The 251,267-nt window shown below is 47.2% G+C and overlaps 1 protein-coding gene across 2 annotated transcripts; it reads right to left on the bottom strand.

Annotated features, from left to right (window-relative positions):
- Window positions 1–48,343: 48,343 nt before the first annotated feature.
- LOC138517021 (zinc finger protein 483-like) lies at window positions 48,344–214,996 on the bottom strand. Of its 2 annotated transcripts, none has more exons than XM_069632530.1 (5): window positions 214,888–214,996; window positions 161,368–162,276; window positions 156,802–157,143; window positions 108,093–108,728; window positions 48,344–59,911 (listed from the first exon to the last, which is right to left on the bottom strand). In XM_069632530.1, exons 2-5 carry the CDS (start codon window positions 162,110–162,112, stop codon window positions 58,788–58,790), a joined length of 2,847 nt encoding a protein of 948 aa, XP_069488631.1. In that variant the 5' UTR covers window positions 162,113–162,276; window positions 214,888–214,996; the 3' UTR covers window positions 48,344–58,787. The 2 variants fall into 2 exon arrangements, with proteins under 2 accessions (XP_069488631.1, XP_069488630.1); XM_069632529.1 differs by having other exon boundaries at window positions 214,844–214,981.
- Window positions 214,997–251,267: the final 36,271 nt, after the last annotated feature.

Raw genomic sequence — 251,267 nt, 5'->3', positions numbered from 1 at the left:
CACAAAAGAAATAGAGCTTTTTCGTGCCTTCACCTGACCTATGGACCCTTCATATGGTCTCTGTGCTCTCTCCTTTCTCCTCTTCTCCCATTAATGGTGGCACCCGTTGGGATGCCCTCTTGGCCTCCTTCCACTCCTCTAAGGACATCATTAATGTCTACGCTAATGGGACCGTCTTGGTGCAAGGCCCTCAGGCCAACCTTCACCTCTTCGATAGACGCTTCCTGCGCCTCAACTTCCTTTCCTCTCCTGCTGTGCCCCCTCTTCTGTCCTTGACTACCTTGCCTCTACCCTCCCTCTCATGCTCCTTCTTTACCTCCGCAGGGCGTACCTCTGATCTGTACCCCTCCCCGGAAGTCCTTCAAAGATGGCAACCTTCTCCATATTGCCACTCTTAACTCTCGCTCTGCCATCAAACAATCCTCTGATATCTGCTGCCTTCTTGAGGAACTGGACCTTGACGTACTCGGTCTCACTGAGACATGGTTCATGGCCAGCTCTGTCACCAGCTTTGACACACTCCTACCCGACGGCTACTAGATTCTCTCCGTGCCCAGGCCCAACCATGCTGGTGGGGGGTGGGGTGGCCCTTATCTTCCCTGAGTGGATTCCTGCCACTGTTACTCCCACGCAGACCTACTCCTCTTTTGAATGTCTAGTCTGCCGACTCTCTCTCTCCTAGCCATTCCCTCTGTCCTCAACCACTCAACTCCTCTTTCTTGGAGCCTTCAACATCCACCTGGATGCCTCCTGTCCCGCCCTCTGGACTCTTTCGCGACCTCTGCGACTCGATCTCACTCTCTATTCTCCTGTCTGGGCCGACTCATTCTGCAGGGCACACTCTTGATGCCCTGATCTCCTCTGACCTTCCCCTCTCTTTCCCTCTCTCCACTCCTCTCTCCTGGAGTGATCACTTCCTCCTCTCCTCCCACCTCACCTTCCCTACCCCACAGGCAAACCCACCCCCATCAGTGCCACCTTTTTTCTCGGTCATCCGACCCATGAAGCGCTTATCAGTTGAGGCTTTCGCTGCCACCTTCTCGGCCCCTCCTTCCCCTTCGGCTGACTCCCACCCTGACACAGCCCTCTCCACTCTGCTATATCTGATACCCTTGCCCCTGTCATGAGAATCCGCCTGAAGCCCAAAGCCAAATGTAACTCCTGGTATGACTCAGATCTCGTCACCCTTAAATGCAAGTGCAGGGTGGCAGACAGGAAATGGCGTGCTTCATGTTCATCCTCTGACAAACTGGCCTGTCGCCTGCTCCAAAGGCAATACCGGCTCTCCGTTCTCACCAAGAAGAGAGCCCTTATCCAAGCCCGCATCTCTGCAGCATCTAACAATTCGGCTGAACTCTTTAAAATCTGCAAGGAGCTGACCAACCCTGCTGCAGTCTCTACCTCTCCTGTCCCCTCCCAGGCCCTCTGCATGGTACTGGCCTCTCACTTCATTTCAAAAACTCAGGACATCCTGTCTTCACTCTTTCCTCACCCCCCCCCCCTCTATTTCCTGCCCTTCCTCTGGCCCTTCTGCAGCCACCCCTCCTCTCTCCTTTCCCCTTTTTTCTGCTGACAAGGTTTCAAGACAAGTCCGATCTATGAAAGTCTCGTCAAAACAGGTCCACCCCTGTTCCTCCAAAACTATCAAGTACCACATCGACTCCTTGGCTCCTGCCCTTGCTGACTTCTGCAATCACTCCTTCACCTCTGGAGTCTTCCCATCCCCTCTCAAGCACTCCCTTGTGCACCCCCTTCTTAAGAAAACCTCTTCCGACCCGTCCTGCCCAGCTAACTATCGCCCAACCTCTATCACTCCCTTCCTGGGCAAGCTCCTGGAGAAACTGGCCATCTCCCAGCTTAATCTCCATGCTGTATCTGTTGGTAGTCTTCATGACCATCAGTCTGGCTTCAGAGCTGCCAGAAGCATGGAAACTGCTCTCCTGAACATTCGTGAGGACCTGCTCTCGAACCTTGACTCTAACATTCTGTGTCCTCATTTTGCTTGATCTCTCTTCTGCCTTTGATACTGTCAACCATACCATCCTGCTCAAACGTCTCCGTGATAACCTGGGTATCATTGGTCAGGCTCTGGCGTGGCTGACCTTTCCTCTCCAATCGACCCTCCCGGGTCCAACTGGGGTCTTTCCTCTCTGACCTCTTTTTCTCTACCTGTGGTGTCCCCCAGGGATGTAACCTCTCTCCCTGGCTGTTCAACCAGTATCTGGCACTTCTCGCCCACCGCATCGCTGCTCTCTACCCCAACTTTCAGTGCTATGCGGACGATACCCAGCTCATTTTCAGGCTACCCTTGGCCTCCCCTCATCTCTGTCTTTCTGCTATCCAGGAATGGTGTGCCGTCAATGACCTCTGCCTTAATGCCAGTAAGACTGAGATTCTACTCATCGACACTCCCACTCCCTCCTTCTCTCTGGCCGGCCTCTCTGGGCCCTCTTCCTGCTCCTACCTGCAAGGCAAAAAACCTCAGGGTCATCTTCGACTCCACACTCTCCTTCTCTCCTCACATATCCAACGTCTCTAAGAAGTCACACTACCAGCTACACCTCCTCAGAGGTATCCTTCCTTTCCTCTCCTTCCCCCAGAAGCTCACTGTCTCTAGAGCCCTGGTTCTCTCGAAGCTGGACTACTGTAACAGCCTCTATCTAAACCTGCCCGCCTCTACTCTCCACCCTTTGCAACTCATCCAGAACAGGACTGCGAGACTTGTCCTTGGCCTCAAGCCCAGGGACCGTATCTCTCCAGGACTGAAATCACTACACTGGCTCCCAGTGACTGCGAGGATCAAGTTCAAAACCCTCTGCATTGTCCACAAGGACGTCTGTGGCCTTGGGCCAAAATACCTTCAACTCTCTCTTCCTAAATATCTTCCTTCCGAGCTCTTTGCTCATCCGCCTCCAACTCCCTCAGGGTCAGCCGCTTCTCCAAACAACAAGTTGGGGGCAGATCTCTCTCCGCTGCAGGGGCCTCCCTCTGGAACAGCCTTCCTGCCTCCCTGAAACTTGTGGAGAACATCTCCGGTTCCGGAAGCACCTCAAAACCTTCCTCTTTGCCTCCGCTTTCTCTCCCCCTCTCCCCTGATTATACTACTGAATCTGCAACTGGGCCACTCACCGTTCTCGGTCCTTGGCCCAGCCACTCGCCCCTGCCTCCCCGGCAACCCCTGCACTGCGGGACTGTCTCTGTATCCCTACAGCCCCCCTTCCCAGCACTTTTACCTTGCACTTGCCACCAGCTGGCCCTTGTTATTTATCCTGTATGCTAACAACCCTGTACTGCACTTTCCCTTCTCCCTTTCCCCCAATGCACTTTTCCCTTCCACCCTACCCTTGCACTTCCACGATCTGAATGACACCTGGCCAAGTAGATCGTTGTCTGTCTCCCCTTGTCCCCCCCCCCCCGCCCCTCCTGCCTCGTCGCGCCTTGAAACACTTGTGTATAGGTGCATTACAAATGCCATATCATATCAGTCTTCGGGTGCTACCCTGCCTGGAAACATTCAAAGGCATTGAGGATGACTCCCAAGGGGAAATATCGGCTGATTACATGTCCCTGGAGGTGCGTGGTTGGGGAGCGTATTCTACACAAACCAGCTGAGCTGCCTGCGAACTTTCAGGTCTGACATTGCTGTGTTGAAGTGCTCTTTTGCCTGCAATGCACCATAGGCCTCCCTGCCAGGTTTCCCAGTTCCATGCGTGCCACTATGAGCTAGTCCTGCTTTTTGTTTCCAGTTGCATGCTCGAAGATTTTGTTTTCCCATCGAAAGGGTGGGCCCACAAGTTCCAACAATAATCTTGGACTTCGTAGCATTAGCTTGAAGATCAAGCTTTTTAGCATAGATAGAGAAGCACTGTAGTTTTGCTTGGTGCTTAAAGGGTGTTCGATCAAATGGAATAATGTCATCAGTGAACGCCATCCATTCGAGGTTGAGCTTTCCGAGTTTGACTGGAAACCAACATCTATGTTCCATCAGATCCATATATGTTAAAGTGTGGCAGCCAGATTGCATCCTTTTTTTTTTACGCCTACGTAAGTTTTAATAGGTTCAGATAAGGCCCCATCTGAGGTTATCCTGATTTGATAGCTTGTGTCTGTGTGCATTTTGGCTATCATGGAAATCAACGGCATTGGGAAACCCAAATTAACATTTTTTTTCCCATAGTTTCTACCGTATAACACGTTCAAAATCGGCAGATAGATCCAGTGACGCCATGCCATGTAAATTGCGCCTGTGTTTCTTATTTTTAGATCTTTGGAGAACATGTGCTAATCTAGTAGCATTTAAAGTGGTCCCAATACCTTTGCGAAAACCTACTTGGTAACGAGAATAAATATTGTGTTGTGCGTTAGTTTTTCAATTCCCTGACCATAAGCATAAAGCTGTATTGGACGATCATTTTCAGGGAGTGCTGGATCAACTCTTTTAAAAATAGGAATAATAATTGAAGTGAGCCAAGACCATAGGAATGGTGTTAGACTGGTAAATAATATCGAACTTGATTTTAAGAATAGAAGCCCAAACAGGAGGATCATGCAATGCAGGCCGGTATGCCATCTGGACCTGCAGCCTTGGAATATTTCAGCTTCCGAATTACTCCCTCAATATCACTAATAGCCCAGGTACCCAAGCCAGGAATCAGCATTGTGTAATTAATCGCTGATTCTTTGTGAAAGTCGAGTGGAAACTCACATTTTGTAGACGTGTAGGAGCACCAGGTCTTAACAGAGATGAGGAGCATAGCCTACGATATGATATTTTGTCAGTATTTTTAATTTGTGACCAAACAGTTATTATTCGTGCAAAGGGAATGGACCATCTTTTGATTATCTTTTTAAATTTGAGAGCATGAATAGCATGTTTTATATTTCTGACAAATAAGTTTCTTCTGAGCATGATAAGTAGAAGATTATTCATGTAAGGTCTTCAAAGCCCTCCATTGCATATTCTTTGCTCGTTTAATCTTAACAATTTCGGGATTGTATGTATGGAGGAAACTACTACAGGGGGACTTTTGACTAAGGGCTACGTTAAGAAGTAAAAGTTTGATTGTGCAACTGTGCGTTCAATGAGAGTAAGCTCAACATCTTGAGAGAGTGCATTCGGTCCAATTATAATGCTGTGTTTCAACATTCTGTTAACTGTACCCCAACAAATAGAGCTATGAGGACAATCAATCTCTCCGAATTGGAGTTCAGGAACAATGTTCAATTTCAGGGTGGCAAGATTAATCTTAAGCATAATAATTAGATGGGCGCCGAGACTCGGATATAAGGTAAACAATGTTATTATATCGGTAGAGACCACAAAAGAAATAGATGTATGAGTTTATCGATTCCCCTATGCCAGATGAAATTAGTAGAGCTCTTGTCAGTGGATACAAACTGTAAATCCCATTCATTTAAGAAAGCAATTCATCTTCTTCCTCTGAGGAAAGACTTCTTGATAGATTGATTAATCAAGGACGACGACATAGGGGATTCACAACAATTGTAGTTATAATCACCACCAAAAACAAGTTTATACCCATATGGGCAAATGCATCCACTAGGATGGAACCCAGTTTTAACATCTCGTTAAGGGATATGGCAGCCGGATTCCAATATAAACAAATCAACAATAAGGAAGTGGAAGAGGTGCTTTGAACGAACAGATCAATAACCAGTAAATATTCAGATATAAATATGTGTTTAGAAACAATTTTGAAATTGTTGTTTATCAGTATGGCCAAACCACCACGGGGTCTACCAGCCGGCCCCTTTACAGCAGGGGATAAATAGGTTGCATATCCATTTACTTGAAAATTAGATAAGTGCATAGATTCTTCAATAAAGATCAGATCTGGATGCTTATCTTTTGTTAAGTTCTGTGACCACAGGAGTTCCATGATGTAATTTTAAGTAAATTGCTACGATTTACTCCTGCAGTATTTTGAGGGGCAAAATGATTTAGTGGCCCAAGTCGGTACTAATCCCTAATAACCGATGACAGTGAAGCAAGTTGAGATAAGTGAGTGGCTACTGTAGGATTAATGTGCTCCATAGAAGCTGGTGATGGTACAACTGGACTGCTGGATAAATCTTGATATTCGACAAAGGCTAAAGCTTCCTCACATGTATTAAATGTATGGGGAGTGAGGCCTAAGTGGATTAGATTCGCTCTTAAGTGCCAGATCATTTTAGTAATAATGAGGGACTGTAATTGACAAATCATCTTGTTATTGTTATTCAAACTAAGCGTAATCCATTCAATGTCATCAGATGACAAAAGCCTTAGAGAAGAAATGCGCTTGAAAGACTGAAGAATAAAAGATCTATTTAATCTTTGCTTACCATTAATTTTAGGATTGCTTAACCGCCCGATAATATTTAAGGGTGCAGGAGTAGCTTCAATGGGAGAAACTAAAGAGGGCTCTGCAGAACTAGAGATAACATTCTCAACGGACTTGGAAAACTGTTCCTGGCCAACAGGCAAGGGATTAGTAGATGGTAAAGATGGTGATAAATGTAAAGCCTTACTAATGGGTATAATGATTTCTGAAGACCCAACCTCTGCAGTATTTATTGTAGTTGACGCTGGTAAGATCTCACGGGAGACTTGCACAGAATCGACGGCCATCGAGGAAGTTGAATGAAATCTTTTGATGGAAATAACTGGATAGAAATTTGAGAGTTGAGTCTGTTTGGTTTTGTTTGTTTTATTACTTATATTGTGCACCAGACCCAAGGGTGTTGGGGCGTGAAGGCATACGACATTCTACAGCTTAGTTACATAAACTGCTTGATTACATAAACAGTTTAAATACACAAATGGAACAATAAGTATACAAGCCGAACAACTCAAAATCATATATACATGTGGTGCCAAAGGTAGGCACTAAGAAGGAACCCTAGCAAGTCCTTGTGGGTCAAGGAGTTTGTATATGTATATAAGGTGGCAGGGTGGTCAAGAGCAGAATCAATCCTAGTTGCAAAAGGATCCTGTGGGTCAATAAGTATCCAATATGGCCAGACCAGGATAGCCAGGGGGGGGGGGGGAACAATCAAGGTAGGTGTAGGGCCTGTCCTTAATAGTCATGGTCTTTGATCCATTTTATGAGGTTCTGTCGGAATGTAAGGTAGGGTTGATCTGATCGCAGAGAGTGAGATAGGGAGTTCCAAAGTTGAGCTGCTTGGACCTGGAAGCTGCATCCCCCAACTCTGGCGAGTTTGAATCTGGGTAATGTGATGTAGTTGGCGTTTGCAGACCTGGTGGGTCTAGTAAAACATTTTCTGGTGAGTCTCAGCAGGGTGTGGCATTGTTTAGGCATTTATGTACAAGTGAGGCAATTTTTTGCTGGATTTTCTCGTGTGTTGACAGCCATTTGTGAGCTCTTCTGGTATCAGAGATGTGGTCTCTCTTGGAGATACCTACTGCTGCTCTGAGCGCATTATTCTAAAGGAGTTGGATTCTTTTAATGGTAGTTATATTTGCCCCGATGTAGAGAGTTACAATAATCCAACTTTGAGAGAATAAGTGCTCTGGCCAAGGTAATACAACTGTTAGACAGGAAGGGTTTACCTGCTCTAATCAATTTGCAAGTGTAAGCAGTGGCGGATGCCATCGCATTAACTTGTTTATTGAAGGATAAGGTAGACTCAATATAAAAACCTAGATTTTTACCTCATGAGCAGTGGTAATCAGGTTATTGTCAATGTTGAAGGTGGAGTAATTCGGTCCCAATTTTTTAAGGGTAGTGGATGTGCCCAGGATGATGATCTCCGTCTTATCGTCATTCAGGCATAGTTCATGGGTGGCCATCCTTGCCTGAATGATGAGATGATACACCCTGTTCGCCAAGGCCAAATCCTTATCATAATCACCCGTAAGAGGATCTGGGTATCATCTGCATAGTTAGTGTGGGTGATTCTGAGAGAGTCCAGATCATCGAAAAGGGGCTTGGTGAAAATATTGTATAGGGTGGGTGAGACGCAGGAACCCTGGGGCACACCGCAGGTAATAGGGATGTGGTCTGCCGCCGACGAGGCGGAGAAGACTCTCATGGTCCTATTATTAAGAAAGGATTGTATCCAAGCTATGGCTTCTTCAGAGAAGTGCGCAGCCAGATCTAGGTGCCTGCATAGGACCTTGTGGTCAACCAGGTCAAATGCAGCAGATAAGTCCAGAAGGAGGAGTAGCGCCGATCTCCCTTTATCCCTAAGCTCATCAATCTGTGCTTGAGGTCTATTAAGGCAGTTTCAGTCCTGTGCTGGGGTCGGAAACCAGACTGGCGTGCACCTAACAGGTGGTTAGTTTCCAGATGTTTTTGAATTTGTAGGTACTCCGTTTTGTCTATGATTTTTTAATAGAAAGGGTACTGTAGTGATTGGGCGGTAGTTGGTAGGAATGGAAGGGTCTAGTGATTGGGTGGTAGTTGGTAGGAATAGAAGGGTCTAGCGTCTGTTTTTTGAGTAAAGGGAGCACCCAGGATTCTTTGAGGTTACTAGGTATAGATCCCGTGGCAAAGGAGGCATTAATGAGTTTTGAAATGAAAGAGGCTAGGTCTCTATCTGTATCCTTTACTAGTTGGGCTGGACATTGGTCTCCTTGACAGTTTGATGGTTTGAGCGATAGGATTACTTTTTCTGCCTCGGTAATGGACACTTTGGTGAACTTGATAGGGGGGTGATTAAAGATTTTAGGAGACGAGTTGAGAGTTTTGGGCGTGTAGGTTTGGGTTAGAGAGTCTTTTTTCTTAGCAATTTTGGCCTGAAGAGTTGGCCAGAGCTTGATGTATATTAGAGCACCAGTCTTTGTCTTTTACACAGTTAACTGGCACTGGGATAGGAGATTCTATTTCTTTCAGGATGAAAAAAAGTTCCTTCGTACTAGAGTTGGCTTGGGATATTCTGTTATTGTAAGTTTCCCGCTTAGCCACCAGTATTTCTTTTTTTTGTAGATTCTAGCTATATCCTTGAGGTTGTTTTTGTTTGCATCAGAGGGGTGTAATCTCTGGTGCAGAGTGTTCAGGTGAGGTGTAAACCAGGAGTTGAGGTGGGCTTTGGGTTTACTTTCTCATTTTAAGCGGTGCGATTAAGTCGAGAGCTGTGGACATTGATTTATTTAACTCATTCACCAGGGCTTCAGGGCCCAGATTTTCTGGTAACGAGTTAAGTTTAGGTAAAATCAAGGGAAGAAGGTTATCTGGGGTGATGTTTTTTTTTGCTCTTGTTGGAATAGGTGGGGCCCGCTGGGAATCAGTGGAGGTAACTCTATTAGTTGCGAGGGGTGAATATTATGAGATGGTGGTCGGTCCAGATCTGGTGGGAGATAGATGAAATGGAGACATTACAGTTAGCTACCCAATCGAGTATTCTCCCTTTGTTATGGGTTGGGTGGAGTACTCTTTGGGAAATGCCTAATTCGGTGAGAATGTTAGCCACCCTAGTTGCACAAAGGTCTTGGGGTCGTTGATACCCAAGTTGTGGTCACCAAGGAGAACAACGTGTGTGGAGATTTAAGTTATCGGAAAGGATAGTTGAAATATCCTCCTCAAAGGTTCCAATAGGGCCTGGCGGCCTATATATCAAATGAACCGTTAGGGTCTGAGAGTTGTTGATCGATAATTTGGCTGTAAGGCTTTCGCATGAATTGATATCATTAGATGGAGCTAGTCTGATGGGCAGACTCGATTTGACAATCAAGGCTATGCCTCCTCCACGTGCTTCGCTTCTATCCGCTCTTAGAATGGTGTATCCACAAGGAATTGCTAACATGAGGGCTGACCTGCAGCGGCGTGTAACCAGGATTCAGTGACGGCCAAGAAGTAAGTTTTTAGCTTGGATAAGGTCTGAGATCTCTAAAGCAAGAGCTACCATGGATCTAGCATTAATTAAAGCACCTTTAAGGTGAGGGATGGTGGTTATAAGGGTGCCTTTGGGTTGTGGTCATGGAGTGAGCAAGTCCTTTATGTACCCTCTGAGGGAGGTTGTGAGGGTTTCTAGCACTCTTGTGCAGGATTACAGAAGGAGTGATTTTCCTACAGTTGGAGGTAGTGAGAGTTCTGGCTAATGGTTTGTATAGTTTGGCGAGTCTCGAGCGTAGTCTAACATTTCTAGAGGTGGTGTTACATGGATGGCTGTTGTATGAGATGCAGTTGTAGACCCATATGATCGTTATAGTTGATCAATACAAAGGTTTGTATCGTGTCTCATTGTGGAATTATAATCTACGAGTTTGAGAGGGGCTAACAGTTTTCTATTAGTACAAGAAGGATTAAGAACCGTATGAGCAGGGGTAGAAAATCTTCTGGGGAACACATCTTATGGTGGCACAGTCGTCTAGTTGGGTAAGATAAGATACTTTGATCCAGACAACACATGTTCAGCAAGTGACAGGGGTAGTGTAGAACAAGGTTTCAGATGCTTCCATCAATGAAGCCTCTTCCACACGTGAAGCAATAGATTTTAATTTTTCTATTCATAGAACTGCATGTTTGATCCTATAAGGCAGGTTTGTCATTCACTGACGATATGGAAGATGGGGCTTGGAGAGCAGATTTGCTCTCTTCGTTCAGTTGATTAAGGTCCAATATAGCATCTTCTGAGTACAAGTTGCACAAATTCTTTACTTTCGAGTTGTGCCCCATGGTCTTTGGAAGAGTTGTGGATTTTTTTCTGTCAGTGATGGACAGTTTTTTTAGATCTATTTAACCTTCTTTTACGTGCTGTAGATACTAGTCGTTTTGCCGGATTTGGCTGAAATGACCGAATCCATTTTACCTACCCCGCCAAAAGACCAAACAAAGGCTGTGGGGGTGTCCCCCGCAACACCCTGCTCACCATACTTTACAGTATAGTGAGTGGGGGTTGTGGAGGACACCCCCGCAGCTGCATGAATAAAAAGAAAGAAAAGGACCCTGTCGCGCCGGTTCCCGATCACAGAAGTGAAAGGGAACCAGCGTTGCAGGGACGCAGTGATTTGTGGTGAAAGGTAAGTAGGGGGTGAGAGGGGTGGGGGTGTGGGCTGGGGTTAGGTTTTGGGTTTGTTTTACAATAAATGTCAGCATGAGAAATGTACGACCATTTATGTATATTGTACATTCTCATGTGGGTCATTTCCGCTGTGGTCCTTTCCGCCACGGTAAAACAACCCCAATTAGTTTTTCCCTTCATGATACGTAATATTTTGCAGATCCAGCAAGATCAGCTACAGGAGTCATGGATGTATTATCAACACAGGGAGGGCCAATTTTATTAGAGAACTCCTTGCAGTCGATTATTTTGGTTGGAGCAGAGGGGCTATCGGGATCTTCACATGTAGCTATGTTAATGTAGTCTTACTGTTATATAGTAGCATTTTCTAATGATATTTTTTCAGTCTCATCAGCTAGGGTGTGAAGTAGATCAGTTGAGCTATTATCTTTAGAAAAGGTAGTTACTTGGGTATATGATCTTCTATGGAGCTCGTGAGTGAAATTGGTATGCTCCGTTTGCGTGTGAATTGATCTTACAGGTATAGAGGTTTTTAGAATAGGTGCTCCTTGAGAGGACTTGTATGATTGGGCAGACAGTGCTACAGTCAGAGGAATTCTAAGATCTTGAGCAAGTAAAAATCCCTCAATGTTGTTGATTTTGCATGAAATATCAATGCACAAGGATGTTATATTTTTTATTTCTAAATGTGTTCGTTCATGCCCCTTATCTAAAAGGCTCCATATGCGTGTAAGCACAGGAAACAGTAATTCATTATTTTTAATGAAATTGTTTAAATCCTGAGGATTTTGATTGTCTTGAGCAATAGGATTTGTAGCATTAACATGAGAGACTTCTTCGCCACACAATTCAGAACCAACATTATATGCAATTTGTTTGTTTTTGCCATGGTTAAATCTTCGAGGCCCATGATGGGGGGGGGGGGGGGGTTTGCATATCAGTTTTGCACCCCTCAGCTAGAAGGTGGTCTGTGGCTTAGCGCTGGCGGCAGAAGGGTGTTTTTTCGGTGCATAGGCGCACCAGCACTCCCATAGAGCCAACCGGAATCCGCAAGAAGGTGTCGGTTGGACCTGGAGCAGTGCAAGCAGCGGTGCCCGTGTGGTCGTAGCTTGCCCCTGTGCCACCTATGCTGGTCTTTATGCCCATGCTGGCCTCTCCCAGGTGCATAAAGGATAAATGATCCGTTACCATCTGCCTTTTGTTTTCTTCTGTAAGTGTAAGCAGTGGCGGATGCCATCGCATTAACTTGTTTATTGAAGGATAAGGTAGACTCAATATAAAAACCTAGATTTTTACCTCATGAGCAGTGGTAATCAGGTTATTGTCAATGTTGAAGGTGGAGTAATTCGGTCCCAATTTTTTAAGGGTAGTGGATGTGCCCAGGATGATGATCTCCGTCTTATCGTCATTCAGGCATAGTTCATGGGTGGCCATCCTTGCCTGAATGATGAGATGATACACCCTGTTCGCCAAGGCCAAATCCTTATCATAATCACCCGTAAGAGGATCTGGGTATCATCTGCATAGTTAGTGTGGGTGATTCTGAGAGAGTCCAGATCATCGAAAAGGGGCTTGGTGAAAATATTGTATAGGGTGGGTGAGACGCAGGAACCCTGGGGCACACCGCAGGTAATAGGGATGTGGTCTGCCGCCGACGAGGCGGAGAAGACTCTCATGGTCCTATTATTAAGAAAGGATTGTATCCAAGCTATGGCTTCTTCAGAGAAGTGCGCAGCCAGATCTAGGTGCCTGCATAGGACCTTGTGGTCAACCAGGTCAAATGCAGCAGATAAGTCCAGAAGGAGGAGTAGCGCCGATCTCCCTTTATCCCTAAGCTCATCAATCTGTGCTTGAGGTCTATTAAGGCAGTTTCAGTCCTGTGCTGGGGTCGGAAACCAGACTGGCGTGCACCTAACAGGTGGTTAGTTTCCAGATGTTTTTGAATTTGTAGGTACTCCGTTTTGTCTATGATTTTTTAATAGAAAGGGTACTGTAGTGATTGAGCGGTAGTTGGTAGGAATGGAAGGGTCTAGTGATTGGGTGGTAGTTGGTAGGAATAGAAGGGTCTAGCGTCTGTTTTTTGAGTAAAGGGAGCACCCAGGATTCTTTGAGGTTACTAGGTATAGATCCCGTGGCAAAGGAGGCATTAATGAGTTTTGAAATGAAAGAGGCTAGGTCTCTATCTGTATCCTTTACTAGTTGGGCTGGACATTGGTCTCCTTGACAGTTTGATGGTTTGAGCGATAGGATTACTTTTTCTGCCTCGGTAATGGACACTTTGGTGAACTTGATAGGGGGGTGATTAAAGATTTTAGGAGACGAGTTGAGAGTTTTGGGCGTGTAGGTTTGGGTTAGAGAGTCTTTTTTCTTAGCAATTTTGGCCTGAAGAGTTGGCCAGAGCTTGATGTATATTAGAGCACCAGTCTTTGTCTTTTACACAGTTAACTGGCACTGGGATAGGAGATTCTATTTCTTTCAGGATGAAAAAAGTTCCTTCGTACTAGAGTTGGCTTGGGATATTCTGTTATTGTAAGTTTCCCGCTTAGCCACCAGTATTTCTTTTTTTTGTAGATTCTAGCTATATCCTTGAGGTTGTTTTTGTTTGCATCAGAGGGGTGTAATCTCTGGTGCAGAGTGTTCAGGTGAGGTGTAAACCAGGAGTTGAGGTGGGCTTTGGGTTTACTTTCTCATTTTAAGCGGTGCGATTAAGTCGAGAGCTGTGGACATTGATTTATTTAACTCATTCACCAGGGCTTCAGGGCCCAGATTTTCTGGTAACGAGTTAAGTTTAGGTAAAATCAAGGGAAGAAGGTTATCTGGGGTGATGTTTTTTTTTGCTCTTGTTGGAATAGGTGGGGCCCGCTGGGAATCAGTGGAGGTAACTCTATTAGTTGCGAGGGGTGAATATTATGAGATGGTGGTCGGTCCAGATCTGGTGGGAGATAGATGAAATGGAGACATTACAGTTAGCTACCCAATCGAGTATTCTCCCTTTGTTATGGGTTGGGTGGAGTACTCTTTGGGAAATGCCTAATTCGGTGAGAATGTTAGCCACCCTAGTTGCACAAAGGTCTTGGGGTCGTTGATACCCAAGTTGTGGTCACCAAGGAGAACAACGTGTGTGGAGATTTAAGTTATCGGAAAGGATAGTTGAAATATCCTCCTCAAAGGTTCCAATAGGGCCTGGGGGCCTATATATCAAATGAACCGTTAGGGTCTGAGAGTTGTTGATCGATAATTTGGCTGTAAGGCTTTCGCATGAATTGATATCATTAGATGGAGCTAGTCTGATGGGCAGACTCGATTTGACAATCAAGGCTATGCCTCCTCCACGTGCTTCGCTTCTATCCGCTCTTAGAATGGTGTATCCACAAGGAATTGCTAACATGAGGGCTGACCTGCAGCGGCGTGTAACCAGGATTCAGTGACGGCCAAGAAGTTAAGTTATTAGCTTGGATAAGGTCTGAGATCTCTAAAGCAAGAGCTACCATGGATCTAGCATTAATTAAAGCACCTTTAAGGTGAGGGATGGTGGTTATAAGGGTGCCTTTGGGTTGTGGTCATGGAGTGAGCAAGTCCTTTATGTACCCTCTGAGGGAGGTTGTGAGGGTTTCTAGCACTCTTGTGCAGGATTACAGAAGGAGTGATTTTCCTACAGTTGGAGGTAGTGAGAGTTCTGGCTAATGGTTTGTATAGTTTGGCGAGTCTCGAGCGTAGTCTAACATTTCTAGAGGTGGTGTTACATGGATGGCTGTTGTATGAGATGCAGTTGTAGACCCATATGATCGTTATAGTTGATCAATACAAAGGTTTGTATCGTGTCTCATTGTGGAATTATAATCTACGAGTTTGAGAGGGGCTAACAGTTTTCTATTAGTACAAGAAGGATTAAGAACCGTATGAGCAGGGGTAGAAAATCTTCTGGGGAACACATCTTATGGTGGCACAGTCGTCTAGTTGGGTAAGATAAGATACTTTGATCCAGACAACACATGTTCAGCAAGTGACAGGGGTAGTGTAGAACAAGGTTTCAGATGCTTCCATCAATGAAGCCTCTTCCACACGTGAAGCAATAGATTTTAATTTTTTTATTCATAGAACTGCATGTTTGATCCTATAAGGCAGGTTTGTCATTCACTGACGATATGGAAGATGGGGCTTGGAGAGCAGATTTGCTCTCTTCGTTCAGTTGATTAAGGTCCAATATAGCATCTTCTGAGTACAAGTTGCACAAATTCTTTACTTTCGAGTTGTGCCCCATGGTCTTTGGAAGAGTTGTGGATTTTTTTCTGTCAGTGATGGACAGTTTTTTTAGATCTATTTAACCTTCTTTTACGTGTTGTAGATACTAGTCGTTTTGCCGGATTTGGCTGAAATGACCGAATCCATTTTACCTACCCCGCCAAAAGACCAAACAAAGGCTGTGGGGGTGTCCCCCGCAACACCCTGCTCACCATACTTTACAGTATAGTGAGTGGGGGTTGTGGAGGACACCCCCGCAGCTGCATGAATAAAAAGAAAGAAAAGGACCCTGTCGCGCCGGTTCCCGATCACAGAAGTGAAAGGGAACCAGCGTTGCAGGGACGCAGTGATTTGTGGTGAAAGGTAAGTAGGGGGTGAGAGGGGTGGGGGTGTGGGCTGGGGTTAGGTTTTGGGTTTGTTTTACAATAAATGTCAGCATGAGAAATGTACGACCATTTATGTATATTGTACATTCTCATGTGGGTCATTTCCGCTGTGGTCCTTTCCGCCACGGTAAAACAACCCCAATTAGTTTTTCCCTTCATGATACGTAATATTTTGCAGATCCAGCAAGATCAGCTACAGGAGTCATGGATGTATTATCAACACAGGGAGGGCCAATTTTATTAGAGAACTCCTTGCAGTCGATTATTTTGGTTGGAGCAGAGGGGCTATCGGGATCTTCACATGTAGCTATGTTAATGTAGTCTTACTGTTATATAGTAGCATTTTCTAATGATATTTTTTCAGTCTCATCAGCTAGGGTGTGAAGTAGATCAGTTGAGCTATTATCTTTAGAAAAGGTAGTTACTTGGGTATATGATCTTCTATGGAGCTCGTGAGTGAAATTGGTATGCTCCGTTTGCGTGTGAATTGATCTTACAGGTATAGAGGTTTTTAGAATAGGTGCTCCTTGAGAGGACTTGTATGATTGGGCAGACAGTGCTACAGTCAGAGGAATTCTAAGATCTTGAGCAAGTAAAAATCCCTCAATGTTGTTGATTTTGCATGAAATATCAATGCACAAGGATGTTATATTTTTTATTTCTAAATGTGTTCGTTCATGCCCCTTATCTAAAAGGCTCCATATGCGTGTAAGCACAGGAAACAGTAATTCATTATTTTTAATGAAATTGTTTAAATCCTGAGGATTTTGATTGTCTTGAGCAATAGGATTTGTAGCATTAACATGAGAGACTTCTTCGCCACACAATTCAGAACCAACATTATATGCAATTTGTTTGTTTTTGCCATGGTTAAATCTTCGAGGCCCATGATGGGGGGGGGGGGGGGTTTGCATATCAGTTTTGCACCCCTCAGCTAGAAGGTGGTCTGTGGCTTAGCGCTGGCGGCAGAAGGGTGTTTTTTCGGTGCATAGGCGCACCAGCACTCCCATAGAGCCAACCGGAATCCGCAAGAAGGTGTCGGTTGGACCTGGAGCAGTGCAAGCAGCGGTGCCCGTGTGGTTGTAGCTTGCCCCTGTGCCACCTATGCTGGTCTTTATGCCCATGCTGGCCTCTCCCAGGTGCATAAAGGATAAATGATCCGTTACCATCTGCCTTTTGTTTTCTTCTGACCTTCACCCATCTGCTTCTGCTGCCCTGCATGACTCTTTCTATGGCTGGCGGATGCGAGGCCTCGCTCCAACGCTTTCCCCTGTGCCTTCCCATTACCTCTGCAGCCCCTCCCTTTATTGCTCCCTTTTTTTTTTCCCCTCTCCCTCGCTCCGGTGTTAGGACTGTATTTGAAAATCCAACTAAGGGCTTAGTAAAACCATTCAACTGAGACAGTACATGATTCCGCTCTTAGAATGAGGCTGTACCACCTGAATATATGGTAGCGTAGACCAAGCAGCCAGGCTTATCTTAGGAGGGAGAGATGGCTGTAGTTTAGTACACTGAACCTGTGGTATACCAAAGATTCAATAGAGAAACACTGACAACCAGAAGTATTATTAAAGAAATAGTTTTATTAGAAATACAAATACGCCAAGTTGAGTTTTGGGGTAAGTACTGGTTATAGAGTTATACACACATCATAAAAAATTAACAATGCTTTAAGGTACACCGACCAAAGTATAAACCTTCAGAATAACTATAATTCTAGGGAAGTCAAACCATATACACAATTAGTATAGGCCGTACCTATTCATGGGAGGTAAAACCATTTGTTACTTTTAGACTACTTTCAGTAATGCAAGGGTAGTAGACCCTGTAAGTTATGCAGTGACACGCAGCAAAGAAATCACATAGTAAACCAAACCTGTTATCGGGATACTTTCGGAATAGTGGAACACAGATTCAAGGAAAAATATATACCTATAACTGTTTTATGACACATTTATACTAGGTGAGTAAGACCTGTTGATGTAATATACAATTGCTTTTCAGCTCAGTGGAACACAGACCAAGATAAGCAAGAACTCTTTACACTTTAGGATTGCCCCAGCCAGACAAAGTTCAGCTACACCTAAAGAGCACGTTGTAATATACTATTACAGTTGATTTTCAGGTCAGTGGGACACAGACTGGGGTAAGCAATAACTCTTTTACTTATTTTAATATGGCACACAACTAACACAAGGTAAGTAAAACACATACTTTTTAAAGGGGCGATCAGCAACTTAAAGGTAAGAATAACCTATGGGAGACTTATTCTAGACAGGCTAACAGCAAGTCAGGGGAAGCAAGAACCAATTTGAGCACTCCTACATTTATATCCTAATGGGAATAGTAAAGTGAAGCCAACAGCATTACTTTTGGGGAAGAGGCACAACCAATTTGCAGGTGAGTAAAATAATCATATACTTTTCAGAATCGCACAACACACATTCAAGGTACAAACCTTTGTAACTGCTCGCTTTCAGAGTTACAGTTGCGAACCAAATCTTTCACAGGTAAGTACTTTTGAACACTTATTATACTTTTCCAGACAGAATCCTTTACTTACCCAGTCCTCCACTAATCTATTGCGCAAGTTCACTCTGGTGCAGACGAGGGACCCTATTGGTCTAGGCGCCAGCTGTAGGCAGGGTGAGAGGGTGACATAGGGTTCTGTTGCAGTCAAAAAAAGAAGAGTTCCTGTAGAAGACTGTTAAATTCACTTTAAAGTTAGTTAGGGTGCAGGGATTTCTAGGAAGACACCCTAGGAGGATTCCAGTAGTGGGCCTGGGTGAACTGAATGAGATGACTCCCAATAACAAGAACACCCCAAAGCTTTACAGATAACACAGAGGTTTAAAGTAAGTAAATACCCCAGCCAACATAGTACCATAGCACGGAAGAAAAGTTGCAGCAAGAAGGATCTGCTGCCAAAAACCTGGTCGTGGGAATCCTATCATGAAGACAGGACACTGGAAGTGCTTTTGCAGCAGGGATTACGGGGAATGCTCTAGGCAAGACGTTCATCACATGGTTTACTCAGTACAGAAATAGATTGCAGCGGGGTAGACTTCAGGATCTGCAGCCATAAAATCTGGTCAATTGATTCCTTTGTCATGAAGATAGGACACTGCAAGGGCTTTTGCAGCGGGAATGAACACGGTTGGCGCAAGGCAAGGGTTTCTTCACGGCTGAATGAGGCTTTGTGGTTGTGGAGCCAGAAGAACACTGAATATTGCTGGTCGGATTCCCATCACTTGCAAGGTCCAGGGGACTTTTCTGACTCTATTCACGTCTATGGAGGTCCAGCAGGTTGGCACCCTGGAGGGAAGGGGACGGTCCAAGAACGGACAAGCAATCCTAAAAAGACTAGGGCCCTTGGGTGCCCTTATGGGGGACTATGTAAACAGCCTGCAATAAAGGTACACCAAATTAGTAAAAAAGGTTCACTGCCACCAGCCATTAAAGGTAAGCTTGTCCCTGTAATGGAAAAGTTAGTTCAAATGAGAAAGGGGATGCATTGTATCTCCCCAGCACTCCACATAAGGTGGGGGTGCTGGTAAGTGGCAAGACTGTGGATAGAAGATGTTGATCAGCGAGACCACCACCCCCCCCCCCCCACCCAACTGCATATGTCTGTGGTGTCTTAGTACCGGTCACTGTACCTCCGACTGTAACTCCTGTCAGGCGATGACCAAAAAGGCTCTGAGGGAGCGTAAAGGTAAATTGGTGGTGGGGAAGATTGCGCCTTCGAGGTCTCCTTCGAAGAGTTCCAAAAGGAATTCCGATGAGTTGAGAGAGTCTTCTCGACGGAAAAGATCTCAATCGAGAAGTCGATCGTGCCATTCTTCGTCTTCTAAGAATGCTAAGAAACAACATTACAGGTGTCCTTCGACCTCAACCTCTAGTGATTCTGCGGCCAAAGTAATCAAACGTCCAACTAAGTCAGACTCCCCAATTAAATGGGATGCTTTTCATAAAGAAATGCTTAAAAAATCTTTGAGAATGCGGCCCGAACCACCCCCCCCTTCGAGAAGAACAAGCAGAAAGCCCATGCCCCTTTTGATCTGCAGCAGTCGATAATACACCTCCATTTGAGTTACAATATGGCACCCCAAATGTGCCATAGGAGTTGATTTATGAGTCTAGTCTAAGACTTGTATGATAATCTACAATCATCTGGTGGTGTAGATACCTCTCCTGAACTGGAATTTGGTAAACCAGATCCTACTGACCACGCTGACTCCTCATATAAGCAACTAATGAGCAAGGTGGTAAAATTTAAATTATTAGGTTGGAGCAGGCCTACACCTTCTTTTGAGCAGGATGATCTGACTTGGATCAGGGTCCCCAAAGAGATCCAATTTTGCTGTGCCACATTGCCCTACGGAAAAAGTGTCAACAAATTGGAAAACACCAGAGACTGCGGCTCCAGTAAATACAAATAGTACAAAAAAATATAGGATATCCAGCAGTGACCCAGAGAGTACTTAACAAAGCACCCAACACCAGAAAGGTTGGTGGTTCAAGCAACTACATCTACTAAGCAATTGGTATACCCCTCTCGATGGGGATAATAAGAGTGGATGTCTGGGCGAGAAAAATATTTACTGCTGGTAGTATGTCTTTAAAATCAACTAACACAACCTGTGCCTTGTCAAAGTTTACGTTTACCCTGTGGGACTGCGTAGCTATGGCGGCTGATCACATCCCCGAAGGAGAAGAGATGGCTTCCTGGCTATCATCAAGGATGGTAAGGAGGCACTATGTGAATGCCTCCAGTCCAGTCTGAATAGTGCAGATGGCATCACCAGATGCATGGCAACTAGCACTGTGTTACGCAGTTTTGCGTGGTTGAGGAAGTCCATATTTGCACCAGATGTGCAGCCTAGGCAGCTCAAGATTTCCGTTGACGGCTCAAGGCTGTTTGACAGCTGATTAAAGTTTGGAAAAGCTGCCGACCTCCAAAGCGGTGGCTAAATCCCTTAGTGCCGCTATTAGACAGCCTCAACACTCCTACCCCGGTGCATCATCTTGCAGGGGTAAGTCCTTTCGATTCTACTCCTCATTCGGAAGAGGACAAGCCAGTCATAGAGGTCAGAGAAGATTCCCTTCTGGTGGATACCAGGTGAGCGTAACAATTACTTCAGATGCTTGGGCACTGGAAATCGTAGCCCAAGGTTCCTGCCTTCCTTTTCAAAAAGGCCTCTGGATCATCCACCGGGGAAAAACTCTTTCAAAATTCCAGATCCGCTCCTTGTGCAGGAAATGTTTACCCTGGTAGAGAAAGGTGCTTTAGAACCGGTACCTGTGGCGGAGTGGAACAAGGGTTGGTGCTCCCTGTATTTTCTAATTCCCAAAAAGGACAGAGTATTGAGACCCATTTTGGACTAAAAAAACTTTAACAAGTTCCTCAGGAAGGATGAGTTAAAGATGGTGACCCTTTCTCAGATCCTTCAGGCTCTCCGACTCCAAGACTGCTTACTTTCATGTACCTATCCATCACAAGCACAGAAAGTACCTGAGGTTGGCGGTTCTCATTATCAGTTCCGAGTTCTGCCATTCGGGATGACCACCACCCAAGGGTTTTCACCAAGTTAATGGCGGTGGTGGCAGGGAGTCTCTGGTGAGGGGGATTCAAGTCTACTCATACCTGGACGATTGGCTGATCAGGGCACGTTCACCCCAACAAGCCCGGGAACATCTCAGGGTAACCTGCCACTCTGTCCACAGACTGGGCTTCTCCTTCAATTATAAGAAGACCCACATGATACCATTTCAGAGACTCCAGTTTATTGGAGCAGTCCTGGATGCTTCCTCTGAAAACCTCACCAACCGAGGTGAGGGCTCAACACATTCTGCAGATGGTCACCAAATTTCAGAGTGCTGAACGTCTTCAGGCTGTCGGTTTTTTGTTTGCGGTTGCTTGGTCTCATGGCAACCTGTATTTTCCTGGTGCCAGAGGCCTGCCTGAGAATGAGGTTCCCTCCAGTGGGCTCTTGGGAGACAGTGGTCCCAATTCTCAGGCAGGATGAGATCACTTTCAAGTTCCGAGCAGAGTAGCACAGGACATTCTGTGGTAGGCTAGCAAAGACAACATTCTGAAGGGAGAATCTTTTTGGCAGCCATGGCCAGAGATAACAGAAGTGACAAGACGCTTCACGGGGTGAGGAGCACACGCCAATGAGCTGACGATCAGCGGCTGTTGGTCTCCATCAGGGTCCAAACTACACATCAGCCTTTTGGAACTGAGGGCAATCAGACTAGCGCTGAAGGGCTTTCTGCCCTCTGTACGGGGAAAGAATGTCCTGATAATGGACAACACAGTGGCCATATACTACCTCAACAACAGAGGGAGGTGTAGGATCACTACCACTGTGCTGAGAGGCAATGCAGCCCTAGTTCTGGACAATTCAAGAATGAATCTCTCAATCAGCAGTTCACCTAGCCGGAGAGGAGAACATGACGGTGGACGCTCTGTGCAGGCAGAGCAGTCTCCCACAAGTGGGAATTAACTCAGGAAGTCCTTCAGGCGATCTTCACCCTTTGGGAACCGCTAAGTGGATCTGTTCGCGACCAGTGTCAACGGGAAGTGCAAACTGTTTTTCTCCCGGGAATTTCCTCCAAGAGGAGCTCTAGGGGATGCATTCGTAGTGGACTGGGAGTTTCCATTGCTGTATGCATTTCCTCCAGTCCCTGTCATTTCTCACATGCTCAAGAGGTTGGGAAAGTTTGGAAATTCATGATCCTAATTGCCCTGGATTGGGCTATGAGGACGTGGTACCCGGACCTGCTGGACATGTCCACCTGCCCTCCAATCGGTCTTCCACAAAGAGAGGACCTTCTCTCACAAGAGGAGGGCAGGGTTCTCCATTTAAAGGTCAAGCCACTCAACCTTCACACATGGTTTCTGAGAGGTTGAGATACAGGGATTGGGACCTTCCGGATGACTTAATGGAGATCTTGCTTTCAGCCAGAAGGCCAGCAACAAAATCTTTGCACCGCTGCCATTGGAACAAGTTTTGGTGTAGAGATAAGAATGTGGACCCTTTTTGTTTGCGACACCCCTATGGTGCTTTCTTTTTCATTACATCTGGCAAATTTGGGGCTCTATATTGGAATAATTAAAGGTTACCTGGCAGTGCTATATATTTTGAAGCGCTCTGAAGAAGAGGATTCACATTTTAAAATCACTCCGATTGTTCTATTCCTAAAGGGTGTCAATAATGTATTTTGACCATTTCCGTCTGACCATTGCTGTCGATTTTAACCTGGTGGTAACATTTTTAACATGCATCCCTTTTTGAGCCAATACATTCATGCCCACAAAGACTGTTTACTTTGAAAACATTTTTGCTAATAGCAATAACGTCCGCTCGCAGGTTAAGTGAGTTGCAGGAACTTTCCTGTAAACCTCCACATACTGTTTTCTATAAAGACAAGATTGTTCTCAAGGTAAAACCTTCTTTCCTACCGAAGGTAGTCTCTGACTTCCACTTGTCGCAAAAGATCATTTTGCCAACTTTCTACCCTCATCCTGGAAAGGAGGAGGAAAGATTACATAGGCTGCACCCAAAAACGGTCTCTCAGCTTTTACATATCAAGAATGGCTCAAATTTCTCAAAATTACAAATTATTCTTTGGCTATACAGGCCCTAAATTGGGTTTAGCTGTGATAAAACAGACCCTATCCAGATGGATCTTCCTGGCTATTGGGGAATGTTACAGGTTAGCGGGCAGAGGCATGCTGGAAGGCTTGAGAGCACATACCACAATGGACATGGCAAAATCTGCTGCTCTTCAGAGAGGTTTTTCCAGTCAGACATTTGTTCAGCACCGCTTGGTCGCCTGTTCTCTTGTTTGTGAAACATTACTGCCTGGATTAATCTTTCAGTCAGGAAGGACAATTTGGAAAAGCAGTCCTTCATTCAGTCAAAACAAAATATAATTCATACTCCCACCACCAGATTATTACTGCCTTGGGAGTCTATCATAAGATGAGGAATACGTTGGAGGACACAAAACATTCGAAGACCAAGTTACCCCTTATAACGTTCTTTCGATTGGATGTTCCTCCCACGTATTTCTCATTGCCACTCCTAGCCTACCCCACTGTAGAATTTACGTGTCTTTACACATTACGCTTTCTTGGAGCCTACGGTCTATGGTACGCCTGGTAATTCCTCAACAGGATGGGGGAAACGCAACTGAAGCCAACTGGCGCTGCATGCGCTATTTATACTAATGACGTTGAACGGAGGCTCTCGGGAGACATCGACTCGACGAGACTGCACACAGCACCCACTGTCGAAAAATCTTCCGAAGCGGCTAAAACGGGAAGGATAATTAGGAGGAACATCCAATCGAAAGAACGTTAGGGTAAGTAACTTGTCATTCTATCCTTGAACTATAGGTCTCACAAGGTTAGCCAGAGAAAGCTAAAAAGGTGGATCCCAAAGGGCTGGCTATGATGTAATGTAGGGAATGGTGAGTAGTGAGGGATCTAGATTGGAAGGATAGAGTCTACTCAAAGGAGGGACGCTGTGCTGCTGGTGGGACTTCAGATTATACTTTAAGGCTAAACTAAAGTTTATTAAACCTGCTTGGCTCCTGTATACTTCAGTTTTGGCGACGAGGCACCCACCAGCCACCCACCCACGTGTGAAAAAAGCATAAATCCTGCAGATTTATCCAAGAACGAAAATAAGTAAGAGCACAGCGTGTCCTTTATATAAATAATGCATGTTACAGCTGAGGGGCCCTATCACTTTGAAATGCTACAATATACTTCAACTCAATTACAATCATTATAGCACTAATCTATGCCTGTGTGCCCTAGTGAAGCGGTTAGCACTAAGAGTGTCTCCAGGGCTCGCAAAACAACAAACTGCCCCACATTCCAGGCCTATTCTGCCCAGCAACTGATTATGCGCCGGCCTCTTTAGATTTCACCCAGCAACTGTGACATACAATAAAGGGAACAGTGTTCAGTATTCCATCCTCTACACAGGCAAAGTGAATGCATGGTTTGCTGTGTGTTTATAGAGCTGCAAAAACCTTCATAAAGTGGAAGCACATTGTCTGGTCCTTCTGCAGGAGCTGCTGAGCCCCACACACCCTCCAAAGGGTTTAGTCAACTGCTGATTGGAACAGCAGAAGTCTCAACACCTCTGAGGGAAAGTGGAAGTGGATAAAATAAAATAAACACAGGCTTTGCTCTTCAACTTAGTTGAGAACCTGCAAAGGATGAAAAAATAAAGTAATTATTTTTTATTCTTCGACACCGACCCACCTCAATTCCCCATGTGATCGCTAATACCTGTTTGACCTCCTTTAAACAACCAGGAGGTGTGTTAAAATATCCAATAACTACTTGAATTTCTCTGTGACTTTAAATTGAAGAGATTCTTCCTGAATACCATAGCACATTGTGGAGACTTTCAGAGCAGTGTTCTTTTCATGAGACCTGAATGAATGATTAATTACTCTGTTATATCTGAGCAGGAACAGAGCGTTGTTATAATCCTTTTGAATTTAATTTAGTTATGATACTTTGCATTCATATAGCGCCTTATGTACCATTGTTATGCTCTCAAGGCGCTGGTAGGTTGAACGCTCTCGGGAACCGTAGTTCAAGTCAGTGGAGAGAGAGAGAGATGTGTGCAGCAGGTGTGGTATTCGTATGATAGCTGCTTCTTAGCGGTAGGTGTGGTGGTTGGGAGAACACAAGTATGTGTTCGTTCTGGCAGGGTGTTATCCAGACCGATTCCGGCTGCATTAGGCCCGAGGAGAATGCCTAGGCTGGCGGGTGTGTAGCCAGCTGTTTTTAATTAGGATGATGGGGGGTATGAGGCAGATTAAGTATGAGAACAGGTATACCGAATGTGTCATAGTATCGCTGTGTTCTATTTGAGTGGTGGTGTCTAGAAGAGAGTAACCATGGAGATGTGATATAGTGGATTACATAGGTGCTTGTGGTCGAGCGCACTCCAACTGGTCAATGCACTCCAACCGTTTTTGTACAGGGTCCATTCCATGCTCTTAATCTGCTGCATGCTTTCCATCCGTTGCATGTACTCCCTCAGTTCTATGCACTCTAATCTGTTCAATCGGAATCAGTTCCATGTATTCCTTCTCATGCACTTCGTCCGATCTGTGCATGTTACGCCCTCATTATTTGTTCCGCCCACTTAGTCTGTTCCACCCATTTCATCTGCCCCACACAATTTAGAAGGACGTCTTCTACGTTAATTGTTCCAAACGTTCTTACTCCCAATGCGCGTTCTGTCCTCCAGTGTCTGAAGTGTTCGCACCTTACAACATTAGCTAGTGCACTTAAAAACCAACTCTTGCGCATGCTCAGTAGAGATTTGTCAGAAAAGAGAGACACTAATTCCCTCCAGGCTTGCCCTGCTTATCTTCTAAGAAAGCGCATGTCAAATAGTCTTGAAACGCATGCGCACAGTGGCGTTGTTCCACTCTGAGATGTTCGTCGCACATAGCTGCAATTACAGAAACCAACTTTAAAATGCTCGATCAGAATGGAAAACAGTCTCTGCTGGAAGCCTAACTTACACTTTCCTTACTTTAAACACTAAAGCTTCTTATTACTAAACAAGTGCTCTGGCTGTAATCCTCAGTTCATGGAGTTACACTATATGTATGTTACGGTGTCTCTTCAGTTTCAAAGGTAAACTGTCTCTGAAAACGAAGTGTAGAGAAATGCTTTCTTCTAACGGTTCACAAGCAACTGACCTTAAAAGCCTAACCAAATATTAAATAAACTAATATAGTTTTTGACTTTTCTTCTCTGTAGTTGCTCTTTCAGAAATACACATTGGAAAGAATTACGGATGAAATGGACATTGAAATAGAGCTGAGTGAGGAAACCAAACTAAGGCCAAAAAATCAACATTCATACCAGCCCTAGTGCAAGAAAATGTTATAGACCTCTTCCACAAAGCAACACTAAGAGAACTAAGATCACAGTATTTTTCAGGCAGATTATCAAGTACCAATCAAAATCTCAAATAGCAAGAGAAAATGGAAATAGACAAATTAAGGAAAAAAACAAATAATTAAAATAGCCAACAAGGGAGGCAACATAATTTAGATGAATAGAACAGACTATGGTAAAGCAGCAGAGGAACATTTGAATCAGGAATCTCGTTATGAAAAACTACAGACAAACCCAATAACTGAATTAGTTTCAGAGTGGACCTCAATGCTATCAAACTGGACAGAACAAAGCCTGCTAACAGACATGGAAAAAGATTTTCTCACCAACTCTTTCACTATCTTAGGTACCATATGCTTTATCCCGAAAATACACAAACCGTACCAAACATTCCCTTCCTTTAGGCCAATAACAATAGTTTAGGATCCATCATTGAGTCAATATCCAAATATATTGACACACACTTGCAGGCCTTGGTTTAACCTCCTTTATAAGAGATACTAAACATGTCATCCAGCAAGTAGAAGAAACAAATTGGGAACAGAACTTTGTTAGTCACTTTGGACGTTTCATCTTTATACATGAGCATACCACATGAAAAAGGCTAGAAACAACCAACTATTTTTTGAAGACGAGATCAGTCTCCTACTTTAGACATAATGAGATGCTTCTGGAAATACTTAACTTCACATTGAACAACAACTGTTCAATGACCAAGTCTACAGACAGAAACGGGACGACCATGGGAGCGAAATTTGCACCATGCTATGCTAATCTATATGTAGGACACTTCGAATTTGAACATTATTGGACCCATGAAACTTTCACCAAAACAACAATATTATATATTGGGGTCGGTATATCGATGATATACGTCTGATCTGGAATGGAGATTCAGCAGCTCTAAACAAATACTTAGACCACCTCAATGCTAACCAATACAACTTAAAATTCACATTCAACCAAAGTACCAATTCAATACAATTCTTAGATTTGGAACTCTATATCAAAAATGGAAGAATACTGACCACATTGTACATTAAACCGACTGCTGGAAACACAATTTTACATGCAGGAAGCCATCACCCACATCATGTAATAAGAAACATACTCTATGGCGAGATGTTGAGAATAAAAAGGAATTGCTCAGAACCACAAGAATAAACATGCAAGAAAGTCAATGGACACATTTAAAGAAAGAGGGTACAAGAATAAACACTTGAAAAAGATCTATGAAAAAACAAAGACAAGACCAAGAACAGAACTCCTAGCGAACAAACATGTCATAAAAGATAACCAACAACAAAAACTTAGATTCATCACCTCATACAGTTCAAATGCAAAACAAAACCAAAGAATTTTAAAGAAAAATTGGCACATCTTAAAAATGGATCAAGATATCTATTGAAGATAATGTTATTACTTTCAAAAAAGCAAAAAGTCTAAAAGATATATTGAGTCATTCGCATTTTTCATCAAAAATACCAAAAGAAGGACTACCACAACTATGGGACAGAATACCTCTTAAGGGAAACTTCAAATGTGGAACGTGCATAAGCTGCCCATATTCTGAGAATGGAAAACAAACTATCATTTTGTCAAATGGAAAACCACATAAAATCAAGGACTTCATAAACTGTAACAAAAAAACAGTAGTCTATGCTATAAAGTGCATATGTAATAAAATGTATGCAGGCAGCACAATGAGGAAACTAAAAACAAGAATTCAAGAACACTAGAGCTATAAACAGGAATGACCTAAGATTTCCATTAGGATACCATCATCTGACGGAACACGCAAATCAATAAAAAAAACGAAAAGAAGTTCTTTGGAATTGAAATAATAACAAAGCCACAGAGGTGGAAATCGGGAAAAAATGCTCTGATCCCGAGAAGCATTTTGGATATGTACACTTGACAGTTGCCATACGGGTTTGAACACGGATGCTGAACTAATTCATCTCCTTTAATGGAACCATCTCCAAAGCTGTTCAGCCAGAGAGAAAAATTGAACATTAGAGATATAAACTGTAACATATATCAAATGTTGTTAAATGCATGTGTGTGTGTGTGTATATATATTTCTGATGTTTGTTAATCTGCTTAGAATCACATGCTGTGCATAGGTCCGACATCCAGTGGTCACTGCGGAGTATTGCATTTTGTTTTTCGTAGTCGAAAAGGGGACGTCGACAAGGCGTGTCTGTAACACTATCTCTATAGTGACGTGCGTTGTACCCACAATCCCTCACGCATCGAGGTCCCTCAGATTGTTTTTTTCCGCCCAGCTTATGGTCGCCTTACGCGGAGCTCCTAGAGAGACATTGCTAAACACTTACTACGGACCTCGGTCCTTTATAGATACTTATTGTTAAAGATCCCTCCCTTCGACGTTAGCTGTGAAGCTGTTTCTCCGCCGAGCAAGTTTTCGACGGAGGGGAAGAGACGGAGGAGATCCTTCGGCGCTGCCGAACACGTGGCCAGGCCTCGCCGGCCAACATACAGCAGGGAGAGTGGGGGTTCGAACTTTTATCTTCTCGTCGAGAATGTCTTTCTTTCTCCCCTATCTTTCCCTTGGGGTTGTTATCACCAGTTTTTATTGCCTCAGCTATGGAGAGGACACCTTTTAAGTTTTGCCCACGCTGTAGGGGCAAATACACTTGGAAGGACAAACACAAGCTCTGTAATCGTTGCTTGCCCCTCGATCATAAAGAGGACAGCTGCGCGGCCTGTAAGCTCTTGAAACCAAGAACTCTTAAAGAACGGAAAGTTAAGAGGTGGGCGGACTACGCTATGTCGAAGTCAGTTTCCTCACCCGCCGCCGCTGTTACAGAAAGTGACGAGGAGGGTGATAACTCGACGTCCGTTACGGAAGTCATTAACCCCCAGAAGGAGCGCTCGCGCTCCTCGACGTCCGTCCCCGACGGGCTCGGCTCACGCCCTGCTTATGGGGATGAACACCCCGGCGACAAGGACACACACAGACCCCATAGGCCTAAGCACACAACCCATGGCTCTTCTTCGTCGAGGACGAAGGATCCATCAGCGCCGAAGGGGACGCAGGGCACTCCGGCGTCTACCTCAGACCGTAAGGGTCTCAAGCCCCACCCGCAAACGCAGCCGCGACCAGCGATTGGGCTTTCATCTAACACGGGCGCTACCTCAAAAACATCCGACGTAACGCTCCATAGAGCGACCCCAGAACCCTCTACTGACGAACTCGTTGTCGAGAGCCTGGCGAGAATTGTTTCCGAGGACAAACGTAAGCGGACGACGAAACAGGCGTCGAATACCGCACCAAAAGATATAGAAACGCCGAAAAAGCACAAAAGTAGCCAGGAACTGCCCCCTTCATCTAAGGGCACTTCTGAACTACCGGAGGGCTTTTCTGAGGGCGACGGAAACCTTTCGTCGACGTTGTGGGAGCGTTCTAAGCGTTTTGAAGGTGAAAACACTGATTACCCCCCTCTAGACTATTCAGGGGTTCCCCATGAGACCCTTGAAAGACTCCATTCTTGTATGGAAAAAATGGAAAGGTTTTTGGGTAGCCAAAACCCACCCACACCCAAAAGACCAAGAGAATGGACCCAGGATGACCCTAGGGTCAAGATTCCTAGGCTGTTTCCCCCTTCTACAGACGCATATGACCTCACTGAAGAGGAGCAATACCTCCAGGAAGATGAGGAGTGTTTGGGTGGAGAGGAAGAACATGAGGAAGAGAGGTTTGAAGAAGACCCTTACACTAGTGCAGGAGCTTTTGAAGAGGATACAGCTACTTCACAGCCCTGGCACTCCCCATCAGTGCAGCCTTGGCAATCCCCATCACTGCACTCAGACCCTGATGTCTTTCAGCCTTCTCCTCCCAAGGACTCACCTATTGGAAACACCTCCCCCATAGATGACCAACCTTCACTTAATGCACTGTTGCGCAAGGCAGCAGCGCATTTTGAAATAGACACAGGGGAGACTCTTCCGGACATAGACTTTGTAGAAAGAGTTATTAAAGAAAAAGCCCCGGTCAGTCAGTCTATTCCGCTCCTGGCTTCTATAAGGAGAAGAATAACTCCTTCCCTTTCCAATCCGGCCTTAGTCAGGGGGGTCAACCCTCGGATAGAAAAGCTCTTCAGCCCTTCGTCCTCTGACCCTTTGTACATCAGGGGACATTCTATTCCGGACTCCCTTGTAGTGACTAATACAAGAAAAAGAGCGGGGGTACCACTATCTACTAGTGAGGCACCACCTGACAAAGAGGGCAAGAAGCTCTATGCACTTGGGAAGAGAATCACGACCTCCGCCGCCTTCTCAACCAGGATTGCAAATAACAATTCCCTACTAGCTAGCTACGCAGATGCACAGTGGAGCAAGCTGCGCAGCGAAGCAGAGGACGCACCAGAACCCCTGCGTTCACGCCTGCTAGCTATAATATCAGAGGGAACTCTTGTAAACCAGGGCATCGTAATGAACTCCTTAGATGCCGCAGAGACAGCTGGCCGTTCCCTGGTTCAGGGAATACTTCTCAAACGCCATGTCTGGTTGCGCAATTCGGGTTTTAAGCCGGAAACACAGGCTTCCCTGATTAATAAACCCATAGAACAAACACATCTGTTTGGAAAAGCAGTTGATGAGGCCCTAGAACATGCGAAGAAGGAGTTTGATACCATCAAGACTCTTGACCAAATTTCTAGGCCACCTAACAGACGCAGCTATGGCAATAGACGCTCCTTTCGTGGCCAACGCCAGCAACAAAGCCAACAGCAATTTTACTCTGCTACCAACTGGCCCTCTAACCAAAGCACCCAGTTCAGTCAAAGAGGCCAACGTCGTGGCAAAGGAAGAGGGCACGGCTCCAGTCCCAAAGGCCCCACTCCCAATACCAACAAATGACCCAAAGATTCAGGTCCCCTCCCATGCATCACCGGTCGGGGGCCGGCTAACATCGTTCCTTTCAGCATGGGAGGGAATAACGTCAGACCGCTGGGTATTATCCACCATAGCCCACGGATACTGCATCAAATTCAACGGTTCCCCGAAATACAGACCCCCACGGAACCGACGCATGACACCGGAACACCTCACTATTCTTCTTCAAGAAGTAGAAGCGCTACTGAAAAAAGAAGCTATAGAGGCTGTCCCCCTATCTCAGGTAACAGAAGGTATTTATTCAGTGTACTTCCTTGTACCCAAAAAGGATTTAACCATGCGCCCTGTATTAGATCTGCGTCCAGCGAACAAGTTTGTCAAACCCCAAAGGTTTCGTATGATGACCTTGCAGGAAGTAATCCCACTGTTATCACAGGGGGATTACATGACAACACTAGACATGAAAGATGCATACTTTCATATTTTAATGTTGCCAGCGCACAGAAAATACCTCAGGTTCACGATAGAGAACAAACACTACCAGTTCAGAGTACTACCCTTCGGGATAGCATCTGCACCAAGGGTATTTACGAAAGTACTGGCAGTGGCAGCGGCCCACCTGCGCAGGTTATCCATCCCGGTATACCCTTACCTCGACGACTGGCTAATAACAGGGGATTCTTACGAAACATGCTTCTCCAATACCCAAAAGACCGTAGACCTTTTGTCCCAACTGGGCTTCTCCATCAACGAAAAGAAGTCCAGCTTAGACCCCAGCCAAATCAAACAATTCCTAGGGGCTCTAATTCGAACAAGGGACGGCCTCGTCTTCCCCTCCAACGAGAGGGTCCAAAACATGCTGTTTCAGATCCCCTGTTATGTGGCAGGTCGAGAGGTGACGGTACGCAAAGCAATGCGCTTGGTAGGGATGATGGCGTCATGTATTTATTTGGTACCTCACGCGCGCTTGCGCATGCGCCCAATGCAAGAGTGGCTTTACAGCCAGTGGTGTCAGGCGAGTGGACAATGGGACGATCTAGTGGTGGTCTCGCAGGCCTTGGTTCTCTCGCTACGGTGGTGGACAAAGGAAAACCTGTTATTAGGGAAGACTTTTTCCACACCCGCAGTGGAAGCCACTCTAACCACAGACGCATCCCTTACAGGATGGGGGGCTCACCTATCCCATCAGACTGCTCACGGAGTGTGGACTCCGAGTTTAGCATCCAAGCATATAAACCTGCTGGAACTACTAGCGGTGTTCAAAGCACTGAAAGCCTTTCAGGAACACTTACAAGGAAAGACAGTGATGGTCCTCACAGACAGCACCACAGCCATGTACTACCTCAACAAGCAAGGGGGCACTCACTCTCCAGGACTGTCCACGCTGTCCCAGAATATATGGAAGTGGGCTCTCAAACACATGTTCCTATTATCACAACATGTACCAGGGGAACTCAATCTGCTAGCAGACAAACTCAGCAGAGACTTCCCCCTGCCCAAAGAGTACGAATGGCAATTGCACGAAGACACGCCTTTCCCCCGACTCCCCTCCTCAACAAAGTGGTGCACAAGATGCACCAGGAACAAGTAACCATGATACTGGTGGCCCCAATGTGGGCCCGACAGCCATGGTTCGCTCACTTGATGGAGATGTCTCCATCTCCCCCAGTGAAACTCCCCTGCCCGTACAACATGCTGTCACAAGACAAGGGCAGGACACTGTATCCATGCCCCCAGAACATGAATTTAGCAGCTTGGCTCCTGAGATCATAGAATTCGGACATCTACTGCTTCCGCAGAGATGTATGGACATTCTCAGGGAAGCCAGAAAACCTAACACTCGCCACTGCTACTCTAGCAAGTGGAAGAGATTTGTCATCTGGTGCAGAGGGAAAGGCATCAACCCAATTGACTGCTCTCCCACACATATTGTTCTATACCTGACCCACTTATTGGATTTAGGTCTAGTGTTCAATTCCATTAAAGTCCACCTAGCGGCACTTTCTGCATACACCACTTCCCAACTCAAGGTGTCGTGGTGGAAGATCCCTGTTATAAAGGCCTTCATGGAGGGAATAAAGAGAATACACCCCCCCGATAGCTGACCCAGCTCCCGGATGGGACCTTAACGTGGTACTTACCAGACTCATGGGCTCACCTTTCGAACCCATGCACAAAGCATCTCTTAAAGACCTCACTCTTAAGACTGCTTTTTTAATAGCTATCACCTCCATCAGGAGGGTAAGTGAACTACAGGCTCTTTCTGTTCTAGACCCCTTCGTTACAGTTCACAAAGATAAGGTGGTTCTACGCACGCACCCAAGGTTTGCTCCGAAGTTCATATCGAAATTCCACGTAAACCAGTCTATAGAACTGCCAACGTTCTTTCAAAATCCTTCCAACTTGGGAGAAAAAACTCTGCACACACTAGATGTGCGCAAAGCGGTCATGTTCTACATGGAAAGAACCAGACCACTGAGGAAGACTAATCAGTTCTTCGTCTCCGTGGCAGCAGGAAGGGAAGGGGATGCAGTTTCAAAGTCCACTATTTCTAGATGGATTGTTCAATGCATCACTCTCTGCTATACTCTTGCTAAGAGAGAACTGCCCTTTAAGCCTAGAGCACACTCTACTCGAGGCACGGGGGCATCCATAGCATTCATTGCAAATGTTCCCCTTGAGTCCATCTGCAAAGCGGCTACCTGGAGTTCTGTGCACACTTTTACAAAACACTACTGTCTAGATGCACACTCGAGATCTGACTCCCAGGTGGGTCAGGCAGTATTAAGACATCTTTTCTCTACTGTTCCTTCTCATAACCCACCGCCAACTCCGGGTACTGCTCGCTAGTCTATGCACAGCATGTGATTCTAAGCAGATTAACAAGCATCAGAAGACAATGCATTACTTACCGTAAAAGCATTTCTGATGATTGTATCTGCTTAGATTCACATGCGCCCACCCTTCCTCCCCGCTCGGATGGAAGGAACATAGACTTCCTTTTATATCTCTCTTTTCTGTACTCACTCACGTCTAGAAGGCTCCCTCAGGGCAGAAAAATACAAACAGAGGGACCTCGATGCGTGAGGGATTGTGGGTATGCATATATGACAATGCATTACTTACCGTAAAAGCATTTCTGATGGTTGTATCTGCTTAGATTCACATGCTGTGCATAGGTCCGACATCCAGTGGTTACTGCGGAGTATTGCATTTTGTTTTTCGTAGTCGAAAAGGGACGTCGACAAGGCGTGTCTGAAATACTATCCCTATAGTGACGTGTGTTGTACCCACAATCCCTCACGCGTCGAGGTCCCTCTGTTTGTATTTTTCTGCCCTGAGGGAGCCTTCTATACGTGAGTGAGTACAGAAAAGAGAGAAATATAGGAAAGGATGTCTACGTTCCTTCCATCCGAGCGGGGAGGAAGGGTGGGCGCATGTGAATCTAAGCAGATACAACCATCAGAAATGCTTTTACGGTAAGTAATGCATTGTCTTCTGATGTTTGTTAATCTGCTTAGAATCACATGCTGTGCATAGACTAGCGAGCAGTACCCGGAGTTGGCGGTGGGTTATGAGAAGGAACAGTAGAGAAAAGATGTCTTAATACTGCCTGACCCACCTGGGAGTCAGATCTCGAGTGTGCATCTAGACAGTAGTGTTTTGTAAAAGTGTGCACAGAACTCCAGGTAGCCGCTTTGCAGATGGACTCAAGGGGAACATTTGCAATGAATGCTATGGACGCCCCCGTGCCTCGAGTAGAGTGTGCTCTAGGCTTAAAGGGCAGTTCTCTCTTAGCAAGAGTGTAACAGAGAGTGATGCATTGTACAATCCATCTAGATATAGTGGACTTAGAGACTGCATCTCCTTCTCTTCCTGCTGCCACCGAGACAAAGAACTGATTAGTTTTTCTCAGTGTTCTGGTTCTTTCCATGTAGAACATGACAGCTCTGCGTACATCTAGTGTATGCAGACTTTTTTCTCCCAAGCTGGAAGGGTTTTGAAAGAACGTTGGTAGTTCTATAGATTGGTTTACATGAAATTTCGAGATGAATTTTGGTGCAAACCTTGGGTGTGTGCGAAGAACCACCTTATCCTTGTGAACTGTTACGAAGGGGTCTAGTACAGAAAGAGCCTGTAGTTCACTTACTCTCCTAATGGAGGTGATAGCTATTAGGAAAGCAGTCTTAAGCGTGAGGTTTTTAAGAGTTGCCTTGTGCATGGGTTCGAAAGGTGAGCCCATGAGTCTGGTAAGTACCACGTTAAGGTCCCATCCGGGAGCTGGGTCAGCTATCGGGGGGTGTATTCTCTTTATTCCCTCCATGAAGGCCTTTATAACAGGGATCTTCCACCACGACACCTTGAGTTGGGAAGTGGTGTATGCAGAAAGTGCCGCTAGGTGGACTTCAATGGAATTGAACACTAGACCTAAATCCAATAAGTGGGTCAGGTATAGAACAATATGTGTGGGAGAGCAGTCAATTGGGTTGATGCCTTTCCCTCTGCACCAGATGACAAATCTCTTCCACTTGCTAGAGTAGCAGTGGCGAGTGTTAGGTTTTCTGGCTTCCCTGAGAATGTCCATACATCTCTGCGGAAGCAGTAGATGTCCGAATTCTATGATCTCAGGAGCCAAGCTGCTAAATTCATGTTCTGGGGGCATGGATGCAGAGTCCTGCCCTTGCCTTGTGACAGCATGTTGTACGGGCAGGGGAGTTTCACTGGGGGAGATAGAGACATCTCCATCAAGTGAGCGAACCATGGCTGTCGGGCCCACATTGGGGCCACCAGTATCATGGTTACTTGTTCCTGGTGCATCTTGTGCACCACCTTGTTGAGAAGGGGAGTCGGGGGGGAAAAGCGTAAACAAATTTCCCTGACCATTGCATCGACAGACCGTTCCCCTTGGATTGGTTCTGGGGGTACCTGGAGGCGTAACTTAGGCATTGTGAGTTCTCCAGGGTTGCGAATAGGTCTTTTTCTGGGAATCCCCATTGTGTGAAGACATCGAAGACGATGTCTTCGTGCAGTCGCCATTCGTACTCTTCGGGCAGGGGGAAATCTCTGCTGAGTTTGTCTGCCAGCAGATTGAGTTCCCCTGGTACATGTTCTGACAGTAGGAACATGTTTTGTTTGAGAGCCCACTTCCATATATTTTGGGCCAGTTTGGACAGTCCTGGAGAGTGGGTGCCCCCCTGCTTGTTGATGTAGTACATGGCTGTGGTGCTGTCTGTAAGGACCAACACAGTTTTGCCTTGTAGGTGTTCCTGGAAGGCTCTTAGCGCCTTGAACACAGCTAGTAGCTCCAGTAGATTTATGTGCTTGGATGCTACGTTCGGAGTCCACACTCCGTGAGCAGTCTGATGGGATAGGTGAGCCCCCCATCCTGTGAGGGATGCGTCTGTGGTTAGAGTGGCTTCCACTGTGGGTGTGGCAAAGGGTTTCCCTCTTACCAGGTTTTCCTTTGTCCACCACCGTAGCGAGAGAACCAAGGCCTGCGAGACCACCACTAGTCCGCTGGCCTGACACCACTGGCTGTTGAGCCACTCTTACATTGGGCGCATGCGCAGGCGCGCGTGAGGTACCAAATAAATACATGACGCCATCATTCCTAGCAAGCGCATCGCTTTGCGCACCGTCACCTCTCGACCTGCCACATATTGGGGGATCTGAAACAGCATGTTTTGGACCCTCTCGTTGGAGGGGAAAACGAGGCCGTCCTTTGTTCGAATTAGAGCCCCTAGGAATTGTTTGATTTGGCTGGGGTCTAGGCTGGACTTCTTTTCGTTGATGGAGAAGCCCAACTGGAACAAAAGGTCTACCGTCTTTTGGGTATTGGAGAAGCATGTTTCGTAAGAATCCCCTGTTATGAGCCAGTCGTCGAGGTAAGGGTAAACTGGGATGGACAACCTGCGCAGGTGGGCCGCTGCCACTACCTTCGTGAATACCCTTGGTGCTGATGCTATGCCGAAGGGTAGCACTCTGAACTGGTAGTGTTTGCCCTCTATCATGAACCTGAGGTATCTTCTGTGCGCTGGCAACATTAAAATATGAAAGTATGCATCTTTCATGTCCAATGTTGTCATGTAATCTCCCTGTGATAGCAGTGGGATCACTTCTTGTAAGGTCACCATACGAAACTTCTGGGGTTTGATAAACTTGTTCGCTGGGCGCAGATCAAAAACAGGGCGCATGGTTAGATCTTTTTTGGGTACAAGGAAGTACACTGAATAAATACCTTCCGTTACCTGAGATAGAGGCACGACCTCTATGGCTCCTTTTTCCAGCAGTTGTACTTCTTGGAGAAGGATGGCAAGGTGTTCCGGTGTCATGCGTCGTCCCCTCGGGGGTCTGTATGTTGGGGAACTGTTGAATTCGATGCAGTATCCGTGGGCTACGGTGGAAAGTACCCAGCGGTCTGACGTTATTCCCTCCCATGCTGGAAGAAAGGATGTTATCTGGCCCCCGACCGGTGTTGCATGGGAGGGGACGCAAATCTTCGCATCACTTGGTGTTGCTGGGGGCTTGGGAGCCTCTGGGGATGGACCCTGGACCTCTCCCTTTGCCCCTGCGCTGGCCTCTTTGGCTGTACTGCCCACTATTGGTCTGGTAACTGGTGGCAGGGTACTGTTGCTGCTGATTCTGCTGTTGGCGTTGGCCACGAAAAAAGCGTTTGTTGCCATAGCCGCGTCTGGTAGTGGGCTTAGAGATCTGGTCAAGAGTTTTGATAGTATCAAACTCTTTTTTAGCCATTTCCAGAGCCTCATCCACCGCTTTCCCGAAGCGGTTTGAGTCTTCAACAGGTTTATTTATTAAAGACGCCTGTGTCTCCGGTTTGAACCCTGAGTTGCGCAGCCATACATGGCGTTTTAGGAGTATTCCCTGAACCAGGGAACGTCCCGCTGTCTCAGCAGCATCCAGAGAGTTCTTTACAATACTCTGGTTGACCTGGGTTCCTTCGCCAATAGTTGATAGTAGGCGTGTACATAGTGGTTCCGGCGCTTCTTCGGCGTCCTTGCGCAGTTTGGCCCACTGCGCGTCCGCGTAGCTAGCTAGCAAAGAATTGTTGTTCGCAATTCTTGCCGAAAAGGCAGCCGAGGATGTTACTCTCTTAGCAAGGGCATATAACCTCTTGCCCTCCTTGTCAGGTGGTGCCTCACTGGTGGACAGCGGCACCCCTGCCCTCTTCCTTGTATTAGTTACTACAAGGGAATCCGGAATGGAATGTCCCCCGATGTACAGCGGGTCTGAGGGTGAAGGAGTGAAAAGTTTTTCAATCCTTGGATTAACTCCTCTGATTAGTGCGGGTGTGGATAGCGAAGGGATGATTCTTCTCTTCACTGAAGCGAGGAGGCGAATGGTCTGGCTGACTGGGGGTTTCTCCTTAATTACTCTTTCCACAAAGTCTAATTCCGGATAGATCTCCCCAGTGTCCAGTTCAAAATGTGCTGCTGCTGCTCTGCGCAACAGGGCATTGAATGTGGGCTGATCGTCAATGGGAGACGTGTTTCTAACAGGTGAACTGTCAGGAGGATTTAGGTTCAGGACATCAGTGTCCGAATATACTGATGGGGATTGCCAGGGATGAGAAGGTCCTTCTTCTGGATTTTCTCCGAAGCCTTCTCCTACCATGTCTGGGCTGTCTTCCAGACCTTCCTCTTGGTTCTGTCCCTCTTCATTGTCCACAAAATCATCCTCCTCTTCTAAGTATTGTTCCTCACCAGTGAGGTCATACACATTATGGAAGTCTAGGGCTGTGTCCTGCCTCGGGTATTTGGCCCTGGGGTCCTCCTGAGGCCCTTCTCTTATTCTCTTGGGAGTGGGAGGGTTCTGGGTGTTCATAAACCTCTCCATTCTCTCCATGCAGAGATGGAGCCTTTCCATGGTTTCATGGGGTACCCCTGAGCGGTCTAGCGGGGGAAAATTAGTGTCATCTTGCTGAAAACGGCTCGACCTCTCCCACAACGTCGAGGAAAGTGTCCCGTCGCCTTCCGAAAAGCCTTCCGGTGTGCTGGGGATCCCCCCCGACTGAAGGGGGTAGTCCCTGTCTTTCTTCGGGCTTTCTTCGGGCTTTTTCGGCGTGTCTTTTGACCTTTGCGTAGCGCTCGACGAGTCTTTCGGCGTACGCTTCAACGATCCTCGCCAAGCTCTCTGTGACTCGTTTGTCAGCGGAGGGCTGTGTTTTCGACGTTACGGGTGTCGATCGTTCTACGGCGGCGTGCGCTCTCTGCTGGTGCGCGCCGGCCGATGGTTTGGGGGCGGTGCCCTTATTTGCCGAAAGCCCAGTCGCTGGTCGCGGCTGCGAGAGGGGCTTCGAACCCGAACGGTCTGAGGAGGCCGCCAGTGTAACCTGCGTCTCCTTGGGCGCTGATGCTTTCTTCGTCTTCGACGAAGAAGAGCTATGGGTTGTGTGTTTATGTGTTGTATCGTGTGCGTCAGTGTCACCGGGGTGTTCATCCCCATAAGCAGGGCGTGAGCCGAGCCCGTCGGGGCCGGGGACAGACGAAGAGCGCGAGCGCTCTTTAGAGGGGTGTACGACTTCCGAAGCGGAGGTCGTGTTATCACGTTCCTCGTCACTGTCGGTGGTAGCAGCGGCGGGTGAAGACCCGGCCTTCGACATCGCGTAGGCCGCCCACCTCTTGACCCTACGGTCTTTTAGAGTCTATGGCTTTAGAAGCCGACAAGCCGAGCAACCCTCCTCTTTGTGATCGAGGGGCAAGCAGCGGTTACACCGTGAATGCTTGTCCTTCCAAGTAAACTTGCCCTTACAAAGTGGGCAAAACCTAAAGGGTGTCCTCTCCATAGCCGAGGCAATAAACCGTGATAACTACCCCAAGGGAAAGGAAGGGGAAAAGGAAAGGCATTCTCAGAAAAAGAAGCAGAGATGTCCCACGACCCCACTCTTCCTACTGTATTAGGCCTGCGAGGCCAGGCCACGTGTTCGGCAACGCCGAAGGATCTCCTCCGCTCGCCCCCTCCGTCGAAGATCTTGCTCGGCGGAGATAGGCTTCACAACTGCGTCGAGGGAGGGATCGATATATTAAATCTTTAAATAGGAAAAAACGACCAAAGGTCGAGGAGATGGAATCTGCAATGTCTCTCGAGGAGCTCCGCGTAAAGGCGACCAGTAGCTGGGCGGAAAAAAACAATCTGAGGGACCTCGACGCGTGAGGGATTGTGGGTACAACACACGTCACTATAGGGATAGTATTTCAGACACGCCTTGTCGACGTCCCTTTTCGACTACGAAAAACAAAATGCAATACTCCGCAGTGAGCACTGGATGTCGGACCTATGCACAGCATGTGATTCTAAGCAGATTAACAAGCATCAGAAATATATATATATAGTGAAAATGGAATGTAAAAATGTAATTGAATATCACATAAGCTCCTCAAAAACTATGTTTATTCTAAAACCGGCGTCAAACCAATATATTGTTTCAAAATTTTAAAAAAAAGAAAATACAAAATGAAATATAACCGCAAAACAAAATAGTTCCCAATCCAAAATGGCGCTATCACGCACAAAAACTGGTAAGTAATGTAATCCAGAACCATATCTATAAATAAAAATGAGAAATATTAATATAACATGAACACCACCACTTAGGTTGATTTTTGAAGAAACCAAATCAAAAAGCAATACATTTAAGGAATCTGAAAGGTCCTGAACCAAAATGGAGGACTAGCGGTCACGTGGCAATGAATATCACGTGACCGCAACTCAAAAAGAAACAAAATACGGAAGAGAAACAACAAGTACGCAGGTTATGAATCCACGCTATGATCCCGCATCTGAAAGGATAGTCAGAAAACTCTACAGGTAAGCATAGCAACTTCGCCCTTCCTCTCGCGCAATACTTTAGTGCATTAAAGCAAGTTAGAAAATTACGATACTTGAAGGAGATATAATGGCAACAGAGAGCTGCTAATTCAGAGCCTTCTCCCTCCTTTACTTGGCTTACAAATCTTAAAACTGCGAGAAAGGGAGAGCAAGCAACTCAAAACCAGGAAACCTTCCCACATGAATGTAGCTGCAAATCTAGCAAGAATGCTCAAAGACTGCATTTAAAAGTGAGTGCCCACTCGAATACTATTGCCTACGTTTATACTTATGGTCACTTTTCTTATATTATTCTTTTCAACACAAATGCTCCTTATAATGTTAGTTCACAATAATGAGACACGCTGCTTTTGGCTAATGATCTGGGAAGAAATATATGTAGGTGCTGAAATGCAACCGAAGGTACAAGAGTGAAATTGTAATTTTTATTCCAGTCAAATGTATATGAACCATTAAGCCGAAGAAAGGCTTCTTTTCCCTCCTGAAGAACTGTCTGACAAAGGCAATGAAACATGTGTAGAGGGTGTGTGGCTGTTGCTTTAATTTGAAACAAAACAATTAAAAAATAAAAATAAATCAAGCCAAATCAATGTTCTCTCTTCATTCACAAAACAAGCAATGAGCTGAGGACGCAATTCCTAAGGTTTCCATCTTTCTAAAGACCACACATTGATTTCTTCATAAAGTCTGATCAGCCTCAGACTTGGAAACCATAGCTGCAATCGCATAAGAAATTCTGTAGCAGGGAGGGAGCTATATGGAGTACGTCGTCAGACCATCCCATCGAAAGAATGTTACCAGGTAAGAGAGTAACTCGTTCTTCGAGGGGATTGGGTCCTCCGACGTATTCCATATCTATGACAGACTCCCAAAGCAGTACCAATGCAAGGAGGTGGGAAAAGAATTTAGAATACCCAATCAAATTGCGGAGTAAAGGACCGCCTTTCCAAAGGCCAGATCCTGCCCACGGATGGAATCGAGGGAGTAGTGACGTACAAAAGTATGGACTGAAGCTCAGGTGGCTGCATCACAGATGTTACGAAAAGGAACACCCCTCTGTAGGGCAGTAGAGGCAGCCATACCCCTGGTATAATGGGCCCGCAAGCGGACCGGTGGGTCCTTACCCGCCAAGCGGTAACACTCAAAAATAGCCAGAATAATCCAGCGAGACAAAGTCTGCTTAGTCACAGCTTGTCCCAAATGCTTTCCAGCGTAACCAATGAAGAGTTGATTGTCCACTCTGACCCGGGACATGCGTGAAATATAAAAGCTTAAAGCTCTCCTAGGATCGAGCCTATGGAGCCTCTCCTCTTCCTTACCAGGATATGGAGGAGGATAAAACGCCAGAAGAACAACCTTCTGGCCTAAATGAAATTCCGACACCACCTTCGGAAGAAAGGAAGGACGTACTCTAAGGACAACCCTGTCCTTATGAAATACAGTGAAGCGTGGCTTAACTGAAAGTGCCTATAACCCACTCACTGTGCGAGCAGAAGGGACCACAACTGTAAATACAGTTTTAAGAGTTAACAGTCTCAAAGGGCATGAATGCAAAAGCTCAAACAGAGCACCCATCAGAAACTTGAGAACAAGGTTCAAATCCCAACCGGGCACCTGGAAAGATGACGGAGGGAACACATTAGTGAGCCCTTTCAGAAATTGAGAAATTAAAGGAATTTTAAAATAAGAACACTCTTCAGACGAGCGCATAAATATGGACAGCGCCGCCAGGTAACCTTTAACGGTACCCACTTTCAAGCCCCTGTGGGCTAAAGAAAGCAAAAAAGACAGAACCACGGGAATGTCACATGCAAAAGGATCCACATTCTTAACCCTGCACCAGTCGCAGAACTTTTGCCAACGGCAACTGTACAGGGACTTCGTTGCGGGCCTTCTGGCCGAAAGCAACACCTCCATCACGTCTTCAGGGAGGTCCCAACCCTTATACCTCAACCTTTCAGAAACCAAGCGTGAAGGTTGAGGGATATGACCTCTGGATGGAGAACCTGACCCGTGAGAGCAGATCGTCTCGGTAGGGAAGACGACGTGGAGGGCAGATGGACAAGTCGAGAAGGTCCAGGTACCACGTCCTCCGGGCCCATGCCAGAGCAATGAGGATCATCTGGGAACCAAACCTCTGTAACCTCTGCAGTACTTGCGGGATGACGAGTACTGGAGGAAACACGTACAGCAGTGGGAATGACCACTCCACCACGAACGCGTCTCCTAAGGCTCCTTTTGGAGGAAATTCCCACAAGCAGAACCTCTCGCACTTCCGGTTGACACTGGAGGCGAAGAGATCTACTTGAGGAGTCCCCCAAAGGGCGAAGATCTCCAGGAGAATCTCCTGAGCCAACTCCTACTCGTGAGAGATCGCGCTCTGCCTGCTCAGAGCGTCTGCCATCTCGTTTTCGTCTCCGGCCAGATGAACTGCTGAGATCGAAACTTCCTGCTGGATTGCCCAGAACCAGAGCTGCATCGCCTCCCTGCACAGAGGAAGTGACCCTGCCCCCCCCCTTTTTGTTGAGGTAGTGCATGGCCACTGTGTTGTCCGTCAGGAGCAGGACATTCTTCCCTCGCACAGTCGGCAGAAAAGCCTTCAGGGTTAGCCTGACGGCCCTCAGCTCCAACAGATTGATATGAGTCTGGACTCCGACAGAGACCAACGACGGCTGACTGTCAACTCGTTGGCATGAGCTCCCCATCCCGTGAGGGATGCGTCCGCCACGATCGTCACCTCCGGCCAGGGTAGCCAAAATGGAGCCCCGTTCATCAGATTGCCTTCGACGGCCCACCACAGAAGGTCCTGGGTGACCGAGGACGGCACCTGAACAGGGTCCGACATCCTGCCGGAGGACTGAGACCACTGGAGCTTGAGTGCCCATTGCAAAGATCTTATCCGCAACCTGGCCTCTGGCACCAGAAGAATGCAGGATACCATGAGGCTGAGCAATCTCAAGAACTCAAACGCTGGGAGACTCTGGGCAAGCTGAAACTTGTGCACCATCTGCTGAATGTGATGAGCCCTCACCTGGGGAGGAAAACACTGCCCCAGGGACGTGTCGAGCACTGCTCCGATGTACTGGAGCCTCTGAGTTGAGGGAGAAGCCCAGCTTGTGGAGGGAGTGGCAGGTGACAGACAGATGATCCAGGACTTGCTCGGGAGAGCGCGCCCTGATCAACCAATCGTACAGGTAGGGGTAGACGTGAATCCCCCCTTTCCTGAGATACGCTGCCACCACGACCATGAGCTTGGTGAAAACCCTCGGGGCGGAGGTCAATCCGAACAGCAGGACCCAAAACTGAAAGTGCAAGTCGCCAACCGCGAACCTCAATTATTTCTTGCGCTTCAGATGGATCAGCACATGAAAATAAGCGGTTTAGAGGTCGAGAGACACCAACCAGTCCTTAAGTTGAAGGGCCTGGAGGACTTGAGAGAGAGTAACCATCTTGAACTTGTCCTTCCTGTGGAGTTTGTTCAAACCGCCCAAGTCCATGATGGGTCTCAATCCCCCATCTTTCTTGGAAATCAAAAAATAAGGGGAATACCATCTCTTGTTCCTCTCCGATACAGGCACCAGTTCTATGGTGCCTTTCTCCAGCAGGGATTGAATTTCCTGTGCACGGAGCGGATCCGGACTCTTCAAAGAAAGATTCCCTGGTGGATTGTCGTGAGGCCTCTGCCGGAAAGGAAGACAGTAGCCGTGGGCTATGATCTCCAGAACCCACACATCTGAAGTAATGGCGCGCCACTCTACAAGATGCTGCGCCAGCCTTCCCCCAAACGGCGAACCATGGGACATGGCCTCATGACTTAGCTGAAGCGGCGTTGCCTGAGGGCAAAGAGACAACTGCCCGAGCGGCCTTGGCACCTAGAGTACCTTGTTTTCCACCTTTGGCACTCCTACGGTGGCCCCTTTGACTGGCAGCTCCTCTTGCTTTACCAAAGGATGAGTAATAACGAAAGGAACCTCGCCTCCATTGCTGTCCCCTAGGACGAAAAGGCGGAGGTTGGCGAACTGCAGCGCCCAACGACTTCGCTGCAGCTTTGGAGGTCTGCAACCTCTCAAGGCTCTCGTCAGCCTTGCTGCCAAAAAAGATGTTCCCCGTCAAAGGGCATGTTGAGGAGCCGGGCCTGCACATCAGGAGCAAACCCTGACTTCCGCAACCACGCAAACCTGCGTATTACAGTGCTCACTGCCATGGACCGGCTGACGCAATCTGCCATGTCTAAACCCGACTGAACGGCCTCACACATGGCATCCTTTCCATCCTGGACCATAGCAAGAAAACCATCCCGTTCGTCCCCTTCGGGAATATGTTCAGCCGCTAAGGAAACAGTTCCACAGAGTGTGCGTGAAACGTGACAAGGCACATACGGATTTGGCCGCTTTAAGCGCCATACTCCCTGAATAAAACACTTTCTTCGCACAACCGTCAAAACGCTTGTCGTCCCTATCAGGAGAGATGGTAGAATACGACGCCTGCTTTGCCGGGGCTGTAGCCGCCTGCACCACCAAACTCTCCGGAGTGGGGTGCTTGGTCAAGTAGCAGGGGTCGCTACTGGCTGGGTGGTATTTTCGTGGCAAAGACTTGCCCACTGCCGGGAGACTCTCCGGAGCAGTCCAAGCCACCGCCACCCTCCTCTGTAGAGCCATATGGAACGGCAGTACCGGGTCAGTTGGTGGACCTTGGTCAAGGATATCCATAAGGTCATCCTGAAGAAAATCCCCTGGGGGAGCAGACCACCCCAAGTACTCAGTGACCCTAGACATAAGGCGCCGGTACGAGGAGTCGGCATGAGTGCCAGGCTCAGGCCTACAAAACTCCACCTCCGGAGAGATGTCCAGACCACTGGCGTCATGCAGGGACTGACGCAGGTCCTCAATTTGGCTATGGCCCGAGAGAACCTCATCTGGCACCGTATCAGGAACCATGCCATCATCAGAGCCCTCATCCACCTCCGAAATGTACTCAAAATGGCGGTAAGAGGGCACAGAATGTGGAACAAAGCCATGCTTGACCTTGGCCAGAGCCTTTCTAGGGGGGTTCCTCTGTGCCCTGGGGTGCCCCCGTTGAAACAGCCTCCAACGACGTCGAGTGTATCGGCGTTGATGGCGAACGCGGCGCCGACAGCATCGACACAGGCCTCGAGGGCAGAGCCCAGAGCGTGTCCCTCGACAGCCTGGGCGCCGATGGCGTCGACGACTTCTTCGGAGGCGGAGCCTCGAGAGAGTCCTTCAACGACCTCTGCGCCACAGGCGTCGACGTCTTCCTCGAAGACATCACAGGTGCACACGGTCACAAGCGCGTCGAGGACCGGGACCTGGAACGGGCATGACGAGAACGATTCCCCTTGTCCAAGCGGGACCTTTCCTGTGAATTGTGCCGACCACCCGAGCCCGAAGGCGTACGAGTGGTGTCTCTCGACCGATCACGACCGACCCCACTCGAAGGCTTCTTCCCAAAGGAAGCCCATTCCTCCGGCGTCACATGCTTGGTGGGATAAGCGACCCGGGACCGAGACCCACTGGACTTCCGACGACGATGCGGAGAGTCGCCCCTTGAATCGTCCATCGAATGCCCCAGAGACCTCGACTTCCGTGGCTTGGACCCGCAGTCCCCGCACTTCTTGAAGCCCGGATGCGGGGTGGAAGACGAGGTAGACATCACGAAGGATAACTTCACAAACGAACAGGTTCGAAGAACTGATAAAGAACAGAAACTCCAAAAGAGTCGAGGTGCGCCGAGATCTCCGACGCGAACACGTTCACGGAAAAAACGGAACTGAGGCTACAGGCGTCGTGCGTCCTACTTATAACATCCAGTGACGTTGGCTGTCGGAGAAGGTCCTCGAGGGCGGCGTATCGACGCAGGACGCTGAAAGATTTTCTGAAGCAGCACAGCTGTGGTGATTACTGTCAGAACCCACATCAAATCCAAGGAAAAAAAAAAAAACATGGATCTGGATGCAATAATCCTAGTTTCTGAACCAATGCTTTCATGAGCCAAGATCAATCTTCCTGTTTTTGAGGTGGTACACCCAATGCCAGTTGTGCAGTGCTGTTATAGGGGTGGAGCAATTCGTCTGAGACTCCACCCTTGAATCTTCCAAGAATTGTTTCAAGGCCTGAGGGTTATGAAAAGAAAAAACATCCAAACCTCGGGTCATCCGGATGGCTGCAAACCAGTATGGCCACAACATTACAATACCAATGTACCACTGTACGATCACACCCTTTTGTCTGCGATATTCACCTAGTTTATATCCTTCAAAACTATCAGTCTTAGCACCGCAATTGAAGTAAAGATCTGCAACAATACTGAACGGTTAAAAGAAAACCTTTGCATGTTCTTACGTTTTCAAAACGGATCATTCTCTCATTGAATGGAGCCATAGAACTTATACGTTTATTGTTCGAAGGTGGACTAATCGAACTTATGTTGTGTAGAATATTGTTTGGATGATTTTGATCTCCACTATCTTTTGGCTCTCTATCCCAGCACTGTAAACCCAGGATTATAGTTGCAGGGATATTTGATGGAGCTTAAGCCAACCGAGCCACCTCCGTGATTGAGGTGGCCTCGCTGGTCAAATCCACAGGGGTCAGTTGATTGTCCTATTCCAATACCTCCGAGGACAGGAGGCAGCTATAGTAGCAGTGATTTTGCTTTTTGCGAATAAGGTATTGATTTTCCCCTGGACCAACTTAACAGAAAAAACTATTTTTTTGTTTTGTTTTTGGGACGTTGGTGGCAAGTTGGAATTTTCCTCCTCCAAGCCTTCTATATCATCACAATTGCCATGGCCCTCTGCAGTACCATTACTGATTGTTCTGCCTAGATCTATTTCATGTTTAATTTGTGATAAGTTCATTTTTTAACTCTACCACAATAAAAATAAAATCATAAAATGCATTTTTCCACCAAGTGTTTTCCTTTTCACTTAACTTGCCAAATAATGCTGACGAATTGTGTAACTGAAAGGATAGTTGCACATCACAGAAACAACTCCTGGGGGTGGGGGGGTCAGGGTTTGCTTCCATGTAGCAAAAGAAAATGACAACCTAACTTTCCCTCTTTTTTTAACTTTATTTAATTACAATGAGCTATTCACCAGCTGTCAGTATTTCACAAACACACATGAGAATATGATTTCCAACAAACAAAACAGCGAAAAAAATGATTACATTAACATGAAAACATTGCTTGTTCAAGTAAACAAAATGGCAAACTTCTAAATACCAGCACACATTAATTTTACTCCAAATTGCATAAGTAAATTGATAGCTTTCTATATCCGCGTCACCAAACTGAAGTTACGGACCTATGAGTCTACAGTTTACATGTACATTTCGTAGTTTCTTGATGTTTCTGCCTGTATTGCTGTTGCATCTGTTGTAATTGATGTTCATGTTTCCAGCTTATTTTTGGTTGCTACACAGCCGTCAGTCATCCATCGTTCTGTACAGATCATAGCCTAAGTGAGTATGTGTCCCTGTTAGCAGAGCACCAAGGGCATTGGGCTTGCACCAAAGCATAAGTGCATACAGCGAGTTGAAGGCCTGATGCTGTGAGCCAGGCCTCAATAATTGGGGAACTACAGGTAAGGCACGCTTCCCTGTATTGACCTTCATAGGGCCTCACTTATTGCATTGAGGAAGTTCCTGCCTCAAGTTTCCAAAGAGGGGAGCTGGAGATAATGGAGTTGTTTACTTCACCTGGACTGCTCTTCTAACCTCTCTGCACAGGTATCAAGAGATAGACAAGAGCACGCCTGCGGTACACAGGAGGCATCTTGGTACAAGCATTCCTAGTCCAATTACTAACGAGGAAACGTTATACTCAGAGTCTAAGGCTGCCTATTCACAGTCCTTACTCTTTGTGGGGAGACCTGGAGACAGTCAACTCAAAATGTTATGTTCATATTTTAGTAAACTAATTCTATAACTGCATCCTTGAGCTTCCTATGAATTTACACCAATAAGCATCACTTTTCGCCTACAACGTTTGGGCATTTAGAATACTTTATTTTCTCCTTTTTTGCTACTCCTTTGTATAAAAGGCAAGACCACCACTTATACCAAGCCTTAACCAGAACTTGAAAGTATTCCCACCATTTCAGGGTGGGTGGGAAACCAAACAACTGAGAATAGCAAACAAATGTTATTGGCATCTTGTATTGAGATTCATGTCAGACGCCAGCCTCTAAGCCACCGTGCTGCTCGGTGTAGTGTTTCATAGACCAGTGCATTGCTCTTGAGCCATCATCTGGGCTAGAAGGAAGCCATGGACTCAGTATGAAAGCTGCTTATGTGCCCTAAATACACCAAAAGTGCCTGGAGCACTTCTAATGTACAGCCATGTCTTCCGGAGGCAAACAGCTGGGATGAGAACCAGAAACACTATATCTTGAGACACATGAAATGGAATAGCAACTTTAGGGTGGAACTTTGGGCTTCTCCGAAGCATTGCATTTTCTGTAAGAATTCCTGAATACAGTTTTTAGTAACTAAAATCCTATGTTCTCTCAGCCTCTGCCTTGCCTTGAAATGATCCCTGACGAAAGCATAGGCAACACGTAGCACTGAAATGTTCCACAAGGGCCATGCATGCAATGGTCTCGAAAAGCTAATGGTGAATGGAACAATGTGGATTTGGCCTAACATTATAGAACCCATGCAACAGTCAGCCATTTAAAGCAGAAACTCATGCAGCATCCCCCAATTCTCTCTGAACGATCATACTGCCCGCCACTGACCCTGCATGGCAGATATGGAGAGGAGCATCTCGAAACCTTGTGTTAGAAAATCCACAAAGTAAAACAGAACCAGGAACGAAGACAATGGGCCTCATTACACGGATGGCAGAGAACCATGGCGCTATTAGCGCCATGGTTCATGCCGGTAAAATACCGGCACCGCCTTGGCGGAAAGGGGAATTACCGCCCCATTCCAAGGTTGGCGGGGCGGTAATTCCCCCTTCCACCATTGCCCTTCCCCATTCCCATTTTTGCCCCATAGGGCATAATGGGAATGGGGAAGGCGCTAATTACGGTACCGCAAATTGCGGTACCGTAATTAGTTCCCTGGGTCCCTTTGCGGGTTGGTTTTTAACGCCTGCAAAAAGCAGGCGTTAAATCCCCCAACCCGCAAAGGGACCTCGTAGTAAGGCGGTAAGGATTTACCGGTACCGGTAAATCCTTACCGCCATCCATGTAATGAGGCCCAATGTTCCTAACACATCAGGTCTGAAAGTGTGCCCAAAGTCTTCTTAATTCCTGCCAATGTAGAAGGCCTGCCAGACTTCCACGCAGTTTCAGTGGAGCACCTTTATGATAGCAAGGCTACATTTTCAATTACCAACTTCAGCGAAGAGTCCCATGGCATGGGCTGCTGAAGATGAGGCCAACATAGCAAAGACGATGGGTGGAGAGGCGACAGCCATTGAGCCAGACACCAAATCATTGATCTTGCACAGAATAGTTTCTATTTTGCTACTGAAAAGGCAGTATATCATCAACTAGCTTTTGGGATGGAGGAACACTTTCACATAGCTGTATTTAGATATTGTAATGTAGATTTAACTATTGCTAGCCACTGAGATGCAGTACTGGAAGTGAGGCCTCTTCTTGCCATAAATTGCTTTCTGAGTTCATCATTTTGTAATCCAGACATTCCCTGAAGTTCCTTACAGATGCTACTCTACAAGCTGCTAACTCTTAGGAAGCTAACTCACCGATGAACCATTTGTTGGGTGGCGGTAAGCCAAATTTAGGATTCTCAGGAACTTCAAAGGGTATGACGTTTAGGATCCTGGTGATTTGTAGTAGTTTTTTCTCACATTCATGAAAAGTTCAACCGTGAGTTTTCAGAGAAGATCTTTTAAGGGACTCCCCTAAATGTAATGTATATTGTGGCTGCTGATCAGCACTGGTGTGAAACAATAATATGGGAAACAAGCAGAAATACTTAGTGTGGTTAGGCTGGTGTGATCGAAGGGTGCTCCACTGCAGGCTACACATAGAAATATGCAGACTTGCAGGGATCTGTACTGTCGAAGACTCATGAGACATACATAGTGCAAAATAGGTCTGCTGGGGTGGGCCCCAGGCACACAGTTCCACGTATGCTCTCAGGCCTCCTTTCTGTTTTTATTTTTGCCATGTGCTTCGGTTCGGTGAATCACAAAAGCTGGATTTTCCAGCCTGGAATCGAATTCAAGAGCAGTTTAAAAAATGAATACAGCAAGAGTTGAGATTTCTTTTGTGTTCAGTTGTATTGCATTGTATGGGAGTTTTGCAAAGCGCAATTGTCCACAAGGTATCTTGGTGCGGTTGAGGGATAAGGGATGACATGTTGGCAAACCAGGTCAGAAGTATAGGTTTTCTAAGTTGTGATAAAGGATGATTTGCAAAGACTTCCTGAATGTAAGTATATTGCTTAAATATTTGATGGTAGAAGGTTAATAGTTCCAACGTTTTGAGGCCCTGTGCCTAAATGTTGTAGCTACTCATCTTTGCTGTGTGAAACTCTGGGATAGGCAAGAGGTAAAAAAAACTCTTGAGACCTTAAGCTCAGAATGTTGGTAATGCTGTCGTCGGTCTGCAAAGAGGTTCGTGATTTTTCGGAACACAATGTATGATGGAGTGTATCACATTTAATTGCCACAACTTTATTGATACCTTATCCTCTATGTGGTGACGGTTGTTTATTTATTGTTTGTTATTGAAAAACAAATAATAATAAAAAATAAAAAAAAAGAGTTTTTAAAAAAAGGTATAGACAAATGCAGTGAAAGATGATCTATGTTTCACAACAGTAAAAGCAGAGCACGGATCACGGGGGAAGTAGGATCACATTTCCACAGATGAAGTAAAGGTCTATTGGCTCCATTTTGTACGGGCTGAATCTGGAAAACAAATTCACGCCAAGGTAGGCACTGTTACCAAAATCCAGTCCTGATGAGATAAATGCATTAACAATCTTAATTTGATGAATACAGGTAAAACAGGATGCAACTCTGTCGCCAGAACCGAAAGCAGCAGGATTTGCATAGCAAAGAAGCCTGCTGACCAAGGCAAATGTCCAAGCGAAAGATGATCCCAAGATTTCTCACCTGTGAAGATGGGATTGGGCCATTCCTGAATGTCTCAGGCTTGGAAAGTGTTGTCCCAAGGAGAGGAGTCGGCGTTAACAGTCAACCGTCTTAGTAGCTTCGATTTTGAGTTAGTTAGCATCCATCCAATTCTTTATCTCCAAGAGACAGGATTTAATATGGACAGATGAGGCACCACTGTTTTCATGAAGCTTCATAACGAGCTGTACGTCATAGCATAGTTCCATAAGAGAAGGCCATGGCACTTGATAAAGTCAGCCGGAAAGACCATGAAGAGGTTAAATGTTAAGGAGGAAAGAGGGAATGATTTCTATTATATTATTTCTTCTTCTCAGGTGTAATGGAAATTACTTACATGGGAACGGCATAAAGCACCTACTGAAAGTGTCTGTGCCTTGGAATGGATGAACAAGTTACCTACCCGTGGTAACGTTATTTCAACTGGATGTTCCTCCAACGTATTCCTCATCTTTGACATGTAATGTCTATCTTTGGCTGCTTCGGACATTTTTCGGCAGAGGGCGTCCTACGTTGATGGCGTCGAGTCGATGTCCCTCGAAGGCTTCCGTCGAGGGCGACTTCATCCGATAAATAGCACGCACGGCTTCCGTTGGCCTCAGTTCCGTTTTTCCCTCCAAGTGCATTAGAAACGCCCAGCAACATGAGCAGGACAGTACTCAGCCTTGCGAGACCGAGAGCTGCAATCGCATGGGAAATTCTACAGGGGGGTAGGTTGGGAGGGCGATGAGGAACTTGTTCTTCGAATAGATTGTGTCCTCCAACGTATTCCTCATCTTTGATAGACTCCCAAAGTAGTAACCACGATAGGAGGAGGGAGAAGAATTTAGACATGCCGTACTTTCAGACAGCAGAATAAAGGACTGCCTTCCCAAAAGCAACATCCTGAGCGTGGGAAGTATCCAGAGAATAATGCTTAGCAAACTTGTGACTAGATGACCATGTTGCAGCATCACAGATGTTCTTAATAGGAACCCATCTCTGCAGGGCAGTCGAGGTGGTCATGCCCCTAGTGGAATGGGCATGCAAACCTTCAGGAGGGTCCTTGCCTGCCAGTCTATAGCATCCGGAAATCGTGAGGATGATCCACCTGGACAAGGTCTGCTTGGCGACAGCCTGGCCTAGTCTGTCCGGTGTACCCCACAAACAGCTGGTCATCTACTCTCAATTTAGCCATCCTGGAAATATAAAATCTCAGCGCTCTCCTGGGGTCCAACTGATGCAGCCTTTCCTCCTCTTTGCGTAGGAGAGTAGAATGCTGGTAGCACAAATTTCTGCTGCAGGTGAATGTCAGACACCACCTTAGGCAAGAAGGAGGGTTTCACCCGCAAAACAACACTGTCTTTGTGGAATATAGTAAAGGGTGGCTTGGAAAAAAAACTTTTTGGGAAAAACTCGATCACTCTCCTTGCAGATGTAAGATCAACTAACAGTATAGTCTTGAAGGTCAACAACCTCAATGGACATGAGTGCAAGGGTTCAAAAGGAGCACCCATTAGATATTTAAAAAACAGGTTCAGGTCCCACACCTGAACCTGAAATGTAGAAGGCGGGAACACATTTGTGAGCCCCTTTAGAAACTGATTGACTAAAGAGATCTTAAAATAGGAACATTCCTCTAAAGAGCGTTTGAAAATGGAAAGCGCAGCCAGGTAACCCGTAATGGACAGCAAAAAGGATAGAACATCCAGTGTTTTAAACTTAAAAGGATCAACATTCTAGTCTCTGCACCAGTCACAATAATTATCCCAGCGGCAACGGTACAGAGAATTCGTTGCTGGCTGGCTGGCCAAAAGCAACACCTCCATCACATCATCCGGGAGGTCCCAATCCTTGTACCTCAACCTTTCAGAAACCAAGCGTGAAGGTTGAGACTGTTGACCACTGGATGGAGAACCCCGACCCTCCTCTTGCGAGAGAAGATTCTCCCTTTGCGGAAGAAGTGCTCTCCTGGCCCAATCCGGGGCAATAAGGATCATGTGGTTCCCGAACCTCCTGATAACTTGAGGAATGACGGGGACTGGAGGAAACGCGTATAGCAGTGGGAATTCCCAATCCACCACAAACTGGTCTCCTACAGCTCCTCTCAGAGGAAATTCCCTTGAGCAGTACAGTTTGCACCTCTGGTTGAAACCAGTCGCGAACAGGTCCACTTGAGAGGTTCCCCAAAGGGCGAAGATCTCCTGAAGGACTTCCCGAGCTAGTTCCAACTCGTGGGAGACTGAGCTCTGCCTGCTCAGAGCATCCGCTGTGTTCTCCTCCCCGGCCAGATGAACTGCCGATAGAGCGATTCCTTCTTGCATTTCCCAGAACCAGAGCTGCATTGCCTGTCTGCACAGTGGTAGTGACCCTACGCCTTCCCTCTTGTTGAGGTAGTACATGGCCACTGTGTTGTCTGTCATCATCAGGACATTCTTTCCCCGTACAGACTGTAGAAAAGCTTTCAGCGCTAGTCTGATCGCTGGCAGCTCCAAAAGGTTGATGTGTAGCTTGGACTCCGACAGAGAGCAACGACTGCTGACAGTCAACTCGCTGGCGTGAGCCCACCACCCCGTGAGTGAGGCATCCGTCATTACAGTGATCTCCAGCCATGGTTACCAAAAGTGTTCGCCTTTCCAGACATTGTCCTTGCAGGCCCACCACAGAAGATCCTGTGAGACTCTGGGCGGAATGTGAAGGCCGTCTGACATCTATCCCGAGAACAGGGACCATTGCAATCAAAGCGCCCATTGAAGATATCTCATGAGTAATCCGGCCTCCGGCACCAGAAAAATGCAGGTTGCCATGAGGCCGAGCAACCTCAAGAACTCTAAGGCGCAGAGATTCTGGGCAGTCTGGAATTTTGTTACCATCTGGAGAATTTCTAGAGCCCTCACCTTGGGTGGCGAGCACGTTCCTAAGGAAGTGTCCAAAACAGCCCCGATGTACTGGAGCTGTTGTGAAGGTGTCATATGGGACTTCTTGAACTTGAGGGAGAAGCCCAGTCTGCAGAGGGAGTGGCAGGTAACGTTGAGATGATCCAAGGATTGTTCGTGAGAACGCGCCCTGATCAGCCAATCGTCCAGGTAGGGATAGATGTGAATCCCCCCCTCTCCTGAGATGCGCTGCCACCACCACCATCAGTTTGGTGAAAACCCTCAGGCGGAGGTCTACCCGAATGGCAGGACTCAAACTGATAGTGCGAGCCGCCAACGGCGAACCTCTGGTATTTCCTTTGCTTGAGATGGATCGGCACAGGAAAATAAGCATCCTGAAAGTCCAATGACACCAACCAAACCTGAAGTTGGAGGGCCTGAAGGATCTGAGAAAGAGTGACCATCTTGAATTTGTCTTTCCTGAGGAACTTGTTCAAGTATCTCAAGTCCAAGATGGGTCGCAGTCCCCCATCCTTTTTGGGAATCAAAGAAATATGGGAAATACCAACCCTGCTTCCTCTCCACCATAGGCACTCGTTCTACAGCACCTTTCTCTAGCATGGTTTAAATCTCCTGCACAAGGAGCGGGTCCGGAATCCTCAAAGAGCAGTTTCCCCGGTGGATTGGTCTGAGGCTTCCTTAGAAAGGGAAGGCAGTAGCCGTGGGCTATTGTTTCCAGAGCCCACACATCTGAAGTAATGGCTCGCCATTCTTCGAGATGCTGAAACAGTCTTCCCCCCCACTGGAGAACTGTGACTGGAGCCTTCAGAGCGGTTTTGAAGCGGCTGCTGCAGCAGCCGATGGCAAAGAGACTGCTGCTGGAGCGGACTTGGCAACTCTCGTCCAACACGAGGGTACTTTCGCTGGCCTCTTTGACTGGCCATTCCGATCGCCCTTCCAAATGAGGAATAGTAGCGAAAAAAAAAAATCTACACCTTTACGGTTGTCCACTGGAACGAAAAGCTGAGGTTGCCCAGCAGCAGCACCTAAAGATTTGGCAGCCACCTTGGAGGTCTGCAACTTCAAGGTTCTCGTCAGCCTTGCTGCCAAAAAGATGAGACCCTTCAAATGGCATGTTGAGAAGACGAGCCTGCACATCAGGTGCAAAACCCGACTTCGGCAACCACGCAAACCTGCGTATCACGTGCTCGTAGCCATGATCTGCTGATACTATCTGCAGAATCCAATCCAGACTGGAAGAACTCACACATGGCTTCCTTGCCGTCCTTAATAGCCAGAAAGCCGTCCCTCTCATCCCCTTCTGGAATATGCTCTGCCGCCATGGAGATGCACTCCCACAGAGGGTATGAACATTTTGCAAGCGCACCGGTGGAGTTAGCTGATTTTAATGCCCTACTCCCCGCCGAAAATACCTTCCGCGCCCATCCATCTACGCACTTATCGTCCCCATCAGGATGGATGGTAGGGTACGCGGCCTGCTTCGAGGTAGCCGTAGCTGCCTGGACCACCAAACTCTCGGGAGTGGGGTGTTGTGACAGATAGCCAGGGTCGCTACTGGAGAGGCAGTATTTTCATGTAAGGGACTTGTTCACCGCCAAATTGGTCTCCGGGGTATCCCAATTCTTGGCCACACTCTTTTGGAAGAGCCACATGGAAGGGTTATACTGGATCCATAGGCGGACCCTTGTCCAGAATATCTGTAAGATCATCTTGATCATAATGCGCTGGAGGCCTGGTCCAGCCCAAGTGCTCCACCACCTTAGACATAAGGTGCCTATATGAAGAGTCGGCATGCTCCCCAGGTTCCAGCTAGCAGAACTCCCAACTACAAAGGTATCAATACCACTTGCATTATGCAAAGGGTCACACAGGTCCTGCATCCTGCTCTCCTCTGAAATGCAGCACTCAGTATATTTGGAATCCCATACTAGAGCCCAAAGGTGGCATCCCCCTCTCCGAAAGTTCCTCTTCCTCAAAAATTGAAGTGAGGTTCCTAAAGAAACCCTTTTAGGAAAGGAGATAAAAGAAATTCCTGGCATAGAGCCCAGAGGCTTAGGAGGAGTCAAAGATGCAGACTTAGACTTAGCCAGAGCCTTACTTGGTGGGTCCACTGGACCTGAAGGCGAAGCTGGTGAACTAGGCTCCAGCGGCGTCGACAATGGCACCGAAGGCACCGATGGTTTGACTGTCGTTGAAGACCCAATGGGCACCAACGATGGCTGCGAGGACTTCGAAGACCTCAATGTCACCGGAGATCTTGACCTCTCTCTCCATCTCAAGTGATCCTTCAACACTTTCTCACAAGGCCTCTCGATGTGGATCAGGATGTGAACCCGGGCTCGAGGGCGCGCAAGTATCAGGCCGAGACCGCTCCTTGCCGGCTTCCTTAGAAGGCGCGGACGGAGCTCTGCCCTGCTTTTCAAAAAGCTTGAGCATCTCTAACCAGAAAGACTCCCACTCTGCCAATGTCGACGTTTTGGTTGTGCATGTCACCCTCTCAGGGGTACTTCGACGAATACGACGAGGAAGGCGACCAGCGATGACTTCGTTTCGAACGCCTCAACGAGTAGTAATAGTGTTGGGAACCACTACGGGACCGCGAGCGCTTGGCTTTCTTCCAACTAGGTGAGTCGTCAGTCAAAAGCCCAGCCGGTTGGGATTTTCAGGGTTTTGGATACCTTGCCTACCTTCAACTTCCCCTGTCGTTCTCACAAGGCCTTCCCCCTCATAGAATGACACTTCAAGCAGGTATCCGTCTCGTGGCCCTCGCCAAGGCACCACAGACCGACCTGATGCGGATCTGTAATTGACATCTTGGAGCAGAACTCCTTACATTTCTTAAACCCAGAACGAGGACTCGTGGGGGTAGAAGATGAAGACATCATCCTAAATAGAGATAACAGCAGTACTTTAGAAGTACGAGGCGTGCCGAGGTTCACGAAGCAAACACGTTTGCGGGACAATGGAACTGAGGCCAACGGGCGCCGTGAGTGCTACTTATAACATCGGATGACGTCACACTCGACAGAGGCCTTCAAGGGACATCAACTCGATGCTATTAACGCAGGGCACCCTCTGCCGAAAATGTTTCAAATCAGCCAAAGCTGGGCATTACATGTGAAAGATGAGGAATACGTTGGAGGACACAATCCATTTGAAACAGATGTTACTTGGAAGCAGATCTGGTATTGCCATCATTTCAGGGACCAAATACACTATCAATGGCTGCATCCAGAAGCAATGAGGGCAGGCACTAGAAATGGTAGCACCCAGAAGCATTGGGACCGGACAATGGTTGCATCTGACCAAAAATGGAGCGGACACTGGCAATGGCTGCATCGGGAAGCAATGGGGCCAGGCACTAGATAAAACTGGAGGAGACGCTAACAACAGCTGTACCCAGAAGCAATGGGAGCGGACACTAGCAACGGCTGCATCTAAAAGCGCTGCAAGCAGACACAAACAATGGCCTCCTCTAAAAGCAATGACAGATTGGGTTGCCTTTCATTGGCTGCTTCTCAAGTAGGTTTTTAGGTCTTCCTCTTCATTGGCCAACAGCTGCAGGTCATTCTTTAGTTCCAGAGTGTGTATTTGCTCGTGCTTTGACAAGTCTGACGACCGGCTGAATGTTCTTGCACAAACACTACAGGAATATGTTTTCGTCCCCGAGTGGATTTGCTGATGCCTGATCAAATTTGATGATCTGCTAAAGCTTCTGCCACACTCATCACACGCATACAATTTTTCACCTGTGTGCAATTGCTGATGCTCAGCGAGGTAGGAGGAACGGCTAAAACTCTCTCCACATATGTTGCAAATGTACGGTTTCTCTCCTGTGTGCAATCGCTGGTGTGTATTAAGGGAGGATGTCTGGCTGAAATGCTTTCCACATACTCCACAGATATACGGCTTCTCTCCAGTGTGGATTCGCTTATGCTTGACCAAGGTAGATGACTGGCTGAAACTCTTGCCACAGACTCCACATGCGTAATGCTTCTCACCGGTGTGTATTCGGTGATGGGCGTTTAGGGTTGAAGAGCGATTGAAGCTCTTCCCACATTCACTACATGTATAAAGTTTCTCTCCAGTGTGTATACGCTGATGTGCAGATAGAGTAGAGGATTGGCTGAAGCACTTCCCACATTCAAGACATTTAAATGGTTTCTCCCCAGTATGCATTCTGCAATGTTTATTTAGGACTGATAAATGGCTGAAGTTCTTCCCACATTCATTACACACAAAAGGTTTCTCTCCTGCTGCCTTCCTCTGTATCTGGTCAGTGAGCAGAGACTTGCTAAATTTCTTCACACACAACTTACATTTAAATGGATTCCCTTCTGAGTAGGTTGTCTGACAGTCTGAATCCTGAATGGAACATTTTCCACATTCAGCACAAGTGTATAACTGTGCCGCTCCAGGGGAGCCGTCCTTGCATAGGTCTTCACATTGTGCAGGTTGACCTAGTTTGCGTCTTGTGGGATAACACCGTTTCCTAAGAGCTCTGCTTTGCTTCTTACTAGATTCTTCTTCCTCCGGCCACCAGATAATCTTCTCGATCTCAAGTACATCAAGCTCCTCAGTGCACTCCTCCTCGTTCCTCATTTTCTTGGTACAGCAGAGACCGGTTTCTAGCGATTCAAATAGGACACAAGTTAAAATGTTAGGGAGCATGAATTATCAACCATAGTAAAAATCAACACATTGATAGTGTATCCCATTTGTTGTAAACATGGAAAACAATGTCTCCATTCATACAGTATAGCCCACATAGATTCTGTGACAAAGGCCACTGCATTTGAACAGGAGATGGTCACATTGTGTCACAGTCGGAGGGTGTCAGAGGTAAAAGTTACTTACCAACTGGTAACGTTCTTTCGACTGGAAGCTCCTCCAATGTATTTGGCATCTTTGACATGTAATGTCCACAGCTGTGCTGCTTCAGAAATTCTTCGACAGAGGGCATCCTGCGTCGATGTCCCACGAAGGCCTCCGTCAATGGTGACGTCATCGGATGTTATAAGTAGGACGCACAGCGCCTGCATCCTCAGTTCATGTTTTTTTCCTCCACAACGCGTGACATACCCGTACACAATGCCTGCTCGACTTCACATAGCCTTAAGGGAACGCAAGATGCAATAGTATAGAAAATTCTTCAGATGGGCAGGCTGGGAGGGCGATGAGGAATACGTTGGAGGAACATTCAGTCGAAAGAACGTTACCAGTTGGTAAGTAACTTTTGACAGACTCTCAAAGCAGTATCAGTGATTGGAGGAGGGCGAAGTATTTAGATATATCCAATCAGATGGCAGAATAAAGCACTGCTTTTCCAAAGGCCATATCTTGACCATGGAAAGTATCCAGGGAGTAATGCTTGACAAAGGTGTGGATGGAAGACCATGTTGCAGCATCACAAATGTTCTTAACAGGAACTCCCCGTTGCAGGTCTGTGAAAGTAGCCACGCCCCTGGTGGAGTGAGCTCGCAAACCCTCTGGAGGGTCCTTGCCAGCCAATCTGTAACATTCAGTAATGGTGAGGATAATCCACCTGACAAGGTCTGTTGGTAACAGCCTGGCCCAATCGGTGTCCAGTGTACCCCACAAAAAGTTGGTCGTACATTCTGACCCTGGACATCTTAAATAATATAAAAGCTCAAAGCTCTGCTAGGGTCCAACCTGTGTAATCTCTCCTTTTCCTTAGCAGGATGAGGAGGAAGATAGAAAGCAGGAAGTACCACCTTCTGGCTCAAATGAAACTCATACACTACCTTAGGTAGGAAGACGGACGTGCCCTCAGTACAACCCTAACCTTGTGGAACACAGTAAAAAGTGGCTTAGATGAAAGTGCCTAAAACTCACTCGCAATCAAGAAAACCGTCTTGAAGGTCAACAGTCTCAAAGGACAAGAGTGCAAAGATTCAAACTGAGCACCCACCAAGAATTTCAAGACTAAATTCAGATCCCAAACCGGCACCGGAAAAGGGGACGGCGGGAACACATTTGGGAGCCCTTTAGAAACTGGGTAATCAAAGGAATCTTAAAATAAGAACATTCTTCAAACGAGCGCTTTAAAATAGACAGCACTGCCAGGTAACCTTTAATGGTACCCACTTAAAGACCCTTGTGGGCCAAAGAATACAAGAAATAAAGCCATCGGAATGGAACACTGGTGCAGAGAACACAATGTCGATCTTTTTCAGTCGCAAAATGTACGACAATGGCAAAGGGATTAGGTTGCCGACAGCCTGGGCGAAAGCAACACCTCCATCACGTCATCTGGGAGGGCCCAATCCTTAATTCTCAACCTTTCAGAAACCAAACGTGAAGGTTGAGAGTCTTGACCTCTGGACCCGAAACAAAGTGCGAGTTGCCAGCCGCAAACCGCAGGTATTTTCTGTGCTTCGGATGGATCGGAACATGGAAATAAGCATCCTGTAGGTCCAGAGACACCAACCAATCCTGAAGTCGAAGGGCCTGAAGGACCTGAGAAAGAGTGACCATCTTGAACTTGTCCTTCCTGAGGAACTCGTTCAAGCAACGCAAGTCCAAGATGGGTCTCGGTCCTCCGTCTTTCTTGGGAATAAAAAAAATATGGGGAATTCCAGCCCTTGTTCCTCTCCGCCACAGGCACTAGTTCTATAGCGCCTTTCTGCAGCAGGGTCAAGATTTCCTGCACAAGGAGCAGATCCCGAATCTTCAAAGAAAGCTTTCCAAGTGGATTGTCGTGAGGCCGACTTAGGAAGGGTAGGCAGTAGCCATGGGCTATTGTTTCCAGAACCCACGCATCTGAATTAATGGCTCGCCACTCTTCGAGATGCTGAGACAGTCTGCCCCCCAACCGGTGAACAATGGGACCTGGCCTCATAGCTGTTTAGGACCGGCTGCGGCAGTGCCTGATGGCAAAGAGGCATCTGCCTGAGCGGCTTCGGCACCTCTTCCCTGTCCACCACGAGGATTTTCACGGTGGCCTCTTTGACTGGCTGCTCCTCCCGCTGTACCAAAAGAGGCGTATCAACGAAAGGAACCACCCCTCCACTGCTGTCCCCTAGGACGAAAAGGCAGAGGTTGACGCACAGCTGCACCCAAAGACTTAGCAGCTGCTTTGGAGATCTGCAACCTCTCAAGGCTCTCGTCAGCCTTGCTGCCAAACAAATGAGAACCGTCAACGGGCATGTTGAGAAGACGGGCCTGCACATCCGGAGCAAACCCAAACTTCCGCAACTATTGAAACCTGCGCATCACTGTGCTCGCAACCATGGACCAGCTAAAACTATCAGCCGTGTCCAACCCAGACTTAAGGGATTCACACATGGCATCCTTGCCATCCTGCACAATAGCAAGAAACCCATCCCTTTCTTCCCCTTGGGAATATGTTCAGCCGCCAGAGAGTCAATTCCACAGAGTGTGCGAAAATGTTGCCGAGGCACAGGTGGAGTTGGCCGATTTCAGTGCCATTCTCCCAGCCGAAAATACCTTGCGTGCCCAGTGCTCCCGATAAGATTTTGAGGTGGGAGTATTTTACGCATGATTATTCAAATTAGAGCGTAAATGCAATTTCAAGAGCGTAAAAATTAGTTTTCTCCTCTGCAAGAGAATAAAACGTATCCAACATACACCAAATGCATACGTAAAATCAGACCCGTAGCCCAAAAGAGTTGTAGATCAAAGTTGTCTGGCTTGGCTTTAACCATTTTATTACACTTGTGGAAAATATTGTGCCATAAAATAACTTACAAGTACCTGGTACTTGCACAGCTTCATTTTCAAAATTCTAGAGCCTAGAAACTCTGAACTACTATAGATTGAGACTGATGGATTGCCTGCAGAGGGAGTGTGAGTAAGCAATTGTTGGCATATGATTTACTTAAAGGAACTTGCACACATAATCTTAGCAAAAGTCACAAACTGCTAATCTACCTTTCCCGCTGTCTGCTTCAGGAAATTAATGTGGATCGCCAGGCACTAGTTAGCAATATCACTTCAAATAACCAACAAGTGCATGCAAGCTGAATTGCATTATGGTCGGCATATTTATAGTTTTACTGGTTTATTGTTTGTGTACAAAGCCAAAAACCATAATTCTGGCAATTAGTTAGGAAGAAATGCAGGCAAGTGCATAAGTTGAAGACTGGTCCCAAAGCCCTACTTCAACACTAAAGTGTGTGATCCTGGACAAATACTTTTGCCACTGTGCTTTTTTAGCAAAAATAGAAATTGCTACTAAAAGTGATTTATTTCCAACTAGTTACTACTAAAAAAGCCTGTCTGGCCTCTGTTCCACTGTTCGACCTGTAGCATTAATAGTAGTGACCATTTATTAAATGCACATGACAACGATTATGTATCTTGGCTCACTCCTTGCTGCTTGTTTAATATAACTTCACATGAACTCAAGTATTAAAGACTCGTCTGCACCTTCTCCCATCTTCTACTTCCATCCTAGGAGAGCAGTCTTGATTGCCCGATAGGTTTCCTCCTAGATAGCCAAGAATCTGCATCTCGGACATAACACGCATCACAGCAAATTCAGCACATGACCGCTAATCACATCAGTGGTGGAAGTGGAAAAAAGGAACTAGTGGTCCTCTGGTTGCATCCAAAAAGGAGGGAGTAGGATGGCCGGACAGATGGGGTGGGAGGCAGGGTGGAGTATGGGGACAGGGGACCAGGATCACAAACATTGGCTGAACAGTGAAGCAGGGATTTTAATCCACTCTGCAAATTTGACCACATACCTTCCAAGCGTTGCTCAGTACAACTAGTTTGGATTTCAAGGCCTACAGTAATGATGTCTTAAAGAATTTACTTCCAAAAACACAAATTGCATAATAACACCACATGGGAACATTTAAATCCTTACATCAACATGTTAAGCCTGAATGGTAAACTGGAAGTCTCAAAAATCTAGTTAACCCCACTGTACTTTCAGTGATTTAATAAAAGAAGTTGTGTAATACACTCAGATATGGAGATTATTGCACTCTGCTGTCATCTAGTGGAGGAAATTATGCTTTTTAATGAAAATAAATACAGCGTAAACGGTACGCAAAAGAAAATTAAATGCTCCGTAATGGCTTTAATTGCATGCGTATAAAGCCAAGATACGCACCTTATCTGTAGGGCTGTGCGTGCCCATCAATCGAAGCGCTTGTTGTCCCCTTCAGGAAGGATGGTACGGTATCGCCTGCCCTCGAGGTGGCCGCCTGAACCACCAAATTTTCAGGAGTGGGGTGGGTGGATAGGTAGCTCGGGTCCCTACTGGATGGGCAGTATTTCTTAGTCATTGACTTGTTGACCACCGGAAGAGACTCCAGGGTGTTCCAAGTAGCAGCCACCCTTTTCTGTAATGCCATGTGAAAAGGCAACACTGGGTCAGTGGACGGACCCTGATCTAAAATATCAGTCAGGTCAGCCTGATCGAATTCAACTGGAGGGCCTGACCACCTTAGGTACTCCGTAACTCTTGACATTAACCTCCTATAGGAGGATTCAGCATGAGCCCTAGGCTCTGGCCAACCAAACTCCATCTCAGGAGATGTGTTTAAGCCAATGGCATCATGTAAAGACTGATGCGGATCCTCCATCTGACTGTCCTCAGAAAAGACAATGTCAAAAGCTTCAGGTGGTGCACCAGGAAAATCAAAAGGCTCCAACTCCCCATCAGACCTCTCCTCGTCCTGATAAATGTTCTGTAGAGAATGAAAGAACTCCTGCCTAGGTGCAGTAGCAGACCTGGATTCAAGAACAGGCCTCACAGTCTTAGACAGTGCCTTTCTCAGAGGACCACAGCCACAGGGGCATCCAACAGCAAATTCTGTCCATTTGGCTCCGATCGCGTGGATGCTTCAGCATCGACAAGGGCGCTGAAGGCTCCGACAGCTGCCCTGAATGGACATGGTGCAGACGCCTTCCTCGACACCTTCCCAGACTTCGACGGTTTCGTTGGGGACGAAGGCCGCGAACTGGATCTGGCACATCTCTGGCGATCAACCTGAGCCTTGTCCGAACGGGACCTCAACGGTTCCGATGTTTATCGGGCCGACTGACCGTTCCCTGCCGGCTTCAAATGAAGGCACGTAAGGAACAGTGCCCTGAGATCGAAACATCGCCAGCATTTTCTCCCTGAATGCCTCCAATTCCTCCGGAGTAGAGGATTTAGTGGGACAAGCCGCTTTCCTCGCAGAACCATCATCCGATGAGGACAGGGAAGGTGAACAGTGACGCTGCTTCTGGGAGTGCCTCGACGAGGAGGACGAGTGGCGGGAACCACTCTGGGACAGAGTTCCTCTGGACTGCCTCTGATGGCGAGAGTCACCCCTTGAGGAGTCAGTGGAAAGACCAGTAGTCTTTTTGGATTGACAGGGTTTGGATACCCGACCTACCTGCAATTTCCCCTTACGCTCCCACAAGGCCTTGGCAGTCAACAACTGGCACTTTCAGCAGATGTCCGTGTTGTGGCTCTCACCCAGGCACCAGAAGCAGATACGGTGCGAGTCAGTGATGGACATTTTGGACTTACAGTCCCGGCACTTTTTAAAGCCAGACCGCAGGGTCGGCGGGGTAGAAGAAGAAGGCATTATCGAAGTAGATAATACGAGGCGCACCAAGTTCTCGAAGCAAATACGTTTGAAAAAAAACGTAACTGAGGATGCAGGCGCCGTGCGTGCTACTTAGAACATCGGATGACGTCACCCTCGACGGAGGCCTTCGAGGGACATTCGACCCAACACCATCGATGCAGGACGCCCTCTGCCGAAAAATCTCCGAAGCAGCACAGCTGTGGACATTACATGTCAAAGATGTGGAATACGTTGGAGGACACAATCCATTTGAAGAAGGAAGGCACATAAGATGGAGGGCACTTCAAGCTAAAACTCCCTCCTTCCAGTCCCAGTATCCTGTAATGCGAGAAATAAAACCTTCCTTTTAAGGGCACAGAGTTACACGGTTTTAACCCAGAAAACGGGTTTGTTACATGTATCCTGCGGCAATCATTGATATTAGTTTGTGGGACCTACATGGTTCGCGGAATTCCCATGAATACATTACAAATAGAATAATGTGGGAAAGAAATGTGCATCTTTCGCAGAAGGGAAAAATTAACCCAGCATTGTTCTCCAGCTTATGCAACTATTGCTGGAGATACAATGTATCAATTCTTCCAAAATAAACAGATGCCAGTCTGCACAAATCCCTCCCCAAGCTTACCACAGTTTGATGAATAAACATTCACAACCTGGAGGTACCAAGAGGCTTCAATTAAGAAAGGATTCCTACACAGAGCTATTAGGGGTATAGGATGGCACCACCTACACAGCCCAGGCAATTAAGAACTCTAAAATGGTGGGTGGCATTGATGTAATGTTAGGACAGCCCCCTTGTATAACTCACGACCCTTAGCACATGTCCCAGGCCAACTCATCCCATACATTACAGGTCAACCAAATGTCATTAGGCACCACCCAAGAGCAAAAGTTAAAAGGCAGCCAGGCCTGACTGTCCCCATCAATCCTTAGAAGAGATGGCAGGAGGAGAGCAGCAGTACGTGGAAGACTTCTACAGTGGAGGCTCAAGTGTGCAGAGTGCGATGGCCAAAACCTTTGTAGAGGAGACATCAATGTGTGACAGGGAAGCAGTAGAGTGGTGTAGCGAGGAAAGGGTGCTTACCATAAGAATAGTTACTGTAAGTAGGGTATGGAAAGACTGATTTCTCACCAGCTTTAAAGGAAAACTGAGATTGGTTGGTTGTAAAATGTTACAAAAAGACATTCCCAAAGTGTTATAGTTGCTAGTAATGGTAAAAACATTTTTGGAATCTACTGCACCACACCAATAATAGTGAATGAACATTTTGTGACTGCTGTAATATGCATTACAAATGATAGAAATGTAACATAATTTACCAGCATACCGATATGTTAAACTTACAACTCGTTATACAAGAAGGTACAGAAGGTACAAGTTGATAGAAAGCAACATTCAAATACTTAATAGTGCAAGATCACAATGCAGGTTACAAACGGTTCTTAAAAGCATAATCTGGTTAAGCCACACCTCGAAGTGCGGGGGGATGAATCAGGTATACAGGTACATAGTCAAAGATTAAGTAAATGCACAAACTGGAAAGGTTGCGCCACAAGGTGTGTGGGTGGCTACATCAGGAGCCCAGAATTTGCGTGGGTGCATAGTCAGGCATAGCATAGGCTCAATGCAGAAACCTGCGGCGCATGGGCTGTAGGTGAAAATATGAGGTAAGGTAGGTGAGATGCGAATAAAGTGCTGGCTGCGAAGAGTCAATCCCGAGGTAAGGTAGGTGTGATGCGAATTAAGTGCTGGCTGCGAAGAGTCAATCCCGAGGTAAGGTAGGTGAGATGCGACAGCGCAGGGCTGGAGAAAGTCAGTCTAGTAGTTACAGGCAGGGGACGAAAAAAGGTAAGGGAGTAAAAAAGTGGCAGGCCTCAACTGAAGGTGCAGGGCTACTTCAGACATGCATACAACAAAGGACACAAGGTAGATGAAAACATGCGGGCAGCCCTCACAAAGAACGAGGCAGTAAGGCATGTGGGCAGCACCAATCATCAACTGCATCGAGCCGGGCAGACGGGTGGAAATAAAGCAAGCCACCAGGCAGGCGGAGTGGTGTGCCGGAAAAGGCACCTGCCGGCAGAGCCTCACCATAACCAGGAGGAGGGCCGCACTAGTCGCATCAGATACAGTGATTGTGAACAGATGGTCAAAAAGGGTGTCCACGCGTCAGGCAGATGGCTAGTCACAACCACAAGAGAGAAAGACTAGGACGAACATAGGGATGAAAAGGGGAGGTAAAGGTAAGGCTAAGGCCCTTTGCACCTTTTATTATTAGTGGACATATTAAGCGCAGACCTAGCTTCGGGGGGCAACAGACGCTTTAAAAGTCATAGTGCGGGGGAGCAGTTCACCCAGTCTCTACTTAGGTGGAGTGTGTGTGGAGGAGCCATTCCTTGAAGGTGGGTCTTGACCTACTCACGCTCTGAAACACTTGTGTACAAGCATGATACAAATAAAATATATCATAGCATACTTCCTGAAATGTACAAGTGAAGGGGCGAGTCTGGTATTGACTGGAACTAAACTGGATCCCCGCTAGAGACATTTTAGGAGCTTGAGCTAAAATTCAGAGATTTAACAGAGTATGCAGACTGTATACCTCTGTTAAAGCTGTAAAAACACTTCATCACCTAGTTACTGATTGCATGAAGCTCCAGAACTCCGAATTGATGTTTGGCAGATTTGCTTCTTAGGATTTTTTTTTTTTTAACTCAGCTGTTTCTTTCTAGAATTTTAAATACCCAGGAACCAATTTTAGATATTGTGATATTGAAGTTCTTAAATTAGATTTTATTGGAATACATTTTTAAATGATTTTGAGATTAACAGTTGAATTTAATGTTAACTGATTTTGAAAATTGCTGTTTTCCTTGTATAAAAAGTTGTACAACTTACATGCACTAATAAATTTAAATTAAAAAGTTGACAGGGAGAGGGTTGCAGAGTCTGAAGTCATAGGGAGGGGCGGTCCAACCATGGGTTCTATCCTTCTTGCACCAGCAGCGTTCAAGTCTGCACATGCCCTTACTTTTGGTGGAATGTAGGGCTGAGTTTCTCAGTGAGATAATTTGCAGACTTGAGGGTGATGGCTTTGAAGCTGGTACAGCAGGATTTGAAGGTGATAAGTACTTGCAGCGGAAGCCAGTGCCGTTCAACAAGGGGTCGGTGATCTGGTTGAATTTGTGGAGACCATTGATGAGTCGTACTTCAACATGGAGAGACATGGCGGACGCCGGAAGGCCTTTCAGGAAAGAATTGCCACAATCCAAGTGGGAGAGGACTAAGACTTGGACAGCAGAGCTGAAGTTGTTTGCTGCAATAAAAAGGCTTGATTTGTTGTAAGAAATAACGTTGGTACCAAGCTGTGTGTGCCTTCCTTGCTATGTGCTCCTTCACAGCCACCCGGTACAGCTGTACCTCTCCTCTTTGCCCCTCTGTATCCTACCCCTCGCTGTATATCTGGTGTGACCTTTGAAAAGCAGTGTACTATTGTATACCTCTGTAAAGCGCCCTATTTGTGTTGTTGTATACCTCTGTAAAGTGCTCCGTATCTTCTCAAAGCTATGTCCACGTTCAAATACCATAAGAAAAACAGAGCTTAAGAGCCTTGGTGCAAGGGGTCAGCTAGGGTGTGAAGCCCTCGCGGTTCAGAGCCGAGAGCAAGGACTGGATGTCAGAGTGTTCAGTGTTTTTGATCAGCAGTAGGAATTCAGTCTTGGAGGGGCTGGGCTTCAGCCTGTTAATGTCTTTGATCGAGGATATCTTAAGGTAGATAGGACCACCCTAGTAACCTGTCCTTGTCAAGAGGTAATGGGAACCTCTTTTAGCTGGGGCTAGGAGGCCTACCAGAGAGTAATCCAGTGCCTATCTTGCCTCCGCAGTGTACAGTGGCTGTTCAGAGGCCCTAGTTCCTTCACCCAAGGCTTCCTAGCAGTACATTGATGTCTCAAGGCATGCCTTCAATACAAATGCTTGCCAGTGTGTAGGGAGATCCCTTTCAAGCCTGAGAATAAGAAGCAACATCCTGGTCCGCGTCCAGACCCAGGACCCTACATCCATAATGAAAAGTCAGAAATTCCACAATCTCCCATTTGAACATTGAGATGTGGCCAGCAGAACAACAGCGTGTTACTACAGGGGGATACTGGTGAGCTAGGACTTGGACAATCCCTAGATCATGTACAAAACGTGGAGTCCTTCCCTGCGGTATTAACCTTAGGGGCATCTGCAATCAGTCCATGGACCACAAACGATTGCCTTCTGGGGCTGCCAATATTGTTCTGCGACAGACACACTCCATGGGAAAAGTAGGCATGGCTTAGCACAGTATTTATGACACACTCCCCATGTGGGGGAAGACCAGGTCAGATTGGGCAGAGATAGAATGCCAACATCAGCAGAGAAGGGGGATATAATCAGGAAGCAGGAAGTGCGGGGCGTTGGGGTGAGGTCACTGTTGGAGGAGGTTGCCGACCAAGAGACGAGCATGAGGGATGAAAAAGACACTTTCTGGGGAAGGTGAGGTCTTCGGTAAGAAGTGGAAGTGGTACTGCAGTGTGAGACTGTGTGGTAGTGCGGTTAGATGAGTTGAGGGTAGGGAGTGATTGTGAAGCATATGATACCAACTGAAAGGAGAGTGACTGAGTAGAAGTTGGATGGAGGAGGGAGTCATAACATCAAGGGGTGGAGTCAAGACCTGGAAGGAGTGAGCAACATCAGGTGGGACAGTAGAGTAGCGAGAGGAGGGCAGCATGGATGCTGAGGAGGGAAGCATGGATTGCGGAGTTGGAGCAGGAGATTAGCAAGAGGTGCAGAGAGGAGAGGATGATGGACTCGAGAGCGAATCCAGCAGAATATCTTCAAGGCACATTCCCTACCCTAATAGAACACTAACCACTGGATAGAGTAGGAACAGTCCTGGAAAGTCCCAGAGGGAGCCCTGTTATGTAAAGGCATCTTGCCTTTAGGGTCTTTACTTGCAGTATGAGGTAGAAATTAGACAATAGGGGTTAGCATTCACTAACCTGGGTCAGGGACGCCCGGGATAAGAAGGCGGTGCTTCAGAAGACGAGAGTTAGAGGGACGACCATAGGTCCCACTGAAAAATCAGTAAAAGACCTTGACCTGTCTCCGACTGATTCCTGTGCCATAGACCTGCGTGTCCTCTGCATACTGGTGGCTGTTGATGTTTTGTGGAGCCAGGAGGGTTCAGAGTGATTACATGCAAAGATGATTTATTTAATTTGTAAATCGCACACACAACCCATAGGCATTGAGGCGCTGTTGTAGGTACAAAGTACTAGACAAGCTAGTGTGGAGCAGGCATAGTTACATACAGATACAAGGCGGGTAGGTATGGTCTGACCAACTGGGAATAATCCTACAAAACACAACCTCAAGGCAGTGGGACGGAAGAAAGTTCATGGTGAAGCGAGCGGCCTGAGGTGGGGAGTTCAGGTTTAGGTGAAAAGCGGAGTTTGAAATGCTTTGCAGAAGATCCAGTATGATTTCTCTGCCTTCAGGGAGGGTGGGAGGTTGTTCCAGAGCTTGCATCTTTTCACTTTGGGAACTATAAGTTTGTCAGTGTAGGGGGTCCTAATGGGTCTTGAGGAGTGGGCTTTGGCAATTCTTTTTGGAGAGGTAGGGTGGTGCTGTGTTTGATAGGCACTTGTGGATGATGGAGTGTTTTGAAAATGATCCGCTCCTGGATGGGGAGCCAGTGTGCACCTCCTCTAGCTCTCGAGGTGTGCTCTCTTTTCGGGATATTCAGGGCTGCTCAGAGGGCGTTATTCTGGAGGACATGAAGTTTGTGTATGTTTCTGGAGGAGGTGCCATTGAATAGGATGTTGCAATAATCAATCTGTGAGCCAATGATTGCACAGGCACTGGTTAGGCAATTGGTTTTTTTTTAGAGAGGAAGGGAATTAGTTGCATTAAGGACCCTGGTAGAATAGGCTGCCGAGGAGGCAATGGCATTTACTTGTCGCGTCATGGGAAGTGAACCATCTAGGTAGACCCCTAGGGTATTTACTGTGTTAGAGTCAGGTATTGAGCAATTGTCAATCAGAAAGGCAGAATATTGATCGTTGAGCTTCTTTATGGCCCTGGTGGGCCAACAATCAAGAGTTCTGTTTTGTCGCTGTTGAGACAGAATTGATTGGAAGCCATACAAGTCTGAATTGTGGAATAGTTAGAGTTCAGGGTGTAGGAATCTTCTATGTAGTTACCTGAGAGTGGGATCAAGATTTGAGTGTCATCGGCATATTTATTGTATGCTATGACGAGAGAATCTAAAATGTGGAAAAGGGGTCGGGTGAAGATATTGTAGAGCGTAGGGGCGATGCTGGATCCTTGTGGCACACCACAGGTGAGGGAGCGGTGTTGGCGATCTCTGAGGAAAACCCTCATGACTCTTCCATTCAGGAAAGATGCTATCCAGGCACTGACCGACGGTGAGAAATGAGCGTCAGTGGTGAGATGGTGGCAGAGGATCTGGTGGTTGATCAGGTCAAAAGCAGCAGATAAGTCTAGGAAGAGGAGCAGGCCCGACTTGCCTTCGTCCCTGATCTCATCGGATTCATTTTTTAGATCGAGCAGGGCAGATTCTGTGCCGTGCCATGGGCGAAAACCAGAATGACGCATCCCTAGGATGCGATTGTCCTCCAGGAACTGCTTAACTTTTATGTATGCAGCTAGGTCCAACATTTTTAGGAGGAAGAGGACAGTGGTGATCGGCCTGTAGTTTGAGGCAACAGCTGGGTCCCATTGAAGTTTGTTTTTCAGAAGAGGGAGTACCCAAGCTTCTTTGGGGCTTTCTGGAAAAGTACTTTGAGTGAAGGAAGAGTTTATGATGGCAGTGATGATAGGGGTTAGTATGTCGGCACAGTCTTTCAAAAGGGGTGCAGGGCATATGTCGCCTTTGCATTTTGAGGGTTTTGGGCTGTTAATCAGTTTGGTGACATTGGTTTTGGATAGGTCTCTTTCATGGGTACTATATATTGAATGTCGCTTGAATAAGGATCTTCTTATTCAAGGAGTCAATTTTGGCTAGGAGTGCCTCTTGGATACTAGAGCACCATATGTTATATTTAGTGATGGTTGAGGCTGGAACTGGAGGGGATTCATGTTCTATGTATATGGAGAACATTTCTTTTGCATCTGACTTGGCATTGCTAATTCTAGTGTTGACGGAGTTGGACTTAGCTGTGATTATGGCTAGTTTGTATTGTTTGGAAGCTTTGGTGAAATCCTGCAGCGTCGGTGGGTTCTTTAAGCCAAGTTAGCTGTGCTTGTCGTTTCAGGGTTTGTAATCCTAACAGGTCAGGGGGAAACCATGAGTTAGAGAGTCTGACCAACTTTGCTTTGTGAGGTACTAGAGGGGCTAAGGTGTTAACTGCTTTAGAGGGGATTGAACTGTGATAGTATCAGTGGTGAAGGGAGCCTGAACGCGGCGAGTGTTATAGGACATTGTCTCTGGTGAGCTTCTGTGATCTCGTGACAGCAGGATGAAGTGGGTTAGGTGGTGCTGTAGGCTTGTTTGGCTGTAAGGTAGAAACATTTATAATATGGTTTTCGGACCATGGACAGGGTGTATTGGGGCATGTGCAGATTTGGCAGTTGTGCTCTGCGATCCAGTACAGTGTTCTTCCTTTATTGTGTGTGGAATTGGTGATGCGTTCAGGGAAACCCAGAGTGTTGAGTATGTCAGATAACGTTTTGGAGGGTAGATCATTAGGGTCGTGGAGGCCCAGGTTGAGGCTTTGATGTTATCCTGGAGAATATGAAGTATGTTTTGCTCAAGTTTGGAGAAAGGCCAGGAGGGCACTGGAGGAGGTTCATGGTGATCGTGTAAGTTGGGGATGGTGAGAATTTGAGAGAGAGAAGATCAGTATTCCCATCAATGGATGTATGAACTTGTCTGAGGGGAATGGATTTGGTGGGTCTATCATTCTGTAGGATGACATAACCTTTGGGGATAGCTAAGGCTAGAGCAGGGCCTGATGCTTTGTGAAGCCAACTCTCTGTGATGGCCAGCGGGTCGAGGTGGTTATTGATGATGAGGTCATGGATATCGAGTGCATGGACAGAAAGGGATCGAGCGTTGATCAAGGCACATGTTAGGAGTGGCCCAGGGTCATTGTGAAAGGTGGCAGAGGCTTAAATCAGGTGTAGGGGCTTGATTCTGAGAGGCTATGTGGGGAGGAGGGGGAGGCGTCTGTTGTTGGGGTGAGGTTTGAGCATTGTGGATGCTATGGATTTTGGTGGGGTCCTCGATGGGAGGAGGAGAGGAACAGCTGGAAGATGGGTGTTGATGAGGAAGGTGGTTTGAGGGGGAGGGAACAGGAACTTCTAGCGAGGATTTAGGACTAAACCTCTGTTTACTAGGGGTGATGATGCGAATGTGACTTATTGCAGGGTGTGAGGGGCCTGAGATTCTGCCGTGTGCAGGGTTGGGGGAGGCATCTGGGTGATGGGTTGTATATGGTGTTTTATTCCTAGCTTGCCTGTTATGATTGGGGGTAACCTTGTGAATGTGTTACTGTTTGTGAGAAGCGTAGCTGGACAGAGTGCAACCTTATGAAACTCATCTGAGTTTAAGGTGATGCGCAACCTGGGGCGTGAGTTACTGGTGTGGGTTTCCTGTGGAGTCGTTTGGGTAGATGGATAGCATAGGCGCATTCAGGGTCTAAGATGGTTACGGGAGGTGGGAGGGAGGAGGGGCGGACGGGCGTGCTGCTTGCTGTGCTCCGGGGTGCAGGCATCAGATAATAGAGGGAGCGTGGGAGTGCTGTTGGCAGGCAATGGATAATAGCCTTACATAGTATGCGTTGTCAGTGATGAAGGCGTTCACAGTGCTAAGCCGTGGGAATACTACAAGTATGCTTGAGATATCAGTGTGGGTGACCAGCATCATCTGATGGCAGTTGCTTGCTGCAGTGGTGCGAGGTGCGCGGCGCAAGACGCCCGCGTCCACTTGAGCTTTCAGGAGGGGCGGAGCTGCTAGATGCGCATGTGCAATAGTGCAGGGCTGTGGGGATTGTAGTTTGGCACGAATCGTGCCGGGCGGCCCTTGACTGTTAAAGCTGCTTAGGGATCGGGACAGGAGTATTCTACTGAGGATCCGTGCGTTGGCGTTGTGCTGCAGGTGAGAGTAAGCGTGTTACTGATGTGGGGAGTTACCGCGCCTAGGAGCAGTGAATTCTGTAGCTCGGCATCAAGTCGCTGGTGCAGCAACGTGTGTGAGTGCCAGCTTGCATTCCACTATTGTGTTTGTCCTGCGTACTGAGGACTTTAGTGCAGAAGGGAGGTAGCAAGTTGGAGGGGGCAACGGGATTACATCGTGGCAATAGAGGCGAACATGCACCTTAGTTTCTCGTGCAACAACATTAGAGAAACAGGGTAATCCTACAATCTGGTCTTTGTCCAAGTTATACGGATGTGCATTAGCTGGGTGGAGAGCGACCCCAAGTACATGAAGATTAGCAGAGCAACGCGTAGCTAGTGCTGGCACATAGCGTGATGGGAACATATAAGATTTAGCAAGTAAACAGTGAATAGCATCAGCAGGATATACATTAGGGGATGTCCGGGGTCCATAAGGATTTAGAGAATCGAATACCTTGTGCGAAGGATGTATAACTTCGCAGTCAAAGCAGCTGAGACTGGCGGAGACTGCTGCTAGAGGCCTTGAGTGTTGGCCTTGAGTGGGGGTCGGCTTCACCTGCCGGCGCAGGGGGGTGGATGTTTCATGCTGTGTCACCAGCCAATAATGGTGCTGCAGGGCCAGGGCAGCCTGGGAGCCTGGTGTGCACCGAGGCACGGTGGTGACCATCTTGGAAGTTGCTGGTAGGCCTCCGAATTCAGTGCTTCCTTCAGAGCGGATGGAGTTGCAGGTCTCCCTGTGAGGAAGGGGGACCTGTCTCACAATGAGTCGGCCGGTGTCTGCTGCTAGAGGCCTTGAGTGTTGACCTTCACCGGGTTGGATGTTTCATGCTGGGTCACCAACCTCCCCCAGATTGAAGGTCTGGGGGAAGAGGATGGAATATTGTGGGACTGAAGTGATGGGTACAGTTGGTGATCTGGACTGGAGGATTCCAGTCAGACGAATTGGTAAAAGTTTGCAAGATAGGATTTCAACAGGCTGTGGATTTCTCTCTCCTTGTCCTGACACTTACCTGAGAGACACCCTTTGAAGTTTGTTTTTCTTCCAGTATGTATTCCTCCAACCCCTTTCCGCTGATAACAAATAAAGATGTTGAAACATTCCTATGTTGTGCTTGTGGTATCCATCCCGTGACAACAGGGAAGCAATATGCTGCATGTTGGGAAACTGAGTCACAAGGCACACAGCAAACTGAAAGACTTTTTGATCAAAAGGATGTTGCTTGTTCTGGAAAGTGATCCTTGCATGCTGAGAGACTGTATTCCTTATGAATGGTGACGTTAGACAACAACCACAAAGTTTAGTCCTGAACAAATACTTTAAAAAAATAAAAAAGCGTTTTCCTTGCCTTAGTGAGTCCATCGTCCATTATTGTCATCAATTCGTTCACCGGTAGCTCAATTGGTAGTAAATGTTTACCTCAGATAGCTGTGTTCGGTTGTGGCAGGCCAACAGCCTTTGAACTTTCTGAGATGGATACATGGTGCAGTATTAACCAGGGTAGTACCCCCATCTATCATCCTAGTGCTTTGATGCAGCAGGAATCCAGCATGATCCTTCAGTTAGGAATCCTTCCTAACTGACCGCTCTTCCAAAACCATTATGGGCCCATTCTCCTCTCCTACTTCCTCTTCCACCTGTGGTGTCCCCCAGGGCTCCATTATTTCGCCATTGCTTTTTAACATATACCGTTCTCTGCTGGCACGCATCATTTCATCCTTTCCCCCCCCCAACCTTCAGTGCTACGCTGACGACAACTCTTCTTCAAACGTCCTACGACACCCTTGTACCTTCCTTCATCCCAGACTGCCCCTCTGTCATCCAAGCCTTGTGCACTGCTAATGACCTCTGCCTCAATCCCAGCAAAACGGAGATTCTCCCTATTGGGTCCCCTGGACTCTACTTCTTCCCCCCTCACTCTGCTCTTCCTCCATGGGCTCTCCCCCCTGCCCCTTCCTCTGAAGCCAGGAATCTCCGAGTCATCTTCGATTCCTCCCTCTCCTTCATCCCTCATATTCAGGACATTGTCAACAAGTCCCACTTTCAGCTCTTCCTTCTCAAAGGAACTCTACCCTTCCTCACCTTGCCCCAGAAACTCAATGTTACCTGTGCTCTGGTCCTCTCCAGGCTAGACTATTGCAATAGCTTTCTCCTTAATCGTCCTACGTCCACCCTGGGACCCCTCCAGCTAACCCAGAATAGGGCAGCAAGACTTTTCCTTGGCCTCAAGCTCAGGGACCGTATCTTTCCTTCCCTACAAAGCCTTCACTGGCTCCCTGTCTCAGAGGGAGGATTACATACAAATCCCTCTGTATCATTCACAAGGATATCTGGGCCAGGGACTACTCCATCTTCTACACTTCCTTACCAAATACTCTCCTTCTAGACTCCTCCATTCCTCTGGCACCCACTCCCTGCATGTTAAGCGCTTTGCTAAACAGAGAGCCGGTGGTCGATCACTGTCCACAGTGGGCTCCCTCCTGTGGAATAGCCTCCCTCTCCCTCTGCGTCTTGAGCAGGACCGCCTTAAGTTCCAGAAAAAACTTCAAGACCTTTCTCCTTTCCTCCTCCGTTTCCTCCTCTCTTCCCTACTAATCATACAGTAGCCTGACTGATGTGCAGGGCCATTATGTATCCTCTGGCCCTTGCGTATTCTCAGGGCCCTGACCCCCCACATCTCTCATCCCAACCACTGTCTCTTTTCTGCACTTATTAGGTTCACCCTCCCCACGGGAGGTTGCACTTACGTTCTTCTCCCATGAGACCTTCACTCCGAGCATTTCACCATGAGCCTCACAGCACCTATCCCTTACCCCCCCGCCCCCACACCCCTGCACTTGCACGTTCTGAACACTCACAAGGCATTGTAGGATTGTCTCCCCTTCCTTTACTCTCATTATCTGTTTTGCACTATTAATTCATTTATTTGTAATTTCATTGTCTACCTTACCCTGTCCCCGCCCTGTTGCCATGTGGGCGCTTTGAAACCGTTGATACTAATTGCGTAAGCACCTAATAAGTGACCAATAAATAAATAAAATTATGTTTTGTATGAAAGCCAGATGTTATGCAGTCTTTCTAGAGGATGGTCTCCTATGCTTTCCGTCTCCGTTGGTGCTGGTCTTGTGGTTGGCGCTACACCCGCTTGTTCAAGCGCCTTCTAACTCCCTGCCACTGCCTCCTCTGATAGAGGCTCTATCTGCATTTCTTGTCCTGTGCGTTCCTAACATTATGGGCAGCCATAATGAGAATCAGGCTAACTGTCAAGTTCATAACATCATGGGCAGCCGTTATGAGAATCAGGCTGTCAAAGTTCATAACATCATGGGCAGCCATTATGAGAATCAGGCTGTCAAAGTCCATAACATCACGGGCAGCCATTATGAGAATCAGGTTAATGATCAAAACGAGTTTTAAGTTACAAGTTGGCATTGCCATGGGACATTTATTGCATGTAACACACAGAAAATACTGTGTGAGGGGTAAATATGGGTTCATTACCCCCACATAATCCTTTCTTGTAGCCAAGGCAGTAAACATCCAAGGAGATCCCACCACATAATTAGGCGGTTGTAAGGATGAGGCAGACAGCAGCTGCCTTGAAGGAACTTAAATTTCCTTTATTCAGGTTCACAAAGAAGAAAAATAAAAAAATGATTGTTCAAAGTTCTTGAATAGAGTTCTTTCTTCTTCGGTGATAAGGATGAACCAAGAAAAGGTGACGCCTAGTCTTCATACGCCCAGAGCGTTTCAGGTGCAGTTCTCTCTCTCTTCCCCGGTGTTCTGCAAGAGAAGCGGAAAAACACACACAGTCCTTCATCAGTTTCATCCTTATATAGGGGTTGGGGCTTTGTGGACCAATCAGGGCTGTTCTGGCCTCTTTTTCTATAAATAGCCCCCCAAGCTCCGCCCCATGCAGCCTCTCCCGTCAACACTGGAGTTTTGCGGGGTACCTCTGTCTGCCTGTCAGATGATGTTATTAACGCTTCCGTAGCGTTGTACTTCCCACCGGCAGGTGAGCTATGATTGGGAAATGCGGACTCGGATATGTGTAACTTAGTGACGGCATCTGTGGGGAAAGCCGCGTGGCGCATGGCTGCAGGGGAGACGGAAATGTGCAAGAGACCATAACCGCCTGCCCGACTCTTTCTCTGTGTGGAGCCTGCGGTCACATGTGAATACTTCTCGTTAGCTGTATCCTCCTTATATAATGACCCTCTGTGAATGAAGAGTTTGGGGCCCGCCGGTCTTTATCGTTCGTTTCCAGTTCGGCTCCACACGATAAGGGAGCGGGAACCGCCAGGCTGTCACTGCCTGTTTCCTCGGTTCCCAGTGCTGCTGGGTTTAGTCCAGGAAAGTGTTGCCGCTGTTCCCTCTCACGGTGGTGATTCCACCATTTCTCCCCTTCTTCCCGTTCCTCCCTTTCCTCCTGTTCACAAACCCCCACCCGAAGAATCGAGCCGTTCGGGTCGATTCATGCTTCTGGAGAGATAATCTGTCATGATGCCTACCTCCAAGGAGCCAGGTCCGACCCAGCAACCCCAGAGGCAGGCTTCATTCCCCCCCCCCCCCCACGGAAGTGCCAGCGGGCCCAAGCTGGGGCCCTTTGGGCACAGACCTGGCGCCTTAGGCGCCAGGCTCATGTTAGACCCCTGTCCTGGCGCCTTAGGCGCCAGGCTCATAAAGCTAGACATGTGTTCAAGTGTTATAATGTGCACTTACCTGATGCAGACCATGCTGCTACATCCAGGCCCTCTTGAGGCCTGAATGGAACTACTTTACCTGTGGGACTACTTTCCACCTGGGTGTGGTCGGGGAAGGGTACATACCTGATCGGTGGAAGGATACATACCTGGAACTTCTTCCAAAGCTATTTAAACCACGCCCGATCAGCAACTCACACTTCGCGTTGTTCTGCTCCTCGCAGCTGGACGCTCACCGTGTCAGCTCCTGCATCTGGACTTCAGCCACGCCTGTCAGCATCCTGGGTCGCCTGCAAAGGGAGATAAGAGAGAATTGGAGAGAAAGAAGACCTTACCGGCTAAAGCTGCATCACAGAGACATCACACCGACGATCCTGAAAGGGAAGACATCATTTTAAAAGCATTTCGCTTCGATCGCTGCAGCGCTGCATTTCACTCACCTTTCCTGGGCGCCTCCATCTTCAGCAGCGATCATCCGGATCCGCACCCACTTCTCAGAGCCTAGAGAGAAAAAGACAAGAAAACAAGGTGAGAGAAGGAAGGGAATAGGAAAGGCTCAGTTTCCTTCTAAGACTTACCTGTTGGGTTATTCCCATTTCATTTCGGGTCCTGCCGCTTCCTGGCATTCCGGACCCCGGCCCCTATGGGGAAAAAAGACAAGGACATTGAATGAGCGAATGCAAAGACATTACCTGAACGCTCATCCAGAACTTACCTGTCATTTACTGGAACTGCACGTTTCACTTCGGGTCGGCGCCATATCTCCGGCATTCCGAACCCTGGCCCCTAAGGGGGAAAAAAGACATAAGCGTTAGCGCTTGCTGCAATAAGACAATGAACATTATTATTAAGCTTGAACTTTTGAACTTGCAACAGAATTCTTACAGCGCCTCACCTGAATAGTCAAGCTTATTTTGAACTCCCATCAAACCTCAATCCAGTGAAGTAACTGGGTTCCAACGCGCCCCTGCATCAGAAGCAGGATGGAGAACTCATCCTTCCAGACCCTAAGGGGAATATTCCTGCGGGCCAGAAAAGACCAGAGTAGAGGGGCCCTTCCAGTCCATCTTCAGAGTCCTGCGCTTCACCACTGAAGAAGCATCAGCACTCGAAGCCAGACCTGCGCCTCCGTGGGAATCAGGTGAGCGTGACATAATCCGGGACCACCTGGAATGACGCGGGTTTATGTACAGTCCTGAAGCAAAAAGCATGTAGAGTAAGGAACCATTTTAGAACACGCTGGTTTGAATCCTTATGTATCGCTAACCACTGTAGTGGCGCATGGTCGGTAAATACAGTAAATGTCCGACCTAAGAGATAATATCTCAGAGTTTCCACAGACCACCTAATAGCCAAACACTCTTTTTCCAGAGTGGAATAAGACTCTTCATGTGGTAGTAGTTTTCGGCTGATAAACGCCACCGGGTAAAGATCTTCCTCCGCTCCCTGGGAGAGAACGGCACCTAACCCAACTCCCGAGGCATCAGTTTGAAGGAAGAATTCTTTCTTGAAATCGGGGCAACGTAACACCGGGAGTACTGAAATGGCTTTCTTTAGGTGGTTAAAGGTGTTAAGGTGAGAATCACGGGAATGTTGCGTACCTGAATTCCTGGTCGATCTCGACGGGGCAGCCAGGCTGACAAGAAGATTGGGTGACGCAAGCAACCAGCCCCTCCTCCACCCTGAATGGATACTGGGTAGAAGATGGACCGATTTCCAACGCCACAAGCTGGATTCAGTGGCGACGGAACTGTGCAAGCACAGGCAGGTGAAGTAGAAGGAGATAATCCTTGAAGAGGCGAAGCTCCGGAGTACAAAGATGAGAGAGTAGTTCTCCAGAAACTAGCACGGGCTGTCTTGAGAAGTTGAGAGTCCCAAGTAGTGGGAGCGTACTCCCGTAGCTGGCAATGGGTGTTGTGGTGACGAGAGTCCGAAGGTGTGGGAGCCTACTCCCATAACAGTCACTGGAGGCTGAGGTAATGAGAGTCCAAAGGTGTGGAAACTGTACTCCCGTAGCTGGTACTGGGGACTGAGATGATGAGAGTCCAAAAAATGGATAAAGTCCCAAGAGAGCACTGGAGGGAACCACAGATAAATGGCCTGGCCAGGAGGTTTAGGAGGGAGTAGGCAGACAGGAAAACCAGGGCTGGCAAGGGAGAGGAACCAGGAAGGAAGGGAAGCAGACTGGAACCAGGGGAGAGAGATCAGGGAACAACTTGCCCAAGGGGAGACCAAAAGGCAACAGGCAAAGGAGAAGGGGAGCAGGTCAGGACACTGGGGAAAAGGCTAAGCTGAGCTAAGCAGGGGTGAGCGAGAACACGATCCGGAACAGAACGCGTTGAGACGCGATCTGCTCCCGACCGTGTCTCTCCCTTTATGGGCCGCCGACGCCTGCGAGGCCCGGAGCGCAAGCCTGATGGTTGCCAGGCGCCGGCGGACCCAGAATGAGGCTTGAGCAGCAAGCTGCTCCAATCCTGGGTGCCTGCCCCACGACGCATGCGCGGGACCGTGACCGTGGTCCCTGACGCACGCGCCGCGGAGCCGCAGCCCATGTCCCCGGAGCTCTCCCCCCGGCGCCTCCCCAAGCGCGAAAGCGCGAATAGAGGCGCCAGGGAGGAGGAGCGCGAGCAATGAACCCCGGTCTCCCGGTAAGCGTGACAAAAGGCTTTAAACGCTTCCTGGTCCATGTGGGTGGACTTGGTGTAGGTACTTTTCAAAGCTTCGGTCAATGGTGCCGCTACTGTTGAAAACATGGGAATAAACCTTCTATAGTATCCCACAAAACCCAAAAAGGCCCTGATCTGCTTCCTGTTGTTAGGCATTGGGAACTTCAAAATGGCTTCCACTTTGTCTAGTTGAGGAATGTATTTTTCCACCCCCAACTAGATATCCTAGATACCGGGTTTGCTGGGCACCTATGGTTGTTTTTTTTCGGGTTGATTTTTAAGCCCGCTCCGTCCAACTCTTTGACATTTTGAAGATGAATAAGATGTTTTTTCCAACTATTGCTGAATACTATAATGTCATCTAAGTAGGCCGAACAATAGGCACTATGAGTTCTCAGCACCTGGTTCATCAATGACTGGAACGTGGCCGGGGCCCCATGGAGTCCAAAAGGCAAAACTGTAAACTGGTATAGTCCCGATGGTGTGGAGAAAGCGGTTTTGATCTTGTCTTCTTCTCTTAAAGGTATCTGCCAATAACCCTTGGTAAGGTCTATAGTCGTGAGATATTGTGCTGCGCAGTTTTCGATAATCCATACAAAACCGGGTGGAACCATCCGGTTTAGGGACCAGAATTATCGGGGAAGACCAATGACTGGTTGATTTTTCTATTACTCCCAGTTTCAACATCTCTTCAACTTCTGCCTGTACTGTCGCCCTTTTTGTTTCCGGAAGTCGATATGGTCTAATTCTGACGTATTGGTTTGGTAATGTCTCTATTCGATGTTCTACAAGAGAGGTTCTTCCAGGGTAGAAATAAAAACTCCACTTAAAGGGTTAAGGACTTCCATTAATTATTTCTTCTTCTCTTCCATTAAGCCAGTACCCCACTGGACGGCTTGTAGAGCGATTGGTTCTGATTCCCTGTTTCGTTCGTCCCTTGATAATGCGTTCATCCCTGTTGGTGCTTTATTGGGCTCCTTCCATACTTTCAGGAGGTTGACGTGGTAGTTTTTTTGTTTTTCTCTCCTGTCTGGCTGTTCTATTAAGTAATTCACAGGACCAAGCACAGCTACCACTGTATATGGACCTCTCCATTGGGCCAACATTTTATTGTATGATGTGGGTAACAAGACCAGTACTTTATCCCCTTTCTGGAAAGTTCGTACCCGTGCAGATCAATTGTAATATTTTTCCTGATTTATCTGTGAGCGGCCCAGATTCTCCCTTGCCAACTCCCGTAACTTGGTTAAGTTGTCTCGAAGATTAATGACATAGTCCGTGAGTTGGGTCTCTTCCTCCTGGTCTTCCCACTCACTTCAAGCTATATCCAGAACTGTTCGAGGTTTGTGTCCGAACAACAGTTCAAACGGGGAGAACCTGGTGGAGGACTGAGGGGTGTCTCTTAAAACCATGGTAACACTTGGTCCCAATTAGTGCCTGTAGGCTCAGTCACTTTTTTTAACATCTGTTTAATGGTTTTATTATATCGTTCCACCAGGCCATCTGTCTGTGGGCGATCGTGGTACATATCTGTCTTATGTTCAACTGTTGGCATACCCTCTGCATCAAACCAGATACAAAATGTCTTCCCTGGTCGGTAATTATTTCGGTAATTATTTCGGATGGCATACCCACACGGGCTAAAAAGGGTACAAGCAGGTTACAGATTTGTTTTGCGCTTATATCTCTCATTGGGAAGGCTTCAGGGTATCTCGGGGCATAGTCCACAATGACTAGGATGTATTGATGTCCATGGCTATTAGGCTCCAAGGGTCCAACTATATCCATTCTGATACGGAAAAAGGGTTCTTTTATAAGGGGTAAAGGTGCTTTGGGAGGTATTTGTGGATTGGTTTTCTGGCAGACTTTACATTCTTCACAATATTTTGTCACATCCGGATAGACTCATGGCCAATAGAACCTTTTTATGACTTTTTCTTGAGTTTTGTCTCTTGCCAAATGTCCCCCTGTCTTATCATCATGTGCCAATTTCACTATGGTAGGTCTGAAACTCAGGGGTACTAATAATTGTTCAATTTCATGGTTTCCTTTGTCTTTGGTTACCTGGTACAGAAGACCCCTTGATGTTTTAAACCAGGGATAAGAGGTACCCTTTTCTGGAGGGACTAAGGCCTGGTCCCAGGCAACCCTTAGTGTGGGATCTATGCTTAATTCACTTCGGAAAGTAGGCTTTTTATCATCTCGTAACCAGTCTATGTACCCCGCAAACCTTTTTTCTTCTGCCCATTTTCTCTTTTCCCTTCTCACATCACTCCTACTTTTCCTTGGAGACCTGGATACTACATGATTGAATTCTAGTTGCGAAAAGGGAGCTGTCTTAAGCCATTCTGCATCCTTTACACAGTCCTGAAAGGAAGGGAGGTCTGTCCCTGGCAGTACCGGTGTTGGCAAGTGAGGCATAATGGCGACCTTCATCTTGGACTCAACCCCTTTTACTTCTATGGTAACCTTTTGGACGGGTACGCATTTGTGTCCCCATGAACACATTTTATAGGTATAGTAGTTTCCAACCCAAGCCCTTCCCCACTTACTTCCGGTCTGACTGCCGTTTGTTCACTCCCGCTGTTGAGTAGGGCGTGTCGGGGCGTACCATCCACACGGACGTCTAGAAAATAAGGGTCTTGACTCCTCCGGTACTCTCTTCCTTGGATGAATCCGATTTCCATTGGTTCCGCAGGTTTAGGTTTCTTGGTGCAAAACCTGGCTATATGCCCCCAGTCTCCAAATCGAAACACTGCGGCTGTCGGCTTAAGCTTGGCCATGGTGTACCCTTGGAGTCCATTCTTGTCCTTTGTTCCCCTGCCACCTGAGTTTTTAAGGTGGAGTTTCTTGAAAGCGGGAGGTCAGTGGGAGTCACGCGAACTGACCCCACCTTCTGAAAAGCAGAAGCAATATCAATGACTTCCGCCAGCGTGGGTCGATGATGTTGTCGAACCCACCGTTGCATTGAAGATGGTAGGGCTTCTGTGAACTGTTCCAACTTTACTTTATCCATTATGTCTTGGATACTGCTACTGGATGGTTTAAGCCATTTTTCGGTCAGGTCTTGGACACGATGGTATAATTGTCTGGGGGTCTCCCCCGGTTTCAGTTTTGTCTCTCGGAGCCTGATCCGATACGCTTCTTCATCCATGCCCATGCGTTCCAGTATGGTTCTTTTTATTTCGGCGTACGCTGTGTCACCAGTTGGGTTGGCGGCTTGGTAGGCCCCTTGCATAGTTCTAGTCAGCAAGGGGGCTATAAAGTGTCCCCATTTGTCAACGGGCCATTGAGCATTGCAAGCGACTCTTTCAAAGTTGGTGAAGAAATAGCATGGAACTTCACCAGGTTGGAATTTCTGTAACACTGCCGTAGGGGCCATGGGGGACCCTCTGCTTGTGGTCATGGCATCTGTGACTTTCTTCAGTGCATCTTGACTGGCGGCCTGGAGAAGGAGCGCTTGTTGTATGGTTTGACGGTCTGTCTGTGTCTGGACCTGGATAATCTGTTGGAGCTGCTGTTGTCCTTCGGCTAGAGTTTTAATAATTCCCTCCATGGCGTGCTTCAGGATCCCACCGCTGCCACCAAATTTGTAAGGAAGCGGCAGACAGCAGCTGGCTTGAAGGAACTTAAATTGCCTTTATTCAGGTTCACAAAGAAGAAAAATAAAAATAAAAAAATGATTGTTCAAAGTTCTTGAATAGAGTTCTTTCTTCTTCTGTGATAAGGATGAACCAAGCTCCGCCCCCTTTCTCTTTGCCCGTGGTTTGCCATGCAGCCTCTCCCGTCAATGCTGGAGTTTTGCGGGGTACCTCTGTCTGCCTGTCAGATGTTATTAACGCTTCCATAGCGTTGTACTTCCCACCGGCAGGTGAGCTATGATTGGGAAATGCGGACTCGGATATGTGTAACTTAGTGACGGCATCTGTGGGGAAAGCCGCGTGGCGCATGGCTGCAGGGGAGATGGGAATGTGAAAGAGACTGTGACCGCCTGCCCGACTCTTTCTCTGCGTGGAGCCTGCGGTCACATGTGAAGACTTCTCGTTAGCTGTGTCCTTATATAATGACCCTCTGTGAATGAAGAGTTTGGGACCCGCCGGGTCTTTATTGTTCGTTTCCAGTTCGGCTCCACACGATAAGGGAGCAGGAACCGCCAGGCTGTCACTGCCCATTTCCTTGGTCCCCAGCGCTGCTGGGTTTAGTCCGGGAAAGTGTTGCCGCTGTTCCCTCTCACGGTGGTGATTCCACCATTTCTCCCCTTCTTCCCGTTCCTCCCTTTCCTCCCGTTCACAGCGGTATTTTAAAGAAAACATGTTTTACCATTATCAGCATACTCATAATGAGGCCAAGCGTTGAAACTGGTTGAGGCCATCACTCCATTAAATCTTCCAGTAGAACTGTGGCAAGTGTGTAGATGGAAAGCCTCTCCGCCAAATATTCCAACAAGAGTCTCTAAAAAAGCGACTAAAAACCATCAACATTAGCTTGCCAAGAATCTCCCTCTTACTGCCCAACTAACCCCAGAGGTGGGTTGTGAGCATAACTCGCTTATGCACAAGCCCAAACTCCCCAGCAAATCACTGGGAGTACAGGGGCAGGGCTTAGGCAGGAAATTCAGTGGAATAAATATAGGCGGCTTGATCATCAAGACCTGGCTGAGACCCACCTACTGTCATGGCTCGTTGGCGCCGCCGCTCTCTGTGGCAACGCTGGAGATTGCGAGCATTATCTATTTTTCCTTCTTCCAACATGGCTCCTCTTACTCGGGGTAGCAGTGCAGCGTTTTCCGCGTTTGGAAGTCAGACGTCCTCTGACGTCATTACGTTGTTCCGGGGATTCCGGATATGGCCCAGCGGATCCAAAGCTCAGCGCGTCGCTTCTCTCCCCAGACGCTACGTGAGTTTGCAGCTAGGGTGCATGTTACCTACATCCTTGCTTCTACTAACCGTTTCCTTCTATTCCTTCCCTCAGCCTTGTGCCTTTATCCTGCCATTTACGCCGTCATCCAAGACTCTCTTCAAGAACATTTGTTAGGCTCTTCCTTCCGACTCACAGGGTACTTCTCCACCTCTTGTTTTCTTCAGATCTACCTACTTGTCTGTCCCTCGGCTCATATCCTGTTTGTTTATTTAGAGTCCTGACGTTTTGGGGATCCCGCGACTAGAACCTGGGAGTTCCTTCCCGTATTGACGAACGGCATACAAGGGAAGAATTGATCCATCCTGCTACACCTCTGTTCCTGCAGGGTTTTGTTTCCCTGGGATCCCTCGCATCACCCCTTCTTTCCTTTTTAAGGGGAGGGGAGGTGTCAGGGTCCTCCAGGGACTCCCCAAGTGCCTCGTTGATTGCTGCACAAAACAGGTTAGTCTTGAATTTATTACACCTCCTAGACATCCTTTCCCAAAATGGCTACAGTATCCAACACAGAGACTGGCCCAACAAGACATATGGAGCCCTTGCAGTCATCCACAAGACCTTGTGGCCCTGCACCAGACTTGACGTTGACAAAACTGGCTCCTTCTAAGTCCTCTCCTGCCACTTCATGCACTCCCTGACGGACACAGTCACCTTCCATCTCATCTACAGACCACCAAACCCAACACTGCCATCATCAGAGACTTTAGCAACCTGGTCACCAGCATGTCCCTCACGCATGCCAACATTATCTTACTAGGCAACTTCAACCTCCCAGGCAACAAAGCCACCAAACCGATGAAGAAAGCTCTGCTCGGCTTTCGACACCCTCAGCCTCACCACAGCACACAAAATACCAAACGCACAAGAAAGGGAACATCCTTTCCTTTCCCACCTGACAGGTCTGACCACCTGGCTGTGCCTTTCAACATCCTGCACACCACCCAAGTCAAGCACTCCCAGCAGAAACCCATCAGACAAACCGTCCGGTCTTTCAAGAACTTCCCAGTGGAAGCCCTCACGGAAGACCTCACCAACCTTCACCTCACATGGACCAAACACCCCAACCGGACTGCGACTCAACTGGAAGCACTCAACGCCACCCTCTCGACCTCCATCAACCGACACACGCCTCTGAAACAACGCACCGTCAAACTGAAACCGTCCGCACCCAGGTACATGCAAGAAGTCAACCTCAGCAAAAGAGTTGTGAGGAAACAAGAAAAAATCTGTCTCCGCTTCAGGACTGCATCCGACCTGGTGCTTCTCAAGGAACTCTGAGCAACCTGTCTACAACTAATCAACACAGTCAAGGCCTCCTACTCAGAAGACAATAGCAGAAGCAGACATCAAAACAGAGCCTTCCTCAATACAGTCAAGCTCTCGTAAACCTGCTACCCAATCCTGCCATACCACACCACTTTGATAAATCCACTGCCATCAACACCTTCTTCATTGACAAAATCAGCAAGATTAGCCCATGAGCTATCCTCCAGAGATATACTCCTCTCCACCTGATCACTGAACACACTTGGGCTTCTGAAACGTCCAATATCTCAGTAACTGAACGTCCTTTCTCTCCAACCACTTTCACTCACATCATCCCAACCGGTCTATGATGCCCACACTCAGCAGAGCCCCCACAGGGCATCCTCCACATGGACTTTACTATCTATTTCTACTCCCCAAACCTAGTTGAAAAAGGTTGTGGTGTTTGCCTGACGATTACACACCATGGGACCTTCTCAGCGTTCCCTCCTGCATGTAACACATTTCCACTCAACTACTTGGTATTACTGTTCAAACCTTCCCATCTTCCGACAATAAATGTACTGATCTATCGCTCAATGCCTGAAACTCTGACAACCCACTCATCTATTTCACTGTCTCTGTTCCCCCCTTCTCTCTCACTGCTCCCCCTCATCCATCACCAAAAGACAGTCTGAATCCATCATAACCTGCCTCTAAGCTCTCTCTCCGCCACTTGCTCACTCTACTGAAATTGCTTTTGCTGAATTGTAAGCCTTGGCCACTCCATTCATATTGTGACGAATCCAAGGAATCCCCCCCTCTCTCTCCAAGGGGGAGCCGCCTCCTTTAGGACTAGGATGGTGAGCCCGCTACGAAATACCCGCTCTACGGGTCAGGGTAAGCGGGATCCCACTGGGGGTGCCCCTGCTCTCTGGGGACAAGGAATGCCCAAGTAAGGATTCCATCCCACCTCCCGCCACTTCGAACTACACAATGTTTGTTAGTTATATGGGAATTCAACATTGCAAACAGGAACAGGGACTCTTTAAAGTGGATAGATTGGTTTCTGATCTGTCGGTCCAATGGAATCTTCGTCTCTGTTCCAGGGAGGAACAATAATGTCACTGGATGTCAACAGAGGAGGGGAGAATCAGTCAGAGACGCTGGCGTGCAAGGCCGTGCAGCAGAGGATGACGCTCCTACATAGGATGAGCTGAGATCTATGCAGTCGGTGTGGTGGGTGGAGAACCAAGGAAGCCTGCAAAGCGCTGGGGCTTCATCGAGGGTGGGAGCCCCGAAAAGGCGGGGACTGCGGAAGAACGAAGCAGAACCGAATGAAACAAAGCACTGCCTTCTTCTCTGCCAACGCCCAGAGAAGGCTTCCGAGTAGACCACGCAGAGCAGACCAAGGGCAACAGCAGGAATCCGCAAGGCATGCAGAGCAGACCAAATGCAAGGACAGGAATGTGCAAGGGCCAGAGAGTCTGCTTCCACTACAGAGCAGAACCGCTGTAGAAAAGGTACGTGGCAGGATCTGAGGAGCAGCCAGAGGGTGGTGAGGCCGCAACCAAGCCCATGCAGGACTGAGAAGCTGAATGCCTGCGAGGGGGTGAGAGAAGCAGTAGGCTAAATCTGGCTGAGCAGGCCCGTATCCCACACAGGGCTAATGACCTGAATAGCCCAGGAGGGAATGAGCGAAGCAACCAAACAAACAGGGCAGAGCAGGCCGGCAGCCCACTTGCGGCTAACAGTCCGAATACCACAGAGGAGCAGCAAACCCACGTTAAGCTGAGAGTGAAAATACTCCAGGAGGAGGAAGAGACAAAAGCAATAACCAGGAGAGGGCCGAGCAGGCCAAAAGCCCATCCGCTGCTGAAAAAACAACTATCCCACAAGGGGGTGAAAGAAAGGAGAAATCAATGTGAAGAACTCATGGTGGCAACAAGTAAGACAGACACGTGATCACAGTTCAAGGGTGTTTTCAGAACTATGAATTCTGTATGCAGGTTGGAAAAAGGCCTATTCTAAACCTAAAACGAAGATTGGAGCAAGCGTCGACCAGCAAATGAAAAAATAAGGCAGTCCTAGTGGCGTTGTGTCAGATAAAAAGGGCCTATACTAAGAAACCTATTGCCAAACCTCACAACTAATACTAAAAGGGGTGTGGGATAGTTCAAGAAAAGAAAGAAGTGTTCTTAAATAATATGTCAGGATGTGGTAGCCTGGGTCTCCCTTCCCCATGTTTTAAGCATGGGGTAAAGTGGTATCTTTGAGCACCGTACAGTCTCAGGCTTTTCCAGCACAAGGCGACAGTTCTAATGGCAGCTCTCAGGACCAACGATGGGCAAGTCTCGTTTCACTTGAGTCTCTTATCTTCGAGGACCCGATGTCTTCAACTAACAAAAACAAAAAGTTACTTCAACAAATGAAAGTTTGTTTCCAATATTCGCTGGGTGACGGGTTCACCCCTGGCTCCCCCTCTTCTGGGCGCAACCCTTCATGTATTGTATTCCTGCAAATTATTTTCAATTCTTTTTCTCTTTGAACTTTGGATGGTAGCTTCACCCCTGGATCTCACTCGGGCAGACTCAGACCCTTCTCTTCTCTTCTCTTTATCGGGATTCACGTCCCTTGTTTTGTCAATGTCTTTTCAAACAGTTCATAGTGGACATCCCTCTGTCAGGTTTTACTTCTGTCAACACTCTTTTTCTTGAGAGTTTAGACTTTGCCCCTCTTGGGATTCGCTTTCCTGGTTTCCTCTCACTGCAGGATGTACTTCACTTTCTTTCTTTTAGTTTGTAGATCAAAGTCTTTCGATTGTACAGGGATTTTGCTTGACCCTCTCTATGACCACTTTGACCTATTCCGTTGGCCCTCCTATGGCCTGCTGGTAACTGTAGTTTCTCTCAGATGAGGATCGACCAGGGTCTCGTGAGGTAGCACCCACGTGGTACCAGTTTTCCCCCAGCAGCTGATCTCCCCTTAACACTTTTTACAGTTCTTTACACAACTTGGTTCAAACTTGCCACTGAGCTTCCCATTCAACACAGGCCGGCTCTTATTGATTCTCCCCTCGACTCACCAGCTGTGATGAACCGCTTGGCTTTTGGCTTTCCTGGAGTCAAGGCAGGTACCATGGTCGCGGGAGCTTCCCTCGTTCCTGCTTATCGACATAGGCTTGCCCCGTGTAGCGTTGTCATCTGCTGCAGTAGACTCGTGCTATTGTTCGCGGTCTTAGGCTCTCTTCCACGAAGGTTCCATGGTCCTGGGACAAAAAGGGCAAGGTCACCCCTCTCCTTGCCACCCTCTCGATTCCTGATGCCTTTCTTCTCTTGAAATAGCGTGTCTGCCGTGCTTGCGTTGCTCGTTCTGTGCTCTCTTACTCCACCTTTTATCCGTGTGGGGAAAAGGAAGGGCCGTCGGGTGTGTGTGATTTGAGTCAATCACCTGACTTTGCCTGACCCTTGTGTCGGGACATGTCAGGTAAACAGTTTTATTGCAAGTCCGTTGTGCAAAGGTGTTTGCGTCGGAAAAAGAGGACGGTAGAGTTTCCAAACATCCTAGAGGGTCGAAAGGGAAAAAGGTGTTACACAGAGTTATAACCCTAGGTTTAGGGTTTGTGGGGATCTCAGAAGGGTGAATTTTATAGGGTTTGCGAAATAAGCAGGAGAGTTTGTGGGAATTTTAGTTCTTTGGTACATTCTATTTGGGATTCAAAAAGTGGAATGAGGGTGTGTAAAGCAAACAGGAATAACTTGGATTGTGAAATAAATGGAGGGGATTGTGGGAACCGTAGTGTTTGGTTCGGGTAAACTGGGTGCTTGGTACCAAATAACCAGAGAAACGTGGAAAGGAATGTCCAAGATTTTTTGGGTGGGATGCAGGAAAACAGGGATTCTGGGATAGATAATCCTTGGACGCAGGCGGGATTGAGATTTTAGGGGATTGGTTATAAACAGAGGGTTGGTGGACCTGAGAAAAAGATTCTACGGGAGGAAGGGGGACAGATTTAGCACAGCCAATAAAGGGCTCAGGGATCTCACTCTCCTTGTCTTCTTCCCCGTAAACCTACTGCGTCTCCCTTTGGGCATTCTCCTGAGCATAGCCCCGGGCTCCCCTACCCGGATGATCTTTCCCCGCTCATCTGCCTTCCTGGTCGGGATAAGAGAGGATTCGTCCTTTCTTGGCCACCTGAATAAGGGACTCTCGAGGTTTGCTCGGGAGAATACCCTCAGGTTTCTCACACCAATCAGAGTGGAACAAACATGGAGCCTACCCAAGGCTAACAACAAACCAGTAGGAATGGGTGAGCTTCGTTAGTACCAGCCTATCCAGCTCAAGAGTACTCCTCCCAGGAGAAGGGATAAACCAGAGACTATCCGCCAAGACCATTATTTGAACCAAATAACAATTGTGAACCATGTTTGTGTTGTTGGGAGCATTCTATGAAGCCAAGAGCACCATTGATCTACCAGAGCATGTGAGCGCTGCTGTTCATCTAATTCTGCAATTTAAATTTCAGAAATAAACTATGTTGTGGAGAGTTTTATACATTGAGTATTACATGTGTGTGGTTTAGAATTTAGATCTTCCACCCTTCTTAGAGGCGCACACATACTGTGACGCCATTAGAGAGGCACACAGGCCTTAACTGCATAGTGTCAGCACGACACCTGGTAAGGCCTGTGTCAGCGGACCCTGGACGTTGGACCTAGATACTTAACAAGCAAGTCTGGGAACTTAAACTATACGCATATACAGTTGGTTTCCAGTGGGGTTTCAGCATTTGTTAACAGCATTCAGTACTTACATGATGCATAATGGTTTAGCGGTAAATGTACAAAAATCACATATGTGTTTCAGTGGCAAGAGAAAGCTGCCACAAAAATGCTGGTCTTTGAATAACATTAAATTAGGAATTAAGACTACGATGATTTATCTCGGGTTCTTTGTGAGCACTAATTGTGCAGTTCAAAAACTTAACCATCATCTGTTGAAAGCAAAAGTGTGCATCACGCAAATGCGTATAGTCGACAGCAAATTTGGTAGATTCTCCTCTGCAACATATCTGAGATTCTACAAACAAAAAACAATTCCTAAAGTTTTATATGGCAGTGAAATTCCTTTTGTAATGGTTAAGCTGGATGTGCTCAAATTGGAGGCGTTTATTCTTAGAGAAACAATCTGCTGCCTCCCGAAATGTGTGCCATTAGTAGCCATACGGTATGAATTTGGCTTACAATCATTGAAGAGTATTGTAGAATGGAAATGTATGCTGCTATTTCGTAATCTTATTACTCAAACCGATAATAATCTGTACTATGAAATGTCTTCTATGCTTAGAGAAGGTACATGTACATAAAAGTCACTGTTTTTGACCAAGCTAATGGAAATTTGCAAGAACATATTGAGCTGTGTGGGAGTATCACTGAAGACTCTTATACTAAATGTTAAAAAAGTGAAACAGCTATTGCAAAAGAAGGATTGGGCAGTCACAAGTTGTCTTGTACAGTTTATATGCACGTATGGTGTCTTATTATAAATATATGGGTTCTATGGAACCATATCTATCTGTATTCCCGAATAGAGAATGGAGAAATCTGTATATGAGATTTTGTTTCAATGTTCTGCTTGCAGGAGAAATAACTGCGGTAAAATCAAAACCCTCGGTACCCTCTATTGTGTGTAATCATTGTAAGGACCCTGAAGCAAAAGAAACATTGAGACACTTGTTGTTAGAGTGTTCGGCCTTGAGCTTGCAGAGGAAAAACTACTTCTCCTGTTTTGTCTCGGATGAATCAAATGTGGACCTGGCTTTGTTGTGGAAAAGAATGTTGTTTGATAAAATCATCCAATTACAACTGGCAGTGGTCCGATTTCTTAAAACAGAGTGTGGTCTTTCTTAGTAATTGTGTACAGGGACATGTTAAGAACCTATTGGTAAATTTGCTGTTCCACCACATCATGAAATGTAAGTGTTTTAGTCATTTGTATAGGTTAGTGTTAGTAAAACATTGGTAAATATGCAGATTCCATACAGTATGAATTTGGCTATCTCCATATTTAGAATGGTTTATTGTGATTTGGAAATTTTTAAGCATGTTTTTAGTAACTTTGGTATATTTGTTTTATGAAAAGCTGTTTCTTGTTGTCTATTCTCAAATGTAAAACTGTTTTTATGAAATGATGTTTCTTGTTGTCTATTCCTAAATGCAAAATTGTTCATCTCTTTTAGTCCTTTTGTACAAAATTTGTAAAGGTTTTTTTAAAACCATATACAAATAAAATATGTTGAAAGGCTGGCCTTCTGACTTTTGATTGAGACTACAGATTACGTTGGAGCCTAGAAAAAGATTGAGGTCGAAACATGTGTCGGCTGCGCTTTTCAGATTAAAGGCTGTCCTTTTCCAGATGAAAAATTAGTTCACCTGATCATTTTTCTTTCTCTGCGCAGTGTGGCCGTGGACCTATTGAATTTACTGTTACTTAGGACACTTTGGGCATAAATCCGTTTCTACATGACCAAAGCAGCAGACTCAGTGCATCTACTTTTGTACTCATCATTTCTGAATTCTTTGACATGCACAGTTGGTCCTAGCCTATCTTAATGCCCCTCCCCATTGACCATCATCTTCAGAGTATCCAAGTCTGCACACATTTCTGCATTGCGTCGCTCACTGTATTGGTTGCCAGTTGAAGAAAGAATCCACTTGAAAATCCTTTGCCAGGGATTTATAAAATGTCTGCACAACTTGGTACCATCAGAGCTGACAAATAGCCATGCTGCACGTTGCGCTCTGCCGATAAGTTCCCACTGGTGATCCCGTCCTCTCGCTGCACTGCTAGGGGAGACAGACTGTTGTCAGTCTATGGCCCCAAGCTATGGAACAACTTGCCTTGGGAGCAAAAAAAATAAGAACTCACTCATGCATTTTCGGACGGCACTAAAAACCTTTCTTTTTAAATAAATTACACTTAGTGGGGCAGTAGGTTGTGCTTGGTTTGAGACCCTGGTGTTCATGAAAATAATGTCACCAGTGCCTAGATGCCGTTAATTCCAGCGAGTTTGCACAATTACAAATGTATCAAATCAAGAGACTAGGAGGGGGAGGGGGGGAAGGTTCAGGAAAGCAGCCGCCATAAAAGGGGAGTAACCCAATGCTAAGATGAAGCTTAGATGTTGTTTCTTTCCTGGTAGGGCAGATAGACAGATGAGAGAGGACAGAGTTTATTTGTGAGTCATGCACTCGTTTGTGGTTTTCTAGCATAGAGAGAGGGTCTAGAGGAGATTATCTTAATTTCTTTAATATTTGAATGAAACATGTCCATCAGCTATGTCCGACTTACCACAATATCCACAATCCTATGTCCGACTTACTACAGAATCCACAATCCAGCCTGTGACTTCCCCCATACCCTCTAATCCCAGCCATTCCGGAGCATTTCCACTTCCACCGTTGCTGCACTACTTGCTTGGCAGCCTTCATGACTGCTTAGCAGAACTCGTCTTGCCCTCCCCACGGCCCCCAACCCAGCCAGATCTTCCTGCTACATTGACCAGAATCATCTTAACTTGGCGCCCCCCCCCATGAATATCGCCCGTGATGCCAGTTTGTATGTCATTATGAATCCCTTCTTTTATAATATGTATACGTTCATGGGCTTTGCAAGGGGGGGGGGGGCGTGAGCGCAGAGTTAACATCACGCCAAGTAAAGAGTCCAGGGGAAGGGAGTCATTCCCCTGGCTGTGTGTGGAAAAACAATACTGAGAGTGAAACACCTGGAAAAGAAAGTTATTTTCCTGGTAATTACGATACATGGAGAAGGGAGGCATTCTCCAGAAACACAAACTATGGGTAAAAAGAAATGTTGATGTTTGAACTGGAACTTTACCCCTGTGAATTGAACTGAGAACTCCACTGCTTGTTGACATTTCAACCTGGAACATTGTTTTGTAACTTGGAAAGGAGTCATTCCATCAGGTAAATATCCCACCTACAGTAAGAACTGTGATTCGTTGTCAAGAAAAAGGGAGGGATTATTCTGGACCAAGAAAATCCACTGCCTCCTTAGTTTTGTTTTAAGTATAAAGGAAAGAAGTTGGTTTTGGACACAGGACGGTCTTCACCGTGTCCTTAGTATTTTAGAGGAAAGGAACCCATTCCACCTTTAGAGTTAGGGAGAGGTAGGTTTTCTCTTTATTTGTTGGTATTATACCTGTGACCTGTGCGTCAGTCTCCTCCATCTGCACCCTATATTATTATGCCCTCCCTCTCTCTCTCTCCTTCCCCCACCTCTCTCCTCTCTTCTGTGACAATGATTGGCTGTAGGGTGACCTTAGGGGCCAGTACCTGTCACCCGCTCTGTGTTGCAGGCCCAATAGGTGGTGAGTGAAGGACCCAGGTCTCAGATTCCATGGTTAGCCTTATAACCAAAAGCACTGACCTGAAAATAGAAACCCCAAATCACCCTGAAAATGCTGTAAGTGGGGCTAACTTCGCTAAAATAAATGACTGCAAGCTGAAACATCTTGGTTCACGCTCCTACCTGTCTGTGGGGACCTGCAAGCTCAGGTGAGGAGGAAACCGACACAGAAAGAGTTCAGCGATGGCTGCTAGCACTCCATGAGGATCAATCTAGCTCGACCGGTGGTCAAAATATTTTCAGAATGGTGGAATCACCTCGAGTAAACTTGGAGAGCAGAAATGCAGGACGGTCCCCTCATTGATCCTAGTCACCTTGCAGGTTTGTAGTCTGCACTGACCAGATCAAAACCATGTACATGCTTGTAGCATTTTCACATCCAACATCACTCGCGCATTCACTTGGCCAGGACTTTGACCTAAAGCCCTATAAGTGAAGCACGAAAGTTAGGTAGTGTGACAATTAGGAGTCAATGTATGGAGTTGCAGGACCACAGTAGAGTGTGGGTGACCTGCAAGGAGGTGGCGAGGCGTAAAATGATTGCAGGGGCTGGGAAAGTAAAGGCGAGGGAGGAGAGGTGGTGGTGGTAGTAAGCACGATGGAGAGGGGAGTGGGAGCAAAGGAGCAGCAACATAATGTGTGGTGCTGTGGTGAGGAGCAGTCAAGAGAGGAGAGACCGAGAGATTGAGGGCTAAAAGGAGGCATGGGGAAGAAGAAAGAACTCAGGAGGCAAGGGAATAGAGGAGGTGAGAGTAGGGAAACAAAGGAACCATAGTAGAGGCTAGAGAGGTGGAATAAGAAAATAGGGAAGCAACAGGTGAGAGAAGGAAAGAAAAAAGGAACCAGAGAAAAGGCTAGATGGGAAAAGAAGGGGCGAACAGGAGAGCAGGAGGAGGAATGAGAATGAATGGGAGGGGCAAGAAGCAAGTAGAGAAGTAGTGGAAAGAGGGGGAAGCAAGCAAGAGCTCTCAGAACTGGAGGCCTGCGGAGATGTGAACAATGGAGGAAGGGCTGAAGGATCCAACCAACAACTGGTCACCCAGTATAATTAGAAGGGAAAGCCTGAAAACTGACTAGAGGAGGTCACCCAGTACCACTGGAAAGGAAAAAGAGAACGCCTACCAGATGAGGTCCCTCACTAGCACTAGGAGGGAAAGCCAGAGAATGCCTACCAGATGAGGTCCCCCAGTAGCACTAGGAAGGAAAGCCAGAGAATGCCTACCAGATGAGGTCCCTCAGTAGCACTAGGAGGGAAAGCCAGAGAATGCCTACCAGAGGTCCCTCAGTAGCACTAGGAGGGAAAGCCAGAGAATGCCTACCAGATGAGGTCCCTCACTAGCACTAGGAGGGAAAGCCAGATAATGCCTACCAGATGAGGTCCCTCAGTAGCACTAGGAGGGAAAGCCAGAGAATGCCTACCAGATGAGGTCCCTCAGTAGCACTAGGAGGGAAAGCCAGAGAATGCCTACAAGATGAGGTCCCTCACTAGCACTAGGAGGGAAAGACAGAGAATGCCTACCAGATGAGGTCCCCCAGTAGCACTAGGAAGGAAAGCCAGAGAATGCCTACCAGATGAGGTCCCTCAGTAGCACTAGGAAGGAAAGCCAGAGAATGCCTACCAGATGAGGTCCCCCAGTAGCACTAAGAGGGAAAGCCAGAGAATGCCTACCAGATGAGGTCCCTCAGTAGCACTAGGAGGGAAAGCCAGAGAATGCCTACCAGATGAGGTCCCTCCGTAGCACTAATAGGGAAAGCCAGAGAATGCCTTCCAGATGAGGTCCCTCCGTAGCACTAGGAGGGAAAGCCAGAGAATGCCTACCAGATGAGGTCCCTCCGTAGCACTAGGAGGGAAAGCCAGAGAATGCCTACCAGATGAGGTCCCTCAGTAGCACTAGGAAGGAAAGCCAGAGAATGCCTACCAGATGAGGTCCCTCAGTAGCACTAAGAGGGAAAGCCAGATAATGCCTTCCAGATGAGGTCCCTCCGTAGCACTAGGAGGGAAAGCCAGAGAATGCCTACCAGATGAGGTCCCTCCGTAGCACTAGGAGGGAAAGCCAGAGAATGCCTACCAGATGAGGTCCCTCAGTAGCACTAGGAAGGAAAGCCAGAGAATGCCTACCAGATGAGGTCCCTCAGTAGCACTAGGAGGAAAAGCCAGAGAATGCCTACCAGATGAGGTCCCTCAGTAGCACTAGGAGGGAAAGCCAGAGAATGCCTACCAAATGAGGTCCCTCAGTAGCACTAGGAGGAAAAGCCAGAGAATGCCTTCCAGATGAGGTCCCCCAGTAGCACTAGGAGAGGAGGGAATGCCAGAGAATGCCTTCCAGATGAGGTCCCTCAGTAGCACTAGGAGGGGAAAGCCTTAGAATGCCTACCAGATGAGGTCCCTCAGTAGCACTAGGAGGAAAAGCCAGAGAATGCCTTCCAGATGAGGTCCCTCAGTAGCACTAGGAGGGAAAGCCAGAGAATGCCTACCAGATGAGGTCCCTCAGTAGCACTAGGAGGGAAAGCCAGAGAATGCCTACCAGATGAGGTCCCTCAGTAGCACTAGGAGGGAAAGCCAGAGAATGCCTACCAGATGAGGTCCCTCAGTAGCACTAGGAGGGAAAGACAGAGAATGCCTTCCAGATGAGGTCCCTGTTAGGAGATGTATAAGATACGTTAAAATGAGATTCAATTAGTATGGTCATACAGACATGGAAACATGTTGCCAGATTCATTGTATAATCATAATGTTAATAGGTCATCGTTCGTTTGTGTGCTTGGAATGCGGATCCTCAACTCAAGAGGTTCCGGGTTCCAAGGAGAGAAGAAAGAAGACAAGGCTGCTGTGGACGGTTGTTGAGTCCCTCCCGGGGGTCGTCCTGCATACTTAAAATAAACGTCTTCTTTGTGGAATACGACAGACTATTGGTGGTTATTTGAACATAACAACTCGACGAGGATAAAAGATTTTTCAGACGACCCCCGGCACGATCCCAGAAAGAAAGGCTACAGATCACAAATTAAGAGTGAGCGGCCACGCATGGACATACGCTCGGAAGCCACAAGAAGAGAACTAATTGAATACAGGTACCGGCGATAATTGTATTCGTACAGTGAATGATATTTTCGGAGGAGCAGTAGAAGCCAGCACGCGCAGTGTTTACAATTGAAGCTGGAATAACTGCGCGCGTATTCCAACGCGACTCTGCCACTGTTAACGTTCCAAAGTGACGTGACCGATTCAGCAGGATCGCGGCTACGAGCTCAGTGCCAGCATTTGAAAAGCGGACCCAACGGCGTGAGGAGCGCCGTGTCGGACGTCTACACGCAGCACAGGAGAGTGCACACATGGCGTGTTAGACACATGTAAACAAACCAAGGATAATTCCGCACAGCGGAACGCCCATCGCCGCTTTGCGAGTCGGCTAACAGCGAACTCACACGCTCCAATGGACTTTGGGAGGCTCGCAGAACAGGCGGACTGCAAACAACATCACATGCCATAACTTTGATGGTGAGTTACGAATAATACAGCTTGTATACGTGAGTGATTGAAGGATATATATTAAATAAATCAATCGTACCACAGCTTAGTAACTGCAGCCACTGACATCACGCCAGATAATGGCAAATGTTCCAGCTCCAGTGTTTTTTCTACCTACACCGGGGGAACCCAGAGTGCGATGGATAGATTGGAAAGAAGGCTTCCACAAGTATGCGTTAGCAGTCTTTGGCCCCAACTATTCTAATGAACGTAAAGAAGCCTTGTTGTTTCATTGCCTTGGGACAGCAGGTCAGGAAGTTCTGAGAAAATTACCAGAACCTATAGACACACCAGATGCAGGCCCATATGAGAAGGCATTAGCCAAATTGGATAAGCATTATAAAGTAGAGGAAAATATTATTCTCGAGAGGTACAAATTTGCCACCAGGGGGCAAAAGAATGGAGAGAGCATAGAAGATTTCATTACGGCTCTGAGGGGGTTGGCAGTGAAATGTAGATTCAATCACTGTCAGGAAGAACATATACGTGATCAATTAATGATTAAATGCAACAATGACAACATTAGAAAAGAGCTATGGAAGGAGAAAGACCCCACTTTGGATAGAGCTATAGAGATTGCAAAGATGGTGGAACACACTGATAAATGTATAAAGTTACTTCAAGCAGACATTGAGAAACCCAAGTTGGAGGAAAATGAGGGGGCAGTTCAGAAAGTATCAAAAGTTAACCAGAGGATGGGTTCAGGTTTTCCAAAGAGACAGTTGCAGTTTGGAAAAAAAGGTGAAGATCGACAGGAGAGTAGACCTCCAGTGGGGAAAAGTTGGAATCGTCAAGGTTTAGTTAAAGACAACAGGAACTTTTCCAGAGAGTCTAATTTCTCCAGAGGATTTAGAGAAGCGGTGACAAATAGAGAGTCCATGACAAGAAGGTGCTTCCGGTGTGGGAGTTTCTCACATGTGGCATCTGACAAGGATTGTTTTGCAGTGCACATTATATGCAATAATTGTGGCATACGTGGCCACATTGCCAGATGTTGTAAAAACTTTAATTCCAATTCAGGTCAAGTTTTTGATGTTAGTGTGAGTAATGAGGATGAGGATTATAGTGAAAGTGGTAGAGAAGTGGTGTTTATGGTGAATGCCATTGATGGGAAAGTGAAGAAGAAAAAGCCTTATGCCATTGTATTGGTCAATGGGATACAAATATCGATGCTTATGGATAGTGGGGCGGATTACACACTAATAGGAGTGCAGATGTGGAAAGAGAGATTCAATTGCTGTACATTACGGGAAAACAAAATTAGGGCGAATGCATATGGTGACAAGCCCATAGAGATAATAGGATATTTTGACGCTAATCTGCAGTTTAAAGATAGGAAAGCCACCACTACTATTTATGTTGCCAACAAAGGGGGAGGGTTACTGTCGTGGAGTGATCAAGCTGAGCTAAAAATCAGACTTGAAGCAGGTCATCCTGAACAGGTCTTAGCAGTGAGTGGTGAGAGATTGATTGAAGAGGAACATAAGCTTGGATGCATGAAAGGGTTTGTTCATAAGATACGATTAAAAAAGGGGGCGGTCCCTAAGATCGCGAAATTGCGCACCATTCCTCTGGCACTCAAGGAGGGTGTAGAAAATGAATTAAAGAGAATGGAGAATGAAGGAGTTATTGAGAGAATAGACTCCTCGGAATGGGTGAGTCCTATTGTGGTAGTCAGAAAACCCTCTGGATCTTTGAGGATATGTATTGACTTAAGACATCTTAATAGTATGGTGGTAGCAGATAGATTTCCACTACCCAGGATAGATGACCTACTTGCGGGTGTCTCGGGATCCAAAATATTTTCAATTTTAGACCTTAAGTCTGCTTATCACCAGATTGAGTTACATCCGGATTCTAGAGATTTCACAGCATTTATCACTCCCAACGGTCTATTTAGATGTGTACGCATGCCGTTTGGCTTGGTGTCTGCTGCGAGTGTATTTCAGAGTATCATGTACAGGTTGCTAGGTGGAGAAAAAGGGGTGATGTACTACCAAGATGATGTCCTGGTATGTGGCAATGATGAGGTGGAGCATGATAGACGATTAAAAAGGGTGTTAGACATACTAGGAGAGGCTGGTCTAACGATAGCATCAGAGAAGTGTACATTTAAAGCAAGTAAAGTTGTTTATTTAGGTCACGAGATCACAGCTGAGGGAGTCAAACCCAAAGAGGAGGCTATTGAAGCCATAAGGAAGATGGAAGATCCCAAATCAAAAGCAGAAGTGTTGTCGTTTTTGGGACTAGTTGAATTCTATGGCAAGTTCATTAAGAATTTGTCAGACATGTCAAGACATATGAGAAGACTTACTCGTAAAGGTGTGATATTTAAATGGAGTGATGAATGTAAGAAGGAGTTTGAAATGATAAAAAGGTCCATAATCAATGCTCCCATTCTAAAGGCATTTGAAGAAGGGAAACACACATTAATATTTGTAGATGCTAGTGATTATGGCATAGGTGCGGTTCTTATGCAAGAAGATTCAGAGGGTCTGCACACTATAGCATTTGCCTCAAGGTCACTTAAAGATCCTGAAATTAGATATTCAGTGGTTGAGAAGGAAGCTCTTGCTTGCATTTGGGGAGTTGAAAAGTTCAAAAGGTTCCTGTGGGGAAGGGAATTTGAAATCTGTACTGATCATAAACCATTGGTTGGTATTTTTACCAAAGGTGGGCTGGAAGGAGTATCGAGACGTATTATGAAGTGGGTCACAGCTCTTCAAGGTTTGCAGTTTACCATGATTCACATTAGCGGTGAAGTCAATGTAGTGGCGGATGCCTTATCAAGGTCTATTCATAGAGAAGGCCATATCAGTATAAATCAATCTGATCAAGAAGAAACCTTTGAGATTTTCCAAGTACATGATTCCCTGAAAAAAAATGAATGGGATAAGGCTAGTCGTGAAGATTTAATGTACCAGAAAACATTAACATTGGTTAAAGAAAACAGAATAATGAACTACAAAGGTGACATGGGTGGATTTGCCAGAGTTAAAGGGGATCTATTGATCCATGACAAATATCTACATAGAGGACATCAGATGATAGTTCCTCAGGGTATGAGGAAACAGGTAGTTGAACTAGCCCATGAAGGGCATTTGGGTCTAGCTAGGACCAAAGGTATAATAAGATCTGAGTTCTGGTGGCCTGGAATTGATAAAGATATTGAAGAGCAAGTAAAGGAGTGTCCAGAGTGCCTTGAGGGAAACAAGAGTTTGAGAGTACAAAAAGTACCTATGGTTATTAGGGAAAGTCCGCGTGTACCACGGGATGAGATTGCGATAGATCTTTTAGGACCAATTAACATTGGAGGGACCAGAGACAGCTATTTGCTGGTGGTCATAGATTTATTGTCTAAATGGCCTGAGATATGTCTACTTAGAGATATTTCCAGCAACAGTGTTACGAAATTTTTAGAGCAACTATTTTGGAGAGAGGGTTTTCCCAGAAAATGCTTGTCGGATAACGGCTCTCAATTAGTGTCCAAGGAATTTAGAGAATTTTTGGATAGGAATGGTATTGAACAGGCAAACACCTCCCTCTATCATCCCCAAAGTAATGGTTGCGTAGAACGCTTCAATAGGACTTTGATGGAAGCCATAAGAATTGCAGTAGCAACTGGTGGGGATTGGTTCAGGACAGCGATGGAAAGGACATTCCAATATAGAATAACGCCTCATAGTGTCACAGGATTAACGCCCTTTGAGATTTTGAGAGGCAGGAAACCTAATTCACATCTATGCCCAGGGTGGATGGGAAAATCTAAGATGGTTGGTGTGGATTTGGAAACAGTGAGGGGTAGATTGTTTGAAGCAGGAGTTAAATCTAAGGAACGATATGATCAGAGAAATTGTTGCAAGGATTTTAAGATTAATGAGGGTGATTGGATCAAGATCAAACTGCCAACTAAAGTTCGTAAAGGAGCATCTTTATATTCTGAACCCAAACAAGTGGTGAAAGATTTAGGTTCATCGGTATTGGTCAGAGGTGGTGGTATCTGGAACAAGGAGAGAGTAGCAATTGCCAAATTCGTCAATGGAAGGGAGTGATGAACTTGTACTAGAGGGTTATGGATACCACCACCACTAGCACAGTGTGGATATTATCATCAGGACAAGTTAAGACACGTTACTTATTCAAGGTTCTATTTTATTTTAAGTTATTTGCATATATTTGTATCAGGCCAAAATGTTAGGCATTGTTTTAAATTATTAGTTCAAGGAAAGGAAGGAGGTGTTAGGAGATGTATAAGATACGTTAAAATGAGATTCAATTAGTATGGTCATACAGACATGGAAACATGTTGCCAGATTCATTGTATAATCATAATGTTAATAGGTCATTGTTCGTTTGTGCGCTTGGAATGCGGATCCTCAACTCAAGAGGTTCCGGGTTCCAAGGAGAGAAGAAAGAAGACAAGGCTGCTGTGGACGGTTGTTGAGTCCCTCCCGGGGGTCGTCCTGCATACTTAAAATAAACGTCTTCTTTGTGGCATACGACAGACTATTGGTGGTTATTTGAACATAACAGTCCCTCAGTAGCACTAGGAGGGAAAGCCAGATAATGCCTACCAGATGAGGTCCCTCAGTATAACTAGGAGGCAAAGCCAGAGAATGCCTACCAGATGAGGTCCCTCAGTAGCACTAGGAGGGAAAGCCAGAGAATGCCTTCCAGATGAGGTCCCTCAGTAGCACTGCCAAAGAATGCCTACCAGATGAGGTCCCTCAGTAGCACTGCCAGAGAATGCCTACCAGATGAGGTCCCTCAGTAGCACTAGGATGGAATGCCAGAGAATGCCTACCAGATGAAGTCCCTCAGTAGCACTAGGAGGGAAAGCCTGAGAATGCCTACCAGATGAGGTCCCTCAGTAGCAATAGGAGGGAAAGCCTGAGAATGCCTACCAGATGAGGTCCCTCAGTAGCACTAGGAGGGAAAGCCAGAGAATGCCTACCAGATGAGGTCCCCCAGTAGCACTAGGAAGGAAAGCCAGAGAATTCCTACCAGATGAGGTCCCCCAGTAGCACTAGGAGAGAAAGCCAGAGAATGCCTACCAGATGAGGTCCCTCACTAGCACTAGGAGGAAAAGCCAGAGAATGCCTACCAGATGAGGTCCCTCAGTAGCACTAGTAGGGAAAGCCCGAGAATGCCTACCAGATGAGGTCCCTCAGTAGCACTAGGAGGAAAAGCCCGAGAATGCCTACCAGATGAGGTCCCTCAGTAGCACTGCCAGAGAATGCCTACCAGATGAGGTCCCTCAGTAGCACTGCCAGAGAATGCCTACCAGATGAGGTCCCTCAGTAGCACTAGGATGGAATGCCAGAGAATGCCTACCAGATGAGGTCCCTCAGTAGCACTAGGTGGGAAAGCCAGATAATGCCTACCAGATGAAGTCCCTCAGTAGCACTAGGAGGGAAAGCCTGAGAATGCCTACCAGATGAGGTCCCTCAGTAGCACTAGGAGGGAAAGCCTGAGAATGCCTACCAGATGAGGTCCCTCAGTAGCACTAGGAGGGAAAGCCAGAGAATGCCTACCAGATGAGGTCCCCCAGTAGCACTAGGAAGGAAAGCCAGAGAATGCCTACCAGATGAGGTCCCTCAGTAACCCTAGGAGGGAAAGCCAGAGAATGTCTACCAGATGAGGTCCCTCAGTAGCACTACCAGAGAATGCCTACCAGATGAGGTCCTCCAGTAGCACTAGGAGGGAAAGCCAGAGAATGCCTTCCAGATGAGGTCCCCCAGTAGCACTAGGAGCGAAAGCCAGAGAATGCCTACCAGATGAGGTCCCTCACTAGCACTAGGAGGGAAGGCCAGAGAATGCCTACCAGATGAGGTCCCTCAGTAGCACTAGGAGGGATGGCCAGAGAATGCCTACCAGATGAGGTCCCTCAGTAGCACTAGGAGGGAAAGCCAGAGAATGCCTACCAGATGAGGTCCCTCAGTAGCACTAGGAGGGAAAGCCAGATAATGCCTACCAGATGAGGTCCCTCAGTAGCACTAGGAGGGATGGCCAGAGAATGCCTACCAGATGAGGTCCCTCAGTACCACTAGGAGGGAAAGCCAGAGAATGCCTACGAGATGAGGTCCCTCAGTAGCACTAGCAGGGAAAGCCCGAGAATGCCTACCAGATGAGGTCCCTCAGTAGCACTAGGAGGGAAAGCCAGAGTACGCCTTCCAGATGAGGTCCCCCAGTAGCACTAGGAGGGAAAGCCAGAGAATGCCTTCCAGATGAGGTCACTCAGAAGCACTAGGAGGGAAAGCCAGAGAATGCCTACCAGATGAGGTCCCCCAGTAGCACTAGGAGTGAAAGCCAGAGTATGCCTTCCAGATGAGGTCCCTCAGTAGCACTAGGAGGGAAAGCCAGAGAATGCCTACCAGATGAGGTCCCTCAGTAGCACTAGGAGGGAATGCCAGAGAATGCCTACCAGATGAGGTCCCTCAGTAGCACTAGGAGGGAAAGCCAGAGAATGCCTACCAGATGAGGTCCTTCAGTAGCACTATGAGGGAATGCCAGAGAATGCTTACCAGATGAGGTCCCTCAGTAGCACTAGGAGGGAAAGCCAGAGAATGCCTACCAGATGAGGTCCCTCAGTAGCACTAGGAGAGAAAGCCAGAGAATGCCTACCAGATTAGGTCCCTCACTAGCACTAGGAGGGAACGCCAGAGAATGCCTACCAGATGAGGACCCTCAGTAGCACTAGGAAGGAAGGCCAGAGAATGCCTACCAGATGAGGTCCCTCAGTAGCACTAGGAGTGAAAGCCAGTGTACGCCTTCCAGATGATGTCCCTCATTAGCACTAGGAGGGAAGGCCAGAGAATGCCTACCAGATGAGGTCCCCCAGTAGCACTAGGAGGGAAAGTCAGAGAATGCTTACCAGATGCGGTCCCTCAGTAGCACTAGGAGGGAAAGTCAGAGCATGCTTACCAGATGAGGTCCCTCAGTAGCACTAGGAGGGAAAGCCAGAGAATGCGTACCAGATGAGGTCCCTCAGTTGCACTAGGAGGGAAAGCCTGATAACGCCTACCAGACAAGGTTACCCAGTACCACTGGTCACTGGATTACAAAACAGATAATATCTACCAATGTGAATGCTGGCACTTGGCCTGAAGTAAACAGTTTAGTTATGTAGGTCACCCTTATACCTGGTCCCCGTTTCATGTTTCTCGACCTTACCCTCGGAACCCGATCCCCATCATCCATATATTCATTGTACCACCCAACGCCACCCTGAAAAGGTTCTGCTTCCAATGCCTGTTCACACTCTGTCTTTGTCTTTTGCTTTTTACCATCTTCTGAAATGCTTTGTGACTTTGATTAAAGTTAATGCATTAATATTCAATCTCAAAGTCCAAGAAAACGTGTTAAAACTCAAATGTTTGTGAATTATTTTTTTCACACAAATTAATATGATAAAATACAAATGTACAGAGGCACGAAGATGTGTGTCGACCCACTTATGTTTTACCCCTTGCGCTGGTACAGGAGATCTCAACACTCGATGTACTTTGTATTGAATGAATCTGGAATACTGGGCTGTTTATCTACACAATTAGTTTATAAATGTGTCTGCCTCACCTGCAGAGGGGTTATCCGTAATAGCTTCTTCCTTGTAAATGGGACTGTCCTCCTGCTCTTCTGATCGGCCGTCCTCGATTGAGGAAGACTCATCTTCACTATGCTCCTTGTCCGCCATGTCCTGGCTCTCCCAGAACGATTGATCTTCCACTGCCCCCTCATCATCATCTTTTATTCCTACTCTGTCTCCAGATTCCTCTTCTTCATAACTGTCCGAGTCCTGTTGAGCCGACATGACAGACGAGGCCTCCACTCTGTCACAGGAGCTGTGTTGCGTCTCTGAGTCAGACCAGTTCTCAGAGAAACACGCACCAGACATATCTCCACTGCCCACCCTCCCTGAAACAGGTGAGGCCTTGTCATTCTTCTCTCTCTCTTTACGCTTTTGGTGATGTGAGGCAGAAGAGACCCCACATTCTTCATGATTGTTCTCAGGGTCTTCAAAAGCATGGAGACTCCCTTCAGACGGACCCTCCTCATCTGCAGACCTTGCACTCTCTTCTGAGCCTTGACGATGGTGAAGCGATAGTTCTGCTTCATCTTGAGATCTCGAGTTACAGTGGTGGTGTTTCCTGGCAGATGAGGTCTCCCACTCCAACACCTTCGGGATATTCAAAGGCTGGGCAGAACCACAGTCTAGATAGAGGCAAAGAGAAAAACCTTAGAACGTTTCCTACGACTGTGCACATGGGGAAAAGCAAAGGTATTGCAAATATCTCAATGCATGCAAGACTATTTGCAGGCGGTGGGCCTCATTACGAGCCCGGCAGTAGCCGTGCTGGTAAATTGACAGGCTGCCGCCAGACTCGTGCATTTTTCCCGGCGCCTGACTCCAAGGAAACATAGGGGGATTACGATCCCTATGTTCCTGGAAGTCAGGCGCAAGAAAAATGTTAATCCCCATTCCCATTTGAGTCCCATAGGACTAAATGAGAATGGGGATGAAGGAAGCACTGGCACCGTTAATAGCAGTGTTAGTGCTTCCCGGAAAGACTGCGGGTGGGTGCCGTCCCACCCACCAGGTCAGACCTGGCGGGCATGACGGCAGCCACCCGCAGACTTGTGTGCTGGTCTGGTAACAACGGTGCCGGTAGGCTTACCGGCATCGTTGTTACCGGGCTGGCATGTTCATAATGAGGCCCAGTGAAATCGTATGCATTATCAATCATCGTGCTAGCACATATGGCATGGTTAAGATGAAGAAAATTACTTTTTTTAAAATAACTTTTGAAAGCTTGCATGAAAAAATAACATTTGGAGGCGGTTCCTCTGCATGGGAAATTTTACCAAACACAGCTTGATCATTTTCATAAAAGGTTACCTTAATTGCATTTTTAACAACTTTTTTCTCAAATTAAACTTTAATGTCTTTTTCCAATAACAATGCACATTACTGCCAAATAGCAGCGTCAAGTCAAAATGATTCACATAATGATGGCTCCCAACAAACTATCCCCCTTATACAAACCCCCCTCTCCATCCCAGCTCGTGATGTCACTACCACCTGACTCCAGAGAGCGTCCCCTGGGTATGGTTTGCACAAAACATTCCCCTTTCCAATCCAGTATCTCTTCAATTTCTTGCGTCATTCCCCATCTTAACTCCTGCACATTTGTAAAAGTTCAAACTTTTACCGCCCGCCCCTCCTACCGTCCCCTCAACCAGGCCGTCTACCTCCAGCTCAGGCTTCCGTTGTCATACATCTGTCCCTGAATTCCCCCCATTCCATCTCGGCCCCTGTCCCTCTGTCATGTATGGCTGCTGTAATTCTCTCCATCACATATATACTTTCCCCAACATTGATCCATTCCTTTTTTCCGGAAGCAATAACCTCTTCCAGTACATCGCCAATAGTAGAAAGTGTGGTAGTCGTGGGAGGCTGCAATATACCCCTTCGCTGCCCTCCAGTCCAAATAGTAACAATAACATTGGGCCTCATTAAATTGTTGGCGGTCACGGTATGAACGGTGCCGGTAAGGCAGCGGCACTGTTCATACTGTGCTGCCGAATTACAAGTTCTGCTCGCGGGTGGCTGGCGGGCTGTGTGGCACCCGGAAGCAGGACTTGAAATTGCACCAGCACTGTTATCAATGGTGCCGGTGCAACCATGCTCCCCACCCCCATTCTGCCCTATGGGACAGAATAGGGATCGGGAGCCCGGCAATACTGCCACCCGCGAATGGGCAATTACCGGTCCATTCTACTCGTAATGGTGCGGTTATTGCCCAATCGTGGGTGGCGGTGCCGGTAGCGAGTTTGGCGGTAGCCGTGCCTGTAAAGCAGGCACGGCTACCGCCAAACTCATAATGAGGCCCATTGTCTTTGTTCGGGGGACTCCCTCCAACTCCTTAATCCATCCAAGCACCTCAACCCTATATATTTGAACCCTCTCACAGCCCCACCACATGTGCCAATTATCAGCCCGCTCCCTACATTCGTGCCAACAGAGAGGGCTTGCTTCCAGGAACATCTTGGAGAGCCGTACTGGGTCATATTGCCAACTATGGAGCAGTTTAATCGCGTGCAGTTTATATGGACAGGCAATGGAACCCCTGTATGCTCTGCGACATATCTGACCATCCCCAGATCACTCTGCTATTTCCTACTGTTAGGAAAGATTTCTTAATTGTGGGTAATTTTCCTTCCATGTGGCAACCCCTAAACGTTTTGCTGTTTTCAGCATGATCTAGACTTTGCCAGAGAAGTGCAGCCTTCTGCCGTACTCCTCTGGGCTTTCGCTCCATTCTTACGGGGAAACTGACATGCCCTTAAGACAGTCAGTACCGGGAAACGTTGTTTTCCGTAGTTCTTTTATCATGTTGCAGCTTTCGTGCAACATGGCACAAGAGGGCACTGTAAGCTAAGTTACTGCTCTCTTGGGTCTCTAGTCTTCTACAGGCCCTAGATACTCTTTTTGGATTGTTAACAAACGGTGCAAGTGAATCACGGACGGGACTGGTGGCGGCAATCGTTTTTGTGTTTTGAGCTCCTTTTGGCTGTTTAAGCACGTTTCTTGCGCTCAGCCCAAAATGGTGGCCTGGCTCCCAAAATGGCCAGACCACAAGGCTCTTTGTCCCGTCCGCTGACCGTCTTGCCCCCTTCACCTTCCCCAGGTCGAGCCGACCCGGGGCCTTCCTTATTTGGGCATGTACTTTCCCGCGAAACACAGATGCTTTCGCGGGCTTCTACAGGCCTTGCGTGTGCCTCCAGGATGTGGGCTGGGATGTCTGGTCCCAATACACATCCTGGGTGCCAGAGAGTCTAGTGTGAATGCCTGGGACCACCGTGGTCCGTGATAGGTCCACGTATGGTGTGAGTGTTTTGTGAGCAGATCTCCCATTGGGTCCCCTCCGTTTTGGCGCGAAGGGAACCGTGGATAAGAGGAGGCTGGAAACACCACTACCATGTTGATCTCCTGAGTTCTCACGAACAAAGGTATATAGGAGCCAAGTATCCTGCAACTACGAGGCTGAACCGAGGAATCGCTGGTGACCCGCTGAAGGACTGCTCCTCTGCACTGCTGTCGCTTGGTGAAACCCTTTCTACCTCTGATCGAACGGGAAGGCCTGTACTGGTACTTCGACCCCTTGGAATAGTGGGAACAACTATTCTCGGCATCTTCACCATCTCCTGCACGTAAGCCTTCGGAAGTGCCTCTGGGCCATCCAGTGGACTGACCAGCCTACCCAGGATTCTTGCTCTGTAACCGCCGTCAGGTTGTGTTGTATTACGAGTCCTTGTCACTCTCACACGATTCGTACACTTGGCATTCCCAGGTCTGAAGTGAGTAGTATACATTGGGCTGAAATACACACAGCCACTCCGTTGCCCTGCTGTGGTAACAAACTGTGCGGGTTCACTGCGTTTGGGACATCCTCAACTCAACTTCTGCTGCTGCGGAATCTACACGACGCTGAGACGTCCCCTGCTCGTATCTGAATCTGCCAGCACTGAAACGGACACGGAGAAGCCTGGGTCTGCCTGCATCGGGGACCGGCGAGTAGCATCGCTAGGAACTGGTCGCCCTCCTGTAGTAGCCCATAGCTTTTCCCTGCTGTGTCTAACAGCACGCCTTTCAGTACTCGCGCTCTGCTCCTGCCCACAGTGGAGGCTGCGCTTGAGTCGCGGAGCTCTGTTCATCGAACTAAACTGCCTGATTCCCTCGAAGAGACTCTCCTTTGCCCGTTTGCACCAGCGTGTGCAGGTACTTTTGAGCACAAGGCTCCACTCTTCGTAGGGCTCGGACTTCCTTTTAGTTAGGTGCCTCTGAAGGTGGACTGGGTCGAACTATTATTCACACTGCCTGTTTGCCTCCCCATCTAGGTGGTCTTCACATTTCGTGCGTCTAACTCGTTAGACTCGTTGGTAATTGTATATATATTGTATTTGATTGTGATGTGTTGGTTTACTTGAGTTTTATTGTGATTTCTCGCTACGGTCAATGTTACAAAGGCCTTGTAATAAATGTGGCTATATTTTTAATATAACACCTGCTTGGAGTAATTTGTAAGTGTCCTTGCTTTGTGTGCTCATTGCGGGCTTTCAGTCACCCTCACCCCTCTTGAGACCTAGTCTTGACCGCCGCGATCGCTACCCTGATTGGTCTGGATTGTCCAGAGGTTACCCTGTTCCAAGAAACTAGGCTGCCTTCTGAACCTCTGCCCCTCCAGGACAGAGTTCAGAAATCCATCTTAACACCTACAAAGCTTCTCCATGCTCCCCCTGCTCACTTCCAACAGCACCAGATATAAAGACGAGATTAAGCCTCTCGTTTCAACTTTCGAGTCCAAGACCTTCTCCAGGGGGGTGAGCTACCTTTGTATCATATCCTTCCAGGGTTGCGCCGTGATCACCCCTTTCAGTTAAATGTACGAGAATACTGAGAGTTTCCCCTATTGACAGTTTTCCCTCCGGTTCTACCAGTGAGATGAAGCAGCCGTCCCTCCACAGCTGGCCAATCCTTGTTAGCCCCGTCTCTATCCAGGTTTGGGATCAGGTCCCTCACCCCTGGAGCCCAAAGGTGGCTCATCAGTGAAGGCCACGTGGTCATCTTCCACATCTCCGGGCCATTTCTCCAAATGTTCCAGATGACCCCCAGGATAGGATTAGGATGTTCCCTAATCCTTCTCGGTATGCAGTCTCTCGGCACTCCTCCACCGTACCCGGACTAAGATAGAAGTTATCTAAATCCACCCATTGGGAGTCCCGCCATTTCCTCAGATGCAGATAAGAACCCTAATCTATGCCGCTTTGTAGTAAAGTTATATGTCTGGGACGCTTACCCCCCCCTATCCTTTGGGAGTACCAATACCTCATATGCCACCTTGGCTTTCTTCCCCTGCCACAGGACCGCAGGAGCCGGCCCTTAACCTCTCAAAAGAATGAGTCCGGGATGTGAATCGGGAGCATCCGGAATACATATGGCATTCTGGAGAGAAAGTTCAGCTTTATGGTGTTCAACCGCCCCAGCCATGAGATAGTCAGTTTGCCCCATCTTTCAAATTGTCAAATGGCCTTGCTAACTGAGGGGGAGAATTTGCCTCATACTGACCCCCTAAGACCCCCCCCATTACCCTTGCAACCGCAGCTCATCCTCCTCAATCTTCATGCTCAGGGCGGCTAACACCCCATATTGCTCCACTATTTCCACTGCCGCTGGGACCGAGGACGTCAGGTTTTTAAGATGCAATAACATGTCATTGGCTTATAGGCCCAGCTTGTATTCCACTCCTCCCACAATAATACCTTCCACACAGGGGTCATTCCGCAGCCTCTGGGCCAGGGGCTCCAAGGATAGAGCAAAAAGAAGCGGCGAGAGGGGACACCCCTGTCTGGTGCCCTACCACAGCCCAAACCACCTTGAAAATTCCAATTTGCAGCAACACAGGCCGTTGATTCGGAATACAATGCCATGGTTCCCCGCAGGAACCTTTCCCCTCATCCCAAACTTAGCAAGGACCGCCCTTAGGAGCCCCCAGTCCACTCTGTCAAATGCTTTTTCTGCATTGACTGATAAGAGCATGGGGTTGCCTGTCTCACCTCTGGCCCCTACGATCGGGTGCAATGTTTTACGCATTGGGTCTTCCCCTTGTTGACCCCTAATGAAACCCACTTGGTCTGCGTGCACAAACCGTGCCATATGTGCATCTAGTCTTGTCACCAACACCCATGTAAACAGCTTTGCATCCACATTGAGAAGCAAAAATCGGGCGATATGAGCTAGAAAGCCTAGAATCCCTACCCTATTTAGGTATCACTAAGATACGTGCCCGTACAAAGTATCTCGGGGCCTTTCCGGTTTCCAATAAACTATTGAACAATTTGACTACGTGTGGGACAAGGGTGAAAAAACCTGCAGTGTACCAGTCCTCCCCTGGTGCTTTACCCAAGTGCAATTTCTGTATGGCTGGCATAATCTCATCTCCCGTGATGGGGTCATCCATTGACCTTGCCTCCTCTTGAGTCAGTGCCAGAAGGGACACGTCCTCCAAATAAGGCGCCATCCCATCCCCATGGGCTGGTTCCGCCCCTTATATAGCCCCTCAAAAGGCAGCAAGACCCTCAACTATTACCACAGGTGAAGTCACTAGGGTGCCACTGCCCTCTGGCCCCTCCAAACCAGATATCCATCTTTCTGCCCTTTGACCAGGCAGGGGCGCTGCCAAGAGGGCATCTGCTGTGTCCCCTTTTTCATAATACTTCCGCTTTAGAAACTGGAGCTTCTGAACTACCCTGCATTCCTCTAATAAGCGGAGTTCCTCCCTCTTGCCCCGCACTTCCTCTATCCACTCCCCCGCCACTTATACAGTTGCTCGTATTCTTTCCTCCAATGTCCCTATCTCCCCACGCAGCGTATTTTCCAACAAGGTCGCCTCTCTCTTTTTGCGCACCCCCTCTCTGCTCAGGAGACCCCTTCATGTCGCCTTGCCCGCATCCCAAACTGTTCTCTGTTCCACATCTCCTGTATCATTCAGGAGGAAATACTCCTTCAACCGCGTCTCCTGGAGAAAGAGAACATCAATCCCATATGTCCGGAATTCTCTGTCCATGGGGACCTCTTGGTCGGTGAATTAAGTCCCTTAACATTCAATATGTAGATCTGCAAGCAATCACTCCTCTACCCCTTATTCAGGTCCACCATCTAGCCACCTTTAACACATGCCTTTGTACAGACCTCCTCAAGCCCCAGGTAATTTCAGTGTGGATCATGACAGCGCATAATAGCTTTACCCCCACTTGGAATCTTCCCGCCCCCACTTCATCACCCGCCTCTCCCTTGCGGCACCTTGTTTCCACCAGTTACCATCACAACCCAGGACAATCAAAAGGACCCGAACCACAGGCCAACAGCTTAAACACCACCAAAACCATGAGCACCCGTTGCACTCTTCATACCTCAACCTTTTAACATTCCCCGCCTCCACCTCCTCCTCACCACCAACATTCCCTGCAGGACCCATCCGGTTTATCAGTAACCGAGCCCATCTGCAGACTCCAATTGAGGGTGCATCCCATGCCCCTTAACAGACGTCCAAGCCCTTTTCGTCTGCCTCCACATAGCCTGAGGTAATCTTCCCCTTGTAACCATGAGCATCACAAAAGAACGACCTCCGAGACAAGCGGGCCCCCACTCCCCAACCCCAGAAAGATGCACAAGCAATAGATCAAGTGTCCCCTTGCTGGTGGAGTGTCAAGTTTCCTGAATTTCCTCGAGCCTGGCACAATGCGTCTCTTTGGCCCTTGAATGTGCCACATCCTGTCCTCTGGCCCTTCTTCTGATGCAGACTCTGCTTCCCCACCCCCCTCACCCCAATCAACTCCCCTCCCTCGCCCAGGTCCCCTCCCCCGCCAGTCACACTCCTGCACTGCCTTCCCGGCAACCCCCGCACTTGGGGACTGTTTACTATATCCCTACAGTCCCATTACCAGCACTTGACACCTGGTGTCTGCCCTTGCACTTGCCACCTGCTGGCCGTACTTTTACTTATTCATTATTTTGTTTTCCTCTTATCCCCATGTACTGCACTGTCCTCTCCCCCCCACACTTCTCCTCCCTGCCCTTCCCATGCACTTGCGTGATCTGAATGACACCTGGCCTAGTAGGATCAGTGTCTGTCCTCCCTTTGTTCCCCTCCCTTGCCTCGTCGCACCTTGAAACACTTGTGTATAGGCGCGTCATAAATGCCATATCATATCCCTGGTAACCCTGTTTATATCCTGTTCTGTGATCAGTTTGAAGTCGTATCCATCCACCTCGAAGGAGATGGAGAAAGGGAAACCCCATCAGTATCGTATCCTCTCTCGGTCAACCATTTTGTGAGGGGTGCACATAAATGTCTCTTCGCCAGCGTGAATGAAGACAGGTTTTGAAAAATCGCAACTTTTGCACTGCCCAGTGCAACCGTGCCTATCCCCCTTGCTGTTTCCAGTATTTCCTGCTTATCGGGGTAGTTATGGAAACGAGCCAAAAAGGATCTCGGGCCTCTGCCTGCTCCACCTGCTCTGTGTACCCTATCGATTTTGAGCTTGTCGATGGGGTCAGCTCCAAACGATACTTAAGCTGTTTCATGGACGAAACTGCAGAGGTCTCTCTCCGTTTCACCCTCCTTCTCCGGCACCCCAAAGAATCGCAAGTTGTTCCTCCTTTCTCGATTCTCATAATCGTCCATTTTGAGTGCGATGTCCCCCTTTCTCCTCTCTAGTTCCGCTATCCTCATATCTATCTGAGCCTTTAATGTCTCAGGGGAGGACTGATTATTGTCCACTGCTTGCAAACTCTCGTCCATTTCATCAATCCGGACGTTGATTTTGTCCACTTTGCCTCCAATCTCCTCTAGTAATGATGAAATGTCCCTCTTTCCGCCCCTGCATCTTCCCTTCCTGGGTAGTGTTCTCTAAGCTCCGGCCTGTGGGTATTCAAATCGTCCCAGCTTCCCTCTCCAGTCCATCAAGACCCGGGGCCCTAGAATTCAGGGCAGGCGGGTCTCCCACTGTCATCTGTCTCCTTCTCGAAGACCTTGACTTGGACGTCCTCTCTCTTACCGAGACGTGATTCAATGCCAGCTCTGTCACAGCTCTTGATACTCTCCTCCCCGGGGGCTACAAAATCCTCACCAAACCCAACAGGACTGAAGGTGGAGTGGCCCTGATCTTCCCTGAATGGGTCCCTGCTTCCCTCATTGCTACTCAATCCTACTCCTCTTTTGAATGCCTCGCCTGTAGGCTGGCGGTTTCCCACACGTTCTCTCCCTTACACTTGCCACCATCTGCAGACCCCCTGGCCACATCTGCCCCTTCGGCCCAATCCCTTTCAACCTCTTCTACCAATATCCCCCCTCCTTGGTGACTTCAACATCCACCTCGAATCTCTTGAATCACCCACCTGTCAGTTCCAGGTCCTCTGTGACTCCCTCTCTCTCACAATTCTTCCTACCGGCCCGACTCACTATGCTGGCCACACTCTTGATGCCCTCATCTCTGGTGGCCTCCCTATCTCTAACCCGGTCACCAACCCCTCTCCTGGTCTCACCATTCTCTCTGTTCCTATTATCTGGTGCCCCTTGGCCTAAATCCGAGCCACTCCCTGCACTACATGCCTCCTTCACTGTCATTCGACCAATGAAGCGAGTGTCAGTTGCTACTTTTGCTTCCACCTTCACCCCCCTGACTCCTTCCTTGGTAATCTTCATCTTGCCATCTCCAACACTCTCGACATCCTTGCCCCGCCATGAGGATCCGTCTAACACCTGCCATCAAGAACAACAGCATGTATGATTCTGATCTAGCATCTTTGGAACGCACGTGCTGAGTGGCTGAACGGAAGTGGCAGACATTGGGCTTTTCCTCTGACAAACTGGCCTGCCACCTGCTCCAAAGGCAATATCGCTTCTTTATCCGCTCCAAAAAGCGGGCCCACATCCAAGCCTGTATCACTGGAGCCTCTAATAACACAGCCAAACTTTTCAAAATCTGCAAGTAACTTGCCAATCAACTTGCAGTCTCCATCTCCCTCCTTCCCAGGCCCTCTGCACTGCCTGGGTCTACCACTTCACATCCAAAACTCAGGACATCCTGTCCTCTCCTCTCCTGCTCCTCCTCCCATGCCTCCCTTGCCCCCCTCTAAATTCACCTCACTCTCCTCCCTCCTGCCCATAATACCATACGAGGTCCGCTCTATGAAGGCCTCCTCCAAACAGGTGCTTCTCCCTGCCCCTCCAGAACCATTAAGGGCAACATCTCTTCTCTCGCCCAGGCCCTTGTAGACCTCTGCAATCACTCCTTCGCCACTGGCTGTTTCCCTTAATCCCTCAGGCACTCCTTTGTGCACCGTCTCTTAAAAATGCCATCTGCTGACCCCCTCCTGCCGAGATAACTATCACCTTATCTCTATTACCCCCTTCCTGGGTAAACTCTTGGAAAGGTTGGTCTTCCCCCCAACTGACCCGCCACACTGATCTTGTAGGCTGCCTTCATGACCACCAATCTGGATTTCGTTCATCCAGAGGCATGGAAACTGCTTTCCTGAACACCAGTGAAACCATGCTTCTAAATTTTGATTCCAACTCTCCTGTTGTCATTCTCCTCCATCTCTCCTTCGCCTCTGACACGGTCAACCATTCCATCCTCATAAAACGACCGACACCCTCACAACTTCCCTCTACTTCTACCCCCTCCTCCTCCTCCTCCTACTCCTCCTCCTCCTCACCTCCTCCTCCTCCTCCTGCAGCAGGCATGGTGTTCAGCAAACAATCTCCGTCTCAATGCAAATAAGACAGAGATCCTCCTCATTGGGTCACCTGCGTCCTCTTTTCCTCCTACCCTTTGGCCACCCTCTTTGGGCACTCTACCCCCGCCATTCTGAGAGGCTAAAAACCTAGGAGTCATCTTCAACTCTGCTCTCTCCTTCACCCCTCACATCAAGGACCTCACCAGAAAGTCCCACTTCCAGCTCCACCTCCTCAGAGGCATCTTCTCACTTTCCCCCAGAAGCTCAATGTCTCCGGAGCTCTGGTCCTTTCCAGGCTGGAAAATTGAAACAGCCTCCTTCTTTAACCCCCCCCCCCCTTCACCTCCTCTCCTCTCCTCTCTTTGCCCCCTCCAGATAATCCAAAATAAGGCAGCAAGACGAATCCTTGGCCTTAAGCCCAGGGACCGTATCGCTCCAGCCTTAAAATCGTCACTGGCTCCCGGTGGCTGCAAGGATCAAATTCAAGACCCTCTGAATCATCCACAAGGCCTTCTGGGGTCTGGGACCACGCTATCTCCAACTTCCCCTCCCTAAATACTCCCCTGCTCGAGCCATACGCTCCTCCAATTCCAACTTTCTGACTATCAAACGTTTCTCTAAGCAAAGAGTGGGGGGCAGATCTCTCTCCACGGATGGTGCCTCCCTTTGGAACAGCCTCCCTGCCCCTCTCAGATTTGAGCCGGACCTCCTTAAGTTCTGGAAACTGCCCAAAACTCTGCACTTCCCTACCACTTTCCCTTCCCTGCTAATCACCCCACTGCCGCTGTGACTGGTGGCCTGATCTTCATGAACCTCGCAGGATCTCTGGCCCCCGCCTTCATTACCAGCACCGCCCATGCATTACCCTGTGGGCCCCTGCCTGGTGGCTCCACTTACCACCCTTGAGAGCTGCTTGTACTAGCACTTAGCCTGAGGTGCTCCTCCTGGCTCCCCTTAGGGCATTCTTCCAGCCCCCTCCCCCAGCAATTCTCATCAATGCACTTGTACGGCCGAATGCCACAAGGCCTAGTATGACCACGACTGTATATATATTATTGTTTTTTACTACTGTTAATACCTCCCCTGTTCCCGTCCCATTTAGCGGTGTGGCGCTTTTAAACACAATTCTGTTGTATAAAGCGCCTTACAAAAGACCAAGAAATTAATAAATATTTTTTGGCATGCAGCTAGTTTAATCAGGAAATCATGCACAGAAATATATTTTTTTGGTTAAGGCATATGCATTTGTCGAATGTACAGAATTAAGGCGCATCTTTGATACACATTACACAATTCACATCTGCTGAGGGCAGACATCAAAGTCCAGGCTGACTTTGATGTCAGTTTTCAGGACGTCTTACATAAACTTAGACTTAAAGTTCACTTTAATGTGATTTGGAGTGAATGTTCAGACTTCTGAGTTTCACGGTTGAATTTGTAGTGACGTACAGTGGGTTTTATTCCCTTGTACACTTTACTTTTTGTTAGATTAACCTGAAGGTGTTTGATATATATATATGGGATACATTACTCACCGTAATCGTATTTCTGATCTAGTGGAAGCTGCAGAGTATTACAGTTTGTTTTTCGAAACTCGAAAAGGGGCGTCGTACCAGGGCGTGCCAATAATACTATCCCTAGTGCGACGTCCCCTGTACCCATGATCCCTCTCGCATGTAGGACCCTCAGATTGTATTTTTTCTGACATGAGGTAGCATGAGGAGTAGCGTGAGTACAGAGTATCCAAGCAGATAAGATAGATAAGACTACAAGCATCCATGTGCCTTCTCTCACAGGGAAGGAAGGGTGGGCGCATGTGAATCTAAGCAGATACAAGCATCAGAAATACGATTACTGTGAGTAATGTATCCCTTCTGAGGATTGTGGAATCTGCTTAGATCACATGCTTTGCATCGATTAGCGAGCTGTGTTGGAAGAAGGATGTGGGATGTGAGAAGGTTCATGAGCGAACAAGTGTCCTAGAACCGCATGTCCCACTTGAATATCTGTCTTGGAATGCATGTCAGTGCAGTAGTGCTGAGTAAAGGTGTGAATAGAGCTCCATGTAGCTGCTTTGCAAATGCTGTCAAGGGGTACATTTGCAATGAAAGCCAGAGTTGCTCCAGTACCTCTTGTAGAGTGGTAAAAGGCAGTGTTTTATCTGAAAGGGAATAGCACAGTTGGATACATCCGACTATCCACTTAGAGATGGCATTCTTAGAGGCGCAATCTCCCTCTCTGCCTGGAGCTATGGAGACGAACAGTTGATCTGTTTTTCTTAGCGGTCTGGTCTGGTCTACATAGTAGTTGACTGCCCGCCTCACATCTAGTGTGTGGAGTTTCACCTCAGCAGAGCTCTTGGGTCCTTGGAAGAAGGCCGGTAGCTCAATAGACTGGTTAACATGGCATTTGGAAATGAACGTAGGTGAGAACCTAGGGTGAGTGCATAAAACCAGTTTGTCCTTATGAATAGTAAAGAAAGGATCCTGCACTGACAGCTTGAATTTCACAGACCCTTCTTATGGAGGTGATGGCTACTAAGAAGGCAGTTTTATAAAAGGTCAGGTGTTTGAGACTAGATTTGAGCATGGGCTCAAAGGGAGGTCCATTGAGCTTACCAAGTACCACATTAAGGTCCCAACCTGGTGGTGCGTTAGAAATTGGAGGGTGGAGTCTCTTTACCCCTTCCATAAATGCTTTGACAACTGGCACTTTCCACCATGACACCTTGTTATGGGAAGTGGTGTAGGCTGATAAAGCTGCCAGGTGCACTTTTAGTGAGTTAAACACTAACCCTGCATCCAAAAGGTGGAGCATATAGGTGACAACATTAGAAGGAGTACAATCAACTGGGTTGATTTGCTTATTCTGGCACCAAATAACGAATCATTTCCATTTGTCATAGTAACAGTCCCTTGTGTTAGGTTTTCTTGACTCTTTCAAGATATCCATGCATCTCTGGGGTAAACTGAGATGTCTGAACTCTAGGACTTCAGGAGCCATGCTGCCAAGTTCATTGAGTTGGGCTGAGGATGCACTGTTAGCCCCTTGTGCTGGGAGAGTAGGTTGTACCGGCACAGGAGTTTGATGGGGTCGCACACCGCCCGTTTGCGTAGGTGTGGATACCATGGTTGTCTTGCCCACATAGGAGCAACCAGGATGAGCGTCATCGGTTCCCTGTGGATCTTGTTCACCACCTTCCTCAACAGAGGGGTTGGTAGAAAAGCGTAGGCAAATATCCCTGACCAATTCATCCATAGGGCGTCCCCTTTGGAGCCTGCCTGGGGGAACCTGGATGCGAAGTTTGGGCATTGCCTGTTTTCGCTTGGGGCGAATAGGTCTATAGTGGGGAAACCCCACTGCGAGAAGAGGTCTCCTACGACTTCTTCATGTAGTCTCCACTCGTGTTCCTCTGGGAGGGGATCCCTGCTCGTAGCATCTGCTAGTGAGTTGAGATCCCCTAGAACATGTTGGGATGACAGGTAAATCTTCTGTTTGAGAGCTCATTTACAAATTTACTCGGCAAGTTTAGACAGATGAGGCGAACGAGTGCCCCCTTGTTTGTTTAAGTAAAACATTGCTGTCGTGCGGTCTGTTAGGACCTGCACTGATAGGATGGATAGGAGGGGTTCTAATGCCCGAAGCGCTCTGAAGACTGCCAGAAGTTCTAGCAGATTGGTCTCACACAGTGGTTCAGAACCACATCAGAGACCATGAGCTGTATGGTGAAGGTAGTGGGCTCCCCACCCTGCTAGGGAGGAGTCTGTTGTGACAACGGCCTGCATCTCTGGATCGTAGAAGGATTTCCCCTTCGTAAGATTCTCTTGTCCACCAGCGAAGACTCTGTACTAGTGTTGGCGAAACGACCACTAGATCATCCCATTGACCACTTGCTTGAGACCACTGTTTCGCCAACCATTCCTGCATGGGTCGAATGCGCAGGCGCGCCTGGGGAACCAGGTAAATGCAAGATGCCATCATGCCTAGCAAACGCATCGCTTTGCGCATCCTTATTTGGCGACCGGCCTGATATTGAGGAATTTGCAGCAACACATTTCAAATCTTTCCTCTGATGGAAAGGCCAACCCCTCTTGGGTATTTAGGACAGCTCCTAGTAACTGTTTTGAGGTGCTTAGCACCAGGCTTGACTTTTTCTCATTGACTGAGAAGCCCAATTAGAAGAAGAGGTCGATAGTTCTTTGGATGTTTCTTCTGCAAATTAGGGGGGACTCCCCTGTGATGAGCCAGTCATGCAGGTAAGGGTACACTGGAATTGCCTCCCTGCGTAAGTTCGCCGCCACCACCGCCAGTACCTTGGTGACTACCCTTGGAGCCGAGGCTATTCCAAAGGGCAGCACCTTGTATTGGTAGTACTGGTCGTCTATCTTGAACGCAAGAATCTTCTGTGCACTGGGAACATTGGATATGAAAGATGCCTATTTTCATATTTCAATGTTGCCATGTAATCGCCCTTTTCTTATAGTGTAGTCATGCAGAATTTTTGTGGCTTGACATACTTGTTTGCAGGGTGCAAATCTAATACTGGGCGCATTGTCAGATCTTTTTTTGTCACAAGGAAGTAGGTTGAATGAATACCCCCGTTTACCTGGCTGATCGGGACGACTTCTATGGTGTCCTTTGCTAGCAGAACGGCGATCTCCTCGAGAAGGATCTTGTTCCAACAAGTGCACCTTCGGTCGCGGAGGATGGGCGTGGGAGACACCCAAGCAGCCATCCGTCCGAAGTGATCCCCACCATGCGGGGTGAAGGTGGAAATGTGCCCCCCTAGTGGGGATGCATGGGAGGGGACCTGAAGCGGAACGTCCCTGTTTGTTGGGTGGCGTACCACCTCTGGCGGGGCTGCCTCTACCCCTAGTGCGGCCCCTGCATTGCCCTCTGGGGAATCTCTGTGAGGATTGGGATTGATTGTTGCCCCAGGAGGTTCCCCGATTCTGGTAATCCCTTTGGGAATTTTGGCCCCGAAAGCGGCGATAATTGTTGTTTCCCCCCTGACCAGAGGGTTTATTGGTAAGTTGGCCAAGAGATTTTAGGGTCTCATACTCATCCTTAGCCCTCTTCAAAGCTTCCACTGCCTTGCCGAATGGTACGTTCCGCTCCACCAGCATATCTATGAGGGTGGCTTGGGTTTCAGGTTTGAACCCTGACTGCCTTAGCCAAGCGTGATGCTTTATAACAGTGCCTTCGGCGATTAACCTTCCAGCCTTATCTGCTGCATCAACGTTTTTCTTTAGTATGCAGCCTGATACAGACCTTCCATCTGCTGCCAGTTGAGCCAACTGGATCTTTAAGAGTTCAGGTGCGGAGGATACCAAAGCGGATACCTCCTCCCACTGATGGCAATTGTAGCTTGCCAAAAGGGTGGCACTGTTGGCATGTCGTGCATGATAGGCGGAAATGGAGGCACCCCAGAGCGTATAGTCTTTTACTTTCCTTATGAGGCGGTGCTTCTGAAGAAGCAAGCGGTGTACCTGCCCTCTTTCTGGTGGTTGTTACGACCAGGGAATCCGGTTTTAATTGGCCCCTGATGTACAGGGGATCGGAGGGTGCAGCACGGAACAATTTCTCGACTCGGGGTTACCAGCGAGGGATCAAGCTACGCTGGATGGAATTTAATATAGGGATAGCCTGAGTAATGGCTCTCTTGTCTCCTAGGATCTCTTCAGCGAAATCTATGTCTTCTTGGACACCCTGCATTTCAATATGAAAATAGGCAGCTGCCTTAACCAACCACTCCTCAATGAGGTACTGGCTATCTACAGGCGTGTTATGCACCGGGGGGTCTTTAGGAATCGGGGAGTCAAGATTGTAGTCTTCCTCTTAATAAGAGACCCCTGTCTGGTCATCCACCAATTGAGGTTCTGTTTCATCACAATATGAATCAGGGTGGTAAGGTTGAACCACAAAGGGTCTGTGACCAAGCCCTGAACCAGGGCGTCAGAGCGGAGTTTCTTAGCGGGGGGCTGAGAGGATTTAGGTGTTGCCTTAGACCCTGAAGGGGCAGAGGTAGCAGGGGTATTGGAGTAACTATGAACGTTATTAGGGTCCTTTTCATAGAAATCCGCCATGAATGACATCCTTCTCATGACCCTATCAATGTCAGCTGTGTTCCATTCTTTAGAGCTAGGAATAACAACAACATGTTCTGGTTCCTCATCAGTGCCCATATCCTGAGCAGTGGGAGGAATGAGTTTACCCATAGCGGTAGGATCTGAGACCTTGGACGTCCCCTATTGATTTAGTGTCTTTATGCTTCTCCTTATGAACATGGCGTTCTAAAGATGTCTTTTTATATTGTTTATCCACCTTCCCATGACTAGAGTTTTTAGGGGCCTCCGAGGGGTTTGATGCATCGCGTCGAGTTTCGGAGGTGGGATTCGAGGAAGGACGTTGAATCTCGGGTGTGCGGTCAGATGCTACGCATCTTGCTTGTGGAGGATAGAGGGCGGAATCGTCATCCGACGATCAGGCCTCGGGGACTATTGGTAGTGCGACACCTTTATCAACCGAAGACGGTTGGCCTTTGTCATGAGGCGAACGGGAACGGCCAGAGGACACCGATTCGTTGGACCGCTCTCTTGGTGTCTTCTGTTGCCGATCGCTCAGCACACGTGTCGAGTCACAGCCAGGGCTGATGTGCTTAGTGGAGGTAGTATGTGTAGCACTCTTGCCGCCGGGTGTTGTCCCCACAATGTGGCCGCCGGCCAGTCCTTCGGGGTCGGAGGCATGCGCGCAAGTCACCCCTTTGTCCTCGCCGTCCGATTCGGCGGCGTTGCTGCCATCGCTGAATGTCCACTCCACTTCCATGGCCTCTAGCTGCCTGGCGTAGTGGGCCCAGCGTTTAGTTGAGCGGTCCTTAAGGGTTTTCGGCTTGAAGAGCTTGCAAGCTCGACAGGTAGCCTCGGGATGGTCTCGTGGGAGACACAGATTGCACGTATTGTGCTTATCCACCCAGGGAAACTACCTATTACACTTGGGACAGAATTTGAATGGAGTACTCTCCATATGTTCGGGTGGGTATATGTACGAAAAAAGGTGGGAAGCCTGTATGACCACCCCCCACTCTCCCTACTGTACAGGGCCGAGGCCAGAGGCCTTCCAAGGCCCGAAGTCCATTGTGGCGGTCCTCGACAGCTGACTTCCTCGATCCTCACCGGTGTCGATCTTTGGCGTACGGTGGAAGTGAACAGGGAAGTTTTTTAACGGTTATTGTAAGTATAAACGGCTAAAAGCCGAGGGAACTCCGCAACGTGCGTCCGACTAGTACAGCAGAAAAAAACAATCTGAGGGTCCTACACGCGTGAGGGATCATGGGTACAGGGGACGTCACACTAGGGATAGTATTACTGGCACGCCCTGGTTCAACACCCCTTTTGGAGTTTCGAAAAACAAACTGTAATACTCTGCAGCTTCCACTAGATGTCGGCCTATGCACAGCATGTGAGCTAAGCAGATTGCACAAGTCTCTCCCTCTCTCCCTCTCTCCCTCTCTCCCTCTCTCCCTCTCTCCCTCCTCCCCCCCCCCTCCCCTCCCAAATACTGTGGAGATGAGAGTCTATAAATGAACGTAACATCTTAAGATAGCAATTATTGAAGAAACTAGGTATGGATGCTGTCACAGTCCCCAGCCAACTGTCTCCAATTGCCCTGCAGGTGTTCACAGGTCTCTGAAACCACTCAGTGTGAGACGCTGCAACCGAGGTCCATTTGGTGTACCATGGGTGAACACCAGCTGCCTTGAGGAATGTACGGCCAATCGAACAGATCCAGAACCAAAACTGTAATTATTCTAGAAACAGATTGTTTCTACTTTCAGTCTGAAAAAAGAACTCAGGTGAAGGAGGGTCAAAGAAACATGAAATATCACCTATCAGAGAAGCTCTGCAAAAGCTGAATACCTTAGAAAGGAGGCGCATCCCATTGTTCTAAAACTATCTATCACAACTGCACAATGCTTAATGGTCACATGAGCCTTGAGGCACAGGCGAGTCTCGAGCACGGCTGTACAATGCTAAAAGATCACATAAGGGATACATTACTCACCGTAATCGTATTTCTGATGCTTGTATCTGCTTAGATCACATGCTGTGCATAGGCCGACATCTAGTGGAAGCTGCGGAGTATTACAGTTTGTTTTTCGAAAGTCGAAAATGGGCGTCGACACAGGCGTGCCAGTAATACTATCCCTAGTGTGACGTCCACTGTACCCAAGATCCCTCACGCGTCTAGGATCCTCAGATTGTATTTTTTCTGACATGAGGAAGCATGAGGAGTAGCGCGAGTACAGATAATCCAAGCAGATAGACAGAAAGGTAAGACTACAAGTAATCATGCGCCTTCTCTCGGAGGGGAGGAAGGGTGGGTCGCATGTGAATCTAAGCAGATACAAGCATCAGAAATACGATTACGGTGAGTAATGTATCCCTTCTGAGGCTTGTGGAATCTGCTTAGATCACATGCTGTGCATAGATTAGCGAGCAGTACCAGAAGAAGGAGGTGGGATGTGAGAAGGGTCATGAGCAAACAGGTGTCTTAGAACCGCTTGTCCCACTTGTGTATCTGTCTTGGAATGAGTGTCAATGCAGTAATGCTGAGTAAAAGTGTGAATAGAGCTCCAAGTAGCTGCTTTGCAAATGGTGTCGAGGGGAACATTTGCAATGAAAGCCAGAGTGGCACCAATGCCTCTAGTAGAGTGGGCCCTTGGCGTAAAAGGCAGAGTCTTTTCAGAAAGAGAGTAACACAGCTGTATACAGTTGATAATCCACTTCGAGATAGCGCCCTTAGAGACGCGATCCCCCTCTCTGCCTGTAGCTACGGAGACAAACAGTTGATCTGTTTTCCTTAGCGGTCTGGTTTTATTTACATAGTATAGGACCGCCCTACGCACATCTAGGGTGTGTAGTTTCACCTCAGCCGAGCCTTGCGGGTTTTGGAAGAAAGCCGGAAGCTCGATGGACTGGTTTACATGGAACTTGGATATGAATTTAGGTGAGAACCTAGGGTGTGTGCGTAAAACCAGTTTGTCCTTGTGGATAGTAAAGAAAGGATCCTGCACTGACAGAGCCTGAATTTCACTGACTCTTCTTATGGAGGTAATGGCTACTAAGAAGGCCGTTTTATAAGTCAGGTGTTTGAGACTACTTTTATGCATGGGTTCGAATGGGGGTCCCATGAGCTTAGCTAGCACCACGTTGAGGTCCCATCCTGGCGGTGGGTTCGAAATAGGAGGGTGAAGTCTCTTTACTCCTTCCATGAAGGCTTTAACCACCGGTACTTTCCACCACGAGACCCTGTTATGGGATGTGGTGTAAGCCGAGAGGGCTGCCAGGTGTACTTTCAGCGAGTTAAAAACCAACCCTGCATCCAGCAGGTGGAGCATGTATGTCACAACGTTGGAAGGAGTGCAATCAACCGGGTTGATTTGTTTATTCTGGCACCAGATAACCAATCTTTTCCACTTATCAAAGTAACAGTGCCTTGTATTTGGTTTCCTGGACTCCTTTAGAATGTCCATACACCTCTGTGGTAATTTGAGATGTCCAAACTCTATGACTTCAGGAGCCATGCTGCTAGGTTCATAGAGTTGGGTTCCTGATGCACTGTTTGACCCTGTTGCTGGGACAGTAGGTTGTCCCAGGCTGGGAGTCTGATGGGCTCGCACACCGCCATCCTGCGTAGGTGTGGAAACCATGGTTGTCTCGCCCACATGGGAGCAACTAGGATGAGCGTCATCGATTCCTTGTTCATCTTGTACACCACCTTCCTGATGAGAGGAGTTGGTGGGAAAGCGTACGCAAACATCCCTGACCAGTTCATCCACAGGGAATTCCCTTGGGAGTCCGGCTGGGGGAACCTGGATGCAAATCCTGGGCATTGTCTGTTTTCGCTTGTGGCGAATAGGTCTATAGTGGGGAAACCCCACTGAGAGAAGAGATCTTCTACTACGTCTTTGTGAAGGACCCATTCGTGTTCTTCTGGGAGGGAGTCTCTGCTTAGAGCATCCGCTAGGGAATTGAGCTCCCCTGGAACATGTTGCGATGACAGGAAGATGTTCCGTCTGAGTGCCCATATCCATATTTTCTGGGCAAGCTTGGACAGATTTGGCGAACGAGTCCCCCCTTGCTTGTTTAGATAGAACATGGCTGTCATGCTGTCCGTCCTGATCTGCACCGACAAGTTCAGTAGATGGGGCTCGAACGCCTTTAGCGCTCGGAATACTGCCAGAAGCTCTAGCAGATTGATGTGGTTCTTGGCTACTGAGTGAGACCAGAGACCCTGAGCTGTGTGGTGGAGATGGTGAGCTCCCCACCCAGTCAGGCATGCATCTGTAGTCACCACGGCTTGTACTTCGGGATCGTAAAAGGGTTTCCCCTTTGCGAGATTCTCTCTTGTCCACCAGTGTAGGCTCTGTACGAGTGTTGGCGAAACGACCACTAGATCGTCCCACTGACCACTTGCCTGAGACCACTGTTTCGCCAACCATTCCTGCATGGGACGCATGCGCAGACGCGCGTGGGGGACCAGGTAAATGCATGACGCCATCATGCCCAGTAACCGCATAGCTTTGCGTACTGTTATCTGTTGACCTGACTGATAATGCGGAATTTGCAGAAGTATATTCCGAATTCTCTCTTCCGAAGGGAAGGTCAATCCTTTCTGAGTATCTAGGATAGCTCCTAGAAACTGTTTTGAGGTGCTTGGCACCAGACTTGACTTTTTCTCGTTGATAGAGAAGCCTAATTTGTGGAGGAGGTCGATAGTCCTCTGAATGTTTGACCTGCAAATTCCTGGGGTTTCCCCCGTTATGAGCCAGTCGTCCAGATAAGGGTACACCGGGATTGCCTCCCTGCGTAGGTGTGCAGCTGCCACCGCCAGTACCTTGGTGAATACCCTTGGTGCTGAAGCTATCCCGAAGGGCAGTACCTTGAATTGGTAGTGGCGACTGTCCACCTTGAAGCGCAAGTACTTTCTGTGCGCTGGGAGCATGGAAATATGAAAATAAGCATCTTTCATATCCAAGGTTGCCATGTAATCCCCCTTTTTTAGGAGGGGGATTACCTCTTGTAGCGTGGTCATACGGAATTTTTGGGGCTTGACATACTTGTTGGCAGGCCGAGTCCAATACTGGGCGCATTGTCAAATCTTTCTTTGGCACAAGGAAGTAAGTTGAATAGATACCCTTGTTTACCTGGTGTCCTGGGACGAGTTCTATCGCGTCCTTTTCTAGCAGAATGGCGATCTCCTCGAGAAGGATCCTTTGATGCTCTAGGGAGTGCACTCTTTGTCGTGGAGGATGGTTCCGGGGACGCTGCAGTAGTTCTATACAATATCCTGCGGATACTGTTGACAGCACCCATCTGTCTGAGGTGATCCCTTCCCAAGCCTGGGTGAAGGTGGAAATGCGTCCCCCTACTGGGGTTGCGTGACAAGGGACCCTGAACTGAGCGTCACTGTTTTGGTGGAGGCGTGCCACCTCCCTTGTTGGGGCTGCCTCTGCCTCTTCCACGACCTCTCTTGTTACCCCTGCCGTAACTCTGGGTAGACTGCTGGTTGTTATTCCATTGTGTACCCTGTCCCTGGGCATAGTTGCCTCTTTGTGAATTTTGGCCGCGTGGGCGACGAAAATTACTGTTCCCCCTCTGGTTAGGGGGTTTGTTGGTAAGCTGGCCAAGGGATTTGAGAGTCTCATATTCATCTTTGGCATTTTTAAGTGCGTCTTCGACCGCTTTCCCAAACAATAGGTCGGGTTCCACTGGCTTGTCTATTAAAGAAGCCTGGGTTTCTGTCTTGAATCCCGACTGCCGTAACCACGCATGTCTCTTGATAACAGTACCTTCTGCTATCAATCTCCCTGCGTTGTCAGCGGCGTCGAAAGTTGCTTTTAAAATGCAACCAGACACGGCTCTCCCCTCTGCCGAGATCCGAGCCAGCTGGCTCTTTAACGGTTCTGGAGCAGAGGCAATGAGCGCCGCGACTTCTTCCCATTGATGGCAGTTGTAACTAGCCAACAGGGTGGTGGAATTCGCAATCCTTGCTTGGTAGGCGGACGTTGAGGCTACCTTCCTGCCAAACCCGTAAAGTTTTTTGCTCTCCTTGTCGGGAGGAGCTTCTGATGAAGATAAGGGCGTGCCAGCCCTTTTTCTAGTGTTGGTAACCACTAGGGAATCTGGTTTAAGATGTCCCCTTATATACAGAGGGTCAGACTGGGCTGCCCGGAAAATCTTTTCAATTCTGGGGTTGACAGCTCTGGTGAGGTTAGGATTCACCAGGGAAGGCTCTATTCTTCGTTGGATGGATTTGAGGATAGGGATGGTCTGAGCGACCGGTCTCCTCTCTCCTACAAACTCCTCCGCGAAGTCCCTTTCCTCCTGTACACCGTGGGTGTCGATGTGGAAATGTTCCGCTGCTCGAGCGAGAACCTCGTTAAGGAGGGGCTGGTTATCAACTGGAGAGTCGGTAACTGGGGCTTCGCTTTGTGCTGGGGAATCTATTCTGTAAATTTCCTGCTCATCTTCTCCCTCCTCCAGGTCCTCATCATCTGCATAGTAATCTGTCCCGGTTTGTTCTTCCATAATTTCAAACTCCTGGTCCTCTTCAGGGAAAACTTGTCCCTGGTAACTGGGGAGTGGAGTAGAATATGGAGTGGAGTAAGGTTGAACCTCGAAGGGTTCAGGTCTTTCGAACCGGGGCTTTTTACTTAGCGGGATAGGATCGGAGGAGCCTGAGGGTGTGGCCCCTTGAGGGTTATATGAAAGAAAATGTTCTGGGTTCTTATCATAAAAATCAGCCAAGGAAGACATCCTAGACATAACCCTGTCTATGTCTTCACTGGACCATTCCCTGGAACAGGGTATTACCTTAGTAGGTGTTGATTTATGGGACTTTTCAAGGGTAGACTTGTGTTTGCTTGTCTGCCTAGGGTGAGAGGATGGCTTTACAGGAGTGGAAGGCTGTGCTTTCCGCTGTTTCCCCCCCTCCCCGTGCGTGGAAAAATGTTTTCCCTGTCCCTTGGAGGCCCCAGAGACTTTCGACGCCTGGCGCCGAGGGTCTGGAGAGGTATCTGTGTGCTTCGGGCGTGGGGCCTCACTGGTGTTAACCGCGGTCTCGGTATCTTGGAGCGCGGCCTGGGGGTGGAAGTCGTCTTCGTCTCCCGACGATCGAACTTCCGTTAATGTGTGTAGCGAGGCACTCTTGGCAAGAGTGGATGATTGCCTTGCGTCGTGAGGTGATCTCGATCGAGAGCGCCCAGAGGACACCGAGTCGGACCGTTCTTTTTGTGCCTCTTTCCGGGAAGTCGACGTCGTCGAGGTCCGGTTGGTCTTAGTGTGTTTAGTGTGTGTTAGGTGTGTAGCGCTTGCGTCGCCGGGGGTCTTCCCCATAGCCGCCCTGCCGGACGACCTTCCGAGGTCGGGGACCTGCGCTCGCCGGCTGTCTTTCGACGCCATAATGCCCTCGCCGTCCGAAAGTACGGCGTCGCTGCCATCGCTGAAGGCGCCCTCCGCTGCCATGGCCTCCTGCCTGGCGTGGTGGGCCCAACGCTTTGTCGAACGGTCCTTAAGTGTCTTAGGTTTAAACCTACTACACGCTCTGCAGTTCGCTTCGGGGTGATCCCTCGGCAAGCAGAGATTGCACGTGGCGTGCCTGTCGACCCAAGGGTATTTGCGATTGCACTTGGGGCAGAATTGAAAAGGGGTACCCTCCATACGCACCTTAAGGCAGCGGGCTGCTAAGTGTAGGAATATATAAAATGTAACTATATATCAAGAGTGAAGAGTATGTACCACCCCCCACTCTCCCTACTTGTAAGGGCCGAGGCCAGCGGCCTACTAGGCCCGGGCCGAGGCCAGCGGCCTTCCGAGGCCCAGATCCGTCGTGCAGCAGTCGACGGTCGATGACTTCTCCAGCCGTCGTCGAGGGTCGACGTAGGGGTGGGGAAGGGAATGAATAAGAATTATAATTATAATAACAGCAAAAGTATGGCTAAGGCCAGGGAACTCCGCAAGATGCTTCCGACCAGTATGGCGGAAAAAAACAATCGGAGGATCCTAGCCACCAGGACTGCAGAACAATGCTAAACAGTTACCCGAACCTTGAAGGACAGGAGAGCCTCCAGTACCGCAGCACAATGCTAAAGGTTTACTTGTGCCTTGAGGCACGTGAAAGCCTCCAGCAAAGCAGCATAGTGCTACAAGGTTACCCGAGATTCAAGGCACAGGAATTTAGGCATAGCTGTACATTGCAAAAGGGTCACCTGAGCCTTGAGGCACAGAAAAGCCTCCCCCACCGCTGCACAATGGTACAAGTGGTCCTCAGCATTGTGGCACAGTAAATCCTCCCAGCAAAGCTGCACAATGCTAAAAGGTCACCCAAGCCGTGATGCACAGGAGATCCTGCAGCACAGCTGCACAATGCTAAAAGGTCACCTGAGACGTGATGCACACGAGAGCCTGCAGCACAACTGCACAATGCTAAAAGGGCACCCAAGCATTGATGCACAGGAGATCCTGCAGCACAGCTGCACAATGCCAAAAGGTCACCCGAGCCGTGATGCACAGGAGATCCTGCAGCACAGCTGCACAATGCTAAAAGGTCACTCGAGCCGTGATGCACAGGAGATCCTGCAGCACAGCCGCACAATGCTAAAAGGTCACCCGAGGTGTGATGCACAGGAGATCCTGCAGCACAGCTGCACAATGCTAAAAGGTCACCCGAGGTGTGATGCACAGGAGATCCTACAGCACAGCTGCACAATGCTAAAAGGTCACACAACAAAAAGGGAGAGGCTTAGCCACAAGTTATTTTAACATCGACCTGCTGCATCATAAACAAAACATAAAAAGAATCAGTGCAGGTCTTGTATATTTGTGATTCTCAAAAAATATAGAAGAAAATGTGTTTTTATTGCTTCTTAAGACTAATCAAAAATAAAATACCAAAAGTTTTAAAGAAAAATTATTGAAAATCAAACAAATACAAAATACAAATGCATCTAAAATAAGAATTGCACCACGTGTGATGCAAGGTACAATCACCCGCTATCCGACCCGAAAAGACTAAAGTAGGCAGAGAAAAATAGAACCTTTCCACCACCAGAAAGTGCCAACAGTAGCCTGTGCACTAAATCAACAGGCTGGAAGAATTATGTGCATAAAAAAAAAAGAGAGGAACACCAGTCAACTACAACCTCAAAATAAATTTAACCCATGACCAAAAGACGTTTCAATAGAACAAAAAGTCAACTCGACGTGTTCCAAAAGGTGAAGCCTTCATCAGGGCAACAAAAAAATATGAAATGTACACTTGGGCGGGTGTCGAACTCCTATCAAAAAATGCAAAGACAAACGTTGGTTGTAAAGAACATTTCACATCACAAATGCTTGTAAATCAAAATAATGTGGCTATGCTTAGTTGAGTGACTTATTCTTTATGTTTCTTTGTTATTCTTTATATTTCTTATCAGTGCTGTGTCAGTATTTGTAACAAGCACACTTCACAAGCAAGGCTTGGGTACCCAGCTCAGTTCATGGATCATCTGTGATCAGAAAAAAAGGGAAACAAAAATTCTGTTCCAGCCATGCAAGCCAGCACACACACAGTTCAACATGAACAATTTCAACGAGAACCAGGAACCAATAAAAGAAAACAAATAGCCAACGATGGTGTAACTATTACCTAGGTCAGACTGATTGCATGAACTCCAGTCCAAACAGGCATCAATGCCGGTACCACAGCGAGAAAAGGGAAACAAAACTAATTCTGATCACTGGTGTTCACCTGCTGGAGCGTCGATATTTAATCAATTACTGAAAAGTGAGGAAAAGAGACCAATGTAGCCAAGTCATCCAGCGTTGTCAATGGTACCATGTGACAGCTGCTTTATAAAGTTATGAATACAAGCCCACCCCAAGCGCATAAAGCTGGCGCGCCATAGCGCACCCGTGTGGTTATCCTAGCTGGCCCCTTCTTACCTACGTTTCCAAAACGCTTCAGGTTCTGATCGCCACAGCAAGAGGGAACAGATCGCCAGCGGCTAATGAATGCTTCCTGTTCCGAGCACACAAGTCACAGGAATCTGCAGGGTCACACGAGTCAAGGCGTGCGTATCCTTATAGTGACCCATGTAATGCCTGCCCCGACGTGTTGGCTCGCTCTGGGCTTAACCTCAAAATCAATTAAAGAAGCAAAATGAACAGAAAGTTAATTTGTCAAACTGAACTAAATCCATGCTACACAGAGGACAGCAATCACCAAACATGTATGTTCAAAAGAAAATAACGCAGGTTACATTTAATGTCCAACACAAAGCGCATAGACTGCGGCGGTGATCAGACTAGGGTATTAAGAAATGTGAAAAGGTCATCCGAGCCTTGATGCAGTTTCCTTCCTGTGGACACCGGAGAGCTTAAATGTGGCTCTTTATGCCCCAACGTGCCGCAGCGCCAACATTAGGGACACAGAGCGTATATTTCATCCCTTTATTACACCTTCTACCCACATGGCAGAACCTCGTCACGCATGCGAGAGCATGCGCAAACCTCATTGGCCAAACTCGATGCGACAAGGGTTGCACGTCACGCCGGGATAACGGTGTCCCTGCCGGACATGACATTTCCCCCTCTCAGGCAAAACAAAATCACGTTACTCACAGTTAGCCTCACATTTCTTCTATCAGTCTCACGTGTCTTGTAATACATCGCCTCGGTCTCGTAGATCTCTCCACAGGTGGTTCATTTTCAGTCGCTGCCACCTCATCACTCTCAGATCTTTCTCGGCGAGTTTCCTCTCCCATCTACTCTTAGTCCAGCTCCATTTCCGCCTCTCGGTAGAGCCTGAACTGTGACACATTTCATGTGATCACCCTGCCCGGGGATCGTGCTGTCACTATAGGTCCCTTGATCTGCGGGATAACTAGATGACTAGGATCAAATCTTGACTCCAATTTTCGTTCTAGTTTCCGACACACAAACCCCTTATCCCCACTTCTCGTCGGCGTACCTTTTTATCTCACGTTTCCTGGTGGCAACCTCCACCTGTAGCTTTGCAAGGTCCGTCTCTCGGCGATCCTCTAGAACACCAACTCGGAGGGGCATTTTCCCGTTGTCCCATGTGGCGAGTTTCAGGATGCACGGAGCATGCTGCATACTGCTTGGTTCAGTGACATTAGGCTCACCTCGTTTTGTTGCAGTACATCCAAACTCCCCATGAATTTCTCGATCATTCCTACAGCCAGAACGGTGTGATTTTCCGGTGGCATATGCCCATGTGACTCTGCACTGCTAAATTGAGGCCCATTGTGTGACTTCAGCGTATCGGAAATGCCCCACACAGAGAATAGGATGTCTATTTCCACGATTACGGTGCCGGACGACGTGGAAGAGATCATCTGACAAGGGGGAACTGGGAGAATGTGTCCATCAGCACCATCCAATACTTTCCCCCACCAAACGGTGCAGAGAAATGAACCGCTACATGGATCCAGGGTGCTTCGGGCAGTTCTGACATTCTGAGTGGTTTTGGATTACTGGGCTTCGATGTGCACTGGCATAGGTTGCATTTCTTTACAGTGTCTTCTACCATCTTTTCGATGCCTGGGAACCACATGGTGTCTCTTATTTGACGTTTAGTGGTGACCATGCCTTAATGCCCTTCATGTGCCAGGTCCACTACTTGATGTCTCGGGCCTGTGTGTAGTATGATCCACCTCCCTCGCATCACCAGGCCTTCCGTTGTGACTGACAGTTCATCTTTCACTTGTCTAAAGGCTTGTTTTTCTTGCTTCCACGTCTCTTGGTTTCCCTGTGCATATCCTGGCTCACTACCTCACACTGCCTCTTGCCCCCCAACACTCCCAGCGCTTGTGGGCTGTCTCTGTAACCCTACAGTCCCTTCTCTCTGCACTTATTAGCCACCCCTAGCCTGCACTTTCTTATTTAACTGCATTTCTCTCTATCCTCCACCCCCCTCCCCCCGGAACTTCTCCCCTTCCACTTCCCCGCACTTGCGTGAATTGAATGACACAAGTCCTAGTAAGATCGTTGTTTTGTCCTGCCTCTGTTCCTCCCACCCCTTGTCTTGTCACACCTAGAAACACTTGTGTACAGGTGCATTATAAAGGCCATATCATACTGTCTCTCCATCTTCGCGACGTGATAAGCTCCTTTACCTTCCGCATTATCTTGTCCTTCATGGTGTTCTCTCTCACCATGGCTTTCATAAGCGGGTTTGGGGGCCCGGGTTGAGCGAGGAAATTAATATATTCCTCCACCATTGGATGGGTGATGGCCTTGTTTCGCAAGTCGGTGCCAAGACACAAAATCTGCCGGATTGTAATCTTTCCCTCATGGTGAAGTTTAAATCCTGCAATCTTAATCCCCATCTTTCAATCCCGGGGGGCATCTTGCACTGAGGGTTTCCATATATCGTGACCAATGCCTGGCGATCTGTCACTACTGTGAATGGTTTTCCCCAGTAACATCATCTGAAAATGGTTGCACGCCCAGACAACGTGCATCCCCTCTTTTTCCGGCTGGGCCTATTTTCTTGGCATATGGGACGATGGCCCTTGGACTGTCCCTGCCGGGCTTGTGCTGCGCCAGGATGGCTCCCAGACCTACTGTGCTTGCATCCGTCAATTCAGTATATTTAGCAGTGTCAAAATAGGCCATGCATTCAGTAGACCCAATGTCTCTTAATCTGTGCGAATGTCTTTTTGCATGCCTGGCTCCACTAAAATTCGTTCCCTTGCTTGGTGAGTTCTCTCACGGTGCACTAATGGTAGTAAGGTCCTTCAGGTATCTGCTGCAATAGCTGGCCATCCCCAGGAATGACCGTACATCACTCACGTCTTGTGGAGGCACGATGTTTTCAATGGCAGTTACTTTCCCTGGATCGGGGCTCATCCACTCTTGCGAGAACACATGTCTAAAGAATTTAAGGTTCTTTTTGTGAAATGCGCACTTGTCCCCATTTAACGTTAGCCCTGCTTGAGATAGGGCTGTGCAAACCTGATGTAGCACCCGATCAAGCTGTTCACGATCAACTCCAAAAACGAAGATGTTGTCGCAGTAGTTAAAGCAATTCTTTATGTGGCAAATTACCTTCCTAATGCTCTCCTGGAAAATCTCAGTGGCCGACGATATCTCAATGCTTAGCCTCTTATACTGAAACAGCCCTTCGGAGGTCACCAAAGTGGTTATGTAGCTTGATTGTTCATCTGGTGGTATCCTTTATACAGAACAATCATTGTGAATTCCTCAACTCTGTTGCGCATGCTAATCATGTCATCGAAACGCATGCTAGGGTGTCTCTCTAGCTTTGTTGGCATGGCGCATGTCCATGCATAGGCAAATCCTTTCGAAGGACCCTCGCTTAGGCACTGCTACCACATGCGAGACACAGAGTGGGACCACAAACAGGTTCTATGATGTACTCCTTTGGCAATGCCCTTAATCTCTTTCTCTACTTGCGGTTGCAGTGAAATGGGTATTCGCTGGGGATGTTGTGCCACGGAGGGTATTGAACCATCAATGTGAAGGGTCACCAGTTCTCCTTTCAGGCACCCGAGTCCTTTGAAGAGTTCTGGACACTATTGCATCACTAGGATTTCATGCCGCATCGTATACATTACTGCAGCAATCTTCATTTTGAGGGCAGTGGGTCGGCCTAGTAAGTTGTTTCCCGGCACCTCTCCTTGAAGAACATGCAGCTCTGCCATGGCCAGTCTCCCTTTGTAGTTCAATTGTATTGAGAACTCTGATTTCGAACTGGCCCCGCGCGGCCCACTGAAAAACCTTCCGGTCCGATGTTTCCAATTCTGGCAGAAGTGCCATCTTGCAAAACTCTGAGATGCACATGATATTCAGTGCGTCTCCCGTGTCAATGACAAATTTGGCAGGGTGTTGCCCTACTTCGATGTCGATATCTCCTTCTGAGGCAGTCACCACGTCGTCATCATATACGCATACTCATGATGACTTCTCTCTTGCTCTGGCAGGGGCAATGGTGACAGTCCGGGGATCTGCTGAACATGGCTGACTACGTCTCTTCTCGCATAGGTGTCTCTTCTAAATCCTTGGCACAAAGGTTGGGTTTCGGTCGCGTCCCGCCTCCTTGTGCCCTGTTCGGCGGTGCATTGCACACTTGCGCCATGATTTTCCCACCCGCAGTTAGTGCATTTCTATCCTAAAGCAGGGCATCAAGAGCCTTCCTCATAAGGAAAGGGAACGCCACATCTGTAACACTTTCCAGCATTGCCAAACCTTCTTGCTGGTGCATTGATATGATATGATGAGGCATTTGTAACGCGCCCATACACAAGTGTTTCAGGGCGTGACGAGCAAGGGAGGGGAAACAGTGGGAAACAGACAACGATCCTACTAGGCCAGGTGTCATTCAGATCGCGCAAGTGCATGGGTAGGGAGAAGGGGCAAGTGCCTGGGGAAAGTGCAGTGCAAGGGATAGAAGAATAAAGATAAATAAAAACGGCCAGATGGTGACAAGTGCAGGGTAAGAGTAGAAATAAGTGCTGGTAGGGGACTGTAGGGATACAGAAAACAGTCCCCAGGTACGATCGGTTGCCAGAGGGGGCAGGGCAGGTGTGCAAAAAGCATGGCCTGGCCTGGACCCAAGATCAGAAAGAGTGGCAGGGTAACCAGTGCAGTCTCAGCCAGGAATTTCAGCAGGGCAGAGAGGCAGAGAAAGCAGAAGCAAAGAGGAAGGTTTTGAGGTGTTTCCGGAACTGGAGATGGTTCTCAAGTTTCAGTGAGGCAGGAAGGTGCTTCTAGAGGGAGGCCCCTGCTGAAGAGAGAGCTCGACCACCCACTCGTTGCTTGGAGAAGCGACTGACCCTGAGGGAGTGGAGGCCGATGAGCGAAGAGCCCGAGAAGGAAGGTATTTGGGAAGAGCGAGTTGAAGGTACTGTTGTTTCTCCTGCCACCTTGGCTGATAAAATCCCTTGTTCTTTCACTGGTCCCTTGCTGGTTTCCATCTGTGTGGCTTGTGAGTCTGCTCTCGCTTCCGTCCGTGCCATTTGTAGAATGGTGGCGAGGGGAAACTGTTCCCAGAGTAATTTGTATCCGAGTGTGGACGATAACCACCATCCGATGATCCTTAACCTGATGGCCTCATCATTTAAGAATTTATTAAAATCACAATGAGCCAGCACCTTGCACAATCGAGTTGCAAAGGCAGCAATGGCATCACCAGGCATTTGGCAGGTTGTATTGAAGGTGTGCCTCTCATGGTCTATGTTGCGCTGAGGATCAAAGTATGTGCACAGCGTCTCCTTGAGCCCCTCATATGTTTTGCTGTCTTCAGGCTGGTACATGGGGATGAGATCTTCAACATCATCACCAACCAGGTTGATAGTTATGATATGATATGGCATTTATAACACCCCTATACATGAGTGTTTCAAGGCGCGACGAGGCAAGGGAGAGGGAGAGGGAAGACGGAGACAACGATCTTACTAGTCTAGGTGACACTGAGATTGCGCACGTGCAGGGTAGGGAGAAAAGTGTGGGGGGGGGAGGGGCGGAGCAGTAGGATAAACAGTAAAATAAATACAACAATAAATAAAGAGTGCAGACATCAGGTGTCAAGTGCTAGTAGGGGCTGTAGAGATACAGAAACAGCCCCCCCGAGTGCAAGGGTTGCCAGGGGGGCAGTGCAGGTGTGCAACTGGCGGAGAGGGGACCTGGGCCCGAGATCACAGGGTAGCCAGGTAACCAGTGCAGTTTCAGCCAGGGATTCAAGAGGGGAGAGGAGGAGAGAAAGCAGAAGCAAAGAGGAAGGTCTTGGGGTGCTTCCGGTACCGGAGATGGTTCAGGGTGGCAGGGAGGCTGTTCCAGATCAACCACCAACTCGTTGCTTGGAGAAGCGACTGACCATGATGAAGTTGGAGGCGGATGAGCGAAGAGCTCGAGAAGGAAGATATTTAGGACGAGAGAGTTGGCGGTATTGAGGCCCCCCTGCTCCAGAAGGCCTTGTGGACAATGCAGAGGGCTTTGTACTTGATCTTCGCCGCCACTGGGAGCCAGTGCAGAGATTTCAGTCCCGGAGAGATATGATCGCTGGGCTTGAGGCCAAGGACAAATCTTGCAGTCCTGTTTTGAATGAGTGGGAAAGGGCTGATCTCCTGCCAAACGTGTCTGGAGCCTTTTCATCATATGCAGCCGTGTAATCTTCGCAGTCATCTCCCCCACCTCAGTCCTAGCGTTTGTTGATCACCCATGTCAAAGGGACATGGTCGACTAAATGCAGCTGCACTGGGCCCTTCCCCATCAGACGCATCACTTGTGCGCCGCCGACTGTTTCTTTCCTCGCTCCCCGACATTCTGCTGCAGTCAGACACCCTCCGAGGCACACTTTGTTACAGGACTCACAGATTTTTCCTCCCCACTATATTTCCCCCCCCCCCTTTCTTTCTCTATGCAAGGGGGTGTTGAAATCCCACCTTTGTCGCCAGTTTTCCTGTCTATGGACACCAGACAGCTTAAATGTGGCTCTTTATGCCCTCAACATGCCGCAGAGTCAAAAGGAGGGACACAGGGCCATGGCGGGTTCATCTCATCCCTTTATTACAATTGTGTGTTCTGCCCACATGGCAGAACCTCGTTGCGAATGCGCGAGAATGCGCAAACCTCATTCGCCATACTGATGTGGCGAGGGTTACTCGTCACGCCAGGTTAACTGTGTCTCAGCCGGACACGACACAGGAGAGCCTGCAGCACAGCTGCACAGTGCTAAAAGGTCACCCGAGCCTTGATGCACAGGAGAGCCTGCAGCACAGCTGCACAATGCTCAACGGTCACCCGAGACGTGATGCACAGGACATCCTGCAGCACAGCTGCACAATGCTAAAAGGTCACCTGGGCCTTGATGCACAGGAGATCCTGCAGCACAGCTGCACAATGCTAAAAAGGTCACCGAGCCTTGATGCACAGGAGATCCTACAGCACAGCTGCACAATGCTCAACGGTCACCCGAGCCCTGATGCACAGGAGTTCCTGGCAGCACAGCTGCACAGTCCTAAAAGGTCACCCGAGCCGTGATGCACAGGTTTCCTGCAGCACAGCCGCAGAATGCTAAAAGGTCACCCGAGCGAGAGCCTGCAGCACAGCAGCACAATGCTAAAAGGTCATCTGAGCCTTGAGGTACATGAGAACCGCTAGGAGGGATGCCCAGTTCTGTAACATCCCTGGAGTCCCGAGGCACGAGTGCAAGCTGTACAACTGCAAACATACTCAGAGGGACTACCAGAAGGTATAGAGGACAAATGTATGCCTTAGCCTAATAAGGTGTCATTTCTGTGAGGTCCTGTGTGGTTTTTTTGTAGGATACTGAATTTTAACCACTTTATGGTCAATGACATTCTAAAAAATAGATTCAGCGGGTGTGGGAGTTTCCCAAAGAGGTCTTAAATGTTGTCCTGAATGGAAGACGACTCATAAGAAATAGTTTAGTCAAAGCTACACGGTCACCTTTGAATGTCAACCCTACGTCATAAAGCCTTTATAATGTGGCAATTCTCATCCAGGGGTAAACCAGACCGTAATCTGTGGAGGAAAGCGAATGAAAACAGGACACTATTCTACGTCATAAAGCCTTTATAATGTGGCAATTCTCATCCAGGGGTAAACCAGACCGTAATCTGTGGAGGAAAGCGAATGAAAACAGGACACTATTCAGAGGAGAGTGGGCAGAGGGAATAGAAAAAGGGACAAATACTAAACAGACTGGAAGTGTAAAGGTCGAGAGAATGTGGGTGTGTCAGTGGGCAGCTAGTGCAGGAACCCCGATGGGAAAGAAGGAATATGCAACACATCCATCATTGATGGCTACTACTAATATCTACTGAACAGACTTGAAGTGTAAAGGAGAGAGAATGTGGATGCATCAGTGGGGTGCTAGTGCGGTTGATGGCTATTACTAATATCTACTGAACAGACTGGAAGTGGAGAGAATGGGGATGTGTGTGGGTGCTAGTGCGGTTGATGGCTCTGCACGCTCTTTGATCCGTCTGTACACAGCATTACACCCACCTATTCATTTACTATGTTTGGATGGTCCCCCGATTCCTGGACACAGCATCAGTTGCATGTATCACGGTGTTTAATGATCCATTTTGCCAGTAGCCTTTCACTGCACGACTTAGTTTAGCCCTATTGTGAGAGCGGAATCACCGTCTCTTAACTGCTATCCTGCTAAACATTGCCGCTCGCTACCAATTGCAATCATCCTGCCCCGTGGCGTAAACGCACTGTCCTCTCTCGGATTAGCCGTCCTGCTCACTGTGCTTCACTCTTAGCCATCTGCTTTTAAATCCTCACTCACTTCTATACCCATTATTCTGCCTCTTTATCCACCCTGACCTACTCATAAGTCGTGTTCTGCCAATCTGTTCATATGGCTTTTGCATAAGCCTCCTCACGTGTTTCACGCCCTGTCGTTCTATTGATGTACTTGCTCGCAGCCGCTCCACGTGTTTAATTTACTGTACTGTTGATTCTATTTGCACACAGCCTTCTCACATAGCCCTGCCGTTTTTGTTCTATTCTGCTCGCCCTCCATGTGTGCTTATGCCTACTGCACGGTTGATTCTACTTCTATGCAGCCCTCTCATGTGTACCCTTGCCCCAATGCATTGCTGCTTTCACTGCTCTAGGTAGCCTATAGAACCCAGTTAGCCCGTAGAACCTAACCTCACCCATCATCAGCCACCTCCTGTGTGCCCCCTCTAAGTGTTAAACCACTTTTGACTACCATCAGCGGTTACCCATTTTTAGCTTAGTATGATTTTGAATTTAGGTGAACCCTTCACTGCTCTATTGCATCTATTTGCACGTGCAGTGCGACCCCTGAATTACAGGTGAACTACTACGGCTCAACTGCATTTGTTTTGCACATGCTATTTTTAGGTGAACCCTTTAGCCCACTGCATATATATGCACAGGTCATTCTTCTGCCTCTACTCAGAATCCTGAATTTAGGTACACCCAACACCATGAGAAAAAACCTAAATATTCTAACCGCCCTACTTACAATTGGACTCTTCACCACCATGACCTCCGCCACTCTAAATACAAGCCCACCCCTGGACAAAAACATTAGACTTAGGGCAAGGCTACCTCGCATCTACGAACCTAAAAGGAATAATAATACTACTGGATTCCTCCCCACCCCACACTATTTAGCCAAGTGTGCACAAGTAACCAAAATAGAGATGCCAAACCCGATACCCACCCAATCTTACATAAAGAAGCACCCTAATCAAGGCAAACACTTAATCAAACCCCTACCCCTAAAAGTACCTTGACATTAACTGGGTCCCTTATCAATGCCAGATCCGTGGTAGCCCATGCCTCTGAAATCTCTGGCATTCTAAGCAATGGCAGTCTGGACTTACTCGCCATCACAGAGACTTGGCTCCACAAGGCGGTAGGACCTACGCTGATGCTAGCTGTACCCGACAGCCACCACATACTTAGAGCAGATAGACCAAAAGCTAAAGGTGGTGGCCTAGCCATCATCGCTAGAAATACTCTACCCATTAGACTTGCAAACTCGCCTCCCTGCTCATCCTGTGAAGTACTCGCAGCTAAACTGTTGCTTTCCAACAACTGCACGCTGACCATCCACCTGATTTATAGGCCTCTACGTCCACTCGGAACCTTTGAAGAGGACCTTATCAGCCTCATAGCGAACAACACGCAAAATCACTCCCAAACCTCACTGATGGGCAACTTTAACATCGGCTTTAATGACCCTGACAACAAACATGCCCACTCAATAACAGCCTTACTTAACGACCACGGGCTGACCCAAAAAGTCCTCTAGCCCACCCACATCAAGGGCAGAACCCTTGACTGGGTATCTGAACTTAACTGTAACATTACTATCACCGACATTGTCCCTCAACCTTGGACAGCCCACTACCTAATCAACTTCACCGCCTCACTTGAACTCCTTACCCCCAAAACAATCAGTAGGATACCCTCTCTACCCACCAGAAGTAAAAAAGATATCTCTGCTGAAAAACTCATCCCGCTCCTCCTCCCCACAATCAATGGCCTGGAGAAGAACACTGATCCAGACACCCTAGTGCCTTCAACCTTGCCATAACCAAGGCACTAGACACCATTGCCCCGACCAAACTGTGCAAAAGTAATCAGAAAGCGCACTTGAATGCCTGGTTCACCCCCCAACTTAATGAACTAAGAAAACAGAAAAGAAAACTACAAGCTATCTGGCGCAACTCGCCTACCGACAACAAAGCCAAATTAGCCCAACTATCGAAACACTATAAGAAAGAAATTATCAACACAAAAAAAAAAACTTATTTGATGACAGAATCACAAAGGCCCAATCAAATACAAAGAAACTCTTTTCCATCCTCCGTGAAATGGAATCCCCAATAAAACCTGTGGATACTGTCCCTAAGGACAAGATATGGTGTACCAACATACAGAACGCCCCATCAAATAAAATCTCCTCCCTCCAACTTAAAACAACAACAAAAAAAGACTCCCTGCCCATCGCTGACCATCACCACCTCCCACTGAGCCCAACACCACTCCACCATTCAGCTTTAAAACGATTTCCATTATCGATACCGAAAAGGTAATTCTCTCCCTGAAACCTTCCAACTGCAAGGGTGACAGTTGCCCAGCGCAAATAATAAAGGATGCGGCCAGAGACTTAGCCCCCTTCATCTCAAAGCTCATCAACTCCTCCTTCAAATCTAGCACTGTTCCTACCAACCTGAAAGAATCCTGGGTCCTCCCCTTACTGAAAAAACAAACTCTTGACCCTTCAATACCCACCAACTATAGACCCATCACCACGGTAGCTTTCCTACTCAAAATTATTGACAGAGTAGCCTACTTACAAATTCAAGACTACCTAGAAACAAATCACTTGCTAGGCCTACGACAATCAGGATTCCGCCCTCTCCATGGCACTGAGACAGCCCTGCTAGACCTTAAGACTAAAATTGAGGAGCTAAAGGACCATGGCAAAACTGCCCTGCTACTACTGCTGGACTTGTCAGCAGCCTTTGATCTGATGGACCATGCAGTTTTATGCAGCCACCTAAGACTTGCTGCCAACTTCACAGGAGAAGCTACTGCATGGGTTAAATCCTTCTTAGCCAACCGGACCATGAGAGTTTTTTTCAACCTCCTCTTGTGCCGATCCTATCCAAATAACATGCGGAGTCCCACAGGGATCCTGCGTTTCACCCACTATGTATAATATCTTCACCAAAGCCACTATTTGACAAGTTGGACAGACTGGGTGTCACCTACACTAATTACGCAGATGACACCCAGATCCTCATACCCCTTTCGGGCAACTATGAAGAGGACCTGGCTATGGTGAATAAAATATACTCCCTCATTCAGGCATGGATGGCGACCCACGGCCTCTGTCTGAATGGCGATAAAACCGAGATCCTACTTCTCGGATCTGACTCCAACTTAAAAAAAACTAACCCCAAAGTACACATCTTTTAACATCGACAACAATATCATTAAGGTTATGCCTGAGGTAAACACACTAGGTTTCTACCTGGACTCCTCTCTCAACTTAAAAAAGCAAGTCAGCTCTCTATCCTCCACTACTGCCTACACCTGCAAATTGATCCGAGCTGCTAGACCATTCCTGTCCAATGCTAGCTGCATCACCCTGGCTAAGGCTCTTATCATGTCTAGATTAGACTACTGCAACGCCCTGTACTCAGGTGCCAATAAGTATGTTACTGACAAACTCCAAATATTGCAAAATAACGCTCTAAGAGCAGCCTTGAATATCCCTCAGAGAGAGCACATCTCTAAATTCAGCCAGGAAGCCCATTGGCTAGAAATAAAGGACGGAATCCTCCTTAAAACCATATCCCTCACCTCCAAATGTCTCAACAACCTAGCACCCCCCTACCTATCGGAAAAAAATCACCAGGAAACTCACTTCCCGACCGCCGAGATCTGCCAACACCTTCCTGCTGGACATTCCCAGATTCAAACTTACCACAGCCGGAGGAACTAGTTTCCCCAATTAAAGCTGCTCAAGCTTGGAACACACTCCCTATTGACCTTAGACGCCCCCTACCACACGCTAGATTCAGAATTAATGCTCTCAATTGGCTACGAGCCAATGATTCCTAACCGCCTCTCTCCTTGTCTACTTTTAACTAACACCTGTGAGTTATTTATCCTCTTACTCTGAGCTGTATTCATAGACTCTTACTGCCTACATTGTGCTAGCCTGACTCTTATCCGTTCCACCCTTCTATGCTCCTGAATAGCAATGACTACCTCACCTCACTCACTCTATCCACTTTTATATCAAATGACTGTACTGTATCATGCATTGTACCTCACACTGTAATGACTTGTATGTACTAAATTATGACAGGCAATGTAACTAAGCTTTGAGATTTCTTGTACTGCTGCGCCCAGCTGTCCAAGGGCTTGGTGCGCATTATCAAATCAAACAAACATTAATAATATCTACTGAACAGACTGGAAGTGTTAAGGAGAGAGAATGTGGATGCATCAGTGGGGTGCTAGTGCAGGAACCCCAATGGGAAAGAAGGAATATGCAACACGTCTTCATCATTGATGGCTACTACTAATATCTACTGAACAGACTGGAAGTGTAAAGGAGAGAGAAAGTGGATGTGTCAGTGGGGAGCTAGTGCAGGAACCCCGATGGGAAAGAAGGAATATGCAACACGTCCATCATTGATGGCTACTACTAATATCTACTGAACAGACTGGAAGTGTAAAGGAGAGAGAAAGTGGATGTGTCAGTGGGGAGCTAGTGCAGGAACCCCGATGGGAAAGAAGGAATATGCAACACGTCCATCATTGATGGCTACTACTAATATCTACTGAACAGACTGGAAGTGTAAAGGAGAGAGAAAGTGGATGTGTCAGTGGGGAGCTAGTGCAGGAACCCCGATGGGAAAGAAGGAATATGCAACACGTCCATCATTGATGGCTATTACTATCATTAGTGGGAGCATGTATGTGTGATGTCCCGGAGTTGTACCAGGGAATTCAACCCTGTGGCTCCCAGAAATGATCAAATAGCTTTTTAAAGGCGACACATACAAGGGACAGAATCTGGGAAGTTATATGTCAAACAACTTCACGTCGTCCTGTAGCCATGACCGACTTGAAGTCTGATGAAGAAACTAGGCAGCGACGGGTCAAGTCGACGTTTCAAATCTGTCGAGTTGGCTGAGAAGTATCCAATGATGCAATACGGTTCTTCAGTGGCGAAAGACTTGAAAAGGCTGACGCGCCAGGAGGAGATGGGTCGAGTCAGTGGTCCGATTGCTTGACATTGAAACGGTACTGCAGCGATTGTCAAAGACAGTGCTGGACTGTTACAGCAGCTTAAAAGGTGTATCAAAGCGGTTGAGCCGGCTGATGAATAGACTGAAATAGAAAAACTGGTGCTTGACGTCTGGGTGCTGAGGGGAGCCCTTCCAGGGTCTCCAGATGTAAGGTATGTTTTTATTCTGCATCTTCCCATCCAGGAGGTTGTAGAGAGCCCTTTTAGGGTTCTGTCTCCTCTAGTGAGCAGGTCTTGCATATCAGTGGTCTCAGCTGCAGCAGGTCTGGTCTAGCCAGCAGATCTAGCCAAATAGTCCCTTGGGGAGAAGAGCATGCCTCTTCCTTGGCGATTGTGGTCTTCACCTCAATAGCAGAGGGCTGCAGAGAAAACTGTACTGCAAGCAGGTTCCTCATGAATCCTTCTTCAAGTGTCCAAAGGTGAATCAACTAAGGGAGTGGGGTTTCCCCTTTTATAGGTAAAAGACCCCAGCAAATTGGTTCCCTTCGATCCTTCTCGGGAGGTCCAATCCTGACTGCGGTTTCAGATTCTTCTTGCTTGTGAGATTATACCGAGAGTGCTTTGAGAAATTGGACGGAAGTTAGAAGGAAGACAAGGGTCAAGAGATGGCTTTTTAAGAATAGAAGCATGCTTTTTTTTTTTTTAAACAATTTTTATTATTTTATAACAACACACCAAACATTACAAAACTTGGGACATCCGTGTACAGTTCAACATTACAAAATGTTACAAGCAGTATTCTTCAGTCCCACAAAAAACTTGAGCCAATTTGTCCATGTCATGAGCCTGTGATTCTTCAGGCGGGTTTGTCAACTCGTTATCCATCTCAACATCACTTTGATCGGACTGAGGTGGGCCTTTCATGGTGGCCACTAGCTGTCTCCATTCAATTAGGGGTCCTACCTCCTCCTATCCTCCCCTACATACCATGTCAAACCAGACAGTTGTTTCTGCCTCTGCCCATTTCAAGAGGTCAGCCCACTACAGCTCTATCCTTGGTCTCTGGGCCACTTTCCAGCCCATTGCTATCCTTCGTTTGGCCAGGATATATGCTAGGTCTTTCATTTTGCTTATATGCCTTAAGTTGCGTGGCCTAGGAAAACCCCACCAAACATGCATGCCCAGGTCGACTCCACCTCCATAGCAATACCGCATCCTGCTTTAATTCTGACCAAAACCTTCCCACCTCCGGGCAGGCCCAGAACATGTGTAGCAGCCTGGCCTCCACCTCCCCGCACCTAGGGCATTTCCGAGTCATCTGGCCACCAAACCTGGCGATCTTACTGGGGGTGAGGTATGCTCTATGCGTGACGTACAGTTGAATTTGTTGGTGCCTTGCGTTCCGGGACACTTTTTTGTGATATCTTTGGGCCCTTTCCCAAAGCCCATCCGACATGGGCTCTCCCATCTCTTCTTCCCATAGTTGTCTCAATTGAGTCAATTCCTTCCCCACCTTGGTCCCCAACAGCTCATATATAAGAGAAATCTCATGCCCGTCCTCCGAGACATTGTATATCATCTCCATAGTGGCATCCGGTTGTGCTGTGAGCACTGCCGGTGGCCACTTTTCTCGCACCTTTTTTACAATTCTAGTGTAAGTTATATACTGCCCCTTATGCACCCCAATATCCTCTATCAGTTTCGGGAACTCCAATGCCTCCTCCTCTTGCCATATGTCTCTCAGGGTGGCCAGGCCTACTGGTTCCCAGTACCTGCGGACCCCCTGCATCAGCTGGGGATCCTCTCAGCATAGTGCCACCAGCGGCACCTGCGTGGAGTACGGAAACGGGTGTCCCGATATCTGCCATGTTCTATGCCACATCTCCCAGCCCAGTACTAGAAGCCCTGCAATCTCCCGGAACCTTGGTTTGACAGCCACACCACTTCTCTGAGGAAGAAGGGAGCCGGTTCCCCGCACAGCAGCCTAGATTCTGCCGTCTCATCATCAGACAGCCACCTCGCTTCATACTGCAGCTGCCCTGCCAGGTAATACAGTTAAAGGTTTGTCAAGTTTATCCCCCTCTATCACACGAGTTTTGCAATTTCCAGAGGGCCACCCTGTTCCTGGAGTTGTTCCAAATGAAGCCCCAGCACAAGCTGTGGAGACTAGCGAAAAAGCGCCTCGGGGATTACATGCGGGATGTTAACAAAAAAATGCAGCAATCTAGGCAAGACTACCATTTTGAGCAGAGCGGCTCTCCCCACCATAGCCAGGGGTAGCCTGAACCAAAATCCCATGCTATTTTTGATTCCTGCCACTGCCTTTACCGTGTTATGTACATGTTCTTCTCCTGCCGTATGATATATGTCTATTCCGAGGTATGGGAACAACTTGGTGCACCAGGGTATCGGCAATATTGGCAAGCTCTCGGAACGGACATGCCTGTACCTCCCCAGGGGGAACACACTAGACTTCCTGGGGTTAACCGCTATGGCGGAGAGGGCGGCAAATTGCTCCATCACATCTAGAATGTACTGCATGTTCTCCTCTGGGTAGCGCAGATACAACAATATGTCGTCAGCATATAAGGAAACAAGAAGCATGCCCCCAGCAGTATGGATGCCCATCTCCTCGTATTGCTGTCTCAGACAGATGGCCAATGGCTCCAACGCTAGTATGTATAACATGGGTGACCACGGGCAGCCCTGTCTGGTACCCCTGCTTAGCTGCCATTTATCCAAAATGATAGCACCCGTTTTAACTCTAGCAATCAGGGAGCTGTATAACATTTTCACCCACCTGAGGTACCCCGGTCCTATTCTATAGCCCTCTAAGGTCGCGGTCAGCCAGGGCCATATAACTGAATAAAAAGCCTTAACCGTGTCCAGTGAGGCTATAGCTAATTCCCCTGGGTCTTCTTTTGTTTGGTCGATGATATGGTGCAATCTCCTGAGGTTATCAGTTATGTTCCTACCCGGGACGATGCCCGTTTGGTCGGTGTGTATCAGTTTACCAATAACAGCCGTTAGCCTAGTCGCTAGCACAGCAGTGAGGATTTTACTGTCCTGGTTGAGCATCGAAAGGGGTCTGTACGACCCACAGTTCTGGTAGTCTGCCTTGCTCGTACGACTCATTCAGCATGGCCAGCAGCGGGGGAAGCAGCTCTTGTTTATAAGCTTTATAGAATTAGCTTGGAAGCCCATCCGACCCAGGGGCTTTACAGGTGGGCAAGTGCTGGACCACCAGCTCGAGTTCTTCCATTGTAATAGGGGCATCCAGGTCTGCATGTTCTGCATCGTCTAGGGTGGGTAGGCCCACGTCCTCCAGCGTTTCCTGGATTGCATGGTCTCTCGGACCGCCTGGGTCCTCATAGAGGTGTTTGTAATATTTCAGGAACTCTTCATTCACCCCCTCCTGGGTATTCTGGGTCCGCCCTCCATCCCTTTCAATTTCCCGGATCGCAGCGTCTCGCTCTTGTATAGCCAGGCAAGCAACCTGCCTGGCTTATCTCCTCCCGCATGCTGTCTTTACACGTATTTCTTATAGCTTATATTACATAGCCTGTCCCAGCATTCCCCGCTAGCTTGTTGTAGCTGCCTTATCTTATCTCTATCATCATTAGAGGTGCCCCCTCTGCGCGTCATTTCCTCCAGCTCCTCTTCAATTCCACTCAACTCCTGCTCTAGGCCCCCTTGGAGCCCCCTAGATTTCGATATGGCGACCCCCCGCAAAACCACCTTGAACGCCGCCCACGCGGTTTTCATGGAGCTAACGCTGCCAGTATTGATCTCAAAGTACTCAATGATCGCCTCTCTTAAGTCCTGCAGGAATCCTGGGTCCTGCAGAGCCTCGGCCCTGAGCCTCCAGGTGGGGATCCGCGCCCTTGGGGGCTGGTGTCGCCACTCCAGCACCAGGGGGGAGTGGTCCGAGAGCACCCTGGCTTTATATTCCGCGCCTTCAATCTCTTCTGCCAGCTTCGTGGAGGTGAACACGTAGTCCAGTCTTGTGTGAAGGTCGTGCGGTGCCGTATAGTGCAAGTATTGCCCATCTACAGGATGCAGCAGCCTCCAGACATCAGCTAGGTCAAAGTCTCTCAGGAGGGCCTGTAGCACCCTTGCTGCTGGGGTGGCTTTGTCTATTTTACCATCCGATCTGTGTACCTTAGGGTTAAGCACGCAGTAAAGTCTCCGCCCCATAGGATCCCGCCACCCAGCAGGGGGCTCATTTTGCTATATAGCGTCCTAAAGTAGGCCGCTGTGTCCTGGTTAGGGGCGTACAAATTCACAATACACACTTCCTGGTTTTCTAATATCCCTTATATAACAAGCAGTCTGCTGTCTGGTACCGCCATGACCTGGAGCAGCTGAAATGGTACATGCGTTGCCAACCAAGTAAGAACTCCTCTAGCATAGGCCGAATATGTGGCTCCCCCCATGCACCCCACCATTTCTTCTTGACCACCTCTAGTTTCTCCCTAGTGAGGTGGGTCTCCTGTAACAACGCTATATCGATCCTCATCCTTTTCAGATACATCATCACCTTGTTTCGTTTCAGATAGCTGTTTAGGCCCCGGACGTTCCAGGTGACCACTCCAAGGCACCCTGGCGCCATAACTACAGTGTTCCGCCCTCCTTCTCCGCCTATTATCCCGCCTGTTAAGATTCACGTTTTGGCTTGTTACCCTTTACCCTCCCATCCAATTCCCGGTTCCCCAACTTCAAACCACTGCACACCCCCGCAGCCCTCCCCACCCTTGCCCCCAACCTCGGCCCCAACCACAACTAATGCCCAGCTCCATCCCTGGATCTCAGGCCCCCCGCGTTTGGCTCTTCCCTAGAAACCCAGGCCCAGAGCCCAGCAGGCTGTCACCGGACTGCCAGTGACCTAACTAAACTTCTCGTTATGGGGTTATGAGGTCAGGATCCGTGTAGCTCCCCTGTTAACATCAAAGTTTGCAGTGCCCCCGCATCGTATTTATAACTGTGGCTCCAGGCATGTTCCCCCGCCAGTCATATACAATGTTATATTCAAGTCCCATTGTCACTAGCTACAGCACCAGGAAGCTCCAAACACGTGTTACTTATCTTCGCCTTCGTTTTCCTGGATATCCGATTCCTGGGGGCAGCTCTGCGCGTCCAGCCATCCAATGGCGTCCTCAGGAGTGTAGAAAAACAAGGTTCTGCTATTGTGGAATACCTTCAGTTTAGCTGGATAGAGCAGCATGTACTTGTGGTCGTCTTCCCGCAATCTTCTTTTCACCGACCCAAAGTTCATACGGTTACGCTGTACCTGCAAGGTATAGTCTGGGTATGCCGTTATATGCGTAGCCCCCCTCTGTATTGTAACTCCCTTCCGAAAGATCGAAGATTTTTTCTCGGTCTTGGTAATTTAGGATCTTGGCGATCACCGGCCTAGGGGGATTCCCTGGCAGCGGCTTCCTCATCAGGGCCCTGTGCGCCCTCTCTACGGCCAACCCCTGGGATAGGGCACCCCCGGGTATCTCCTGCAGAAGCATGGACTCGATGAATTTGGTGGGGCTAGTTCCCTCAGCACCTTCCGGCAATCCGACAATGCGAATATTGTTTCTTCGGGCGCGTCCCTCCGCCTCCTCCACCCTGTTCTCCAGGTTGCCCACACGTTGCACTAGGGCGTGAAGTTCTGATTTATGAGCCGTGCAGGCCGCCATGTTCGGGGCCACCTTTTTCCAGGGACCCCGTGCGCTCAGCTAATGACCTTACATCTTGCCGGAGAAGGTTTACGTCCTCCTGCACTGCTCCTACCTTGAGCTCAAGCACGGCTTTCAGTTCATCCATTGCTAGGCCCAATTTGGTCTCCCAGGCCACCTTCAGGTCTGCGATCGCCTCTTGTACCTCCTGGTTGCCCATAGGGCCAGGGCCCTCGTTGGGGGTCTTGTCTTTCTTCCTGGCCCCTTCAGCCCCTGGTGGCATTCTGGCAAAATCGTCCAGTGTGGGCTGCTTGCTTTTCTGGCTGAGGGGTTTATTGGACATCTTGGTGCGTCAGGGACAAGTGGGCTGAATCCACAGCGTGCAGCCCTCTTTTTGAGTGTGCTAAGTTTCCCATAGTGTCAGGGCCCAGCATGATCGTATCCGGGGTATCCGGTCCATTTATCTCACTTCCAGAGTGGACTGTGTCCTCCCACGTGCACCTGTGGTTGCAATCTTCCTTTACAAGACCCAGGCTCCTGCCCCGGTCGGTCCCCCAGTGCCAGTGCGGCCCCCAGGCTCCTGCCCGGTCAGCGCAGGAGTCGTGTCCCGCTGGGGGCTTATGCCCACACTAATGTCCGGGTCTGGGTGCGCGTTCCTGCGCTCAAGTCGGGTGCAGCACGCGGGTACAGCCCCACAGGGCGCTCCCGTTGTCTGCAGGATCCTGTGGGGTTCTCCTCTCCAGGCCCTCTCGCACTTTCACTGACCAGTTTCCAGGAGTGTCGGGTCCGGGGGAGGCCGATCCTAGCCCCTGTATGTTCTGTTCACTGTGGGGCCCGTAGCAGCCGTGCGAGGGATGCTCCGGTATCTCCTGGTAGTCGTCCGCATATCGGTGCGGGCCGGCGTCCTCTCCTACTACCAGCCCCTTCGAGTCCGGGCCCTACAGGGGTCGCCGCTCCTCCAGGGGCTCCCGAACCAGTAGCGGGGCTCCAGGCGCACGGCGCCAGCCGGTTCGCCCACCGCGTCCGCCGGCAGCAGCGCATTCAGAGGCGTCTGTCTCAGCCCAGTACAGCGTCCTGTGGTCCGAGTCGACAGGGACCCTTGTTCCTCCTGCGTCCGCTGCGGGTTACGATGTCTGCCTCTTGGTCCTGCAGGACCCCCCCACCGGCTGGGACCACTAGTTAGCCCACAGGCTGGGCATCGCTTGTCACATGCGGTAGTGGCGGGCTTAAACACCGCCGCTCCAGCCAGTGTTCCCGGTACGGCACTGCGGTCAGTTTATGACCCTTTGTCCAAATTCGCCATCTTGCCAGTATCTGAGCCGTGGGCACCCCGCTTCTCATGTCTGGCTGAAACTTCCCGCCCCTGCTTCCAATCGGGCCCCTCCATGCTCTGAGCATGCACCAGGTGTTCATGCACCCATAGCTATCTTGCCGGCTTGCATTGTCCGCTGGAAACTTCGTTTTTTTCAGAGGATCAATGTCGGATCTTGGGTGCTCATCACGGACGCGTCCTCTCACGCGCCCATTTAGCCACGCCCCCCAAGAATAGAAGAATGCTTAAAGCAAGAAGGAAAGATCGATGTGAAAAGAGAGGTATTAAGGAGAGTGGTAAGATAAAAGACAAGAGAAGGATAAACTTTAGGAAGAAGACAAGATGGAATAGGATCAGAGGGTGAACCAGTGAGATGGGAACGAGTCAGAAGGCATCTCCAGATTAGTAATGGGGGAAAATTAAAAGATTAAGGAGGTGGGGGAAGAAGGAGCCAGAGCGAAAGTTGAGGGAACTATGGCAGCACGAAGAGAAACGACTTTGGTGGAAACATATATTGCAAAGTCAGAAGCAGTAAGTGTATAGTGGAGGGCATGATCAGGGGTAGGCGGTGTTAGGAGACGAGAAACAGATTGAAAAAGATGCCGGGTAAGCAGATTGGGCATGCAGACGTTTAGAGGAATAGTTACACTTAGCATGAAGAAGAGAGTGATAGGATGAAAAAGAAAGGCAATCAGACTCACGACTTGCACCAGAGCTCGCCACATTGTGCGGGGATGGGAAGACAATCAAGGCTGAGGCGGGTTGTGGGAGGGAGAGAAAAAAGAAGCAGGATAGGAAAGGGATGAGGAAAGAGAAGTTGCAGCTTCCTCTGCAAAGAGGGCAGAGAATGTGTAATGAGAGGGAAGAGCAGAAATGCAGGATGAAATAAATAGGGGTGTTTTAAAAGCACAGAGATTGCGATGGAAACAGGCGAGTTCCCCAGAACCAGCTAAAGAAGATAAAATAGGAGGAGGAACAATAGAGAAGATGATCAGAAGAACGGATGGGCAGAGCACAGACCGGAGACGGATATGAGGTCCAAACAGCAGTCAGAAGCATGGGAAGAAGGCATGAAGCTCCCTTGTAAAAACAACAATTGCACCGAGGGGCACCAGGGAACGAATATGCAATAAAAGGGGAGTACCGAGTAAAGGTGTAGAAACAGTCTTCAAGAACCCTAAAGTGTGACCGGTTTCTCGGGAACATCAAGAGGTTATGCATATTTTAAGGTGCTAAGTTTATCCATATATTGGACACCCCACCTTTAGCAACATCTCATTGGGTTCTGAGCGAACCTCGATGCATGTGGCCAAACATAAATAATACATTATAAATTGGGAAACTTAAGAGGCTACGCATTTCACAGCACCACAAAAAGTTCAAATATTACACATATCTTGAGATCTATAAGAAATAGCTAATGTGTGTGGCACCTTAAATGGAAGATCACATCTTGGTATTGTAAAAGGTTAACCATTTCTTAGGCATCCTAAGAGTTAACACATACTGTACACAGCTCAGGAGGCTACCTAACCCTTCTCACCAGTGCTTCAGAATTAACAACACATTTTTATTCTCTATAACAGTGGTGTTCACGCTGTAATGTACTCGCCAGCAAACCTATTTGTTCCCAATTGCTACCCAGTCTCCTCCCACCTTCTCCAGCTATAACCAGCGCATCCATCTTACTTGTGGTCCGAGAACTCCTTTTCTTCTCACACGCACGATGATCGAAGGCAGACAGTGACTCTGCCTCTTTGCTTCTCTCTCTTTTCTCAGAGTCCTGATGGTGCCATACAGAATGTGACTCCTCTTTTTTAATTCTCTCTCTTTCATCAGAGCCCCGATGATCCCAGATTGCCAGGTCCTCTTTCTCCAACTTAATTGGTGTCCTGGAGTCAAGGAATACCTTCCTCAGCCCATCAGAGTCTTTGATTCTTTCACTGGCTACAGAATCACAGGTGTCGCGGACAGGCCATTCCGCCTTCTCTTCTGTATTCGACTGGTACTCAGATTTCACGAAAGTAATCCCTAAAAGGGGTCAAATAGAAAACAGTTATTTTGACAGAGATACATGGCAAATTATTAGTCAAAAACCTCCTTGTGCATGCAGAGTATCAGAATATCTAGCTCTGCAGCAATCTACTGAATGGAGTGAGACCTGCATTGTAGCTTTTAAATTATCCGATTCTGTCCCCGCTACACGGTCCAACCTCTTTGCACGCACAAGTGCGTGCTAGACGCGACAATATCCCCAGCATCCTCACTAGCAGTACTTGCAATGATCTGGTTGTGTTGAGCCTCCTGACATGAGTGTCAGTGCCAAGAGATGGTTGTATGAAGATTGAATGCTGGTGGGACATCATAAGAAATGGAGGAGGGGAGAAAAAATAAGTCTCACACCCCTGTCCCCACAGCCAAACCAACTTAGCCACCAAGGTAAAGGAGGGACTCTGTATACAACCTGCCTGTAGAGTAGATAAGATATGAGGCAGTGGTCCATGTAGAATTTGGATGTCTCCTTTTGTGTAGACGTTTATGTGTAGGCAAGTAAAACTATCTAAAACTAAAGCCTTTCCAGAGGTAATCTGGAGACAGCAAGGCCCATGTGCCTGTGCAGAGGGTCCTAATTATGAAGAGAGCCAAGCCACTGCCACGCCTCACGGAAAGTCTATCTGCAATTGGAATCCAGTAGATATGCAGAACTGGTAAATGGGAAAGAGGCCATGTTGGGACAAGGCAGCCTTTCTGAGGGTGGGTGCCTTTCACATTGCAAAACCCAAATCCCCACATGCATGAAAACGCTTGTTAAATAGAGCCCTCGAGGCAGGAAGGGGAGAGCTGGAAGCTTCCACTAGCCAGACCAACTGTCACGCTTCTAGAATTCACTGGGTGTGCTTCATGCAAATAATGGAGTGGCTACTGGAATGAAGGTTGAGAGTTTCTGGGTGTCTGAGGCCGCAGTGATTTCCCTTTCTGACGAACAAAGGTAAATAAATACGTTGCTCTCGGTCAAGGGGTAAATATATCTTACATTCTTCCCCCGCTCTGGCAAATGTGAGAATGGTTACAAATTACAATTTCACAGACACAAACACATGGCACAAAGATCAAATGTATCTATTCCTTTTCCCATTTCCCAGAGAGTCGCTGTATAAATGAAACATACGCTGTCCTTGAAGAGGGACTCAGAGAAGGGCAGACAACCCCACAGAAGGTAGGCGGGTAAAAATAAACAAATAAAATACATTTTTTTAAAAAAAACACCCTCCAGGTCAGCTTTAAATGCAAAATGGTGGCTCACCCTTATCTTACTTCAGGGAAGCCACCAGAGAGATCACCTGACCCCAATCACATGGCCCAAAGGCAGGGAAACATCTCACACCACACAAGTGAAACCCATCATACGAGAGTACAGCTGGAACACAACACCATAGAGAACACCCAAAGGGAGGAGCAGGGATCCTTTAAAACCCAATCAGCCAAGTCAGAGAGTGTAAGTTCTGTGGTTGGCTGGAGGGAAGAAGACAGAAGGACCTGGGATTTCTCAGCTGAGGAGACCTTGTTAGTGGAAATCTGATATGGAGAGAGCTGACCAGAAAAGAGCAGCAGACCTTGGAAGACCAGGAATGAGACAGGAATGAGATGGGTCCAAGAAAATGGTGTGGAGATGGAGTACTACAGGGAGAGCTCTGGTGAGAGGTAAGATTGGAAAAGCATGGAAAAGTACAGAAGGGTCGGTCTTGTTAGAGAGAGAGAGTTACTGGGCAAGAGCATGCTATCTTGGAGAGTAAAGAGAAAGGTACCATCTAGAAACTGGGAAGAGACCATGAGACAGGAGAGACCTTTTGAGTGTTTTGAGAGAGGTGAAGAGATTGTTTAGGAACAGAGTGAGAGTGAAGCAAGGGGAATGGGAAAAGAGGGGCACTGGACAGGAGAATAGGAATGTGCGAAACCAAGAAAGTACTTGGAAAACAAAGGATTAACATTTTAAGAGAAAGAGTATATTACAACAAATACAGAAAGGTACCTCCTTGGAGAGGGAAGTGAGGGTACCATCTGGAGAGTAGATAAAGAGACATTGGCCTCATTACAAGTCCGGCGGTAAACCTGCCGGCGCTGCCGGAGGGTTGCCGCCAGACTTTCAATATTTACTTGCGCCTGGCTTGCCGGAATCACCGGGGGATTACGACCCTGGCATTCCAAGAAGTCAGGCGCCGGTAAATGTTAATCACCATTCCCATGGGAGTCCTCTAGGACTCCCATGGGAATGGGGACCATGGAAGCACAAGCACCATTAACAACGGTGCTGGTGCTTCTGTGAAACTCTGCGGCTGGACGGCACCCGCCTGCAGACTCTTAGTATGCCGGTCCGGTAATAACGGTGCAAAAGCACATGTGGTTTGTTTCATTGTTGTGGTGTTGTGCGTGTGGTTTGTTGTGTTGCTGATGTATGGTTGTATTTAGTTCAGAGTTTGAGAAGGTGTATGAAGAAGGGTGAGTTTCTAGTATGGTTGGTTAGTGGCAGTACCCTTTCGTACCCCCACTGTTCTGACTAACTGGGTTCCATATCCCTTCCCCGGTCGTACCTTTTGGTATGCTGCAATAACCACCCCTGCACCTAAACTTGAGACACAGCAGCAGATAGAATATGCTTAGATTTCAGATATCTGGGAAGTGGGAAAAATCACCTACATTTGAGACACAGCTGTAAATGGAGAACCACCTAGAATTGGCACACAGCGGCGATTGAAAAACAAATTGCTAGCTGGCTAACATACGTGTGCACCCAGAACACACTTATCTTATCAATCGCTGCTGGTTGATGGCGACAGGCTTCCCAGGCTAACACAGGCAAACACGGACTGGGAGCTGCCCTTTGCCTTGTGGCCCTTAGCCAAGGGTTGCCCGGGCAGAGGCTGCCCTTGAAAGGTGTCTTAAAAGGGCTGCAGGGTCCCATCACAAAGTGGAGGGCAGGATGAAAGACAGGAGCAGGACAGGGAAACAAGTCAGAATTGGTGAAGAAGATGAATGTGTAGGCGGGGGGAGCGGTGGGCAGAGAATATGATGTATAAAAGGCTAAAAGCCACAATAAGGAAACACACACGTACTGACCAGCAGTCAGGCAGATAAATGAGCCTTGGTGGAAAGTGCGAGAGTAAAACACCCTGCGAGGAAAATCATGGTTTATGACTTCCCTTAGCTGCCTACAGGTAGGTAGGGTTAAGAAGGGATTTAGTACTCCTATAAAAAGGTGTGTGCCGTGACATATGAGAAGACCATGTCCCATGCAAATTTTTGCTACAAGTGGTACAAGTGCTACAAAATCTGGGCCGCCCCTGGCATAGGTAGACATGATTTAGGGGTTGCAGAGGCCCCACACAACCTCAGAGCAACCCGGGCTGCTGCTGACATACACAGCCCATGGATGCCCAGCACACATGGCCAAGCGACTTGAGACCATGCACCAAAGAACCATCATGGCTAAAGTGGCACGTCCAGGCAGTCCTGGCTAGGCTGTCTGCCAAGTAATGACACTTGGATTGTAATATTAAAGATTTTTATCTTTCTAATATTTTTTTATGCAGCTGTTTGCTTAGGTATATGTTTTAGGTTATACTATTCAATATTGGTGTGCATTTTTATATATTAAATAGAAACTGCTGGGTCCCTGCCTCAAACATTGTCTTATCAGTAAACATTCTAGTTGTCCGCCTATCCTAGTGTCACTGTGCGACTATTTCAACCTATTGTTTTCTCTCATAAGGGTTGAAGTCTTTCCTGGGGGACCAACTTCCCTTCCCGACTTCCCCCTTTACTAGTGAGGCACACCCGCACGGTGGTCGCAGAGACCAGGGACGTCAGAGACTGTTACGGTGCTGCTTAAAGGCATAAAGCAAAGCATTTTACTGTGTCCATCTACACCCGTCATCTGTCACGTGTGCTATATACCATCACCCGGCTGGCGCTGGCGCTGGGCGCGCGAGAGAGAGAGAGAGAGAGAGAGAGAGAGAGAGAGAGAGAGAGAGAGAGAGAGAGAGAGAGAGAGAGAGAGAGAGAGAGAGAGAGAGAGAGAGAGAGAGAGAGAGAGAGAGAGAGAGAGAGAGAGAGAGAGAGAGAGAGAGAGAGAGAGAGAGAGAGAGAGAGAGAGAGAGAGAGAGAGAGAGAGAGAGAGAGAGAGAGAGAGAGAGAGAGAGAGAGAGAGAGAGACACTACATTCCCATCTACCCCCAGTGTCCCAAAGACCCATCATACCTTCAGGCAGGAGGTCCTCCTCGTAAGGCGATGTCTGCACATCACAATCGACATATTCTGATGCAGGTGTTTTGTCTTCTCTAGACAGGTAGTCCTCAATCAGTTGGATGGCAAGCTCTAGAGACTGCACTTGGTAATGACTTAGCCATTCCCCGGCATCTGCCGGCAGGATCTGGGTGAACTGCTCCACCACGATGAGCTCGACGATCTCTGCAGGACTGCGGTATTCTGGTCGCAGCCATTGCTTGGCCCAGTCCAGGAGCTGGGAGGCCACGCTCTGTGGCCGTTTTCTTGCAGTGAAAGTCAGGCTGCGGAACATTTTCCGATAGCCCTCTTCATTTAAGCACAGATGTTCGTGAAAGGCATCTTTTATTCGGTCATAGTCATTAGCTACATCATGGGGCAGAGCTTGAAAAACTGCTAGAGCCTCTCCAGAAAGCAAGGGAGCCAGGTGCGTCATCCACTGCATCTTAGGCCACAAAGACGCCACTGCTTCACGCTCAAAAGCCACCAGGAATGCTCTCAGATCCTCCTCAGGCTCCATCTTGAGTAGTTTGCTTCCTTGGTTACGGCTCTGTGATTGTTTTATGAGCTTCAGCTGGGAGTGGTGCTTTCCAGTCTGAGTAAACTGGTCCATGTGATCCTGTGGTGTCACACAGCTTCGTGTAGGAGGTTTCAGGCTCTGCTTATGTTCCATCATGTTGGGGCTTAGAGGATTTCCCTGTTTTACACAAAGGCCATGCATGTAGGCATCTACTTGGGTTAAATATCGCCTCTATCCAGATGTCCAAATAGCAACTCAGCGTTGAACAAATAAACGGCACAGCAGGATCCATGCAAGCACATCTGTGATGCCAGCGAATATGAAGGGACCGGTCCTCAGCAAAGGACTCACCCTGGAGGAGACAGCTGTAAAAGAAAATGACATGAAATACATACAGCAGCTGGCCATGTTTATCTTTCTATCCCAATGCTGCACCATGTTATTTCACTGGAAATGACAACATGACCAACTACTGTCATACAGGCGGTGCAATAACAATACTTGTCTAACCTAAAATCTAGGCAGCATGGGGCTTTTGAGACATTGCCGCAGTAAATTAGAAAAGGCCCTGGTCAATTACTCTGGTGAGAATTGTTGCTTATGCCTCTTTACAATAATAGCCATCCTGCTGAGTAGTGCAGAAGCTAATTGCCAGGAATTCTCCATTACAGGAATTCTATGGTAGTGCTTCTAAAGAGCGTGAATACCATCTCATTAAAGGCACATCAGCCAGGGAAGAAGTGCTGCTATTGTCCCACTGAAGATATTTTTCATGAAATAATTGGTAAAACCGTTGAGAAAAGTCTTTAGTGCCTCCATAAATGAATTGTAGCCTTGCCTTTGTAGTACAGGAGTAGTTCTTCGCAGGGCTATACATTTAGTAGGCATGCCAATAAATACATTGTTCTTAAACAGCAGACCCATTAAGTCTTTTATAAAAAAGTACAGCAGACTGCACAGAGGTGCCAATATGCCCACTTTAAAGCTTTACCCGTCCTCCTGAGAAACGATAGCGCGGTCACATTAAAAGCCTTACAGCCCTCCTGGGCAGTGCAGGTACAGTCTAGTGCTGCCCCATTTAAAGTATAGCAGCCCTTCTCATAAGTGCCTGTACAGTCCTATGAAACCTACCTCCAGGAATCTATGCCGGGGAGAACTAGCAAGATTAACATTCTGCTTTAAACTCTACTGAAGTATGACAAAATATTTTACATTGTCCTAAAATCTCATAAGTTGGAAACAACTATTAGAACAAGAGTAATCACAAGAAACAATAGTTTCACAAGTAAATGCTGAAATCACAATCCAACCTTAATTCACCCGCACTCATACTTTAACGTTAAGAGTCCCCAATGAGTATTGTAGTTGTGCTGAAAGTGTGCTGCAGTTTTATGGCTACATGTATATGTCTCGATTTCAGTCGTTTCAATATTGGACTGGGAGGAGTAGTGGCTAAACCACCTACTCAGCCCCACACTAGTACTAAACCATCAGTGATCCCAAGCATAAAGATGAAACAGGCACAGCTCGAAAGGTACACCACACCCTCCTTCCCCTTATGTGGAAGCGTAGACTATGTCTTCAGGCGGGGTGTGAGATGATAACAAAAGCAATACAAGCTTAAGTACAACGATTTCAAAATAAAAGAATGCCTAATCAAGGTTCTATGAAAATATGGACTTTTAATAGAGGTTGGAGGAATGGTGAAAAAAATCAAATAGAAAAAGAAACAGGGACGGAGGGGTGGAGGGGGGCAGGGGAAACTGGTCCTCCGGTGGCATGGAATGCGGGCTGCGATGGCTGCTTTCAGCACGCGATCCAAGCCACCCGATTGACTGCCCCCCCGCTCTCAATTAAATTCCTCTCCAGGTCCATCTTCCCTCTCTGGATACTCTAACTCTGTTTCTTCACATGCCTGTTGGCTTTAAAGGGACTTCAGTGATGGACCTGGTGCCAGGCTGGCTTTGTTGTGTCAGAGCTGCCTCTGAAGCCCTGTTCACAGGAGACCTTCTGAGAGAAGCTTCCATGAGCTGGGGAGGGGGATGTACTCTTGGAGCTGGAGAATCAAATTGGCAGCATCCTGGCTATTGTTCCACATAGCAACTGTAGAAATGCTTGAAACAGCAAGGCACGTATTAACTTCTTGCCCCGTGTTTTCAGACATATAAGATAGTTTACAGAAATCATGTCAAAGATTGATGATAATTTAAAGGAAACCTCCTGGTGGAGATGTGTACATGGCCAAGGTTTAGCTTTAACACTGGCAGTTACTAGAGTCTGGATAGAGGTTGACTTAAAGTTGAACAAGAGACCATGAAGACTGGTTTTAGGTCCCACTGGATATAAAGCCGAATAAGATATCTGTATGATATGTTTTATTTATATAGCGCCTATACACAACATGTTTCAAAGCGCTTCAAGGCGGGGGAGGGAGCAAGGGTAAAATACAATGAACATACTTACAAGGCCTTGAGACATTAAGAATGGGCAAATAAACTCTCGTACTACTAACTCTTTACTCAATTGGATACTAAAATTACATCATTAATGATATTTTTCTAATCAGATAAACTGAGGATATTTCTAACCTTGTTATTTTACTCGCCTCAATAATAACCCAAAAAATAGCCGTAATACTCAAACTACAATTTAAAATACTTTTAAGGCTGAATGTTGCCATTATCAGTACATATCAATTAACTGGCATTTAAATATCAGCTATTACTGCTATTAACATCAGTAATGGTTTTCTCTTCGCGATCATTTAAGCATGTAACATGCTCTAAAATGGCCGCGGCTAGCGGCAAAAGCGTGCTAGCGTGATGACGTCATCGCGGCACGCACATTAACGTTGCGTGTGACGTGATGAAGTTACACTGCAATGAGCACGCTATAAATAGCGCGTTTCGGCTGCATTTCAATGCGAAAGCAGCCGAGGATGCACGTACAGCTTACCATGGCATAGCGAGATTTTTTTAGAAGATGGAAGGACAATCTTAAATTAAGGTAAGGTCAAACTAGAAGTTAAGAACCTTAGTTTCTAACAGATTCGACTTTCTCCAAACCACAGAATGAGAGAGATTTTTTCCTCAGTCCTTTAACTGAATTTATTAAGAGAAGTTTTCTTTTCTCTTCCCTACAGTCATTGGCACTTAACTACAAACCATATCATTGCTTATTTGAAGTGGCCTATACAAGGTATATCCCTTTGGATATAGACACTGGTTCTAGGATACGCCAAAAAAACAGTCATATAAATAGGGTGAGTCCATTGATAAGAGATCAATACCTACATTTTTTTCAGACATAATACCAACTAATTATGATGTTCTTTTTGTCTTACTAAACTAAAGTAAAAACCTTTTATTTGCTTTTTTCTTTGTTTTTCTACATACAGAAACTATTTCTTTTCTCCTGATGAACCATTGTAACTGGCAATGGGGAAACACGTGTTGAGAAAGTAAATGTGTTTATGGACAACTAAATAAAAGTTGTGAAAGCAGATTGGTGTGAAGATAACACAAAGAGCAAGACAATTTGTTTATGAAAAACTGGTTTTAAGTAAAGAAGTGTGAAATCAACACTATGAATAAGAATTGAATGGCTCTCTTTTTGACTCACCATTAATTACAATTTTCATGAAACTTCAATTAGGAGTTGTCCCATTGGAGTGACATGTTCTCATATCAGAAAATGTATGAAACTCGTACTAGACCTGATGACATTTCAGATAGTGTAAGAGCACTGAAAACAAAAGAGGAGGGGGTGGGGGAGAGGAACATGGCGTGGTGTGGTGGGGGGTTGAAAAACTGAAGGGGGACTATCCATCAACATACAGGAGTAGAAGATGAGGAGAGTGATAGCAGAGGATGGGGCAAGGAGGGAAGTGGCAGGGATGAGGAGGAGCAGGGGCAGGAGGTAGAGGCTGCAGATGGCACAGCACAGTTCAGCTTTTGCAGGAAAGGTGACAAATGCAGGACTGGGCACAGCAATGTTCAACATTATGCATGAAGGTGACACACGGCCCTGCCCTAAAAGGATGACTTTAGAGACCATCCTGGGGTCATCTGATGATCATCGAACTACACTAGAAGTCATTCCCACATCATCAGACGTCATCACGCTGTTAAAGTCATAAGAAAATATCTCAGAATGGTGGGCGATGATTTGAGGACAAGCTTAGGATGACTTAGTAAATACACTAACATCATCCCTATTTTAGAAAAAACATTGTTCGTGATGCGTTTAGGATGACTTGCTGATCACTTCAAGAGATTGCAAGTTTGTCCCTCATGATTTGGGACCGATTCTGGGATGACCTGCTGATTACTTCAAGAGCATTGCCATGAAACATGTTTGTTCTTGATGATTTGCGGATGCCTTACTGATTACTTCAGAACATCAGAGTTTGTAGGATGATGCGCAGACCACGATCAACATCACAAGATGGGATGATCCAAGTAATCTTAAAAACGTCTGATCAGGACGGAGTTGCACGGTTCAATTATGTTGGAATATTTACGGAAAGGGACCTTGCCACAAGGTTTAGTGGTACGCAATGAGCTGAGGCTCTTCCTGGATAACCCCAACTTCATCCTAAAATGGAGCTATGTTGCCAATAAATGCGGCCGTGACTGGCTGATCCTTATAATCGACACAGCCACCGAAATGACCGAGAAGATCCTAGTTGACTTAAGAACTCTAGAAGAGGAAATCAAAAAGGCGGTTCCATTAGAACTGTATAAGAAACAACTAGACAATCTAATGACCGAAATGCTAGCATTCAAAGAGGATTCCGTAAAGGAACGTGTACGAAGAATGAATAAAGATCTCGTGAATTTTAGCCACGAAAAAACATTCCCGTGCACTCAAGAGAATTACCAACAGGAACGCCAAGTAGCAGCCTCTACTTCCAACAGTGCTCGCGGTCAGAGGAAAGAAAGTCGGCTTTGCCAATACCTCGTTCAGTTCAAGCGATGGTAGCACCTATGGCTCTGCACCAACGAATCGTGGAAGAACTAACTACCGCAAGCAAAACAGAGGCAATAACTCTAGAGGAAGGAATAACTCCAATAGAGGCCAAATGAGAGGCAATCCGGCAATGCACAATCTTTTTTAGAACTGAGTCCGGAGGCCTGGGACCTAGAACCCAGAGTGACGAGGAGTATGCAGGCATTGTGTAAATCTTTCCTCATACATACCCACACAGATCCAAATGAGATTACTCGAAAGGGGTATAGGTTTTGTGTATACAAATCTACACAATCCACTCAAATTTCAACTAGAATTTCATCAATTGTTGAGCAAAATCCACTTACATCATTTTGTTCCGAATAATGCCTGCGAAACAGAATCTTCTGAATCAGGCCTCCAGAACAAATCTAATTTGTGTGCCCCCAGTGCTACACACAGTCCTGAAGCTAGAGTCTTTGAAGATAGGGTCCTTAAAGAAACCTACAAGAAAACAACGTTCCATAATACAAGTACTGCGGAGACTCGAGCAATGAATAACCTTCTGAACAATCAAGGAATAGTTATCCGTAAAGCGGATAAGAGGGGTGCAATAGTCCTCCTAAATCGGGAGGACTACATACTGGAATGCAATCGACAATTATTGGATCTTGCATGCTACCAACCTCTTGAAGACGACCCAACGCCAAAATTGACTAAAGCCATCACTAATAAAATCATAAAAGCTGAAGAAAGAGGGTGGATAACCAGGAAAGAAGCAGACTTTTTGGTGAAGGATAAACCCATAATCCCCCAATTTTATGTGCTTCCTAAAATCCACAAATCCTTAACTCAACCTCCAGGAAGACCAATTGTATCCAGTGTGATTTCAATCTTAGAACCCTCGTCTCGCTTTGCAGACAAATTTCTACAACCACTAGTGAAGAACATGGCCTCGTATGTTCAGGATACAACACAGATTATTGTGGAGGTAGAGGGTATACCTTTTGACTCACAAATGGAATTACTATTGAGTCTAGATATGACAGCTCTTTACACTAGTATACCGCAACAGGCCTCACTTGAAATGTTGGAGGATAAACTTTTGAAGGACCATATAACCATCAAGACACCCATATCATTCATTTTATGGTGCGCCGAAATGGCCCCGACAGAGAATTATTTCCATTTCAATGGAAACTTCTTCAAACAAATTCAGGGCACAGCCATGGGGGCCACACTAGCACCTAGTATAGCTAATCTGTATATGGAGTTCTTTGAAACTGGAACAATAATGACAAACACCAATCCCTACCAGAACAATATCAGGTTATGGCGTTGGTACATTGACGACATCTTTGTCATCTGGAGAGGTACGACAGAACTGGATGAGTTTCTGAAATGGCTGAATCAACAGAATGTGTTCTTAAAATTCACATCATCATATAGTAATCAGACGGTTGATTTTTTGGACATTACCATCATGTCAGATAACACCTTAAAAAAACGTTTTGTAAAACCATTTAACAAACCAACCGATAAGAACTCTGTTTTACACTATGATAGTTTTCATCCCAAGCACATACGGACGGGATAATCTTCCTCTGGGACAGTTTCTGAGATTGAAGAGAAATAGTTCAAGAAGAGGCAATTACAAAACAGAAGCCAATAATATGCAGACACGCCTCCTGAAGTGAGGCTATCCTAATAACATTGTCAATACCACTCGGAAGAGAGCTGAAAATAATAATAGAGATTCCCTTCTCCAATACAAACAGCAAAGATGCGATAAGATCAAAGATGACCCTTTGGTGTTTGTCAACACTTATAGCCACACGTCTAACACCATCAAACGTCTCATTTGCAAACATTGGGAGCTGTTGGAAAAGGGCTCCAACCCAACTGAGAGACCGATCATAGCTTTCAAACGAAGTCGCAATATCAAGGAATCAATAACTCGAAACAACATTATACTGAGATCAACAACTCCCCCCACACTGACACAACTTCGGAGTCTTCAGGCACCTAAGGGTCATTTCCCGTGCGGGTCTTGTACATGCTGTGCATTCACAAAGAAAAGTATTTCTATAGATATTGGTCTAAAAACCCCCTGGTTACAGAAGACTAACAAACTGTAATACCAGCTGGGTAATTTATGTGATATGGTGCCCGTGCAATAAATTATATGTAGGGAAAACAGAGAGAAAAGTAAAGTTGCGCATAGGCAAACATCGGAGTTGCTTAAAAAACCAGACCAAAAACGCCCCATTGGTAGATCATTGGGTAGAGAGCATTCACCAGATACAGGATCTTTCCTGGTCGGTGATCTACAAATTAAACCCTAGCAATGATGCCAACCGAGATAGAATTGCTCCGTCAAAAAAAGAACGTGAATTCATTTTTTTTGACTAAAAGCATGTCGAACGGTCTCAATGAAAAATTTGACTGGGTAACATAGTTCCTATAATTACTGTCGGGAAGCCACATCAGGGTCTAATGTGCCGTCTCGTCTTCATCTACAGGAGTTGTTGACACTAAAACACAAGTACCCATACAAACTATCCAACAAAGGGTGGTGCCTACATGTTTTTATCTTCTGTGGCCCATTTGAGGTTGTTACCTGGCGTGCACACTTTGGCCTTTTCTTCTGCCTGACTTTGGCTTGTGGGCACGGTGATTGAGGTGGTCTGGAGTACGGAAGGCAAGCGCAGCATGGCGGCAGCGGTATCCATTAGGAATGCTGACGCTCAAGCGATTCTGTCACATCATACCTTTTGGTCACGTGACAGTGAAGTAGAGTGGGAATTCCGAAGGGCCGATATGATATATGGTGGCACCCGGAAGTATTTAAATGCGCTCCGGTACACAACTCATATAGAGGCTGTTCTGAATCCGGCAGGGACTGATACCCGATGCTACGCGACTCGCAACATAGCAGTTTGGGATCCTGGATTTGTTATAGATCAATTTAGGAGGTAAGTGAAGTTCTTTTCCTCGAGTCAGGAGCTGCACGGAGAATTTAGTTTCCCATACGCTACCCCTTTTCACTCTCCACACAAGTTGAGGAAACTACATTTACTGAATGAATAACTGAAGAACTAGTCAGATTGTTGAAGGCTATTTATAACTAGGGACGAGTTAACCAGTCGTTTACTTCCCTGATCCCACTGACACATCTGAAATAAATACACTTATAGGAACGGATATAAAAAGGTATTCCTGTTGCATTTCAACAACACCAAGGAACCATATGTTCTTGTAATGCAGTATATTTTCCCATATAGTTTTTGCACAATAAGGCACACTGATGAGGTGTGAGCAAGTCGGAGACAGCGCAAGCTTTATTTTTCATCGGTACGCGATACCTCGCCTGTCAAGACACGAGTCAGAAGGTTGCGTTCTATCTAAGGGATCTCTTTCCAACACGCTTGTGGGTAAGCTGTTACGTTACACAACTTTCCAGACCATTAGGCAGAGCTTTTACTTCTGTCTTCACATTGTTATTTTGAGCTCCCTATTGAAGAACTCCTGTTATATTTATTTCAGAATTGGAACAAGCTGTATAGCTGACGTTCTATATGAGTGAATGGTGCTCCTGTACCCTGGTTTGAACCCTTTTGGAAGCCATATGCAGAGAGCCAGTGGGTAACCTCCTAAAAGGTGCACCCTATATAACAATGGAAAGCGAATATCCCTGAGCTTGTCAAGGAGCAGACATCAGATACTCTGGTGAGCCAACAAGGCTTTCTATTGAATTACTGGAAGGTTAAGATCTCACTGTTGTGTAGTAAGGGTTCTTTCGAATTGAAATATTCCACATGGGAGCGAGCACAATTAGAACTCAGTGTAAGACTTGCTGGGTCGGATTAGAGACCGATAACTGTTAATTTTTGGAATTTCAGCTCTTTTCCTTTTCCCGTTCTCCGTTTTCTTGTTGATTCACTGTTTTCTTTTGGGCCCCTGCCACATAATTGCTTGTGGGGTCGCATGATTGATTTCTCTTTCTCTATTCACCCCAATGTTTATATATCTAGCCATTCCTTAGGCGCTGTGACATTTAGGGGGATGGGGACCTGAGCCATGTGTACCATCTTTTGAAACTGTATGAACAGAGCTAATTGCAAGCTTTGATAAACTAGGCACAATATTCGTAATGTGTCAGTGATATTAGTATGGGTGTACTACACATAACCATGAACAGAAATTGATATACTGTTCGTTTGTACCGCTTTCTTGCAGGAGAAGATATCGCTTGAAGTCCTCTACCTAGATTTTCCAGAATACAAAGATCGGAATATCTATGAAACAAAGTATTTAATCTTTAAAGTGAATAATTAAACATTGGGAGCATAAGACTCTGGTCACTGCTACCATGCAATGAGTCCACTTTTTCTGCCCCTGATGAATTTCTAGGGAATCACCCGCTAAAGGAAAGAAACATGTTGGGCTTGTTTTTTTTATGATTGTTTAAATGTATTGATTGTGTATGAATGAATAATCATTCATGAATGAGTGTGTATGGTACGTATGATGTTGAGTGGTTAAGCAAGGAAATTAATGTTATCATGTATTATCACAGTGTATAAACCACTTAACCATCTAGGCCCCTACTTTTGGGACCTATATGTGGAATTTTGCTGCATCAGTAGTGCACGTTGATGCTCTGTGCTCAATCTCTCTTTGTGGATTAGGAATATGCTTGTGTTGTCCACGAGAGGATATATATACCATTTTCTGTATTTAGTATGCCTGTTGTATTTATATGAAATAATAATTAAAATATGCAATTGCTTTAGATCGGTTCACATTATTGTCTTTCATCCGTGATGAGTTTGATGTTGAACGAGGACATGTGTTAACGTTTTCTGACTCTCCAAGAAAGCTGTAGTTTTTGAGTCACAAGTTCTTTTGTTGTTGCCAAGGGTTCTACCCTTAATGTGAGGGTCTGCTTGTGACTCCAATCTCTCCCTCAACCTCCTGGTGTTTTCTTGTGAAGCGCGGACCAATAAAGATTGTCATTCCACTTTTGCTGAGTTGCACTTATGCTTAATGACCCCCCAAATCTTGAGACAATGTTGGGCCAAAGTGGAAGCCAGAGGCCTAAACATAGCATGCACCCCATGGGCGAGAATCCTTTGCCATCCCAGTCAAAAACAGGCACCCAGCACACTCACAATCCCCAATGTGGCATGGGTAAAGCTTGAGACTTTGTTGGGCCAAAGTGGATGAAAGAGGCCTAAACATTGCATGCACCCCCTGGATGAGAATCCTTTGCCATCCCAGTCAAACGCAGGAACCCAGCACCCTCACAATCAATACATTTTCATGCTGATTTGTTAGGTAAGAATTGGTGTAGTCTCACACACAACACTCATCTTCTCTGTATTAGGTAACCCACCTTTTGGTATAGGTCTGTACTACACAGGTAGTTAGTATGACTGAGTAGCCAGGCCTATCTTAAGAGGAGTAAATGTGAGCTGTACAAATGAAATCCGTAAATACAAGTAGGCATGTAACACTTACAATCAAGGTTTCAGTTATAACTAGTTATTTAATTAACATACAATAATTCTTTAGAAAGGCAATTCATGTAACAATGTAAATATACTTTAAAATTACTTTTCAGAATCGGAGCAAGTTAGTGGATAATCTATGGCTATGCTCCTTACACAATTCATACACCCTGAGGTGCCTTCAATCACAAGGACAGTAATGTATAATTTGCGGACTCTGAGGTTGCAGAAAGGAAAGCTTAAAGGAAGGAAAAGGGTTAAAAGAGAACTGAGGTTCTCAGTATATGCGAGGAAAACTAAATCTGCCAATGAAATCTAGACAAGCCTTTCCCAGCATTAACAGTCTAAAACAAGTTACCACCTATGAGGGACAAAAAATATCAAGGTCAATGGGCTAGAAGAGTCTGCAGGGAGCCAAGACAGAAACAGTCTATGAAGCTGAGGCACTTATAATCAAAAGTCTTGCACAAAGTAAGAGAGTGTGTTAGAAAATTACTTGTAGGGTCACAAGCTGTTAAGCTGTGAAAACAGAGTTGGAATCAACTATAAAAGTAGCCACAGCAATTCCCAACTGAGAAGAGCACGGCTACAAGACTAAGTACCCCAAGTCTAAACAGTACATCTGGTTTAAAGCAGACTGATCCAGCTGGATTCTGTTCTGCTACAGCGATGCGGACCCCGTGTTCCTTAGCCTCAGTCATGGGGAGAAGAGGGAGGACATCTGTAGGGCTCCTGCGGTAGTACTTGGGGGGGGGGGGGGGGTTGTTGCCAGCTACGGGCACTTCTCGGTTCAGCTGCACTGCGCAGTTTCATCGCTTAGTAAATAGCACCATCGCGGATCTGGGATACCTGTGGGGCTTCCTTCACTCCTTGGGTTCTGCACTCTGATGTGGGGACTCAAACTCTGGTCGTCCTGCTTCTGGAGGGTCCTTAGGAGACTACGGGAGCTTCTAGCCGGATTTCAGACGTTTCACTCGACTAAGGGATTACTCGACCCCTGGCACTCGGTTTTTGCAGCAATGAAGAAGAACAGCCAGACAGTGAAGATGGTCCAGTGGAGTTGGTCTCTGGGTTAGTTGGTCCCACTAACCCAAGGGGAGAAGTCGTCCATTATGGAGCTTCTCTGTCGAATTGGCGTTTCAGAACAGCAGCAGGGCTTCACCGGGCAATTCAATGGTCCAGGAGGACACAGCAAGCTTCGTTCATGGTTTCTTCGTCGGGTGTTTCTCCCAGTGGTCGACTCTGCCTCTAGTCCCAAAACCCTCGCCTTTTAAGCAGGTTTCTCCCATTCATGCACAGCCTAGGCTGTCAATCACACAGCAGGGTGGCTGTCCTGAAAGGCTAGCTAACCAGCCAGCCAGCCAGCCAGCCAATCAGGACTAGCTGCATTGAGGCATTCCTAGAGACAAAGGACAGGGGAGTTTCGGGACCCTCCCTCACATCCGGTCCATCCAGACACACTAGAGCCAGAGGCGGGCTTCAGGGCTGAAGCCCTGAAAAAGGACAAAGACAAACAAAGGGTTCCATTCTGTTTCGACACACAGAGTAAAACCCAAGAAAGACCTCACAAACAGAAAATGGCGAAAAAAGACGACGGGGGGCCATTTTGATAAAATGGTCTCCGATGGGTGCTATACTGCGGTCAGGGATTCAGCCTGCGGTAGAAAAACACAATGGTAGGTAAAATTTAAATTAAACCACTGCCACCAGCCATTTAAAAGTAGGGAGGGTAACAAACATGTTATATGAGAATGTAGGATAAGGGGCTACTAGGTAAACCCCCAGCACTCCACATAAGATGGTGTAAACTGGACCCACAAAGAAAAAAGGTAAGTAAAGTCAATTTCACTTTACTATCCTTGGGAACAGTAGTTCATACAAGAAAAGGTATTTTAAACTGTATGAGAAATCTAAATGATTTCTCAGTGACACTGCACTGAAGTTGCTGTGTGTCACCATACAAAAAGTAGATGCCTATAGAGTTTGTCAGACTCGAAAAACAGTGAAAACACATAATCCAATTCAGGTCAAAACACATGGGGGAGTGGGAAAAATGTCTCACTCACTCCTGGGTTAAAATTAAAAAGTAAGTCCTACATTCCAGCAAAAGAGCTGGAGGTCTCTAAGGTTGAAGGGAATTAGCACAGAAATGAGAATTCTCCCTAACATGACTGCACCAATATATGGCAGTATTGACATGTACTCCTTCACACTGTATTCATGTTTGCTTTGCGCAATATCCAATAATCAACAACCATAATCAAAAGTACCTCCAGGATAAAAAACCCAAAAGAAAAACAAACAGATACTATCCAAAAAAGAAAGAAGCAATAAACAAATGGAACCACAAAGTCCCATCAACCGAAGTCTCAACTACCCACAACAAGCAACAGCAAACCACAAACAGCAAAGACTAAACCCAAAAGACCAGGAAAAACACCAACAGAAAGGACGCCCACTAAGGAACACAACCCATGCATCATGCCTCGCCACAACCCATGCATCGTGCCTCACCACAAGAAAGACAAGGAAGTCAGAAAAGACAACAGAAATAATAAGAAGTTCCAAACCACTCGGCAAGGCACCGACCAGCATGATCCCACAACCCCAAAAAACTCGACAAACATCTGAGATGGCCCAAGGAGACATGCAAATAACAGAGCAAAGGCAGACTACAATGCTCGCTACCCGTCTACATACAACAACATCATTGAGAAGTATACCAGCGAGAAACCCGGCTGGGTGGCGTCCCTGTGGATACCAGGAGAGCGTAACAGAAAGCGAAGCCTACCATAACAAATCCACCTGGGCGCCATGGAGACATCAGAAATGGACCAATTGGCCCAGTTACAAGGAGAGCTTCGTGTTGAGGTTCATTCTGCCCGACAAGAGACTAATGCTCTCCCGAGGGACTTGCTAGTGACCAAAGATCGTACGGAGATCAGTAGGCAGATCCTGCAATTACAAGCAGGGCAGACTCCTCTGCCTGGGAGCAGTCCACTGATGCAAAACCCCACCTTACCATCTACTACCCCCACTCCAGTACAGATCACGTTACCTGGAACAGTTCCCCTGGCACCACCAGAAAGGTTCTCAGGCGACCCACGGAAGTATGCGGCATTCATCAATCAGTGTCGCCTTAATTTTCTTTGTAGGCCTGGAGCATTTCCAAACGACCAAGCTCGGGTAGCTTTTGTCTTATCATACCTAAGTGGTAGTGCAGCAGATTGGTCAGTGCCGTTGGTGACCCATGACGATCCTCTATTACATGGTTTTTGGGGGTTCCAAAGACAAATGGAAAAACGTTTTGCTCGCCATACCCAGGAACAAGCAGTAGACAGTGAACTCTTATCCCTCCGACAGGGGAATCAGGACTTGTTAACATACATTGCTACCTTCAACAGACAGGTTGCCGAAGCTAGGTGGCCAGAAAACAAAAGAACCATGTTATTCTATCGAGGCTTACGAGGTGAATTAAAGGACGTCTTAGCCCAGATGGTTGATCCGCCCAGAGACACTACCGAATTCATAAATCTGGTCGTGCAGCTAGACTACCGGTTGCAGGACCGAAAAGCAGACCATCTAAAACGGACCCTCGGACCGCGCATGTTGGACCAAGGGAAAACACATCCCGTGTACCCGAAAACGCTGTAGAACTCATGCAGATTGGAGTGATACGGCCTCCTTTAACAAAACAAGAGCGGGACAAAAGAAGACAACAACAACTTTGTTTGTATTGTGGGAAACCAGGACATTTCCTGAAGGAATGTCCAGTAAAACCCCCAAGAAGAACAGTCGGGGCCACAGAGAAGCATGAAGTCAAGGAATCGGAAAACTACCAAGCTCGACAAATGTAGAGGTCAGTTTGTCGAGTGAGAAGAAAGAGTTGCTGACCTTGCACTTTGCAATACCAGTGATCTTAACCACCAACGGTCGTCAAGAATGCATGCCGTTGAAGCATACATCGACAGCGGAGCAGTTGGAAATGATATTGATCAAGAACTGGCAGCAGAGATGGGGCTTCCTCTGTGTTCTAAGCCAACTATGGACAAGGTAACCACCGTGGATGGGACAGAAATCGCTTCTGGACCAATAACCCAGTGCACAGCCAGAGTAACCTTGTTGTGCCAGGACGGACATCGGGAGTCTATTTCGTTTGATCTCATCAGGGCACCACAGTTCAGGCTAATACTAGCGATGCCATGGTTGGTTGCTCACAACCTTTTGATAGACTGGCGGGCACGAAAATAAACCTTCCCCGGTGACTGCTCCCCTGCCCGCTATTATCAAGAGGAGAAACCCAACGTTTGTATTCCCAGGTCTCCCGGAGCGACAGTATCAACCCTGGGAGTAACTAATACCTTGCCAAAAGAATACCATGATTTCCAGGATGTATTCCGAAAGGACCAAGCCAATCCACTGCCGCCGCACAAGCCCTAGGACTGTCAGATCGACCTTGTTCCTGGTGCACAAATCCCTTGCGGCAGGATCTACGCTCTCACAGAAGCAAAAAATCTTCATTTGAAATCCTATTTAGACCAGTACCTTGCAAACGGATTTATCCATCCTTCGAAGTCCCCCGCAGCCAGTCCTTTGTTCTTTGTACCAAAAAAGGAAGGGGACTTGAGAACCTGTATTGATTACCGTGCATTGAACCAGATCACCGTGAAGAACCGTTACCCCTTGCCACTTATCCCTGAGATGCTAGACCAAGTCAAAGATGCCCAGATTTATACCAAATTGGACCTTCGAGGAACGTACCACCTGGTCCGGGTACCAAATTGGACCTTCGAGGAGCGTACCACCTGGTCCGAGTCAGAAACAGAGACGAATGGAAAACTGCTTTCCGTACTAAATACGGCTCGTTTGAATATCAAGTCATGCCCTTTGGGTTATGCAACGCTCCTGCGGCATTCCAATATTTTATTTCATGAATGACGTCTTGAGGGAGTTAATTGATGTGTGCACTTTAGTGTACATAGACGACATCTTAGTGTACTCCGCCTCGAAACAAGATCATGTCAGGCACGTGCGATCAGTCCTCACCAAGCTCCGTCAACATCGCTGGTTTGCAAAGCTTGAAAAATGTAGAGTTTCTTGGTTTTATCCTTACTCCAGGAGGTATCAGAATGGATGTGCACAAGGTAGATGCCATTCTGACATGGCCTTCACGTCTCTGAAAGGGGTACAAAGCATGCTGGGCTTTGCGAATTTCTACCGCCGGTTCATCCCAGACTTCCCTCAGGTTGTGCACCCAATCACAGTACTATTACGAAAAAACAATAAAAAGTTTGCTTGGACCGAAGAAGCAGAAGAAGCCTTTCAGGAACTTAAACGAAGGTTTACCTCCGCTCCAATCCTGCGACATCCTCGTCCAGACCTCACTTATGTCGTTGAAACTGATGCTTCCAGTCTAGCAATGGGGGCCGTCCTTTCACAGAGAGACCCGGAAACCGGCGAACTACATTCTGTAGCCTTCTGGTCAAAAATGTTCACACCTCCAGAGATTAATTATGCCATCACAGACAAGGAACTCCTGGCTATCAAATCCGCCTTTAAAGCCTGGCGGCATTACCTTCTGGGGGCCAGACACACCATTTCAGTCATCACAGACCACCGAAACCTGCAATATCTCAAAACAGCCAAAGCCCAGTACTCACGCCAATTACGGTGGGCCCTGTCTTTGCCGAATATGATTATGTAATCACGTTTCAACCAGGGGTCAAAAACGGAAAGGCAGATGCCTTATCTCATATGGGCATAGATTAAATGGTATATACAACTCCAGACCCAGTACCTTTTATACCTGAAGGCAAACTCTTGGGTATCGCGACAGCCTTAACACAAGCAGAACTACGAAAAGAAATTCAACGGACAATGAATCCTGATGCTTTCCTCTCATGGCAAACTCAAGGAGAACAAAATTCCATCAAGGACCATCTACCCTTTTTTAGGGATCGCCTGTATGTACCCAAGAAGGAATTACAACAGCATATTATTTCAAGTTATCACGATGCTCTAATCGAAGGGCATCCTGGGATCGCCAAAACCCTAGCTAAGGTGAAAGAGAACTTTTTTGGTGGCCTACCTGGCGCAAGGACATCATTCAGTATATTCAGTCATGCGGTGTCTGCGCACAAAATAAATCACAGAAACAAAAACCATCTGGTCTCCTACAACCATTGGACATTCCTCCAGTTCCATGGCATACTCTTTCACTCGACTTCATCACTGATCTACCTCCCAGCCAAGAGTTCAACACCATCCTTGTAGTTGTGGACTTATTCTTGAAGATGGCACATTTCATTCCTCTCAAAGGCTTCCCAGACGCATCCACGTTAGCAAAAGTATTCCTGGCGGGCGTTGTTAAGCTACATGGCTTCCATTCAGTTCTGGTCTCTGATCGAGGCAGCCAGTTTGTATCTAACTTGTTGTAAAAATGTTGTGCTATGGCGCAGATTAACGTTCGGCTATCTAGCAGTCACCATCCCCAAACGGAAGGCCGAACCGAGAGAACCAATCAGACACTCAAACAATATTTACGGTGCATGCTGCACCCCGAACAAAGGAATTGGAAAGACTTACTATGGATAGCCGAATATGCATATAACAATTCCTTGAATTCAAGCACGGGACAAACGCCCTTCTATACCCTTTATGGCAGACATCCACATACTTCTGAACTAGACCTTCCAGCCAGCTTGGAAATGCCAGCATTAAAGACTCTACACACAACCATTACTCAGGCTTTCAAAAAGGCGAAGGAACATCTTATTCATGCCAAAGAAAAACAAAAGAGATTCGCCGACCAACACCGAATAAAGGCCCCTGATTATCAAGTAGGAGACAAAGTTTGGTTAGCCGCTAAATTCGTACCCATCAAGGGAACCCGGACCTTTCATCCCAGATACTTAGGACCCTATAGCATTAAGGCAATTATCAAGCCAGTAGCCGTGAAACTGGATTTACCACCTAATCTACAAATCCACCCTGTATTTCATGTGTCCCTCTTGAAACCAATGCAACCCAGCACACGGATTGGGACACCACCCAAGCCCATACTTGTTGACGGAGAACCAGAATTCGAAGTCAAAGATATCCTGGACTCTAAATACTCTAGGTCCAAGCTATATTATCCCGTCGATTGGAAAGGATTTGGACCACAAGATAGATCCTGGGAGCCCAGTGAGAACATCCACGCATCACGTCTAATCAGGAAATTCCATCAGAACTTCCCAACTAAACCAGGGCCATACAGAAGGAACACCGTGGGAGGGGCCTTAGGGGGGAGTGCTGTCACGACCCTCGCCCAAAACCCCCTCTGGCAAACCCATTGGCCAGGTGGAATCAGGACTCTGCCCTCTAGAGCCTGGCATTCTCTTCAAAAGCCCTCCTGGAGCCAGTCCTGGTGCCTATGGCGCCAGGTTCATACAACATGAAAACATATGCCTGGGAACTACTTTATTGTGTTTGTCAGCCAACATGGAGGCATCCACTTAGCTTGGTTCCTAGGAACCAAGCTATGCGGTCTAGTGTTTTGGGTGTGGTAGCCTAGGAACTACTTTACCTGGACTATTTTGTTGGGGCTATTTAAACCACACCCGAGCGAGACAACACGCTTCGGGTTACTTTGCAGTTTGCAACGTGACGCTCACCGTGTCCAGCTATACCCACGAACCTCGGAGAAGCAGAACCTGCAAGGAGACAAAAGGAACATCATTAGCAGCAGCATCTTACATGCAGTCTTCATCTTTAGTTACTCGCAGCCCCTGAGAACAGCTTCCTTGAATCTGCACGCCTCCCGGACTGAACAACCTGAAAGAGGAAGATGGAGGCAACTTTAAAGAAAGCATAAGAGACATGGCAAATTACGAACTGCTGTAAAGGCTTACCTGCTTGGTCGCCTCTCGGCTGCCACCACTCCGGAAATTCCACACGAGCTGATGAATGATGAACTCCGCGACCTACAAGGAAGGAGGGGAAAAACAGGTTGGCAAAGCATAGCGCTTACTTTCCGCATCATAGCGCTCTTAATGCGCCATCATTTACCAGCGAGGCTCAACCAAGCCAGTTCGCCGCGCTGAAGCTCTGCATACCTAAGGGAGAAAGAGAGACATTATTAAACAAAGAAAGGCATGCAAGATAGCAATAATACTAAAGAACAGCAATAAGATCTACCTGAACGATATCAAACCGGCCAACGTCAGTGAAGTAACTGGACCGCACATGCCTACGAACGACAACGCGCCCCTGCGAAGAAGGCAGGATGGAGAGCACGCCTAACTCCACCACAAGGTGAGGAGGTGGCCCCAGAGGGGCTGAAATCATACGGGGTGGAGGGAGGATACTTCTTTGTTTGTTTATTGAATTTATAAGGCGCACCAGACCCGGGTGTAGCAGGGCGAAGCAAGGATATGCGAAGCTTACAAGTTACATAATGTACAGACAATATGCAAATAACCACAATACACAAGAAATTATACAATATACAGTATGCCAATAAGTTTTACAGGCGGCAGAGTTAATTACAGCTTGGTATAAAGATGAACAGAATTTACAGTCTAGCAGTCAATCGTACTAGTGTACCAGAATATCCTAGGAAGCTAGTTCTCAGTCATATTGAGGTGGGTGATGAGATTCTTTCTGAAGAAGGAGTAGGGGAGGTCAGCTCTTAACTGATGTGGCAGGGAATTCCAAAGTTTGGCGGCCTTCACAGGGAAGCTTTTGCCGCCGATCTTTGAGGTTTTGAATCTGGGTACTACCAAGCAATTGGTATTGAAAGATCTAGACGGTCTACTGGAAGATCTTCTAGATATTCTGTCAATTAGGTATCTCGGTGCAACATTGTGTAGAGCTTTATGTCTCAGGGAGGTGATTTTTAGTTGTATTTTGTTGTGGCCATTTGTGGTGACGTCTGATTGCAGAGATATGCACGCTTTTGTTGATGCCTAATGCTGCTCTAATGGCATTATTTTGTAGTATTTGAAGTTTTTGGATGATGGTTTTATTGGCACTACTGTAGAGGGTGTTACAGTAGTCTAATCTTGATAGAATTAATGCTCTGGCAAGTATAAGGCAACTATCGTTAGAAAGGAAAGGTCTACCTGCTCTAATTAGCTTACATGTGTAGGCTGTGGTAGAGGCCAGATAATTTAGTTGTTTAGTAAAGGACATAGTAGAGTCAAGGTAGAAACCCAGTGTTTTGACCTCCTTGGAGACACTGATATTATTACCGTCAATATTGAAGGAAACATATTTATGGCCTAGTTTGGAAATGTTGGAGGGGGAGCCGAGGATTATCAGCTCTGTCTTGTCATCATTCAGGCATAGGCCGTGAGTGGCCATCCATGCCTGAATTATGAGATAGATTCTATTCATCAACGCCAGGTCCCTACCATGATCCCGAGAAAGGGGGAGGAGAATCTGAGTGTCGTCTGCATAGTTGGTATAGGTGACACCCAGAAGGTCCACATCATCAAACAGTGGCTTGGTGAATATGTTGTAGAGGGTGGGGGACACACAGGAGCCCTGAGGGACCCAGCACAGGGTGGGGGTGGGATCCGCAGCAGCGGAAGGTGAGAATACTCTACTTGTTCTGTCACTCAAGAATGATTCTATCCACTTGACAGCGCCTATGGAAAAATGGGCTGCTGACTCAAGATGCTTACAGAGGACCTTATTATCAACCAGGTCAAATGCAGCTGAAAGATCAAGTAACAGCAATAGTGCTGTTACTATTTTACATATATAGTGCTGTTATATAGTTTACTTACCCCGGTTGTCCAATATTGAACCCAGTCCTCCTATATTTTCAGGCAGAACCTTCCCCGCAGACCACATCTGGGCATCACTGAGAAGTATACCAGCGAGTAACCCGGCTGGGTGGCGTCCCTGTGGATACCAGGTGAGCGTAACATTTCGTCCATCTATACTTGTGCCCCAATTTGTCCCAATTAAGACATAACAGATAACATTGCATTCATGTCATGAAATATCGAGGGTTCAATCACCCTATTAAGTCACGAAAGGTGGTGGCGTACATGAATCGCCAAGCCCCAAGGGTGGTGATGTTACAAGAAACGCACGCCCTGGGGGTGTTGCAGCCCGAGGTCCTCAGCGAGACTACACTAATTATTCATCGCAATCCCGTGGGGTCATGACGTGGATACACCGCTCTAGCCCTTTTCAAGAAACTAAACGCTGGCAGATGTTATTTTACGGGTGAATTGGCAGGTATCACCTCTACCTTACTGAGCACGTATGGCCCAAATGTTGATGACCCAGAGTTCTATGGTCAGGTGCTGGACGTCATATTAGGGGGTGCCCCCACACGTATTATTTGGGGAGGGGACTTCAACCTGATATTAGACTGTGTGTTGGACAGATCCAGACCCACTAAACGGGAATTAACCAATGCAGGCCGCCCGGTTTGAACATAATGCAACACCTTGATCTTATAGGCCTATGGAGAGGCCGCAACCCTGATATATGAGAGTACACATTCTATTAATCGGTTCACAACGCCCATTCAAGAATTGATTATTGGCAGATACCTGCTGCACTGATGACACAGGTAAAAGATGGAAAGATTCTCCCTCGCACAATTTCCGACCACTCCCCTATCACTATGACGTTGATGTGGGATGGACATGTCAATCAAACAAAGGGTGGAGGATTAGCCTTTATCTTCAAAAGTTCACTTGAACTTAGAACTGTCCCCAACCTCCAGATCCCATCCGCTGAACTACTTTCCATTAAACGACCTATCTCTTCCAACCAAACTGCTACAGTACACCTTATCTATAGGCCCCCAGGTCCCATCTCCACATTCACTGAGGACATCTCTTCCATCCTTGCCACTAATACGAAGCCCAACTCACACATTCTTCTACTTGGGGATTTCAATCTAGGATACCAGGATATGAACGATACTAAAGCCATTGACCTAGCCTGCACGCTAACGGATATTGGCCTCACCCAACACGTCAAAGAGCCTACTCACAATAAAGCACGCACTCTTGACTGGGTAGCTGACCTGAATTGTTCACTCAGCCTGATCTCTGTGACCCTTTGCTTCTGGTCTGATCATCACAAAATATTCTTCTCTATTAACTCTAACCCACAAACATCAAAGCCTAAACTCGCCCCACCCATCCACACTCGCAACAAGAAAGATATCACGATGGAGAAACTTCTACTGTTGATCCTCCCTCTGCTTAATACTGCATCTACCACCTGCTCCGTCCCCACAGTTCTAGTAGATACATATAATCATGCCATGCTAGAAGCCCTCAACACCATTGCACCGCTAAAACTGCGCAAACAAAAACCTTGCCTTCACCTCAATACCTGGTTTACCCCACATCTCAGAGACCTTCGAAAAGAAAAGAGAAAGGCTGAGGCACATTGGAAAAGTATACCGTCACCAGTTAACAAAAAGAACCTAACCAATGCCTCCTCTACCTACAAAAATGCCTTACTGGCAGCTAAAAAAGATGTGCATAACAAACGCATATTGCTTTCATAATCAAACACAAAAGGAACTCTTTAAGATCCTCAAGGAATTAGAGTTTCCTGTAGCCCCTCTGGACACCTGCACCCATGACACTGCCTGGTGTACTAACATCCAAAGGCACTTCTAGATCAAATCTCTATGCTTCAAGCTAAAATCAACGCTAAAAGAAGCAAACGCTCAGATTCTGCACTTAACTCCCCGTCTTACAGCCTCCCTACGCCTAAACACGCCTTCAAACCATTCAGCTTTAAACCTCTCTCTATCTGGTAAGTTGACAATATTATCAAGAAGCTCAAACCATGTAATTGTCAAGGTGATTCTTGCCCCGCCCCCATCATCAAGGAGGCTGCGCAAACCATGTAGTTGTCAAGGTGATTCTTGCCCCGCCCCCATCATCAAGGAGGCTGCGCAAACCATGTAGTTGTCAAGGTGATTCTTGCCCCGCCCCCATCATCAAGGAGGCTGCGCAAACCATGTAATTGTCAAGGTGATTCTTGCCCCGCCCCCATCATCAAGGAGGCTGCGCAAACCATGTAGTTGTCAAGGTGATTCTTGCCCCGCCCCCATCATCAAGGATAATGGGCACGCATGATCTTGTGCCTTTTATCACCACCTTTATAAATGCCTCATTCAAATCGGGTATTGTCCCGGATAACCTCGAGGAAATCAAAAAACCCCACTCGTGACCCGAGTAACCCTTCCAACTACAGGCCTATTATCACTGTGCCTTACTTACTAAACATTCTGGACCAGGCGGCCTACCTACAAATCCAGGACTACCTTGAAACAAATAAACTACTGGGCCTTAGACAATCAGTTTTCCATCCCAGACACAGGACAGAGACCGCCCCGATTGTCTTAAAAACACAAATTGAGGATCTAAAAGACAAGGGCGAGTTGTCACTCCTATGTCTCCTTGATCTTTCAGCAGCTTTTGATTTGGTAGACCATCGAATCCTATGTCACCACCTCAAAATCGCTGCCCATTTCTCAGATGCTGCCACATCTTGGATTAGCTCCTTCTTGGCTAACAGAACCCTGAGGGTCTTCTCACCTCCTGCCTCTGCTGAACTAGCACCTGTTACGTGTGGAGTCCCTCAATGATCTTGTGTCTCTCCCACATTTTACAATGTGTTTACTAAGCCACTCTTTGACATACTTGACTATCTGGGTGTCTCATACACTAACTATGCTGACAACACCCAGATAATCATCCCCATCATAGGCAACAATGTAATTGACTCTAAAGCACTCAATTAAGTCTACACAGTCATCCAGGCTTGGATGGCTCATCATGGGCTCTGCCTTAATGATGAAAAAACTGAGCTACTTGTTCTTGACTCACACCAAACACTCTCTAAACTTGACCCAGCCTACAAACCATTTACGATCGACGGCAACATTATCAAAGTGTCCAACGTTACAAAAACACTTGGCATCTACCTAGACTCAACACTATCCCTCACCAGACAAACTAATGCTGTTGTCTCAGCTTCAGCCTACACCTGCAAACTCATCACTGCCTGCAGACCCTTCTTGACGACTGACAAATGCATTATCCTTGCGAGAACTCATGTCAAAAATGGATTACTGCAATGCCCTCTACTTAGGGACTAGCCAAAGAAACATTGATAAGTTACAGGTCACTCAGAATAATGCTATCAGGATGGCCCTAAACTTCCCAAGGAGATTACACATCTTTGACACAAGACGCAATCTACATTGGCTCCCTGTTGCCGATCGTATATCGCTAAAAACCCTTGCATTAACTCATAAGGCACAGAACAATTTGGCACCCGCATACCTAGCCAATCGCTTCACGCGGCACATAGCAATCAGATCCTTGAGGTCAGCCCAGGTACACACACACTGACTATACCCAATTACAAGCTTCAGACAGCCGGGGGATCCAGTTTCCCACTACACTCAGAACAGAACCGTCCATCCACTAACAAAACTAAAATCTGGCTCCATGAGCGTGATGCATCTGCGTCATCCACCTAACCACACTTGTACTGTATTTATATCTGCTGTTTTGGCATTCTACTAAAATAACTGCTAGTATAGTAACCGCTGATACGCTGTACTAGTGTATTTCTTTCTAAGAACTGCACTGTCATTGTTATGATATGATTTCATTGTAGGTAACCACTTTCTGCAAATTATGCGTTCAGATGCACCTGGGCAAGGTGCGCAATACAAATAAATAAATACAAATACAAATGTGTGATGCTGGAAATGCATTGGAGTGACAGGGCCTCTATCGTTTTCTTGTATTGCTTTATCATGTATGTTCGGTCTTGTTTTCCGCGCAGGAGTTCATGTGGGGCTCCTGGCGGTGCGGCTCTTCCTCCTTTTGGTTGTGGTGAACAGACCCTTGGGATACCCTTATGGCACCCGTGGGTGGGAGTACAATCCTGTACTCTTAGTGTATGTTTTTGGGCACCTTTGTGTGGCCCACAGAGCAGGGTATGGGCTGGTGGCAGCTCCATGCTGAATTTGACAGGGGCTCTGAGTAGCCTCCAATTTGGGGATACCCAGGCCCTGTGTTGTGAAGTTTCAATAATTACAAATGGATGAGGCTTGATAACTGGGTTTATTAAGTACCAGGTAAGAAAACCCCCAGCCAGGGAGCCTACGGTACACTGACTTCCCTGGAACCTCCCCACCACCAGCAGTCAGATTCTACTACATGAGCCATAACAAATATCCCTAGAGACAGTAGTTAAGAGAACAGAAGATTCCATGGACATCAATAACTATGTACAATATGAGAAATAAAAGCATGCTATATACACTGTGATGTGCCATAAGTGACAACTCTTACAGCTATAAATACATGTTCAGATGAGTCCACATTCAAATGTGTCCACACCTAACACCTCCATTCTTTGAAAACAAATATATATATATATTTATCCAACACAGAGTGATGTGGAGAAGAAAATTGAATTTTGTTGCACTCAATGCTGAAAAAAAAATGAGACAATGGGGTGAATATTACTACATTTCAATGACTTTCTTGAAAACCGCCACCCTCTGTTTATTCCACACTGCTCCTCCCTTCACAAGCACAGATGACCCCAAATCTTTCACCACTAACTTGGGCTCTGAGTAAACAGCAGAACCCTTACGCACCCTAGTAGATATCTTTATTTAATCCAATCTCCCTCCTTCACTACCAAACTCCTGCAACTGTTCTTTTGATCATAGCGAGCTTTGGCTTTCATCCCACTCACCTGCATTCTTTCTCTCACACCTTCAATGTCTACCATCTTCAATTTTGACCTCCCCATCCACCTAGCACACAAATGGGTATTCGGCTTCCTTCCACGCAAAACTTCAAATGGGGAAACCCCTGTAACACTATGCGGAGCCAACCGATACTGGAAAGTCCTTTCCATTACAGTCCTTACCCAATCTCCCCCAGTAGCCACCGCTATTCTGATTGCTTCCGAAGTGTTCTATTGAATCTCTCGACGCAGCCATTCCCTTGGGGGTGATATAGCGCCGTCGTGACCTGCTCCACCCCATATTTTTCAAGAAACTCCTTAAAAATCTTTAGACACCAATTGGGTCCCATTATCTGACAAACACCTCTTCGGGAAACCTTCCCTCCAGAACAATTGTTCCAAAAACGGGATAATCCTACGACTCGAGACTTCCTTCAATATACACGCACACACACACTTCAGCCCATTTAGATAGCAGATCAATAACTACTAACAATTATACATCCCTGGACCCACTAATGTTGGAAGGCCCTAGTAAATCAAGCGCTACCTCATCCCAGGGAACCTTGGGACTGTCCCGTACAACCTTAGGAACTTTCTGAATCGTGAAGCCTTTACCTCCCTCCACACAATCCAGACACTCCTTTACCTGCACCTGCACCTGCTCATCCACACCAGGCCACCGGAAATCAGCTCTCACTAGCCCCTTTGTCCTTGCCACACCCAAATCTATCACTGCACTCCTCATCTTGACCAGGACCACCAATAGATGTCCTTTATACAAATAGTCGCCCTGAACCCACAGTTCATCTTTCACCTTGCCAAATCCTTCCATCTCTCCATTCCGTTCCTTAACGTCATTCCTCTTTACCATTGCTAAGACTTTCCTGTATAACTCATCCTCCACACAAGCAACATCCCATTCATTCCTTTGAATGCTGCCATGAACCTGAAATATCTCCATTAGATACTCCTCAACCACACCAGCGTCGTTCTGCTCCACACCCCTTGACAGGGCATCCGCCACAACATTATTCTCACCACAAATATGAACTGCGCTATTGCAGTCCACTGTGCCTATTTTGATTTTAGCCTACTGTAAGCCCACTGTGCCTAATCTGAACTGCCCTGCCTACGCTGAACCAGCCTGCTCTACCCAATTCAAGCTAGCCTACTTTGTACAGCCGTGACTATACTCCTGGTCACAAGCAGATTGTTCATGGCAAACTTTTACTTAACCACTCTTACCGTGATGGCAACTCTCTCCTTACTCCACCCTAACTCTCTCCTTACTCCACCCTAACAACACTACACTTCTCCCCTCAATTCCACTACCTCAATCACACAAACATCCCACTCACACCACAACTATGCGGTATGCCGATTCTAAACACATAGACCAACCAAACTGCGTCATCAGCCCATTAGAATGGATCCGCCGATTTGCTGCTCCTCCCACACCTTGGAACCGTTGCCCAGTGAAGGACAGAAACCCGATATTCGGCACATAGTTCTTACCCCCCCAGGTCTCTCATCAAATTCTAAGGTACGACAGGGACTCCGGTAAAGCAGGAGGAGTAGCCTTTATCACCAAATCATCCCTTGGCCTTAGAATGACCGCTCCATCCAGCCTCCAGTCCGCTGAACTTTTGTCTGCTAAGTTCCAACTTTCAGCTACACAAACCGTCCTTCTGCATCTCATTCATTTACAAACCCCCAGGCCCCATCTCCTCATTGGAGGAAGAGATTTCCGACCTCCTGTCCAAAATAAGATCTCAAATGAACCTACTAGGAGACCTTAACCTGGGCCTCGGGACGCCAATGCGCTCTCCCTGGAAAATACCATCTCCCACCTAGGTAGCATGGTCAAAGCATCACGCCATCTCCTTTTCCATCCAAGGTAAAACGCAACCAAACACCTCTCCAGCTACTATTCCGCAAACCGACCAGGAACAACAGCAACATCACCTTGCAGAGCCTTCATCTGCTAATCCACAACATCCTCACTCCCGCAAACTACGCCAACCTAGATGCGGATAAACTTGCTGACCTCTATAATAAAACACTCAAATCAGTAGAGGTCATCGCTCCCATCAAACTCACAAAAGCTAATCCAGCAGCCCACTTGAACAAATGGTTCACCCCAGAGCTAAATAACCCTCTGAAACACCAAACGAGCGACAGAAGCCACTTGGAGAAAAACTCCCATCCAGGCCAACAAAACACTATTCACGATAGCAGCCTCCACCCACAAAACCTCTATCCTCAGAGCCAAAAAGAGAGACCTAGGACAATAGAATTGAAAAAGCCAAATCTAAAACAAAAGAGCTCTTCACCATCCTTAGGGAACTCTAGTCCCCCTCCACACCCTCAGAAACTTGTGTGAAAGACGCAGACTGGTGTGAGAGGATCCAAAAAGCCTTGGCAGACAAAATCGCCATGCTTCAATACAGAATTGAACAGAAAAAGCTCAGCTTAGCCAAAAAAAGCTAAATCTCCACCCGCAGCCACCTCAAACTCCAACATGCCGCCCCCATTTCCTTTACCCGGTGTCTACAAAAGAAGTGGAAAGCATCATCAAAGGCCTCAAGCCTTCCAGATGACAAGGGGACTCCTGCCCAGCTCCCATCATCTAGGAAGGTGACAACAATCTGGCCCCTTTCATAACAGCCCTTATCAACGCCTCCTTTAAATCGAGCTCAGTCCATTGCAGTCTCTAGGAGGCCTGGGTCACGCCCCTTCTAAAAAAAAAAAAAATAATAAATTACCTAGACCCTAATAACCCAACCAACTACAGGCCAATCACCACTGTCCCCTACATCCTAAAGATCTTAGACAGAGTGGCCTACTTACAAATCCAGAAGCACCTGGAAGAGAACAACCTCCTGGGCCTTAGACAATCTGGCTTCAGACCAAGGCACGGAACAGAGACAGCCCTCCTGCACTTAAAAATCCAGATGGACGAGGCAAGAGATAACGGCAATTTAGCCATTCTCCTGCTGCTTGACCTCTCGGCAGCCTTTGACCTTGTCGACCATCAGATCCTCACGGAACATCCAACAGCCTCAGCTGCTTTCTGAAACCATGCAACTGCCTGGGTCCAATCCTTTTTAGCTGCCCGAACCACCCAGGTCTTCTCTTCGGGGCTTCAGCCCACCCCATCCCCATCCTCTGTTGCGTCCTACAAGGGTCGTGCGTCTCGCCGACCCTAAACAATATCTTCACTAAGCTATTGTTTCACTGCCTTTATAACCTGGGTGTCACATACACAAATTATGCTGACAATACCCAGGTTCTCATCACCCTATCAAGCTGCTATGAAGAGGATTCTACACAGATCAACAACCTTTACCTGGAGATCCAAGCCTGGATGGCAGAACACGGCTTATGCCTCAACGACGAGAAAACGGAGCTCCTTCTGGTCGGCTCCCAACCACGGCTAAATAAACTTGACCCCCGTTACACGTCCATCAACATAGACGGTAACCTAATCACTGTGGCTGAAGAAATTAAAACTCTAGGGATCTATCTAGATTCCAGACTATCGCTCAAAAAACAGGTGAACGCCACAGCCTCCTCCAGAGCTTATACGAATAAGCTCATCAATGCCTGCAAACCCTTCCACTCACCCTCCAGCTGCATTACACTTGCCAGAGCGCTAGTGCTTTCAGAAATTGACTACTGCAATACTCTCTTTCTTGGCTCCTGAGAACGCAATTTTAATAAACTGCAGGTGCTACAGAATAATGCACTCAGAGCCGCTCTGAGTATCCCGCGACACTCACACATCTCTAGCTTTAGACAAGATGCCTGTACGAGATAGAATCACCCTCATATCTCTCGTCATCATCCACAAATGCCCCTCCAATGACGCCCCAAATCCCTGGCAGACAAGTTCATCAAACACACCTCTACCAGACCAACTAGAACGTTGTACTCGCACTGTCTTTCCATCCCCAAATTCTCCCTAAAAAAAGCAGGCAGTTCCAGCTTCCCGGTCCTAGCCGCCAAACAATGGAACGCTATACCGCTGAACCTTAGAGCAGAACCCTCCTTCTGGACTTTCACAGCCAAAACAAAGTCCTGGCTCGCCAACAAGATCCCACCGCTATCTGACACACTACTTAATGTACTCGTTTTCTCTGCCGACCACCATGCAACCCGGTTAACTGCACTTACTGTTATCACCTTGTTTGGATATACTCTGCTGTAACTTCCTCCATATCTCCGGCACCCAGTTATCCCAGGGTTTGTCGCGCGGTATAAATAAAGAAACTAAACCATAGAAAATTTCAACCCTTGCATCAAACTCAACCACTTCATTATGCCGCGAGACACTCCTTCCAAGCCCCCTTTAGAGAACATGCTGACCAATGGTTTGTGGTCAGTACAAATTCCAAACTCTCTTCCTCAAAGAAATCCTTTGAACTTTTCCACACCCCACACGCATGCAAGAGCCTCTTTTTCAACTACAAAGTACCTACACTCTGCACTTTTCAGACTCCTAGAAGCAAACGCTTTAGTTGCAAACCCATGTTGTCCTCCTGCATCAACACACCCCCTAGGCCATAGTCACTGGCATCAAAAAACAAAAGCGTTCTATTTTCCTCAAACGTTTTGAAAATGGGTGCATTGACCACCGCTGACTTCACTTCCTCAAACTCCAATTTACATTTGTCAACCCAACAAAAGGCCACACCTTTGCGTGTAAGACTTTACATGTTTCTTGTTTTGTCTGACAATCCCCTAACACACTTCCCATAAAATTCAACTAATCCTAAAAAGCATAACACATCCCCTTTGCTTCTAGGTGCTAACATATCTTGAATTGCCCCCACTGCATCCACTTTGGGCTAACTCCATTTCCTGAAATCTCATGGCCAAGATAAACCACCTTGTCAGCCCTGAAGGTACACTTCTCTGTGGCTATTGTTAACCCTGCCTCCCCTAGAATTCTCAGGACCCGGCTCAACCTCACATCATGTTCCGCCACATCTACTCCACAGACCAGTACATCATCCTGATAACACATTACCCCCCCTCCTCTCCTCCAAGAAGTTTATACATGATACTCTGGAACACACTGGCAGCAGATACCAACCCAAAAGGCATCCTCACATACCTGAAGAGACCTATAGGCGTAATAAACGCTGTAAGATCCTTGGACACCTCATGGAGCTCTACCTGATGGTAAGTTGACTTCAGGTCTAAAATAGAAAAAAACTGTTGCCCCTGACACACCCACCAATAAATCATCGATCCTTGGGAGAGGAAACCTGTCAGCAATCACCATACTGTTGAGATGCCTAAGATCGATACATACTCTTATTTGCCCATTGGCTTTTCTGACTACAACAATGGTGCTGACCCATTCTGATGACTGCACCCTCTCAATGACACCATCACTCTCCATCCTTCATATCTCCTCTTCCACCTCTTTATGCAACGCTAATGGCACAGTGCGCAGTTTTGACATTTTAGGTACTGCTCCCCTCCTCAACCTGACTTTGTGAACAAAACCTCTTAAGACACCCAAGCTTGCTCCTTTTGTGTTCACTCACCACTCCTACACTGCCATTCTGTGTGTCCTCACCCTTCACTGTTATAACCTGATCCGGATGACTAGCATCTAATCTGATCTTCAGTTCAGCGTGATCGCTCAAGGACAACTCACCACCCTTGGTTGCCACATAAATGATGCCCACAGCCTTCATTCTCGTAAAATGTAACTCCCACTCAAAACACCCAATGATTTCTATAGGGACATCCCCATAGGCATTTGCCTTAACATAATCTTCCCAACCGAAATTTGTTTCTCCACACACACACACTGATCAATGTGTAGTCTGCACCACTGTCAATCACCATTTTAATAGGTATCCCCTTGATCATCACCTCAGCATAAGGTTTAGGGATCTTCACCCTCCCTGCAACAGCATTCACCAAAAAGACAACCTCTCTTCCTGGCTCCTAAGCTTCACAATCATCACCCCATGCAGTAATTTCACAGACCTGACCAGCATTGAAACTCATGCAGCATCAAGCTAATGTCCCTTCTGCCACACTCATGACATATAATGTGCAAAGCCAAGCATTCTTTGTCAAACGCCAGGTGAGTGGCACTTCTACACCTGAAGCAACTCAACCCTGGTGTATTCCTCATCTCTCTAAACGCCCCAAAACCCTTCAAGGAGGTCCTCACATCCCTCGAAGGAACCCACTGGCGCCCAAAACTTGTGTTGCTTGAAGCTCTGTATTCTCCCTGCTCACCCGTCTTCTTGTCCATCTTGTCGAATATCTTGGACATCTCACTAGCGTAAAGTCTTGGTGGCGCCTAAGATACTTTATGTACCAGCCCCTCTTCCAATTTAGTCTTATCTAGAATTTGGTCACCTCCTCTGTCGACTTGGAGAGCTTTGATACATTTCTCTGTGTGTTCCACCATTTTCGGAATTTCTATCGTCCTATTCAAGGTGGGGTCACGCTCTTTCCACAGTTCTTTTCTAACATTGTCATTAGAACATTTTATCATTAATTGGTCTCTCAAGTGCTCATCATGGCAGAGGGTAAATCTACATTTCACAGCCAACCCTCTGCGCGCTGTTACAAACTCCTCAATACTTTCACCATGTTTCTGTTCCCTGGTGGCAAATTTGTAACATTCCAATATGATATTATTTTCCACGCGAACGTGTTTGTCTAACTTGGCAAGAGTTTTTTCATAGGGACCTACATGCCTCAATTCTGCAGGCTCAGGCAGCTTCCTCAAAAGATCCTGTCCAGCTGGTCCTAGACAGTGAAACAAGAGAGCCTCCTTCCTTACATATGAATAATTTGCACCAAAGTCAGCCAGAGCAAATTTTTCAAATCCACCTTTCCAATCAGCCAATCTAATCCTGGGGTCCCTGTCATGATGCCTACCCCCAGGCATCTGGACCAAGCCCATCAGCCCCGGGAGCAGGCATCTAGACATTTAGTAAAACCTCAGCAGCCCCGGCTAGGGGCTATCTGGGTTCAGTCAGGCGCCAGGCTCATAGTAGAATTCAGTCCTGGCACCTAAGGCGCCAGGCTCATAGTCATTACTTACCTCAGGCAGACCATGCTGCAAATGACTCCAATCCAACATGAAGCCTGAAAGGGACTATTTTTCTACAGGGACTATTTTTTACTCGGGTGTGGTTCTAGGGACTTTTTACCTGGGACTACTTTTGAGGCTATTTAAACCATGCCCGACCAGCAACACACGCTTCGCGTTATTCTGCATCCAGCAGCGTTAGGCTCACTGTGCCTGCAGCCTGCATCCAGTCTTCTGCCACGCCCGCCTCGAATCCGGAGCTCCTAAAACAAAGAGGAAAGAAAGGGACAAGGCTACAAAACAAACTTATTTCTATTCCACACCTCATTCTGGATCTATCTCGTCCCCGGATCTGTAAAGAACATAATTTCTGCACGCGCCGCACCTCCAGCTGCAGCGCCGCGCTATACTCGCCAGTCTTCACAGCATCCTTCGGGTCGGCGCTGCCTCCATCATTTCTTCACCGAACTTCGGCACCTAGGAGACAAAAGAAAACTACAAGGTGAGCCGAGGGAACCAACAAATATAATTCTTACCATCATAGACTTACCTGATTTACCACCGGAGGCATCCTTTTGTGACTCTCCATATTTTCACGTGCCGCATCTGTAAAGAGAGACAAAACAACACGTTTTCCACGTGCAACATTTACCGGACAGCGCCGGGTAATACAGACTCTTACCTGAGCGTCACCAACTGCCACAAGAGCATCTTTTCACGAGCCAGCTGCAAGAAAAGAAAGGGGGGGTGGGGGGGGACAAGTGTGAACATCGGACATATTGAACTCTATGAACTTAATACTTACTGGTCCTCACCAGGAATCTCAGAGTCAATACTCTCCGGAACTCTCCCGAGCCTTCAAACCAGTGAAGTAACTGGAATCGACGCGCCCCTGCAAATCCACGCAGGATGGAGAGCTCATCTTTCAAGAATATAAGGTGAGATTGCTGTGAGGGCATTTCGGAGGTGATTAGTTGGGGAGGACTGTGGGGGTGCCATCACTTGAATCCACAAGTGGCTAAATCCATCTCTCCACTTGCAGGAGAATATTTCTACAGGTTAAGCAGACAAGATTAGGAGGGCAGATCCAGTCAGTCATCGCTGCACTACGCATCACGCGGGTGGAGACCGCAGCTGTCTGGGTCCGACCGACGTCCCTGTGGGAGCCAGGTGAGCTTAACACTCCCCCACATTGGTAAGAAAAAACACCGGAGCTGGAATATTTGTCATGGCCCAGAGTGTCTACCAGCTGGATGTGGCACACACACTGTTCCTGAATACCACAGAGTCCTGGAGAGCAAGCTCACTCTTCCTCCCCAGTGTCCACCTACTGGATGTGGCTCTCACACAGTTCCTAGATGCCACAGGGAGCCGGTTACCAGCTCACAGCTCACTCACCTGTACCCTTGCTGTTTCTGAATCAGCATCAAAGTCCACCCACTGCACCCTATAGTCTTTGGAAGCGGAGCCAGAGCACTCCATACTGACTACTATGGGCTCATGCAATGCCATGCGTACACTTCACTCACTGTTACTCCACTGCACGGTCCTGTGAGCCTTTCCCCCGCCAACCCAAGCACGGGCGTAGCAACTGCTCCGCTCAGCGCTGCTAACTCCTTGGCAGACGACAGATGTTGCCACGCAGTTACGTGATGCCTGGTCACATGCTCCTTTTCGTAGGTGTCTTCCTCAAATTGGGCAACGCTGTGATGTTACACCTGGTCATGCACTACTTTGCGTTGCAGGTGCATTCCCCAAACAGGATAACTGGGCACAATCCAGTTACGCAACTTATTCAGAAGTTTTCAGCACGTCGGAAACCAGCACAACATTTTCTCCTCTGCTACTTGATTCCCAATCACCAGCTGCGGGTCGGCAGCACATGGGGAGTCGCTCCTTCTCTTCCGCAACTCCTGTACCGCTGGGGCTTACCTCCAACACGGGCGAACATAGAGCCACTGGAAAGGTTCTCCACTATAGCCCTATGCCAGGGTTGGTCGCTTCTGCCGCTCCACGCCCACAGACCGTGGTTCTTCTCACCATCCGCCCCAAGCGAACGCGGGCCACCGGGGGTTGTCGCCATCACCAGATCCTCGTCGCCAATTTGTTGTGAAGGCTCAATCATCACAACTGGATGAGGCTTGATAACTCACTTTATTAAGTACCAGGTAAGACAACCCCCAGCCAGGGAGCCAACGGTAAACTGACTTTCCTGGAACCTACTGTCATGACGCGCGCTCCATGGAAGCTATGGAGCCAATGGAAGGGCTGATACCGTTCCTCCACCAGCGGTCTAGTCTCCCACGCACTGCACGTCACCGTCATGATGCATACAAATAGGCGTCACACGCGGTAGTCGACGCGTTGCAACCTTACTTTCCTCGCCAGGTTCGTACGCTAGTGCTCCTCTCTTGATCCGCTTGTGAATTCCAGCTTGCTTCCTCTTGTCAGTCAGCAGTGATTGCCCGCTCAGCTCCTAGCCCTTTATCTCTCATGGTGCTTCCTCCTCTCCTCTGTTCCTCCCGCTTGAGTAGCCCTTGTTCCTTCTCCCGCTCTAGTGCTTTTCTCTCCATGTTTTGTGTGTACATCTACCATTGTACGCTTCTTCCCACCGCAGCATTCTGCAGTCCTCTTCCTCATTCCTCGGCTACTTGACATCCGTAGTGCTGACTACATTCCAGCACATCAGGGTTTTTCAGCCACGCTTTTCCCTGGTTTTGGGGGCGGACTCCCTGAGGGCCCCCTCGGCCTTGCTGTCTGCCAGCGGGCAGGGTGGCTTCCAGTGGAGCTCGTCCCAAACTCAACAGGAAAGGACTGGACCTCTGGAGAGAAAGGAGAGCCATAGACACAGACGGTTCCTCAGAAGAACCCAGTACAGGTGAGGAGGAGGAGGAGGGAACCAAGGAGGGTATTTGTCAAGCACCCAATACTTCATCGCATGACAGTTTGCAACACCAAAGGATGGCTAGCTTAGAGCAGTATCAAGAACTGGTCAATGCCATACAGGGGATAACTGCTGAGATCCAAACCATGAAGGTAGAAAACACCGCTCTTAAGGCTGACAATGCCGTTCTGAGACAACAAATGATTCTGAGAGAAGAAGTTCGGGGAGATCTCCTACCTATGCCTTTACCTTGTGGGAAGTATGAAGGGAACCCCAAGAAACACCGCTCTTAAGGCTGACAGTGCCGTTCTGAGACAACAAATGATTCTGAGAGAAGAAGTTCGGGGAGATCTCCTACCTATGCCTTTACCTTGTGGGAAGTATGAAGGGAACCCCAAGAGGATTACGGAATTCCTCGACGCCTGTAGGGTATACTTCACTTTTCACCCAAAGATGTATGAATTCGACCAGGCAAAGGTTGGCTTCCTCGTCTCAAATCTTGGGGGTAACGCTCTAGCATGGGCCACCCCGTTGGTTACAGAAGCTGACCCTGTGCTGAATGATTACAATGCCTTTGTACTACGATTCAGAGAACGCTTTGGAAGGACCGAAACTTTGTACGCTTCTTATGAAAACATACTAGACCTTAAACAGGGTCTTTCTGATGTACAAACCTATGCCTCGAACTTCCAGAGGATAGCTTTGGAGACAGGGCGGCCTGACTCAGCTAAGCAAACTCTCTTTCGGAGAGGGCTACATGAAGACTTGAAGGATGAACTCTCTCGAGTAGCCAGACCCTCCTCCTTCCAAGAACTGGTAGCCCTGGCCCTCCAGATGGAATTTCGAATTTCCGAGAGACGAGCAGAAAGAAGAAAGGCCAGACTCAATCCGCCTTCTACACCTTCCTCCTACTCGCCAACCGCTCCAGACAGATCTCTTCCCCAGACTGAAGAGCCCATGCAAATAGGTGCAGTGAGGGGTCCCCTTAGTGCAGCAGAAAGAAAGAGACGAAAAGACCTAAGCTTGTGTATGTATTGCGGTTCTGAGAAGCACCTTCTAAGAGACTGTCCGGACGTACCTCCCAGAAGATCGGGAAACGAAAGACCCCGACCCTGAGCAGGGACACGGAAGGGGCTTCGCTTGCTAATCCCTGTGTTACAAGTCCACCCATAACATGTACCCCCTCAAACCAACTTATGGTCCTAAAGATCGTCCTGGAATGGACCTCAACCCAAGCAGTAGAGTGTCTAGCAATGCTTGACTGTGGTGCAGCTGGGAACTTTATGGACGACCGATGGGCCAGTAGATATGCCATTCCTAGGAGAGAAAACCTCAACCCATACCCGTAGAAGGAGTGGATGGTACCCTCTTGTCTTCCGGTCTCATCCGACAAGAAACCACAGAAGTCATGGTTAAGATGAAGACTCACCATGAAACCCTGACATTTGATCTGATAAAGGCAGCCCACTTTCCAGTGATACTCGGGATACCCTGGTTAAGAAAGCACAATCCGGGAATCGACTGGGTAACTAACATTGTAGAGTTCAGGTCAGACCTTTGTATGCAGTCCTGTTTGAAAGAAGAAGGGCAACATTTACATCAGGGTGACACAGTGCCAGCGAGGAGTATTAACTCCATTCCTGTTACCTATCAAGAATTTACCGACATCTTTGCAGACACTCTTCCCAGACCTCTTCCTCCACATCGAGCCGAGGATTGTAAGATCGATCTTATACCTAATGCTGTGGTTCCATTTGGGAGAATGTATCCCTTATCCCTCCCGGAGAAGGAAGCATTAAGAGACTACCTAGCCAGCAATTTAAGAATGGCCTGATACAAGAATCAACTTCTTCGGCTGGAGCTTCTCTGTTCTTTATACCAAAAAGGGGAACCAAGGAACTCAGACCTTGTATTGACTTCAGGGGCCTAAATAGCCAAACCATTCGAGATAGATACCTGATGCCTCTGATAAAGGAGATCATGGAAGCAGTACAAGGGGCAAAATGGTTTACCAAACTAGACCTCAGAGGGGCCCATCATCTCCTACGAATCAAACAAGGGGACGAATGGAAGACCGCCTTTCGTACTCCATTAGGTCATTTCGAGTACAAGGTAATGCCCTTTGGGTTGGTTAACGCGCCAGCCCAGTTCCAGAGATTTATGGACAAAGTCCTCAGTGATCTTCTGTTTAAGTCCACGGTAGTCTACTTGGATGACATCTTGGTTTACTCTCACACTTTAGAACAACATCGTCTACATGTAAGGGAAGTGCTCAAGAGACTCCGAGACCACCACCTATTAGTCAAGCCAGAGAAATGTCTTTTCGAGGTTCCTACAGTTCCGTATCTGGGCTTTATTCTGTCAGAAAACTGCATTGAGATGGACCCTAACAAGACAGCATCTATTAACAATTGGCCTCGGCTCAGTCAAGGACATCCAGATGTTCTGGGGGCTGACAAATTTCTATCGGAAATTCATCACAGGCTTCTCCAACACAGTCCTACCCATAACAGCTTTGCTAAAGAAGGTGGTGAAGCTCCATTGGACGCCAGAAGCAGATTCCGCTTTTCATCAGCTCAAACAAGCATTCACCTCTTCACCTATCCTCAGGCAGCCTGATCAGTCTCAACCCTTTATCGTAGAAGCTGACGCCTCACAAGGGGCTATTGGGGCAGCTCTACTACAAAAGAAGGAGGATCAACTCGAACATCCCATTGCCTATTATTCCAGAACACTCACCTCCAGTGAAAGAAACTATTCGGTGATTGAAAAGGAACTGTTAGCCATCAAACAGGCTTGTGAGGAGTGGCGTCATTTGTTGCAAGGAGCGAGATACCGGTTTCAAGTACGGACTGACCACAGGAACCTAAGTATTCTCCAACAGATGGAATGCAGGAACTCTCGTCATGCTCGTTGGGCTTATTACTTCTCCCAATTTGATTTCATACTCACATACCTACCTGGTAAAGACAATCACTTAGCTGATGCACTCTCCCGCAGCCACCAAGAAGGATCAGGGAATTACCCCGAACAGGAATGTCTGCTCAATGGGAAGAGATTCATAGGAACAGTAAATAAATATTTACAACAGGTTCTGGAAGCCCAAAAGACCACCTCTCTTCCAAGAGACCCCTCTCTACCCTACAAAGGAGAATGAATACCTGTTTAAAGATTACCTGCTTTACCTGCCCACCCAAGATCTCCAGAACCAAGCTATTTCGTGGTGCCATGATCTGCCCATGGCTGGTCACAAGGGACGTACTGCTACACTGGAACTATTGAAGAGGAATTTCTGGTGGCCAAAGATGAATAAGGACGTTGTGGAGTACGTCTCTTCCTGTCCCATGTGTGCTCAAAGCAAACACAGTACGGCTAAACCATTGGGGCTTCTACAACAAGATGAACCACCTGCCGGACCCTGGCAACATATATCTATGGATTTTATCGTTGAGTTACCCAAATCGGGAGGATGTTCAGCTATCATGGTAGTGGTCGACTCCTTCAGTAAGCTGGCTCATTTAATTCCCCTTAGAGGCACTCCTTCTGCCACTACCACAGCGGACGTATTCTTAAAGGAGATAGTCCGTCTCCATGGTCTACCATCCTCAATTGTGTCTGATAGAGGAACACAGTTCACCTCCAAGTTTTGGACAACCTTGTGTAAACAGTTGCATATTCAGAGAGCGTTGTCTTCTGGCTTTCACCCCGAAACAAACGGACAGACCGAACGCCTCAACGCTACACTTGAGCAGTTTCTAAGATGTTACTGCAACCAGACTCAGGACAACTGGTATCATCTCTTATTGGTTGCAGAATTCTCGTATAACAACACCAAACATACTGCAATAGGAATGAGTCCTTTCAAATGTACCTATGGGTACGAACCCAAACACATCCCATTTCCTACAGTCCAACCCACTAATGTCCCTACCATAAACCTACTACTGGACACTCTTAAACAAACTCATAAGTCTGCTCAAGAAACCCTGTTAGCCGGTCGCCAGACTTACAAGAGATGGGCTGACAAGAACAGAAGACGTACTCCCGATTGGAAGAAAGGAGACAAGGTATGGTTGTCCACTAAATACCTCCCCAGGAGAGTCCACCCAGGTAAATTCACTCTGAGATATATTGGACCGTTTTCCATAAAACGGATCAATCCTGTGGCCTTTCGGTTAAACCTCCCGCATTCTCTTCGAAGAATACATCCAGTATTCCATACCTCGCTTCTTAAGGATTATAAACCTGATCCTTTTTCGAGAACCTCCAGAAGAAAGATACCCAGTGTGGATGATGACGCCCAAGAGTATGAGGTTTCACGCATCTTGGACTCTCGTTACAAACACGGAGTCCTACAATACTTCATACTGTGGAAAGGATAACCTTGGACGGAAAGATTTTGGGAACCAGCCAAAAATCTACATGCCTCCAGACTCCTACGCATATTCCACAGGCACCATCCAGGCAAGCCTGCAGGAAGGCCTTGGCGAAGGGGTTATACTGTCATGACGCACGCTCCATGGAAGCTATGGAGCCAATGGAAGGGCTGATCCCGATCCTCCACCAGCGGTCTAGTCTCCCACGCACTGCACGTCACCGTCATGACGCATACAAATAGGCGTCACACGCGGTAGTCGACGCGTTGCAACCTTGCTTTCTTCGCCAGATTCGTACGCTAGTGCTCCTCTCTTGCTCCGCTTGTGAATTCCCGCTTGCTTCCTCTTGTCAGTCCGCAGTGATTGCCCGCTCAGCTCATAGCCCTTTATCTTTCATGGTGCTTCCTCCTCTCCTCTCCTCTGTTCCTCCCGCTTGAGTAGCCCTTGTTCCTTCTCCCGCTCTAGTGCTTTTCTCTCCCTGTTTTGTGCGTACATCTACCATTGTGCGCTCCTTCCCACCGCAGCCTTCTGCAGTCCTCTTCCTCATTCCTCGGCTACTGTATCCATCCAAGCAGCGCTCAGGAAGTCCTCTCATCTACTTCAACGGAAAGCCTCCAGCCTTGACATCCGTAGTGCTGACTACATTCCGTCACACCAGGGTTTTTCAGTCACACTTTTCCCTGGTTTTGGGGGCGGACTCCCTGAGGGCCCCCTCTGCCTTGCTGTCTGCCAGCGGGCAGGGTGGCTTCAGTGGAGCTCGTCCCAAACTCAACAGGAAAGGACTGGACCTCTGGAGTGAAAGGAGAGCCATAGACACAGACGGTTCCTCAGAAGAACCCAGTACAGGTGAGGAGGAGGGAACCAAGGAGGGTATTTGTCAAGCACCCAATACTTCATCGCATGACACCTACCCAACAGCATTCAGATTCAACAACATGAGCCATAACAAGTATCCCTAGAGACAGTAGTTAAGAGAACAGAAGATTCCATTGACATCAATAACTATGCACAATGTGAGAAATAATAAGAGCATGCTATATACACTGTGATGTGCCATAAGTGACAACAACTCTTACACCTATAAACACATGTTCAGATGAGTCCACATTCAAGTGAGTCAACACCTAACACCCTGCCATTGGAATCAGTTGATTCCTAATAGGAAACAAGATGGCCCCTGTGGCCTCTTGCTTTCTATTGCCCGTTACCTTGCATTCCCAAAGTCCCGGGAAGCCCCGACTCTGTCCCTTCCCCCCCGACTGGCTGTTGGATGGAAGTTCCATATATGGTATTGTGGGGAAGTCCAGGCCAGACCGGCTGGAGCCTTCCCAATGACTGTATGTTGTGGGTACCCCTGTGGGTGGGACCTGGTTGAATGGAGTGTGTGACGAATACGGGTGTCTAGTATCTGGTGGTTGACACAATGACAGACTGATTGGCTGCCTGGCTTCCTGACTGCCTGAATGCCCTTCACAGTGATTGGTTGCCTGAGTGTGACCCAGCAGAGTAAATGGGAGACAAACAGTATATCTGGGAACCTCTCACTGATGGAAATGGTTCAGAAGCTGAAGTTGATACTTGATGCTTAACCTTGAAGCCCACTGGAAGAAGAATTGCTGGACTCAAGGAACTGATCCAAGAGAGGACCTGGTTAGGAGACCTCTTCCGAGCAACGAGGGACCATCGTGCACCATCTGATCTTTGCCAAAGCTCCCTGGACATCAGACCCTGGTAAAGCTGTCCAACGGAGACGGGGACGGCCGTGGAATCACGAAGCGAAGCGCCCAGATATTGAAGTCCATCACTGATGACCGCCGTCGCCGACCAGAGCCGCCGTGCTCCTTTGCCTAAGACATTTCATCCAAGGACTCCCTTCCTCATCACCGTCGACCTCTTTCGTCCTGCCGGAGAAAGTCAAGGCACCGACGACCAAGGAGAATCTGCCGGTGGGTTTCCCGCCACCCGAAGACCACAGACACGCTGACGACCAGACGCCCTTGCTGGGCCAAAGTTCTTCATCGACTCTTTGCGGCTACGAACACTCATCGTCGAGGTGCACTGCACGCCTCTGCTTGCAGGACGTTTTCGACCGATCGTCAATGAGCACCGAAAGAACCGAAGGTGCTGCCGCCACAACAGTGTTCACCCTTTTCTTCACCAACAACCCGTGGCTCCTGCCTTAAAGGCAGTGCACTCAAGAAGGGCCAGTCGATGACTCACTGAAGAACTCTACAAAACCAGGTAATTTGGGGTCATAGAACCTTTAGAAAGAATCGAGACTATATTAAGCATAATTGGACTCTGCTTGTCAATACGCTTTATTTACAGGTTGCCCAGGTTGCCCAGGTTGGGGGGGGGGGGATCCTCGCACAGAACTGTCTCTAGGTAGACAGTGGGCCTGTTCTACCATTGCTTGATTTAACTTGCTTTCCTTCTGCGTCTATCGTTGATTCCTCTTACAATCTGATTCGTATGCTATTTGGGGCTGTTAGCTGTGGTTGCATTTCAAAGGAATCGATATTTAAGACTGGTACCATGTAGAACTGTATATATTTGCCATTACAGTATTTCCAAGGTACAAAGTGTGTTATTGTGATTGTGTATATAACGTAAACCTTATTTATATAAAGGATATAAAGGATTGTGTTTTCACCAACAGTGTGTGGACATTCCTTTGTTGGTGCTTGGGCACTACACTGTACTTAAGAACCAGCCCGCATCACCTACTGAGAGCTTAAGCCTTGATTGCTCGACCATAGCACTGCATAGAGAATCTTTGCTGGAGTGCCCTGTGCCTCTCCTCTGCCATATAGGGAGCACATATACCACCTCCAGTCTTTACAACATGCCACTCCCAGTCACCCATAGCGCATGCCCCCTGCATGCCTTCCAGACCCAGTCTTTCTGGAGACGGTTCATAGTGGAGTGGTAGAGTTTTTCCAAAGAAATGACGGAACGGTACAGCATCACAGCACGGTCTGGGAGGCCTTCAAGGTGCGGGTCAGGGGGAGATGATCTCTATTCCTTCGGCTGCTCTGAAGGACACTAGACAGGAGCTGGGAACGCCAGAAACGGACCTCAAGAAGCTAGACGACGAATATGGCAACACACAAGATCGTGCCCTGTTGGGTTGTATTAAGGGTAATGTCTTTAAGTTCAGGGAATTGGCTGATGGGGAGGGCCATTTGTTGTATTATATTTACGAGCGCAGATACGGAGAGGCTGATACAGGCCTGACTTCTTGCTAATGCGGTTAGATCTGAGAAAGGGGTGCAGCATATTACGGGGACAAAGGGATCCGCTGGACTCACTCTTGCTACCCAAAAGGCGATTCATGTGAATTCCATAGGTACTACAAGTCTCTCTCTATTCAAGATCCGAGGGCTGTTCGGCTACAAAGCTGGAGAGCTATTTAGAAGACGAGATACCGTTTTCAGTATTGCCATTAGAGACGCCAGTGACAATTAATCAGGCAATGACTCCCGAGCAGATTACTGATGCCATTATGTCAATTCCGTCGGGCAAGGCGCCTGGCCTGGACGGTCTGGGCATTGAATTATATAAGGAGTGGCGTATCACCCTTGTTCCTAACCTGCTACGTGTGTGGGATGAACCACTCCGGCTTGGCCGACTTCCCCCATCCCTTTCTGAAGCAGTGATAACAATGCTACTGAAGTCGAACAGACACAAACATTTTTGCTAAATTGCTGTCCTCACAGCACCTCCCATGCATGTGGAAGCTGGTTCACATGGATCAATCTGGATTTATCCCTAGACGTTCCACGGCGTTTAATCTGCAAAGATTATTCAGTATTATTTCACAATTTAGCCAGCAAGCACAAGCGGTTGCTGCCTCATTGGATGCCGAGAAAGCTTTTGATTCGGTCTCCTGGCAGTTTCTGTTCTCAGTGCTGCGTTGGATGGGACTAGGGGATTTTTTCATTCAATATGTCTGCTTACTATATGCTTCCCCGGCTGCCAGGGTCCGCACTGGGGTCACACTCTCGCACATTTTTGTTGCGGCCTGCGCGGTCCCCTTTACTATTTGCGCTCACTGTAGAATCTCTTGCATGTAAAACGCCTCACAACACATTCACTGTGGTCTGCATATAGCTGGCCCACCACAAATAATCTCTCTTTATGCCGACGATACGTTGCTGTACATACGAAATCCGGCTTTAAATCTGGGCCCGATACTAGAGGAGGATCAGAAGATCTCCACCTACTCGGGGATCGCATCAACAAATCTAAGTGTGAGCTATTTCAGCTGAACAATATTTCTACCACCCTGCCTGATCTGGCTGGGGATTCAGATGGGTCCCAGACAAATTTAAATATCTAGGCATAGTGGTTTCACGTACGCATCACTCGCTATTGGCCAAAAATCATGAGAAGTATCTGCAAACGTTAGCGGACAAACTGAGTCTCTGGCCCAGACTTACCATCTCCTTGTACGGCAGGCTCTCCTTATTAAAAATGATAGTGATCCCCAAATTGCTATATTACTTCACTAATATTCCGGTATGGTCTGGCTGCGTGTTTTTTGATAGACTACGAGCCCTGGCAAATCTGCTTTACATGGGGTGCGAGAACCCTGCGGATGAGATGGGAGAGTATGACCAGGCCATTTGAACAGGATGGCCTGCAGGCCCCAGACTTCGAACTATAGAAACCTCAGGGTATAAAGCGCGTTATAAATAACCTATCATATCATATACTACGAGGTCTCACAAGCACAATTTGCTGGTTATTGGTATTCACCACAAGAACGGCCGATACAAGAGACCCTGGAGCGGTATAGCGCTTCCCCTTCGAGTTTGAGCACTATTGTCCTTGCTAACCAATACGTGGACAAATTACATTCGACCCTGTCCGCATAACTGTGAACGCTTGGGCTAGAATATTCAAGAGGCTTGGGTATCTTCCCCCTTCTTCGATGCAATCTCACTCTGGAATTGCCCGGGACTCCCCACCACCCCCCCCCCAACATACGACAAGGACATACAGAGAGAAGGTGGGACCCAGAGGGAACACGGACACTGCATGATCTTTTTCCTGATGGTTCCTTTGTCACTCACACAGACTTCTCCGAAAAACTGGGTAGTAATCCAATTACATTTCTACAATATTACAGGATGAGAGCAGCGGTCAGAAGGTGCTGGCCATCGTTCCCGGCCAAGCCCAACAGATGTGAAATACTAGGGACAATGGTTACTGACGGAAATCCTAGAGGGTTGGTGTAAAGACTGGGGGCGGGGGTCTGTACTTCTGTGACTCTCCTCTACCATATAGAGAGCAGAGGACCCCAGTCAAGATTCTCTATTGTTGGTAGCAATGGACGAGCAATCAGGGCTTAGCTTCTCAGGAGGTGATGCAGGCTGGTTCTTAAGTACAGTGTAGTCTCCAAGCCCCCATAAAGGAATGTCCACACACTGTATTAGTTAAAACATAGTCTTTATATAATTAAGTTTAAGATTATATACACAATCACAATAACTCACTTTGTGCTCAGAAAATCTACAATGGCAAATATACAGAGTTCTAAGTGGTACCACAATTATTATCAGATTTCATGAAAGTGCATCAACTGTACTCTGGTTAAATGTCACACAAATCAGGTAAGCAACAACAGACATAGGACGAAAGCAGTTGGTTAGAACTATTGACAGAATACTGGCGCCGTTACCTAGACACAGTTCTGTGTCGAGATCTCCCCCAACCTGGGCAACCTCTAAATTAAAGATATATTACAAGCCCAGTCCATATATTGTTCTATAAGTCTTATTTCCTTCTATAATGTTTCTACCACCCCATTGTACCTGGAATAGCAGAGTTTGACGACGAGTCCTTCTTGAGCGGCTCCCTTTAAAGCAGGAGCCACGGATCGTGGCGATGACTCGAAGAAAGTGAACTCGGCGTCAAGGCTCCAGCTTCGGTTTCAGTGGTGTTCATCGACGACGGAGCAAAGACGTCCTGCAAGGAAGAGGCGTGCGGGGCACCTCGATGTCGATAGTTCAGGACCGCAAAGAGCTTGTGAAGAACTGTGGCCCAGCAAGGGCATCGAGTCATCCGGCGTCTCTAGTGTCGTTGGGTGACGGGAAACCCACCGGCAGATGCTCCTCAGCGCGTCGACGGCCTGGCCTTCTCTGGCGGGATAAGGCGGGCGGCGGTGCGGACGAGCGCACCCGTGAATCAAAAAGTCGTAGCCAAAGGAGCGTGCAGCTCCGTTCGTCGATGGCACTGCGTCAAGCTGATCTTCATTCTCCTCGGCGGTCCCAGTCTCCGGTCGGCAGCCTGTCGAGGGTCTGACTCCCAGGGCGCTTCGGTGAAGGTCAGCAGTGCTCGATAGTCCCTCGGAGCACGGGAAGAGGGCGCCTAACCAGGTCCTCTCTTGGATCAGTCTCGATGGCTTTCGGATTTCGGCGAAGGGAGACAGCAGTTAACCTTCTTCAGGCTCGGCTTCGAGATTTAGCGTCAGTTTCAACTTCAGCTTCGAACGAGGCCCCCAGATATACTAGTTGATCTCCCATTCATTCTGCTGGGTCACACTCAGGCAACCAATCACTCAGAAGGGCATTCAGCAATCAGTCAGCCAATCAGGCATATAGTGCATTCAGGTCATTCTCCTCCCTCTCAGACACTCAGAACAAGGAATGTGTATTGGGACAAGTACCCAGCCATTCAACACTACACACTGCATTCATACCAGTTCCGGGCGGGGCTGTCTCAGTCATTGTGTCAAACACCAGATATCCACAACAAGAAGTGCATATTGGTCACACACTCCATTCACCCAGGTCCCACCACAGGGTGTACCCACAACATACAGTCACTGGGAAGGCTCCAGCTAGTCTGGCTTGGACTTCACAACAACACTATATATGGAACTTCCACCCAACAGCCAGTCAGGCGGAAGGGTCAGAGTCAGGGGCCATCTTGTTTCCTATGAGGAATCAACTGATTCCTTGGGCAGGGCCTGGGTATCCCAAAATGGAGGATACTCGGAGTACCTGTCAAATACAGCATGGAGCCGACACCGGCCCGTACCCTGCTCTGTGGGCCACACACAGGTGCCCAAAAACATACACTAGGGGCACATGGTTGTACCCCCACCCATGGGTGCCATAAGGGTATCCCATGGGTCTGTACACCAAACCAAAAACAGGAAGAGCTGCACTGCCAAGAGTCCCACATGGACTCCTGGGCAGAAAACAATACAGAACACAAATGAAAAAGGACTACAGGACAAGGACAGGGAGGCCCTGTCCCTCCAATGCATTTCCAGCATCACAGTTGTTATCTAGGTTGTATAGGAAATGTCAAGGTGCTCAGACGCTTGCTCAAAGTGCCAAGGAAGTGATCTCTTAATGCTAGACACAGGCTGATACAATTCAAAATACTAAACAGGTTGCATTATACCCCACAAGAATCACTAGGTTCTCTCCCACGGCTGATGGCAGTTGTGTAAAGTGTGGCGGTGACGTGGCAGATTTTTATCACATGTACTAGAGCTGCCCGCGGGTAGCTCAGTTCTGGCAGCTGGTTGCAAATATATGAAATTACAGATGTCCCTCACACGCTGTCACACCCCAAATACTTGTTCGGTAACATTGGCATGGTATCAGTTAAAACATGCTGTCTCTTCTATCTGGTTTGTTTGGATGCCAAAAAATGTATACTGTATCATTAGAAATCGAAGGTTGCCCCGGATATTCAAATGTGGATTAGAGAGATGGCCTATGTTATGAGAGGGAGGAGGGCTATGTTTCCCAGGTGACACTAAGTTGTTGACCTAAGGACATTTGGGAACCTTTCCTTGATTACCTGCGAAAGAAGAGATCAACTCAGTAAATGTGTTGCGACTTGATGTTAAAAACAATGTATGTTAAGCTTAATAATGTCAGATTATATGTCTACAATTGTGCTCAAACCTGATGGCATCATACTGTTGTGTAAAGATGTATCTTGTACTGCACTAAATAAAGTTTATTTTTAAAAAAAACACATTGAAACAAATGAAATAATCAACCAATCACAAGTTGGCTTCAAACCGATGAGAGGAACAGAATCAGCACTTCTGTCGATGTGGGACGACCTGAAAATAAACGCAGATGACACCCAATCGGCCCTTCTATTGGACATTTCAGCGGCTTTTAGCACAATCAGCCATGCAACACTAATAAAAAGGTTGATGCAATGTGGCATGCAGGAATCCACACTTAAGTGGATTACCTTATTCCTAACAAACCGAAAGAACCTACCTACCCCCGTTCACCTCAAACACCAAAAATATATCCTACAGAGTCCCACAGGGTTCCAACCTCTCCCTTCTACTTTTCAACATCTGCATTTGCCACTGATGAAAATCATTGGATCCTACGGACTTACCGCCTACAACTACGCAGATGAGACAACGAACAGAACACAGGAACAAATTAACAACCCTCAACAACTGCCTCACAACGAACAACTTCCAACGGAACCCGGCAAAAATGGAAATAATGCTCACACGCAGGGTTCGACAGAGGGAACCCAGAATTGGACTGGCCAATCGGCATTGGAACACAACCAGAAACTTCCAATGTAGTCAACAACCTAGGAATACTCATGGACAACGGACTATCACAGGAACCACAAGTCAAAGCAATCACCAAAAAACGCTGCTTCCTCCTACAACTACTGAGATCTCTGATGCTCACAAGAATTACCTACGCAAACACCCTCTACCTAGGAATGCCAGAAAGACTCACCAGGAAACCCCAAAGGGTGTAAAATACAGCAGCCAGGATTCTACTAAGACTAAACAGAAGTCGCTCTAGCACTGGAAACCCTATACTGGTTACCAGCAAAAATGTGCATCAAATTCAAAGCACTCTGCATCACCCACAAAGCATTGCACAGACAAGGAGCGGAATTCCTCCAAGACAAGATCCAGCAACGACCTACAAATAGAGGTAAAACACACTAAAAAAAGAAATTTGTCGGAACATCACTCTCACGTCTAATTGCTAACACCTGGAACAACGTGCCTAAAGTAATTAGAACCACAGAAGACCACATCACCTTCAGGAAACTGCTCAAAACCTGGCTATTCAGCAGACAAAGACAACCTAGAAGGGACACCACCAACAACAACACTGCAGACGAACAACTAGAGAGGAGATGAGAGGGGCCAAAGAACCGCAAACAAGAACCTGGCTCGACACCGTCAAGCGGCATCCAAAGGACCGCCCCAGAGAGACACCACAACAAATTGACCGAGTTTACTAACCCTCTTCCCTTCCCTTCCGCTCCTCCTACATAACTGACACCACTACACCAGACTAGCTACACTTATAAACATACAAACCATTACTATGCCGACATCCAGAGTGAACCACCGCCAGTACCATCGAAAATGCAACAACACACCAAGATGCCAGACTACTTTACAGCTATGACCACCTATGACTGATACCCTTATGGATACTATCTAATTAGTGCACACGACCAACCCATCATAACCACATAACACTACCACACACCCAAGGCATGGAATCTTACCCATACAGTTGCAATGCGCGAGGCCGCTCACAAGTGTCCACATGCAAAACACTCACAGATGCCAGCTCCTCCTGGTTCTAAACCTATCCTCTCACCCTTTTCCCCACTAACCCCCAAACACACTTTTTTGCAGATCCAAGCGAGCGCCTGGTAACTGCCCCTGGGTGGTAGTAGTGCAGTAGAAATCAACTGAACATACCATAATGCCAGTAATGATACTATAAGAAAACATGCCCGTCATGGCTCTGCCCCACACTTCTGTTGGCTTTGACTTTAAAAAAATGTCTTCTCACAAGCAGAAAACATGTCCAAACTGGATGCACAATGCAGGCAAATCTAGATGCGTAATAATGCTTATGGTTGCTTTACCCTCGATACCCAGTGATAAAAGCCACAACACAATATGAAATGGCTTGGCTGGCTGCCCTAAATGCCAGTCTAGACACATAACACTCATCATGCTTGCTTTGTCATAGAAACCCAGTAAAAAAGAAATTTGTCAAGAGTGGCAAGACTGGGAGCCCCAAAATGTCAGTGCGGCCACATCAAAAGATATACCTTTCAAAAAGAAAAGAAAATTCTGCATTTTGTACTGGCATCTATGATGGATACCCATTAAAAAGTGCATTGAGATTGGGATTTTAAGATGGCCACCAAGGGGAGAGCAGAGTGGTCGTGGAGCTCTCAAGCCCCCACCCCCACCGGGGCCAAAGAGAAAGATAAATTAAAAGAGCCTTCCCCAGGCGAGGATGTATCAATGTAGGCTGCGGTGGTGGAGTGCAACAGCCCGGATCGCTGGGGGACTTCGGCAGAGGCGGGTGTGCGGCCTTCGTCTCCGCAGTGTCTGAGGTGCGGGGGGACTCACTCAGCCCCCAGCCAGTGCAGGCCAAGCTGGGAGGCACGCTCGCAGACCGCAAGCAAGAAGAACCACTCGGGGAGACCCAGGGCGGCTGAGGATCCAGTGTGGCTGCGAGGCGGGATGGCGGAAAGTAGCCGCTGTCGGATGGTGGAGGAGCCTATCAGGAAGAAGCTGCCTGTGATATTGGATGCCCACTGGGGCTGGATTCGTGGAGCAGGGGCTCCCCGGCTGGCGAGCCCCAGCGGGAGGTTCGAGGCAGGACCGAACTGCAACTGCGCCTGCGAAGCAGCGTCTCATCGGAGAGATCAGGAGGATCCATACCCATAGCCAACTGCTTAGAGCTGTGCAGCAGAGAAGAGCATCAGGAGTGTCCAAGAGGTCCGGGAGGGGCAGCACAGCAAAGAGGCAGGAAGGCGGCGACCCCGAGGGGCTCAACTCCCCTTTACCCCCCCCCTTTGGGGGGAACCATCACAGGTCCTGGCCCAAGGAAAGGGTGTAAGCAGGCAGAGGCTGGCCAGTGCAGGCAGTGATCACCAGCTTTACACAGAGTGACATTGAGGAGTGGAGGAGCGTGGCAGGTGGGCCCCTGCCCAAGGTTTGAAGCCAGCACTTTGCAGAGAAGACCAGGGGCAGCCCTGTGGTGTTATAGCCATAGACCCATTTGAGGTAAGTTTTGGAACTGCATATAGTGCCTCAGCCATCCCCCCATCCAGAAGCACAGCAAGGGAGACAAGGGAGCAAGAGGCGCAACACGCATAGGAGACAGTGACCGGTGGGGCCCTGGCCTCCCCGGGCCAATCCTGAGGCTGAATAGAGGGCTAAAGAGTCCATCTACATCTGTGGTGGGCAAGGAAGAATAAAGGAGAGGCCATTTGGTCGGGCTCAGGGCAGAGTGATCCTGGCATCAAGGCCAGGAAGAGGGTCATTTGAAAACCGAGGAAGAGGACAAACAGTGGCTCAACTGCGCACAGTTAAGAGGAGAGTTCCAATCCCCCAACCCTGCCCAATCAAGGGCAGACCTACAAAGCGGCGGAGGGAGGAGGTTCCTACCAGGGATGTCATTTCGTGAGGGGCGGAGGGGAGGGGAGGTCGCTGTTGCGACCCAAGGTCTCCTTCGCTACCTTTTTTAAAAATATAAGCTCATGGGCTGTGGCTCTTTATTCGTGGAGTACTAGTTTTCTTGATCAGGCCTCTAAAAAATAAAAAAACAGGGGGTTCCAAAAGTATAACACTTTGAGCAGTGATCCTATATAAGAAAGAATAAGAATAACAAATAATTTGTCTTTCTGGAATTGTATCCAATAATTGCTAGACTCAATAAAAGTTTATATCGGGCACACTTAAGGGGCTGAGTCACTGATTAGTCTGTTCTTAAACACCAACTCAGCCTTTCACCCTTCTGAGGTTGATTAATGAGTGCCAACAGTGTGAATACTATATAATAACACATCATTATCATTTGGCTTTGGACGTCTGCTTGCATTTACAGTAATCTGGTAATATGGGCCTATACACAGATATTAACGATACATATGGTGATCCATTCTTGTCTGAAATGTATATCACATTATAGTAGTGTACTTAGGAACAATGCTATGTGATGCCACTTCCTGTTTTGTCAAGGGGTGAATGGTCATGTTCCATCGCTTCCAGTGAGGTCACTTCAGGGTGTGGGTCAAATTAAATCGCTTCTGGTGATGTCATCAGAGGTCAAAGGTTGCAAGATGTCACTTCAGCTACCCCTGGCATTTTGGTAAAATTAACGTCCCTGGTTTCTACACCCTGAAAAAATGTCCAGAAGAGGTTCGAAGGAGGTAAAACAATATCGGGGAGAAGATGAGGAGGCAGGGCTCTCACATCAGACCTACCTACGCACTATGTCCAAAACAAGGGGAAGGACATGCAAGCTGACCCAAGTCTGTGTAGAAACCACAGGATGGTAATCTGCAGAGACTCTGCATCAGAGACAGCGAGGTACCGGCTGGGAGAGATCAGGGGTCCAGAGCAAGAGAGCATTTGCTGGCCACTCTCCCTACAGCAATCACGTCCCACTCCTGGGGAAATTTCACCCTCCAGGGAGCGTGGAAAGAAACAGGCCTGATTATTATGTATGTAGTCACTTAAACCAGAGCAGGGTCTGTGCAGTAGCTGCGCAGCAGTGGTGGTATTGCTAAGGAGGGTGTAGGGGGCCCATGCTCCCCTCTGAAATCCTGGGCCCCCCCTCTTGTTCCCCCATTTTAGCTGGACTGCTCTCTGCACTGTCAACTTAACACAGCACAGGAGCTGGACAATAGGATAGTGTACTGTTGTGCAGAAATAGAAAGGCTATCATAAATCTTCATGAGCGCATAAGCACAACAATCAAACCAGACCAGTTCCCTCTGCAGCTAAGAGTAGCCCTCCCATGAGAATGTAGGGCAGGAGACCGCTAATGAGGGCCCACTGGGCACTGAGAGGTTTCGCGCCTGCATTCCGATGGGAGGCAGGTCCCGTGGAGGGGGGGGGCTCTCTGCAGGAGTGCCTGTGACGTCACACATGCCCTTTCATAGGTGCCCCCCCCCAACCACACACTTTTGTCTGTGGCCCCCTCTGATTCCTGGCGATGCCACTGCTGCACAGCAGTCACTGCCAGGGGCCTGAACTGGACCGTCAATGAGTTCGGGAGCAGCCCCCGTGTGCGCAGGCTGCTGCCCCCCATCGTGTGCGCGGGCTGCTGCTGCTGCTGCTGCTGCTGCTGCTGCTGCTGCTGCTGCTGCTGCTGCTGCTGCTGCTGCTGCTGCTGCTGCTGCTGCTGCTGCTGCTGCTGCTGCTGCTGCTGCTGCTGCTGCTGCTTAGAAGGCCAGGCGCTTGCAATGTCTAATCTGAACACGTGATCAGGGCAGGGAATTGCGGGTGCAAGGGGCTTCTCTGCACACTAGGACAGCACAGGGCTGAGGAGGTCTAAGGCATATAGGCTGCACCGGAAGAGCCGGGCGCGCGCTCACCTGACGCCGCCGCGGGGACACGCAGGAGCCGTGCGCGCGCTCACCTGACGCCGCCGCCGCCGCGAGGACACTGGAAGTGACAGAGCAGCGCTTCCTGAAGGGCAGCGTCTAGCTCCCATCCCAGAGACGGACCTTAGCAACGCCCCGCCCCCGCCTCATCACGTGGGTAGCCTGCATCGCTGCATCACGTGGGACCCTCTTCATCCTTCACTGCATCACGCGGATCAATGCATCACGTGGGCTGCTCTGCAACGTTCATTCGTCTTCTTTTTTGCGCGCGCACGCGGGCGGGGCGGGGCGGGGCGCGGGGAGTGAGTGACAGGAGGAGAGTCCTCCGGGCACAGCACATTGCTTAGAGTTCCTTGTTATCTGCAGCTTGAATCTGCTTTATGGTCAATCTTACAGTTATCCCACATTGTTACTTTAAAGCACAGCCGCAGTATTGGGGAGGGGGTATTTCTGTGTATTTTGCGTGTATGCAATGTGCATCACAGGGTGAGGCAATATTGGGGAGGGGGTATTTCTGTATTTTGGGGGTTTGTAATGTGCATCACAGGGTGAGGCAATATTGGGGAGGGGGTATTTCTGTGTATTTTGCGTGTATGCAATGTGCATCACAGGGTGAGGCAATATTGGGGAGGGGGTATTTCTGTGTATTTTGCGTGTATGCAATGTGCATCACAGGGTGAGGCAATATTGGGGAGTGGGTATTTCTGTGTATTTTGCGTGTATGCAATGTGCATCACAGGGTGAGGCAATATTGGGGAGGGGGTATTTCTGTGTATTTTGCGTGTATGCAATGTGCATCACAGGGTGAGGCAATATTGGGGAGGGGGTATTTCTGTATTTTGGGGGTTTGTAATGTGCATCACAGGGTGAGGCAATATTGGGGAGGGGGTATTTCTGTGTATTTTGCGTGTATGCAATGTGCATCACAGGGTGAGGCAATATTGGGGAGGGGGTATTTCTGTGTATTTTGCGTGTATGCAATGTGCATCACAGGGTGAGGCAATATTGGGGAGGGGCTATTTCTGTGTATTTTGGGGGTTTGTAATGTGCATCACAGGGTGAGGCAATATTGGGGAGGGGGTATTTCTGTGTATTTTGCGTGTATGCAATGTGCATCACAGGGTGAGGCAATATTGGGGAGGGGGTATTTCTGTATTTTGGGGGTTTGTAATGTGCATCACAGGGTGAGGCAATATTTTGGCATTTCTGTGTATTTTGCGTGTATGTTATGTGCATCACAGGGTGAGGCAATATTGGGGAGTGGGTATTTCTGTGTATTTTGCGTGTATGTAATGTGCATCACAGGGTGAGGCAATATTGGGGAGGGGGTATTTCTGTATTTTGGGGGTTTGTAATGTGCATCACAGGGTGAGGCAATATTGGAGAGTTGGCATTTCTGTGTATTTTGCGTGTATGTAATGTGCATCACAGGGTGAGGCAATATTGGGGAGGGGGTATTTCTGTATTTTGGGGGTTTGTAATGTGCATCACAGGGTGAGGCAATATGGGAGAGTTGGCATTTCTGTATATTTTGCGTGTATGTAATGTGCATCACAGGGTGATGCAATATTGGGGAGGGGGTATTTCTGTGTATTTTGCGTGTATGCAATGTGCATCACAGGGTGAGGCAATATTGGGGAGGGGGTATTTCTGTGTATTTTGCGTGTATGCAATGTGCATCACAGGGTGAGGCAATATTGGGGAGGGGGTATTTCTGTGTATTTTGCGTGTATGCAATGTGCATCTCAGGGTGAGGCAATATTGGGGAGGGGGTATTTCTGTATTTTGGGGGTTTGTAATGTGCATCACAGGGTGAGGCAATATTGGGAAGGGGGTATTTCTGTGTATTTTGCGTGTATGCAATGTGCATCACAGGGTGAGGCAATATTGGGGAGGGGGTATTTCTGTGTATTTTGCGTGTATGCAATGTGCATCACAGGGTGAGGCAATATTGGGGAGGGGGTATTTCTGTGTATTTTGCGTGTATGCAATGTGCATCACAGGGTGAGGCAATATTGGGGAGGGGGTATTTCTGTGTATTTTGCGTGTATGCAATGTGCATCACAGGGTGAGGCAATATTGGGGAGGGGGTATTTCTGTATTTTGGGGGTTTGTAATGTGCATCACAGGGTGAGGCAATATTTTGGCATTTCTGTGTATTTTGCGTGTATGTTATGTGCATCACAGGGTTAGGCAATATTGGGGAGTGGGTATTTCTGTGTATTTTGCGTGTATGTAATGTGCATCACAGGGTGAGGCAATATTGGGGAGGGGGTATTTCTGTATTTTGGGGGTTTGTAATGTGCATCACAGGGTGAGGCAATATTGGAGAGTTGGCATTTCTGTGTATTTTGCGTGTATGTAATGTGCATCACAGGGTGAGGCAATATTGGGGAGGGGGTATTTCTGTGTATTTTGCGTGTATGCAATGTGCATCACAGGGTGAGGCAATATTGGGGAGGGGGTATTTCTGTGTATTTTGCGTGTATGCAATGTGCATCACAGGGTGAGGCAATATTGGGGAGGGGGTATTTCTGTGTATTTTGCGTGTATGCAATGTGCATCTCAGGGTGAGGCAATATTGGGGAGGGGGTATTTCTGTATTTTGGGGGTTTGTAATGTGCATCACAGGGTGAGGCAATATTGGGGAGTGGGTATTTCTGTGTATTTTGCGTGTATGTAATGTGCATCACAGGGTGAGGCAATATTGGGGAGGGGGTATTTCTGTATTTTGGGGGTTTGTAATGTGCATCACAGGGTGAGGCAATATTGGAGAGTTGGCATTTCTGTGTATTTTGCGTGTATGTAATGTGCATCACAGGGTGAGGCAATTTCGGGGAGGGGGTATTTCAGTGTATTTTGGGGGTTTGTAATGTGCACCACAGGGTGAGACAATATTGGGGAGGGGGTATTTCAGTGTATTTTGGGGGTTTATAATGTGCATCACGGGTGAGGCAATATTGGGGAGGGGGTATTTTAGTGTATTTTGGGGGTTTGTAATGTGCATCACTGTAATGCTTACCTGGGACTCTGCGGGAGCGTAATGCCTTCTCAGCCAGCGGATCTGTTATTTGGGCCCTTTTAGGATTCTTTTTCCGTAAAAACGACAATAATAACAATAGAAATACTGTAATTTCAATTTTGCTGAGGAAAAAACTGTATAGCAGTGCGCCTTTTATAATCCCTCCCTTCTCATCTGTGTTTATGTTTTGTGGAGCTCTCCATCCTGTATTCTTCAGGGGCGCATTTGTATGAAAACCTTTAACTTGAAAGGCTGCAGTGTTCAAATGATTCTTGTCTGAATAATGTCATTACTTTTCTAGAGTTATCTTGGATAAGTATTTGGTGAAAAAATATTATAATTCGTTAGATTCTGAGCAGTCCCTACGTTGGAGAGATCTCTTTCTAATATTTTCCCTTTTATCTTGCAGGCTCTTGGTTCTCAGACAAGGTTAATGGCTGTGACTATAATCGGTGTGAAGAAATGTTTAACAAAAGTAAGTTCGTCTTAACTGAGTAATTGCAGCCTTCAGAGACGAGGGTGGTAATAACTAAGTGGAGCAAACTTGCTGGAACCTCAGGTAAGCAACATATGTAAAACTTCTTTCTTATTTCTATAAGTTTGTTCATTAATGAAAATAGCTTTTGTTTGCAGGTTTTCGGAACGCTGTTGATGAAATAGCTTCGGACGATGCAGTGTCCGCTGAGGAAACCTCTGAATGAAGGTACTCCGACCGTGAACGAAGACTGCTGCGAAGAAGATGCTGCGCCTGTGAAGGAACTTCTGACAGAAGATGCGGGCTACGAAATAAACAGTTGACTGAAGAAACGCTTCGTAAAATACTTTGGTTCGGTAAGTCTTTTCAAAAACAATGGAATTCTGTTGATGTTCTGTGGAAACTAATGTCTCTGAACTTTCTTTTCTTTGACAGGTTCTGTCAGGAGAACGCCGGTAGCGTTACCCGCCGTCAGCAGAGAAGACTCGAAGCGAGCGCTCCAGCGGAGGCAGGGGTTAAGGAGCTCCCTCTGCAATAGGTAGAGTATGTGCTGTAAGTTAACAATGGACTTGGCGGCGGCCATGTTGAGTGTATGAAAACCAATGTAAGCGCTATGAGAGCCTATGGGTGCAATGCTGTGAATGAGACAAATGCCATTTGTGCCAGGATTGTAGCCACTGTTGACCCACTGACTGATGTGAAGGTCCTTGCTTCCCTGGTATGCCTGAATGGGAACTGTGTTACTTTACTGGGATTATGACAGTTTCCTCCCTCAAGACCCTTCCCAAGGATGAACCCTCCGGTCCTGGCTTAGTAGGATGGTTTTGATGAAACCTTTTAAGTAATTTGGGGGCATGAATGTTTGAGCTAGTTTCCCAAGTCCTATCCTGTGGACCAAATCCTTTCCAATCTACCAGATAGAATAATTTCCCTTTGACAATCTTAGAATATAAAATTACCTTTACTTTGAATTCTGGCTCACCTTCTATGATAAGGTGTTTTGGTGGTGGCTGTAATCTGGTCCCTGGACTCAGTGGTTTTATCAAAGAAACTTGGAATACCGGATGAATTTGCATGTTGGATGGCAATTTTAGTCTTACTGCTGCAGGATTGACAATGGTCTCCACCGGAAATGGGCCCAGAAACTTAGGTTGGAATTTACATGGGCCTTTAAGTGCAATGTATTTAGAAGACAACCATACCTTGTCTCTTACCTTATACTCTGGAGATTTTCCTTCAAAGTCTATCTACAAATTTATTTCGGTTCTCCTTTGCTGTAGTCAAATGTCATACAGCCTCTTATGGTACTCTGGTAATGTTATCATGAAGACGCTCTACTGCTGGCATCTCTAAAGATTCTGTGGGATCGAAGCTGGAGGTCTGAGGATGTAAACCGTTCTGTATGTAGAAAGGAGTATAGCCCGTGGAAGTGTGTTCGGAGTTACAATAAGCATACTCTACAATCCAAAGGACATCCACCCAAGAACAATCTATCTGGTGGAGAAGACATCAAAGGTATTGTTCATGAGTGTGATTGGTTCTTTCTGTTTGACCGTCTGTGGGTGGTGACTGGTAGATAGACGCACTTCAATTTTAGCCAACTCACATTTTCTCAAGAATTGGGATACACATTGGCTCTCTCTATCAGCGATCACTGTATAGTGAAATCCATGAAGACGTACAATTTGTTCCAGGAATACCTTTGCTAAGACTGAGGAAGTAGGAAGCCCTCTAAGGGCAATGAAATGCGCCATCTTGGAAAATAGGTCCACCACGACAAGGATTGTGTTATACCCCAAACAAGGAGGCAGCTCTGTAATAAAGTCCATAGAAATGGTATGCCATGGCACTGGTGGAACGGGTAATGGTTGAAGCAGTCCAGCTGGTTTCTGCTTTAAGCGTTTATTCTGAGCACAAATACCACAAGTTTGAATGTTGTCAATGATGTCCGTGCGCCATGTTGGCCACCAGAAATGCCTTTTGATTTTGGCGATTCCAGGGTGGCCTTCCAATGTGGCTCCATGGTAATCTGCCATAACTTGCTTTTGTAACTCCTGATGGGGTAGGTAACGCCGACTCTGGAAATAAGGTAGACCTTGAAAACAAAACTTAGGTCCTTCTTGACTCCCAAGCATCTAATTCTGAAGTGGTCATGTTAAGTAGAATTTGTACCTTCAAGTCCTCAGAAGATCCAGTGACTCCCAGCACCTTCACTTCTGGAATGATGTTCACAGGTTCTGCTGTACTTTGAATCTCTTCTCTTTCTCCAATCCTTCACAAGGCATCCACTTTGCCATTACGTACCCCTGGGCGATAAGTGATGACAAAATCGTATTCCACAAAAAATAACGCCCAACGGATTTGTCAGGATGACTGAGCTTTGCGTTGCGCAAATATTGCAGGATTCGGTGATCTGTGAAAACTGTGACAGTATGCGGGGCCCCTAACAAGTCATGTCTCCATTCTTTGAACGCGTGTTTGATTGCAAGTCATTCCTTGTCTGTTATGCTGTAGTTTAATTCGGATGTTAAGAACTTATTGGACCAGAAGGCCACTGGATGCAGCTGTGCGGTTTCGGCATCTTTCTGGGATAGTACTACTCCCATTGCTGCACTGGACGCATCGGTTTTCACTACAAATGGTAGCTCGGGTTGTGGGTGTCTCAAAATGGGAGCAGTGATAAATTGTTTCTTTAATGTCTGGAAAGCCTCTTCTGCTTCCTTGGTCCAGGTTGAATGTTTTGTGCTTTCGCAACAGTAAAGTTATTGGGTGGACCAGTTGTGAAAATCCTGCAACAACGCGTCTGTAGAAATTTGCAAATCCTAAAAAACTTTAGACTCCTTTCACTGATGTAGGGGAAGGCCAATTTAGAACTGTGTCAACTTTTCGGTTATCCATTTGGATTCACATAGGCGACAAGACGAATCCCAGAGACTCCACTGAGGTCACATGAAAGGAGCATTTTTCTAGTTTAACAAAGAGCTTGTGTTGTCGCAGTTTCTGGGTACTGCTCTTACATGGGTCATGTGTTCATGAACCGAGTTCGAGTTAATGAGAATGTCGTCAAGGTACACTTCTAGGCAGACATCTAACAATTCACATAAAACATAGTTCATAAAATTCTGGAAGGCTTCTGGGCATTGCATAAGGCAAAGGGCATGACTTGGTACTCGTACAATCCGTATTTTGTGCGGAAAGCAGTCTTCCATTCATCTCCTTTGATTCTCACTAAGTGGTAAGCTCCTCTAAGGTCTAGTTTAGTAAAAATCTTGGCATCCTTAACTTGATCCATTAACACTGGAATGAACGGAAGGGGGTACCGATGCTTGTCTGTGATCTGGATGAGTGCACGGTAGTCTATGCAAGTACGAAGGTCACCTTCTTTCTTGGGCACGAAAAACAGAGGAGATGCCATGGGGGACTTAGAGGGTCAAATGAAATCATTGGCAAGGTAATTATCTAAATAGGTCTTCAAATGAATATTTTCTTGTTCAGTTAGGGCAAACATTCTGCTGCATGGGGTTTTTGAGGCAGGGGTCAGATCGATTTGGCAATCATATGGCCGATGATGTGGCAGCACGTTAGATTGTTCTTCAAATGCTTCTTGAAAGTCTTGGTACTCCGGTGGAAGGGTACTGTCAACCCTAAGGTGTGTTTTTCACATGAAATCACTGCAAACCCTTTCTTAAAGGTTCTGCCTTGAACATTCCAGGAATTCCTGCATTCCTCAGTAAAAAGCATGCCAATCAATCGTGGATTATGTTTCTCTAGCCATGGAATTCCCAAAATCACTTAACTGTGGAGCACTAATTATGTCAGAAGATATCTTTTTCCGCTGTCCTTCCTGGCAAAGCAAAGTGAAAACTTCAGTACACTTCGTCACTGATCCGGATATTAGTTGAGTTCCATCTACTGCAGTGACATTTTCTACCACAGCCTTTGGATGTATACCAATACCAATTCTTGCCTGCTAGTTTGTAATCCATGTAGTTTCCAATCACACCAGTGTCCACATATGCTTCCAGAGCATACATCTTGGAAGGTTGAAGGTCACTACTTAGGATGACTGGGACAACGAAATGAGAGATCTGAATTTTCTTCTTCTGGCTCGAGAAGTCGACCTCAAGACTTGTCGGGCATTGGAGATTTCCGGCTGTTCATTTTCTGTGATTTTTCTGTCCACCTTGTCTACTGTGCCCACTGGTTTCCATTGTGGTTTCACTGGACAGTTTCGTAATTGATGACCCGCTGAACCACAATAGAGACATAAGTTCTGCTGTCTTCTCTTGTCTCGTTCTACCTTAGATATGGGACCTCGAGCACCTCCAACTGCATGGGCTCAGGATGACTTTCAGTCATTGGACGAGTTCCGGAGTCTTTTGAATGAACATAAAATGATTTAGCCTCTGATCCGGCCTGATCAGAGCGCCAGTTCTGCAATTGGTGATCCAGCTGTATGGTCAGGTCTATGAATTTGGCACAAACTGTAGGAGGATTCACTACTTGCGCTAAAATATCCTTGAGTTCCCCTCTTAATCCTCGATGAAAGAGTGTGGTTCTCTTCTGCTCAGGCCAATTGGTTTCTGCTACTAATCGATTAAAAGAGCCTATATAAGCCAACAATTCTTGGTTACCATGGCGTAAAGAGAGCAGCTCATTATCTAAGGCCTGACTCTGAGCAGGATGAGCAAAACATTTGCTAACATCCTGCCGAAAACCAGGAAAATTCCTCAGTAATGGATCATCTCGATTCACTAAGGGTATGGACCAGTCCGCAGCATGTCCCCACAGATATGACAACACAAATGCCACCTTGGCCTGATCTGAAGAAAAGACCACAGGTCTACATAAAAAGTGTAAATTACATTGGTTCATAAAAACTGCAAAACGCTGTGGGTCCACTGTTAATCTCTCTGTAGCTGCTAGGGGAATATTCCCGGGTAAAACTACTTGTAGAGGAGGACTGGGAGCGGAAACCTGTGAACCCCACTAGGAAGTGGTGCTTGTCCTGCTTGGGACTGTAGCAATTGGCGACCCAATTCCTCAGTGCGCTCTCTGTTAACCACCAACTCTCTCCTAAGAGAGTTGGTTTCAGACCCAGCTGCATGGACTTCTGTACTTAACTCTCCCAAAAGCTGGGATAAATTATCAATTCCTGTGTCCTCCATTGTCCTCAGGTGGAGTATTTTAAGTACGGCTTTGTGTTCTGTAACACTTCCCCGGGAACTCTGCGGGAGCGTAATGCCTTCTCAGCCAGAGGATCTGTTATTTGGGCACTTTTAGGATTCTTTTTCTGTGAAAATGACAATAATAACAATAGAACTACTGTAATTTCTATTTTGCTGGGGAAAAACTGTATAGCAGTGCGCCTTTTATAATCCCTCCCGTCTCACCTGTGTTTGTTTTGTGGAGCTCTCCATCCTGTATTCTACAGGGGCGCATTGGTATGAAACTTTTAACTTGAAAGGCTGCAGTTTTCAAATGATTCTTATCTGAATAATGTCCTTGCTTTTCTAGCGTTATCATGAGTATGTATTTGGTGAAAAAATATTATAGTTAGATTCTGAGCAGTCCCTACATTGGAGAGATATCTCTTTCTAATATTTTCACTTTTATCTTGCAGGTTCTCGGTTCTCAGAAAAGATTAATGGCTGCGGATTGGCTATGACTATACTCGGTTTAAGGAAACGTTTAACAAACTTAAGTTCGTCTTAAATCAGTAATTGCAGCCTTCAGACGAGCGCGGTATTAACTAAGTGGAGAAAACTTTTTGGAACTTCAGGTAAGCAACGTATGTAAAACTTCTTCTTTCTTATTTCTATAAGTTCGTTCATTAATGAAGATACCTTTTTGTTTGCAGGTTTTCAGAAAGCTATAGATGAAATAGCTTCGGACGATGCAGAGTCTGAATGAAGGTACTGCGACCGCGAACAAAGACTGTTGTGAAGAAGATGCTGCGGCTGTGAAGGAACTTCTGACAGAAGATGCGGAGGCTACGAAATAAACAGCTGACTGAAGAAACACTTCGGAAATACTTCGGTTTGGTAAGTCTTTTAAAAAAAAACAATGGAATTCTGTTGATTTTCTGTGGAAACTAATGTCTCTGAACTTTCTTTTCTTTGACAGGTTGTGTCAGGAGAACGCCGGTAGCGTTACCCGCTGTCAGCGGAGAAGACACGAAGTGAGCGCTCCAGCGGAGGTGGGGCTAAAGTTGCTCCCTCTGCAATAGGTATAGTATGTGCTGTAAGCTAACAATGGACTTGGCGGCGGCCATGTTGAGTGTATGAAAACCAATGTAAGCGCTAGGAAAGACTATGGGTGCAATGCTATGAATGAGACAAATGCCAGTTGTGCCAGGCTTGTAGCCACTGATGACCCACTGACTGATGTGAAGTTCCTTGCTTCCCTAGTATGCCTGAATGGGAACTGTGCTCCTTTACTGGAATCATGACAATAACAGAGGTGAGCCAATGTGGGGGGGGGGGGGTATTACTGTGTGTCTTGGGTGTTTGTAATGTGCATCAGAGGGGTGAGCCAATATTGGGGAGAGGGTATATCTGTTTATTTTGGGGGTTTGTAATGTACATCACATGGCTGATGCAGTATTGGGGAAGGGGGTATTTCAGTGTATTTTGGGGGTTTGCAATGCATCACAGGGGTGAGACAATATCGGAGAGGGGGTATTTCTGTGTATTCTTTGTGTATGTAATGTGCATCACAGGGGTGAGGCAATATTGGGGACGGGGTTTTTTCTGTGTATTTTGGGGGTTCGTAATGTGCATCGGTTGGGATTTACTTAAAGTACAGGCAGATTCAGTTCTTTTTTGGGTTTTCTCATGCAGATGGGCGGTCTGCCCGGGTCAGATGTATTTTTGTGGAGTGGGGCTGGGCACAGCACGTTCCTCCCTTCCCAATGGCACTTCTAATGTATCAGTGAACAGTACAGCGAATAGTTAGTTATCCTCCATGCTGGAGAGGGGAAGGGGCTGGAGGATTTGTTATGTGCAGCAGATGGGGATTTGTATGTGCAGCAGATGGGGGATATTTCTTTTATACAGACAGACACATTTGGGTACGAATTTCCAGCATAACAGTTGTTATTTTTTCTCTTGCATCGGGGCAATTTGGCATTCCCCGGGGAGGGGGTTGTTCATTTGCCCCTTTGTAAGGTGTGTCAGAGAAGGCTAAAGGGAGGCCTTGTATTGCTTTTATTATCAATCACACAATTAAAGTCCCTATGAGACCCGATAGCATTGTGTGTTTGTTTAAAAGTTTGCCGACCCTTTTTGAAATGCCTTTATGGCGCCATGACATATTTCTGTTAAGTCGTCGTGACGTTTCACGTAGGACGTCTATACGTACTTGGGAAGAGAATCACTGAAGGAGCACTAGTTTGCTAAGTTTCCTACAGTTACTGCAGGAGAACGCTGCTCCAGCTTATTCCATAGTGAACCAGTGACTTGGTTTGCTTATGAGCATGGGCCATTGTATTCAGCGAGTATCCTGAGATTGCCTGTAAAAACAGCAATACACCTTTAATGAGGGAAAGCCAGCGAGGGGACGCTGTGTAGAGCGGATGTGCTCCACCCCCCTGATTCAATACTTAGCTCCACCCGCACCGTGAAGCGGTTTGCTAAGTGGCCTACAGTTACTGCAGTTATAAAAGTTATAGCAGACGTTCTCGTAACACAGCTAATGCAATTTCTGGACAGAGCCAGGGCACAAGAAGCTCAGAGTTTGGAGTTCTGCGTGCATAGCCGGCCGCAGGCTACCAAGCTGTTGTGCATCTCAGAACCATCAGAGGGAATGATCTGGCTCCCTCGTGTAACAAGTAAGGGGTTGAAAAAACTTTCAGCAGGGCCAGAGGTAAGCGGCGGGGAAACTGTGGGAGCAAGCTCTTTTGATCCATACCGCACTGACCAGGGCCTTGTAGTCTGGTGGTAATGCACAAGGCCACCAGAATATTGTAACAATTTCAACACGGTGGTGACGACCAGACAAGCTAATTTGAAAATGTAACCAATTTCTAGAGGTACCTGCGTGGGTCTATAATAATGGCCAACGGGGTGGTAAACAGCAGGGAAACGCTGTCGGAAGAAGGAGAAAGTACAGCCATGACCCCATATGGTGTCATTGAAGGAGGAACAACAGAGGAATCTAGGATGGTTCCTAGGTCCTTGGACGGGTGTATTATGGGAGTTATGCCTGCAGGGAGAATCCCTCCTATATTGGAGAAGGTGACTCCTAACATAGAAGTATTGTGGAAATAATTCAGTCCACGACTTCCTCTGACTACATCTTGCAGTTAAATAATGTCCTCGACCCACACTATGGCTCAAGTGCCCCAGAGGATTCCATCGGGCCCGAATACTTAAAAGGAGGGAATGAGCCTCCCACCATTATTACGTCAGGAGTGGAGGATGAGAACAGTAGATATAAGGGGCGAGGGAGAGCCGCACCAAACTTATATAAGAGAGGAGGTTTAACTCCCTGTGGCACATCCTATAGACACAATTTACAAGTTTGGTAAACCCAAACATGAACTAACAACAAAGAAACTTAATCAGTTCTCCATAAAATCAGTGTGGAAACCAGCAGGTTTTAGTCCAGCAATCTTGGCATCCAAGCAAAGGTTCTTTTTCCAGAAACAAGATGATTCTCTCCAACATAATTCTTTAAGAGAGAATATAGAGGAATTAGAACCTACTTTAGGGCGATTGACAGGGAGCCTGAATTCTCTAACAAATGCTGATATGAACGAGGGTAAGACAATCCCGCAAACCAGGAGGACTACAAAACATCTACAGGGGACCACAAAATGAGGTCCGCCCCTCCTAACAAGAGATTCCGGTAGGCTCTATGGGTGCGAAAATAAAGGGCTATGCGAATAACATCATGAATCCCGCCGTGTACCACCAGTGGGGGAAACCCTCAATAGATGAAGACCTTTTAATGGACTTGGCTGCCTCACAAGTGGAGTATCGAGCAGCGAGTAAGGTGCATGTAGACACAAGTTTAAATCCAACTCACTCTAACTCTCGCTCCATACATGAAACTGCATGAGTCCCTAAATGATCAGATTAGGGACAAATCAACTCTGCTTCCCATGATTAATTCAAAGATGGTCTTTTTGGAGGACTTTAGGACAGCTATTCAGTCAAAATTGGATAAGAACACGGAAGACATCACAAAGATCTTACATAGCATCATACAGGAGAAAATCACGAGACAGGCGGACTTGGATAAGCAACGCAATAGAGGAAAAGAAGTTGAAACATCCACATTAGTACCACATGCAGGAAGAGAAGCTGAATCACCCACTACCGTACCTCCGATCGCGATAAGACAGGCGAATGGGCAAGTTCTCACAAAACGAACAGGAATTTCCAGTGCTCAAAAAGATGTAGACCGAGAGCCTTCTGAAGACCAAAAAGGGGGAGAAGTCCTGCTGCCACCAAGCTTAGACACCATATACCTAGCGGGAGAGGGCCCTAAAGGGGATCGTCATACATCAGCCAATCCCGCCCTTGCCCCCATAAATCAGGAATTGGAACAGGATGACAGTAAAATGGCCTCCGATCAAAGGACTCCTAAAAGGAAATATGAAATATTTTCCAAATTAGGCCTGAGGCAAATAGTGGCTATTCACCCCAAATGAAAAGAACCCTGCTTAAAAGGGCACTATCTAAGTCTCTCAAGACACAATATTGTAAGAAATTGCTTGGAAAAAAGGGGATTGTTAAGACCGCAAGGATGACACAGGTACTCATTAGAAATATCCTAACGCCCAAGGTACAACAAAGGGAGCGAAAGGCACTGAAGGGGCCCTCTTTGAAAAAAACGTTGAAAGTAACTCTACAGGTTCCTGGGTAATTACACACCCTAACAAACAATCCTTGCAGGAACCAACTATAGAGGAAAATGATACTGAACAATTGATCAATCTCTCGACTTACTCCATATCGAGTACCAAAGCCGGTACTGAGGAAGACTCACATTGCATATATGCTAATAGTTGAAATGAGGAAGATTCATCTGATCATGAAGATGGGCTGGAGACATCGTTGGAAGATGAAGATACATTGCCAGCTCCAGGAGTCGCCTCAATTGGCGAACCAAAAGGGAAAACAATGCAGATACGTACCGTCGAGAATAGATGATGATACCGACGAGATAGTGTCTCCTTTCATTCTGATTCTTTATACAAGATCAGGAAGAACCTTGCCTGCTGCCTTTCTAACATTAGATCAAAAAAGAAACAAACAAAGTACCGGGCGAGATTTGTGTGAACGAAGAGCATAAAAAAGAATATAACGCAGACAGGAAGGAGGAGAGAAAATTAGAAGAACAACCAAGGGACCAAGGGACTGCACTGTTCACCGCTTGCTCCTTCAAACAAGAATGCTATTCAAGGGCAAACTAATTTTGAACATGGCGAACACTTTGCGTCGCTTATATTGCATAACCTCTTTAAAAAATATAATTTCTGCTCCTGATACGAGTTCCCGGAAGAAGAAAGTCTGGACAGAGTTATCCTTTATGTCTCCTCACAAAAGAACAAGACTCTCTTAATGCAAGAAGGTAAGAAACTGTTGCCTCTGGTTTTTTTCATGACCAATTATTATGATGGAGAGGAAGAATCTGACTATCATAAGAATGCGAATTTCCAACCTCTAAGAAGAAAAGCGATGTTAAAGCCTCATATGGTCCCTTCAAGGCCAATTGATAGTAAAGTAAGGAACTCGGACGATCAACGTCCTCAATTAAATAGGGTTAAAAAAGATACTTTGCAAATAACATTTGAAAACCCCAGCAAGTCAAGGATAAATACCATAGCTGAGACAACGCTAGCAGACGTAACTAAGAACAGTCCTGGGCATGGCTGGCGGGAGCATTAGCAAATGAAAATTGATCTGCATAGCCGCAAACTGGCGAAGATAAGAGACCAAGGGAAGAACAGCCGATGGACATTTCCCTTGTCTCCTGGAACACAAGAGGCTTCACCCACCTTTTCAATGGATGTGAGCTAAACTTTGAAGACCATGACATAATGTGTCTCCAAGAGACTTGGCTCATAGATAAATCCCTTTTAGAGGGCTTCATGATTTATATTAATCCGGCTGTCGAAGTTCTATTGGGGCGCCTAATAGCGGGTTTGCTGATTGCCCTGTAAAATAAGCTATCAATGACTCTGATTAGGGAAATATGTCATTCCCCACTGATTCAAGCCCTCTTCATAAAAATTGAGATAATGGAAGGAACGTAGGCTTGAATGCTCCTGTTGATAAATCTTTACTGGAACATAGCCTCATCGGCAGCAGAAGGCTTCATCAACACAGTCATCTCCCTTATTGAAGAAGCAATGGAGACCTAGGTGTCTCTGGACATAATTATTTGTGGTGACCCAAACATCCATTGTTTCGATGCTAATGCTGCACCCATCTTGGAGCGCTCTTACTCTTTAACACCCCAAGAAATCAGGGGAGTGTCCTGAGGACTGATTTGGAAGATAGGAATATTCATATGGTAAACGGCCAGTTGAAAGGAGATGTTCCCGCCGCTTGTAAATGGAGAAGAGGGGCAGAGAAAAAACGCTAGATTATGTCTTAGTTTCAGAAAACCTCTTTTCTACGCTGACCGCTATGTCTGTAACACAATCATTGATCAGTGATCATGCAATGGTTTGTGTTACTTTTAGGGTATGGAGGAGGATAAACCAAAAGAAGCTTCATGCTGATCTTATTGTTAATCAAGGGCGTAACAGACTCTATCCTGCTCAGACGGAGTTCATCAGATCTACACAAAAAGATCGCGAACAGTTTAAAAAAAGAATTGCTAAAGAGAAGAGGTCAAAGGGAACTCGCCTTCTGTTCAGAAAGTTACTGTTTTGACAGGGAAGTACTGCTTAAAAAGCAAGAGCTACAAAGGAAATTTAAGGAGCGTCGATGGAAAAACCCTGGTGATATACTTGCTCAGAAAAAGCTTAGCCAACAATATAAAAACTGGCTGAAAGGCCATAAATGGCTAATGCACCAGCGAGATGCTGAAAATAATCTCAGCAAAGAACACTAGGCAAATGTGGAGTCTTTTCAATAAGCAATTTACACCTCAACAAGCTCTTGCATCTAACACTGTTTCAGAGGAGGGATGGATACAACACTTTAGCATTCTATTTACAACTAACAATGAAAAAATAGCAAAGTCGACTTCATGGAAAGTCGAAAGGAGGTTGGTAATTCGCAACTGACAAAGAGGTTATGAAGACTTTATTTATTTATTTATTTATTTGCATTTTTAAAGCGCTCCCACAGCACGCGGGCATCGAGGCGCTGTTACAGGAATTGTTTTATTTTTTCTCTTTGTTGCGTATTTATAATGCGCTTAAATACCCAGAGGTTTCTAAGTGCGGACCCGGGGATCGAACCTGTGTTGCTTCGTGTTGTCTTGTTTCCAAGGCGAACACGTTGCCGCTGAGCTATCCTCCAGGGACGCTTTAATTAAAACAGCAAGTAACTCTAGGGCGGCCGGACCCCATGAAATGACCAATTTTATATTGAAGCAAGATCCAGGTAAATGGGCACAGATCTTGTTTAAATTCTTCACTGAGATTAAAAGAACGGATGAGATCCCAAAATCTTGGTCGATTCTCGATCGTAGTCCCTATATTCAAGAAGGGTGATAGGTCGTTGCCTGCCAATTACAGACCTATCGCCCTCTTGGATGTTTCTAGTAATATATTTGGTGTCTTGTTAACAAAGTCTATAAGATCATGGAGTAGAAACACTGGCCACGTTGAAAAGTGGCAAGCAGGTTTTGTAGAGGGTATAGGGACCACCCTCAATCTTTTTTTGATCAATCTGCTCAAGTCTAAGACAAAACTGAAAGGGAAGGGCAGATCTACTTGGCATCAAATGGCGACAACGAACATGTTTAATTTAAAAAGGGAAATCCCTGCACTGGGAACCCTCATCCATCACTCACCTCATCACGAGTTTGGCGGTAACCCTTAAATCCGGCGGTAGCGCTGTTACCGCCGGATTTAAGGGTCTGCCAAATCAGGGCTTCGGCTGATTCCCCCCAGCTTTTAGCTGAGGGGAAATCTGCCGAAATTTCACGCTCATACCACCGGCAGGAAATCCGCCGGCGGTAAGAGCACGAAATTTCCCCATTGAGCCCAATGGGGAATGGGGCATTCCCAAATGGGCTCAATGGGGAATAGCGATTTCCAATTCCGCCAAATCCGTGATCCGGCACTAATAGTGCCGGTGGGTTTGGCGGTAGGGCAGACAACGCTAGCGCTATTAGCACCGGCGTTACCGGCCAACTCGTGATGAGGCCCAGTTTCTCGAGCCTCTAATGTCGCACGCACGTGTATAAGTCGCACTCCACTGCGCATGCCCATAGTACGTAGTACGATTGTTGGGAAACACATCAACCTATTTGTGCATGCAATTACAGTACAGCTCCATTTACTAACTGGCTACTTTTGCTTACATATACAGTCAACCAGGGCTTTAAGTCAGCTGGGGCCAAGACACAGCAGTCTCTGTGATGGGCTCTGAGATGGGCTCCCAAGCAGGTGCCCTGCCGGGGCTCAGCCCGACTAGTCCCACCCATGGCAACCTCTCAGGCAGCTATTTAGCCAAGCGCTGCGTGGTTAAATGGCTACCTGCAGGTGTCAGCATTTAGGATTAGAAAAAAAGCCATCCCCTTTTCTTTTTTCTAATCCTAAATGCTGACACCTGAAGTCAGCCGTATAACCGAGCAGTACTTCGGCTAAACCTGCAGCGTGATGTCTCTTTATTCCGAAACAGGAGGGAGGGCTGGCCCGGCCAACCTCTCCTTATTTTTCCGAGTATAGTGCTAACATCCAGCAGGACGCCCATTAACCATGCTATGTTAAAGGGCTTCCACTGCATGTTAACTCCCCACTCAAAAACAAAGGGATAGGCTGGCCAACCCATCACTCTTGCTTTGGAATAAAGAGACATCACACAGCAGGCATTTATTTAACCACAGCTCCTTGAATGCAAGGGCGGGGGGTGTTCTTGTTGGGGGGCATGGCCTAACATAAGCCCCCCCCCCTCAGTTTACAGTCTCACTTAAAGGATAGTTCCGGGACTTTTTTTTTATTGTCCCTACGGTTCGGCCATGTGTTTTTAAGCATAAATCGGTAGATCGTAGAAAACTTTCCTATGGACCTTACCCGACTTTTCGTCCATTAACGCAATCGAAATCAGCCGCCATTTTCTGATAATCGAGCATTGGTACGAGTACATGGTCTGGCAAAGCCTCGCCTCGTGGTACAGAGGGCTACATCAGGTATACAGGTAATCATATAATTTAGAACAACATTCGTGTGGGTGAAAGAACCCACAAGCCCCACTTGCTATGCCCATATTGGTGTACAGTCGGTGTGTAAGATCACGTCCGGCAGGTCTAGGGAGCGGGGGGAGTGCTCTTGAGGTCAAGGTATAATGGACCATTCCACAAAGTCTACCCCTCTAAGTTGCTTCGGGCAATAAAGCTACAGTGGAGGTGACTCATATGTGCATTATCAGTGGCCTTCAGTTTTAGTCACGGGCAGAGGCTGTCCACCACCACAAAACAGAAGTCATTTTAAATGTTACCAATTATGAGCGCACTGCATTGTGTCAACGGTCAATTCACGCAGGCAACGGATTAAATGGGCAGGAAGATATCAAGCGTTAATTTAAATACACGTAATTTAAGGAGTTTATTATGAATCAAACCACAAATTTAAATTATACCGCCAGTCCCTAAAATATAGTTACGAGTGGCTAAAAGGTAGCAGCAATAACAAGAGTAGGCAAGTCTGCCAAAGCAACATTAGAGAGAGTCCGAATGACTGCATACAGTGTCTCTAATCACCTCTGCGGACATTTCAAGTTCAGAGTTCAGACTCGCAGCACCAGTGGAACGGAATCAGGGGTGGACTGGGAACCAAAAGAGGCCCTGGAAATAATGTTCAAAGTGGGCTCATATTACTCATTTTCAGCATTCCCAATTTCCTAAGGGAAAACGTGGAAATAAAATAGGTTACCAAAGAAAATAGGCCAAGGGTGCAGATGCCTACTGTGAATTCTTCAGAGATCCCTGTAGCCCAGTCCATCACTGTTCCCAACACATGCCTCTTCAATGGTGATGATTGTGTGGAGGAGCAAACTAAACGTGGAGGCAGTAAGAAAAACTTCAGAACCCATTTGGAGACCACCAAACTCATTACCCATACTACAATCACATTGTCAGTTGTTGATGAACACATGTGTAGGGAAGAGGGGGGGCAGGGGTGAATAACGCAGTGGGAATAAAATGTGCAAACCACATTGCTGTGCAAAATAAAAACACCCCGGAAGTGGACTTGCGTATTCCCAGCAACCTGCACATTCAAATTGTTAACATTTCCTTGCTTTAAGACTTCTTTTGCTAACGTGGCAGGCAGCCATGTCTGCGGCTTACAACTTATAATGTGCAGGACAGAATGGGCCATAATACCAGAGGCTGTTAAACAGCAGGCGTTAAAGTACCTACCTGCAAAGGGACCTCGTAGTAAGGCGGTAAGGGTTAACGGTCACCGGTACCATTACCGGTGACCGTTAACCCTTACCGCCTTCCGTGTAATGAGGCCCTATGTGTTACTGTGATGTGTCAGACAGTCTCACTATGATATGTACTGTGACGAAGAAGAACCCGAAAATGATACAGTCAAGCATCAAGAGTGTTGGACCAGCTTTTATCAATTAAACTGACTTAACGGTGGGGCAGTCCCAGCTAGGTAAGCTAAACAGTGAAAAAGGACGAAGAGAGCGGCATCCGGAAGGAGAAATCGGCAGGCTAGAAGACCGCCAAAATGGCTGGGTGTTGGAAATAGGGCGATCAAAGGCTGTATCAAAGCAGCACTGGAGTGACAAGAACAAACCAAGAGATGCCAGAAAAGTGTCTTGCCAGTCGGTTGAGTCAACAACCTTCAAGCTGAGAGTTAGTGTGGTGGTTTGACCTGTGGTGGGTGGACTGCATGGTCCAAGCTCTACGTGAAGACCGCCAACACTAGCCTACTACGGAGCCGTGTAGGCGATTGCATGGGAAGTATCAGGAACAGTGGTGGTTGCGCGACCTAGGACCGGCTGAAGAAGAGCAGAAGAAGCAAGAGAAAGAATGAACCCGTGACACCTGGAATAACCAGTGAAGATTTGGAAGAGAGACGGTAACGGGAACAGTAATAAGTCCGATAGGGGGCCGGAAAAACATGAGAAGGTAAAACAAGAAGATATGATATGGCATTTATAACATGCCTATACACAAGTGTTTCAAGGGGCGACGAGGCAAGGGAGGGGAACAGAAGGAGGATGGATAACGATCCTACTAGGCCAGGTGTCATTCAGATCACGCAAGTGCGTGGGAAGGGGGCAGGAACAGTGCAGTACATGGGAGAAAAGATAACAAGTAAGTAACAGCCAGCAAGTGGCAAGTGCAAGGGTCAGTGCGGGCAACAGGTGTAAAGGGCTGGCAGGGGGTCTGTAAGGATACAGAAACAGTCCCCAAGTGCGGTGGCTGCCAGGGGGCAGTGCAGGAGTGTGACGCTGGCGGGGGAAGGACCTGGGCCTGAGATCATAGGGTCTCCAGGTAGCCAGTAGAGTTCAGGTTACAGCCAGGTGGTCAGCAGAGAAGAGGAGGAGAAAAAGCAGAAGCAATGAGAAAGGTTTTGAGGTGCTTCTGTAAATGGAGATGGTTCTCCTCAAGTTTAAGGGAGGTAGGGAAGCTGTTCCAGAGTGTGGCGCCAGCCAAAGAAAGATCTACCACCAAATCATTGCTTGGAGAAGCGACTGACCCTGAGGGAGTTGGAGGCGGATGAGCAAAGAGCTTGGGAGGGAAGGAAGATATTTAGGAAGAGAGAGTTGAAGGTATTGAGGCAACAGGCCTCCGAAGGCCTTGTGAACGATGCAGAGGGTTTTGAACTTAATCCTCGCAGCCACTGGGAGCCAGGAGCCAGTGTAGAGACTTTAGTCCTGGAGAGATACGATCGCTGGGCTTAAGGCCAAGGACAAGTCTCACAGTCCTATTCTGGATAAATTGTAGAGGGCAGAGAGTAGAAGCAGGCAGATTTAGAAAGAGGCTGTTACAATAGTTCAGCCTAGGAGACAGTGAGCTTCTGGGGGAAGGGGAGGAAAGGAAGAATACCTCTGAAGAGGTGCAGCTGGTAGTGTGACTTCTTAGAGACTTTAGAGATGTGAGGAGAGAAGGAGAGTGTGGAGTCTAAGATGACCCTGAGGTTTTTTACCTTGCAGGCGGGAGCAAGAAGAGGGCCTAGAGAGGCCGGCCAGAGAGCTATAGGGAAGGAGGGAGCGGGTGTGCCGATGAGATAAAGCTGGGAGATGGCCAGTTTCTCCAGGAGCTTGCCCAGGAAGGGAGTGATGGAGATTGGGCGATAGTTAGCCAGGCAGGAGGGGTTGGCAGAGGGTTTTTTAAGAGGATGCACAAGGGAGTGCTTCAAGGGGGATGGGAAGACTTTGGTGGTGAAGGAATGATTCCAGAAATCAGCCAGGGCAGGAGCCAGGGAGTCAATATGGTCCTTGATGGTTTTAGAGGAACAGGGGTGAACCTGTTTTGACGAGACTTTCATAGATCGGACTTGTCTAGAAACCTCGCCAGTGGAGAACAAGGGAAAGACAGAGAAGGAGGGAGGAGAGGTGGCTGCAGAATGGTCAGATGAAGAGCAGGTAGTAGCGGGAGGGAGGGGCTAGGAAGAGACTGAGGACAGGATGTCCTGAGTTTTAGAGATGAAGTGAGAAGCCAGTGCTGTGCAGAGGGCCTGGGAAGGGACAGGAGAGGTAGAGACTGCGGCAGGATTGGCCAGTTCCTTGCAGATTTTAAACAGTTCAGCCGAGTTGTTAGATGCCGCAAAGATGCAGTCTTGAATATGAGCTCTCTTCTTGGTTAGGACAGAGAGCCGATATTGCCCTTGGAGCAGGCAACAGACCAGTTTGTCAGAGGATGTACATGAAGCAGGCCATTGCCTCTCGGCCACCCTGCACTTGCGTTTTAGGGTGACGAGGTCTGAGTCGTACCAGAAGTTGCACTTGGCTTTTGTCTTCAGGAGGATTCTCGTGGCAGGGGCAAGGATATTAAGAGTATCAGATAAAGCAGAAGTAGTAGAGAGAAGTAGGTCATTTTGGGAGGCAACTGCCTGGTAAGTTCCATAAGACTGTGGTATTGAAGAGTCAAGAAGGACTCTGGGAGCCTCTTCCTTGCCCCACTGGGGGCAAGTTGAAAGACAGTGTTCAACTGGAGATGATACAAAGTCTGTGGAGAGAACTAAAAGAACTTATGAAGAATATAAAATGGAAGTAACTCAAGGCAACCTATTGAAAAATGGGTTTATAACAGAAGAATTGAGCCATTTTCCTATTCCAGTGACATTTCTGGAACTTTGTGAAACCTAAATCTAGAGAATCCTTTACCCAGGAGAACGGAGTCATTCTCCTGGGTTGGGATAACTATTTCCATTAGCTGACAGGGATAGAATGGGAGTTTTGACTAAGATGGTCCCTTTTTCTTTTGACACAAGGACTTCCTGACCGGCCCAAAGTGTTCTTTTTGTTGAAGCAGGGAGAACACCTCTAGTTTTAGGGATGGATAGGATTACATTTTCTGTTTGATAAAAGTGTGCAGCAAAACACATGCCTTCGCTTTGTCTGTCTTCTCATTCTAGGTCCCCACAAAGGGTAACAATAAAAAAATAACCTACATTATTGGTTGATGGAGGAAACCCAATTAAAGGTGGTATCAGAAATAAAGTACTTAGGCTTCCTTTCAAATAATATTTAAACATAATAAGGGACTTTTCAGTAAACAATTAAGAGCAAAGTGTTATATGGGGTGATGTGTAACACCATTAGGTGGTGATGTGTAATGATATTATTAAGCGATATTCATGATCTCACAGTATGTCGTTTCTTTTACAGCTTATCTGTTTGTTGTTTTCCCATTTGTTTGTGTTCCTTTACTTATTGCAATGTGCATAGTACATCATGCCCGGATATTCTTTTTAGAGTCTTGGGCCCTTGGTGTTTAGGGTCAGAATGTTTACTTTGGAAGTGCGGCAGTAGCAGGTGGGAGGAGGCTCGGGCCTGCTATACGGATTGTCTTGTATGCTTTGTATTCAATAAAGCACGTTATAGGTTCACTGATGCCCCCGGTCTTCATCACATAATACAAAGCTTGTTCCAAACAAAGCCCAGTTGAAAAAAAATTAACTGCGGTATTGCAGTGTCTCACTTGTCCCAGTACAACATTCCAAGCAGAAAGTTGTCCCGGGGCGATTCATGAGTTAGAATGTAACCATAATGTAGGTACCTTGATAGAGCACAAGGTCTAATTTGGAAGGCAACTCTATTTGTACCCCAATGTGTACTGATTGCTGTTATAAAACATGAATCGGAGATGCCATATTTAAATACAACTGTCATTTGGAGGCCTCTTCAGCTGTACATTAAAATCTTACTACCACCGAGAGATTTGTTATTTATGGATATTTTAGAGATGCAAATAAGCGTGCCGATGATATCGCTACGGGAATGGGTAACGAGATGTGAAAACATCTTGTAGGCTTTGAATGTGAATTTGTCCCTCTTGACAACCGTATCATAAAAAATTACTTTTCCAGGATGATTGGTGGCAGACACCAATTAAATTAAAATCTTTTAAACTTTATAGAGATTTTGCTAGGCCTGATGGGGCAAGTTTAGGATCTATCGCTTGCTATTTCAGCCAGTTCTCATTCCCCAATTCCCTCCTCCCCCCCAAAACCTTCAGATTCCGATTCGATATTTACTCGACAAATTACGGGTATAAGAGTGGGTAAAGAGCAAGATAACAAGATGGGTATGTTTTGCGAGTCAGAAAATGAAGTGAAATCTTAAAACATCTTTTATTCTTCTGCCCAAAGTTGGTGGTTTTACAGTTGAAACATTTTACTGGGTCTGTAAATGATATAAAAATAGGGTTTTAACTGATGCGTTGTGGTCCCAAATTTAGGAAAGACTTTCAGTTCCACTGATAGTAGCTACAATTAGATTTTTAGAAGAAGTGTTATGGAAATAAATGGATACATTTTTAGATTCATTGTGGTTGAATGGAATTGTATATGAATTACAAGGGCATTTTCTATTTAATGTAGAGTATTTAATGATGTAAGTATTGTGATTTTAATCTGAAAGGTTGGTAATAAACCAAACACTAAAAAAAGAGTACATGACAGTTCCATCACCCCCTCAAGAATAATCATTTGAGAAACTCAACTTTGATAAAAGCATAAGCCCGCGCTAGACAAGGGCGCGTGACTTTTTGCAGCGTCTGTTTCGCTGTTGCTGCGCTCACTGCTGTACCTACCTCATTTACCCACTGTGCCATCCGCATCTACACGAGCTCAAATTGGGACGGAGAGTTCGCTTTTGCGGAGCACTGGGCACTGGAAATTAAAGCCTTCCCCTGCTCCTTTAAGCGACTGGAGTCGCGAGGCTCCGCCCATCCAGGAAGCAGGAACAAAACACCGACCGAGCCGCCCTTGCAGCGATAAGCCCGCGCTAGACAAGGGCGCGTGACTTTTTGCAGCGTCTGTTTCGCTGTAGCTGCGCTCACTGCTGTACCTACCTCATTTACCCACTGTGCCATCCGCATCTACACGAGCTCAAATTGGGACGGAGAGTTCGCTTTTGCGGAGCACTGGGCACTGGAAATTAAAGCCTTCCCCTGCTCCTTTAAGCGACTGAAGTCGCAAGGCTCCGCCCATCCAGGAAGCAGGAACAAAACACCGACCGAGCCGCCCTTGCAGCGATAAGCCCGCGCTAGAAAAGGGCGCGTGACTTTTTGCAGCGTCTGTTTCGCTGTAGCTGCGCTCACTGCTGTACCTACCTCATTTACCCACTGTGCCATCCGCATCTACACGAGCTCAAATTGGGACGGAGAGTTCGCTTTTGCGGAGCACTGGGCACTGGAAATTAAAGCCTTCCCCTGCTCCTTTAAGCGACTGAAGTCGCAAGGCTCCGCCCATCCAGGAAGCAGGAAAAAAACACCGACCGAGCCGCCCTTGCGGCGTTAAGCCCGCGCTAGACAAGGGTGCGAGACTTTTTGCAGCGTCTGTTTCGCTGTTTGCTGCTTTGCTGTCTGCTGGCAGCAGAAAATAGGTTCGTATCCTTATTGCCCCCAAAGTCCCCGGTGATCACAAAGACTCGATTGAGAAAGAGGAGCTGCACAACACTTTATAGATGGAGCCGCCCTCAGAAAATGCCCCAGAGGCGGCGCTGATGGATGGCGGACCGCATACACGCAACAGACTACAACAGTTAAAGCGGCAAAAAATGAAGACTGCTACTGCAAAGGTAAGCGCTCAAAACTGTAGTGTCACCACAGCCCTACCTCAACACACCCTTAAGCCACCGGAAACACCCGTTGTACCAATACTAGTACAAATTTCAAGCCCGGCCCCTGCTCTAGTCCCGAGCTCTCCCTCAGGACGAGCTTCTGTCTTGACTGCATCGCATAAGACGCAAAGTAATACGCTCTCAGAGGCAGAGATAGAGAGACCAGCGACCCAAATAGACTCAGAAGCCGGCATTCAATTATCACCCAAAGGTGTATTTCTGAAAATACCGAGTGAGACAATGAATGAAAACAGAACGACCAACAATGGCGAAAAAGAGACAGTGTCAAAAGACAGTGCTAAAATCCATCCTTCTAACCAATCAAAGCATGCCCAAGTAGCAAACATGAACATAACAGATGACATTCAAAGGTCTGAAAAGCGATTGTCCTCTAGTCTGCGTCCTCCATCAATTTATCTTGACGCATCAGATGTCACCTTTCACTTCGAAATAACCAATGCTGATCTATTAGCTATACGCTCACCGTCAGAGAATATACAAATAACCCCCAATCGGTTCCCGACACAAAAGAATGCTGCTTTGCAATCTCTAAACTCAACATTGTTTAACGAAAGATCATTGATCGACGAACCGGGACCAGGAATAAAAATCAGTACTTCCTCAGCCGACAAGGGATTGCCACAAAGCACCAATGCTGGCGAAAATAACAAATACGCCTCACTATCTCAAAAAGTTCATGTAAAAGCAAATCATGAAGTAAAAATGGACAAAAAAGAATTGGCGGATGTTCGACCTTTAAACAAAGTTGGAACTGTAGAGACTGCAAATATCACTACGTCCAATGAAGCGGTAGCAAGGGAAGCGCTGCAGACAGAACGTCTAAAGGCAGATTTCGTGCTGATGCGCAATCGCCTAAATGAAAGATTTGCAAACAAACAGGATGGAAAGTTAGATAAACAACGAAAAACAAGCACTACAATGAAGGATGCGCCTATTCTAGGCAAGAACGATCGATTGTGGAAAGACTGAGTTCTGGTTGCCCGGCTAATAAACTTAGATTCAACTGACGTCTGTCAAACGATAGGCCATCAAAGCAGTGCAGATGACCTATATGGAAACAGCACAAACACGACGATTGAAAAAGAAACAGCAGACCAAGGAACAGGCAATCGTCCAGAAGTTGATCACACTGGAGACGCCACGGAAATAAAAGGTAACATCTCCATCGCCGCAGGACTTCAAATTCATAATAATGTTCTGGCCGCCACCTCCATTGCTTTAATGCCATTTATGAAACTATATGAGGCATTAAATGATTCGATACGAGACCAAAACTCCTTGATCAGTTCAACCAACAGTAAGTTACTTGAATTGGAAAAATTCAATGAACATCTTGTACAACGCCTCAACGCAGAAGCTGCTGCGTCCCATGGATGGCACTCTCGCCTAAACGAAATAACGAAAAGAGAAGTACAGGAAAAAGTTGATTTGAGCGAAGCAATAATAGAATGCACAAAGTGGATTAGGCACAACGTTGTAGTACAACCGCGTGACAACTGGTTGGCCAACAAATGCACTTGTCAAATGCCGGCCACGGAGGCGCCGAGGTCGCCGCAAATAAACCCCCAGTCAAAGGCACACGTAAACACGGAAGTGCCAGTAAACAACGAAATTGCACATTAGGCAAAGAAATCATTAAAGACCAACAACCGGAAAAATAATCAGGACACTAAAGGCGTAAAAGAAAATCCACAGCCAAAGGAAGGAGGAAATACAGGAAACGAAAGTCCCTTGCTAGGAGTAAAGGATTTGCTAACCCCGCAAAAACCAATTGCTGAGCCTATTCATGTACAAACCAAGAACCCAAAAGAACCTTCAAACTCAGCTGTTCCCCAAGAGTCGAAAGGACAACCGACGTTGGTAGTTCCAAAAGTGTCCTTTGGAATTTTTCAGGGTTCTGCAAAATCGTTTGAGACCAAAGCTGCAAACCCGGCCTTGCTGAAAAGTAAACTAATCAAACCACAAAAAACTACTGCTAAAGGGCCCCCATTAAAAAGAACACGATCAAATGAGGCAAAAAAGTTTATCAGAAACTTGACAACTCCACCACGCCCCGAGGCAGCAACATCAACTATAACTGCAAATGCTATAGAAAAGTCAAAGAACAATACAAACAGCGATTAAATTCTACAAAAACCCAAATTCATATCAATAAAACGAAGACGAGTCTCCCAGTCCTCCTCGTCTACAAATGAGACACATATTTCGATTGATTTATGCAACCTATCTACATATTCAATTGATGACGTGGACGCGTTGGAAGACCTTGAGGAAATAACAGAAGACGGCACAGCAATACCCTACGATGCCAAGGCAAAACTGAAAATTGATTAAAAAAATCAGCATCGGCATGGCATTCCACGAACTCCCGCTAGAAACCTAGCTGTACCAACAAAAAAGCACCCACATACTGACATGGAGGAATCATCATGGGTAAGACGGAAAGCAGAATCGTCAATTGTTCCCAAAGCCACAACAACCTTAAACCTGAAACAAACAACAACACAATTGCAAAAACAATTGCATCTGAAAACTAAATTAAAAAAATCTCTACCCGTGAGTTTGTGAACTCCAACTGGGTAAGTTTGGAACTGGAAAACATCTTAGAAGATAAGAACGAAGTTAATCTCAACAGAGCAAATGTAATGAGATTATTACATTATATACCAGCTTTATGCAATATAACATCTGACAATATTGCGATCGTGGAATATAAATCTGAAGCTAGATCAGACTGGGTTATCCTTCATATGAAGTCGACAAAACTTGCAAAACCTCTCATTGACGCCAAGGACGATTTATTATTCTTTGGCTTCGACTTATCGATATGCGAGGAGGAGAATCCACATAGATCTAACAAGCCCACTAATAAATCCTCAACGAATACAAAAAATGCGAATCGAGCAGAACTGTGGAAAGAGCTAAAAGCTCAATCTGATCCCACAAACGCTACAAGAAACACCAGGAAAAATGATTAGGATAAAGAAGGGTCAAAAAGCTTGGCCCAGTTACTTACGTCATGGAACACTCGTGGCTTTGCCCATCTTTTTCAAGAATAGTGCCATAATCAGTTAAAAAGCACAATACTCTGTCTGCAGGAAACATGGCTACAAGAAACACCCCTAAGCGATGGTTACTCCGTCTATCTAAATCCAGCTGGGAAAAACCTATTTGGACGTCCTTTCTCCGGATTATTAACCATGATTGATAATGCAGCAGGATGGAATGTAATAAGAATGTCCAATCCAAATCTCTTTGTGCAGGCTCTAGTTATAGAGAGGAAAAACAACAACAAAGACAACATCCCCAATCAACAAATGCTGATCATAAACACTTATTGGAATCCGGCAATGATAACTGACCCCACTTACTTAGCGGCCATTACCTCGCAAATTGATAAATGCCTAGACGAATATGATAAACCGTTTATTCTAACATGTGGCGACCTAAACTATTTGTGGTTTGACGATGCCAAAGTACGCAAAAACTCAGATAGGATTAAAGTGCCCACTGAAATGGCAGACCGAGGGACAAAGTGGGAATACAAACTAACACAACGCCATTGCATCATGCTAAATGGATGCACTAAAGGCGATATCCCAGCAGGAGATACTTGGCACCGTGGAGAATCCAAAAAAACTCTCGATTATACATGGGTATCTGAAAATCTACATGCATATATTCGAAAGTTATCTATAAGACATTCTGCAAAAAGTGACCACAACGCTCTAATACTTCTGTGGGATGTACAAAACGCAAAACAGTTGAAATATAAATATCCACTAAGTATAAACCAAGGACAAAACAGATTACGAATAAATTCTAATCAAATTACTAATCTGACAAAAATTTTTATCCAAATGAACATGAGAGACGTGGAAGTTAACTACGCACCCCTGCTGACGCAATTTTCCAAAAATGCCCAAAAACACAACTAGACTATACCAAAGAGTAAACATCCTTTCGACCCAGTATTAAATGAGGCGAAGAAAACCCTAAAAAAGGACTTATGGCTTCTAAAGAAAGCCAGTGGAACAAATCAACATCTGCTGATGACCAAGGGGCGCTTGAAATACCGAAACTGGATAAAGTCATTCAACCAGATACGGCTACAATCACAAGCTGAATACATGTTACAGCTAATCATTCAGAACAATACCCGGAACATCTGGCAAATTATTAACTCAGATCATTTAAACCAGGCATTTGCGCTATCTAATGGTGTAAGCGAAACGGAGTGGGTAAAACATTACTCCAACGTCTTTAACAACCAAAATTTAACATCGACTGCAACAACAATAACGGAACTCTGTGACTGGGCAGTAACGGAAACTGTGGAGGACATTGAAAATGCTATCCAACATCTAAAGACCTCGAGAGCAGCAGGGCCCGACGGCATTTCCAATTGAATGCTAAAAGCCAACAAAGAAAACTGGGCGAAATTTATTAAGGTGTTATTTGATCAAATAGCACTAGTAGCAAAAATCCCAGATTCCTGGCGGAGTGCGATCGTAGTTCCAATTTTCAAAAAGGGCAACCGTGAAGATCCAACAAATTATCGTCCAATTGCCCTATTGGATACCACGGGAACAATCTTTGCATCCTTCCTTCAGCAGAAAATCGCAAATTGGGCAAACAGCGCTAACATAATCGATGAAAGACAAACAATAAATGTGACGAAATCCCAGATCATTGCAATTGGCACAAATCTAGGGATAAAGAAAAAGAATTTTAAGTGGAGGGTGCAAGACGAGTCCTTGGCTAAAGTCAAAGCCATCCGCTACCTAGGAATTTCCTTTAACATCTCGATAAGAGAATGGAGCTGGATAAATGACATAACAACTTGCATGAAAACCTTCGCACAACAAGGAGCAAAATTGCACGCTAATTATGGGCTCTTCTCTCTCCAACCTATAATAACATTCTACTTGCAAAAGGTTGCACCAGCGATCTGTTTCGGAACCGAAGCTGGCTGGAACATCGACGAAAATATCTGGCTGACCCTAGAGGGTCTGTTTTGGAGAAAAATTCTGAAACTCCCACAAAGTACATCTATGGTAGCAGTAAGACACGAACTTGGCCTGGATTCATTACATTCGATGATCCAGTGGAAATCAATATTAGTATTGCGTAAAATGCGCCTGTCGCCAACCGCGAAATCGTATCAAATACTACACAAAAAAAGCACAGAACCGTCAGCATTCTTACTAAATATTTGGGAGAAGAAAATACTGAAAATCTTAAAAGCAGCGGATCTAAGTTTGTCTCTAGTCCTGCAAATCCCACAAGTGGCGAAAGTCAAATTTAGGAACTGGTACTGGATAACAAACATAGAAAAACGTAGCCAACTATCATCGGTAATTGATCTGGGAACTTTGTGTCAAAAAATAGGCGAACTACCAAGATACCTCAGCAAATTTCCTTCTCGATATCATAGGAACCAGTTCCTCAGACTACGTCTAAACCTCTATACCACCAACGAGGTTCTATGGAGAAGAAAACACGGAAATACGCAGTGACAAATGTCGCTTTTGTGCAACAAGCATTGAAACAAGTAAACATCTGATAATAAAATGTCCCAAAATAGTAGCTCAGCATTCACTTCACCTTGGGAGTTATGCACCAAAAAATGGGAACATGGGAGATTGGTGGAGTTACCTAATCTCAGGAACCAACAACCAACTGACTTGTGCAGTTGTGAACTTCATGGACATGATTCTACCACATCATCTCTATTGATGTTTTAAATTGATGAGAAATAGCATGAAACGCAGTGAAAGTTGACCTCGAAATAGCGTGAAACGCAGTGAAAGTTGAGCTTGTAGCTGAAGTGGATAAGAATGACTAAAAAGTTTGTCCTTTTTTTGCAAACTAAAGGTCAATAAAATAAAAAAAAAACAAAAAAAAGCATAGAAGCCTTGGTCTTAAGCACTGGCTAATGGACATTATTCAACACCATGTTACGATCAATGCAATTCTTTTTGCCAATATTGAACGTTCAAGTAATATATCATTTAAAAAATAATTTTGCTTGAGGAGCAATATGTATTCTATAATAAACTGATATGGAGATGGTCGTATGTGGGACAGGCTTAACTCACTAGCTTCAGCCTTGAATGTGTATCACTGGCATGTAAATGAGGAAAGTTTGGGGCAATTAGAGAAATCTACAGCACTGATAACCAGAGCTCAAATGTAAAACATAGATGCAAGAATGAGAAAACAGAATTCAAGCATGATTACACAAAATATGCTAAGGAGTGTTATATTTAACATTACAACTGCAGGCTAAAGAATCAAGTGGGATATCGGATGTGGAGAAGTTCAAGACTACCTGAATGACCAGCTGAGAGCAAACTGAGATGACATCAAACACCAATCCTGGCTGGAGGCATTGGATGACGATTGTCACATACTGGCTGTGATGAGGTCCTGGTTGAATCTATGGAAGTTTTCCAAACGGTAGTCAAATTCAGAAACTGTTAGACCTTGCACCATTTTCTCACTGTGCTGCAATATTGTGCAGCAATGTAGAACAACAGAACTTGCCTGTTCATCCTCGACGGCCCGTATATGGTGCTTTGTTGAAAGTGGAACCAAGCCCAGGAGGCCTCTCCTGTCCCCCAATAGAAAAAGGAAGACAAGGAGGTGCTTCTGGGGCCAAGCCCAAAGTCCCAAGGAAAAACCCCCATAGGGGGAATAAACCCTGTTCTTATTCTTCCTTGCCTTCCTGTCGTAGTATGCAGACTATGTCCTGGTAGTGACTGCGGGCACATTAGCTCCAGAGAGGCTTGACGTAGAAAGAAGACTGTATCCAGGAAAGTGAGTATCCAGCTGTAGCCAGGGCAGAAAGTATCCAGCTGTAGCCAGGGCAGATAGTATCCAGCTGTAGCCCGGACAGATAGTATCCAGCTGTAGCCCGGGCAGATAGTATCCAGCTGTAGATAGTATCCAGCTGTAGTCAGGGCAGATAGTATCCAGCTGTAGCCCGTGCAGATAGTATCCAGCTGTAGCCGGGCAGATAGTATCCAGCTGTAGCCGGGCAGATAGTATCCAGCTGTAGCCGGGCAGTTAGTATCCAGCTGTAGCCAGGGCAGATAGTATCCACGTGTAGCCAAAAAGGTAGGTATCCAGAAGAGGACAATCAGCACAATGTAACAGAAGGAATTATCAAATGGACAGGAATTGGTTTTGAAATCCTAGATTTCCAGATTTCCCACAGTACTGGAAAGCTCACTTTGAAAAATAAGCGCTCCGTAGGAGGAAACCCCACTGCGGGGAAAAAACGGCAAGAAGAGCTGTAGCCAGGCGGTAGGGGAGAGCTCCTCGTACCAGAATTCTGTAGGGAGACGCGAAATGTGGAACATGGGGCCGCCTGTAAAAAGGAAATACAGTTGGAATGACGACTGTGGGGAGCAGGGAATCTGAGTACGGAAGGAAAGAAAGAAATGCCCGAGTGGAGCGCCTGGTAGAAAAGCTCAGAGGAGCCAGGAATAATAACAGGAGAAAACAGAATAACACTTACCCAGTGAAAAGGAGAACTAGAACTTGCTTTGAAAAGGATATCGCGAAGCAACGCACCGTCCACATCTTATATTCCTGGGAAGAAGTGAAGGTTAGAGCAGCCTGCTCTCAGTGCCCTCTGGTGGTGCAACTAGAGGGATTGTTTATGATGCCTGTCCTAGCTCTTATACAAAAAGTGTGTATCTGGGAATATGTATGCAAAGGAAAATCAGTGTTGTAACATGAAGTATCAAGATGGCTGAGTCAGCTCTGCTCCCCATGTTGGACAACACGGAGAAAGGCGGACCCCATAAACAGGATGACACACACTGGCTCAAGTTATCAAAACAAGGCAGTTCAAAACGTGGGTCAATGCCTGTAAAGACTGGAGGGGGGTATCTGTACTCCTGCTCTCTATATGGCAGAGGAGAGGTACAGAGGACCCAGCCAAGATTCTTTATTTGGTAAAACGTGGGTGAACAATCAAGGCCTAGCTCTCAGGAGGTGATGCAGGCTGGTTCTTAAGTACAGTGTAGTCCCCAAGCACCCACAAAGGAATGTCCACACACTGTATTAGTGAAAGCGCAGTCTTTATATAAATAAGGTTCACGTTATGTACACAACCCCAATAACACACTTTGTACCCTGGAAATACTATAATGGCAAATATATACAGGTCTAGGTGGTACCACTCTTAACAATCGATACCTTTGAAAGGCATCTACTACTAACAGTGTAAACGGCATACGAATCAGATAATAAAATGAATCAACGATAGACACAGAAAGAAGGCAAGTTAAATCAAGCAATGGCAGAACCGTCTATCCCACATAAAACAGTTCGGTGCGAGGATCCACCCACCTGGGCAACCTATAAATAAACTGTATTGGACAAGCCCAGTCCAATTATGCTCAATATAGTCTTGAGCCCTTCTAAAAGGTTCCACGACCCCAAAGTACCTTATGTAGAGTTCTTCGATGAGTCATTGATGGGCCCTTATTGAGTGCACTCCCTTTAAGGCACGAGCCACGGGTTGTCGAGAGTATGTGAAGAAAAAGGGTGAACACTGTTGTTGCGGCGGCAGCTTCGGTTCTTACGGTGCTCGTTGACTATCAGTCAAAAACTTCCTGCAAGCTGAGGCATGCGGTGCACCTCGACGACAAGTGTTTGTTGCTGCAAAGAGTTAATGATGAACTTTTGCCCAGGAAGGGTGTCGAGTCGTCTGGCGTCTCTGCGGTCTTCGGGTGGCAGGAAACCCACCAGAGGATTCTCTTCGGTCGTCGGCGGCCTTGACTTTCTCCGGCAGGATGAAAGCGGTCGACGAGGATGAGTGTGGAAATCAGGACAGTAGCCCAAGTGGAGATTGGTAGACCTTTATTACACAATGTCTTATGGTAGTTGGACTCCAGGTTGACCCCACAGTTACTTCACAGTGAGGGAAAGGCCCCAGTAATTCCTCTTGTCTTTAAGTTTCTCCTACTCTCACGGACCCGGATAGGCCCACCAGTTGCTCTCACTCTCCTCTCCTTCTCCCTGCAAAAAGCAACAAAAACACCATTAGGCCAGTCCCTTTTATACCTAGTGTTTGGAGGGAAAAAGGACCAATAGGGACTAACTTCCCTCCCCCCTTGTTTGATTGGTGGGGACTCTAGACACCCACCCTCTATAAAAAGTGCTGCCTCCTCCCCACCTCCTCCTTTGGTCTGGCTGCCTAGTTCTGGCTTCCCCTCCCTGCCTTCAGCCACTCCCTCTTTGTTGGCCCCGCCCCCCCAATATGGTGTCCGCCTCGAGGATTGCCTCCTGGAGGCCCGTCCTGACTGAGGCCCCATGCTGCTGTTCGCTGTTTGTGCTGCATCAGGTGAGGAGGGGGTTCTGGTTGTTTCCCCTTTATGGGTTCTTACCCATCTGTCTGGCGCACCTCCGACGCCGAGCGGTCGGCACAAGCCGGGCCCTCTTGTTCCCGAGCCTCGCCCCCGCTCGCCGCCGGAGGTCGCCGAAGTGTCCTCCGTTCGCGGGTCTCCCAGCCGCAGCGACAGCGAACCCGGTCTTCGCGGGTACACGCGGCGCTGCAGCTGTGAGCACCCGCGGCGCCGCGGCCGAAATGCCGACACTGTCGCGGGGCGTTGCGAAGGCTCTCCCGTCAACAGGGAGACCTTCTCGGCGCCCGCCCCCAGCTTCGTGTCCACCCGCGGCATAGCGGGCTTCCCTGTCCGTGTGTCCCGCTCCAGCCTCACATCCTCACATACCCCCACCACAGATCCAGGCCGGTCGGGCCGGATCGGACTTCTGGACAAGTAATCCGCCACCAGCTGAAAGCTGGCCGGTCTATGCAAGGTAACGAAGTCGAAGGGCTGGAGGGACAGGAACCATCGTAGAACTCGGTGGTTGGTGTCCTTGTGTCTCGCCAACCACTGTAGCGGTGCATGATCGGTATATAACGTAAACTTCCTCCCCAGTAGGTAGTATCGCAATGAATCCACCGCCCATTTAATGGCGAGACACTCCTTTTCGATAGTGGAATATGCCAACTCATGCGGAAGGAGTTTCCGACTGATAAAACATATCGGTCGCAGGAACCCATCCACTTCCTGCGTCAGGACGGCCCCCAACCCCATGCCAGAGGCATCCGTCTGCAGGAAAAAATGCTTCCGGAAGTCCGGGCATACCAACACCGGGTGGGAAGATATACAGTGCTTCAGCCCCTCAACGGCCAGTATGGCTGCGTGATTGGTTGATAGGTCTGGGGAACCCCCGTTTTTCAACGCCTCGGTCAGTGGCGCAGCCAGGGAAGAAAAACCGGGAATGAAACGTCTATAGTATCCTATAAACCCCAAGAAGGCCCTAATTTGTTTTCTGTTAGTTGGTACAGGGATCCCTTGAATAGCCTCGATCTTGGACATCTGTGGTCGAATCACGCCGCCACCGACTATATGGCCGAGGTACTTGGTTTCCTGGGTCCCTAGTACCGATTTCACTGGGTTGATGTGGAGTCCGGCCTGGGCCAGGGTGCCGACCACCTTGCGTAGATGGATTAGATGGTCCTTCCATGAAGCGCTGTATATCACAATGTCGTCCAGGTAGGCCGCAGCGTATCGGTCGTGGGGCTGTAAGAGGACGTCCATCAGCCTCTGAAAGGTGGCCGGAGCACCATGCAACCCGAACGGTAGCACTTTATACTGAAAAAGCCCCTGGGGTGTAGCAAATGCGGTTTTTTCTTTGTCAGATTCCCGTAGTGGGATCTGCCAGTATCCCTTGGTGAGGTCTAAGGTACTGAGGTAACGGGCAGCACCCAGCCTTTCCAGCAGTTCATCCATCCTGGCCATGGGATAGGCTTCGTATTGGGATATCTGGTTGAGTTGTCTAAAATCCATACAAAATCGTACGGCCCCGTCCGGCTTGGGTACGAGTACGATTGGAGAACACCACGCACTGGTTGAGGGTTCAATGATATCCAACCTAATCATCTCTTCGATTTCTTTCTTAATGATCATCCTTCGGGCCTCCGGGATCCTGTAGGGTCTTAGCCGCACTGTCTGTCCGTTTAGGGTTTCGATACGATGCTCCATTAGGTCGGTCCTTCCAGGTAAATGGGAAAAGATGTTGCGGTATGGGTTGAGTGTCTCCCGTATCACGTTCTTCATGTGTTCAGTGAGTGCTTCACCCCATTGCACCTCATCCAATTGGCTGGTTGTGTATAACAACCCCGTATCTTGGGTGGCCAGAATATTGACCGGTGTAGGCTCGGTCCATTTCTTGAGTAGGTTTATATGGTAAACCTTATATGATGGGCTTCGGTCAGGTTGGTGTATCCGGTAATTCACTGGTCCCACCACGTCCTTCACTACATAGGGACCTCTCCATTGAGCCAACATTTTGTTCATACTGGTGGGTAGTAATACCAGTACCTTATCCCCTGGTTCTAGCTTTCTTAGGCGACAGCCCTTGTTGTATGTC

This window comes from Ambystoma mexicanum, chromosome 6q, assembly GCF_040938575.1.
Source record: "Ambystoma mexicanum isolate Mex_15411 chromosome 6q, UKY_AmexF1_1, whole genome shotgun sequence".
In the NCBI taxonomy this organism is placed as follows: Eukaryota; Metazoa; Chordata; class Amphibia; order Caudata; family Ambystomatidae; genus Ambystoma; species Ambystoma mexicanum.
Note: the sequence above shows the minus strand (reverse complement) of the source record. Positions and strands in the feature narration are given on the sequence as shown.

Bases quoted from the DNA above. Each gene is read 5' to 3' on its own strand.
- LOC138517021 (XM_069632530.1), bottom strand. From the start codon at position 162,112: ATGCATGGCCTTTGTGTAAAACAGGGAAATCCTCTAAGCCCCAACATG. The intron at 157,144-161,367 runs GTATGATGGGTC...GACCCCTTTTAG, and splicing joins GGAGGACCTCCTGCCTGAAG to GGATTACTTTCGTGAAATCT. The intron at 59,912-108,092 runs GTGAGGCAGACA...TTGAATCGCTAG, and splicing joins TACGGATAACCCCTCTGCAG to AAACCGGTCTCTGCTGTACC.